Genomic DNA, 288,358 nt, shown 5'->3' on the forward strand with positions numbered 1-288,358 from the left:
TTGTCCTTGCTTAGCTTCTCTGGAGCAAACTTTGGACTAGCATCTTTGAAGAGTAGTGAAAGTCTGCTTTCAACAGCTGTCTCCAAAATATCCCTCTCAGCTACTCTGAGCTCGTTCTGTTTGTGAGCTTTTACAGGACTCCAGTGATCAAATCAAGACCTACCCTGAATGGGCAGGGTCCACATTGCCATGGAAATAAATTTAATCAAATGTTTCACTCATAGTTGATTGAGTCACATCTCTATGGAAACAATCAAAAGATTCTAACCTAATCAACACTAATAAGTCTGCCCCCACAAGACTGCATTAAAGAACACGGTGTTTTGGGGGACATAATGCATCCAAACCAGCACAAGTATGATGCAAATATATTTTGGTTTAGAATGTTCTGTCGAGAAAATGGGCTAGAGAGTGTATTTTTTCCTCAAGGCTAGGCTATTAGAATATTTTGGTTTCTATTATTACTAAACTTTTTCTTCCCTAAGCAATACTTTAGCCTATCCAAATTAAGCCTGTTTCTCTGTTTGTATTAGGAGAAAATAACCAGTGAAAGGGAAGCCCTCACTTCTCTTGTGCATACAAAGAACAGATAGACCAGTGAGGAGCAGACTCAGTTTCTGATGGATACAACAACTCAGATGGAATAGCTGAACACTCCACCCACTATAAGAACAAGAAGCCTTGGCAATGAGTTTAGACTGTTAACAGCTGGCACATCGTCTCTGTTGCTGATGTTCTGAGGACAGACTGAGACACTCTGACTTTCTCCACATAGGAGTCTTAGTGGAGCCTAAAAGGAGTCACTAATATCAAATTTGCTACCAAGTGCATCCAACCCAAAGAACACCCTGTTGGGAAATTGGAGGGTAGAGAAAATTGAAGCCAGCTCCTTTCTGGTCCATTAAATGCAACGCATAGGCCTATTTTCCTCTTTTTGGCAAACTTATTCTATAAAGGACCTAATAGTAAATATTTTAGGCTTTGTTGGCCTTGTGGTCTCTTTTACAGCTATTCACCTCTACTGTGCTAGCATGAAAGTAGTGATAGGTAACACAGAAGTGAATACGCATGGCTGTGTTCCAATAACACTTTAGTTAGAAAAACAGAGTGGTAGGACACATTTGAGCCAAAGGCCAGTCTGCCAACCCTAAAATTAAATCAATAAACTATTTTCCTGACTTGTAACATCTCTAGTAAATTCATGGGCCATTCAGACCAGCTCCATGTACAAAAGTACTTATAAAATCAAATGTGGTCATAATATGCAACCATAAGGATAAGTATGAGACAGCTATACAAATGAAAAACTACTAACTTGTTTCTCCCTAAAATTCATCTCATAAAGCTTCAATGTAAAGTTTGTCATGTCTTTTCTCTCACACATCATTTTCTACATAATCACCTATTTGATGGGAGCCTGCTATATATTAGCTTCAAGGAAAATGTTTTTTAAGACTCACATGTCACCAAGACATTTCATATCATGTTTTTAAGATGCAGATTTGATGAAAAAGAGCAAATGGTTATGGCATTACGGTATTTTCTTTATGACCAGAAGATGGCACCCAACTGTCACTTCTTGACTAACACACTTCAGTATATTCATTAGAAGGCCTTAATAGAAATTATTTTTAATGTGGATGGATTAGTATTTAAAGTTCAAAAGCTAGAAATACACAAAGCTTAAAAATGGACCTCTGTACTGGCATTTGGTGGGTAGAGGCCAAGGATGCTGCTGAACATCTTCAATATACAGGAGAGCATCCAAAAACAATAACAACAACAAAAAGACCTCTGGAACTCATGTATCTGCCCAATTTCCAGTACTGGCTGCTCCTAACACTGTGAGATGTGGTTTCTGCTCAAAGGGTTACTAAGTAGAACAATGCAATTATTGTTGAAGAAATAGGACAACCTTGGTGTGCCAGTTTGAATGTATTATGACCCCCAAATGCCATTATCTTTGATGTAATCTTGTGTGGGCAAACCTATCAGTGTTAATTAGATTGTAATTCTTTGAGGGTTTCCATGGAGATGCGCCCCACCCAACTGTGGGTGATGAGTCTGATTGGATAATTTCCATGGAGGAGCTGGCCCCCCATTCACGATGGGTCTGAATTAAATTACTGGAGCACTATATAAGATCAGACAGAAGGAGCAAGCTGCTACAGCCAAGAGGGACACTTTGAAGAAAGCACAGGAGCTGCAGATGATGGCCGTTTTGAAGATGGCCGTTGGAGGCAGACTCCTGCTCTGGAGAAGCTAAGAGAGGACAAACACCTCAAGTGCAACTAAGAGTGACATTTTTGAGGAACTGCAGCCTAGAGAGGAACGCCCTGGGAGAAAGCCATTTTGAAACCAGAACTTTGGAGCAGACGCCAGCCACGTGCCTTCCCAGCTAACAGAGGATTTCTGGATACCATTGGCCATCCTGCAGTGAAGGTACCTGATTGCTGATGTGTTACCTTGGACACTTTATGGCCTTAAGACTGTAACTGTGTAACCAAATAAACCCCCTTTTATAAAAGCCAATCCATCTCTGGTGTTTTGCATTCCAGCAGCATTAGCAAACTAGAACACTTGGTTTGGAGCTGAAGGTGGGTGTACTATGCCTAACATCTATAGAACCACCACAGAAATTTGGGCCTTTGGATATGTGCCAAACATGGCTAAACTGAGCAAAAAGGGATTGAAACGGTAGTCAGATGTGCACACTGACCTGCATGAGAAACACTATCTGCCCTTATGCAGCTGTACAAATACAGGTTGCGTTACCACATCATGTGCACTTGTGTACACAGGAAAATAAGCAGATTTAGTTTAGAAAAGAATGTCTAAGGATCACAACTAATGGCTTGGATATTTGTTTGACTTTCCTCCATAAACTCCAACACTTAAATTAATTGTGAATGCAAAGAGAAAAATATATCAAATTCCTGTCTAGATTTATCAATAAAGTGGCTTAGACTTAAATTTTTAATGCTTTCTAAAAATAAAAGCCCACAATTTTATGCCCAAAGTTATGGCTACATTTACCTTTTTTTTTTTAATGCAACATAAAAACTTTTAAACAAAAGTTAACAGGTAAAGGCAAACAGGAACTATAAATGTTAAAGAGAAAAACTGACTGAAACGAACTGTATCTTAACACCTTACAATAACCTACTTGTACTTGCATTTAACTAAGCTCTGTTGCTGTGAAGAATACAGCTCATGCACAGGTATGGATGAATGATTTGTACATTTTTCAAGTATTCACTGAATACTACCATATATACACATATACATTAAATTTGAAAAAGATTTAATTGAAGACTCCCAGATATACTTCATTTTTGTAGATCTTTTGGAAGAGGTCATCTATAGAGAAGAATATGTGGTTCTGGCTCATGAATCATGTAATGAACCCAGCCAAGACTCTGCTGGACACTGAGTCTCCTCCACTCTTCCTCGGACATTAGATGGGTTTCGGGTACTTGTTTAGAAAGTTCTCTGGGTTAACATGACATGCTGGTACTCGTAATGCTCTTCAAAGTACTTGTCTGAGTAGTAGATCTGCTTATGGGCCACCCTGGTGGCAGCAAGGCGACGCGGGATAAACCAATGGGATGTACAGCAAGCAGCACGTCCGGACACGGCCAAGAGCAACAACACAAATGAGCCCTGCATTTACTCTTAATAGTGTTTACAAGAAATATTATCCTCTCCCTTCCAAAACACACACCCTTTGGAGCAACCTGGGAAGCCTTCAACAGGATGGTTGGCATTTCACAGTTGGGCTTTAAAGAACAATTAAGAATTCTAAGTCTCAAAAGTAGGACAGAGGAAAGAGGATTTCAAGTTGAAGGACAAATGTTCAAAAAGACCTAAAAGCAGACTGTTAGAACCTTGTGTGGAATATGAAGCTAGACAGGGCCAAGGAAGAATTAGGAGTAAAATGAACAAACTCAACATTGTTTTCTTCTCTTTTGCCATAAATTACTTGTTCAGAGCAAGTAACTACCTTCTAATATTAATGCTATTCACTCAAAAGGGATTCCACACATAGTGAACTTCTAAAGTTGTGCACCTCTTTGCTTTACATATACTCTCATCTCTTAAGAGTGTCTTACTGCAGATATCAAAAAGATGTGCTACCAAAAATTGTTTTCTAGTCAATAATCTTAACAGATTAATTTTGAAAGCTCTGTAACAAAGGAGGCAGAAATGTTTTCTTTTCCCCTTAAAACAGCCTTGCATTTTGAATTTATACAGTTGTTTGCTGATTCTAATAACTATGCTAAAGAAACTCCATTTTCAAAAAAATCTTATTCCATCAAAGCTGAGCTTACTTTTATTTAATGCTTTAATTTCGGCAAAAAAAAATTACTGATGCTTGTGAAGGGAAACTGTTTTGCTACTAGTTTATAATTAGTGAACCATAGCTTTAATACCTTCTGTGATAGAAATCTTGTATAACACGTTCACTGGGAAATCTCAAGGACACCACAAACTTCACATTTCAAATTGACCTGTCATAAAGCCTGCATGGCTTTGGTTATTCTGTCAATAGCTCTACCATATAAGACAGAAGGCCAAAAACAAGTATTTTCCACTTTTTTCCTTTTCCTCCCATCCAGTCATTCTAATATTCTCTCTTGGAAGACTGAAATTCCATGCCTTCCTCTCCATAATGACTGCTTTGGCTCAATTATCCCTTTGCCCCTTAAACTTCCACAATTGCCTACTCAGTCTCCCTGTTTCCAGTCTTCATAATATACTCTTTTAAGCTGCCATCAGCATGTTACAAGATAAACATCCAAACTTACACCATACTCTTGAAATACTCCAGCATTCTATAACACAAAATCAAATGACCCCACCTTCATTCACCACTAGGCTCCTGCCTATCTGTCCAATCCCTCACATTAATATCTCCTTCCTGAGTTCTTCATGCCTTAATAGCTATTAACTCCTTGCTATTTTCACATGTGTTTCCCAACTCCCAACACCACTGCAAAGGCTATATGGTATCAATGTGCTGCTGCTTCTCTACCAGAGATCCCTAATTTTAAGAATCTTGATTCAGATGCCTCTATTTTTAGGAAAATTTCTCTAACAACCTCTTCCCATGAAAAGCTACTGTAGCACTTTGGACAGCATTTGCCACCGTACTCAAACGTACTTCACATTGCTCTCCAGAGTTAAGCTAAGAAGTTCCCAAAAGCAAGATACTATCTCTTACTTCTTTAGGCATTTGAAACTTACAACAATGTTTACAGGATACTATACTGCATTAATATCAGGGACAGGTTAACCTTTATCTATTATTATCAGTAATCAACTATGGCAACCAAAACCCAAATTAAGGTTGTCAAACAAGAGTCAATAGTCATACCAAACGCTAACTGAACTCAAGGAAACTTATGCAGGGTAATCTGTTTGTCCAGTGACATGCCAGTTGGAATTAATATTTATCCACGCCATGTTATAATATGTCAATCACTACTGTTTGAAATATAGGAGCACCAGCTAAAAAAGCACTTCAAAGATTTTCAAATGACAGTGTCAAGAGACACTCACAATTGAATGTGTTCTGGACACATTGTAATGTAAGTGTACTTTTCAAATAAATGTACAAAGACCACCACTAACTTTCTTGAAATTGCTTATTACCAGTTACATCCACAACAACCTTGTCTACGAGCTCCTGAAGGACAAGGATGTCGTCATCTCTGTATTCCTAGCACAATCCAAGTACTCAATAAATGCTGTCTGACAAGACAATCAATTCATCCACCACATTTCTTGGGTGAGTTGTATGTGGAAATAAAATGCACATGAATTGCCAAGTGACCGAGGCAGAAAAAAATGTAAAGTTAATTAAGGTTCCTAGATATGATTTTTACTGTTAGTCTCCAATTCATTTCAGTGAGAAATTATTTTAAGTATGGTCAATACTCAGTTTTACCTATGAACTATATTTAATAGATCAAAACTTAAAATGATTTAAGAAAGACTACCAATTTAAAAGGCACACCCCCTGCATGGGTATGAAAGGTAAAAAAAAGTGTCTTTCCCAGGTGAGCCTTGGTCATTGCTGTTAAATAAAGTCTTTCTCCTGAAGCAGGGATGCTTTCGGTTGTCTGATTTCACTTGTTTCATCTCTGGGTCATGCAGTGTTTAGCACAAATGTGAAAGAAGACATTCAGCCTTGCTTCTGTGGCGCCAGTTTTCATCATTTGAGAATTGTCCACCCAGCCTGTGAATTATATCAAGTTCCTTTCTTTTCTTCCCTGATAATATTCCCTTTTTAGCTACTTTGGGCCCAAATAACACTATGAGGTAGTTTAACAGGGGAAAATCAAATGAGTTAGTATTGTCAGGGACTCCAGCAAATCCCAGAGCTAGGAAATGAAGTTAAAAAATAAAATTTTAGAAAGTGGCACATTTTAATTATCTTTTCTCATTAGGATTAATATAGCATAGAAAATTGAAATCTACTTGTAGTATACCTGTACTGTACACATTTTTTTTTTAAATCACAGATTCTGTAGTATGAGTAAGTAGTCCCTGATTTCTCTATCTTCAACATTTCTATGGATAATTTTTAGCGCTAACAGCCCCACCTAGGAGGTCATTAACTTACCATGAAAAGAAATAATTTTTTTTAAGGTTCAAAATCCAAATAACAGGATAGGCACATTTATTTCAACTAGCCATACTAGGAACCAAAAATGCAAAGCAAAAGATTGATGCATTTAATACATATTTCAAGTCTAGAAAGATCACTACAAAATTTAGGTATGAGATATCCAGTCACTAAAGATAGTTAATTAGAAAACGGCTTCCAAGTGAAGTAACAAAATGGAACAATGAACTTTTGACTGTTAAGCCTTAAAGGGTAAAGCAGAATAAATTGCAGATACTTCAGCTACTATATTCTACTGTTTCAGTAACAGAGACTCAACGAATGGATATTTTCCCTATAGTTAAGGACACTGTTTCAATGCTAACAACTTGCAATTTCATATTGGTGGTAAAAGCCAGAGAGTGGTTTATCCTAACAACTTAAAAATTGCAGAATTATTAGATTATAAAATACAAAACTCACTAAGCTTAAAGAACAATTAAACCTGTAAGAATTTAAGATCTGTTTCTGTTTCCAGTAAGAAATATTGAATGGGAAAATGGATATCTTAATTTTGAATTTCTGGCCCTAATTTGCCAGGCATTCAAAACAAGTTACCTACATATGCCTCCTCAAGCAATTACAAAACTGGTGGCATCACACAAAGCAAATCCAACTATTTCTGCAGTGAGCCCAGTGAAACAGAAATAAGAAGGTAGAGAACAAATGGGGGAAACAGAAGAAAGGACAGACTCGAGAGCTGTGTTACAGAACACTGCAACCTAAGTCAAAGCTGCAGGTCTGTGAAGCACCAGACTGGCACAGACTCTTCCACTTAATCCATTTCATAAACTGTTTGCTTGGATTTGGGGTGTTTCTATTTTTTTAAATATAGCAGCCTATACATCCTAAGAAATATGCTTAAAATCACATTTAAAAATACATTAAAAATAATGAAATTCAATTATTCAATTGAGATCCTTGGATTTATATTTAAGGAGTAACAAAATGATGTTTGACAAAGTATACATTTATATTTAACTCAAAAAATAAACATGACATGGTAGTATAATTTGTTATAGATTTCAGCCCAATCCATCTTAAGTGTTTTTGATTCTATAACTAAGAGTTTATTACAAATACTGCTACCCTAACTAGAAAGCCACTTGATAACTCTGTGTGAATTTTGCTAGACAGAAGACTCGTACCTAAAAAAAGAAGCCATACCACTAACACTTACTAAGAAAAACAAACATTTACTTCAAATTGCAGTATAGGCTTTTCAATCACAAAAAGAAAGAAAAGAACAGTAATCTGACAGTGGTCACAGCCTGTGCAAAAAACATGAGATACAAAAATGGTATGCACAAGGTATCTGAGTTGCTTACACATTGCAGGAAAAAGTAAATACAGTAGCTGAAATATGGCACTCCTGGGACTTGATTTCTCAACCAAAAGAATGCCTTTGAAATAATTAAATTTATTTGTGTATTAGTAAGAAAATCCCACCACCATAAATAGTACAATATTTAAAATTAAAAACAAAACAAAACAAAACAAGAACATCTATCTAAGACAGATAGTGTATTTGTACTGCTAGAACTCTTTAAGTGCAGAAGGTGGTTCAGGCTCTGCTTTTTTTTTTTTTAAATTAAGTAACTACCCATATGCTTTACAAAGTTCCACTCTATTGCAAGAGCCAACTTAAATCATGGAATATGTTATCAAAGTTGCATAATTTCATTCAGAACTGTCAGCAGGTTAAAGTCTCATATCAAGTCTTTAACATTAACGCTCACATTTAGTCAATGTAAAGTAACAAAGTTCTCGAATCTTCATTAATCTTCTTGAACTTGCCCTTCTAAATGATTCTCACGCTGCAATTCCTAGTTTGCAAATAAAAGAATGCAATATGCATCATACTTCAAGAAAAGACGATGGTGCCGAAGTAACATGCTTCTGAATCTTTTCCCTGCTCCTTTCGACCTTCTTTATAATTTCTGCCACTATGCACACTGAAGAGGTGAGACCCAAAAGAAACAGCAAATCTGCAAAAGAAAATGAGTTAGGGTTTTACCAGTCTTTGAAACTCACAGTTGCAAAGCTTAATAGCTAACATTTTTCTAGCATTTTACTGCAGCTTTTATATATGTTTCACAACCATCCATGAGGTAGACAACACATCTTTAAAAAGGTGAAAAATAAGGGTCAAAAGTATTAAATGATTTATCCAACATAATGTAGCTAGGAAAAGGGGTAGCCAAAACTAGAAGCTTTTTGACCACTTTCCCTGAAGCGTGGGTTAACCTCATGTGGCTAGTTTGTAATACAGGGAGAGTTTTCTACTTAATAAATCGTACAGCCTATAAAAAGCACTATTCAAGCAGGAGTAAGACACATGACTGAAAATGCGTATTTGAAGATTACTTAGATATTTGCATCTATTCTTTCAATTTCAAAGTCCAAAAGATCTCATCTTTTAAAGACCATGTCTTTAAAATTGCTGTCCACACTATCTCAATTTGTATTTACTGCTTTAAAAAATCTCAGTTGTCTCCTTAATGGCAATTTTTTTTTTTTAAAAAAAGGAAAAATGTGAATATGGAATTAAAATATAGAAATTAATGAGTTCCACTTTAAGGTAAATTTTAACTTAAAAATACAGCAAGGCTGTACCATTCATTTTCACAAATATACCAAATTAACCTTAAAAAAAAATATTAAGGGTAGTATTAACATAAAATACTTTGTTGTTCCTCAGCTACATAAGATTAATTTTTAAATATATCATATACTGATTTAATGCATATTATGTGAAAGAATGTATGACTTCCACTGAATATTAATGAAACTTTCCCCTTAACAGGATCCAACTGATATTTCATGAATTTAGAATGTGCAAATTAGCAAGTAAGAATAATGAAACAGCTTAGCTATTAAAAATTTTAATTTTAAAGAGGAGCAATTTCTGTAAACAGCTTAAATCTGTATTGTTTTCTCTTCATACAAGATTAAAAAGTATATAAAACAGTTTAAAATACAATTGATTTTGATGTGTCATAGTTCAGAATTACCAATGGTTCTTTAACAACTGATAACCCACAAAAACAGCAAAACGAAAAACAGAAGAAGAAAGAAAAACAAAGAAAACACAAAAGTCCTTGAGTAAGGAGAATGTTCCTTGAAGTTCCCCAAATGAAGATATAAAGCACACTCCTTTTTCAAACCAAGTCAGCTTTTTTATATTTTGCTGTTTTAAAAGAGGAAATTTTATTAGAACAAATGCATTAGAAAATACGTATGGCAATTCATTTAAAATATATAACTATAAAGACAACATTTTCTTTACCCAGTATGCTTAGGCTCTCCGTCTGAAAAACTTTCTGAAGTGGAGGAAAGTAAATAACTAATAACTGTCCCATGATGGATCCAAGAACAGCATAGCAAAACATTTTATTACTGCAGAGTCCAATCTCAAACACAGATTTGGTCTGTTGGCAAAACACAGGAGTTCAATTATTATTCCTTGGTCACGGAAACAACTTTATTGTTACATTCATCTCCACCACTGTTAAGAATCTAGAAATAGTTCTATATTTAAATATTTACCTAAAAAATTACATAAAGACTTGCGTAATCATTGAATTCTATAATGTCAGTGCCATGAAAATAAAATTTCAACTATTATTTTGGAATAATTCAGATGGAATATGGGTAAATGTGAAAGAAGTTTCAATTTATCAAGAAAAGACCTGGTTAAAAAAAATGGTAGCATATAAATGAGACCAGAGGTAAAGGGGAAAATTACTTTAGTATCTCAAAGCATTAGGCCAAATCACTTCTATCCATTCATTAATGGACAGAATGGACCTATTTATATATGTAGTGAAAAAGTAAAACTGTCTTCTGTGAAATAAAAAACATACATTACAGGTTCTTCAAAAATTAGTTCAAATTAGTCACAATTCACTGTAACAGATATGGTTAAGAATTCAGTGTTTTAAAATGTAAATGAATAGGATTAGGCCTCAAATGGAACTAGTTTTCAAAGATGATCTGAAAAATCAGATTCTAACCTATTATTTTCCATCAAAATACTTCATTCAAGAAGCAATCACGTTCAGATACAACATGGGAAGAAAGGCAAATTTAAAGTATCCTAAGCTTTGATACACTGACAGAAGTAATGGAAAAAATTAATACGCAAAAAATTATTCTAGCACTTTCAAAATGACACTAATGCCATCATAACAGAATCCATGGGGCTCGTGCCATGTAATCAGATAATGCTAGCTTAAAGCTATTGTATAATGTATAGCTACCTCTAATAAAAGAATGGAGAAAAATCAGACAACTGTGATTTATTTGATCTTCTGGTCAAAGGAAAAAGGAAAGGTTTATTTCCCCATCTGTCCCATCCTCATTGTGACCAATGGCAATTGTTTGTAGGAAGGCTTTGTCTGGGGCTATAATTGTCACTACAGAATTGAGCATGGCTAAAAACCCATAATCCTTGCCTATTTACTATTAGAGAGTGCTCTACACAATTAAGTCAATTAGCTAAGATCGCTTAAGCATACCTGGGATCTGGAACTCAGTGCATTGAACATGTCAAAAAACACAAAGCATGTAAAAGTCATTGTTGTGTCTCGAGGTGTTATCACATTGTCCCGTAGCTGGGAAAAAAAAAAAAAAAACTGAAATGACTTTTCAGTGGCTGTATATTTTTGTTTTGTTTTGTCTTTTAATTTGGTGGTTTTATGTTTCACAAGTGCTCTGATGAGAATCAAGGCATACACGAGGCATAAAAATGGTGGCAGAGATGAAGTCCACTGAGGGGATAAAATCTTGAATGAGCCCACTGTGGAAGGCTTCATGTGCTTGAATCACACTCTGGTATCTACTGGTTTGTAACAACAGGAGTGCCAGCATTATCACTTGCATTAGCAAGATAAGAGGAGGAAGCATGGGGGTGGGGAAGGTGTGGCCTCAGCTTGAGTAACCTGGGGTCCATTATGCTCTGCCCTCCTCCCTGACCTCCACACCTCAGAGGAGACTCAGAGCCTGCCAATGCTAATTTCACCCTGTCAGTGGATGAATTTAATGGACACATACTGCATAGTTTTAAAAGGTTAACATTTTTTCTCCATTAGGATAAAATGTCTTTATGTTATGAAACATAAAAGCTACCCAAATGCCATTTAAAGACGTCACCTAGGGAACAGGTACAGTCTGTATAGTGAAAAATAAAAAAATCTTCTCATTAACTATATACTGCATGTTAAAACAACTTTCTTTTTTAATGACAATAAAGTAGCTATATGAAGACTCTCAAATTTCCTAATTTCTCCCCAAATTTTTATATCTTAATTTCTATTACATTTGATATTTCTGCAGATTTAAATTATTCTAATAAATCAATCAGGAATTCTATCAATCCATAAATACAGAAACTGAACTATTTTTAAATGTCTTTATTATCATATATCTTCAAGGGTACTCCTAACTTTTCAGCCTTCGTTGTAAGACCCCAAACAAATAACTTAAAGAATCTTAACACAGAGAACGCATGTTAATAAAGCAGCTTATCCAGTGAATATACCTCCCGCCAGAAGACAAACAACGTCCCACAAACAATGATTATTGATGAAACAAGTATTTTAAGTATCAAGTTTTTGGTCAAAATGCTGTCCTTCCAGTTGCGTGGAGGTTTACGAATGACATCTTTATCCACTGGTTCTACTCCAAGGCTTAAAAACAAACAGAAAAGTGAATTACTTTAAAGTTTTCAAGTTTGGATTTTTTATCTTTACAACTTCATTAACTCAATTATCCAGTAAATGCTTTCTAATGGCAACAAAATGTTGAATTGAAGAAAACTTGGTTATGAGTACTTGAAAATAATCACTGGTTTTGTCACTCACTCTCTCCTCTTACACTCTATTTATCTGGCACAGTTTTCTAGGGAATTATTAGTCAAATTTTAAAAAAGTTATCCAATTTCATTTACATCTAAGTTTACTGCTGTCACATATGACCTGAACTACATGACCTACCAACTGGGCTTTGAAATGTATTCCATGCAAGAAGGTTTTGAGTAGCATCACTTATTGCAATGGCCAAGGTTGTATAACTTAACTACCATTTGAAACTGGGAAGCAACATATGTGGCCCTATCATTATAAAAGGGAACAGTTAGACCCTTAGGTACTTCAATACTTTCTCAAAGTCTCTAAAATTGACAACAGGACCTAGGTATTAATATTGAACACAGAGATTTCTCTACTTCATTGTATTCTTAGTAATAAAAAAGCTTACTTCCTGAGGGCAGGGACTGTGCCTGTTCCATGATCTGTTCCTAGTGTAAGGCTGGGCATCTAACACAGTGTAAAGGTTCAGGTCCATGCTGCATGAACGAGTACCCAAAGAAAACAAATGACATGCACACATCACACAATTTAAAACAAACATGTTGCTGCAAAGTTTTCTGATGCTACTCATGAAAGAAGCTTTAAAACTTAATTATCAGGGCATCACGCCTTCCTTGTCTTTATGAATTCATGCATGAAAAAAACTCTTACCTCTGAGCTGGAGGTCCATCCATAATAATATTGATCCATAAAATCTGCATGGCATTGAGAGGATTAGGAAAGTTCATTAATGTAGCCAATGAGATTAAAGTTAATGCTGCTATACTCCTATTGAAAACAAAAGTCATTAAAAAATTTGTCAGCATTGTAAATTTCTGATTATATGATATCACCTTTTCAGTGTTTAAACATCTTGTTACCACGTGCAAAATTTTATGAAGAAATTTGAAGTAACCTATGCTTCAAATATATGAACATTTTGAAGGCAAAAGTTAACCCTTATAATCCACAGTATTTTAACAAAGGTTTTGCAAGGTATCTGGACAAGACAGCAAATAGAGGAAAATTTTAAACCAGTTCAGAACTCAACAGTTAACAATTCAAAGGATATTTTTGTAACTGCTTTTTAACTACAGAAAAGCCTTTCTAGTTGTGCAATAAAGATAAGAATTTGACACCCTTTCCCTAGTTATTTCAGGAGTTATGAAACAAATCACAAAGGTTTATATATTTTGAAAACAGAATAGACATTTAATTATTACATTTAGAAACTATTTATTGTGCCATTTTAAATTTCAGAATACAATTATTTCCCAGTTGAGAAATACACATGTGAACAACCCTCAAAAATAGAGTCCAGAAGCTTCTAGGCATTCTGCTTGAATTCCGCTTTTCATACAATTTACCTAGCAACTCAATGGTGACAAACTTCTTACAAACTTACGTGCTTAGCTGGAATCTAACAAAGTTTTTAATGTTGTTATAAATCCCTTTACCCTCTTCAATTGCAGACCTGAAATTTAAAAAATAAAGATGAAGCAAGAAATATTATCACACAAAAATAAAGATACATCTAAACGAAAACACTACAATTTGAATATTTTGAAAATATTTCCAACTGATGTAATACATGTATCACTAAAAGAATCTATTTTATTCACAAAATTAAGGTTAGAAAAAGAAAATCAAACCATTTATTTTACCAAGGAATAAAAGCCAAGCCTGCTAAGCTCTACCTAAACTAATTTCATTACATAAAGTAAAAAAAATCTTATTCTTAAAAAGATTTCAAAATTAAACTCATACACTGTCTCTCTATAGAAGGACTCAATCTATAATATTAAAATGATGGTCACTTTTATCCCTTTGACTTCATTTTTCTCAGAGGTAGCAGATGCATGATAAGGGTTTAAATTAATGTATATCAGGAATTAATTGACAAATGAGATATGTAACAATAGAATTAAAGTTGCTTGTTGCTCCAACATACAACTAGAAATGCTGTAGAGAAATTATACAAAGAATATGGTTTATTAAGATTCATGTAAATTCTCTCATTAATTTGGCTGACCTCTAGGAAATATGTTTACTAAACAACTTCCTCTTTCTTCTAATATTTTTATACATTTCTAAGAATGAAAAGAAGAAAAAAAGTCTTATATCCTTGCAAGAGCTTGGCAAATGCTCAGGAGTCCTGAGCTCCCACATGCTCAAGTTTAGGCCACAATGGGATAATATATCCAATCTAGGGCATGAAATTTACATGTATCACTTAAACCGAGTAAGACTCAGTCATACAACAGTTGATCATGAAAAAAGTGGGATTCGAGTGACTCACCTGAACACTGAAAAACTGGCACTGCCAGGTATTTACACTGCAGGCTTAATTCAAATAGAAACTGTGGCTGAAAAAAACATTACTTCTAAGCTATTTAAATTTAATAAATTATATTATGAAACCAGGGTGTCATGAATAATTACTGACATAAGGAAAAAGGAATGGATGCAAACTTGACCAATTTTTAATAATTGCAAGGCCCTGCACATGCATAATAATTCTGACAGCATGAATTTAGAATAAAAGCCCATGAGGATTCACTGCTGTATCATGTAAGTACCCAGAAAAATTTGACACTTGGCTGGCATTCAATAAATTTTTCTTAAATGAATAGTCTTACCGTTTGGACACTCTTTCCATTCCACACAAAAGAACTACACACTAAGACCATAAGATCAATATACTAAAATGGCTTAGTTTACTCGTTATTTAAATACTGTTAATTCTTTGCTAGCGGAACTGTCTGGAGATGTGGAGTCAAAAAGAAAGAGGAAGGTTCTTCCATATGCATTCACAAAAACAAAACTTACATTATGGTTTGGAAATCATCATCCACCAGGATCATATCTGCTGCCTCTTTGCAAACATCTGTTCCAGTCTGGCCCATTGCAATTCCAATGTCTGCAGCTTTCAGAGCAACTGCATCATTTACTCCATCTCCTGTCATGGCTACAACGGACCCATTCTTCTGGAGAGACTGGAGTGGGGTAGGGGTCACAGAGGTGGGTGGGAGGGTTCTGATAAAAATGGTGCTTCCACACAGAAAAGGGGATAAACAATTTTCTCAATATTTTCTCCACATAGCTAAAATTAGTTTTTCAAATTTTCAATAAACTTAACAGATGGAGGGCTTAAGATAAACTTTAGAAAAGGTTGCTATCAGCATTCTCATTGGTGAGAATTATAGGTCTAAAGTCTGACCCACAATCAACTATACCACTTGTTCTCAACCATGGGTAATTATGCTCCTCTGGCAATGTCTGGAGACAGTTTTGTTTATCACAAATGAGGTTGGGGTACTACCGGCATCTCGTGGTAAGCCAGACTAGGGATACTGCTAAACATACTACAATGCATAAAACAGACCCCATAACAAAGAATTATCCAGACCAAAATGTCAACAGTTCCAAGGTTGAGAAATCCTAAAGTATATATTGGCAGGCAATTGTGATTAATAACTTCAGTCCAATAACAGGAATACTATGTCAATTGCTTTGTAGCCTTCTAAATATTGTCTGTACTCTCCTAACTTTTTTTCTTGTTGTATTCATTCAGTTTCTACTACTATTCACAGTGGGATGATGTGGCTATAGAACCCGATCAGAACAGACTTCTATACTCAACTGTCAATAGCAGATATTTCACTAAAGTTTTCCTCTGTATCTTCTTATGCCAACTAAATTCCTTATTGGTGTTTCCACTTCAGGCTTTAAAAAAAAACATTACCTGATTTGCTTCAAAATGTTTCTGACTTTAATGCAATATAAATATACCTGGTAATGCAAAATAATGAAAGATAAGAAGTACCATTTATATATAAGAGAGAAAACAATATGATTCATAGACACCCACCTTAATAATTTTCATCTTGTGTCTTGGACTGGCTCTGTAAAATACTGCAACCTGTTTAAAAATAGGACACGCTAAAAATCTTCAATGTTAAGAAATATCAGAATAACCCAGGCACTTATAACCAACCATGATTTCTTACTTATTTGACCTGTATTTAATTCGCCAGAGAGATTAAGCTTAAGCCATACACAATATATTTCTCAAAACATCCACAATCATTTCAAATTTTTACCAAAGGTACCACAATCTAAACAAATCATCCAATTTATCACATTATATTTAAACTCTGAAGAAATAGTCTTATTCTTGAAATCACCCAGAGACAAAGGATGCAAAAGTTCTCTTGCATCTGTTTCCACATGATACTCATGTAAGACTTAAATGGCCTTTTCCCTTTGTTCTATTTTCAGGGAAGAGAAGAGCAGCTTCTCAATGCCTGAAGAGCCATCTCTTGCCATGTCAAGTTTCTGCTCATTTTCCTTTACTCATGTTAATTCATTAGTCTCTTTATCTCCAAACTTGCTCTATGATCTTACCTGTCCAAAACATATATTTGAACCTTTTTCGGACCTCATCTCCTGGTCTCCTGAAACAGTTTCACTGTGCCACAAAGCTAGCCATCAACAAAATCCCTGTATGCCCGACTCTTTTGCCTTCTTGCTTTAACCTAGTTTCTCCAAAAACCATTGCTACCCCAACAATCCTCTCAAAATAGTACCACCAAGAAGAGCCTGCGGGTGGAATAGGTGTCCTCCATTCTCCCTTCCTTTTCCATAAAATCTCCATGTTGAGTGTCACGTTAAGACTATACTTTCCATTAACTGCAGGCGTTCGCTACTCCCTGGGTCATTCTCCCTTGGTTTCACAAAGATTTTAACTTCTGCCTTAGTGTCACGCTCCCCAATACTTAGAAGTCATGGTGATTTCAATGTCCACATAATAAACTATTCTCTTTCCTACTCTCTTAGAGGAGTAGTTCCTATTTATCTGCTCTCCTCACATCTCCAATCTATCTGTTTCTCCAGCCTCACTCTAACCTGACAATCTTGTTTCCTACTTCAGAGAAAACAGAATCATAAGATAATGTGCAAGTTTCCACCTCCATATACTTCTCTTTTAAACTACAGAAGAAATGAATATGCTTAGTCAAGGTCAAATATTCTACTTCTTATGTATTTAAGCGCATTGCCACAGAAATTCTCCCTTTTCACTTATCAAATATTTTTCCTCACCACTACATCTTTACCTCAGCATACAAACATGCTGTTATTACTACCTAGACATCTCTCCTAAAATCCAGATCCATGAAACCAACCCAACCCTACTCTGTATTTCCTCTTGAATCTTTCACCTCAAACTTAAATATAGCCCAAACTAAAGCCCTGTTATTTTCAAAATAAAATTGTTACTCCTTATCCTCTGATAATGGCAACTACATCCTTGCAGTTGCTCAGGTTCCAAATTTTGAGAGCCATCCTTAATTCGTTTTTTCTTTCACACGCCAACGAGCAGTCTGACAACAAATCCTCTTGGCTCCACCTTCAAATATATCCAGAATTCAACCACCTTACACCATTATATATTGCCAAAACCCTGTGCCAATGCCTCTGAACAGATCTTTTAATCTTTGCCCTTTCCTACTACAACAGCCAGATTGAAACTGAGGTAGGGTTAAAACTAGGGTGATGGCTGACTGATGAGCAACAGGCAAACTCATGAAGTGGCCAGGCCTCAAAGAGAAAGACATCTCTGAGAAGAACAGCAAAAAACAGCACCTGGGGGCCGACTGGCCCCACCTGAGTGGGTCATCTATGATCAAGCATCAACTAAGGAGGAAAAAGGGAAGGGTAGTAAAATAGTTAATAAAAATTACATATGGAACAAAAACCTATAAAAGCAGATTGTCCCACACTGCTGGGCCTCTCACCTCTCACCCCACTTTTCTTGCAAGAGTGCCCGTATGTTTCTTCTCTGCAGGTGTACTCAATAAACTTTCTACCTGTTTACTCAATCTGTGCTGTGCCCTTGCTTGCTTTCTTGCAGCATGGCCAAGAACCTAGAAACCCAAATCCAGCAACAAAACTGCTAAAAAATAAATCAGCTCACATCTCTCCTCTGCTCAAATCCCTCCAATGACTTCCCACGTCTCTCAGAGTGAATGCAAGTCTTTTATGATCTACCAAGTCCTACATGAAGTGTGCCCCACACCATCTTTCACTTGACTCACACCAGCTTCCCCACTGTTGTTCAATCATGACAGCCATACTTGCCTCAAAGCCATTGTCCCTTGGTCTCTCTGCCTAGAATGCTCTCTCCTCTGATTCCACATGGCCTGCTCCCTCAGTTCCCTCAGATCTTTTACCAGTGAGGCCTTCCCTAGTACAGTTACCTAAAAAATTGCAATCTCCCTCCCAATCTTTCATATCCCTCTTCCCTGCTTTTTTTTGGTAGGGAAGCGCTTACCTAACATAATATATTATCAAATATCTTAGAATATAAGCTCCATAAGAACAGAGATTTTTGCCCTGCATTCCCTAGTACTCCATAATATATATATAAAATGAACAAATAAATTATTGAATGAATCTTAGCATCATCATAAAAACTGTTCCCAGGTTGTTTCCTTATTTGAAAAAAGTTTTAAAATCAAAGTAGAATATTTCCTTAGGCCCAAGAAAGACTCAGTTGAACTATAATAAGACATTATTAATTATCTCTAGGTCTTCCAGGTGCCATGAATCACATAAATATTTAGAAAATATTCTTCTTTAAAAAAGGAAATTTCAAAAATGCCATTCAGAAACCCTTCATACATCCCTAAAAAGGAGTAAGCAACATATTAAAAGCGGAATGGTTATCTTCTAAGTGAAAATCCTAGGTTACTGAAGAAATTACTCATGTAGCATAGGGCATTGAAGTACAAGAGTGTTAAATAAACGCTGCTCATTTTACAGAACATTTAAATAAAAGGCTAAAACAAACACTAGGGTTGTACAGAGTAAACTTCAGTCTTTGTTCCACACAAGGACATTTCTGAGTCACTGCAAACCGCTCCTTTATAGCCACTGTGGGTTATCACTGACAATGGGCATTGAAGGAAAGATGGGTTATTGAATGAGGATTTACAACCCACCAAAATTAAACAATACATAAATTGGGATTATATTATGTGGATAGAGTCAATGGAATGATACAGAGATACTGCTGTCAAAAATCAAATAATGAAAGAGGATGAAAACCTTTACTACTGGGAAAATGTAGAACATACTGGAAGAAGTCATAGAGAGGAGAGAGAGCACTCCCAGATGGACTGTACAAATAATTATACAAAATTCAGTTTTCATACTACTTTTCAATTGGCTCTATCTGAAAGGACAAAGCAATGTTAAGAGATGTGGAACATGTGATAGAATTACAGGAAGGGAAAGCTGAAAAACATTTTAATGCGGCAAAAAACGAATATGATTTTAGTACATGTAGAAAAATCTCAATGAGCTGATGATTTGAAACAATTTTTTTTAATGCTAATGATAGAAAAGCTATGCAAACTGCTGTAGAACAAAAGCAAGACAAATTAGGGGGAGAAAGACAAAATGACCAATAAAAACAAAAAAAAAGGCCTTACCAAGCTCAAACTACTAAAATAATTTATTAATAACATTTGAAGAAAAGACTTATGTATTCAAAAGATATGAAACACTTGGAAGGAATCCCTAATATTTATGGAAAGCCTATTTACAGCAGAGTGACTTTAGGAAATTTAATGACCTTCTGATAAGGTTTGGCTTTTATTCTGCATTAGTCGCTTCCAAATAGCATCAGGGTATGTGCTGTAACCAACGCACAAAAGCTCAATTTTGGAAGAACAATGATGTACTTAGTCCAGGTTGATGATGAAATCTGAAATTTGTTTCCTTCTACTCTAATACCATTAGATTGATTTTCCAAGATTGGCATTTTTATCAGAGAGCAGAGTGTGAACTGAAGAAAACAAATACGATGGAATTTTAAATCAGTTTCACTACTTGTTAGTGTCTTGGAAAAGGTTTAGAAGAAAAGGCTGAATGAAGGTCTAATGGGACATGGTTAATTAACTGCAGATTTCACGTATCCTTAAAAATTTATATTTTGTCCCAATGCCCCCAATATGGGATTTATTTGTTTAGAAATAAATGTCAGTTAAGAACACAAACAAAAAAGCTCCTTTCAAATGTAGAAACACCTTCCCCCCTAAATCTAAAATAAAACAAACACCCACCTCACCCAAGATGCTCTGAAAACAGCATTTATGAGTAAAAAGTGCTTGAGAAAAACAAAATGTAGATGGGCATTATTTTAGCATTTCCACTACTAACTACATTCAACCTCTACTAGGGGATGGGGAAAGCAGAACTAGAACTCCAGGTACTTAATGATACTATATAAAAGTACAGTTTGTAGAAATATAAACTGAAATCTTTCCAGAGGACAATGAAGCAATATGTGTCAAAAGCCTTACAAACATGTCCAATCACTTCACAGGTAGCAATTTATTCTACAGAAATATACACAGAGATGGGCAGAAAGTCTTACTTACAATGATGCTCCATGAATCATTAATACAGACCATGAACTCGAGGGTAACACAAAACAGGTTCCAGTACCAATGCCACTAATCACCAGCTCAGAGAGTTCAGGCAAATCTCCCAAGTTCTTTGGGCCTCAATTTCCTCACCAACTAGGTTTTGTTAACCATATTTAAAAAAAGAATCTAACATACTGGGTTAACTTATTATCTCAGGATACTGTGTGGGTGTATAGTGGGTTGGAATACAGGCAGCTTACATTTTGGCTGTTTTCCATACTTTCAAATTTCTCCTGATGAACATATACTATTAATGAATTGATTTTCTATTAACAAACAAGGTATTATAAAAAAAAAAAAAGCCTTGCCCTCCAGGCAGGAGTCCAGGGGCACCCTTGGCACCATTATCTCCACACACACACAAACTGTGGTAAGAGACTGAACTCCACCATGCTCCTAGCACCCACCCTCCCCACCTCCCTCCCAACCACCAACACTTGAGGCTGGCAGCTTCAGGTAGGCCTAGTTCTCACCTGGCTAGTTGCTATGGACTGGGACAGACAGGGAGGCCCTCCCCCTGGGAAAAGAGAGGGACGCAGCACAATCCTGACGCGACTGTTGGCTGGCGAAGTTACCCTCTGGGTCTGCAGCCTTGTTCCCTTCCAGGCAGGAGCCAAGGACAACTACAGAGCCATTATCGCCATAAACACGGAAACTGAAGTGAGAGACTGAACTCCACCAGAGATAGCAGCTTCAGGATGGCCTGGTTCCTGTCTGGCTGGCTGCTGCAGGCTAGGAGATACAGGGAGGTTCTCCCCCAGGAAAAGAGGGAAACGTGGCATAGCTTGATTCAACTGTTGGCCAGCAAAGTTGCCCCTCTGGGTCCCACAACTTTGATCACTTCCAGGAAGTAGTGTGGGGTGTCTGCAGTACCACTGTTCCACACACAGAAACTGCATAAGTGACTAATTCAGCTGCAGCTCCCAGAGCCCATTCTATACCCTTGAGATCAACAGCTTTTGGCAGGCCCAGACCCTGCCCAGTTTGGCTGTTGTGGACTGGGAGAGTCAGGTAAGTCCTCCCACCAGAAACAGAGGGAGATGCAGCACAGTTCTGATCCAATAGCCTGTCAGTGAAATGGGACAGTGACATCCCACAGCCTTGATCCTTTCTGAACAGGTGTCCACAGTACCGCCATTATACCCACCCACCTCAGAAAGAGAGGGGACAGAGGGCTAAAAAAAACTAAATACAAAATTCACCTGTGTAAGGAAGGCTCTGGAGAAAAGGTTGCCAAAGAGTGCTATTGGTTAGGACAGTGCAGTTTGGGGAAGCTAATTTCCTGACAGTCTACCCAGGCCCTTTGGAACTGGTCTGCACCCCCTGCATGGGACTATGGCCCTCTTTTGGCTGCGAAATACTGACAAATCAAGGGCCAAAGAAGACCTTTAACATGAACCCGATCAACAGCAAAATCTTAGATGAGAGCGAAACCAACTTTCAAAGCAATCTTATCAAGATTATCAGATATCCAAACACAAGCAAAAATTTACAAGACATACTAAGAAACAAGAAGATATAGCCAAGCCAAATGATCAAATTAAAAAGTAGAGGAAAACACAGAATTTGGAACAACTATTCAAAGATATTTGTGCTGGTTTGAATGTATTATGTCCCCCAGAAAAGGCCATATTCTTTAATGTAATCTTGTGTGGGCAGATGTATCAGTGTTGATTAGACTGTAATTCTTTGAGTGTTTCTGTGGAGATGCGCCCCACAAACTGTGGGTGATGACTCTGATTGGATAATTTCTATGGAGGTGTTACCCCACCCATTCAGGGTGGGTCTAAATTAAACCACTGGAGCCATATAAATGAGATGACAAACAGAAGGAACTCAGTGGAGCTGAGAGTGACATTTTGAGGAGGAGCTACAGCCAAGAGGGACACTTTGAAGAATGCACAGAAGCTGAGAGAGTAGCTGCAGATGAGAGATAGTTTGAAGACGGCCACTGAAAGCAGACTTTTGCTCTAGAGAAGCTAAGAGAGGACAAACGCCCCAAGAGCAATTGAGGGTGACGTTTTTGAGGAACTGCAGCTTAGAGAGAAACATCCTGGGAGAAAGCCATTTTGAACCCAGAACTTTGGAGCAGACGCCAGCCACGTGCCTTCCCAGCTAACAGAGGTTTTCTGGACACCATTGGCCATCCTGCAGTGAAGGTACTCAATTGATAATGTGTTGCCTTGGACACTTTATGGCCTAAAGATTGTAACTGTGTAACCAAATAAACCCCCTTTTATAAAAGCCAATCCATCTCTGGTGTTTTGCATTTCGGCAGCATTAGCAAACTAAAACAATATTCAAACAAATATCCTAAATAATTTCAATGAGATGGCTAAAGAGATAAAGGATATTAAGAAAACTAGGATAGCACAAAGAAGAATTTGAATGAATACATAGAAAAATAACAGGGCTTACCGATATGAAAGACATGGCAGATGAAATTTAAAATATACTAGAGACACACAACAGGAAATTCAAAGAGGCAGAAGAAAGGATCAGCAAGCTAGAAGACAAAGCAAGCAAATTTGAACAGAAAAAGAACAAATGGAGAAAAAACTGGAAAAATTTAAATAGGGTCTCAGGGAAATGACTGACAACCCTAAGTACACAATATATACACAACATAGGTGTCCCAGAATGAGAAGAAAAGGGAAAAGGGCTGGGAAGAATATTTGAAGAAATAATAACTGAAAATTTCCCAACTCTTATAAAAGACAAATATAAAAATTAAAGAAGCCCAATTTATTCCAAATAGAATAAATCCAAACAGACCCACTCCAAGATACATATTAACCAGACTGTCAAATACCAAAGAGAAGGAAAGAATCCCGAAAGCAGCAAGAGAAAAATGATTCATCACATACAAGGGAAACCACATAAGGCTAAGTGCTGACTTCTCATCAGAAACCATGGAGATGAGAGGACAGTGGTATGATATATTTAAGATACTGAAAGAAAAAAATTGCCAGCCATGAATACTTTATCTAGAAAAGGTGTCCTTCAAAAATGAGGAAGAATTTAAAATATTCACAGATAATAGAAGCTGAGAAAGCTCATTAAAAAGAGATCTACCCTAAAAGAAATACTAAAGGGAGTTCTGCTGGCTGAAAAAAAAGACAGGGGAGAGGGACCAGAGTCCACACCATCCAAGAATATAGAAACGAAGATTATCAGTAATGGTAACTAAAAGGATAAAAAGAGAGGGGAAAAAAATAGATCTTACAAATAAAAGCCAAAGATAAAATTGTTGAAGTTAAGTACTGCCTTTAGAGTAATAACATTGGATGTTAATGGATTAAACTCCCCAATCAAAAGACACAAACTAGCAGAATGGATTCAAAAAAAATATGATCCATCTACATGCTGTTTACAAGAGACTCATTTTAGACCCAAAGATGCAAACAGGTTGAAAGTGAAGGGATGGAAAAAGATATTCCATGCAAGCAGTAACCAAAAAAAAAAGCTGGGATAGCTATACTAATATAAGACAAAATAGACTTCAAATGCAAAAATGTTATAGGAGATGAAGAAGAACACTATATATTAATAAAGGGAGCAATCCACAAAAAAGAAACAGCAATCATAAATACTTATGCACCTAAAATGCCTCAAAGTAAACTAGGCAAACAATGAAAAGAACTGAAGGGAGTAACAGATGTCTCTACAATAATAGAAGACTTCAACACAACCCTCTCTTTAATAGATAGAACATGTAAACAGAGGATCAATAAGGAAAGAGAACCTAAATAATATGATAAATGAACTAGATCTAACAGATATATATACCCACAGAAGTTTGCACCCCAAAGGAGCAGGATATACATTCTTCTCAAGTGCTCATGGAACATTCTCCAGGATAGATCAAATGCTGGGGCAAAAAACAAGCCTTAATAAATTTAAAAAGACTGAAATTATATAAAGCACTTTCTCTAATCATAATGAACGAAGCTAGGAATCAACAACAGCTGGAGAACTGGAAAATTCACAAATAAATGGAGGTTAAACAGCATGCTATTAAACGATCAGTGAGTCAAAGAAGAAATTGCAAGAGAAATCAGTAAACATGTTGAGATGAATGAAAACAAAAAACACAGCATAACAAAATCTACAGGATGCAGCAAAGACAGTGCTGAAAAGAAAATTTATTGCCCTAAATGCCTACCTTAAAAAGGAGGAAAAAGCTAAAATCAAAGACCTAACTGAACACCTGGAGAAACCAGAGAAAGAGCAACAAACTAATCCCAAAGCAAGCAGAAGAAAAGAAATAAGAAACTTTATAGCAGAAATAAATGAAATTGGTAACAATAAAAAAACACAAGAGAGAAGCAATAGAACCAAAAGTTCATTCCTTGAGAAAAGCAATAAAATTGAAAAACCCTTAGCTAGACTGAGAAAGCAAAAAAGAGAGAAGCTTCAAATATATAAAATCAGATATGAGAGGGGGGTCATTACCACAGACCCCAAAGAAATAAAAAGATCATAAGAGGATACTATGAACTACTGTACACCAACAAACTCGATTTATCCAAGGAGAAAAGCAAGGAAAAAATTCCTTTCACAATAGCAACTAAAAGAATCAAATATCTAGGAATACACTTAACGAAGGATGTAAAGGACCTGTACATGGAAAACTACAAAACAGTACTAAAATAAGTCAAAGAAAATCTAAACAAATGGGAAGGCATTCCTTGTTCATAGACTGGAAGGTTAAACATTCTTAAAATGTCAATTCTGTTCAAATTGATCTACAGATACAATGCAATACCAATCAAAATTCCAACAGTCTACTTTGCAGAAATGGAAAAGCTAATTATCAAATTTATTTGGAAGAGAAAGGGATCTCGAATAACCAAAAACACCTTGAAAAAGAAAAATGAAGTGGGAGGATTCACATATCCTGACTTGACAGTATATTATAAAGCCACAGTGGTCAAAACAGCATAGTACTGGCATATTGACCAATGTAATAAACTGAGAGTTCAGAAATACAGCTTCAGGTCTATGGTCAATTGATTTTTCATAAGACTTCAAAGCCCACTCCACTGGGACAGAACAGTCTCTTTCAATAAATGGTGTTGGGAGAACTGGTTACCATCCAAAAGAATGAAAGAGGACCCCATCTAATTCCCTATACAAAAATTAACTCAAAATGGGTCAAAGATCTCAACGTAAGAGTCAGGAACATAAAACTCCTAAAAGAAAATGTAGGGAAATATCTTCAAGATCTGGTGATAGGTGGTGGTTTCCTAGACCTTACACCCACACCACATGAAACAAAAGAAAAAACAGATAAATGAGACATCCTCAAAACTGAGTACTTCTGTGCTTCAAAGGACTTTGTTAAAAGGGTGAAAAGGCAGCTGACTTAGTGGGAGAACATATTTGGAAACCATATGTCCGATAAGGGCCTGATATCCAGAATACACAAAGAAATCCTACAACTCAACAATAAAAAGACAAACAACCCAATTAAAAATGGGCAAAAGACATAATAGACATTTTTCCAAAGAGGAAATACAAATGGTTAAAAAGCACATGAAAAGATGCTCAGCTTCACTAGCTATTAGGGAAATGCAAATCAAATCCACAATGAGGTATCATTTCACACCTATTAAAATGGTCACTATTAAATAAGGAGGAAATTAAAAGTGTTGGAGAGGATGTGGAGAAACAGGAACAGTTATTCTTTGCTGGTGGGAATGTAAAATGGTGTAGCCACTGTGGAAGACGGTTTGGCAGTTCCTCAGAAAGCGAAGTATAGGGCTGCCCTACAATCTGGCAATCTCGTTACTCAGTATATTTCCAGAAAAACTGAAAGCAGGGACACAAGCAGACATTTTCACACCTATATTCATAGCAGCACTATTAACAATTGCCAAAGGATGGAAGCAACCCAAGTGTCCATCACCTGATGATGGATAAATAAAATGTGGTAGGTATGTACATTGGAATATTATTCAGCAGTGTTCTAGTTTGCTGATGCTGCCGGGATGCAAAACACCAGAAGTGGATTGGCTTTTATAAAAGGGGGTTTATTTTGGTTACACAGTTACAGTCTTAAGGCCATAAAGTGTCCAAGGTAATGCATCAACAATTGGGTACCTTCAGTGGAGGATGGCTGATGGCGTCTGGAAAAACTCTGTCAGCTAGGAAGGCAAGCGGCTGGCGTATGCTCCAAAGTTCTGGTTTCAAAATGGCTTTCTCCCAGGACGTTCCTCTCTAGGCTGCAGTTCCTCAAAAACATCACTCTTAGTTGCACTTGGGATATTTGTCCTCTCTCAGCTTCTCTGGAGCAAGAGTCTGCTTTCAACGGCCGTCTTCAAACTCTCTCATCTACAGCTCCTGTGCTTTCTTCAAAGTGTCCCTCTTGGCTGTAGCTCCTCTTCAAAACATCACTGACAGCTGCACTGAGTTCCCTCTGCCCCCCAGCTCATTTATATGGCTCCAGTGACTCAACTTAGACCCACCCCGAATGGGCGGAGCAACACTTCCATGAAAATTATCCAGAGTCATCACCCACAGCTGGGTGGGGCACATCTCCACAGAAACACTCTAAGAATTACAATCTAATCAGCACTGACAACGTCTGCCCACACAAGATTAAATCAAAGATAATGCATTTGGGGGACATAATATATTCAGACTGGCACAAGCAGTAAGAAGGAATTATGTCCTGAAGCATGCAACAGATGAACCTTGAGGACATTATGTTGAGTGAAATAAGTCAAGCACAAAAGGACAAATATTTAAGACCTCACTCATATGAACACTATGTAAACTCACAGACATAGAATCTAGGATATAAGTTACCAGGAAGATAGACTGAGGCTGGAGAATGGGGAGTGGTTTCTAAAAATGTGCAGAATTTTTTACTAGGTTGAATTTAAATGCATGGAAATGGATGGAGGTGACAGAAGCAAATCATTTTGAGTATAATTAGCAGTGCTGAACTGTGAAAGTGGTTGACAGGGGAAGTCTAGAGTCTTATGTCACCAGAAGGAAAGCCAGAGTTTAAAACGTGTAACTGTATAACTCAGTACATCTTGTGGTAGATGATGACTGAGACTATGAACACAAATACTAAAAAGTTCTTCCATGAACTAGCACAAATGTACAATGCTTTTACAAGGAGTTAATAACAGAGTGGCATATGGGGAAAAATCTACCTACTGAAACTAAAGGGAATGGCATGTTTGGGGTTTCCTTGTTTATGTTTTCGTTTTTTTTTTTTTTTAATTCTTCCCTGGAGTAATGAAAATGCTCTAAAATTGATTGCGGTGATGAATGCACAACTATGTGATGATACTATGAGTCACTGACTGTATACTTTGATGTACTGTATGGTGTGTGACTACATTGCAATAAAATTGCATTAAAAAAAGAGACAAGCCTTAGGTTCAAGGTAGAAATGATTTAAGAAAATTCAGAGTTCTTTAGATTATATAACTTGTAGTTGTGTAAGTAAAAAATGTGAAGTAAAGAACTGTCAATAAATGGCTTGGAAGTGGCTAATAAAATAAATTCCAGATGATAACCATTTATTTTAAAGGACATACACATACATATGCACAAATAGATAAAGTATTAACAAGAGCAAGAAATGTGAACTCTCAACATCTTGAACATAAGAATGCTGCCCACCTCCTACAGAGCTTCCTAGGGGACTTGTGTACCCCCTGTGTACCTCAAACGAGGTTTTACAGGGTCTCCCCAGAGCATCCAAGATAATAAAACAAATATCTCACATCAGGGGAACCTGACACTAATGAACTTGTTTTGTGAGATAGAACATGTGTGATTTTACTACAAATAATTTGTTACAAATATAATTTCCTACAAATAATTTGCATTACATGTAAAAAGGCATTTTAATTGTGGTATACACATACAATGGAATACTACGTGGCTGTTAAGAAGGAACAATGTCGTGAAACATGACAACATGGATGAACCTTGAAGACATAATGCTGAGCGAAATAAGCCAGGCACAAAAAGATAAATATTTTATGCTACCACTAACGTGAACTTTGAAAAATGTAAAACAAATGGTTTATAATGTAGAATGTAGGGGAACTAGTGATAGAGAGCAATTAAGGAAGGGGGGAATGATAACCCAATAAAAACAGATAAGCTATCATGGGTAAATTTAACGTTCTGGGAATGTCCAGGATTGACTATGGTCTGTTAACTTCTGATGTGTATGGTAGGAACAAGTTCACAGAAATGTTGCTATATTAGGTTATTTTCTTGGGGTAGAGTAGGAACATGTTGGAAGTAAAGTAGTTATCTTAGGTTAGTTGTCTTTTTCTTAATCTCTTGTTATGGTTTGTTTGAAATGTTTTTTTTTTATTGTATGTTTAATTTTTTTTTTTTTTTTTGATATAGTTGATTTAAAAAAACAAGTTAATTTAAAAAAAAAATGAAAAAAATATGCAGAGCCCCCTTGAAGAGCTGGTGGAGAATGCAGGGGTATTGGCCTGTCCTACCTCGATGGTTGTTAATGTGCTCACCGATAGGGGACTGGTGGTTTGATGGGCTGAGCTCTCTACCACAGGACTTGCCCTTGGGAAGACTGTTGCTGCAAAGGAGAGGCTAGGCCTCCCTACAATTGTGCCTAAGAGCCTCCTCTCGAATGCCTCTTTGTTGCTCAGATGTAGCCCTCTCTCTCTAGCTAAGCCAACTTGGCAGGTGAAATCACTGCCCTCTCCCCTACGTGGGATGTGACACCCAGGGGAATGAATCTCCTTGGCAACATGGAATATGAGTCCCAGGGAGTTATGCAGAACTGGCATTGTGGGATGGAGAACATCTTCTTGACCAAAAGGGGGACGTGAAAGGAAATGAAATAAGCTTCAGTGGCAGAGAGATCCAAAAGGAGCCGAGAGGTCACTCTGAAGGGCATTCTTACGCACAATATAGACAACCCCTTTTAGGTTCTAATTAATTGGAATAGCTAGCAGTAAATACCTGAAACTATCAAACTACAACCCAGAACCCATGAATCTTGAAGACGATTGTATAAAAATGCAGCTTATGAGGGGTGACAATGTGATTGGGAAAGCCATAAGGACCACACTCCACTTTGTCTAGTTTATGGATGGATGAGTAGAAAAATGGGGGAAGAGAAAAAAAAAAGGGCACCCAGTGTTCTTTTTTACTTTAATTGTTCTTTTCCACTTTAAATTTTATTCTTATTATTTTTGTATGTGTGGTAATGAAAATGTCAAAAATTAATTTTGGTGATGAATGCACAACTATATAGTGGTATTGTAAACAACTGAATGCACGCTTTGTTTTATATGACTGCATGGTATGTGAATATATCTTAATAAAAATGAATTAAAAAAATAAAATGAAGGTGACTGAATAACTATGAGGATTGCACAGCGTGACTGTGACTGTGAAAACGTTGTGGCTCACACTCCATTTATCCAGCATATGGACAGATGAGCGGAAAAATGGGGACAAAAATTAGATGAAGAATATGGTGGGATAGAGGGGATGGAAAGAGTTAGGGGTTCTTTTTTTGCTTTTATTTTTATTTTGGAGTAAGGAAAAGGTTCAAAAACTGATTCTAGTGATGGATGCACAACTGTGTGATTGTACAATGTGGATGACTGTAGGGTATGTGAATATAACTTAAACTGTATTAGAAAAACAGTAAATGAGGAGGGGAATGGGATGTTTTGGATGTTTTTTTTTTAAATTTTATGTTTTGGAGTAACGAAGATGTTCAAAGTTTGTGGTGATGAAAGCACAACTATATGACGATACTGTGAACAACTGATTGTACACTTTGAATGATTGTATGTTATATGATTATATCTCAATAAAATTGTATTAAAAAAGAAAAACTGAAGGCATTTAATGAAAAAAAATGTCTTTTCAACAAATGGTGCTGGATACCACTATACATGTATCAGAACAGGAAAACCTGACAATCCTAAGTTCTGGTGAGGATGTAGAACAATTAGAATTTTTAGATACTGCCAGTGGGAATGCAAAATGATAAAGCCCCCTAAAAATAAACTTGGCAGTTTCTTAGAAAACTGAAGCATACACTTATCATGTGACCCAGCAATTACTCCTGGTAATTATCCAATGAAAATGTTCACTCAAAAAAACCAGCACAAAAATGTTGATAGCTGCTTTATTCATAATCACCAAAAACTGCCAATAACCTAAATGTCCTTCAAGTGGTGAATAGCCAAGGTATATCATACAGTGGAATATTACTCAGCAATATAAAAAGAACAAACTACTAATACACACAATCAACAAGGATAAATCTCAAATTCATTAAGCCACAAGAAAGAAGCAGATTCAGAGGCTCATACTGTATAATCCCATTTCTAAAGCATTCTAAAAAAGGCAAAATGAAAAAGAAATCCTATCAGTTGTTGCCAAGAGTTGACTACAAAGGAATACAACAGCATTACAAAGGGTGATGAAACTGTTCTGTATCTTGATTGTGTGGCAGTTACAAGACAGCATGGATTTGTTGAAACTCAGAAATGTACACTTACAAGGATAAACTTTATTGTTAAGTAAATGATATCTCAATTTTTAAAAAAGCATTACATAGTCATGATAAATTAAAACAAAAGGGCAAAAAGTAAAAAGCAGTCTCTCTTCACCCTACACTTGAAGTTCCACGGTACTTTCCTCATAGGAAACTCGGTTCTCGCTAAAATTAGTATTTTTGCACTGATATTCATAAGGATCACTTCACATTATTATAAATACTCTCAATGATAAGACTTAACGCAATGAATGAGACGATTTCACTTAAGATTTTCATTAACAGATTTGGTGGACTTTTCCCAGTTCTTCTCAAATAAACAGTTTTGTTAAAATTATTAGCAGAATAAGGCCCTTCATTATTAGAACAAGGTTATTGTAAACCTACCTTTGGTACTATTTGTGAAAGCTGCTGGACATCCATTGTATCAATTTCTTCTCCTGAAACTGACTGGGAAGTTTTGGAATATAATCCCAGACGGCTGGCTAAAGAAAAAGTAAGAGAAAATGTAATTAATCAATTGTTTTTGCTTGATGGGAAAGTCAACATAACACTCATTTAATATAATTTAAGATATATGCTCTCTTTCTTTGTACGAATAAAGTATTTATATCAAGGGATCATGAGACAAATTATTAGTAGGACAGACTTACCTGAATCAGTAAAAAGTCTGGGGTTTTTATCTGACTTTTTTTTTTTAATGTAATAGGCAGTTTGCCCTATTTAAGCAAAAATACATAAGAACAGAAGCTAAGCCAATCAAGTAATGCTTAGCAGCTCAACTGTAATGAAGATCAGAGTGCATGTTAAGTAGAGTATCTAAAGCCAAACAAAATGCGGGTGGATCTGGGGCAATCATATAGTTGTACGTAAATGAAAATAAACGTTGAGGAGTTATTCTAGGTATGCTCTTCCTAACATTATTGCGTATCTAGTAACCTATCCAAAGTTTAAAATTCTTGTCCCAGCCCCTTTCCAAATTCATAAAATCAGAATTAATAGAGTTTAGCAAACTGCTTAAATTTATCAGTATGAATTATAGTTTCTAGGTGCTGGGAAATTAATTTCAATTTCATACTCATGTTTTTCCTTATATTTCTTAAGGGAGTATTAAATGCCACTAAAACAAGATATTATATATATGATGAGATAACAGAAATATAAATACAGGTTATTTTCTTCCAAATTAGGTAGAAGTCTACTTTGAAAATTATACTCAAGTGGAGAGGAAAAACTAAATTTCAAGTTTCCTTTGATGTTCATGATCTGGTGCTTTTGTCTGTCAGCACGGTGGATCACAAGGTTGAAAATAATCAACTACCCTTTTGTGAATAAAACAGAAATGTGATTTCATAAATATTAAACTATTTTCAACAGTATGACATTTTAATTTTTGTCAATAATTTTATAGAGAACATGAGCAAACAAATGAGTAGATTTTATCATCTCAACATTTTATAAACACAATTCTTGAAAATGTTCACAAAAGCATGCAATGGAGTATTTTAAGAAAAACAAAACAAAAGGAATCAGCCTAATTATACCAATTGCAACTGCGGTCTCCTGTGAGTCTCCAGTAATCATTTTTATTGATACTCCTGATGCAATGAGTGTTGTAACAGCTTCTTTCACACCAGTCCTAGGAGGATCAATGATTCCCACCAGGCCAAGAAATGTCAGCTGTCCCAGTTCAGGACCAGAAGCCAAAGCAAGAACTTTGGAAATAATGATAAATGTGAGTCAAAAACATTAGAATGTAGTTGATAAAGTAAAAGTTGCAGATAGTAACATTTCTCAAATAAATCACTTAAAACTATAACATCATGTGTAGTATATAATCTTTAAAATTCAAAACTATAACATGTTATGACACTTTAATGGTTGTGAATATGGGTTGCTTTAAGCTATTAAAAATTAAGTCTCAAGGACAGTTAAGCAGAAAAGTCATGTGAGAAGCAACAAAGAATTTCTTCACATAGCAACCATATATACCTACTCTTTCAACACAAATTACTGACTCTTTACAAAATATAATTAATTATCTGGAGAAATTATGGGTTTGTCAAGCTTTAAAGTCAATTTCAAACAGACACCTTTGAAGACGGCTTGTTAATGAATCTTCACCTTTCCAATGTATAAGTCTCCAGAAAAATTCAATAGCTTAAAGAGAAGGCAATATTAAGTAATTATACACAGCCTGCATCAATTTCATACATGATCCTGGGGAGGCCACAATAAACTGGAAAGTGGTTATAAAACTAGTAGTACCAACAATAGTTTAGATTCTAATATTCTTTTCATAACGTCAACTGGCAGTTATTTGTAACTTTGGTTCTCTTAGAGAATATAAATACCAACACATCATTACTTATACTTAGCTTCCTGTCACACCTGGGTACTTAAAATATAGCAAAAGTACTATTCATTTCCAAATAGCATTTAACTTATTCTCACAATTCTGGAACCTCTGGTATCTACTCTTACGGACCAAAGAAAGGGATGTGCCTCCAACTGGGATATTATTAGACTAAACACACAAAACATCACAAATTACACATTAAGTACCACATATGGTACCAAAAGGGGACACTAAGTATCAATTTATGTGTTAGCAAATCCTAAAAAAGTGATATGAGCTCTAGAAACTCCAGTGGAGGGATGGCACTATCCCAGAGGCACACCAGTCTCGATAACTTAGTTTCCTTTAAAGACCCTATATTTATTTGTTTACTTCTTTAGCACTAAAAAGAACTACTGCTACTCTTTGGGACAAGAAGTAGACTTTTTTCTTGTGGAGGGCCCTTGACTAAAACACAAATACAAAATACACCCTAATTTCAAAATTAAGGATGAGCGCATGTTTCTAAAACACCAGCAAGGAACATTCACAAAATGAAATGAGGAAAACAACTGCATTTACAATAGCAACTAAAAAAAGAAATATCTAGGAATAAATTTAACCAAGATGTGAAGGACTTGTATTCAGAAAACTACAAATGATTACTGAAAGAAATTATAAGAAGCTCTAAATAAATGGAAAGATATTCTGTGCTCATTGACTGGAAGATTGAATATTGTCAAGATGTCAATATGACCCAAAGTGATTTACAGATTTAATGCAAACCCAATCAAAGTTCCAACAGCCTTCTTCGCAGAAACAGAAAATCTAATCATCGCATTCACATGGAAGAGGGCAAAGGACCACAAATAGCCAAAACCATCTTGACAAAGAAAAGGAAAAAGAAAGAAAAAAAAAAACACTTCCCAATTTCAAAACTTCAACTACAAAACTACAAAGTCATGTAATACTGGTACAAGGGCAGAAATATAAATCAATGGAATAGAATTGAGAGCACAGAAGTAAACCCACACATCCATGGCCAGTTGATTTTTGCCAAGACAGTCAAGTCCACTCAATGGGGAAAGAAGAGCCTCTTGTCACAAATGGTGCTGGGAAAAGTGGATAAACACATGCAAAAGAATGAAAGGGGACCTTACCTCACATAACATAAAAATTAAAAATCGATCAACAATATAAATATTAAGAACCAAAACTATAAAATTCTTGGAAGAAAACTACAAAACTCTTAGGAAAAAAAAGAGAAACATCTTCAGGACCCTGTGTTAGGCAATGGTTTCTTAGATTTTACAACAAAAGCATGAACAACAAAAGAAAAAAATAGATAAATCAGACTTCATCAAAATTTATAACTTTCATGCATCTAAGGACATTATCAAGGAAGTGAAAAGAAAACCAACAGAATGGGAGAAAATATTTGGAAATCTATGTCCGATAAAGGTTTAATATCCAAAATATACAAAGAACACCAACAACTTAACAAAAAGACAAATAACCGAATTTAAAAATTGGCAAAAGACTTGAGTAGACATTTCTCCAAAGAAGATTTTCAAATGGCCGATAAGCACAAGAAGAAATGCTCAACATAATTAATCATTAAGGAAATGCAACTCAAAACCACAATGATGGAGCACCTATTACTTAAAAAAAACAGAAAGTAAGTGTTGGTGAGGATGTGGAGAAATAGGAATCCTCGTACATTGTTGGCAGGAAAGTAAAAGGGTGTAGTTGCTGTGGAAAAACAGCCTGGTAGTTCCTCAAAAATTAAAAATAGAGCTACCATATGACCTGGCAATTCTATGTCTAGGCATACACCCAAAAGAATGGAAAGCAGGGACTTGAACAGATATCTGTATACCAATGTTCATAACAGCATTATTCACAACAGCCAAAAAGTGAAAGCAAACCAAATGTCCATCAGCAGATGAATGGATAAACAAAATGTGGTATATACATACAATGGAATATTAGCCTTAAAAAGGAATGATGTTGTGCTATATGCCACACTACATTGGGTAAACCTTGAAGACATCATTTTAAGTGAAATAAGACACACACAGAAAGATAGATATCGTCCCATTATATATTCCACTTATCCGAAATAGCTAGAATATGCAAACATATAAAGCCAGAAAGTAGAGTACAGATGATTTGGGGGGGATGGTTAAGTTAATGCATAATGGTACGCATGATACCATTGTGCATATGTACACAATGGGTTTCTGTTTTGGCTGATGGGAAAGTTCTAGTAATGGATGGTGGTGAAAGTAGCACAGCATTGTGGATGTGATTAATCCCACTGAACGGTATTGCTTGGGAGTGGTTGACATGGGAAAGTTTATGTTCTATACATGTTTCGACAATTGGGAAGAAAAAAAAAAAGCAACGAAAGAGACAATCACAATTAAAAGCAATCCATGATCCTAGATTGTATGTAAAAATTAAGGAGAAAAAATGTTACTGAGACATATGAAAAAACTGGAATATAGACTGAAAGCTTTATAGATAGAAAGACAGACAGATGGACTGATAGAATGAAACAGCAAATGTGGCAGGATAAAATTGGTGACTATGGGTAGGCGGCAGGGCATATGATGGGGTTCTCTATGGGTTTGGTGGTATTTTTGCAATGTCCTTTAAGCATGACATTATTTCAAAATAAAAAGTTCAAGCAAAAAAAAAAAAAGATTTTTTAGGCAATTTAAATTTTATAAGATGCAACATAAATATATATCAACTTAAATTATGACTATTTCTGTTGTTCACTCGTAAATTCAGGAAGAAAAGGGGGAGCAGCACATAAGGAGTGGAAAACTAAGACATGAAGCAAGAGAGACACCGGCAGAATGTTTCCAAAAGACCTGTGAAACAAAGATTTCTCTCCTCTACCAACTCTAGCCTATTTCACAATGTTATAACACCAAAGCACATAAATACAATCCTCCACAACCCTTCAGATGAAAAAAGGTAGTCAAAGTAAGAAAGTGTGCAAATCTTTGTTCCAAAAATTAAAGAAAACAGGGAGTACATATGGACCTTTAAGACTTCTTTAATAAAGGTCTCTAAATCCATGCTGTCATTGAAATCCTCTTGTTATGGGTTGCTAAGAGTAACAAAACTTTGCCCTCAAATAAAGCCATGAGGATATCCCCATTTGCACATCCCTGATACGTTTCCAAACCTAGCTTATTATAACAGCAAAAGTCCTATATAAATTATCCAAATTAAAACCAATGAAAAGCTCTTGCTGAATATAACTTGTTTCTTTTCTCCCAAGAATTGTAGTGCTTGACTTTCATTTGTTAAAATAATAAAAATAAGGAAGCCAAGTCTTTCACTTTCCTTGAGAGACATTTTATAAATACATATATACTCCACAAGTCAGGTAACTATCCAGAAGGTAAAGAACCAAGCATGGCCCCAACCCCAATCCTGCACACGATGTCCCTAAAACAACTGGCCTAATGAGCACACTCTCCTCATCACTGTTCAGTCAGAAGCATAAACTTAAGTAGTGTCTGGACATTTCTTAACCTCACTGGTGAACAACAAGGGAAAAAAATGGCAGATGAGGATAGAGTTAGTAATTAATTCAGTTTAAAAGGACAAATTAAGGACTTAAAACTTCAATTTTTAAGAACGTATTTTAGTTCTATTAAGTAAATACAGCTAAAGCGATGAAATAACATCACTTTATATCTATCCATCTCCCTTGTCGCAAAGTAAACATGTTAAAAATAAAATTTCTTATCATCTACTCAGGATCCACTGCAGGTCTGGAAGAACCTGAGTTTTCATATTTTGCTACATTTCCAATTTTTCATCTATTGGGCCAGTTAGTCAACTAAAACATAACAATTCAGAAAAGGCAAGAGTTCTACCACATCAGACAGCTTAGATGTGAAGCATGAATCCACTTGCAATTAAAAGGCGGCACTACCCTTCCACCCAAGAGACTACTTAAAATGCCATTACCTCTAAGTCCTGCTGAGCCCATCCGTGCCTTCTCTTGTTGGTACAGATCTCTCTGTTGTTGGGCAAGTGTCAAGGTTTGCCCTTTGCTGTGGTATGTAGTACAGTACTTAATCACCTGTTCATAAGCACCCTTCATAAAACAAATCTCTGGTCCATCCTAAGAAGAAAAACATACCAAATAAATTCAATTTAAATTTCAACTTATACATATCTATGAGTCCAAAAACAAGTGTCATGCATATCTCAAAATCCCTGGGAAAGTTACTTAAGCATAGGGCTTTGAGTGGCACTTGAATCTGAAGATCAAAGGCTCACAAATGGAAAACTTTCGCCCCCTCTAAAAAAACCGCTTCTGCTCCTCCTCCCAAGACACATATGTTGAAGGCTATGTTATAATAAGCCCTGAATTAGACACTTGGGGATGATCTGGGGAGAGTCTCATATTTCCTTTTCTCATAAGAAAAGGAAAAAGATCTAATGCCAGCCCACAAACTATGTAATCCCTCAGCTTGCAGTTATGTCTTAACCTTGCCCTCCACTCTTCACCCCCAGATCAGATCTCTGATATTCCATGGGAGTAAGGGAGTGCTAATGGCATGGTCTCTAGCAGTAGAAAGGTACTTGGGGAAGGTATAATGTTCCTTATTCAGAATTTCAACCTGCTCCCCCTTTTTTTAGCTTTGAAGGTGAGGACTAAGGCCTAAGGCTAAACAAAGGGAAGAGTTAATACCCTAGTCCTCACCTTCAAAGGTACATGGCACCCTGAGCCTTCCCATATTTTGTCTTCATGGGTTTACATCTTTTATTCTTTGGTTGTCACTTTGGAGATCAGCCTAAGTTCACTTTATCTGTGTCAGGCCGATCTCTCCTAGATCCTGAGTCAGGCCTGTGGGTTTGGGTTTTGTCTATTTGTCCGTTTTGTTGGTTTTGTTTTTTAAGAAGGACTTTTCAGGCCAGCAAATGGAAAGAAGAATCACGCTTCCAAAACTATATCCTGCCTGCTCTCCCCCAACTCCCGCAACTGAGAAGTTTCAATTTTCCAATGTGTAACTTTTGGTAAAGTTAGATTCAAAACTGCTGAAAAGTCAAATCATTAAATATCACAGGAGCCAACTCATCTTGAAGTACTATGCAATGTAGCTTAAAATACTGTGAAACAGACCTTCAAAATAAAATCATATACATGTTGCTGCTATGTAACTATATAGTTAAGGGACACAAGCAGAAAATTATTTAAATCTAATGTGATTTTTGGAAGCTCTACATTACAGGGCTTAAAGTAACTGACATTTTATTTTTATAGTTCGTTTCTATTCTAATTGTTTTCCTTCCCAGGAGTTTGTAAAAATTTCTTTAAAGCTTAGACAGAAATACTTCTTTTCCCCCTCATAAATAGAGTTGCCTGACAGACTTCTGTTTGCAAGAAAAATGCTGCCTTAGTTTCTTTAAAAACCAATACAATGTTTTCCTACTTTCTGGGTGGGGAGAATCCTCTCATTTCTGTCTACAGAGATGTAATTGGTTTCAAAATGGTTACTCACAGGTAAAAACACATTACCAATCATTAATTCCTATTAATTATTAATTACATCTCTTTTAAGGGCAAAGTAAGCTTAAGATTCAAGCTGGTAATGGCAACCATGTGAGGTATACTTACTTACTGCAGATAACCGAGAACAGATAACCGAGAACTAACAGTGTCAACATTTCTAAAGCATCCAGGAACAAGGTGGTAGAATACCAGTTTGTAAGACGGGTCAATTAATATGAATTATACTTTTATGGACTATTTTTCCACAAATAATGTGGTATGGTTTGTTCTGAAGATAATATATTTTTTCAGTGAAAGAACACAGACTGACAATACAGAAAATATCACTAGCTCTAGGAAATTAAGACCAAGCTCCAGCTCATTGGAGGAAGGAATGTTTGTTCACAAAGCAAAAGTAGAAATATATATGCATAGATTCTATAAAGAAGTAGTATCAAAAAGAACATGAAAATAAGGGATGAGTGTACTGTTAATTACACACACTTTAAAGCAATAGGTCTTTGTAATGTCCAATGTTTGTTTAAATCTAAAGGTGGTGGATATAGTCATCTAAGCTGAACAAGATATATCATAAGTATTCTTTAAAAAGAAGGATACCTGCTGCGTTCGGTGTACACACTTAACAGCCATCCACTTTTGCTCAGAGCTGAAAGGGTATTCAGCTTTTCTAATATAGTCCTGTTGAAGTCCATCAAGACCCATCTGTGTGACACACACAAAAAATTAAATCTCACCAACATGGGATTTTTTTTTCCTTTAACAAATAACAAAGTTCACAACACTTATAGCTAAGTGGGCTAGACATACTTGGATTATTTTCAAATAGTAGTGACAGAACAGCAATACTCCATATATGTATACACCTTATTTCTCTGAACAGCAGCATAGCTTTTCAACATAAAAGCCTGGGTATGTAAACACAATCTAAGGCCATAAAAACAAAGCATGCTACCTGGGACTGTACATAGACCAAACCTTTAACACAGATTATATTGCTATCTCTACTGCCTCGAATTCTGGAAGGAGGTAGAATACAAATAAATACAAGTACCTGACCAATTTGGAACATGTACTTTTATAATCAATAGAAGTTTTAGATTCAGTTCCTCCTTTCTTAGGGACATAAATCTGTCTCGCCTGTTGACACCATCTTAGTCTCTTATTCTCTACCACTTTATACCCTATTACCACTGCCACACAAAGCTGCTCTCCCCCTCCCAATGCCCTTTCACATCTTCCTCTAAATATACTAAAATATTTTTTAACTACTCAAAAACCTATCATTTAATGCTTTTTTGGTGTCTACTGAATCACGTTCAGACTTTTCTTCCCGGATTTCAAAGGTCCTTCAGAAACTCACCCTACGCTGTCTATTTAACAATATACTTGTTTACTCAAACACTTTTCATTTCATCCAGTTTAGCCAACTCATTAACAGTAATCCTTCTGCTTATTTATCCTCTATATGCTTTTATGCTAGCATTTTCTCCAGCTTACCTCCTATATAAATGCTTCTGATCCTTCCTAGCTCAGCTCCCAGCTCTGAATTTACATTGTTCTTAAATGTGGTTCAACGTTTAGGACTTAAGTGTCTATTGTCTTGGGTTGCCTTTATTTGTTTCAAGTATGTCAGTCTTAACTCCCCACCTAAAATGTGGGGGTTCCTGCCCAGAAGGAGATGGCTTCACACTTTATCTTTCAAAGAACCTAATATCTTTTGTTAAGCACAAAAAAACAGGAAATACTTGTTAACTGATTCTTCTTCTGAATGGTTTTTAGAAAGCTCTCTGATGCTATTTTAGTTAAAATGAGATCAAATGCCAAGAAATGTGGCTTTCTGTTGAGGAAATATATACATTTTAAAAGTATCAATCTTATTTTACCAAATGAAGCATAAATATATAGTAATAAACTACAATTCTATATTGGAGTCCTCATTGCAAGCAAACTCATTTAGAGGCATGATGCATCACACAAGTCTCATCATTTTCTCAGATTGCTCCTACTTTTAGTTGTTTTTGTTTGTTTGTTTTGGTGGGTGACAGATCAGAGCTTTAGGTTTCACATTAAATCAAATGTATGATCTAAGAGACAAAGAAATCAATTGGGATATATGAAAGGGACATCCAGAAGAGAACTTCTGTCCCCCAACACAAAGTCTAAACTTTACACTCATTTTGAGAAATTGAAAAAGGAGGAAAAAAGAAAACTGGGAAAAGAAAAGCTTTCTCATGACTATCTTAGTATCTTTATATCGAAATACTAAATAATGTTGCCTTTTATTCATTTGTAAGTCATTTACCACAGATAAACACATTTATCACAGCAATTATACACTTTCATAAAACTTCTCACACAAAGCCCTCAATATCATGAAAGACATGAACATTTCTTGATAACAGATAATGTACTGCTCATTAGTTTGGATCTTCCATCTAAGGAATAAGGTCACTCTGAAAAAGCTCAATGCTCTATATTTCCAGGCAAAATAAAACTGGTTCCCAGAAGGCAGTAAAAATAACAAAATATTTTGTCTTTTTCACTCTATAACTAAAAACCAGAAATACTGAAATGATGGCTTCACCCTCTCTCATGAGGATAATGTTTCATGTGTCAAAGGAGAGAGACCAGATACTTCACAGGTACATACCTTCATTGCAAGAGCAATTAAGGCTCCTTCAGTTGGCTTCCCCATTAGAGTGTCGTTTCTAATTACTGCATCATTGCACACACAGCCCGCCTAAAAGAAGAACACAAATTACGAACCCTTCATTGTGTCCTAAGTCATTATGAAGAGAATCATCTTCCTGAAGAATATTTACCTCAACGATTCTGCTAACAGCTGGGTTATAGAATCCGTGAACAACATCACCATCAACGATCACTTCTCCAAACTGATTATAGCCTACTCCAGTAACCTAGAATAAAAAGTGGGATCAATAATACAAACAGTAGACTGTGACAATATTTATGAGAACCAAAAACTATGATGGGTTTTGTTCATTTCATTTTATACATCATGACACTGTTAAAGTATATAAAAAAGCATTTGAATTTGTTTAAATGAAGATTTAATAGTTAAGTGAATATGGATTCCAATTTTCACCACAATAAACTTATAAAGTTTTATACAAGAACAAGAGAGCTTAAATTTACATAACTTTACATTTTATAGCATACTAAAGGTTTGCAAAAAACTCAAATCCAGTACCACATCTAATGCTGAACACAAACCTGTAACCTTGACAAAAGTGGAATTTCTTTTTGTAAATATGCAGGCTCAGTGGCATTAGCTCATTTATCCTAGCACCTTACTTGAACACAGCATTTACATGCTAAATTTATAAAGCAGGACTCGGTGAATTAAGAGATAGACAAGTCAGATACTTATTCTGTGTGGCTAAAACAAACCAAGTCAAAAGTTAAATTTCCCAATTAAAAAAAGACAGTTTAGAGAGAAATTAACAAATGGTACATGTTTGACATATAAAACAATGGACTTAAAAAAGAATTTAATATCCTACCTTCCGTATCTGGACCACATAAGTACATGTAACCCCAATGACCCTACTGAGTCACACAGAAAAGACACATTCACCAATACAGAATTGGGTATACTTAATCAAATCTCAGACTAAATGCCAACAGACTCATTTTAAGACTTACATATAATAGAACTAAATAAACACACATATAACTTTTTCAGTTTGTCTCATGCATATCATACTTTGTCAAATACATTTTAAAATATTGTAACCATCACAAGTAGTGTAAATAAACATTCCAGCCAGAAATTCAGCCAAGACTAGGTCAGACTGGAACTCATCCTCAGTAAGCTTCAGGATGAACCAATGTACATATATTAAAATGTATTTCAGCAACTGTCAATATATAATTTGGAAAATAAATTAACTCATTCATTTATTTATTGAACAAGTATTCTAGAGGGAGACCCTATGTGCTTCTAGGAAACATGGCTACTGCTCTCTTATAACTTATAAAATAATAGGAAAGAGAGGGAAAATTTCACCCAGAATAAGGGTTAAGAGGTATGCAGTGCTATAACATAAGGCCAGTTCTGGTAATCAAACAGAGTAGGTAGTAACTGAGATGCAAAGGATGAAGAGAAATTAGACTGCTCTAAGCAGTGAAAAGAGAAAGTCTGCGAAGTAGGAAGAATTTTGTCACACTGAAATAACTATAAAGCCACTGTATTTAACGTATTTTAAGAAGAGGGGACTATATAAAGCTGAAGAGAGAAATATGGGATAGACCACATAAGGCCTTTAGAAGCCACAGTTCAGGAACATGGTCACAACAGAAAGTCAATGAAGTATCTTCAGCTATGGAGCGACATGCTCAAAACTTGGCTCAGAAAAGATCCCTCACGATACACATGGGGGCATCAAGAACAGACATAGGAAGATCAATCACGAGGCTTTATCAATAGGTCAGGCAAGAGATGATATTAACTTGGGGTAAGGAGACTGGCCATAAAATCGAGAACTGGATGGCTAAGGAGAGATATTTAGCAGATAAAGGTCAGCAGTATTTGGTGATACATAAAGGGGTAAATAAAAGGCAGGTGACAATAAGGATTCAAACCTTCTGGACTATGGGATCACAACTGGAAGGATACCGGGACCAAGACTTGGAGAATCATACGTGAAAGAAGTATCTCTGTTGCTAATTAATTTACGTCCCAGTAGAAGGTAAGACGCTGGAATTGCTGGGAATGTTAAACACCAAGTTTCTTAGCAAAGAATTACTGCTGTTAAAAACAAAAAAAAAGAAAAAGAAAAACCCAGAGTACCTCAGCATGTAGACCATCTGAAGTAAATATATGAGTAACAGTCATTTCATTCTTCGTCAGTGTTCCAGTTTTATCGGAACAAATCACATTACAGCAACCTAAAGAATCAATCATTATTTGTCACCAAAATAATCAGAAACACAGGTTTACAATGAAAACAAATCAAAGACTCTAGAAACCTGTCTTTTCTAAATTTTGGAGCCCAAACTTATTGATAATTTAAGATTAATTTCTGTCATTATGCTCGCTTCATAATAAGGTAAAGTTTCTGAAATAAAAGTTTAAAATTAGATACTTGTCAGTACTGATTTTTTATTTATTTACTCTAGATTTCTACCAACCTACTCAACTTTAGTTTTATATATCAATTTTATGTGATAAATATTCCAGAAAGTTTGAAGAGGCCCTAAATTAAAGAACACATTTCTTCACAAAGGATTTTTCAAGGTATTTTGCCTTTGATATTAAAATACAGATTAGAAATTAAATTCAACATATTTGAATACAAGTTTAAAAAAAGGTTTAATACCATACTGCACCTAAGATTATGTTACAGCAATATAAATATAGCGATATAAAAACTGTATTATAATTATACACAATTTCAATTCAAGTATAATGATCTGGAATCTGTAATTATCAATTATTCTCCTAGAGATGTCAAAGAAAAGAGATTTATTAACTTAACTCCTAGGTTTCATTTGCTGTATGGACTTTTTGTTGTTTTTGCTAAGATTATTTAATCATCAGAACAGTCCTTGATGCAAAAAGATGCCTCTTAAGGTTTCCTGCTCTGAATGAATTGCAATTTTAATTGTTTTTCTGGTAGTTAAAACTATATTCAACATTGCCATAAGCCAAACACCAATATGCAATATGCAAACCTCTAAGACAAAAATTCTAAAACACAAAGATTATTCACTGAGAACATGAACTACCACATGTTCTTAACTCAGACTTACCCAGAGTTTCAACAATAGGCAGTTTTTTCACAATGGCCCTTTTCTTCACCATTCTCATAACACCAAGGGCCAGAGTCACTGTGACCACAATGGGAAGACCTTCAGGAATTGCTGCTACAGCCAAACTGTAACAGTAAGTACACAGTATTCAAATGTAAATTAAATAGTACCAACAGCATTAATTTGAACTGTATGCTACTTAGAAAGTTTAAAAAAAAAAAGTTAAATTAGTATCATCAACAGTACTTCAAAAATGTCCTCCTCAAGGACCTGACTCCCAGGGGTGTAAATCTCCCCGGCGATGCAGGATGTGACTCCAGGGGATGAGTATGAACCCGGCATCATGGAACTGAGAACATCTTCTTGACCAAAAGGGAAATGCAAGATGAAATGAAAGGAAGCTTCAGTGGCTGAGAGATTTCAAATGGAATTAAGAGGTCACTCTGGTGGACATTCTTACATACTATATAGATAACCCTCTTTAGGTTTTAATGTATTAGAATAGCTAGAAGTAAATACCTGAAACTACCAAACTCCAACCCAGTAGCCTTGACTCTTAAAGACGATTGTATAACAATGTAGCTTACAAGGGGTGACAGTGTGATTGTGAAAACCCTGTGGACCGCACTCCCTTCATCCAGTGTATGGATAGATGAGTAGAAAAATGGGGACAAAAACTAAATGAAAAGTAGGGTGGGTTGGGGGGGATGATTTGGGTGTTCTTTTTACTTTTATTTTTTATTCTTATAGTTATTCTTTCTGGTATAAGGAAAATGTTCAAAAATAGATTGGGGTGGGAGAACCTAAGATGGTGGCTAGGTGAGACAGAGCAAAAAAAAACCTCTGTGAAAAATACTAGATAAAAACCAGAAAGTGACCCAGAACACCACTTCCAGCATAGCACCAGCCAGACAAGGTCTGCTAAACCCACAAGGAACGTGCATTTGGTGAAACCAGGAGCCTGTATTCTGAAACGAGTGAGTGAGCCGGCTGAAAGTCCGGCGGCCATGCTGCGGTGTGGGGAAACAGTGGGTTGGTGTTTGGAGATGGACTAGTTCTTTGGGGAGAGCCGCACAGTGAAACACGGTGGGAGCGGGCTGGGCTAACACCTTGGTGTCTGGCGTGGAGGATACCCCTTCCCACACCCGCTGCTGATTGTCTTGAGACCAGGGGAGCAGAGGGGAGCCAAAAGAAGAAAAAAAACGCATTCCTTACAGCCTGGGGCCGGACCCACAGCCCAGAGCTGCACCAAGAAACCCAGTGTGACGGAGAGTCTTTCCCACAGCACTGCACACACGCCACAATATTGGCCGTGGACAGTGGCCTTTAATGCACCCATGGCTGATTGTCCCAGAGCTGGGAGGGCAGAGCTGTGCGAAAAGGGGGAAGCTAACGCGTCCCATTCAAACATCTTTGAAGTGGGCTGGGAGCACCCCTGCACAGCCCGGTGACCCAGGGCTTCCCTGGAGGGCTGGCGCGCACTCGTGACGTGGCGCAGCCCTCCCTCAGCAGAGGTCCGGGAAGAGCGCGGCTGGGAAGGGGGACCCACTCAGAAATCCCAGGGACCTTACGCAAATACCAAGGACTTGTGAGTCAGCAGCAGAGACAATCAGTGGAAAGACTGAAATGAAGGCTTAGGCTCCTGTAACAGCCTTAAATCTCCAGGAACACCTGGGAGTTTTGATTATTAAAGCTGCCCTGCCTCCCTAACCACCCAGACACATACCCCACATTCAGGGCGGACAACACCAACAACACACCCAAATTTGGTGCACCAATTGGACCCCACAAGAATCAGATCCCCACAAACCACAAAGACAAAGTTGGGGAGAACTGACTTGAGGGGAATAGGTGACTCACGGACACCATCGGCTGGTTAGTTAGAGAAAGTGTACGCCACCAAGCTGCAGTTCTGACAAATTAGGGATCAAGTAAAGCAAATGTCAAGAGGCCAAAAACAACAGAAAATCTTAAAGCATATGATAAAACCAGACAATATGGAGAACCCAAACTCAAACACCCAAATCAAAAGACGAGAAGACACACAGTATTTAGCACAATTAATCAGAGAACTAGACAGGCAACAAGAGCATGGCACAGGATATAAAGGACATGAAGAAGAGCATGGCACAAGATATAAAGGACATAAAGAAGACCCTGGAAGAGTATAAAGAAGAAATTGCAAGAGTAAATAAAAAAAACAGAAGATCTTATGGAAATAAAAGAAACTGCAGGCCAAATTAAAAAGACTCTGGATACTCATAATACAAGATTAGAGGAAGGTGAACAACAACTCAGCCTCCTCAAGGACCACAGAACAGAAAATGAAAGAACAAAAGAAAGAATGGGGAAAAAAATCGAAAAATCAAAATGGATCTCAGGGATACGATAAATAAAATAAAACGTCCAAATTTAATACTTGTTGGTGTTCCAGAAGGGGATGAGAAGGGAAAAGGTCTAAGAAGAGTATTCAAAGAAATTGTTGGGGAAAACTTCCCAAACCTTCTACACAATATAAATACACAAAGCATAAATGCCCAGCAAACTCCAAATAGAATAAATCCAAATAAACTCACTCCAAGACATATTCTGATCAGACTGTCAAATGCTGAAGAGAAGGAGCAAGTTCTGAAAGCAGCAAGAGAAAGCAATTCACCACATACAAAGGAAACAACATAAGACTAAGTAGCGACTACTCAGCGGCCACCATGGAGGTGAAAAGGCAGTGGCATGACATATTTAAAATTCTGAGAGAGAAAAATTTCCAACCAAGAATACTTTATTCCCCAAAACTCTCCTTCAAATTTCAGGGGGAGCTTAAATTGTTCACAGACAAACACATGCTGAAAGATTTTGCTAATAAAAGTCCTGCCCTACTTCAGATACTAAAGGAAGCCCTACAGACAGAGAAACAAAGAAAGGAGGGAGAGATATAGAGAAATTTAACAGACATATATAGAACATTACATCCCAAATCACCAGGACACACATTCTTCTCTAGTGATCATGGATCTTTCTCCAGAATGGACCATATGCTGGGACATAATAACAAGCCTCAATAAATTAAAAAAAAAAAAAAAAAGAATTTGTTCAAAGCACATCCTCTGACCACAATGGAATACAAATAGAAGTCAATAACCATCAGAGACTTGGAGAAATCACAAACACCTGAAGGGTAAAAATGAGGGGGAGATGAAAACATTCATGGATAATCAAAAGCTGAGGGACTTCACCACCAGTAGAGCAGTCCTATAAGAAATGCTAAAGAGAGTTGAGCAGGCTGAAAGGAAGGAACACTAAACAATTGACTGAAACTACATGAAGAAATAAAGATTACCAGTAAAGATCATATGGTAAATATAAATACCAATACTACTGCATTTTTTACTTGTAACTCCACTATTTACTTCCTACAGGATCTAAAATACATAAACTATAATGATAAATCAGTGGCTTTGGACTCAATGTAAAATATGTGATTTTTGACAAGAACTACATAAAAGTGGGGGAATGAGGGAATATAGGAACACAGTTTATGTGTCCTATTGAAGTTAAGTTGGTATCAAAGAAAAACAAGATTGTTATAGATTTAAGATGTTAAATTTAAGCCCCATGGTAAACACAAAGAAAGTATCAGAGAATATGACCATAGAGATGAAAAGTAGAGTAGGGGTTCCGAGAAGTGGGGGAAGGGGCAATGGGGAGTTAAGAAATGAGTGTAGGATTTCTGTTTGGGGTGAAGGGAAATGTCTAGAAATGGACGGTGGGAAGGTGACAGCATTGCAACATTCTAAATGTGATTAATCCACTAATGCAATGCTAGGGAGGGGGTGGAATGGGAAGATTTAGGCTGTATATATGTTTCCACAACTGAAAAAAAAAAAAAAGACAGTCTAAATAGATGACAATTAAATGCCAAGGATGATCCTGGATGGGATCTGAGGATGGAGGAGAGAAGGCTCAAAGGGACACAGATGGGACATAAAGAAAACAAAAAGGAAATATAGAATGTAAGCTTTGTATCAATGTTGAATTTCTTGAACTTCTTAGCTGTGCTTAATGGGATTGCATAAAAGAATGCTCTTATCCATGGGAAAGGTATATGTGAATTATACTGTTCATTCAAAGATGTGTGTAGCTTGCTCTCATGTGTTCAGAGGACAGAGCAACAGATGACGGATGATAGACAGGGACAGACGGAGGGAGGGAGAGAGGGAGGGAAAGAAAGAAATGGTGGTGCGACAGGATGTTAAAGGTGGTGGATCGGGGTATCAGGGGAAGGGGGTTGGGGTATGCTGGAGTTCTATGTATGGGGTTTGTACTGTTTTTGCAACTGTTCCTGTAAGTTTGAATTTATTTCAAAATAAAATTGCTTTAAAAAAAATAGATTGGGGTGATGAATGCATAACTATATGATGGTACTATGAAGAGTTCATTGTACACCATGGATGATTGTACGGTATGTGAATTTATCTCAATAAAACTGAATTTAATTTAAAAAAACTGTTCTCTTTAAAAGGCAGGGAGAGTAGATTACCATTTACTGGATACCTACTGGCTGCCACGTTAAGTGTAGTGGTTAAATAATTTGTATCCCTAGCTCTACTAATTTTTACCTGTGTGATCCCCAGGCTACTTACTACCCCACCTCTATGAGTTTAGTTTCCTCAATTGTAAACAATGGATAACAATAACTTCTACCTGATCAGAGCTAATGCAAGGTTTGTCAAATGACCATGTATGAAATGCATTTAGCACAATAATACACAGGAAGTGTTTAATATTGGCTGTATTTATCACCACCATTATATCTCACTACATTCTCTCTAAAGTCCCATATAGTAGATTCCAAACTCAACGATTTTTACAGAAGAAAATAAGGGTCACAGAGATTGAGTTTAATCACAAATCCCAGAGCAGGGCTGGGATTTAAATCAAAGTCTCTCCCTTTAAACCCCAGGCTTACCATACTACACAATGCTACCAAAATTGATGATCTTTTATCTTGGCTGCCACATCCTATCTTCATATAATGGAAACCCTCTTTCCTTTCACATAGTTCAGATGCAGGAGATTCCATCCCCAGCCCCCACCCCTGCCAGAGGTACGGGCAATGACTGCTTCAGAGGAAGGCACCTGACTTTCCAAACAGTCCCATCAGGGCCCTGACTGGCCTGTGTCTACTAGAGTAATGGCCCATTTCTACTAGAATGATCCAGGAAGAAGGACTCTTTTGAGATTATAAAGAGAAGAGGTTAAGCATGTGGGTCTCAGAAAAGCATCTTGCCTGCTACCTGGCAAGAGCATCTCTAAAGAATATGGCCAAAATATGACAAAAAAAAGAAAGAAACAAAAAACACCCTTATAAAATCACTGCAGCCCCTGTACACATCCACGAAGGAAAACAGCTATAAATTGGGAATTCCCAGATCTACAAGCCAATAGCTTTTAACTGTTACATTAGACTTGGGTTTTGTGAAAGTAAAAGTATTATCAACATACATATTAAAGTTTACTTAATTATGAAGTACAAAATCAGACATTTTATTATACCCATGTGAAATGTAAAAGTGGACCAATTTAACTGAATATCATAAGCTGTGAAGAGTGGAAAATATTCTCACATAAGACAAATCACAAATTCAATATATTAATAAGCAAAAATTCACAATTCTTAGGGAGCAATTCTCATAATAATGAACTTGAGAACACATTATTTTATGTCTGAACCCGACATCACACCTAAACCATGAGTAATAGGTCCAACTCAAAGAGGATCTACCATATTTTTCAAAAATCAAGCTAACATATATACATGATTTTAAAAAAAGACACAGGTTTTGATGAAAAGAAACAAATGTATAAACCCTTTCTATATCCCTCTCCACTAACTCTCTAGAAACAATCATTATTAAATGTTTGATTTTAGCTCTTCTAGTAATTACTTCCATAAGACTAAATAATATGCTTATACTCTTATTTCCTAACTTATCTCTTTTAGAGGATATCTAACCCTGTCTGCAATTCACCACCCTGACTATGAAAGGATGGATATATATAAATCACTAAATGCACACCACCATCTCCTCTCCTATTAGTTGGCATTATTAAAATTCTTTCACTTTTGGACTTTCTCAACCTGTTAAAAGGGTCTATGAACACCCACAGATGACACAATGCTCAACAATGAAGGACTGAAAACTTCCCCAAAGATCAGGATCAAGGCCTGCTTTCACCTTTGCAATTCAACATTATATTGGAAGTACACTGTGCTGGAAGTTTCACCAGAGCAAGTAAGCAAGAAAAACAGAGAAAAGGCTTGCAAATTAGAAAAGAAGAAGTAAAACTGTATCTGCAAATGGTATGATTTTATACACAGAAAAGGCCAAAGAATCCACACAAAAGAATACCTGAATTGGGGGGAGGAGCAAGATGGCAGCATAGAGAGGTGTGGAATTTAGTTAGTCCTCTAGAGCAACTAGTCAACAACCAGGAGCAACTAGTAAATAATCTGGAACAACTGTTGGGAGACATCCGTGAATGGACACACATCATACACCAGCCTGGAATGGGTGGACCGGCTGAGACTGTAGCACAGAATCGTAAGTAAAGCTCCGCAAACCCAGAGCTGAAGCCCCTCCCCACTTAGGGAAGGCCGAGCTGAAACACTGTCACGCTGGAAAAACAGAAACAGGTTACAGGGAAAGTAATTCAACCAAGCTCCAACTGTGGTTTCAATTAACACATTTGAACTATTGAATACAAGCTACAAGCATAGAGCAGGAAGGAAAGCAGATTCCTTCCAGCAGAGAGGACGAAGGACTGACGGGAAAAAAATACATAAAATAAATAAAAACAGAGACTTTTGGCTGATGTCAGAATACTACAAGATGGCTGTGTCCCAAGAAAACTGAGGGGCTGAGGACTGGCTCTGAAAAGGGGCTTTTGCTTTTTTTTCATTTTTTTAAGAGTCCAATGGATCCACATAGTAACTGAAAAATACAGAAAGTTTTGTTGTATTTTTTAAAAATCAGTAAATTTTCTTTTTGTTTTATGGATGTCCTTGATGAAAGAATAAAAGTTATGATACGTAAACCTTTAAAACTTTTGCTCTAGTCACATATATATGTCCTAAAATTTCCTCCTTTTAACCACATTCAAATAAATCAGAGGTATTAATTATGTTCACATTATTGTGCTACTGTCACCACCATCCATTACCAAAACTTTTCCATGAATCCAAACAGAATTTAAGCATCAACTCCCTAATTCCTTACCCCCACCCCATCCCTGGTAACCTATATTCTAGATTCTGACTTTATGATTCTGCTTATTCTAATTCTTCTGTATCGGTGAGATTATACAATATTTGTCCTTTTGTATCTGGCTTATTTCACCCAACATGATGTCTTCAAGGTTGATCTCTGTTGTCACATGTATCAGAACTTCATTCCTCTATTTACAAGGCTAAACAATATTCCACTGCGTGTATATACAACATTTTGTTTATCCAAATAGAACTGCACAAAAACAAAAAAAACAAATTACAAAAAACTAAAATTGGGAGGGAGATGGAAGAAGATGGCAGCATAGAGAAGAGTGGAAGCTAGTTAGTCCCCCTGGAACAACTAATAAACAACCAGGAACAACTAGTAAATAATCTGGAATAACTGCGGGGGAACAAACGTGACTGTCTACTCACCACAGACCAACCTGAACTGGGAGGAATGCCTGAGATCACAGCATAAAATCTGTAAGTAAAAACTGTGGATCCAAGCTGGAAGCCCCCTTCCCCCAAGGCCCAAACTGCAAAGCCTTGTAGTATTAGAGAGCAGCACTCTCTGAGCAAGTGAATATAGCTCAGCTGAGCTCCAACTGGGGTTTTAATTAACAAACGTGGACTGCTCAGTACAAGCTACGAATCCCCAACAAGCAGACAGAGGCTTTTGGTGACGACTGACCTCGGAGAGCCAGAGGGTGGCTGCAGACTGGCCCTGAAGGGGGCTTTCTGTTCCTTTTTCAGCTCAGTGGAGAAAGTCTCAGCCACTGTCAGTTCCCAGGGCTCTGACCCAGACAAAGGTGGAGACAGCACAGGCAGAGGGACTATTTAAATGCAAATGACCTCTCCACAGGGGGTGTATCTTCCCTAAGAGGAAGAAGGTGGTGCCAAGCTCTACTACCCGCCTTCCGTTCAGAACCAGATGCCAGAGTCTGGGGGACAATACCACAGGCCACACCTCCCTACACCAGTCTAGAGCTACAGGCTGACAGGCGCCACCAGCTGGGAGGAAAAGCACAGTGACTTGAGGCCTCACAGGGTGTACCAATCATCTAAGACACACCCTCAGGGAAACTGGATACTATTCACTCCATCCAAGACCTGAGCCCATTCTGGTCTGGGAAAACCTAGAATTGGTTTTCCAATTGGGGTAACCAAGGAAACCAGATGCCTAGACAACAGAAAACTACAACCTACACTAAGAAAAACAAAGTTATGGCCCAGTCAAAGGAACAAACTTACACTTCAACTGAGATACAGGAATTTATACAACTAATGCTAAATCAATTAAAAAATTTAGGGAAGATATGGCAAAAGAGATGAACCATATAATGAAAACACTGGGCGTACAGAAAGTAGAAATTGAAACTTGAAAAAACAACTGGCAGAATCTATGGAAATGAAAGGCACAACACAAGAGATGAAAGACACAATGGAAACATACAACAGCAGATCTCAAGAGACAGAAGAAAACACTCAGGTACTGGAGAACAAGGCACCTGAAAGCCTACACACAAAAGAACAGATAGAGAAAAGAATGGAAAAATATGAGCAACATCTCCGGGAACTTAAGGACAAAACAAAATGAAGGAATGTATGTGTCATTGGTGTTCCAGAAGGAGAAGAGAAGGGAAAAGGGGCAGAAGCAATAACAGAGAAAATAATCAACGAAAATTTCCCATCTCTTATGAAAGACATAAAATTACGGATCCAAGAAGAGCAGCATACCCCAAAGAGAATACATCTGAATAGGCCTATGCCAAGACACTTAATATTCAGATCATCAAATGTCAAAGATAGAGAATCCTGAAAGCAGAGAGAGAAAAGTGATCCATCACATACAAAGGAAACTTGATAAGACTATGTATGGATTTCTCAATAGAAACCATGACGGCAAGAAGGAACTAGGGTGATATATTTAAGATATTGAAAGAGAAAAACCACCAACCAAGAATCCTGTATCTGGCAAAACTGTCCTTCAAATATGAGGGAGAGCTAAAAAAATTCTCTGACAGACAATGACATAGTTTGTGAACAAGACACCTGCTCCACAGGAAACACTAAAGGAAGCACTGCAGACAGAAAGAAAAAGACAAGAGTGAGAGTTTTGGAAAACAATTTTGGGAGATAGTAGCACAGCAATGTAAGTACACTGAACAAAGATAACTGTGAGCATGGGTGAAAGAGGAAGCTTAGGACCATGTGGGACACCAGAACGAAAAATGAAAGATAAAGACTAGAACTCTGTGAAACCTAGGGTGCTTAATGACTGTAATAAACGTACAAATATGCTTTTACATGGGTAGAACAAATGAATGTCAACATTGCAAGGTGTTAAAAATAGGATGGGATTGGGGGGGATGGAATACAGTCAAGGCAAACTAGAGACTATAATTAACAGAAATATTATATTATGCTTCCTTTAATAAAACAAATGCAATATACCAAAGCTAAATGCATATGGCGGGCGGGTGGCTAGTGGAAGGGTATGGGACTCCTGGAATTGGTGATGTTGTCTAACTCTTTATTCTACTTTAGTTTAATGTTATCTTTCCTTTTGTTGCTTTCTAGCTGTGATGTTTTTTTCTCTGTCTTTTTTTTTTCTTTTGTCCCTCTACCTTCTTTGACTCTTCTTCCTTCTTTGCAGAAGAAATGGAGATGTCCTTATATAGATAGTGGTGATGGTGCTCAATACATAAATATGTGACTATACAGGGAACCAATGATTGTTTACTTAGGACAGAATTACCCATCTTAAAAAAAAAATCTTAAAAAAAGGGTTGATGAAGAAACCTTGAGGGCACTATATTGAGTGAAATAAGACAGAAACATAAGGACAAATATTGCAGGGTCTCACTGATATGAACTAATTATAATATGTAAACTCATAGACATGAAATATAAGTTACCACAATACAGAATGGGGAGCAGTTGCTTATTATGAGCAGAATGTTCAACTAGGGTGAACTTAAATATTTGGAAATGGACAGAGGTGGTGGTAGCACATTGTGAGAATAACTAACAGTGCTGAATGGTCTGTGAAGGTGGTGGAAAGGGTAAGTTCAGAGTCACGCATGTCACCAGAAGGAAAGCTGGAAGTTAAAAGAGCGGAATGTATAAAACAGTAAACCTTGTGGTGGACAATGTACACGATTAACTATATAAATATTAGAAATCTCTCTCGTGAACTAGAACAAACATATGACACTATAACTAGAAGTTAATAATAGAGGGGCATATAGGAAAAAAAAATACCTATTGCAAACTATATACTACAGTTAGTAGTATTTTAACATTCTTTCATCAACAGTAACAAATGTACCACATAAAAACTATGAATCAATAATGGAGGGGGGGTGGTTAGGGGTATGGGAAGATTTTAGTTTCCTTTTTTTGTCTTTATGTATTTTGTGGAGAAATGAAAATATACTAAAAATTGAAAAAAAGATTAATTGTGGGGATGGATGCACAACTGCATGATGGTACCATGGACAACTGATTGTATACTTTGGACCTTGGATAACTGTACGGTATATGAACAATCTCAATTTAAAAAAAAAAAACACAAAGGCAGTAAGAATTCAGTGTAAGCCATGAACGTGCAACCCATGCATTCGCACAATGATCACTTTTTAAAACCAGGGTTCACAACAACAACAAAAAAACTAAAATTGGGTTCAATAAATAAGATACTGAGTGCTGTTATTTAAATATTCTTATTTAATCCAAGTCTTTTTCATATAGATTTAAGCCAAGGGTATCAGAAAGTTACTTGTGACATAGTAGGGCAAGATGGCGGCATAAGGAGGTGTGGAATTTAGTTAGTTAGAGCAACTAGTAAATAGCCAGGAACAACTAGAAAATAGTCTGGAACACATGAGAACTGAAACTGAGAGAACAGGTTATCAGGGGAAGGCTTACAATGAAGGATCCTAGATTGTAACCTCTTACAGCAGTTACATCTATTCAGGAGTTATAGTGGTTATCTGTACATTCTGAGATGCTGAGCTATTTGTGTATAACCTGGTTGGTCCCTGCAACTTTGAGTATCTGTGTGACACCTGAGACTCAGAGCCAAAGTTCGGCAGCTATGAATGTCAGTATTACCCAATACAGCAAATGCTAAAAAAAGCTGAAAAAGAGATCATACTGTAATTAGAGAAATGAATGAAATGGATTTGATCAGAACTAAGGTAAACCAGACTAAAAGGAAAAAGATGATAATGACTGCTTTTAAAACCTCATGTGTTTCAAAACCTTGTGAGACCAGAAGAAGAGATGTTTATTTGGTGCAAAATCTATAGATTCTGTAGCACGCTATATAATTTAACTTGTATGGTCAGTTTATTCAAACACCATAATTACATGGAACCTTGAATAGGGGTGAGACCTGATTGGTTTGTACAGGTTAGTGTGAAACCTGATATATCCCAGAGTAATTTGGGCAGAGAATAAAAACATATTTGCAAAATTCCCTTGAGGGACTGAGGAAAAATGTGGAAGCAATAAACTTCCCCACCTGGGGAATTCCTGATATTCTTGCAAGCACGGCGGACTACCACTGTAGCAGGCCAAGTCCTCAATCTTGGGGCTTGCCCTTCTAAAACTTGTTACAGCAAAATAGAGGCTAAGCCTGCTTATAATAGTGCCTAAGAGTCACCCTCAGAGAACCTCTTTTGTTGCTCAGATGTGCCTTCTCTCTAAGCCCATTCAGCTGGTAAACTTACTGCCCTCCCCCCATGTGGGACATGACCCCCACAGGTGTAAATCTCCCTGGCAACATGAGACATGACTCCGGGGGATGAGCCTGGACCCAGCATCATGGGATTGAGAAAGCCTTCTTAGTCAAAAAGGGGGAAGAAAAATGAAACAAAACAAAGTTTCAGTGGCTGAGAGATCTCAAATGGAGTCAAGAAGTCATTCTAGAGGTTATTCTTATGCATTATATAGATATCCCTTTTTAGTTTTTTAATGTACTAGAATAGCTAGAAACTGTTGAAATGAAATCCAGTATCCTTGATTCTTGATGACGATCATAAAACTATATAGCTTATATGGTGTGACTGTGTGATTGTGAAAACTTGTGGCTCCCACTCCCTTTATCCAGTGTATGGACAAATGAGTAGAAAAAGGGGGGATAAAAAGTAAATGAATAATAGGGGGGAAAAAGGAGTTTGAAATGTGTGCTGGTTTGGATATATTATGCCCCCCAAGAAAAAGTCATGATCTTTTAATCCAATCTTGTGGGTTATTTGGATTACGTTGTTTCCATTGAGACGTGACACACCCAACTGTGGGTGATAACTGAGTAAATTACTTCCATGGAGGTGTGGCTCCGCCATTCAATGTGGGTCTTGAGCTCAGACAGAAGGAGCTCAGTACTGCAGCTGAGAGAGACATTTTGGAGATGGCCATTGAAAGCAGACTTTTGCTGACGCTTTGGAGATGCTAGCACAGAGTTTGCTCCAGAGAATCTAAGAGAGGACAAAACACCCCACAAGCAACCTTTTGGTGAACACCATTCTGGAAACACAACCTGGGAGCAAAGGAAGAAAACGCCAACCACATGCCTTCCCAGTCAACAGAGGTGTTCCAGATGCCATTGGCTATTCTTCAGTGAAGGTACCCTATTGCTGATGCCTTTGTTTGGACACTTTTACGGCTTCAGGACTGTAACTCTGTAACCAAATAAAACCCCCTTTATAAAAGCCAATCCATTTCTGGTGTTTTGCATAATGGCAGCATTAGCAAACCAGAACAAGATGTTTTGGGTGTTTTTACTTTTATTTTTAGTCTTACTCTTATTTTTTTGAGTAATGAAAATGTTCAAAAAATTGATTGTGGTGATGAATGTACAACTATGTGATGATACTGTGAACAACTGACTGCACACTTTGGATGACTGTATAATATGTAAATATATATCAATAAAATTGCATTAAAAAAAGTTACTTCCCTTTGAGGGGAAAAAATACTCCTTCACCATATCACAATTATTTGTTAAGTTCTTATACATTCTGCCTATTCTTTAGAATCCATTCCATTTTTCTTCTTGAAATCCACTGATTATTTTGTTTACCCAATTGAGCAATTGTTTCCTAGCCTACTAGAGATCTATTATCCAGGATTTCTTTTCCTTAGGCACCTAGGGTAATTTCATCATTTTTATGCCAGGCGATCCTATTGCTTTCTCTCACCTTTGTTTTGCTGGAGTTCATACAAGCATAGGTAGCAGACAAATTTTCTGTGTACCTGATTATCTGCATGTAATTAATTTGATTGATACTTTGGCTAGGCAGAGATTTACAGATTTACAATAATTTTCCCTCCTAATCAGATAACATTATTCCATTGTTGTCTAATGGTATCCAACTTTTCTACAGATGAAGGGTTTACCAAACACTTTTCCCCTTCTGCTTTTCATGAACTCTCTAGCTCTATTCTCCTAGTGACCTGATAAGGGTAGTATGTCAACTATGTTGACAGAAAACATTGAATATGACAAAGGGATCCCCTAATTGACAAACTGTGTCTGAAATGGGAGACGTATGCTTTTTAGGAAGCCACAGTTTTGTACTTCCTGAGTGTGATAATTCATCTAACTGGAAAAGTCGCTAGCAGATAATCTGGACACTCATTTTTAAGAGATGCTGCCTCCTGACAAACATGAGGCATTTTAACCTAGGGCAGTTCCTGCACTCACAATATTGATCTTATCTTCTTGTATGTAAACTGAACTGCTGCCTAAAGTTGCCCTGATGTGTTCAGGACACAGGTACCAAATGTGGTCTAAAAGTCTTATGAGTTGGAATGTTTAGAACCTAAAAAGACACCAAGGTGGGAATGGCAGCTGCTAATGAGAAGTCTGATGCCAGTCTAATTATTCCTTTGTGGACGACCAAACTGTTTTTAGTTTCACAATAATATACCTAGGTTGGAGCTTCTTTCAAAATTTTGGCATTTGGTGAACCCTTTCTAACTACAGATCACTCACTACGGCTCATGAAAATATTGATGTATTATTTCCTAGATAACTTCCTATTATCTCTTCTTTGCAACTCCTCTTAGTAGATGGTACTTCCTGAATTACTCTTCTGTTACTTTTATCTCATTGTCTACTTGACTTTTACTCTATTTTTTGGGAAACCTCTTCAACTTCGTTACAGCCCTTCAACTGAATTTTAATTTTGGCAATCATAATCTTAATTTCTGAAGTGTTTTTTGTTCTGTGGTGCTTTTCTAAAGAAATCCGTTCCTCTACTGGGATGCAGTTTCTTCACAAATCACTAAAAATAACAAGTGTTTTCTGTTTATTTTTAATTTCTCTTCTATTAATTGGATTTTTCTGTTTCCTCTGAGACTAGCTATTCAATTTCTATATTTTGGTCTTTCTTTTTCACAATGCTAGTTTTCAATTTGGCAATCTTTAATTGCTTATTTATATTTAAGAACGTACTACTGGGTTGATAATCCTAGACATCTGGTGTGGGTTTCCTCCATTGCCGTATATGCATTTCAATTATTTATGCTATTATGTGCTCCATACCATACTACTACCATAATGAAATATAAGCTATGCCTACCAGAGAAGTAAGAAAGGCAAAATAGATTTCTATTTATAAACAAACAATAAGAACTTACCTTACACTAATAGTAAACATTTCCAGGATATCTTTTCCTAGTAACCAGCCAACCAACATGATGATACCTGAAACAGAACCAAATAGTTATTTGTCCCTTTTATATAAAATGAACTAGGTGAAAAAGGGATGGAGTATCGAGTTGAAGGTATCCAAAAAGTCCCTTGATAAAAAAAGGGAAGGTATATGAGATCACTATAATGTATTACAAAAATCTATTAAGCAGAGGAGATTAAAATCAGCACTGTATGTACACACACACACACAATTTTACTTTTTGTTGCCATTGTCCCCAACCAACCCTTAAAACAATAATATCAGAGCCCCCGGTATAAAAAAAGTACCAGTATTTTTATACAATGAGAAAAAAGGCAGCACATAAAACATACAGGTCTTCTATTTACTACCAACTTTGTAAAAATCTACCTTGGAACTTTACTTTTCATAACTCAATATCCAGACAATTACACATTAAGGTTGTACAATATATGAAGGAGCACTTAAAATTTTGCTCAAAGAATGAGACACCTTACTTAAGACATCTAAAACTGCATTAACATTTAAAAATTACTGCTTTCAGTGGATTTATAAAGAAAAATTAATGAACATAAACCATACAAATAATTCCATGCCCCCTATTTTAACCTTTACTTTTAGAAAGAATGAGGAGTAAGGAATGTACTACTGGGTTTGTCTGGAACAAGAAAACACAGTATCAGAGGTTTAATAAAATAAAACAACTTCAAGATTATATTCTAGATCAATATGGATATTTAAAACAAGTTTTTCTTCATCTTTGTACAATTAAAAATAAAGGCCCAGACTGTGTCCTGGCCAAGATCCTATCTCAAACACTATCTTCAAAAAAGAAATTACATCCAATTATACCACAGACATGCAGACCACAATCTGTGGGACTCTTAACTGTTTTTGTAAATCAAGTTTTGTTGGAAAATAGCCACGCTCACTCAGTTACATATTGTCTATGGCTGCTTTTGTGCTGATAGCAAAATTGAGTATTTTAAATAAAGAGCACATGGACCACAAGCCTAAAATAGTTACAATCTGGTCCTTGACATAAAAAAGTTTACTAATCCTTGATCAGTATCTTGACCCACTAGGATCTTACTTAGATAATATTCTGACAAGAAAAAATTGTATCAAATGCATTACAGTAACAGAAAACCAGGTTGTCATACAGTTGAAAGATTTTTATCACTAAATTTGAGATAGTTTTATGGTACAGTGTTATTACAAATTAGATTTAATTGTTTAGAATGCCCTTCAAAGTACCAAATTTACTATAAAAATTCTAGAAAATAAATACAAAGGATCAAAAGAAGGGAGCTATGAGGCATACACACCAGTTAAACAAGAAAAGCTAATTACCATCCTACCTTCTACTTTACATTGTGGAAAAAACAGATGGTTCAATAGAATTAATGTTTAAGGAATTATTTCACTGAAACTATTGCTTTAAAATTGCATTTATTGATTTTAAAACAATAAGATAGCTACAATTAAAATAGAATTCAAAGAAAAGTAGAAAAGACGCTGAGAAATAGATGCAGGTATTTAATGTATGATAAAGATGTCATTTAAACTCAGTGAATAAAATGTATTATAGAATGTATGGCAATGGATAACTAATTCTGAGGAACAAAGTTATAACTCTACCCCAGGCCATGTACTAAAATAAACTCTAAATGCAATAGAAAAATCAAGTATCAAAAATAAAAAATAAAGTAGTAGAACAATATTTAAATAAAGGTTCTTATAAACATGGGGTTGAAAGATGCTTTATGAATAGAACAAACACAGAAACCATAACTGCAAAAATTCTCAATAGAAGGGACCAATCAGAATCTCAGGGCAAGGCAAGGTTTCAATTATACACATCTTCCATCCCAAGTTTATTATATACATAATTATTACATTATGTAATAATGTAATACACATTATTATATAATCTCTCAAGGGCAATTTAAAAATGGAAAAAAGTATTTCTAACTTAAGTAACAAAAGGATTGATATCCTAATTATATATATAAAAAAGAACTCCTACCAAACAGACTCAAGCCACAAGAGAAGAACAAAAGACAGATTGGCAGATCATAAAACGGAGTTAAAAGGACCAACATGTATGAAAAATCATTCAGTTCCTCTAATAATGAACTGCAAAATAATGAGAAGCCATTTACTCACTGGTGAAGTTAGTAACGGCACTCAAAAGTTGGCAAAGATACTAGAAGAGAAGCATTTTTACCCTATTCTTGAAGGATATATTTTGCAATATGAAGCAGAAGCCTTAAAAAACATGCCAAAAATTTAAAAGTAACACTTACTAAGAATTTATCCTAAGGAAATGAAAGGTGTTTACAAAAAGATATCTGCACTGGCGAATTATTTACATGAGTAAAAAAATTAAAACAACCTAAATGTCTAAGAAAGACTTGATTATGTATATTTACACAATGAATACAACTTTTACATTTGTTTTAAGTGAGCATTTACCTAATGACAAGATGTGTATGATAGGATATGTGAAATAAAAAAGAAAATTAGTCCATGAAACAGTACTATCACATTTCTGTTAAAAATTTTAAGAACACTAAAATACTGATAGAAATGCTCTGTTTATAGGAACTACAATGAGTTTTACTTTTTCTTTGTATAAATGCTCTGTTTATAGGAACTACAATGAGTTTTATTTTTTCTTTCTATAAAGAGTTTAGTTTTATAATGAAAAAAATAAAATAATACAGGACTAGAATAACACTCCTTCCCACACCTAAGTAAAAATATGAGATATACACACTCACTCCTCTCTTACCTATTATACCAAAGGAGTAAAAAGAAAGTTGTTTTCCTAAGAGGTCCATGCTCTTCTGCAGAGGGGTTTTTGGTGCCTTGAAAAATTGAAAAAGAGTGTACCAAAATTAGTCTGCAAGCATCATTTTAATATAAGTAAATACAAAAGTATACATTAAAAAAAAATCCAAATGCTTAAAAATGATACAGGTAAGAACATTTAAAATGCCAGGCAAAAATGTCAGCTATGGTTATTAAAATAAGTAAAATTTCCAAGATTTACCAGGTTCCAGGGACTCTGTAAAGTGCTTGACATATCAAGTCTCAATTAACCACACAATTCTCCCATAAGGTAAACAGTTCCACTTCACTGAGGAAACTGAGGCTGAGGGACTTTAAACAACGCCCAAGGTCAGAAGCAAGGAAGGCAAAAACTCAATTTCAAAAAGCCTGTTTATTTGAAAAGGCCTGCTCTATGTTTCTCCTACAAGAAAAATTCATTTTCCCTCCTACCAACTTCTCCAGAACATCACACCACCAGCTGCCCCATTACTTGGTTTTCCAATCATTCCCTTTACTGTGTCTACAACATACTAGTAACCCAAGTCTTTTAATTCAGTTGTCTCCCTAATTTGCTACACAATCACAGCCACCTCCACCAATCCAACCCTTCTTTATTCTTCTCTTCACTGCCAAGCTATCTGGAATGCTTTTTCACACTGAATCATATATAGGTTACTTGAGAAATCCTGATGACTTTTTTGGAACATGACATTTGCTGAATGCAACTTCTGTTCTCAATGTATAAGAAAGTATTTTAAATAAAGGAGAACTAGTCTTCAACAGCATCCTCAATCAAGAATATCTTTTAGACTATTTTATTTGGTAATCTTTTTTCTTTGCATGTCTAAGCAGAGACGAATGAGAAATACTCTGAATAACTACTTTTTTCAAAGTACATGAAGTAACCCACCAATGATATTCTCTTTTTGTTGACATACAACAGAGAATTTCAGATTTGAAATTAATATATTATTAACAAACTAAGTACTCACTTCTTCTGCTTGCATCATTTTAAAAACCTCCCCAAATTCAGAATTTTCTCCTGTTCCAATGACAATACCCTAGGCAAGAAAAGGGAAAATACATTTACATTCACATGAAATTATCTCTCTCAACTAAAACAAAACAAAACAAAACAAAAACAAAACCCTTCATTACCTTTCTTCAAAGTCTTGCCCAAAATGGAGATCTCTCACATAAACTCATCCAGGCTTCTCTTAGTAAATTTACTTTTTAATGTTATCATACATCATTAGTATGTACCCCTTTTGATGGAAACCTTGGAAGCAAAATGTCATTAAACTTCATATTGCCTCAATTCTGAGGCCTATTTTTAATCTATTTTAACAATTCTGAAATCTGAATCCATCTCATATTCAATATAGACATATAATTTAGTTTCTTCCCCCTCAAACACTGTTTAATTGTGCCTCTTATATTGGTGGATTAACACAATTAAGGAAATAAAATGTTTGACATCAATCAGTAGGTGCAAAATATATAGCCAGAATATCCACAGGACAATAAAGAAAATTACTCAATAATGAACATATCCATGAACCACTATTTCGATCTTAAAAAAGGAATAGGTACTGAAGATTATGTTTTTAAAGGATCCTTTACTTGGTAAATGACATAACTATAGACAGATCATACTTCAGGAATACAATTTCTCCCCAGTCTCACAAATAGCTGTCATGGGTTAGGTATATCAATTCTGTTGTTTCTTTGCCATGTATTTTGAAAAACCACATAAAATAAGCAAAAACAAGCGAGAAAATGGCTGATAATCAAGAAACTGTATTTATTCAAAACAAGATAAAAAATTACCTTTGCTTTGCCACATCTGACCAGTGTTCCCATGAAGGCAATGTTACTTCTTGATGCAAGATCTCCATTAGTTGCAGCTGGCTGAGGAGCTGTCACCTTTGAACAAGGAGTGGTCTCTCCTGTCAGGCTGGACTCATCAATGGAAAGATCCACAGCCTTGGAGAACATAAAGCATTCCAAAAGTTGAAGTTTGGAAATTCTCTCTGCTACACTTAACATCTCAAGAGTTCATAACCATCACTTCTTTCTCAAATATCTCCTTCTTTCTATTGATTACATTTTATATCATACACCATTACTCTAAGACAGAAAACCTTTTTAAAAATGAAGTTAAGTCAACAAAATCTGAGATGTGCAAAGCAGAATGCAGTACCAGGAAAACAGATTAGCCTCAATTTCAAATACAATTAGGGAAAAGGAGACACTACCTGTCTGAGATTCAGTCTGGAAATATGTGTGGGAGATTAAAAACAGATGAAATGTATGAAAATAAAGGGTAAATTAAAAAAAGTACTAAGAAAGAAATAATTTCATCATTTGGGCTCAATTTTCATGAAATTCTTCTTGCTAAACATCTTTGCATTTATTCAAAATGAAAGCTAACAAGACTCAAAAATGTATGTAAGGTTTTCATGGAGATCACAAATACCATAATATCTTCCAACCCTGCAACAGGATTCAACTCTGCGGGTTTCACTGCTGAGACAATTAAGAATTCACCTACCCAAGCCTACAAAGAATCATCATTTTATAAGTAAGAAACATCAGAGATGTGACCTGGGCTTTGTTTCTCAATGTAGGGCCCACAGAAACATAGTTCCCAAGGATATTAATAGTCATTGTGTGCAATGTAATAGATTGATTGATACATATATACATACATGGGGGGTAAGAGTACTATGATCAAATAAGTTTTGGAAATACTGAGATAAGAGTTGAACAGCTTTCTGAACTGCAGTAGTTCTCAACACCTTCAATATACTACTGTGAATTACCACAACAAGAAAACACTACATTCAAAGCACTATAACTTTAATACATTTTCTTCCTTTTGGGGGGGGGGGGTGTGGTGGGGAAATACTGAATCACATTATTTTTAAATGGTCATTTCCTCGTAAGCATAAATGCCTGAAATTATCTCACAGAAAACAGTTCTTAAAACATGGTTCATGGATTCTTCTTCCTCCCAATCTCTTAAAAAAAATAAGAACAACAACAAAAAAGGGTTTCATTGCTTAATTAATGTTATTCATTCATTTACTTATTCAACAAGTATTTAACAGTGCTTATGATGTGCCAGTCCCTGTTTTCTGTAACACACAGTGGAAATCAGCAGTGAACAAAAGTAAAGTTCTTGCCTTCAGAGATTTTATGCTAATGGGAAATAGATTTAAAAAAAATTATAAATAAGAGTATATAATATAATGCCAAGTAGTGAAAAAACAAGCATGATGAGGATGGAGAGTGATATTTTGACAGAAGAATGGGAACATTTCTCAAAAAGTGGTGAGTCTTCTGCAGAGCCCGACCTGATCCAAGGGCTCCAAGGCTGGGCCATGATCAGGGGAAAAGGATTCCAAGCAACGAGAGCATAAGGTACAAAGGCCATGAAGCAGGAACATACTTGGTATGGTCATGTGCTAGGCAAGTACATAACTGCAAATATAATCAAGAGTTTAAAACATTAGATCATGTAATATTCAGCACTACAGAATTTTTAATTTAATTTTTAATTAGTTTTCACTGTAAATGTTTGGAGATGGGATAGAGATGATGGTAGTACATTATTGTGAGTATAATTAACAGCACTGAATTATGTGTGTGATTTTGGTTAAAAGGGGAAGTTTAAGGTTGTGTATGTCACAAGAAGGAAAGCTAGAGGATAAAACATGGGACTTATAGAATAGTGAACCTTGCTGTAGACAATTACTGAGGTTAATATTACAAATAAAAGAATATTCTTTCATGAACTAGAACAAATGTATACCTAATGCAAACTATGGACTACAGTTAACAGTAATATTTTAATATTCTTTCACTGATTGTAAAAAAGGTACCACACCAATGCTAAGTGTCGAAAATAAGGGGGTATATTATCTTTAGAGGTTTTTATCTTTAGAGTAACAAAAATGTTCTAAAATTGATGGTAATGATGAATACAAAACTCTTTGAATACACTGCAAGCCATGGACTGCACACCTTGGATGGACTATATGGTGTGTGACTATCTAAATAAAACTGCTTTAACAAAAATACGTTCAGCCTTCAGAAAACCTGTATCACACAACTCCAAAGAGACCACACTGTTAGCATTTCCTGACACTTAAGGGATCACTGAAACGGGATGCATTTTAATATCAAAACCAGCTTATAAAAAGTATTCCATAAGTCACAGGTCAACAGTTCTTTAGTCTTTAAAAGACTTATCATTTCATATAATTGTTTATGCAAACACAAGCCTGGTAAATTTAGGTTCATTACCTCAAATGGCCTCTGTAGAAACTAAATATAAACAAACACAAACACCTGCCATGTTCAAAGACAAATCTGACCAAATCATATAATGTAGCTCTCATCTGTTTATTTTCTTTAAAAAGATGATCAAAGGGATCTAACAGAACAGGAAGATTAAGAACAACTGGAAAAAAATATGCATATTTTGATCTTTAAAACTTTACTGGTATTTCGAGTAAACAGACCTAATTCAGCTATTGTAGTAGTTTTTAATCTGTTTAGAAAGAAAAACTTACGGTGGGCACATCAAATAATAAAGCAAGGGAGAAACACAAACAAAGAGTAAACAGCTAAAAAACACAGCTCAGTTGAACAAGCCTACAAGAAAATAAGATATCAGGATGATGGCCTTCACAAGGTTTGAAGGGCTTTAAAGCCTCAAAGGACAGATTTGCTTTGAAACAGAGATACAAAATATTAGGCATTAAATACCTATCAATCATTTATTTATTTAAGTATTTGGGTCCCTACTATTTGCCTTACACACTGCCAACTAATATGGATACTACCAGTAATACATGGCCTCAGTGTAGAGATCACTACCATTACTCTACAGAGGAGGGGGTGATAAATGAAGTGTGTACCAATGCCAAATATGAACACACGAGCTGGGTAAACTGTCTGTTTTCCCTACTAGATTATTAGTACAAAGAGGGCAGAGACCACATTGTTTTAATCACTAATAGATACCCAAAGTCTTGTAGACTGTCTGGAACATAGTCAGCATTTAATAATATATAATGAGTCAGTTAATTTATAGCACAGATAACCATGTATTTTAAGATCATGCACCTTAAGAGTTATACTATGATACCAGCAAAGCACAAAATTGAATGGCAGAAAATGTGAACTACTGCTTATTTTAACCAGCTGATGTTTCCTTTCATGAAATCATCCTTCTCTATTAAATGCCTTAAAGAGTAAGCACTAAAAAGAGACCAAATATGTTTTCCTTTTTTTGAAACCAAGAAAGTATGCACATATACATCAAATTTGAGAAAAAAGCTATTTGCTATTTTAATATAATTAAAAGAACAAGAATTTGAATTAAATCTGAACTTTCTAACAAAAAAAAAAGCCAAAAAAAGAAAATCATATTCTTTTTTGTTGCTGTTATAAAGAAAATAAAAATGAAAAATGTGATCAGCCCTATAAGAAGGTAGAAAATTTACAAGGAAAATGGTTAAGACCTGGAATTAAGAAATTTAGTTTGCAATCAAAAAGTGAAATCATGAAGTTCTCTTTGTTCACTATTTCAAATTCCTCTCCAGGCAGTCCAAAGCATAAAATAAGTTGTGCTTCTTCTAGATCACCACTATGGAATGCGGAATACATCTTGAAGCTTGGTGCTAAGAATGTTACCTTGAATGCTAAGTGTGCACCCTGGGGATCATTATGTGGCAAGAGCAAATCTTTCTCCTTTCTTGGGTGATGAGGAAGCCCTGTGCAAAATTTTTACATAGGTCAACTTGATTGAGGAATTCTTTTATCTTTACTTTTTTTTTAATGCAATCTATTCCAGTACTTTTCCCCTCAGATGCCTGGTGTCCTCTATTTACTTCAGCATCTACTGCCGTAGCATTTCTGCCCACACTAAACTCCATACTTCAGAAGGTATGCTTTTGTTCCCTCACCTTCTCTTTAGGTCTATATACAAACATTATTATCTCGGGGAGACCTTCCTTAACCATACAATTTTAAATCACAACTTTCTTCTCCTCACGTGCTACCTGCCACATCTGATATGCCCTTTCCCTGCTTTATTTTCTCCATATCATTTATTACCATCTCCTTTATTTACAGTTTTTCCCCACCAAAATGCAAATCCTTGAGGAATAGAATGTATGCCCCACACTCCTGGCACATCAAACTTTTCATAAATAAACCTACCACCCTCAAAAACTCAAACTACAATTTCTCCAAATTATAGTCAAAAGGAAGCAGTTTAATTTAAGCAATTAAACTGCTGTGAATGAATGTTAACCTGAGAATGTTTCAAAACTGCTTAAGTTTCTTGATATATCCTAGCTGCTTCATTTGGAATTAGAATATTTTCTAAAAGTTACAAGTTATTGTCTCTTAGCTGTGATTACAAGAGTTTTTAGCAGGTAGCAGTCTTTTGAGGAAGGAGGGGGAAAGTCAATACTAAGAAGGATGATATTTAATAAATTAGGCAAATTTATTACAGTTTAACAAAGTCACAATTCATGTAAGAAAGATATTATGAGTCATTTATCCATTACATTCGTGAGAGAAAGACAATATGAAATAAAATCAAAGAATCAGCCCCATGTCTCCCAGCCAAGTTTAAACATTAAAACCTTCAAAAGAGTGATCACTGAATAGCGTAACTAAGTTTTATTTTCTCCTCATTTTTCCTCAGGCACACTGACAGAGGGGTGAATAAGTCAGGACACAGCTCGAAAAAATATATAATTAAGAATCAATGTTCATATATAATCCACAATCTGAATATTTAACACCTTCAGAATAAAAAGATGAAAAATTTACAGGATTATTATTCCTGTAAAAACACTAGGCAGAAAAAAAGCATATGAAAAAGTCACAAAAGTTTCCTAAAAGGCAAAAAGTGACTTTAAAAAATTAAGGTTAATATGAAACAACTGGCAGCTACAAGTAAGTTTTTAAAGAATAGCTTAGTATACAGTATGCTGCTAAACCAATCATCTCTACAGAATTAAAAGCAAGTCATGGTTGCTGCAAAGGAGAGGCTAGGCCTCCCTATATTTGTGCCTAAGAGTCTCCTCCTGAATGCCTCTTTGTTGCTCAGATGTGGCCCTCTCTCTCTGGCTAAGCCAACTTGAAAGGTGAAATCACTGCCCTCCCCCCTACGTGGGACCAGACACCCAGGGGAGTGAATCTCCCTGGCAACGTGGAATATGACTCCCGGGGAGGAATGTAGACCCGGCATCGTGGGATGGAGAACATCTTCTTGACCAAAAGGGGGATGTGAAAGGAAATGAAATAAGCTTCAGTGGCAGAGAGATTCCAAAACGAGCCGAGAGATCACTCTGGTGGGCACTCTTACGCACACTTTAGACAACCTTTTTTAGGTTCTAAAGAATTGGGGTAGCTGGTGGTGGATACCTGAAACTATTAAACTACAACCCAGAACCCATGAATCTCGAAGACAGTTGTATAAAAATGTAGCTTATGAGGGGTGACAATGGGATTGGGAATGCCATAAGGACCAAACTCCACTTTGTCTAGTTTATGGATGGATGTGTAGAAAAGTAGGGGAAGGAAACAAACAGACAAAGGTACCCAGTGTTCTTTTTTACTTCAATTGCTCTTTTTCACTCTAATTATTATTCTTGTTATCTTTGTGTGTGTGCTAATGAAGGTGTCAGGGATTGATTTAGGTGATGAATGTACAACTATGTAATGGCACTGTAAACAATCAAAAGTACAATTTGTTTTGTATGACTGTGTGGTATGTGAATATATCTCAATAAAATGATGATTAAAAAAAAAAACAAAACAAAAAAAAAAAAAAAAAAAAAAGCAAGTCATTAAAAAAAAAAAAGTCCAAAACATTAATCTGCAGATACTAGATCATGATCAAATTTCCTACTTCTCTCAAAAACTAGGATTCCTCTTACTGTTTATCCGAATGAAGGAAAATGTAATTAAAAATTCCTCATGAGCTCTAGCTTATAAATAAATACTCAAAGCCCACCCAACCAAATGCTACACATTACTGATAAGGATACATGAAATTGATTTTATCTCATCAAAAATGCATGAATTCTTAGATTTCTAAATCAGGCACACAGATTCAAGTTGCCAATAATGTAAAAGCCAGCATTCAGTTAACAGTGATCTCTAGGATATTTCACTATGACTACTAAAACAAACTACTAAAACACTATGACTACTTTTGAAACAGTCCTTTCCTGCCAACATGAAATGAGAATCTTACATAAAAAATGGCACTAACTCAGTCTCATTGCTTTTCTCACATGTTGTCTTTTTAAATTCTACTTAATTATTCACCATTTTAAACATGAATAGCATTCCTCAGCTTTCACTGTTTTTAAGGCACTGAACTATAAAAACCAAGCAACAAAACTCTAAGCAGCTTAAGTTTATATAATCTAAGAACAAACACTTCCTGTGCTCTATCTCTGAAGTAATCTTCTGACTTATATAATGCTAATACTATACAGAATGTACACCCTTTCCTGAGTCAAATACATGTAATTACATCAAACAGTTCTTAGTGAATAGAAATGTTTCTAAATTGCACAAACATATTATTCATCTTTTCAAACACTAGTCAAATTCTCTGAAGAGCTAATTTAAAATCTCCACTAACACAGATGTTTATAAATTGTTTTTTTCCAAGTCTGTACATAAAGTTTAATAACACAGTAATTTTTAAAAGCAAAGAAAAAACTAAATCACAAATAAGGGCATCAACAAAATGATCTATCAAAAGCACTACAAAAAAATAATTTTTAAAGTATATATCATGCAAAGCTACCATTAAAACTTGTATTTCAAGAGAATTATCATGGAAATGGCATAGTATGCTGCTCAAAGAATTGGTCCCTACACTGAAACAAACATAAACTGACAAAAACTGACTCAACTTTTCCAAAACTCTTACAGTAACCAGGGAAGTGCTTAATGAAGAAAAGGGTAACTGAAGAAAAGCGATGTGGGGTTTTTCAACTACTTGCCTATCATACCCTACTCCCTAGGGAATGTGGGGTTGGGAGAGCAGCTGGTGCAAGAAGGCTAACACAGACCTTGTTCTTAAGAACTGTGATTTTATGTTTTGACCTGGAACGGGCAGAGGCTGACCTTTGTTTCAATCCCTACTCTTGGGCAAGAATGGCTTTCTGGGCATAGGCAGTGTGCTGTTTTTTATATTTATGTCCCCGAGAAAAAAGCCATATTCTTTAATGCATTCTTGTGGGGGCAGACATATTAGTGTGGACTGGGTTGGAACCTATTGGTTCAGTGTCCATGGAGATGTGACCCACCCAACTGTGTGAGTGATAACTCTGACTGGATACTTTCCAAGGAGGCGTGGCCATGCCCATTCAGCATGGGCCTTGTTTAGTTTACTGGAGCACTATATAAGCTCAGACAGAAGGAGCTTATAGCTAGCTGGAGCTGAGACAGACATTTTGAAGACGGCCGCTGTAAGCTGATACAGACATTTTGGAGAATGCCATTTTGAAATGCAACCTTAGAGCAAGCAGACGCCAGCCACGTGCCTTCCCTGCTAACAGAGGTTTTCCGGATGCCAATGGCCTTTACCCTTTGTTGATGGACACTTTATGGCCTTAAAACTATAACTTTGTAACCAAATAACCCCCACCCCCTTTAGAAAAGCCAGTCCATTTCTGGTGTTTTGCATTCCAGCAACATTAGCAAACCAGAATAGGCAGTATCTGTTGAAATATTTAAAGACATAAGTTAACTGTGCCTATCTGGGATAAGAAACAGTAGACAGGGACAAGTAGCAGACAGACCCAAAACTTCACTGAAGAGTAGGCTGAGAAGGAAATGTATTGGATAAGTAACCACCAAGCTTCAAGATGTATTCCGCATTCCATAGTGGTGATCTAGAAGAAGCACAACTTATTTTATGCTTTGGACTGCCTGGATACCAGATACCAGAAAACATGAAGTACAATGCACATGTCCAGCGACAGATGCAGGTTCAGAAAAGACCTGAGGAGACCTTAACTGTGCACCTCTGATAAACCTGTGGGCTCAATGCAAGCAGGAGGTGAAAGGTAAGGCAGAGTTTTAAGTGGTCTGAGTTAGCATCAAAGGAATGCCCCAGCTCAGAGCCAAGCTGCAAAACCCTAAAGAGCAGTATATTTTTGCTTGTTTTTACATTTTGGCTCTAAGCAGTTAAGGAAGCTTCTGGTCATCAGCTGACCACTGAGTAAATGGAAGAGAGCCTTCGGTGTCCACACATCACAAGAAACATAGCCTTTGCAAAATGATTTTGCAAGTTACTACACAAACAGAAGACTGTAGTTTCAAAAAATCAACAACCGCAAACCCTGGACAAGAAGAACGTGATTTCCAGTTACCACATAATAGTCAAAGTGTCCAGTTTTCAAAAAAAAATATTAAAAGGCATACAAATAAACAGGGAAGTATGGCCCATTCAAAGAAAAAAATAAATTGACCGAAACCATTCCTGAGGAACCCAGATATTGGACTTACTACACAAAGAATTTAAATCAACTGTCTCAAATATACTGAAAGAATTAAAGGAAGCGATGGACAAAGAATAAAAGGAAACCAGAAAAAGGATGTATGAACAAGTATAAACTATCAATAAAGAAACAGAAATTATAAAGAGAAACCAAATAGAAATTCTGGAATTAAAAAGTACATGAAGAGAGAGGAGTGGAAGCTAAGTAGTCCCCCTGGAACAACCAAAAAAAACCAGAAACAACTAGTAAATAATCCAGAATAACTGCGGGGGGACAGATGTGACCGTCCACTCATCATACACCAACCTGAATTGGGAGGAATGGCCGAGATCACAGCATAAAATCTGGAAGTAAAACCTGTGGATCCAAATCAGAAGACCCCTCCCCCACAGCCCGAGCTACAAAGACTCGTGGTGCCAGAAAGAAGCTTTCTCCCAGCAAGCAAATATAGCTCAGCTGAGCTCCAGCTGGGGTTTTAATTAGCGAGTGGGAACTGCTCACTACGAGGTACAAATCCCCAACAAGTAGACAAAGGCTTTGGGAGACGACTGACCTTGGAGAGCCAGAGGGTCGCCTTGGACTAGCTCTGCTCCTTTTTCGACTCAGTGGAAAAAGCCTCGGCCATTTTCAGTTCCCAGTTCTGTGACCAAGACAGGGGTGTGGCACAGGCAGAGAGAGACCACTGAAGTGCTCCCCATAGGGTGTCTATCTTCTCTAAGAGGAAAGGGGTGGGGCCCAGCTCTACTACCTACCTTTCATTCAGAACTTACACCAGTCAAGAATTACAGGCTAATCTTTGCATTGGGCAAAGAGCACCCCTGCACGGCCTGGGGCTTCCCTTGAGGGACAATGCACACTAGTGACATAGCACAGCCTTCCCTCAGCAGAGGTCCTGGAAGATCACAGTTGAGAAGGGGGTCCCGCTTGGAAAACCCAGGGACACTACGTCAATACCGGTGGTTTGTCGGTCAGTGGCAGAGAAAATCTGGGGCAAAACTGAAATGAAGGCTTAGATTCTTGGAACAGCCTTGAATCTCCGGGAACACCTGGGAGGTTTGAATATTAAAGTGGCCCTGCCTCCCTGACCACCCAGACACATGCACCATGTTCAGGGCGGACAGCTCCAAGAACAAACCGAAACTGAGTTCACCAACTGAACCCCACAAAAATCATTTCCCCACACACCACAGAGACAGAGTTGGGAGAACTGACTTGAGGGGTATAGGTGACTTGCAGACGCCACCCGCTGGTTAGTTGGAGAAAGTGTAAGCCACTATTTTGTATTTCTGAAAAATCAGATTGGTATTTTTTTTTTTTTTTTTACAATTTGAAAGAACCCTATCAAGCAAAGCAAATGCCAAGAGGCCAAAAACAACAGAAAATCTTAATGCATATGATAAAACCAGACGATATGGAGAACCCGATCCTAAACACCCAAATCAAAATATCAGAAGAGACACAGTACTTGGCACAATTAATCAAACAATCACAATTGAGGAACAAAAACATGGCACAGGATATAAAAGACATGAAGGAGAACACGGAACAGTATAAAAGGGACATGAAGACTGCAGAAGAGAAAGAAGAAACTGCAAGATTAAATAAAAAAATAGAAGATCTTATGGAAATAAAAGAAATTGTTGGCCAAATTAAAAAGATTCTGGACACTCATAATACAAGATTAGAGGAAGGTGGACAACAATTCAGTGTCCTAGAGGTCCACAGAATACAAAATGAAAGAACAAAAGAAAGAATGGAGAAAAAAATCGAAAAAATCAAAAAGGATCTCAGGGATATGATAGATAAAATAAAACGTCCAAATTTAAGACTCATTGATGTGCCAGAAGGGGAAGAGAAGGGTAAAGATCTAGAAAGAGTATTCAAAGAAATTGTTGGGGAAAACTTCCCAAACCTTCTACACAATATAAATACACAAAGCATAAATGCCCAGAGAACTCCAAATAGAATAAATCCAAATAAACTCACTCCGAGACATATTCTGATCAGACTGTCAAATACTGAAGAGAAGGAGCAAGTTCTGAAAGCAGCAAGAGAAAAGCAATTCACCACATACAAAGGAAACAACATAAGACTAAGTAGTGACTACTCAGCGGCCACCATGGAGGCGAGAAGGCAGTGGCATGACATATTTAAAACTCTGAGAGAGAGAAATTTCCAACCAAGAATACTTTATCCAGCAAAACTCTCCTTCAGATTTGAGGGAGACCTTAAATTTTTCACAGACAAACAAATGCTGAGAGTTTGCCAATAAAAGACCTGCCCTACTTCAGATACTAAAGAGAGCCCTACCAACAGAGAAACAAAGAAAGGAGAAAGAGATATAGAGAATTTTAACAGACATATATGGAACCTTACATCCCAAATCACCAGGACACTCATTTTTCTCTAGTGATCACGGATCTTTCTCCAGAATGGACCATATGCTGGGACATAAAACAAGCCTCAATTAGGAAAAAAAAAAAAAAATTGAACATATTCAGAGCACAATCTCTGACCACAATGGAATACAAACAGAAGTCAATAATTTTTGAATTGTAACTCCACTATTTACTTCCTACATGATATAAAATACACAAACTCTAATGAGAAATCAGTGGTTTTGAACTCAACGTAAAATACGTAATTTTTGACAAGAACCATATAAAGGTGGGGGAATGGGGGAGTATAGGTACACAGTTTATGTGTTCTATTGAAATTAAGTTGGTATCAAAGAAAAACAAGATTACAGATTTAAGAGGTTAATTTTAAGCCCCACAGTAAACACAAAGAAATTATCAGAGAATATGACCATAGAGATGAAAAGTAGAGTATGGGTTAAACAGAAATGTGGGAAGGGGCAATGGGGAGTTAAGAAATGAGTGTAGGGTTGCTGTTTGAGGTGAAGGGAAATTTCTAGTAATGAATGGTGGGAAGGTGATAGCATTAAAACATTCTAAATCTGATTAATCCCACTAATGGAATGCTAGGGAGGGGGTGGAATGGGAAGATTTAGGCTGTATATATGTTTCCACAACTGAGGAAAAAAAAAAACAGTCTAAATAGATGACAATTGAATGCCAAGGATGAACCTGGATGGGATCTGAGGATGGAGGACAGGAGGCTCAAAGGGACACAGCTGAGACATAAGGAAAAGGAAATATAGAATGTAAGCTTTGTATCACTGTCAAATCTCTTGTACTTCTTAGCTGCGCTTAATGGGATTGCATAAAAGAATGTTCTTGTTAATGGGAATTGTATATGTGAATTATAGTGTTTGTTCAAAGATGTGTGCAGCTAGCTCTCATATGTTCAGGAGACAGAGCAATAGATGATGGATGATAGATAAAGAGAAGGAGGGAGGGAGGGAAAGAAATAGCACTATGACAACATGTTAAAGTTAGTGGATAGGGGTATCAGGGGGAGGGGTCAGGGAATGCTGGAGTTCTGTGTATGGGGTTTGTATTCTGTTTGCAACTGTTTATATAGCTTTGAATTTATTTCAAAATAAAATGTAAAAAAAACACAAAAAAAAGTACATGAATCGAAATGAAAAACTTACTGAAGCATTCAATAGATTTTAGCAAACAGAAGAAAGAAGCAGTGAACTTGAAGATAGGATAATCAAAATTATCCAGACTGAGAAGCAGAAAGGAAAATGAGTAAGGAAAAATGAAAAGAGCCCAGAGGAACTAGTGATACCACCCAGCAAACTGACATATGCATTACAGGAATACTAAAAGGAGAAGAGAGAAAGAGGAACAAAGAACATTTGAAGAAAAATAGGTAGAAACATCCCAAATTTAAAGAAAGACTTGAATCTACACATCCAAGAAGCTCAATAACTCCAAGCAGGATAAAATAAACAGATCCATATCAAGACATATTATAACCAGACTTTCAAAAGGGAAAAACAGAGAATTTTGACAGCAGCAAGAAAGGTGACTCATCAAAGTACCAGGAATCCTCAATAAAATTAACAGAAATCCTGGAGGCAGAAGGCAGTGGTACAGCATATTTAAAGTGCTGAAAAAAAAACTGTCAACCAAGAACTCTACATCCAGCAAAACTACCCTTCATATAAATGAAGAAGAAATTAACACATTCCCAGATAAACAAGGGCTGAGGGGGTTCAGCAAAAGAACTGCCCTACAAGAAATTCTGAAAGGTAACCTATGTGTTGAATTGAAAGGACACTAGACAATAACTAAAAGCCTTAAGAAGAAATAAAGTCTTCTGTTAAAGGAAATCACATAGGTAAATAGAAAAGCCAGAAAAATTATATTTTAGCTTTTAACTCTTTTTTTTTTCTATACGATTTTAAAAGTAAACTGATAAACCAATAGTTATATTTATGTTAATGGAAACACAATGTATAATGATATAATCTGTAACAATAACAACATATAGAGGTTGTGGTGGTTTGGAGTTATGTACCAGAGGAAAACATGTTCTTAAACTTAATCCATTCTTGTGGGTATGAATCCACTGTAAGTAGGGCCTTTTGATGACATTATCTCAGTTAAGGTGTGGCCCAATCTAGTCAGGATGGGTATTAATCTTCTTACTGGACTACATTATAAGCAGAATGAAATTCAGACAGAGAAAAAGCCATGGGAAGCAACGGAACCTGGGGAAGGGAAAGGCCAGAAGAGGCCACCACGTGCACTGCCATGTGACACAGGAGCCTAAGACCAAGGATTGCCAGCCGCCAGCCCCAGAACACGAGTCTTAGGAAAGAAAGCAATGCCTTAATGATGCCCTAATTTGGACTTTCTATTAACCTCAAAACTATGAGCCAATAAATTTCCATTATTTAAGCCATTATACAGTGTCTCCTTGAGCAGCCATGAGAACTAAGAGAGAGGTGGTGGGACAGAGCTGTATAGAAGAGTTTCTGTATGCTATGGAAGAAAAGTTTGTATCAATTCAAACTAGATTGCTATAAATTCAGAGTAACTCTTATCCCCATGTTAACCACGAGAAAATAGTTTAAAAACATACAGAAAAGGAAAAGAGAGAATCAAAAAGGCATATTAGAAAAAAATCAAACTCAAAAGAAGGTAGAATTACAGGAATAAACAAAAATAATACTAAACACAGAGAACACAAATAGCAAAACGTCAAAAGTAAGTACTTCCCTATCAGTAATCACTTTAAATGTAAAATGAGTTAAGCTCACCAATTAAAAGGCAGAAACTGGCAGGACAGATTAAAAACACATGATCCAACTATAAGGTGTCTACAAGAGACATGCTTCAGATTCAAAGACACACTCAAATTGAAAGTGAAAAAATGGAAAAAAGACATTCCATTCAAACAATAACCAAAAGAGAAGAGGGCTGGCTATACTAATAGTAGACAAAACATACTAAGTCAAAAATTGTTACAAGACATGCAAAATGTCATTATGTATCAACAAAAAGATCAATTCATCCAAAAGTTATAACAAATATTTACACGTACACACCAAACAACAGACTCCTAAAATATACTAAAAGACCTGAAGGGAAAAATAGTTCTTCAATAATAACTGGAAACTTCAGTACAACATTTCCAATAAAAAATAAAACATCTAGACAGAAGATAAGCAAGGAAATGGAGGACTTGAACAACACCATAAACCAATTAGCCCTAACAAACATACAAAGAATACTCCACCAAACAACAGGATACACATTCTACTCAAGTGCACAAATGAACATTCTATAAGATGACCATATGTTAGGCCATAACAAGTGGGAGGACCCAGGGCCCCAGCCTGTCCACCCATTTTGAGAGCAAGACTTGCATGCAGAAGGCTACATGACAGAGATAGATGTCAAAGGTCAACAGACCCCCTCAGGGAGGAAAAATGCATTGTCAAAGCCTTAAACCTCCCCTCCCCCGATCACTGTTAAAAACCAAATCTCCCAAGACACTGGTGAAACTCTGTTGTCACAACCTATGAACCTACGCCTTTATAAGCCACCCCCTTGGGCACTCCCCAGTCTCTTTTTTGCATGATTTGCTTTCCACGGCTGCCACAACCATGGGATCATCCCAATTAAACCCACATCCACTTCTGTGCCAGATGTGTTTTTTGGTGTTAGGGCTAAGATGGGTTGAAACAACAAGCAAACAAGTCTCAATAATTTCAAAAAGATTGAAATCATACAAAACATCTTTGCTGACCACAATGAAATGAAATTAAAAATCAATCACAAGAAAACTTGAAAAATTCACAAATATGTGAAATTAAACAACACACTTAAATAACCAAAGAAAAAAAATCACAAGGGAAATTAGAAAATACTTAGAGAAAAATGAAATCAAACATAACACGTTACATCCAAATTTATGTGCTATAGCAAAAGCAGTGTTGAGAGAGAAATTTGAAGCTCTAAATGTTACAGCAAAAAAAAAAACAAAAGATCTCAAATCAAGAATCTAACATTACACCTAAAAGAACTAGAAAAAGAAAACGAAACACAAAATGAGGAGAAAGAAGGAAAGGAGATTAGTAGCTGCCAGGTGCTACAGTGGAAATGGAGAAGTGACTGATAAAAGGTAAGGGTTTTCTTTTGGGTATGATGAAAATGTTTTGCTACTATGATAGAGGTGGCGGTTGCACAACATTGTGAATGTACTGTTACTGAACTGTTCACATAAAAATGGTTAATTTTATGTTATATGAATTTCACCTCAAAATACATATATATATAATTCATTTGCTACCTTTTGAGGCTTTTATTTAAATTAATGGATTCTTTTCCCTACTGAAAAATAAAGCAATGAAAATATTTTCTTAGCAGTTATCTCAATAAGTAGAAAATATAAATTTATTTTGTATATTATATTATTACATATCCATTGTTCTTCTATCTCATGTTTGTTTCATGTGGTTATTATCCAACTACCAAGCCACGAAGGAATTTCTTTACCCCTTCACTTACAGGAATCCAGAAATTCCACTTATTCTCCAGAATTCAGCTCTCCCCTCCAAAAAGGTTTCCTTGGGACCAATATTCTTCCCAAACAAAATAAGACAGAGATCAAAATGAGAAAGGTCTTTTAAAAGCCTTGTCACTCAAAATGTGGTGGGTGATGAAGAAAGTAGAACCCTCATACACTGCTGGTGGGAAGGTATAATGATGTAGATGCTTTGGAAAACAGCCTGGTAGTTCCTCCAGAAGTTAAACATAGAGTTACCATAAGACCTGGCAATTCTACTCCTAGATATACAGAATAAAACATGTGCACATAAAAATACACACATGAATGTTCACAATGGCATTAGTCATAATTGACAACAATATAAATGACTCAAATGTCCATTAACTCATGAATGGTAAAATAAAATGAAGCATATATCCATTGTTCTAGTTTGCTAATGCTGCTGGAATGCAAAACACCAGAAATGGATTGGCTTTTATAAAAAGGGGTTTATTTGGCTACACAGTTGGTCTTAAGGCCATAAAGTGTCCAAGGTAACATCAGCAATCGGGCTTCAAAATGGCTTTCTCCGAGAATGTTCCTCTCTAGGCTGCAGTTCCTCAAAAACATCACTCTTAGTTGCACTTGGGATATTTGTCCTCTCTCAGCTTCTCTGGACCAAGAGTCTGCTTTCAACGGCCATCTTCAAACTGTCTCTCATCTGCAGCTCCTGTGCTTTCTTCAAAGTGTCCCTCTTGGCTGTAGCTCCTCTTCAAAATGTCACTCTCAGCTGCACTGAGTTCCCTCTGTTTGTCAGCTCATTTATATGGCCCCACTGATTAAGGCCGACCCTGAATGGGTGGGGACATGCCTCCACGGAAATATCTCATCAGAGTTATCACCTACAGTTGGGTGGGGCACATTTCCATGCAAATCTAATCAGCACCAAAACGTCCGCCCCACAAGACTGCATCAAAGAATATGGCTTTTTCTGGGGGACATAATACATTCAAACCGGCACATCCATAAAGCAGAATATTTTCTTCAGCAATAAAAAGGAACGAAGTACTGATACGTGCTACAACATGGATAAACCTTAAAAACATTATGCTAATTGAAAGAAGCCAGATACAAAAGACTATATATTGTATGATTCTGTTTACATGGAATATCTGGAACAGTCAAAGGTAGAAGATAAAGTCAATTGGTGGCTGTCAGGTGCTGAAAAGTAGAAATGAGAAGTGAAAGCTAAAAGATAAGGGTTTTCTTCTGGGAGTTATGAAAATGTTCTACAATTATATTGTTCTGATGTTTACACAACTCTGTGAATATACTGAAAACTACTGAATGGTATACTTTAACGGTGCTGTATGATATACAAACCATATCTCAAATTTCTTTTTTTTAAATTTTTTTTTATTTTTAGATGTAGTGGGTGGAGCAGCACTTCTGGCATGGTCTAACAGCTGGTTAGGAATCCAGAATCTCAGACACCACCAAGACATGTTTTTCAGAACCAGATGGTTCCTATGTACCTTAAGGGATGGAATGCACTGCCCTAGTACAACTCCATCTCACAGCGTGAAAACTGAGGCTTTAAAAAAATAGTAGGTGGTTTGCCTAAACTCACATGGTTAATTCATTTCCTTTCATGAGCAGCCAACATTTTACTCTGAATCACACTTCTTTACAAGTTGGTGTCTTCCAGTAAAGAGCAAAAACTGTTTGATACTTCTTAGCACTAAAGCCTACAGTACTTGTATATGTGGTACTCAAATTACTTACTGAATGGCCAAAACAGCATCACACCACAGACTGATTATATTTTACCTGAATTAACTTCATTACCAACATAGGTAATTTTTATATTCTATCAAATGTTTGAAAAGATCATTTTTTGAAAAATACAGCAAACCAAACCAGAATGGTAAGCTGGTTTTTGTCAGAATAATTTAGTTTTTCACTGAGTAAATGGAACACATTTTGTAATCCAGGAAGTCAGAAGGCTCTGACACAGAAAGATGACTCTGCCAATGTAATTGCCCAACATGGAGGAAGCTTCTAGCCAGTGGTTCTTAACAAAAGACAGCACAAGAATGTGAGCCTCACAGCTAGGGACATATGGCTAAGTGAGGTTTCAGTGAAGACTATTTACAACCCCTTAGGGTAGGAAACGGCCAATGGAAATCTGTACTTGCTCAATCATGTCCATTATCTTTGGTTCTTACTTTCCCTTGGAACTGGGAAACAGGAAGGAACAAACCCTGAGGACTCCAAAAACTACTCACTGAGCCAAACTAACGAAGTGTGTACATTCAAGGGGTAAATAAGGATTCATTCTTTATGTTATATCAATTGACTTGTTCTGAGTTTGGACTTCTGGGCTTGGCCCCAGCAGACCTTGAAAACCAAAGGAGCTAACCTTTCTGCCCAGGTTAAAATGATCTGATAATCCAGTGTTATAAAAAATGGCTAAATCTTGGCACACAACCCCACAAATAGCTGTCAGGTGCTGGAAAGTTAAGTTTGATACATTTAAAAAGTCATCAGATCAGAACTTGGGTTTAAAATAAAAGGCAGCTGCAACCAGTGTCTAGCTCTTGAAGACAGTTCTCAAAGACAGTGATGTAGAGCAACTCAAGGCAAATAAATCAGAAAAGAAACTGTCAGTGGAATTATTCATTCAGATAGCCAAGTTAAAGAAAATCTTGCTACTATTTCAAACAATATATTGAGCTTAGTTACAAAGTTACAGCTGAGAGAAGTAAAACATTTTCAACAAAAAAACTTCTCTTTTCATCTGACCCTTAGATTATTTTCTCTTACACAGAATTATTTGTTTAAATATTGATGTATAGACTTTACCTGGAACTATATGGAAAATAAGTTCTATTTTTCAGAAAGGCAAAAAGACTGCTTCATCTCTAGTCACTGAACAATCCACTGGCTATCAGCAACTGGCCAGTGGTGCCTCTTCTTACGTATTGTTAAAAATTAGAATTAAAACCCTCAATTATATTTTTATTATTTTAAAAAATAATAATAAAGGAAAAAGTAAAGGAAGACATGCCTACAGCTCAAATCTTTGAAGTTTTACCATCCTACCTCTCCCAGTACCTCTCAGGCTCCTGGGCTGGACAGATTACTGTCATCAATACATCTTGCCACTCCCCCTGGCTTAGGGAAAACAGACTCCAGCAAGGAAAACAAAAATACAAAATCCCTAAAGTTATCAATATTAATCTTCTTTATAAAGTTTTTAGAAAATGGCAGTCTCAATCTAAGACAAACGATACTAGAAAAAAAAAGATGTACAGTAGTCCAATCACTGATCATGCCAACAAGATGCTGCTAAAGGCTCAATCAAGATTTACAGCCAAAATTTAAAACAACCTGTTAAATTTATAACAAGAACCATGGAGTTGCAGCATGACAGTGCTAAAGTGACAGCCTTGTTCCCAGTCCAGAAGAGAATCAAATATCAAAAGCCATGGGCTCACTTTTTCTAAAGTGATATCCATTTATTTTGTTTGTGAGAAATTAGTAACATCCCAAAGTTGACTGGGAATTTTCTGGATCCTTGGAACCCTAACAAAGAGTTTATTTCAAACAGGAGTATCAAATGACTAACTAGCCTTGTAAAATCATTCAAAGATCACAGCCAAATTAAGCAAACAAAAGTCCAATAAGTTACTTTAAACCCAAAAAGCTAGCAGCCTCTGTGTTCAGAAGAGAAATTGCCCTTATCAACCTTAGTATGCCTTAGGTCGATACAGTTAAATCTAAAAGCAGGCCCAAATCTTTTAGAAAAGTTGTCTCAATCTACTGTCAAAATAATTACAAAAGCCTGCTTGTAGTACACCAAATAGTAGGCAGAATTGTGGTAGGACAGTATTGGGGAAGGGGAGTCAAAAAACTATGTATGTTAAAGTGGATAAACTAGAAAAAAAATCAATTAAACTACGACACTACAGAATAAAACATGTTCATTAGTTTTTGAAAAGTTAATGAGTGGGGAGAAAACACTAACTACTAATAAAGTACTCCACAAGGCATACGCCTAATAATTTTTAAAGCATCAAGCTTTAAAAAGGTAAAATATTTCTACTTATTGACCTCTCAATAAGTCTTCAATATGTATTTGCTAGTGGATGAAATCCACACTGATCCATATTCTGACATGTTTTTTCCTATTTGTATATAAGTTTTGGGATAATTAATTCTCAGATCAATTAACCCCTAATTAAATGAAAACCCTAAAATACTTACACTAAGTCAAATGGTGTTTTCAAATTTCTAAGTCATACTGCTCAGATTGTTCAAACAATGGAAAACAGCATCTTCTGATTATCCATTAAGAAGGCCTGCTTCTGAATTGGTAGAAAGTACTCCAAAATAGAAGATGACATCAACTCCATGAATTCAAATAGTGCTCTTGGTGGGGGGTGGGGGTGTGGAGATGATTTATGTCAAGTGACAGAACTATTCCATCTCTGAGGGAGAATAATCCAAGATATTTTCATAAACTAAATTATTAGGAACAGGAGGAAGGGAGAAGAAATAGATAAAAAGAAGAAATAACTCAAAAAAGGCAATAAAGTAAAATTTATAATACTTCTAAACTTGCTGTATAATCAATTATTCCCAATAATCCAATCAAATCAATCTGACTAAATCTTTCTATGGATAAATTTTAAGTATTTGTCAGGCTTTCCATAACCTCTATATGAGGAAATGCACACTTTGAGAGACATTAAGTATTCAAAGACTGACAGCTCTGTTGGTGACAATGAACAGCTGTTAATTCTGACAGTGGATGTGGCTGGCATTCTAACAGACTACAAGGGCCTCTTAAGCTATGTGCCTAACTGCATTTTCCATACCTTCAATCTATTCTTCACACAGTGCCCAGATTAAGAGTAACATCATTTGCCAGGTATACATGATCTTCAAGAGCTAATTCCTAAGCAGTAAAATCAGAATTGGAATTTCATATTCAATGTCATCTTGAATCTGATTCCATCATACATTTTCTACCCTTAACATTCCTTAGAGTCTCAAATTCTATATTGGAATGCTCACAGGGACCTGAATACTGTTGCTTCATTTTGTCTTCCCATCTCTTTGTCTACCACTGCCTTCACAATTATCATCACCAAAACCATGTTTCTGAGGCACTCTCTGCACTCACCCAAATCAGAAGTAACTTCTCCTTCTCCATGTTTCCATACCACTTTCTTTGTACTTCTCATAGTCACTTACTGCATGCTATCTTATTTTATAGTGAGTGATTTGTGTACACAAATACTATGCTCCCTGAAGACAAGAATTCTATCTTATTTTTGTGTCTCCCACAGTGCCAAATAACACAGGCTTCATAAAGACCTGACAATGACTAAATGGACCCTTAAAGATTCTGAAAATGATAGATATTTTAAAATAAACAAAACATGTCCACATGTTATGGGTTGAATTGTGTCTCCCCAAAAGATATGTTTAAGTCCTAACACCCAGTACTGCAGAATGTGACATTATTTGGGAATAGGGTCAGTGCCAATGGAATTAGTTAAGTTGCCAATGGAATTAGTTAAATATTAGTTAAGTATGGAGCATGGCAGGCCCTTAATACAATATGACTTGTGTCCTTTTAAGAAGGGGAGAAAAGACATACACGAGGAAGGTCATGTGAAGACGGAGACAGAGAGTAGAGTGATGCATCTGCAAGCCAAGGAAGGCCAAAGATTGCCAGCAAACACCAGAGGCTAGAAGAGGCCAGAAAGGATACTGCCCTTTAGGTTTCAGAGGAAATATAGCACTGCCAACACCTTGATTTCAGACTTCTAGCCTCCACACTCGGAGACAATAAATTTCTGTTGTTTTAAGCAACCTAGTTTCTGGTACTTCTGTTATGGTGGCCTAGGAAACTAAGACAACAAATATCAGTTTTTAAACTAGAAAATCAAATGTTTCAAATCAACTATGTGTTAATTCTTAAAACTGCTAATGTTCATCCTTTGATCTACATTCAAGTATTTTCACTTCCCACAAACAGATTCCCAAACTTACCTCAAACAAGCGTAAGTCAGCAGGAACTCTGTCCCCAACAGAAAGACAAACTGTATCACCTGGGACCAAGTCTCGTGCAAGTGTATGCTCCAATTTTCCTTCACGCACACTGTAACACAAAACCAAAATAACCATGTCTGAAAGAGGAAAGCCATGCCATTCATTCAAAAAAAAATCCTTCCTGGGGGACTTGCCTGAGAGAAAACATTTTCCTTTATCACTACTTCCAAGGAGATAGGTAAAATTGAAGAGCCAAGAAAAAAGATCATTTCTATGCACTCTGTAATTAAGATGCTCAGAAAGACAGAAAATCACTGGAAAAACTGTCTACTTGTTCAAATGTAAAATGTAAAAACTGAAGCAACTTTCACTGACCTGGCACAGTGCTTAGCACATACTTGCACACACAAAACAATGTGCTCAATGAATCCATGTCTGAATACTCTCAAAGTTCTTTAAGAATCTCAAATAATCTTTAAGGTTTAATACTACAATTTGCTACACTGAACAGATCATAAATTTTCATGTCTAATTAATGGTTTCTGTATCTTCAGACAAATCTGAGGCTATAATGTAGTTTGTACTAGTGACATTTCACTTCTATTTTCAAGAGGCTAGAAATCCATATCAGAAACATACCAATGGCATTCTGGTGGCATAAGTTTATTCAATTCTTCAAGAGATTTTTCTGAACGATATTCCTATTCAAAAGAAAAAGCAAAGCTTAATACTAAGAAAAATATTTATAAAGAAATGTAATATGCACATCCTTATGAACAGATTCCACGAGGAACACAGTTAAACATTAATCTCAAACATTATTTTAAAATTTCCCATTATCTTTTCCTTTATCTCTGCTTATATTCCTATGCATAAAAACTTGTCTCTTATTAAATAATTTTAAATTATAGTGATCAAATTATTTTTCATCATTAAATATCCCTAATTTTACATTTTAATAGTCAATGTGCAAATCTAACTATATACAAAAATGAAGAAAAGTGATTAGTGTGTCTAAAGAGTATATAATTTTGAATCATTAAAAGATAAAATCATTGCACTTCATAATTAAGATATAATTTTATCCTTAAGTGTTTAAAGACCGAAGTAGTCAAAGACAACTAACTGCAAGCAACATTTGCTTTTGAGGATTTAAGCCCAGTTCATTGGAAGTGAAAGCAGGGACTCACAGATATTTGCACTCATGTTCATACTGCATTATTCATAACTGCCAAAAGTTGGAAGCAACCCAAGTGTCCATCAACCAATGAATGGATGAACAAAATGCGGTATATACATACAATGGCATATTATTCAGCTGTAAGAAGGAATGAAGTCCTGATACATGCAACAACATGGATGAAGCTTGAGGACATTATGTTGAGTGCAATAAACCAGACACAAAATGACAAATATTATCATGATCTCACTGATATGAGCTAATTACAATAAGCAAACACACAAAGTTGGAATCTAGAATACAGGTTATCAGGGGAGACAATACAGGGGGTAGAAAAAAGGGAGCTGATGCTTAATTGATGCAGAACTTCCATTTATGTTAACTGTAAATGCTTGGAAATGGTCACCCTTGTAAGTGTAATTAACTATGCTGCATTATGATGGTGAATGTGGCTGAAAGGGAAGTTTGGGGCCATGTATGTTACCAGGGGGAAAGTTAGAAGTTAAAACATGGGACTATATAACATAGTGAACCCTGCTGTGGATGATGGACTGCGATTAATAGTGCAAATATAAGAATGTTCTTTCATGAATTATAACAAATGTACAACACTATCATAAGGTGTTAATAGGGTGGTATATGGGAAAAGATACACCTAATGTCAACTACAGACTTTAGTTAACAGTAATATTTTATTACTTTCATCAATTATAGCAAAGGTACCACAGTAATGCAAAGTGTCAACAATAGGGGGTACATGGGAATGTCGTATTTTTTTACATGACTTTTCTGTAAATCTACAACCTCTCTAATTAAAAAAATAATGACAATAGTTTTTTTTAAAAAATATGCTAAGTGAAAGAAACCAGACACAAAGTACTACATATTGTATGATTTCATTTATATAAAATGTAAATATAAATAAATTTATAGAGACAAAATTAGATCAGCAGTTATATAGGGCTGGGGAAAGATACAGGGATTGAGAGGTGACTGCTAAGGGGTATGAGGTTTTTCTTTATGGAGCAATGAAAAATGTTCTAAAATTGTTTGCAGTGATGAATGCACAACTCTGTGATTACACTAAAAACCACTGATTGTATGCTTTGGATGGACTGTATGGTATGTGAATATATCTCAATAAAACTGCTTTAAAAATGATAAAGCATTCAGATAGGTTCAACCGACAGTAAATAGTATCTTTTTAGAAAGGATCTTTAAATTGCTACTTATAAAATATTTTGTTGGTTTCATAGATATGTTTAGGGAAAAGGATCACACCTATCGTTAAGAAACCAGACCTACCAATTTGAAACTGGGTTTTTCAGACTTTTGATCCTTCTTGAGTTTTCCATCAAATAAAACTGTAAGATATTTAGCAGATGTTCTCAGCCACTGCATTTTAAGTGTATAACAAACTATCACTGTGTAAAATTCCACCTTGACTACATTACAATCACAATTTTGTGGGGTTTCTTGAGGGTAGAGGCTCTCCTTTTATCAGAAAGAACAAGCTACTATAGTCTTCCATTTGCAGTGATATTATTTATAGGAAGCCTTCTGAAAGGCATCCCCTCCATCCAAAAAATTATTAAAGATGCAAGAGGGTTCCAATTACTGGTCCAGTGAGTCATATCACTCACTTGGTTCCTGAATAGCTACTTTGAATAATGCCTAGTCTGGAATGACCTGTGCTAGACTTAACTAGCTTCACTTGCCCTAAGGCAACTTTTGTCTATTACAAGCAAGAGAATTCGCTGGAAACAAGATCCCTGGTGGTCTTCTGATGCAGTTCACGAACTTGCCACAGTTGATCTTATTCCAACTGACTTTATTTGTTTGGTTACTATCAAACTACTAACCTATTAAATTAGAGATTACTATAGGAGGCCAGGATACTGATGGAAAATTCCAAAGAAATAAATTGTGAATGTGAGAATACTCACAATCACTTGACTATAGTCAAGAGTCAAAAGAGCATAAACTTCAAGATCAAACAACAGTATTTCACTTTTTCTCTAAAACTAGAATCATTCTTCTACTCTTATTAACCACGTTTTAAAACTTCTAGCTAATAAAATGAGACCTACCAACATTCTCAAACACTGTTCTAAAATTTCATAAGTTATCAATATTTAAATAAACTCAAAACTAAGCCTACAGGCTAATTTATGCCCACACTCATAATAAAAATCCTGACATTATTTCCACATTATTCACATTAATTTTTTAAAGAGGTTCCTTTTCATATGTATTATTTACTGTTTCAATGACTAAGCTGAATAGGAAGTATGATTCAAATCAGAACATTCCTACTGTGGAGAAATGATTAAAAAAAAAAAAAAGTCATCAATGGTGGTAAGAATAATTTTGGCTACCAAAAAAAAAAAAAAAAAAACTCAAAGTAAGATTAGAAAAAAAGAATTCAGTAAACAAGTAAACCATTCTGTAGGGAGATCAGAGATCTATGGATTACTGACCTTTTAACTCTACACTCTTTGTTTCTTCTAGATTTAGCTCTAATAGCTATTAAAACTTACGGGGTCATAAGAATAAAAACCCTGACTGAAATTTTCTAATTGGAAAAAAACAAACACCTACTGCTGGTTTTTTTTTTCCTATTATTCTGCTTTTCGTTTCCATCTGCTTCAGTTATCTTTAACACTGTCAAATTAAAAACAAGATTTTTCTTCATCCCATTGCTAAACCAAAACAATCAAATTAGTCCCTCAAACTTCCCTGCAGAGTTATCTGTAGCTAAAATAATTTCAAAATCATGAAGAATAAAATGTTCTGATGGACATTACCAACCCCCAATGACTATAGATATTACCTTGAACCACCTTAACATTTTTAAGCAATTAATTAAAACACCATTTTCATGCTGGGAAAACAGGTTAGCTACTCACCTGAACAAAGGCAACAGTAACGACGATAAGTATTGCCTAAACAAAACAAAGAAATAGACCTTCAAATCAGACATTAACTTTAGAAATAACTGTTAACCACATTTTATTTTTTTGACTCTGTCTGCATTTCCATGATGCCACATCCTAAGCCTTGAGAACAGCTGGCGACAAAAAAAACAGCATTTGCCCAGAGGCCTACAGGAGAAGAAACTGACAGATGACAGTGCCTTGGCTTCCCTAGGACAGCTTCTCAAACTTGGAATCAGAATCCCTTTATAAGCTTATAAACTGAGGACCACAAAGAGGTTTTCTTTATGTGGGTTAATCTACCAATACTTACAATATTAAATATTTTTAAAATTACTAAGTTTTAATTACAGCTTATTAATTTATCAAAAAAACCTATGACATGTTAATATGAATGTTTTTATGAAAATTATATTTTTAAAAAAGTTTGGGAGAAAATTGGCAATGTTTTAAGTTTTTCTAAATATGTTTAATTTTTGGCTTAAAAGAAAGCTGGATTCTGATATCTGCTTCTCTAATTTATTGTGATATGGTTGTTTAGATTGAACTATATGAAGAAAAGCAAGCCTCATACAAATAAACAGTTGGAAAACGGAAGAATATTTAAAAGCTTATTCAATAATTGTGGCTATTACTCTTAGCTACCACACCAAAATTCAACAAGTGTTAGTTTCTTAAAGAAATTTCCAATGTAGAATCTGAAACTTTTTAATTAACTTCTCAAAACCTGTTACATTAAAAGCCACTGATCTATTTTATATTTTGTATGGTTCTTTTACCACAGGTTTTATAACATAACAACTAGTGATTTGGAAAAAATTGGTACACTAGACTATTCAAACCTTTCAAATTGACATATTTCATAATAGCAAAAAGAATCATACCTGTTTTTATTGCTACCGATCTAATCAGGAAAATCTTAAGTACTAGAAACTATCCTGTTCATAGTGGTTGTGCTGGTTTAGATGTATTATGCCCCGAAAACACCACTTTCTTTGATGCAATCTTGTGGGAGCAGACATATTAGTGTTGATTAGACTGGAATCCTTTGATTGCTTTCCACGGAGCTGTGACTCAATCAACTGTGAGTTAAACATCTGATTGGATAATTTCCATGGAGGTGTTACCCCGCCCATTCAGGGTGGGTGTTCATTGGACCACTGGAGTCATATAAAGGAGTTCACAGACAAAGGACCTGAGAGCAGCTGTGAGAGACATTCTGGAGAGCAACTGAGAGAGACATTTTGAAAACGGCCATTGAAGGCAGACTTTTGCTCCAGAGAAGCTAAGAAAGGACAAATGTCCCAAGACCAACATTTTGAAGAACCTACAGGAACTGAGAAATGAGCTAGAACACAACCCGGGATCAGTAGATACCACCAGCCAAGTGCCTTCCCAGCTTACAGAGGTTTTCCTAGACACCACTGGGCTTCCTTCAATAAAGGTACCCGATTGTTGATGCCTTATCTTGGACACTTTATTGCCTTAAGACTGTAACTGTGTAATCAAATAAACCCCCTTTACAAAAGCCAATCCATTTCCGGTATTTTGCTTAATGGCAGCATTAGCAAACTGGAACAGTGGTAAACAAAAATTTCCTAAAATCTGATTGTCAGTTAAAAGCTTGAATTTTATCATTGGCAATAAATTCTGTCAGTTTTTTTCCTTGAAGTGACAGCCTCACTTCACATACTTAAAAAAAAAAAAAAAAAGTTTGCCAATTATTCAAGACTTAATAACCACAGTTTGTCCCTTGGAGGTCATTCTTTAACTAAGTCAGCTCCTAACTTAAACAACTGTCTTTACTTAAAACAACCATCTTATTTCAATATGCAGAAGAACTTTATGCATACTTATTTCATCACACAAAATACTACAGAGAAATGTAATCAAAAGTATAGATTAAATAAAATTAAATTTTACTGCTTTTTATCAAGAATATTCTTAAGAGAAACAGTGACAGAAAACAATGGCTACTAGTAGTTTGCTGTCACTGCTCTGACTGGCAAAAGGCCCTAACATAGTTTTACTATCCATTGCTTTTTTTGCCACTGATGCAAATGTCAACAGAGTGAAAAGTATTAGGAAAATACTTTTAATCTCACACACCCCCTGAAGGTTTGAGGGACTCCTGAGAGTCTGCAAGCAACACTTTAAGAACTGCTGTTCTACATGAATTTCTACTGTGTTCTTAAGCATAACACAACACTTGCTTTAATGAATGCTTGCACTTGTTACAAATTTTTACACCATAAAGAAACAAGGAGCAAGGAAAAAAAAAAAAGAAACATGAATGAAAGTTAGAATGAACTAGCTAGATAGAATAAAATTGTACACAGTAAATAGAGTATTATAAAAGATGATTTTTAATTTCATATGTCAGACTTTAGTTTACAATTAGTGAAAATATACTCTCATTTGGAAAGTAAAAAAAAAAAAAATGAAAAATTTTAACTGAATAATTATTATAAAATATTTTATACATATCGAATTAACAAATTATTAAATAATTTTCATATGGGCCAATCACAGACCCTTGAACATTGCTGGAGACTACAGCAACTAAAAGCAGAATTTGAACATTAACCAAAAAACTCAAGACACATTCAAGTATTTCTCAACTCATTTTCCAAATAAAAACCAATTTCAATTTTTATAATTAACCAATAGTTTAAAAAATTGCATAATTTTCCTTACCACAGTGATACTGACAGCATCGTCAAACTGATGCATTAAAACACTGATGACTGCAGAAGCCAGAAGCAGCATAATAAGAGGATTTTTAAACTGAAAGTAAAAACAAACAGCAATTTAATACTATTCTACAAGAATGTCAGGTCTCTTCTATCTCTGAAAAGTCTTAAAAAAAAAAAAAAATAGAAACCAAAGGGGCATGATTTAAAAATTGTGACAGCAACATTACTGTTCACACTAAATATTGTTTACACTTAACTACACTGAAACAATTCCACTTCATAACAACTCCTTTTCAGAAGAAAGAAAATTAAATATCAATACTTAAAACTAAGAATTTACCAATTCCTTATGACACATTTTAATCGATTAATAAATATGGCTGTTCTGAATTTCTAGTGAGGCTAAAAAATACTGGATAGAACACCTAAATTATGAGATTCAAACATTTCTCATATAAGTAAATGTAAATTACAATTCTGTGATTTATCTACACACCATAGAACAAACCTCCAGAGGTAGACAGGAACAGACAGTACGATCCTTTCCACAGGAGAAGCTGAAGATTTTCGTCAAGACTGGTTTTCTGATACCTTCCTAGCTAAGGCAATAGTATGCAAAGAAATAGGACAATAGCACCAATACAATCAGGCAGCACTCAAATGCCAAGCACCAAGTCACCTCAAATTGAACATTGTGCTCCCCAAATGTGAGAGCTCTGATGTCAGAATCTATTCCTCTGCCAAAGTGATGCCGACTGCTGTCAAAGTTGCAAGTAACTGGGCTACAAAGAATACGTACCAGTAGAGAGCCTCAACACCTAGATACCATAACTTAGAGGTTAGTGCCACTATCCCTCAGTGCCCTTGAGAACCAAGGCTTCATTCCCTGGCACAGTGGTTTTAACCCTGCTTCACATCAGAATCATGTGAGGAATTTCTAACAAATCCAATACAAAAGTCCACACCAGACCAATTAAATCAGAATCTCTGGACACAGAGCCCAGGCTTCTGCATTTTTTAAGCACTCTCCAAGTGATTCTAATGCAGAGAAGATCAAAAATCACTGTTCTAGCAAAATTAAACTACAGCCACAATATAGTTCAAGGATGACAAACCATAAAATTGACTGAGTCAGTGCCCTGGATTTGAATCCAGTTCCTGCCACTATGTGTGACCACAGTGTTTTCAGGCCCCAGCTTCCTCATTTGGTAAAATAGTATCTTATTCCAAGGTAAAATAATATTCTAACAAAAATTCATATAAAATTATATAGTAAAGGAGGAAATAAAAGTATCTCACCTGAGAAATATACTTCTTCCATAGTGGCTCATCTTCACTGATATCAAATTCATTCCAGCCATGGAAGGCTCGCCTATGACTAACTTCACATTTGTTTAGGCCATTCTGAAGATCAGCCTAAATGAATGCACATGAAAGTTATTATAAATGCAATCACGGAACAAAAGAAGAAAAATACAAGAGTATATACTTTATGATCACACTTACAGAAAATTTTACAACAGTCAAAACTAACCTATTGTAACAGAAAGCAGATCAGAGACTGCTTGAGCCCAGCAATGCTAGTTGAGAGGATTAACTGCAAAGGAACCCAAGGGAGCTTTTGGAGTGATGAAAATGCACTAATTGTGGTGGTGCTTACACAGATAGATACATTTGTCAAAATGCAAACTATACACTTAAAATGGGTGCACTGTATTGTATGTAACTTATACCTCAATAAAGTTATTTTAATGTGAACAACAGGATAGAATTTAACAAACAAAAAACTTATGTTTTTGTATAAGGAGAGGTAAAATACAAACCAGCAACAAGACTAACAGAAAAGCAATTATTGATAAACTTTATTAGTTTTTGTTGTCATTGCTGTTAGGCTGTTTTCTAAAATTAGTTTTTCAAAAAGAACATTCAATGGGCCATAAGTATCTTCTTTGTTCTCAGAGCCTACCAAAACCCTGAGGTTTGTATCACTTTTGCTCTTGCATTATATAATTATTTCAGGAAAAAGACTTGTGCTTCCTAAATTACTCAAAATAATGAAGTAAGATGAATTGGCTCTTAGGACATTTTATGTTTAATGAATACCACCTACATTCTTTAGTCAATGTCTCTCATGAATTATTATCATAACTATCATTAAAGCATGAAATATACTGCAACCCCAAAACAATTAGTTTCTCCAGCCAAAAGCTTTATACTAGAATTTGATCATGGAGCCATTCAAAACTTTAATACATTAAAAATAAGTGGATTTTAACAACAGAGAACACCATGGGTGAGGGTGGGGAATGGGAAGTGAATGCTTAATAGGTACTGGTTTTCTGTTTGGAATGATGGAAAAGTTTTGGTAATGAAAGGTGGAGATGGTAGCATAACATCATCAATGTAAATAATACCACAGAATTGCATACTTGAAAGTGATTAAAATGGGAAACTTTATTTTGTGTATCTGTTATCACAATAAAAATTTGAGTAAAAATATTCAAAAAAAAAACTTAGGAAAGTATTTTCTTCATGTTCATTAGATTGATTTTTTTAAAAAACTAGGAAGAGGTTAAATTACATAAGCAATTTAAGTGTATTTGCAGTTCTGAACTTGTATTTAGCTCTTACTTTACCTTATTAAACACTTACCAAAAAAAGGTAGAATCCTAACCCTACTTATGTTAATAATTAAATTGATTTTGTCCAAATCCAACTACTTTAAAAAACAGTACTAACAGTTCCTGGCAATGCCAATGACTTAGACTGCACATCCAGTCAGGTAGTCACTAGCCACTTCTGGCTATTTAAATTAAAGTAAGTTAAAATTAAATAAAATTAAATTCAGTTCCTTTGTCACACTAGCCACATTTCAAGTTCACAACAGCCATGAAATAGCTACATTTCAGTGGCTACTGTAATGGACAGCACAGAACATGATATTTTTATCATCACATAAAGTTCTACTGAACAGCACTGATCTATAGAATATAACTGACTTATTTTACTGTATTTTTCCTTCTCTACCAAGCACTTACTTGGAGAATGCTTGCAACTTCACTGACTGGTAATTCACTTGCTTTTTTTGATGTCAATACAGGAATCATTGTCTCATTTTCACCATTAGGTATTTTTTGAAAACGTGCAACCTAGGAAATAACACCAATGGAAAAATATTTTTAGCATATCAAACAGATCTAATGCAGGCTGAATAATAAGTGAAAACCCAAATATTCACAGCAACTTATTTTCCACAGTTAAAAGACAAGTATTTTCACACAAATAATGAGCAAAAGATAATTTTATACTAACCATGTGCTTACTTTCCAGAAAGTACATTTCAAAACCTAAACCTGTTCTAACATAAGTATCAGCTAAAACAAAATGATTTTCACATACAATAAAAAGATACTATTTCCCCACCAATGTAAACATAAAAAAGTACAACAGATGTCCTAATAGATCCTAATGACTACACACACTCATAACCCTCTAAACTCATTATGTTTAAAACAAGGGACAAGGAACAGCTAAGTTTTCTCCATTTTAACTTCTCCCCCTTATCAGCTCATTTCTCATCTATCCAAAAAGGACACCTGGCTACTCTACTACAGAAACACTGGGACACCAAGTCAAACTTAAAAGGCTATTCTCAAACTAGGGGAAAAACAAGAAGCAAAAGAAACCAAATAGAAGATGAACATGTTATTAAAAGGACTGTGAACAAGTCAGTCAGTCACAGGGTACTACCTGATACATCTTCAAAATCAAATGTCTACACAAAAGTGTTCAAAAGCAATTCTAGAAATAAATTCCCAATCCAGACTTGTCTTGGGTCCTAAGTTGAGGTTCTCTATATACAAAAAGCTTTGACAGCTAGTAGGAAAGAGACAAAAACTCCCCAACTGAAACTTTAGAGAAGAACACAACTCAGCAGTCACACATCTACTAAATAAAATATTCCTTTAGAATCATCTCACTGCCAAGATACAAGGTTTTTAAGTGCTCAGGTAGAATGTCTCCAACCTTGGATAATCATTATTTTTAGGATAAAATATCTTCCTGAAAAACTGTATAGGGCAACACTTCTTTCAGATAATGAATGGGATCAAAGAAGAATAATTTAAGATTCTATTACTATTTAAAGTGTCATTATAGAGACTTATATGCATAAAGACTCTGTACTTACACCCAAAAATTGTAAATAGCTAAAGAAAAACATTCTCTTCAAGCATGACTGGGTTCTTGCCAAATATACATCTTCTAAACTAATTATCAAAAAAGGCACTGATGAATGTTTAAGTACCTAAGAGCAGCAGTATTTTCTTACTTTAAATGAGAAGGTATTAGTGTCTAAATATTCTGAGGAAACTGGAGACAGATTACCTTCGTTGCAAGCAAAACAAACTCTTCAAATTATTTTAAAGCATAATAGTTTTACATGATTAAGAAATTAAATACCACAGAGAAAATACGGGAAATTTCATAGAAATAGTGCACATTTTGAATGCTGTTCTTTCAAATCCATAAAACAAACTAGGAGCAGCAAAAATTTCATTGAACCATCTCCAAGTTAAACATTGAAGAAAATACAATGATAACTTGAAGAAAATAATGATAACTAAACCAACTGACTTGGTTTTATTTTACTTATTTTGTGTATGTCTTGTTTCTGCACTGCTATGTAACTGTTTCCAGAAGTCTGCATATATATTTTTTTTAATTTTTTAAAGCGGTTTTATTGAGACACATTCACACACTATCCACCCCATCCAAAGTATACAATGTTCACAGTATCATCACATAGTTGTGCATTCATCATCACAATCAATTTTAGGACATTTTCATTACTCAAAAAAATACACAAACATACAATAGCCTTGTCCCCCCCATAATGCCTAGTATGTATGTAGTACATTTGTTACTATTAATGAAAGAATATTGAAATATTACTGTTAACTATTAGTCCATAATTTCCAGTAAGGGCATTTTTTTCCCACACACCACTCTATTATTAACTCCTTATAAAAGTGATGTACATTTGTTGTTCATCTGTGTTATTACATGCTTCAGGATTTCATTCCTTCTTACTGCTGAATAATATCCCACCATATGTATATACCACATTTTGTTCATCTATTTCCTCTGTAGAAAAATGTCTATTCATGTCTTTTGCCCATTTTTTAACTGGATTGTATGTCTTTTTATTGTTGAGTTGTAGAATTTCTTTATATATTCTGGATACCGAACCTTTATCAGATATGTGGTTTCCAAATATATTCTCTCTTTGAGAAGGCTGCCTTTTCATTCATCTGACAAAGTCCTTTGAAGCACAAAAGTTCAGTTCTGAAGAGGTACCATTTACCTAGTTTTTCTTTTGTTGCTTGTGCTTTGTTTGTTAAGGTCTAAAAAACCACTCCCTCCCCCCACCACAAGATCTTAAAGATGCTTCCCTACATTTTCTTCTTCTTTTATGGTACTGGCTCTTATAATTAGATCTTTGATACATTTTGAGTTAATTTTATGTACAGAGGGTGAAATATGGATAACAAATTTTCCTGGTACCATTTATTGAAGAAACTGTTCTGTCTCGGTTGAGTAGACTTGGCAGTCTAAGCAAATATCAACTGACCATAGATGTGTGGGTATATTTCTGAACTCTCAATTGCAGTCCATTGATCAATAGGTCTCTCTTTATGCTAGTACCACACTGTTTTCACCACTGTGGCTTTATAATATGATTTAAAGTCAGGAAGCATGAGCGCTCCCACGTCATTCTTCTTTTTCAAGGTGTTTTTGGCTATTCAAGGCCCTTTACCCTTCCAAATAAATTAGATAACTGGATTTTGCTCTTCTGCAAAGTAGGCTGTTGGAATTTTGATTGGTACTGCATTAAATCTCTACACCAATTTGGGTAGAACTCTTATCTTAATAATATTTAACCTTTAATTCATGAACACATAATATCCTTCAATTTACTTAGGTCTTCTTTCATTTCTTTTAGCAGTGTTTTGTAGTTTTCTGAAATTAGGTCCTTTCCATCCTTAGTTAAGTTTATTACTAGATATTTAATTCTTTTAAGTTGTTATTGTACATGGAATTTTTTCTTGACTTCCTCCTCAGATAGCTCATTACTAGTGTAAAGAAACACTACTATTGTCTTTTGCATGTTGATTTTGTATACTGCCAGTTTGCTGAACTCATTTATTAGCTCTAGTAGCTATATCGTAAATTTTTCATAACTTTCTAAATATAGGATCTTGTCATCTGCAAATACTGAAAGTTTTACTTTTTCCTTTCCAATTTGGATGTCTTTCATTTCTTTTTCTTACCTAATTGCTCTAGCTAGGACTACTAGCACAATGTTGAATAACAGTGGTGACAGTTGGTATCCTTGTCTTGTTCCCCATCTTAGAGGGAAAACTTTCAGTGTCTCACCTTTGAGTACACAATGTTAGCTGTGGGTTTTTCATATATGCCCTTTATCATGTTGAGGAAGTTTCCTTCTATTCCTATATTTCTAAATGTTTTTATCAAGAAAGGATGCTGGATTTTGTCAAATACCTTTTCTGGGTCGAACAAGATGATCATGTGGTTTTTCCTTTTGATTTCTTAATGTGGTGTGTTACATATTATATTAAGTTTCTTGCGTTGAACCACCCTTGCATACCTGGATTAAAATCCACTTGGTCATGGTGTATAATCCTAATGTGCTGTTGGACGCAAGCTGCACATAATTTGTTGAGGATTTTTCCATCTATATTCATTAGAGACATTGGTCTGTAATTTTCTCTTCTTGTATTATCTTTATCTGGCTTTGGTACTAGGGTGATGTTGGCTTCATAGATGAGTTAGGTAGTGTTCAGTTTGCTAATGCTGCCATTATGCAAAACACCAGAAACAGATTGGCTTTTATAAACAGGGTTTATTTGGCTACAAAGTTACAGTCTTAAGGCCATAAACCAAGGTAAGGCATCAACAGAGGGTACCTTCACTGAAGGATGGCTAATGGTGTCTGAAAACCTGTTAGCTTGGAAGGCACGTGGCTTGCATCTGCTGATTCCAGACTGTGTTCCAGGTTCTCTCTCAGCTCTTGTGCATTCTTCAAAATGTTGCTCTTGGGGCATTTTGTCCTCTCTTAGCTTCTCCGGGGCAAAAGTTTGCTTTCAATGGCCATCTTCAAAATGTCTCTCTAAGTTGCAGCTCTGAGGTTCTTCTGCTTGTGAGTTCCTTTATACAACTCCAGTGACCCAATTAACACCCACCCTGAAAGGGCAGGGTAACACCTCCATAGAAATTATCCAATCAAACATTTCACTCAGAGTTGACTGAGTCCCATCTCCATGGAAACACTCAATCAAAAGATTCCAATCTAATCAACCAATACGTCTGCCCCCACAAGATTGCATCAAAGAATATGGCTTTTTCTGGGGGGGACATAATATATACAAAATGGCACAGGCAGTGTTCCTCCTTCTTCAATTTTTTGGAAGAGTTTGAGTAGGTATGGTATTAAGACATGGCATGAGGGGTAGAATCACCTGTAAAGCCATTTGCTCCTGGGCCTTTCTTTGTTAGGAGGGTTTTGATGACTAATTCAATCTTTTTACTTGTGACTGGTTTGCTGAGGTCTTTTATTTCTTCTCATGTCACTGTAGGTTGTTCATGTGTTTCTAGAAAATTGTCCATTTCATCCAAGCTGTTTAATTTGTTAGCATACAGTTGTTCCTAGTACCCTCTTATGATCTTTATCATTTCTGGGGTCAGTAGTACTGTCCCCCTTCTCGTTTCTGATTTTATTTGTATCTTCTCTCTTTTTGTCTATGTCAGTCTGGCTAAGGGTTTGTCAATATCATTGATCTTTTCAAAGAACCAATGTTTGGTTTTATTGATTCTATTTTTTTGTTGTTCTCAATTTCACTTATTTCTGCTCTACTCTGTTATTTCTTTCCTTCTGCTAGTTTTGGGATTAGTTTGCTATTGTCTCTCTGGCTTCTCCAGGTGTTCAGTTAGGTCTCTGATTAGCTCTTCCTTCCTTTCGAATATAAGCATTTAGGTCATAAAATTTCCCTCTCTACACTGCCTTCACTGCATCCCATACGTTTTGATATGTTGTGTTCTCATTCTCATTCATCTCAAGATATTTACTGATTTCCCTTACAATTTCCTCTTTGACCTAATGATTGTTTAAGAGTGTGTTACTTTCCAAATATCTGTGGATTTTCCAGTTCTCTGCCTGTTGCTGAATTTCTGCTTCATTCGATTATGGTCAGAACAGATGCCATGTATAACATCAACCTTTTTACATTTATTAAGACCTGTTTTGTGCCCCAGCATGTGGTCTATCCTGGAGAATGTTCCATGAGCACTTAAGAAGAATGTATATATTGCTGTTTTGAGGTGCAATGTTCTCTACATGTCTGTTTGGTCTAGTTCACTTATCATATTACTGAGGATCTCTCTTTCCATCTATTAATGAGAGTGTTGTGTTGAAGTCTCCCAATATTATTGCAGAAATGTCTGTCATTCTCTTCAGTTTTGCCAGTGTTTGCCTCGTGTACTTTGGGGCACCTTGGTTAGGTGTATAGATACTTATGATTATACCTTACTGGTGAATGGCTCCTTTTATTAATATATAATGTCCTCCTTTGTCTCTTAAAGCATTTTTGCATTTAAAGACTATTTTGTCTGATATTAGTATAGCTACTCCAGCTTTTTTTGGTTATTGCTTGTAAGGAATATCTTTTTCTAGCCTTTCATTTTCAACCTAATTGCATCCTTGAGTTTAAGATGAGTCTTTTGTAGCAAACATACAGAGGGGTCATATTTTTCATATACATTCTGTCAATCTGTATGTTTTGATTGGGGAATTTAATCCATTAACATTCAATGTTTCTACTGTAAAGGCAGTACTTATTTCAAACACTTTATCCCTTGGCTTTTATTTGTCATAAGTTATTTCTCACTCTCTTTTTAAGCTTTTAGTTACCCTTACTGATATAACCTTCATTCCATACTCTCCTCCAAGCCTCCCTTACCCTGTCTTCTTTTCAGCCTGCAGACTCTCCTTTAATATCTTGTAGGGAAGGCCTCGTGTTAAGGCAGTCTCTCAGTTTCTGTGTATCTGTGACTATTTCAAACTCTCCCTTATTTTTGAAGGACAGCTGTGCCAGATAAAGAATTCTTAGCTAGCAATTTTCCCTTTCTGTATCTCAAATATGTTGTACCATTGCCCTCTTGCCTCCATGGTTTCTGATGAGAAATCGGAACTTAGTCTTATTTGGCTTCCCTTGTGTGTGGTAAATCACTTTTCTCTTGTTGATTTCAGAATTCTCTCTTTATCTTTGTCATCTGATAGTCTGATTAGTATGTGTCTTGGAGTGGGTCAATTAGGATTTATTCTGTTCGGAGTACATCGTGTTTCTTGGACATCCATATTTATGTCTTTCATTAGAGTTGGAAAAACTTCAGCCATTATTTCTTTGAATATTCTTTCTGCCCCCTTTTCCTTCTCTTCTCCTTCTGGGACACTCAAGAGACATTTCTGTACTTCATGCTGTCAATCATTTCCCTGAGACCCTGCTCAATGCTTCTATTCTTTTCTCTATTTGGTTTTTTTTTCTGTTTGAATTCATATGCCCTATCCTCTAGCTTGTTGATCCTTTCTTCTGTTCTTGAAATCGGTTGTGTGCCTCGTGTGTATTTTTCATCTAGTGTGTCTTTCATTCCCACAAGATCTATTATTTTTCTTTGTATGCTTTTAAATTCTTCTTTATGATCACCCAATTCTTCTTAATATCCTGTATCTCTTTAGCCATCTACTTGAATTAATCTAGGAGATTTGTTTGAACACCTTTGGTTCGTTATTCCGAATTCTGTGTCTCCTCCAACTTTTTAATTTGTTCCTTTGACTGGTCCTTATCTTCCTGAGTCTCAGTATGTCTTGTGAATTTTTGCTGGTATTTGGGCATCTGATTATCTTGATGTGTTTATTCCGAAGGGCAGTTTCCTTCTCTTGTCTCAGATTTTGTTGGTGACTGGGTTTTTGTCAAGGCTCTTCTTTGACAGTTGGTTCATCAGGACTTCCCAGCCAAAACAGGGCCAGGTACTTGTGGCAAGGGGAGCAGACCAGAAACAAAGGGCCCTGGGTGAGGGTCAGGAGAAACAAAAAAAAACCTTTTTCCCCCGATTTTACATCACCAGGTTGCTCTTTCTGGCCTCCCCAGAAGATGGCGCTGTGCGGCAACCTATTCTCCTCAGCCCTAGGAAGGCAGGCTGTTATGGTCCTTTACCAGTTTCACCTCTCATGTGGTGGAAACAATGGCACCCAGCAGCACCTGACCAAGACAGGTTGGAATAGCAGAACCCCCTGTTCTAATTTCACTGGCCAGTATCTGGCTCAGTACTGGGCTGTGTTCCCCTCTGTATTTGGATCAGAGGACTCCTGTGGTCAGACCAGTCCATAGCAGTCCACCAGGCAAGGATTAGACTGCCTGCTGCTGCTTCCCTGAAGGGTGGGGGATGGGCCAGAAGCCACGAGTGGAATTACTCACTCTCTCTGGCCATAGTTTCTCAGTCTCTTCATCTTGTGCTTCCTTGGATGTTGTATGGAACTCCCCTGGTCTCTGGAGCCCCAGAACAGTTGATCTGGACAGTTTCTGCCTGTCTACTCAACACTTTTAGGAGACGAATAGGTTCTGCAGTTCCCTCCCTATTCTTCCATTTTCCTGGAAGTCAGTTTCATTTTACTTTGTGAGATCATAAAGATAAAGAGGATTCAATAAGAAAATCCTGTCTGCTAGCAACATTCCTTATCCAATAATACTGGATGCAAATATGCTGACATTGTCTGCAATGACAGAGAACTAAAATATTCTAAGTTTTCTGGACATCAGTTTCTTCATATATAAAATTGAGTAATAGTGCCTAAATCATAAGATTAAATCTGTTAATACAGACTTTGACCCAATAGTTTAAAATGATAGTTCTTTCCTCTAAAAATTACTTAATATTTATATGTACATATATAACTACAAATAGCTCAAAACAGAACTAAACCAGAGATTTACAATAATTTTTCTATTAAAATATATTTTTCTATCATTAATATACTAGAACCTCATTATCTCTAGTAGCTATTAAGTAGAACTAGAGCTTACTCACAGAATGTTTTTAACTGTAATCCTTCAACAATGAGATACCACTTCACATTCACTAGAACAGTTATTATTTAAAAACAGAAAACAGCAAGTGTTGGCGAGGATGTGGAGAAACAGGAACCCTGAAATACACTGTCAGTGTGAATGCAAAATGGTGTACCTGCTGTGTTAAACAGTTTAGTAAACATGGAATTACCACATGACCTGGCAATTCCTCTTCAAGGTATATACCCAAAATAATTGAAAGCAGGGACTTGAACAGGTATTTGTATACTATTATTCACAGCAATATTATTCACAATAGCCAAAAGGTGGAAGAAATCGAAGTGTCCATCAACAGATGGCTGCATAAATAAAATGTGGCATATACACACAAGGGGATATTTTTCAGATATAAAAACAATCATGTTTCTGATACATGCTACATGGATGAACCTTGAAGACATTATATTGAGTGAAATAAGCCAGACACATAAAAGAACAAATATTTCATATAAGTGAGATTATACATTAACTAGAAAAAGCAATTTCATAGAGACAGTAAGTAGATTACAGGTTATCAGGGGTGAGGTGGAGATGGGGAATAGGGAGTTAATGCTTAATGGGTAGTTTCTGTTTGGGGTGATGGAAAGGGTTTTATAATGAATGATGGTGAGGATAGCAATACATTGTAAATGTAATTAATACCACTGAATTGTATTCTTGAATGTGGTTAAAATGGGAAATTTTATGTTGAATATGTTATTACAATAAAAAGTAAAAATTAAAATAAATGTTGTCTTTTGGTAGTTGGTACCTAGATAGGGTTTACATTGGAACACAATTTACATAAAATCCCACAGGAGTCTTTCACTTCCATGAGACTGAAAGAGCTAAAAATCTTGAGAGAACGAAATGAGACTTCATTTAATAAAAGGTAAGATACTGAAGGGGCATGATAACTCTAAATATATGAAGGACTGTCACATGAAAAGAGGCAACACCAAACCCAAAGGGAGGGATTTACAGCAGGTCAGCTTCTGGAGTTAGAATGAAGACTGCTAGATGTGTTCTAGCAAAGACTGGATGGCCATCTGATAAAGACTGATTCCACTGAGGGGATTTCTACAACAGTAGGAGACTACAGCACAGTAAATAAAAGTAGCAATTTCAACTGTATTTATGCTTACTAGCTTCTATGTCAACTTAAAATTATGGAAATTATTGAAATTTTAATCCTATTTTCTATCTATATATTAGCAAAGGTTATACAGACATACCAGCTCAAATAGGTCATCATTTATATGGCTCAAAAGAATATCTTAATGTATTCATTCATTTACCAGTTTGCAGAATCTGACCCTGAGCAATACTCTGGGATATAACAGTGAGCAAAAACAGCCCAGGGGCAAGGAAATGTTGGTGGTAAGAGCTGACAAGTATGAAAGAATCAAACAAATAAATGGAAAACTGCAACTAATCGCTGCTATTAAAGAGGTCCATGGGGGCTATGAGAACTTAAAATCAGGAGATTTGAACAGTCAGAGAAGGAAGGTTTTGCTGAGGAAGTGATGCTTACTGAAATGAAAGATAAGAAGTTATTTAGTGGAGAAGGGGGAGGAAGAATAAAGGGAAATGAACATGCAAACGTCCCAAGGAAGAGGGGGAACAGAGGGCAGAATGAAGTACTAAAAGAAGGCCTGCATTTATTCACTTATTCGTTTATTCCTTCGACACATATTCAATGCTTATTACATGCCAGGCACTATCCTTGTTACCAGGGGCATAGGAATGAACAAAACAGATAAGACTCTGGCCTCCTGCAGCCACATACTGGTAGGGAGCAAAAAGACTATCAATAATGTATTATATAATAAATACTCTAGAAAATAATAAATAAAAGAGGGTCTAATGGGGGAAAGTTGCTTCATTTTATATAGGTGGACCAGAGAGGACCGCTCCAGTAAAGTGACATTTGGGCACAAGGACCTAAAAGAAGCAAGAGAACTAACAAGGTGAAAATGTCCAGGAGGTAGACAGGTATGTGTACAAAGAAGAGAAGTCCAGATACAAGCATGAGAAGTCATTAGCATATACATGGTATTAAACTATGCTTATCATCACAAGAACAGTGCTCACCAGCACGAAGAAAAGAAAAGAGGTCTGCAGACTGACCCTAGGGCATTCTCCCAACATACAGATGAATAACTAAGAGCAGCCGGTAAGTAACAGGAGAACCAGGAGAAGCCAAGTGAAGCAAGTATTTCAAAGAGGATGGAAACACTGGGCCAAAAATTTTACCGAAAAGTAAAGTAAGATGAGTACTGAGAACTGATCACTAGACTTGGCAACATGGAGATTAATGAAGAGAGAACAGTTTCAGTGGAGCGACAGGGACTGAAAAACAAGAGTGGGTTCAAGAGAGAACAGCAGGAAATTACAGACAGGGAGTATAAATAATTCTTTTTAGTTCTGTTTATAAAGAGGAGCAGAGAAATGGGGTGATAGCCAGAATGGAAAGGAGGATCAAAAGATGGAAGAAATAATACCGTTTGTATGTTGATTACGAAAACCTAACAGAGAAAAAAACGTAATGCAGAAGAGGAAATGGGACAATTGCCAAATCTATGACCTTGACTAGATGAGAGGTAATGGAATGCAGTGCATTAGTAGAAAGACTGCCTTAGTATTTGTATCAGTAGTACAAATACTAACAATGGAATGAACTGTTCATCCACAGAAGAGGTGGGAAGGCAGAATAACATGGATAATATGCAGGCACACTGATTGTTATGATGGGTGAAGAGAACATATGGAAATGTTCTTTTGAGAAGTGTTTGGAGAGCACAAATCAAGAGGGGATGAGAGATTAAAACTAAGGCTACCGAAGTAAGTAGGGCTCTGGCAGGGCACTCTTGGGCCTTTTATGGAATTTTTGTCTTGATCCTAACAGGAAGTGGAAGACCCTGAGCTATGGTTTTTTGTTTTTTTTTTTTAAAAAGTGCATACTGGAAAATAAAAGGAGTGGGGGTTAAGAGTCATGAGAATACATCATTTTCAACACTAATATAGAAGTCTACTCTAGAGATAAATGTAGCTTGGATCATTACCCTTGGGAATGGCAGAAATACAGGTAAAATGACTGGACATGATGAACTAGACACATATATAAAGGACTGACATAGATTTATGGTTTGTCTTACATTCTAAACAGTGATACTATTCACCATGCAAGAATATGAGAATAAGAAAAGAATAAGAATAAGTGAAGAGTCTCTTCAACAACTGGTACTGGGACAACTGGATAGCTACATACAAAAGAATAAAGTTGGACCCCTTCTTCACATCAAATACAAAAATTAACCAAAATTTTAAGAGCCAACACTATAAAACTCTTAGAAGAAAACATACATAGGCATAAATCCTGACAATGGTTCCTCAGATATGACAACAAAAGCACAAGCAACAACAAAAAAAAATACACTGGGCATGATCAAAATTAAAAACTTCTGTGCTTCAGAGGAAACCACCAAGAAAATGAAAACACAACCCACAGAAAGAGGGAAAATATTTGTAAAACAATTCTTACAATTCAATAATTAAAGGACAAACAACTCAATTTAAAAATGAGAAAAAGATCTGAATACATATTTCTCCAAAGATGCCCAAATGCACAGCAAGCAAATGAAAAGATGCTCTGACATCACTAGCCCTCAAGGAAATGCAAATCAAAACCACAATGAGAAACATTTCACATCCACAAGGATAGCTACAAATCAAAAAGACAGACAGTAACAAGTGTTAGAGATTATGGAGAGGAATTGAAACTCTTATACACTGACGTTGGGATTGAAAAATGGCGCACCTGCTATGGAAAACAGATTGGCAATTTTTATGTATTGATATTATTATGCTATTATGCTAATTTTCCCTGTAAAATTAGGAAACCTTTTTTTAACTTAAAAACAATCTGAGTGATTTACTAATGCTTCAATTTTGAAAATTACAAAACAGAAGAGAAAGTACATTTAGTCAAAGGTAAACCATCTTAAGAGATGTTACACATTTTGCAAGTTAATATAAAAGCCCATCATCTATAGTCCCAGCTTACAAATACTAAGTATTACTTGCTTATCTTCTACTTTACCTGGGCTTAAAAGTATCCTGTGTTTAAACATATCCTAATCTCCTCATAGTTGCTTTACATTTGTTTCAAATTTATTAGATCTACACTTTGTACTATTTAACTCAAACACAACCAAAAACATATACAAAATAGACCACACACACAATAACAGCGTCCATTGTCTATACCCTGCAGAACTGAGTAATTTAGTTAGAGAGCCAAGTCATGCCAAAACACACACATGCATGCACACACACACACACACAAGATACCGTAAGGCAGTCAAATTATTGCAATGGCAAGTAAGTCTAGAAATTCAGAGGAGGGAAAAATTGTTAACAGCCTTCAGTATTCTGGAAAAACTTCCCTAAGCTAAGCCTTGAAGGATGGATGGCAGAGAATGGCTGGCTAGGATACGCCGAAGTGTTCCAAACAAGAGGCAAACACGAGCAAAAGGCATAGCAATGGAAAGTAACATTAATTTGTATGTGACTAAGCCAATCTGGCTAGAAGAAAATAACTGTTTTATTCTGGACCCCTTCTTCTTCTAAATGATCCATATTCATCTACGCCATAGACAAGCATATGATTTTTATCTGGATGCATAAAAGAACTGCAGGAACTTCAGATCTTCAGGCTGTACAAATAATTCAATAGAATACAGATTCTGTATGCATCAGGCCCCGTTACATATCAAAAGAATTTGCATTTTAACCAAGATTCCCAAATGATTCATTTATATTTTTGAGTCTGAGAAGCACCACAACATGATGTATATCAGTTCCAATCGTGACATAAAATCAAAATTAGACAGTGCTCTTCTTTTTCCATTTAAACCCAAGTGTCCAAGCACCTTCTCCAGAGTGTGAATCAGGTCTGAAGTGGAATCAAAAAGCTCCCCAGGTAAGTCTACTGTGCAGCCAAAGTTAATAACCACTGAACTAGAGGACTAGGATAAAAGGAATGGTTAAACTCAAACATTAGCTATTTTACTTTTCAAATGTAAAATACCTCCTAAAATGAGCTACCACCATAGGCTTATAAAATATTCATTGCAAAACTTTTTATAAATTCTGTCATTTCATTCAGCACATGGACAGAAATCGAATTTTAAAAGGCAGGTTAGTTTTCAAAACATACTTAAAAGGTACAGTAATTAAAATAGTGTGGTACTGGCGTAAGGATAGATATATAGACCAATGGAATATAACGGAGAGTCCCTAAATAAACAGTCATACTAATTTTCAATAAGGGTACCAAGACCATTCAATGGGAAAAGAACAGTATTTTCAACAAATGGTGCTAAAAAACAGGACATCCATATGCAAAAGAAAGAAGGAGGGCACCTATCTCACACCATACACAATAATTAACTCAAAATGGATCAAATACCTAAATATTTAAGAACCAGGAGTATAAAACTTCTAGAAGACATTGTAGGGAAGCATCTTCAGGACTTTGTATTAGGCAATGGCGTCTTAAACTTTATACCCAAAGCACAAGCAACAAAAGTAAAAATAGATAAATGGGACCTCAAAATTAAAAACTTTTGTGCATCAAAGGACTTTGTCATGAAAGTAAAATGACAACCTACTCAATGGGAGAAAATATTTGGAAAACATATATTCGAAAAGGGTTTAATACACAGAGATACAAAGAAATCCTACAGCTTAACAATAAAGGCAATCCAGTTTTAAATTGGGCAAAAGACTCCAAAGAGGACGTACAAATGGCTAAAAAACACATGAAAAGATGTTCAACATCACTAGCTATTAGGGAAATGCAAATCAAAACCATGAGACACCATTTCATACCTGCTGAAATGGCTACTATTTAAAAAACTGAAAATTACAACTGAAGAGGATGTGGAGAAACAGGAACATTCATTCACTGCTGCTGGGAATGTAAAAAACAGTGCAGCCTCTGTGGAAGACAGTTTGACAGTTCCTCAGAAAGCTAAGTATAGAATTACCATATGACCCGGCAATCCGTCTACTGGGTATATACTCAAAATAACTGAAAGTAGGGACTTGATAGCTGCATAGCAGCATTACTTACAACTGTCAAAAGATGGATGCAACCCAAATGTCCATTAACCAATGAATGGATAAACAAAATGCGGTATATACATACAATGGAATATCATTCAGCTGTAAGAAGGAATGAAATCCTGATACATGCGATAACATGGATGAACCTTGAGGACATTATGAGTGTGATAAACCAGACACAAAAGGACACATATTGTTTCATCTCAATGATATGAACTAATTATAATATGCAAACTCAAAGAGTTAGAATCTAGAATATAGGAATACAGAACCAGGGGCTGGGTTGAGGGTAGAGAATGGGGAGATAAAGCTTAATTTATACAAAATTTCCATTTAGGTTGATTATGAACTGTTGGAAATGGATGGTGGCGATGGCAGCACGATATTGAGTATAATTAACAATACTGACTTATATATGCGAATGTGGTTAAAAGGGAAAATTTTAGGTCATATAAATGTTACTAGAATAAAATTAGAAGATTAAATTTAAAGAAAAGAAAAAGAATCACCAGAGGGTTTGTTAAAACACAGGATACTGGTCCCCACCCTCAGAGTTTCTGAATCAGCAGGTCTGGGATGGGTCCCAAAATCTGCATTTCTAACAAGTTTTCAGGTGATGCTTATGCTCCTGCTTCAGAGAACCACTGCTCTAGTAAAGGTCAGAGCTTGACTAAGATCCCAATAAACAATCCCAATTCTATGTCCTGCCAGCTTGTATGATCTGGAACAAGTTACTTAGCTTCTTTTTCCTCAGTGAAAAACTGGGATAATATCTACAAGAAACAGTGTTTATAGAACTGTGTAACACAGTGCCAAGCACACAGCAGGTACTCAAATACTGTCTCCCTTCCCCTCCTCAGGTAACACTTAACGCTATAACATTTATAAGTGTTTGCCTCACTCCCACACTACACTGATCTTCACAAGGGTATGATCTAGTTTTTCTCATCTTGATACCTTCTGTGAAGTACCTAAATAATATTCAGCATCTACAGTACTATTAGGGAAAAAAAAATACTAGGATTTCCAGTCTTAATGGACAATTACATAGCAACAGAACAGCACTGTTATCCTGAGGCATATGTACACCTTTTAAATGATCTTTCACTAGAATTACAAAAGGATAACAGAAATTATCAGAAAAAGTATTGATCATCTATGAACTAGTCTATCTCCTACAAGGACCAAGCAAAAGTCCATGTATTTCACCTTTAAAACTCCTGAGATTAAGGTTTCCAATTGCCAGACAATGTATTTTATTAGCAAATATAGCAGGCAGGCAACCTTTCCCTGACAAGGTTCTTCATGGACCAGACAGCTGGCATGGGGCAGAACAGAAGTTGGCAAGTGTCTAAGAGCGGGAAGGTCTCATCCACTCAGGATCACTGCTTGGCCCAACAGATGAAGAAATGGAAAGAACGGTAAAGACACTTGTGAACACGTTCTCAAAAAAAATCACATTACCCCAGGAGCAGGTTTAATTCCATTTCATACATGAAGAGTCCAAGTTGAAGTAACAAGTCTAAGATCACATAAATAACGAAGTAATCAAAAACATCTACAAATGCCTCCTTTATCACACAAGTTGCTAGTTTTTCCACCAACTATATCTTTCAAAGCCACCAACATAAAAACCGGGTTTTATTAACTAAAGGATAAGACGGAATGTGGCGATTATCAAACTTTGATGGGTTTCAGAATTAGCTGGGGGATGGAGGTGGCGGACTTAATATAGGAGCTATGAGGTATTATTGCCAGAAAATCTAAAGATGAATCTGACCAAGCCCCTAGACCAGTGGTAATTAGGTCAATGGTTCTAAATCCCAGGGGCACATTAAAATCACCTAGGGAGCTTTAAAAAAATTCCTGCAGCCAGAAATCCAGACCAATTAAATCAGATTCCTCAGGGATGGTGTCCTAGGATGGGTGGGTCCCAGAATTTTTTTTACAATATCCCCAAAAGATAATGTATAGCCAGGGTTAAGAACCACTGCTGTAAGCCTATCCATCAACTTAAAAGGAAACAGAATATATTAAACTACTTCACAAGGATGAATTCAACAAAATCTTGACACTTCAAGGGTACAAGCAGATTATTTTGAAAATATTTTCAATTTGGGTTTGTCTGATTATCCTCATTAGATTCAGGTGATGCATTTTTGGCAGGAACACCAAAGCCATGGTATATCCTTCCCAATGCATCATATCAAGAGGGATATGCTGTTCTCTGACCCATTAATGGTGATACTAATTTTGACTGCTTGACTAAGGTGGAATCTGCCATATTTTGCCTACTATCAAGTTACTGTATTTCCCTTTGTAGATAATAAGTACTTTGTGGGGAAATACTTTGCGATTATGTAAAATATTCTGTATCACAGCATAATTTTTGTTCACTGTTTCCCTCTTGCCTAGAACAATCATTATTTAGGTGTTTATGAAATGGTGATTTTAGTGATTCCATCATTCCATCTACTCTTGTAATAGGTAGAATACTACTGTAAAGGAAGAGCTTCCCTTCTTTCTCATTTACATGTTTATATATATATTCACGTTCTATATCATGGATTCTTATTTTATTCTACAGGTTATAAATCCATTACTCTTCTCTTACTGCTCAAATTGTCCCAGTTCTGGCAAATGAGAAACCTATTCAAGCTGGGTCCTATATCCTTTTGACATGTTATAATCAGTTTTGAGCTTTCTGGTACCACAAGATATTCCAGGTTTATCTTGTATTTTCCCCCTCCCAACACTGGAATTAGCCATTTCTCCTAAAGCCTGGTTCCTTACAATGACAAACATTATTCAGAAACCAGAATCTGGGCACTAGTATAGATATAGGGTCTCATGACTTTTAGTTCTTCAGAGCAGACAGAGCTAAGAAATAATATATACACACATGCACAACATATGCACTCAAACTTATCTCTTTTTATACCTATCTGTATATATGTTTTAAAAAACGTGGACTTCAAGACACCACCACGTGACAGAAAAGCCAAGGATCCAAGGATGGCCTTGGCCTAGCAGCTAGCACAGAACACCACAGTGTTTGTGGAGAAAGCAAGCACTGCTGATGCCTTGATTTTTTTTTAATCCATTTTCATTGAGATATATTCACATACCATGCAGTCATACAAAGTGTACATTCAATTGTTCACAGGACCATTATATAGTGGTGCATTCATCACTGAAACTAATTTTTGAACATTTTCATTACCACACACAAAAAAATAATAATAAAAATTAAAGTGAAAAAAAAAAAAGTAAAAAAGAACACTGGGTGCCTTTTTTTTTTTTTTTTTTTTTGCCCCCATTTTTCTACTCATCCATCCATATTACTGGACAAAGAAGAGTGTGGTCCATATGGCTTTCCCAATCACAAAGTCACCCCTCATAAGCTACATTTCTATACAATCGTCTTCAAGATTCAAGCGTCCTGGATTGTAGTTTGATAGTTTCAGGTATTTACTGCTAGCTATTCCAATTCATTAAAACCTAAAAAGGGTTGTCTATATTGTGCATAAGAGTGCCCGCCAGAGAGACCTCTTGGCTCCTTTTGAAATCTCTCTGCCACTGAAGCTTACTTCATTTCCTATCACATCCCCCTTCTGGTCAAGAAGATGTTCACCATCCCACGATGCTGGGTCTAGATTCCTCCCCAGAAGTCAAATTCCATGTTGCCAGGGAGATTTACTCCTCAGGGTGTCAGATCCCATGTAGGGGAGAGTGCAGTGATTTCACCTGCCAAGTCGGCTTAGCTAGAGAGAGAATGATGCCTAGATTTTGAACTCCTAGGCTCAAGACCAATTTTTTTATACATACCAAATATCAAACCCTTATCAAACTTCCATGAACATGGCAGAATAAGAGAGGCAGAGCAAACTTCTGCCCCTGTGGAATAGCTACAGAAAAGACAGAAAGCGACCAGGACAGGTACAAGTGGCCACAGAAGAAACTCTACAATATATAGTGGGGACTGGGTTGAAAGAGCAGAGAAATTACATCTGAAAGGATGGGATGAGTTTATTAAACTCTGACAGCTAACCAGTAGGCCAAGTAGGGGACAGAGGAGCTCTCCACTCCCACAAACCCATCTCAGCAATTAGCTGGGGAAACAACCCTTCTCAGCCCCACGGCTGGGAGCTCCATAAGGGAACTCAGGAACCAGTGAACCCGTATTGATCACATGCAAAAAACTTGGTACATTTACTCTTGCATCACGGGAGCCCATGGTGTGCACAGATGAGAGGTAGAATAAGCGAGGGTGCCACACAAAAACACCAGGAGCCCATTCCCCACCCCAGAGGTTTGTGGGCACAAGGCAGGCAGGTATCTTGAGGGCCAACAAAAAGCAGGGCACTTATGAGCTGGTTGAGGGCTAGGAAGGATGAGACTTGCAGCCCCACAGCCCCACAGCACAAGAAAGATCCACCCAGAGGCAGCCTGAAAATCACCAGACCCACTGTGCTGAACTGCAGAGGGCCCACCTCCAACCCCCAGAGCTGGCAGTCTCCACCGCACACGGAGAATTGCTGCACTGATTAGATTTCCAGCACTATGGACCCCACCCAGTGCACAGCTGCAGTCAGTGAAAAGCAGGCCTGAGGGTAACAGGTGGCTCAAGAGTGCCATCTGCTGGGAAGACAGGGAAAGTGCACTCCAGCAAGCTGTCGTTCTACCAAATTTTATACAAATGTCCAAATAGTCCTGCAATTCTCTAAATAACCTTATCAAGATAAGCAAATGCTATGAAGTCAATAGAAATCCAAAAAGCATATGAAGATTCAAGAAGAGATGGACAACCCAAATACCCAAATTAAAAAGCCAGAGGAGACACAGAACTTGGAGTATTTAACCAAAGAAGTACATACAAATCTTCAAAACAACTTCAATTGGTTGGGTAAAGACATAAAAGACATCAAGAAGACTCTAGAAGAGGATAAAAAAGAATTTGACAAAGTAAACAGAAAAATATCAGATCTCACAAATAAACTGTAGATCAAAAAATTTAAAATATAGCAGAGACACAATAGGAGATGTGAAGAGGCACTAGAAAGAATAAGTGAACTAGAGAACAAGCAATTGAATGCAAACACACAAAAGAACAAATGGTGAAAAAACTCAAAAATTTGACATGCATCTCAGAGAAACAATGGACAACATCAAGTGCACAAATACAAAAATCACTGGTGCCCCAGAAGAAGAGAAAAGGACTAGGAAGAGTATTTGAGGATCTAGTTAGTGAAAACTTCCCAACCCTTACAGAAGACAGAAATATGCAAATCAAAGAAGTCCAACAAATATCAAATAGAATAAACTCAAATAATCCCACTCTGAGACATATCCTAATCAGACTGTCAAATGCTGAAGAGAAGGAGAAAGTCCTGAAAGCAGCAAGAGAGACTCAATTCACCACATACAAGAGAAACAATGTAGGAGTAAGTACTGACTACTCATGGGCACCATGGAGGCGAGAAGGCAATGGTATGACATCTTTAATATTCTGAAAGAGAAAAATTGCCACCAAAAATTCTTTATCCAGCAAAGCTCTCCTTCAAAACTGAGGGAGAGCTTAAAATTTTCACAGACAAACAAATGCTAAGAGAATTTGTTAACAAGAGACCTGCCCTGCAAGAAATAGTATAGGGAGTTCTACTGACTGAGGAAAAAAAACAAAGGAAAGAGATGCCTGGAGAAGGGCACAGAACTGAAGAGTATTAGTATTAGTAAGGGTAACTTAAAGGAAAAAAACAGAGAGAGGGGGAAAAATAGATTTGATAAGTAAAAACCAAAGGATAAGATGGTTGGTTCAAGAACTGCCTTTACAGTGATAACTATGAATGTGAAAGGATTAAACTCTCCAATTAAAAGATACAAACTGGCAGAATGGATTAAAAAGTATGATCCATCCATATACTCTTTACAAGAGACCCATCTTAGACACAGCGACACAAAAAGACTGAAAGTGAACGAATGAAAAAAATATTCCATGCAAGTGACAGCCAAAAGAAAGCAGGGGTAGTTATACTATTATCAGACAAAATAGACTTTAAATGCAAAGATATCATAAGAAACAAAGGACACTATATAGTAATAAAAGGGAAAATATACCAAGAAGAAATAATGATCACAAATGTTCATGCACCCAATCAAGAAGTTCCAAAGTACAGGAGACAAACATTGGCAAAATTGAAGAAAGCAATAGATGTTTCCAAAATAAGAGAGGGAGACTTCAATACACCACTCTCTTCTATAGAAGAAACAGCATAGTATGGGCACAAAGATAGACATATCAATCAATGGAACTGAATTGAGAATTTGGAAATAGACCCCCAGATCTACAGTTGACTTATCTTTGATAAGGCCCCCAAATCCACTAACCTGGGACATAACAGTCCCTTCAACAAATGAGGCTGGGAGAACTGGATATTCATTTCCAAAAGAATGAAAGAGGACCCCTACCTCACACCCTAAACAAAAATTAACTCAACATGGATCAAACATCTCAACATAAGAGACAATACCATAAAACTCCTAGAAGGTAATGAGGGGAAACATCTTCAAGACCTTGTAGTAGGAGGTCGCTTCTTAGACCGTACACCCAAAGCACAAGCAACAAAAACAGATAAATGCGAACTCCCAAAATTAAAAGCTTCTATACCTTAAGGAATTTGTCAAAAAAAGTGAAAAGGCAGCCAACTCAATGGGAAAAAAGTATTTGGAAACCATGTTTGCCAGTTTGGATATATTATGACCCCCAAAACACCGTGTTATTTGATGCAATCTCATGTGGGCAGATGTATTAGTGTTGATTAGGTTCGAACTGCTGGATTAAGTTGTTTCCATGAAGATGTGACCCACCCAGCTATGGGTGATAACTCCGATTAGATTATTTCCATGGAAGTGTGGTCCTGCCCATTCAGCATGGGTCTTTGTTAGTTTACCTGAGCCCTATAAGAGTTCAGAGAGAAGTGCTACTGCAGCTTAGAAAGACATTTTGAAGACAGCCGTTGAAAGCTGACACTTCCATTCTGGAGAACGCCACTTTGAAACGCAACCTGGGAGCAAGCAGACGCCAGCCATAGTGCCTTCCCAACTAACAGCGGTTTTCCGGATGCCAATGGCCTTTCTCCAGTGAAGGTACCCTATTGTTGATGCCTTACTTTGGACACTTTATGATCTTCAGACTATAACTTTGTAACCAAATAAACTCCTTTACAAAAGCCAATCCATTTCTGGTGTTTTGCAAAACAGCAGCATTAACAAACCAGAACACCACGTATCTGACATATATAAAGAAATCCTACAACTCAACAACAATAGTACAAACAGCCCAATTATAAAATGGGCAAAAGATATGAAAAGACATTTCACTGAAGAGGAAATACAAATAGCTAAAAAACATGTGAAAAAATATTCATCTTCACTAGCTATTAGGGAGATGCAAATTAAGACCACAATGAGATAACATCTCACACCAATTAGAACGGCTGCCACTAAACAAACAGGAAACTACAAACGCTGGAGATGATATGGAGAAATTGGAACTCTTATCCATTGCTGGTGGGACTGTACAATGGTACAGCCACTCTGGAGGACAGTCTGGCGGTTCCTTAGAAAACTGGATATCAAGTTATCCTTCAATCCAGCAATTTCACTTCTCAGTATATACTCAGAAGATCTGAAAGCAGTGACACGAACAGATATTTGCACATCGATGCTCACAGTGGCATTATTCACAATTGCCAAGCACTGAAAACAATCCAAATGTCCTTCAACAGATGAGTGCATAAACAAAATGTGGTATATACACATGACAGAATACTACACAGCAGTAAGAAGGGAAAAAGGCCATGAAACACATAATAAAATGGATGACCCTTGAAGACATAATGCTGAGTGAAATAAACCAGACACAAAAAGAGAGATATTGTATATTACCACAATGCGAACTCTGTGAAAAATGTAAAATAAACATTTTATATCGTAGAATGTAGGGCATCTAGAGATAGAGAGCAACTAGTGAAGGGGGAACAATAATCTAATAAGAAAAGATAACCTATTGAGAGTAATCTCAATGTTATGGGAATGCTCAGGAATGATTATGGTTTGCAAATTTTTGTGGGTATGGTAGGAACATGTTGGAACCAACATAGTTATTTTAGGTTATCTGTTTTTCTTATTCCTTTGTTTTGTCAGTTTGCTAATTTTATTGGGGTATGGTAAGGACATGTTGGAAGCAATGCAGTTTTTTTAGGTTATTTTTCTTATTCCTTTGTTTTGTTTTGTTTGAATTTTTGAAATTTTTTGATAAAGTAAAAAAAAGCTATTGCATTTTTTTTTGAATTAGCTTCAATGTAGTTATTTTAGGGTACCTGGTTTTTCTTATCCCTTTGATTACAATTTGTTAATTTTCTTGAGGAATGGTAAGAACATGTTGGAAGCAATGTACTTATTTTAGACTATATGTTTTTCTTATTCTTTTGTTTTGTTAGGGTTTGTTAATTTCCTTGGGATATGGTAGGGACATATTGGAAGCAATGCAGTTATTTTAGGTTATTTGTTTTACTTATTCCTTTGAATTTTGTTATTTTTAATTTTTTGATAAGTAAAAAAAGCTATTGCATATAAAAATTAGCTTCAATGTAGTTATTTTAGGCTACTTGGTGTTTCTTATGCTTTTGTTTGTTTATGGTTTGTTAATTTTCTTGGGGTATGGTAGGAACACGTTGGAGGCAAAGTAGTTATTTTAGGTTATTTGTTTTAATCCTTTGCTTTGTTTTATTTGAAATGTTGTGGAGGTTTTTTTGTTGTTGACTTGTTTAATTTTTTGATAAAGTTAAAAAAAAAGGAAAAAGAGCTAAAATCAAAGAACTAACAGAACAACTAAGAAACTACACAATGAACAGCAAACTAACCCTAAAGCAAGTAGAGGAAAAGAAAAAAAAAAGATTAAAGCAGAAGTAAATGATCTGGAGAACAAAAAAACCATATACATGAAACCAAAACTGGTTCTTTGAAAATGTCAACAAAATTGGCAAACCCTTAGCTAGACTGGCAAAGTCAAAAAGAGAGAAGACCCAAATAAAATCAGAAATGAGAGGGAGATCATGACTATGGATTCTGAAGAAATTTTTAAAAAATCATAAGAGGATACTATGAAAAACTGTACACCAACAAACTAGTCAACTGTTCCGGTTTGCTAATGCTGCCATTATGCAAAATACCAGAAATGGATTCGTTTTATAAAGGGGGGTTAATTGGTTACAAAGTTAGAGTCTTAAGGCCATAAAGTGTCCAAGGTAAGGCACAACAACAGGGTACCTTCACTGAAGGATGGCCACTGGCATCCAGAAAACCTCTGTTAGCTGGGAAAGCACATGGCTGCGTTCACTTGCTCCCAGATTGCATTTCAAAATGGCATTCTCCAAAATGTTGCTCTTGGGGCATTTTGTCCTTTCTTAGCTGCAGCTTCTCTTCAAAATATCACTCTAAGTTGCTTTCCAGAATGTCATTCTTAGCTACTCTGCATCTGGGCCCATGTGGCTCTTTTTAAAGTACTCCAGTGATCCAACAAAGACCCATCCTGAATGGGTGGGGCAACACCTCCATAGAAATAATCCAATGAAACGTCTTACCCACAGTTGACTGAGTCACATCTCTATGGAAACATGGAACCAACAGGCTCCAACCTAATCAACACTAATACGTCTGCCCACACAAGACTGTATCAGAGAACACGGAGTTTTGGGGGACATAATACATCCAAACCAGCACAACAACTTAGAGGAAATGGACAATTTCCTGGAAACACATAAACAACCTACACTGACCCAAGAAGAAATAGAAGACCTCAACAAACCAATCACAAGTAAAGAGATCCACTCAGTCATCAAAAATCATCCAAAAAGAAAACCCAAGGCCAGATGGCTTCACAGGGCAAATTTACCAAACATTTCAAAAAGAACTGACACCACTCCTGCTCAAACTCTTTCAAAAAATTGAAGAAAAAGGAACATCACTTAACTCATTTTATGAAGCTAGCATCACTCTAACATCAAAACTCAATAAAGATACTACAAGAAAGGAAAACTACAGGTCAATCTCCCTAATGAATACAGACGTAAAAATTGTCAATAAAATACTTGCAAATCAAATCCAAAGGCACATTAAAAGAATTATAGACCATGAACAAGTGGCATTTATTCCAGGCATGCAAGGGTGGTTCAACATAAGAAAATCAATCAACGTAATACAACATATTAACGAACTGAAAGGGAAAATATCAAATGATCATCTCGACAAATGCTGAAAAACATTCAACAAAATCCAGCATCCTTTTTTTATAATAGCACTTCAAAAGTGCTGAAGGAAATTTCCTCAATATGATAAAGGGCATATATGAAAAACCCACAGCAAGCCTAGAACTTAATGGTGAGAGACTGAAAGCCCTCCCCCAAGATTGGGAATGAGGCACTGTCACCACTATTAGTCAACATTGTGCTAGATGTTCTAGCTAGAGCAACAGGCAAGAAAGGGAAATAAAAGGCATCCAAATGGGAAAGAAAGAAGTAAAGCCATCATTATTTGCAGATAATATAATCCTATATTTGAAAAATTCTGAGAAATCGATGACAAAGCTACTTGAGCTAATAAACAAACACAGCCAAGTGGCAGCATACAAGATTAATGCGCAAAAGTCAGTAACATTCCTATATACTAGTAATGACCTAACTGAAGAGGCAATCAAGAAAAAAATTCCATTCACAATAAAACTAAAAGAATCAAGTAACTAGGAATAAACTCAATCAAGAATGTAAAAGACCTTTACACAGAAAATTTAAAAATTTTACTAAAAGAAATAAAAGAGGACCTAAATAAGTGGAAAGATATTGTGTGTTCATGGACAGGAAGGCTGAATGTAATTAAGATGTCAATTCTACCCAAACTTATCTAGAGATTCAACACACTTCCAATCCAAATTCCAACAACCCACTTTGCAAACTTGGAAAAGCTAGTTATCAAATTTATTTGGATGGGAGAGGGGCCTCTAATTTCAAAAAACATTCTAAAAAAGAACAAAGTAGGAGGACTTACACTTCCTGAACTTAAAAGTCTACTATAAAGCCACAGTAGTCAAAACTGCATGGTACTGGCAAAAACACAGAAATATCGATCAGTGGAATCAAATTGAGAGTTAGGAAATAGACCTCCAAGTCTACTGTCAGCTGACTTTTGACAAGGCCCCTAAATCCACTGAACTGGAACACAAGAGTCTCTTCAACAAATGGGGCTAGGAGAACTAGATATCCATATCCAAAAGAAAGAAAGAGGACCCTTACATCACACCTTATACAAAAATTAACTCAAAGTGGATCAAAGACCTAAACGTAAGAGCCAGTTCCATAAAACTCTTAGAAGATAATATAAGGAAACAATCTTCAAGACTTAGCAATAGGAGATAGCTTCTTAGACCTTACATCCAATGCACAAGCAACAAAGGAAAAAATGATAAATGGGAACGCCTCAAACTCAAAAGCCTCTGTGCCTCAAAGGACTTTGTCAAAAAGGTGAAAAGGCAGTCAACTCAAAGGGAGAAAATATTTGGAAAACACACCTCCAATAAGAGATTGATAACCAGTATATATAAAGAAATCCGACAACTCAACAACAATAGTACAAACAACCCGATTATAAAATGGGCAAAAGACATGAAAAGACATTTTTCTGGGAGGCGGGGCAAGATGGCAGACTGGTGAGCAGTATGTTTTAGTTACTCCTCCAGAAAAGTAGGTAGAAAGCCAGGAACTGCATGGACTCGACGCCACAGAGCAATATGACTTTGGGCATACTTCATACAACACTCATGAAAACGTGGAACTACTGAGATTGGCGAAATCTGTAAGTTTTTATGGCCAGGGGACCCACACCCCTCCCTGCCAGGCTTAATCCTGTGGGAGGAGGGGCTGTCAGCTCCGGGAAGGAGAAGGGAGAACTGCAGTGGCAGCCCTTACCAGAAACTCATTCTACTGATCCAAACTCCAACCACAGATAGACTGAGACCAGACACCAGAGAATCTGAGAGCAGCAAGCCCAGCAGAAAGGAGACAGGCATAGAAAAAAACAGCACGAAAAACTCCAAAATAAAAGCGGAGGATTTTTGGAGTTCTGGTGAACATAGAAAGGGGAAAGGCAGAGCTCAGGCCCAGGCTCATATGCAAATCCCGAAAAAAAGCTGATCTCTCTGCCCTGTGGACCTTTCCTTAATGGCCCTAATTGCTTTGTCTCTTAACATTTCAATAACCCATTACATCTCTGAGGAGGGCCCTTTTTTTTATTTTTTTTAATCCTTTTTTCTTTTTCTAAAACAATTACTCTAAGAAGCCCAATACAGAAAGCTTCAAAGACTTGCAATTTGGGCAGGTCAAGACAAGAGCAGAACTAAGAGAGCTCTGAGACAAAACGTAATAATCCAGTGGCTGAGAAATTTCACTAAACACCACAACTTCCCAAGAAAAGGGGGGTGTCCGCTCACAGCCATCATCCTGGTGGACAGGAAACACTCCTGCCCATTGCCAGCCCCATAGGCCAGAGCTGCCCCAGACAACCCAGTGTGATGGAAGTGCTTCAAATAACACGCACACTCCACAAAACTGGACATGGACATTACCCTTCCCTGAAACCTCAGCTGATTGTCCCAGAGTTGGGAAGGTGGAGCAGTGTGAATTAACAAAGCCCCATTCAGCCATCATTTCAGCAGACTGGGAGCCTCCCTACACAGCCCAGCAGCCCAGAACTGCCCTGGGGGGACGGCACTCACCTGTGACATAGCACAGTCATCCCTCAACAGAGGACCCGGGGTGCACAGCCTGGAAGTTGGGCCCACTTGCAAGTCTCAGGAGCCATACACCAATACCAATGACTTGTGGGTCAGTGGCAGAGACAAACTGTGGCAGGACTGAACTGAAGGATTAGACTATTGCAGCAGCTTTAAAACTCTAGGATCACCAAGGAGATTTGATTGTTAGAGCCACCCCCCCTTCCAGACTGCCCAGAAACACGCCCCATATACAGGGCGGGCAACACCAACTACACATACAAGCTTGGTACACTAATTGGACCCCACAAGACTCACTCCCCCACTCACCAAAAAGGCTAAGCAGGGGAGAACTGGCTTGTGGACGCCACCTGCTGGTTAGTTAGAGAAAGTGTACTCCACGAAGCTGTAGATCTGATAAATTAGAGATAAGGACTTCAATTGGTCTACACATCCTAAAAGAACCCTATCAAGTTCAGCAAATGCCAAGAGGCCAAAAACAACAGAAAATTATAAAGCATATGAAAAAACCAGACCATATGGATAACCCAAGCCAAAGCACCCAAATCAAAAGATCAGAAGAGACACAGCACCTAGAGCAGCTACTCAAAGAACTAAAGATGAACAATGAGACCATAGTACGGGAGACAAAGGATATCAAGAAGACCCTAGAAGAGCATAAAGAAGACACTGCAAGACTAAATAAAAAAATAGATGATCTTATGGAAATTAAAGAAACTGTTGACCAAATTAAAAAGATTCTGGACACTCATAGTACAAGACTAGAGGAAGCTGAACAATGAATCAGTGACCTGGAAGATGACAGAATGGAAAATGAAAGCATAAAAGAAAGAAAGGGGAAAAAAATTGAAAAAATTGAAACGGACCTCAGGGATATAACAGATAATATAAAACGTCCAAATATAAGACTCATTGGTGTTCCAGAAGGGGAATAAAAGGGTAAAGGTCTAGGAAGAGTATTCAAAGAAATTGTTGGGGAAAACTTCCCAAATCTTCTAAACAACATAAATACACAAATCATAAATGCTCAGCGAACTCCAAATAGAATAAATCCAAATAAACCCACTCCGAGACATATTCTGATCACACTGTCAAACACAGAAGAGAAGGAGCAAGTTCTGAAAGCAGCAAGAGAAAAGCAATTCACCACATACAAAGGAAACAGCATAAGACTAAGTAGTGACTACTCAGCAGCCACCATGGAGGCGAGAAGGCAGTGGCACGATATATTTAAAATTCTGAGTGAGAAAAACTTCCAACCAAGAATACTTTATCCAGCAAAGCTCTCCTTCAAATTTGAGGGAGAGCTTAAATTTTTCACAGACAAACAAATGCTGAGAGAATTTGATAACAAGAGACCTGCCCTACTGCAGATACTCAAGGGAGCCCTACAGACAGAAAAACAAAGAAAGGACAGAGAGACTTGGAGAAAGGTTCAGTACTAAAGAGATTCGGTATGGGTACAATAAAGGATATTAACAGAGAGAGGGGAAAAGTATGACAAACATAAACCAAAGGAAAAGATGGCTGATTCAAGAAATGCCTTCACGGTTATAACGTTGAATGTAAATGGATTAAACTCTCCAATTAAAAGATATAGATTCACAGAATGGATCAAAAAAAATGAACCATCAATATGTTGCATACAAGAGACTCATCTTAGACACAGGGACACAAAGAAACTGAAAGTGAAAGGATGGAAAAAATATTTCATGCAAGCTACAGCCAAAAGAAAGCAGGTGTAGCAATATTAATCTCAGATAAAATAGACTTCAAATGCAGGGATGTTTTGAGAGACAAAGAAGGCCACTACATACTAATAAAAGGGGCAATTCAACATGAAGAAATGACAATCGAAAATGTCTATGCACCCAATCAAGGTGCCACAAAATACATGAGAGAAACACTGGCAAAACTAAAGGAAGCAACTGATGTTTCCACAGTAATTGTGGGAGACTTCAACACATCACTCTCTCCTATAGATAGATCAAACAGACAAAGGACCAATAAGGAAATTGAAAACCTAAACAATCTGATAAATGAATTAGATTTAACAGACATCTACAGGACATTACATCCCAAATCACCAGGATACACATACTTTTCTAGTGCTCACGGAACTTTCTCCAGAATAGATCATATACTGGGACATAAAACAAGCCTCAATAAATTTAAAAAGATTGAAATTATTCAAAGCACATTCTCTGACCACAATGGAATACAATTAGAAGTCAATAACCATCAGAGACTTAGAAAATTCAAATACCTGGAGGTTAAACAACACACTCCTAAACAATCACTGGGTTAAAGAAGAAATAGCAAGAGAAATTACTAAATATATAGAGACGAATGAAAATGAGAACACAACATACCAAAACCTATGGGATGCAGCAAAAGCAGTGCTAACGGGGAAATTTATAGCACTAAACGCATATATTAAAAAGGAAGAAAGAGCCAAAATCAAAGAACTAAGGATCAACTGAAGAAGCTAGAAAATGAACAGCAAACCAACCCTAAACCAAGTAGAAGAAAACAAATAACAAGGATTAAAGCAGAAATAAATGACATAGAGAACAAAAAAACAACACAGGATAAATATCACCAAAAGTTGTTTCTTTGAGAAGATCAACAAGATTGACAAGCCCCTAGCTAGACTGACAAAATCAAAAAGAGAGAAGACCCATATAAACAAAATAACGAATGAAAAAGGTGACATAACTGCAGATCCTGAAGAAATTAAAAAAATTATAAGAGGATACTAGGAACAACTGTATGGCAACAAACTGGATAATGTAGAGGAAATGGACAATTTCCTGGAAACATATGAACAACCTAGACTGACCGGAGAAGAAACAGAAGACCTCAACCAACCCATCACAAGCAAAGAGATCCAATCAGTCATCAAAAATCTTCCCACAAATTAATACCCAGGGCCAGATGGCCTTACAGGGGAATTCTACCAAACTTTCCAGAAAGAACTGACACCAATCTTACTCAAACTCTTTCAAAACATTGAAGAAAATGGAACACTACCTAACTCATTTTATGAAGCTAACATCAATCTAATACCAAAACCAGGCAAACATGATACAAAAAAGGAAAACTACCAGCCAATCTCCCTAATGAATATAGATGCAAAAATCCTCAACAAAATACTTGCAAATCGAATCCAAAGACACATTAAAAAAATCATACACCATGACCAAGTGGGGTTCATTCCAGGCATGCAAGGATGGTTCAACATAAGAAAATCAATCAATGTATTACAACACATTAACAATTCGAAAGGGAAAAATCAAATGATCATCTCAATAGATGCTGAAAAAGCATTTGACAAAATCCAACATCCCTTTTTTTGATAAAAACACTTCAAAAGGTAGGAATTGAAGGAAACTTCCTCAATATGATAAAGAGCATATATAAAAAACCCACAGCCAGAATAGTACTCAATGGTGAGAGACTGAAAGCCTTCCCTCTAAGATCAGGAACAAGACAAGGATGCCCGCTGTCACCACTGTTATTCAACATTGTGCTGGAAGTGCTAGCCAGGGCAATCCGGCAAGACAAAGAAATAAAAGGCATCCAGATTGGAAAAGAAGAAGTAAAACTGTCATTGTTTGCAGATGATATGATCTGATATCTAGAAAACCCTGAGAAATCAACGATACAGCTACTAGAGCTAATAAACAAATTTAGCAAAGTAGCGGGATACAAGATTAATGCACATAAGTCAGTAATGTTTCTATATGCTAGAAATGAACAAACTGAAGAGACACTCAAGAAAAAGATACCATTTTCAATAGCAACTAAAAAAATCAAGTACCTAGGAATTAACTTAACCAAAGATGTAAAAGACCTATACAAAGAAAACTACATAACTCTACTAAAGGAAATAGAAGGGGACCTTAAAAGATGGAAAAATATTCCATGTCCATGGATAGGAAGGCTAAATGTCATTAAGATGTCAATTCTACCCAAACTCATCTACAGATTCAATGCAATCCCAATCAAAATTCCAACAACCTACTTTGCAGACTTGGAAAAGCTAGTTATCAAATTTATTTGGAAAGGGAAGATGCCTCGAATTGCTAAAGACACTCTAAAAAAGAAAAACGAAGTGGGAGGACTTACACTCCCTGACTTTGAAGCTTATTATAAAGCCACAGTGGCCAAAACAGCATGGTACTGCCACAAAGACAGACATACAGATCAATGGAATCGAACTGAGAATTCAGAGATAGACCCTCAGATCTATGGCCGACTGATCTTTGATAAGGCCCCCGAAGTCACTGAACTGAGTCATAATGGTCTTTGCAACAAATGGGGCTGGGAGAATTGGATATCCATATCCAAAAGAATGAAAGAGGACCCCTACCTCACCCCCTACACAAAAATTAACTCAAAATGGACCAAAGATCTCAATATAAAAGAAAGTACCATAAAACTTCTAGAAGATAATGTAGGAAAACATCTTCAAGACCTTGTATTAGGCGGCCACTTCCTAGACTTTACACCCAAAGCACAAGCAACAAAAGAGAAAATAGATAAATGGGAACTCCTCAAGCTTAGAAGTTTCTGCACCTCAAAGGAATTTCTCAAAAAGGTAAAGAGGCAGCCAACTCAATGGGAAAAAATTTTTGGAAACCATGTATCTGACAAAAGACTGATATCTTGCATATATAAAGAAATCCTACAACTCAATGACAATAGTACAGACAGCCCAATTATAAAATGGGCAAAAGATATGAAAAGACAGTTCTCTGAAGAGGAAATACAAATGGCCAAGAAACACATGAAAAAATGTTCAGCTTCACTAGCTATTAGAGAGATGCAAATTAAGACCACAATGAGATACCATCTAACACCGATTAGAATGGCTGCCATTAAACAAACAGGAAACTACAAATGCTGGAAGGGATGTGGAGAAATTGGAACTCTTATTCATTGTTGGTGGGACTGTATAATGGTTCAGCCACTCTGGAAGTCAGTCTGGCAGTTCCTTAGAAAACTAGATATAGAGTTACCATTCGATCCAGCGATTGCACTTCTCGGTATATACCCGGAAGATCGGAAAGCAGTGACACGAACAGATATCTGCATGCCAATGTTCATAGCAGCATTATTCACAATTGCCAAGAGATGGAAACAACCCAAATGTCCTTCAACATGTGGTATATACACACGATGGAATACTACATGGCAGTAAGAAGGAACGACCTCGTGAAACATATGACAACATGGATGAACCTTGAAGACATAATGCCGAGCGAAATAAGCCAGGCACAAAAAGAAATATTACATGCTACCACTAATGTGAACTTTGTAAAACGTAAAACAAATGGTTTATAATGTAGAATGTAGGGGAACTAGCAATAGAGAGCAATTAAGGAAGGGGGAACAATAATCCAAGAAGAACAGATAAGCTATTTAACGTTCTGGGGATGCCCAGGAATGACTATGGTCTGTTAATTTCTGATGGATATAGTAGGAACAAGTTCACAGAAATGTTGCTATATTAGGTAACTTTCTTGGGGTAAAGTAGGAACAGGTTGGAAGTTAAGCAGTTATCTTAGGTTAGTTGTATTTTTCTTACTCCCTTGTTATGGTCTCTTTGAAATGTTCTTTTATTGTATGTTTGGTTTTTTTTTAACTTTTTTTCATACAGTTGATTTAAAAAAGAAGGGAAAGCTAAAAAAAAAAAAAAGAAAAACAAGGAAAAAAATATGTAGTGCGCCCTTGGGGAGCCTGTGGAGAATGCAGGGGTGTTGGCCTACCCCACCTCGATGGTTGCTAACATAACCACAGACATAGGGGACTGGTGGTTTGATGGGCTGAGCCCTCTACCATAAGTTTTACCCTTGGGAAGACGGTTGCTGCAAAGGAGAGGCTAGGCCTCCCTATAATTGTGCCTAAGAGCCTCCTCCCGAATGCCTCTTTGTTGCTCAGATGTGGCCCTCTCTCTCTAGCTAAGCCAACTTGAAAGGTGAAATCACTGCCCTCCCCCCTACGTGGGATCAGACACCCAGGGGAGTGAATCTCCCTGCCAACGTGGAACATGACTCCCGGGGAGGAATGTAGACCTGGCATCATGGGACAGAGAACATCTTCTTGACCAAAAGGGGGATGTGAAAGGAAATGAAATAAGCTTCAGTGGCAGAGAGATTCCAAAAGGAGCCCAGAGGTCACTCTGGTGGGCACTCTTACGCACACTTTAGACAACCCTTCTTAGGTTCTAAAGAATTGGGGTAGCTGGTGGTGGATACCTGAAACTATCAAACTACAACCCAGAACCCATGAATCTCGAAGACAATTGTATAAAAATGTAGCTTACGAGGGGTGACAATGGGATTGGGAAAGCCATAAGGACCACACTCCACTTTGTCTAGTTTATGGATGGATGAGTAGAAAAATAGGGGAAGGAAACAAACAGACAAAGGTACCCAGTGTTCTTTTTTACTTCAATTGCTCTTTTTCACTTTAATTATTATTCTTGTTATTTTTGTGTGTGTGCTAATGAAGGTTTCAGGGATTGATTTAGGTGATGAATGTACAACTATGTAATGGTACTGTGAACAATCGAAAGTACGATTTGGTTTGTATGACTGCATGGTATGTGAATGTATCTCAATAAAATGAAGACAAAAAAAAAGAAAAGACATTTTTCTGAAGAGGAAATACAAATGGCTAAAAAACACATGAAAAAATGTTCATCTTCATTACCTATTAAGGAAATGCAAATCAAAATAACAATGAGATATCATCTCACACCTATAAGAATGGCTGCCATTAAACAAAGAGGAAACTACAAATGCTGGAGAGGATGTGGAGAAACTGGAACTTGTATTCCCTGCTGGTGGGAATGTATAATGGTATAGCCACTGTGGAATACAGTTTCACAGGTCCTCAGAAAACTAAATATCGAGTTACCCTACGACCCAACAATTCCACTACTCGGTATATACCCAGAAGATCTGAAAACAGTGACATGAACAGACATTTGCACACCGATGTTCATAGTATTGTTCACAATTGCCAAGAGATGGAAACAATCCAAATGACCTTCAACAGATGAATGGATAAACAAAATCTTGTATATACATAACAATGGAATACTATGCAGCAGTAAGAAGGAATGAGGTCCTGAAGCATGTGACAACATGGATGAAAAACCAACAGCAAGTGAAATAAGTCAGAAAAGGAGAGATATTGTATGTTATCACTAATATGAACTCCCTGAATAATGTAAAATCGGTGTCTTAAAATGTAGAATATAGGGGATCTAGGGATGGGGGAATGATTACCTAAGCATACAAACCTGATAACAAGGTTGAACTTAAAGGTATGGGAATGGACAGGGGTGATAACAGTTCGTCAGTGGGACTATAAGTATCAGTGCCATACTGAAGGCAAACATGATTGAAAGGGGTTGTTTAAAGGCATGTATCCCACAGATTAGCACTACAAATATAAGTAAGTGCTTACTTATTAAGTATGACACTGGTACAAAGAGTTAACAACAGAGGAGTAATGGGAAAAACTACCTATTGCATGCTGTGGACTATATTTAATAGGAATACCTTACTAGTACCACACTAATACTGGGGATAAACAATTAGGGAGTGATAAAAGCTTTGGGGTGTCTGGAGTATAAGATAACTGTTTAAAATTGAGAGTGATGATGATTGTACAACCAAGTGAAAATAATGTGAGACACCGATTGTTTATCTTGAACAGAAAATAGGCTATGTGAAATTAGGAACCCCCATAAGTCAAGCCCTTAATCTTGAGGTTTGCTCTTGTGAAACTTAAGGCTATAAAGGGGAGGCTGAGCCTACCTACTAATTATTATGCCTGAGAGTCACTTCCAGAGAACTTCTTTTGTTGCTCAGATGTGGCCTTTTTCTCTCTGAGTCCAACTCTACAAATAAATTCATTACCATTCCCCCTACATGGGATATGACTCCCAGGAGAGTGAGTCTCCCTGGCAACATGGAACACAACTCCTAGGAATGAGACTGGCCCAGGCATCAAGGGATTGAGAATGCCTTCTTGAGCAAAAGGGAGAAAAGAAAAGTAACAAAATAAGGTTTTAGGGGCTAAGAGATTTCAAATAGAGTCAAGAGGCTATCCTGGAGGTTAGTCTTATGTAAGCTTCAGCTAGATATTCCAAATGGCCACAGTATGGCAAGACCAAATCAACAGTAGTCCCCAAAATCCTAAAGAACACCCAGGTCCCTATCTGAGACTCTATAAACTTTCACTAGCTAAGTTTATTTTTCAGAAACTTAAATCCTCCTAAGTTTTTCTATATCAGGTAAGTCCCAAAATCGAGAGGCAATAGCCTCAAGAACAGCAGCCAGATGGATCCCCTTCCCCATAATGTCAATACCCCTTTTCAATATGAACAAATTAGGGTGGTCACTGCCCAGATATCCCTGAAGATTGAGACACTGATCAAACAAGAGGGAGGAGTAGCACCAGACAAAACAGAATTTAACAAAGGATTACGAATATTGAATCTTTATATAAATATTTATTTTTTAGCCTCCAGGGTATTATAACAGCTAGAACGAAATAATTGAAATGGTGGAACTGTAACCTATCACATTCTTTGAAGTTTCCTCTATAACAACTTGTCAGATCGTACTTTGAAAGTTATCACTTTCCTGTATATATGTTATATTTCACAATAAGGAAATAATTGAAATTGTGGAACTGTAACTGCCAGCTTGAAGCTGGTATGGACCCCAGAAGAGCCATGATCTTTTAATCCAATCTTATATGGTGGAACTTTTTCATTGAATGTTTTCATGGAGATGTGAACCTACCCATTCAGGATAGGTCTTGATTAGTTTACTGAAGTCCTTTAAGTGAGCTCACAGAGAGGAGCTCAGAGAAGGTGAGAGAGACATTTTGGAGAGAAGCTAAGATATACAATCCAGAGTTTGCCCCAGGGAGAAGCTAAGAGCTGACACAGACCCAGATGCCTGGAGATGCTAGGAGATGCAGACAGAAGGACGTTTGGAGATGCTAAACTATGAGATGAAGCCCAGAGTTTGCCCCGAAGAAGCTGAGAGAGGACTCCCAGATGCTTAGGGAGAAATGCCCCAGGGGAACCAAGCAGAGATCTGAAAGAAGCTAAGAGAGACAGAAGCCCAGAGACATTCTGGAGAAAGCCATTTAGAAATCAAAATCCAGGAGCAAAGGACCAGCAGACACCAGCCATGTGCCTTCCCAGCTAACGGAGGTGTTCTGGATGCCACTGGCAAACTTCAGTGAAGGTATCCTCTTGTTGATGCCTTACTGGACACTTTTATGGCCTCAGAAATATAAATTTGTAACCTAATAAATCCCCTTTATAAAAGCCAATCCATTTCTGGTATTTTGCATAAAAGCAGCTTTAGCAAACCAGAACAGTAACCCAAAACATTCTTTGAAATTTGCTCTATAACTAATGTTATATCATACTTTGAAAGTGATCACTTTTCTGTATATTTGTTGTATTTCACAATAAAAATGTTAAAAAAAAAAAAAAAAAAAAAACATGGACTCACACCGATTCTGCCAATTCCAATCTAACTCCAAAAAAAGGTTCATTTCAGCCTTTTCCCTTTCCTGACAGTAAGAAACCTTTCATTATTCCCATTATATTTACTTATTTGCTCTATCCTAGCACACAGTAGTTTTGGAATTGGTATCCATACCATTGTGAAAAAAATCTAACTAGTACACTACATTTGAGTACAGTTCTTTTTGTCTTTAGCCTCAGGTTTATAGTTCTTTTTGTCTTTGACTTTAGATTATATAGTCAAATACTGTATTTCCAAAGTTACTTAGGTTACTTCTCCCATGTCTCCCCATGAAGATAACCCTTTAGTGTGGTTGTTAATCATCTGAAATACAGTTAGGTTTATTTGCTTCAGGTTTGCAATATTCCATGTGGGATTTTTTTCTCTCCTCTCCCCCATTCTTATCCATCTTATTTATGAGTATATGAAACATTAACTTAGTTCTAAAAGTCAAAACTATTCTAAAAAGGTGTAAGCAGAGAAGAGTCATACTCCACCATCCTTTCAATCCCTTTCCACCCCATCCTCTTTAGATTCACCACAATCTCATTAGTTTCTAGTTTATCCTTCCTATTTCCTTTTTCACAAATGAGCAGATATGTATTCATTTTGTTTCCTGTTCCTTTATATAAGATAACATACTCGATAAATACTTTTTTAATTTAACAATATATCCTAGAAATCAGTATAGTTCTTCCTCATTCTTTTTATAGCTACATAGTACTCCACTATATGAATGTACTGTAGTTTATTCAACTATTCCTTGTATGAGACAGAAAACAATGTTCCATGAAAAATCCTGCACATATACTTTCATATTGTTGGAGGTAAATCTTCAGGGTAAATTCCTAGAAGTGAGGCTGATAGTCAAAAGGCAAATGCTTATGTAGGGTTTTAATGGATATTAACAAATTCTTCTCAAAGAGAGTTATTTATACCACTGCCTTCTCACCAGCAATATATGTGTTTCCCCACAGCCTTGCCAATAAAAATACTCTAATTTGTGCCAATCTGATAGGTGAAAAGAGGTGCCTCTATATTTTAATTTGAATTTCTCTCTAATTAGGAATGATTTTGAAATAATTTCAAAATAATTTCATATGTTTAAGGGGCCTACTTTGGGGAATTATCTCTTTGTGCCATTTAATCATTTTTATCAGTTTTTTATAATTTATTCTCTCAATCTTTAGAGTTCTTTATATACTAGGGATCTCACTGTGACGAGGAATCTTACATATTGTGACATTTTCCCCAGTCTATCGGTTGTCTTCACTTTGTTTTTTGCCATGCAAAAAATTTCTATGTAGTCAAATGTATCAATCTTTTACTGTTACTGGTTTTTGAGTCATTCTTTTCCACATTTTAAGAAGGAACTATAATACCTAGTTCCATGAACCATTTGGTACTCAATAAATCAGGGCTTACTGATTAAATATTACACAATGTAACTTTAAGCTTCAATATCAAGATTGAAAATATAGAACCTCAAGGAGAAGTAGCAGTATAGCTTAGCTATAACTACAAAATCCAATGATGCTACTTTCCAGTCTAATGAATTGGGTTCTGATATTTATAAACTGAGCAAATAAATCTAGTTCATTGCTCTGGCACACATTATCAGAAACATTCAAAATAAGGGTCAGAAGTATGCATGCAACAAAGAATATTGGTAGGTCTGATCTACTTCCTATAGCTGAAACTTCTAATGCAGAATTCACAAATCATCAGCATATTAACATCATCAAATATCTAAAAGACTAAAAACAAGGGTTTCTTCTTCAGGAAACTCTAGAAGTGAGCAGAAATGAAAAGGTAAACATTTTTCTCCAAAATAAAAGCCCAATCTGAAACAGCAGTTTCTATCAAAGTCCTGCTATTTCCTCCCATAGCTGTAGCCCTTCAAATTTAATATTTTAAATCCATCCCCTCAATCTCAACTTTACCCCACATATTACAACTTTCTCCCTCTCCTGAAGTAGACTTTATCACTTACCACTCTTACCTATCTCATACTTACAAGAATGCTAAACACTTTCTTAAAAAGGTAAAAATGGTTTAAAATATATATACATATATAATGTATATATAACATGAATAATCCCACTAACCTTCATTTCTGCTAACCTTCACTTCTGCATCTCTAGTCCATTGTACACTCAATAAGATTTACATGGTGGCAACCAGACTTTTTTTCCCCTGAGCCATTTGGTTGATGTTTAACCCTAGTAAAAGATGTTGACAGCCCTCTGCCACCCTTCTGGCAATACCACTACTACACTGAAAGAATCCTTCTTGGTTCTTCCTCACCTTCTTTGGAAAATATAGTTCATTTCTTAACCCATATGGCATGCACGGATTAGAAAACAGGATCACAGACCCTATCTAAGTTTAGCTATATTTTCCACATTTCCTCCAACTTGAACAAATTTAGATCTACACACTTCTTCAGGAACAAAATCCTTCCTGAAGTGCTTAATAAGGGAAATCTATACCTATTTCCAGCAAAAATGCAACAGGAAACCAATCATATTCTCTAGTCAAATTTCACCCATCTGAATCTGAGATTTAGATTTTTTTGAAATGTTCAAGTAAAAAGTATTTCATAATGTTTTCAGAATTTCACCTTTAAGCAAGATTGACAAATAGACTCTGGCATTCATTCCCAACTGTTGTCAGTTGAATACAATTGTAAACCATCTATAGCTCAAGTAAAAATAAGGTCTTACATAAAACAAACAAACCAATTCAAAGGAGCTCATGTTATTAAGCTGCTGTTTTAAAAAGAATGCCCTTTGAATAAGCAGTTATATTTATTCTTCATATAGAATCTGCTACTCAATGCTTTGTTTCTGTTAACCCATGACCTTAACTCCTTCAGGAAAGCAATCAGGAAAAAGAATTCCTGATCAGTATACACTGACTAACAAGAGCCATTTTTTAGAAAAACCAATCCCTGACATGAATAAGAAAGGGAGACTAGAAAACGCCACTTTTGTATATGGATAATAAAAAAATAAAGAGAACTGAGGGGTTAAGTTACACAGAATAAGACATCAAAGATTCAGACAATCCTCCACCTTCATTAGTCAGCCAATTGGAATTCTGCCTGCATTGATACCAGCTATTTTTCTTCCAAGGCAAAAGAAACTGGTATTGCAATAATACACAGTGGTTTTGAAAAGCAAAGGAAAAAAGAAAATACAAATTAAAACTTTAGCTCTATTAAACAATCAAATCTGTGTCCACCCCCCAAGGAAATCATAGCTCCTACCTCCCTTTAAACACTTGTACTCCATGACTGTCTCTAAAAGGAATGAGACCTATTAGCTATGCAGTACTTAAATATTTTGCTATTTGTCATAAATAAGAGTTTGCTTTACATGTTCTAATAATGCTGCCCTTCACATAAAAAAAAGACTAATCCCCTATTATTAGCAGGATACATAACTCATTTACCTAGTAGTGACAACTGGATTTACATTTACTCAGAAAGCCTTAGAGATGGCTGGCTAAATATGAAGTCCAAAACCATAGTACTTTAAGTGGCCTATATGAGAGAAGAAGTCTATCACCCTAGCCCCTCTGCCTGAATTCCTGCAGCCCATCTTCTCTGGAGACCGGAAGGACCAGATCGAGCCTGCCCACCCCATTCCCTACTAAGCTTTCAGGCCTCACTCCTTCTGAACCTTTTTTGTGACACCTCCTCGCAACTCTGAACTAACTAATCACATGGCAGGTTATCACAGCCCCTCCAAACATACTGTTGGCACATCTTTTACCCTCCACTACCCTGTAGTATCCATGGCTACAGGAACTGCCGGTCACACAAACAAATGTTGACCATGCCTGGCTTCAGAGGTGGTACTCAACAACTGTTGGTTAAATAAACAAAAGGATAAATGAATAACTGATCTAAACAAACAGATTCCTTCCTCAACTGTTTCAACTAACACTATGTCCCTGAACTACAACTGCTCATTGCCATAATTAAGACTGAATTAATCCCAATGAATTCAAACAATTTCTTTTCTTTCAAAATACCTCCAGCCTATTCTTGCCTGATCTATACTGGGGAAAAAACTCTCCTATGAGTCAAAGGAAGATTCAGCAGTCCAACTGCTTTCCTCCTAGTGCTAATGCACAGTTTGCTCTGCATTATAAATAACTGCAGAATATGTGGGTGATCTCATACTTTTTCATCAACTGGACATCTTTCTATTGAAAGTCATGTTCCCTGTCTGAAGTATACCCTGGGAAAGGGAGGTGGAAGGTAAAAGATAAGGGCAATGAAAAGACTGAGTCAACATTCCACATCCAACAGGAGAGCTATTATTAGTTTTAAAAAATGGAAAACACAAGTATTGGCCAGGATGTGGAGAAACAAGAACACTGATACATTACTGGTGGGAATTTAAAATGCTGCAGTGCTACGGAAACAGTCTGATGGTTCCTCAGAAAGTTAAACATAAAATTACCATATGACCTGGCAATTTAAATATCCAAAAGAACTGAAAATAGGGACTTCATCAGATACTTAAACACCAATTTCCACAGTAGCATTATTCACAATAGCCAAAAAGAAGAAATTCAAGTGTCCATCAACAAATGAATGGATTAAAAAAAAAAATGCGGTTTATACAATCAATAGAATATTATTTGGCCATAAAAAGAAATCCAGTTCTGAAACATACTACAACATGGATGAATCTTGAAAATATTATGCTAAGTGAAATAACCCAGACAGAAAAGGACAAATACATGATTTCACTTATATGAAACACCTAGAATATGAAAATTCATGGAGACAGAAAGTAGATTACAAGTTACTAGGGGCTGGCAGGAAGGAAGGAGGTTGGTAAACAGGGTATTACTACTTAATGAGTACAGACTTTTGGTTGGGATTGATGAAGAAGTTTTGGTAATGGATGGTGGTGATGGTGGGACAATTTTGAGAATGCAATTAATATCACTCAGTTGTACACATGAAAGTGGTTAAAATGGGAAATTATATATTGTCTATATGTTATTTTTTTTAATTTTAAATAAAAGAACCCTTTGAAGGGGCATTTTTTTCTATTTTACAGATGAGGAAATTAAAAGATTATAGAAGTTAAATAACTTTCCCAAGATAAAAACAAACCAGTAAGTCACATACAGCCAGGAACTGAACCCAAGATCTAACTCTAATACCCTCTTAACAATTACACTAAACTTAAATTAATCAGGTAATCCAAAAAACTCCAAACCAAATCCAGTTCAGAGGAACTAACTTTCATATGGTTAAACTAGATTTAAAATCTTCTAGGCACAAAGTTTCTTTTTAACAAAAAATAACCTTGGTGCAAAGAATTTCTCCCCTTCCTGTCCCACCTCAAATACAGAGCAAAAAATCTCAAACAGATACAGCAGATGATTTCTCAAATTTTTGAAAAGGAGAAGGTGATTACCATTTTAAACCAGTTTGTGTCTACTAAGAACTTCTGACAAGGTTAGAATACTGAGGCAGGAATCTTCTGATGCCGATAAGACATTTTACAAATTCTCTCAATTGGCACTGGACTCAAATGATAACACATGGGTGGATTTGGGCTAGGTGAGTCAACAGTATTAACAACTCAGGGCCACAAAGTGTGATGTGTCACTAGGCTCTATCCTGCTTAATATTTTATCAACAACTCAGATAAATACCTAAATAGCATGTTTATTAAAGATGACATCAACTTAAGGCTGGGGAAAGGTGGCCACCTCCCTCACAACCAAAACAAAATTCTAATGAGTTTATCACACTGAACTAGTGAGTAGAGGCAGTATACCACCACCTCCACATTTACAAAAGCACATATGTAAGTATATTCTTTTTACAGATACATATAAAAACCTACTACTAAAGTAGCAGATAAGCCTCTACAAAAACAATTCAGATACACACATGGGTAAGCTGACTTCAAGCACCATCTAAAGAGCTATAAAATTTTCAGTATAAACCTATTGCTAAAAAGATAGACATCATCTTAAACTGCATTATGAGAAGCACAACTTTTAGACCAAACCAGGTAATGAGCCCAGAGTATACTCTACACCAATCCAAACACAACTTGAGGCTTCTATTCTGTTTACAGCATCATTAGAACCTCCTCTGAAGCATGGCATACTAGGGTGACATTCCAGAAACACAGTCTTAAGAAGACTGGTGGAAGGAAAAGTTAAGAATATTTGGCCTGGAAAGAAAATTATGAAGGACAGCATTTGACCATTAACTGCATTTAAATAAAAGTTTCTAAACAAATAAAGGATATAACGAGTACCTTCAAATATTTTAGAACTGTTATATGAAACAGCACATTCTGCTTAGATTAAGGGCAGAAAAAGAATCAAGAGATAAAAGTAGAGAGTTTCTAATCACCAAAAACTTTCCAGAGAACAATGTCGGGGGTTTTTATAAGGGAAGAGAAGTCAGTCCCCTCTATTTAACTCTAACATTTTAAGTATGGTTTGACAAGGCACTGGGAAATCCAACTGCCTTCTTTACCGTCTGTGATACTAAGGTTTCTGAAAATAAATTAGCCTCAAGAGTACATGGAACCAAAGAACAGTAGCATAGCCAGACTACAATGTAGACCAGCAATTAAATATTCCTCATTTGATGAATTAAAAACTAACATAATCAGAGCTCTTAAAAGATAAATCATATTTTTCCCCTGCACTCACAATGCTTAAGAATGAAACAGAAGATTCTAAATGTTATTAAATATTTGTATCCAAGAGCCAATTCTAATCCACTTTCAGTACAGCAATAAAAATCATCAAAAAAAAAAATGCATTTACCTCTGGAGACCAACAGGGATTAAACACAAAATTATTAAATTGACAGAACAAATCTCTTATTCTGAAAGGAATTTTAATTATACTATGTCATTTTTAACGATTTTTTAAAAAGAAAAGCCAAGTAATAAGAAAGGGTTTAATTTAACAAGCCCATCTCCCCAGTTCTACTACCCAGAAACAAGCTCTGTTAAATGTTTCTATGTATACTGCCAGACATTTTCTATGCAGGTGTGTGTATAAGTTTTGGGCTTTTTTTGTTTCTTTAATAAGTGGAACCACACAATAACTTTTTTTTTTCCTTCACTCAGTGTATCTTGGACCTCTTCCTACTTCACCATACATACTGCTCTGTCTTATTCTCTTTAATGGCTCACAGGGCATTTCATTATATAGTAGTATCCACATTTAACTAGCCTTCTTGATAAGAAACATTTGGGTCAGTTCCTGTCATTTGCTATTATCAACACTGCTGCAGTGAACACCCTTATACAAACCTCTCTGTATGCCTGTGCAAGAACAAACTCTTGGGTAAACGTATTTGTATTGTTACAATTATTACTAAATAGCCTTCAAGGACATTTTTCCTGCAATCTAGCCTAGACTAGGCGTCATCATACTTTTTAATTTTTGCCAATCGGATGAGTGGAAAATGGTTAATTTGTTTAAATTTGCATTTCTTTTTTTACTGAGGTTGAGCATCTTTTCAAGTATCTCTTTGCCATCTGCATCTATTTTGGTGAACTCTTTGTTCATGCCCTTCTGCCCTCTTTCTCTACAACTTACTGGCTGTTCCTTATAGATTTAAAAAGCCTTCAGTAGGGCAATAGCCCTTTGTCATTTATATCAATTATTTTTATCATTGGTTTGTAGTTTGTCTACTGATTTTATGGGATTTTTTCTTTCTCTGTAAAAATTTTTACAATCAAATGTTTCAATCTTTTCCATTATGGTTTTGGGGTTTCATCTCATGCTTAGTTTTTAAAAAGCCACTCCAGCTTTACAACTTTTTTTCTAAGTTAGCTAGCTATTTCTATATCATTTATTGAATAATTCATCATTTCCCCCATGAAGTATTCTTAAAGGAGACAGACAGAGCAAGGAATAAATAATAGGACTAACTCAAGCTTTTAAAGCCACTTTGTATAGTTACCTAGAATAAGGTGACACACAAATGCTCAAAAAGATACTCTTACATTTGTACCTACAGGAACAATGTAGCCTCAAAAGGGAAGGAAAATTAAATAAAATCCCTATGAAAATTCCAACTGCTTTTCTTTTTTTAACCGAAATGGTATGTTTTCAGTTCTCTTGGGTGTATAATTACAAGTGAAACTGTAATTGATCCTAAATTTCATATAGAAACGCAAGGGAACCTGAATAGTCAAAACAATCTTGAAAAAGTAAAGAGAGGAAGGTCTCTCTTTAGTAGATTTAGTAGATTCAAAACTGTAGTAAGATTCAAAACTTACTACAAAGCCTACAGTAATCAAGACAGTATTACACTGGCATAAGAACAGACATATGTACAGACTAACAGAATAGAACTGAGAGCTCAGAATAAACCTTTACAGTTATGGGCAACTGATTTTCAACAAAGTTGCCAAGACAAATGAGGAAAGAATAATCTTGTCTTGGGATGACTGGATTTCCACATGCTAAAGAACGAAGTTGGACTCCTACCTCACACCATACACAAAAAAAAAAACACAAACTGAACCAGACCTGAATGTGAGAACTAAACTATAAAATTCTTAGAAGAAAACATAGGTGTAAATCTTCATTAAAATTAATGCCAAAAGACACCACCAAGAAAGTGAAAAGATAACCCACAGAATGGGAGAAATATTTGCAAATCATATAAAAAATAAAAGTCTAGTATCAAGAATACATAAAGAACCCTTACAACTCAACAATGAAAAAACAAAGCAAATAACCAAGTTACAAAATGGTAAAGGGTTTGAATAGACTTCTCCAAAGAAGATATGCCAGTGGCCAACAGCACATGAAAAGATGCTTTGACATTAGTCATTAACAAAATGCAAATTAAAACTACTCTGAGAACAGTAGCGCAATATTATGGATATAATCAACACCACTAAATCTTACACTTGAAAATGGTCAAATGGAAAACTGAGATGTATGTATGTTACTATAAGAAGTTTTTTTAAAAAAAAGTGGAGAATCTCTGGGGAGGAACCTAAGATGGTGGCTAGGTGAGACAGGGCAAAAAACACCTCTGTGAAAAATACTAGATAAAAACCAGAAAGTGACTCAGAACACCAGTTCCAGCGATGCACCAACCGGACAAGATCTGCTAAATCCACACGGACCGTGCATTTGGTGAAACCGGGAGTCTGCATTCTGAAACAAGTGAGTGAGCCGGCTGAAAGTCCGGCGGCCATGCTGCAGTGTGGGGAAACCATGGGTTGGCATTTGGAGACAGACTAGTTCTATTAAAAAAAAAAAAACCCCGGGAGCGGCTGCGGATATGATGAGGAGAACCATGCAGTGAAACACAGCAAGAGCGGGCTGTACCAACGCCTCAGTGTCTGGCGTGGAGGATAGCCCTTCCCACACTCACTGCTGATTGTCTCGGGGCCAGGGGGGCAGAGGAGAGCCAAAAGGAGAAAGAAACCGCGCCCCTTGCAGCCATCTCCCCGGCAGGGTGGGGACACTCCTGCCCGGGGCCGGACCCACAGCCCAGAGCCATGCCAAGAAACCCAGTGTGACGGGGAGTGTTTCCCGCAGCATCACACACACGCCACAATATCGGCCATGGACAGTGGCCTTTAGTGCACCCACAGCTAATTGTCCCAGAGCTGAGAAGGCAGAGCTGTGCGAAAAGGGGGAAATTAACATGCCCCATTCAACCATCTTTACATCAGGCTGGGAACACCCCTGCACGGCCCGGCGGCCCAGGGCTTCCCTGGAGGGTTGGCACGCACTTGTGACGTGGCACAACGTTTCCTCAGCAGAGGTCCTGGAAGAGCACAGCTGAGAAGGGGGACCTGTTTGGAAATGCTAGGGACCCTATGCCAATACCAAGGACTTGTGGGTCAGTGGCAGACACAATCTGTGGCAAGACTGAAATGAAGGCCCAGACTCTGGCAACAGCCTTAACTCTCCGGGAACACCTGGGAGGTTTGATTATTAAAGCTGCCCTGCCTCCTTAACCACCCAGACACACAACACACATTCAGGGCAGACAGCACCAACAACACACCAAAACTTAGTGCACCAACTGAACCCCACAAGTCAGATCCCCACACACCACAAAGACAAAGTTGGGGAGAACTGACTTGAGCAGACCAGGTGACTCACGTACGCCATCTGCTGGTTAGTTAGAGAAAGTGTATGCCACCAAGCTGTAGACCTGACAAATTAGAGACTGGTATTTTTTATAACCTGAAAGAACCCTATCAAGTAAAGCAAATAACAAGAGGCCAAAAACAACAGAAAATCTTAAAACAGATGATAAAACCAGACGATATGGAGAACCCAAACCCAACACCCAAATCAAAAGATCAGAAGACATACAGTATTTGGCACAATTAATCAAAGAACTAAAGACAAACAATGAGAGGATGGCACAGGATATAAAGGACATGAAGAAGAGCATGGCACAGGATATAAAGGACATAAAGAAGACCCTAGAAGAGCATAAAGAAGAAATTGCAACAGTAAATAAAAAAAACAAAAGATCTTATGGAAATAAAAGAAACTGTTGGCCAAATTAAAAAGACTCTGGATACTCATAATACAAGATTAGAGGAAGGTGAACAACAACTCAACATCCTCGAGGACCACAGAACAGAAAATGAAAGAACAAAAGAAAGGATGGGGGAAAAAAATTGAAAAAATCGAAATGGATCTCAGGGATATGATAGATAAAATAAAACGTCCAAATTTAAGACTCATTGGTGTCCCAGAAGGAGAAAAGAAGGGTAAAGGTCTAGAAAGAGTATTCAAAGAAATTGTTGGGGAAAACTTCCCAAACCTTCTACACAATATAAATACACAAAGCATAAATGCCCAGGGAACTCCAAATAGAATAAATCCAAATAAACCCACTCCGAGACATATTCTGATCAGACTGTCAAATACTGAAGAGAAGAAGCAAGTTCTGAAAGCAGCAAGAGAAAAGCAATTCACCACATACAAAGGAAACAACATAAGACTAAGTAGTGACTACTCAGCGGCCACCATGGAGGCGAGGAGGCAGTGGTATGACATACTGAAAATTCTGAGAGAGAAAAATTTCCAACCAAGAATACTTTATCCAGCAAAACTCTCCTTCAAATTTGAGGGAGAGCTTAAAGTTTTCACAGACAAACAAATGCTGAGAGATTTTGCTAATAAAAGACCTGCCCTACTTGAGATACTAAAGGGAACCCTACCGACAGAGATTCAAAGAAAGGACAGAGAGAGAGAGAGAGAAAAATTTAACAGACATATATAGAACATTACATCCCAGGTCACCAGGACACACATTCTTCTCTAGTGATCATGGATCTTTCTCCAGAATGGACCATATGCTGGGACATAATAACAAGCCTCAATAAATTTAAAAAATTGAATTTGTTCAAAGCACATTCTCTGACCACAATGGAATACAAATAGAAGTCAATAACCATCAGAGACTTGGAGAATTCACAAACCCATGGAGGGTAAAAATGAGGGGGAGATGGAAACATTCATGGATAATCAAAAGCTGAGGGACTTCATCACCAGTAGATCAGTCCTGTAAGAAATGCTAAAGGGAGTTGAGCAGGCTGAAAGGAAGGGACACTAAACAATTGACCGAAACTACATGAAGAAATAAAGATTTCCAGTAAAGATCACACAGTAAATATAAATACCAATATTACTGTATTTTTTATTTATAACTCCACTATTTACTTCCTACAGGATCTGAAATACATAAACTGTAATGATAAATCAGTGGTTTTGGACTCAAAGTAAAATATGTAATTTTTGACAAGAACTACATAAAGGTGGGGGAATGGTGGAGTATAGGAACATAGTTTATGTGTCCTATTGAAGTTAAGTTGGTATCAAAGAAAAACAAGATTGTTATAGATTTAAGAAGTTAAATTTAAGCTCCACAGTAAACACAAAGAAAGTATCAGAGAATATGACCATAGAGATGAAAAGCACAGTATGGATTACGAGAAGTGGGGGAAGGGGCAATAGGGAGTTAAGAAATGAGCTTAGGGTTTCTGTTTGGGGTGAAGGGAAATTTCTAGTAATGGATGGTGGGAAGGTGATAGCCTTGCAATATTCTAACTGTGATTAATCTCACTAATGGAATGCTAGGGAGGTGTTGGAATGGGAAGATTTAGGCTGTATATATGTTTCCACAATTGCAAAAAAAAAAAAAAACAGTCTAAATAGATGACAGTTAAATGCCAAGGATGATCCTGGATGGGACCTGAGGATGGAGGAGAGGAGGCTCAAAGGGATACAGACAGGACATAAGAAAAAAAAAAAAAGGAAGTATACAATGTAAGCTTCGTATCAATGTTGAATTTCTTGAACTTCCTAGCTGTGCTTAATGGGATGCATAAAAGAATGTTCATGTTCATGGGAAATGTATATGTGAATTATATTGTTTGTTCAAGGATGTGTGCAGCTTGCTCTCATATGTTCAGAAGACAAAGCAATAGATGATGGATGATAAATAGGGAGGGAAAGAAAGAATGGTGGTGTGACAGGATGTTAAAGTTGGTGGACTGGGGTATCAGGAGAGGGGGGTCAGGGTATGCTAGAGTTCTATGTTTGGGGTTTGTATTGTTTTTGCAAGTGTTCCTGTAAGTTTGAATCTATTTCAAAATAAAATTTAAAAAAAAAAAGTGGAAAATAACAAGCACTGGAGAAGTTGTAGAGAAATTAGAGCCCTCCTACATTGCTCGTGGGAATTTAAAATGATGCAGCCACTGTGGCAGTTCCTTTATAAGCTAAACTAAGAATTACCATATGATCCAACAGTTCCACTTATAATTATACACCCAAAAAAAGTGAAAATATGTTCACCCAAAAACTTGTATATGAATGTTTACAGCAGTGTTATTCATAATAGATAAAAAGTAGGAACAATCTAAATGTCCATCAACTGAAGAATGGCTAAACAAAATACATTACATCCACATAATGGAATATTATTCAGCCAAAAAAAAAAAAAACCCAAATGAAATACTGATACATACTAAACATAAATGAACCTAGAAAACATTATGCTAAGTAAAAGAAGCCAGGCACAAAAGGTCTCATATCATATGATTCCACTTATATAAAATGTCCCGAGTAAGTAAATCCTTGGAAACAGAGAGTGGATTAGTAGTTGTCAGATGAGGGAAGATGGGAATAGAGAGTGACTGCTAATGGACCTGGAGTTTCTTTTGGGGGTGATGAAAATGTAGACAGTAGTCATCAATGCACAACCTTTTGGATACACTGAAAACCACAAAACGTATACTTTAAAATGGTGAATTTCATGGTATGTGAATTACATCTCAAAAACAAAAAGTAAAGGACAAGGTCTGAAAATAATTTAACTCATGATTTGCCCCAGCAGTAAGAGAATTATCATTCAGCCTACAGGTGACTTTGGGTCAAAAACTATGCAACTAGAACAAAGAAAAAGAAAAATTTACTTGAGGGGGAAGGGGGCTGATTTTAAGAACTTACAGTTACTAAACCATAGCTGGAATAAATCCCCATCACAGGGTAATGGGTTAGCAATTCTGAAACTACTTTTTTGTGTATCAGGATTGAACAAATAAGTAAATATACTGTGGATTAAAACGTTTCTCACTCTTGAAGAAGTAACAAGGAAACGGAAAAGGCTAGAAAATAGAAAAGGCTAGAATGGGCCCTGAGGTGTGAGAAATGGAAATGGCAACATCAGTATGAACTCACAGTTTTTAATTTATATAGAGATGGATATTTTATCTATTTTAATTTCCTAGTTTTGATAATTGTGCTACGGTTAAATAAAAGGTTAACTTTAGGGGAAACTGGGTAGAAGGGTAAACGGAAACTCTACACTTCAAGTCTAAACTTACTTCAATTAAAAAGTTCAAGAGATTTTAGAAAAACCTCTGAAAGTAAAACAAATCTTTCTTCTGTAATTGGATTTACATACAACAGCTGAACAATTACACCTGGATTATACTGTCACTTTCCAAAGAATTTAGCATTTTTCTATCATAGAGTTAAAAGGTGGACATAATACTCCACTTACTGATATGTCAGTTTTGTATAAGTTATTCTAGGTCCTGAGAGAAATTTGGTACAATGATGGGCTATGTGGTAATCATACAAGTTACATATTTTTTAAATCTATTTTGTTATTTTTCAGTAAACATGTAACTGATTTTTTCAAAGCCTTCAGTTGACAACAATTATTTTCCTACTCATATTATAGTTGTTAGGGGGAAAAGTTAAATAAATAAATAAAAAGACAGTGTTGCTCCTTTGTTAGAGATGTCACTTTCCTTGGAATCTATGTCAATGACCTAGATTTAACCATAATAACAAATGGCTGATTCCTTCACACCTTCTCCTAGTACCTCCATATGACCAAGAACATTCATTTCATAATGCAGTTAATTGGTGGGCTTAATTTTACAGGCTATGCAAACTCCAAGATGACCATGGCACCCTCTGCACCCTGTGCTTACTGACCTAAATAGCTACAGGTACAATGGGGAGTTATGTGAGCCCCTAAAAGCAGTTTATTTTCAGATACAATTCAGTATCATTAAAAGCTGCCAAATTTTGAATCCCATAGGTCTAATTTGAATGAGAATTCCTTTGGCTGCTGCCACAAAATGTACTCTATCACTTATACATTATTTTCCCTTTTAAACAATTTTCCTCAAAAGCTATTTAACTTTCCTAACCAATGAATGGCATGTTTAAATAATCTTACTTTAATGTTTAAAACAAAAAGAATGTTACTTCTAAAATTCAGCTGCCATCAATAAAAGACACATTAGTAAAGGCCTAATAAATAGTTTACTAAACTCAAGTACCTGTACCCTTAATTCCATGTTATACATGGGGAAAATTTAAGTATAGAAAGACAAAAGCACATTCCTAAAGTAAGAACTCTCCAGCAACTCTCTAAAAATGAGAGTGTCACAAAACTATGTACATGCAAGTAGACCCTGAAAACGGTAAGGCTATGAATGGAATGCACCTTCAAGGAAATAGCATTAGAAAGGAAAATGCATATGTCCCATCCAGTATGAGTGAAGGAGCTAATGGTAATATTCACACCTTCCAAAATTGTAAAAAATACTTTACAAGCAAAAGAAAGCCACCTAATGGAGACTCTAATAAGTTAATCTGAGGAGTTCAGGGAGGTTGTCTGCTGGGATTTTACAGATAAAAAGAGAAAGGGCATGACAGATACAGAATGTTTAGCATTTGCCAAAAAAAATAACTTCAGTCTTCATTTCAAAGAACAGTGACATTGCTTATCTTTATTGCTACAAAACCAAGAAAGTTCTAAGAGGGGGTAGATAATACTTAAAATGTATTTATAGGCTAAAAAGTAAAAGTAAGGGTTTAATCTCATTGGTTAATCCAAATTTTTAATCCAGATATCAGTATTTTGGGGTACTGCTCATTAAAAATCATGAAATACTCAAAACCCAAACCAAAGTAGAGTCAAAATTATAACTAAATAAAAACCAAGGGAAAAGCATTACCTAATTATAAAAGTTACTATGGGTTTTCTGGGCATCCCCTTCACCTCTGAGAAAAATACGAAGAACTTTGAAATCAGAAGTTGTTTAGGCCAAATTAATCTCCCCAAATCTACTCATCAACCAAGGTAAGGGAAATAAGCATTTGCTGAGCAGCTCTTACATACACCTTTCCCTATTTAATCCTAACAAACCTGAGGTAGAGGCATCATCATCCCTTTGAAAATTAAGAAACCAAGCATTAGAGGAGTTAACTTTCTTGCCTTTCGTTAGAACAGTGTTTCTTAATCTTGGCACCACAGACATTTGTTGTGGGGGGCTGTCCTGTGAACTGCATGACGTTCAGCAGCATCCCCAGCCACTACTCATTAAATGCTAGTAGCATCCCCCCCCCCGCCCCCATTCCCCATTCCCACCCCATTGTGACAACCAAAAGGTGTGCAGACACTGCCAAATATCTTCTGGGGGGCAAAATTACCCTCAAGTGAGAACTACTGGATTAGAGTGAGGAAGCCAGCACTTTCATTCAATCGACAGCTTCATTCCTGAACACACTGAATAAAAGACAAGGCCTCTGCCCTCAGAAGCTCACTTAGAACTCCAATCTTCAGACCAAGTGAGGTGCAATTTAAAACCTCTCTCTATACACATCCCTATGGCACACACATCATGACAATCTACCTTCACTAGCCCCAAATCAGCTCACTCCTCCAAAAAGAGTCAGTGGCACCTCCACTAACCTACTCATCTAGGTTTGATAGCTTGTGTCCTTTCTGACTCAACCTTCCCTTCATTCCTTGTATCTAGTTACCCCCCAAGAACTGCTAGACCTATAAAATGTCTCTCTCATTATCCCTACTGTCCATTCCCATCACTCAAATACAAGTCCACACACACACACACACCTTTATCCTCTCACTGAAAAAAAAAATCATTAGAAAGTAGCCTCTCTCGGTCTCTCAAGTGAATTAAGGATATATATCAAGATACCATAAACTGATCCATCAACCTCTAGGATATAGAGTAGGTAGACTTCACAGACTGGTCAGCAAAGACCACATCCTCTTTTGTCTAGGGTGAGGAAGGAAGCAGGAATAACAAACACTAGTTTCACAAGCCAGATGTTAACTCAATAAATAGCAGCCCTAACAAGCATTAAGAAAAGACATCATAGAGATTAGTTTGCATGCCATTAAAAAGTGGCTTGCATGCTACTTCTGGCATTAGAGCCATGAGCTGCTTTCACCTGCTCCAAGGGAATGTAAAATTGACACTCAACAGAGCACACAAGGTAAGACAAAGTTTCAACCTATGAGCATTTCTGCTCCTGCCAATGTATAAACCCAGATGAAGTTAGGTAAAGCAAGTATTTCACTAGGGAAACTCTAAAACAGATGGCCAAACAAAATCTAGTAAAATAACTGCATACAAAGGCAAATATATATATACAAATAATATACATACAAATGTAATTACAGCATCAAAAAGCTAATTTATTTATATTACAAATGAAAGGTTCTGATTCAAGATGAGAGGAAATCCATGACATGTTTTAAAGCTGATCTCTCCCTTGGGCATAGAACTTCATTGTACTATTTGGTCCTTAGGAAATGCTGCATCCTTTTTTACTTCAAGACACCATAATCAAGATAACTTTAAGTTCACTTTCTGAAATCTAATCAAAACTTTTAATTTTTACTTCACATTTTTAATAAATGTTTGAAAAAGTATGGTGGCTTTGGATGGATTCTATGGTGTGAGAATATATCTCAATAAAATTTGCAGCTAAAAAAAAGCATAGTGGGTGACATTCTGAGTATTTCTGCTTCAGCTATTATTTCTGAGTTTTCCTGTAAAGGACTGAACAATGAAGAATGGCAAATACATTTAGGGTGCTGCTGAGATATTCCTCAGGTTAAGTAAAAAATATACTGAATAAAAATGAAAATTTCTGTAAGTATGCTTCAATGTCTCAGGGTTTTCTAAAAGAATATATCATGCTAAATTACTGCATTTCCTCTTGGAGCTACAAATTTAGGTCAGCACCTTTATGAAATGACCAAAAATCAAGCCAAAAGGCCTTACATTACTTAAACAATTATAAATAACAGGTTTATTAAATAACCTCAATCCATACATTCTCTTATACATGAGACTGAAGTTGAATTATAAGCCCAGTTACAGCTATCTTAGGGTAATACTTCTGACCTCTGCTATTAATATCCTTCTGTCTATAACCTACAATAGCCATTCAAACTTTTTCTAAATATATCTATATATACATACTGGTCATATAAATTGAGGAGGAAATGCATCAATTTATCCTGCTATATTCTTTATTCTTCTCAAGAAATCATATCCTCTATAAAATGATGGCATTAACCTCAGAACTCCCCCAACAAGTTTTTAATTTACTGCCTTTTACCAACACTTGTCCATATGAAAACTGTCACAAATGAAACCTGAAACTATTGTAAAAAGAATTTGTCCTTTAATAAAAGTAAATGTGGGGGGATCTTTTAAATTGATCCTGAAGAAATATTTTAAGAGATATTACCTGTAACAATGGTATAATTTAAAATTCACCCCAGCTAATTTTAAACCATGGTGTTCTTTTCATCTTTAAAACAAAAGTTAACCTTCTAAAAGCAAGGTCTGAAAAGAAAACGAGCCTAGGATCCCAAGGAATTTTTTCCTAGGTGACTATTTTGTCGACAATTCTGCCGACACTAAACTAATGATAAAAACATTAAGACCAATCAAGTATTTAGGATTCAAATGTCAGAGGGCTATTCCCTACAAATAATCTCTGCAGCACACCCTGCCTGGATTAAATCATTAGTTCATAAAATACTGTCACACAACTCCCAGGAATGAGCATGGCCCTGGCATCGAGGGATTGAAAATGCCTATTTGACCAAAAGGGGGAAAAGAAAGGTAACAAAATAAGGTTACAGTGGCTAAGAGATCTCAAACAGAGTAGAGTGGCTATCCTGGAGGTTTCTCTTATGCAAGCTCCAGCTCGATATCCCAAATGGCCACAGTATGCTATGCCCTTCCCAACAGTAGTCCAAAAATACCTTGGTCGCTATCTGAGATTCTATAAAGGAATCACTCACTGAGTTTTATCTCTCAGAAATTTAAATCCACCAGCGTTCCTATGCCAGACAAGTCCTAAAACTCAGAGGCAACAGCCTGTTTAAGAACAACAACCAGATGCAGCTCCCTTTCCCATAATGTAGACACCCCCTTTCAATATGAACAAGTCAGGGTGGTCACTGCCTAGACACACCTGAAAATCGAGAAAGTCATTAAATGAGGAAGGGGTAGCAACAGACCAGACAGGATTTAACAAAGGATTAAGAATACTGAAACTTTACATGAATATATATATATATATTTTAGATGCTAGGTATTAGAATAGCTAGAAGAAAATAACTGAAATGGTGGAACTGTAACTGGTAACATTTTTTTAAATTTGTTCTATAGCTATTTGTTGAATTGTGCTTTGAAAGTTATCACCTTTCTGTATATAGCCTATATTTCACGAGGAAAGAACTGAAACTGTGGAACTATAACCCATAACATTTTTTGAAATTACCTATATAACTGCTTGTTGAGCTGTGCTTTGAAAAGTTAACAGCTTTCTATATATATGGTTTACAATGGAAATAACTGAAATTATGGAACTGTAACCCATAACATTCTTTGAAATTTGCTCTCCAACTACTTGTTAAATCATACTTTGAAAGTTATCACTTACGTATATTTATTAAAGTTCATTTAAAAACTCATTAAAAAATGCTGTTACATACATTATCTCTTTTAGTTTCAACTCTTTTCCAGCAGTGCTGATTAAGAATACTATTTAATTTATAAGACTGCAAATAAAATTAACATTTTCCACACCTAAGGATATAAAATATTTTTATAACCTGGTTTACTATTTTCAGTTAAAGGAATACAATTAAGGTAGCTCCTCAAACCCTTTTCCTTATAGTTCCTCAAACTATCCCAATACAATCTTTCCTTGAGACATTCCTAGCTGATAAACAATTTTAACTTGGAATAAAAAACTATTTTAAAAAGTGAAGTTTAAATACAAATACATCATTTTCAAATGCTATCCAAAGAGGGGGAATTTATTCCCTAGACCTATTAGCCCTGTTTATAATCTCAAATTAAGCATGTCTTGAAATCATGAAGATTTTATTTTCAGTCACTAGTCAAATTATAAGGCTATATTGTTTCATATGCATTAAATTTCGTTTTTCACCTCTATAAGAAAGGACAAATTAAGACAAATTCATTCTAAAAAATAAATGCATTAATGAAAAGGAAAAACTACTTGCAAAATTCTCCAGCCGGAAATGTCTTTTTTAGTAAGTCATTCCTTTAAACTGAAATTAATTTTTAAAAATCAGAAGAGTCATTTACTTGTGTATTCCAGGTTCCTAAGCGGAGTCCATTTGGATTTGTGATAAACGTGCAAAAAGGAGTTCCAAAAGATCTGAATAAAACCCTAACCTATAAACTGGAAGTGTAGGACCAGCCCCTGAAATTCCAGGAAATTAAAACTTCAAATGTTCCTAGTCACTGGCAGGAAGTATCCATGAAGCATCCTGGAGGCTAAGGCTAAATACCCAGTCAAGCTTTGCTGGGAAAGTCTGAGTGTGCCCTGACAGACTGAGTGCCAAAGAAAATACTAGTGTCACAGAAGGGAACCATATAGTTGAAGCCATTCCCTCCTCCAACCACTATAAACATTGCGCACTCCTCTTAGACCCTGAAACACCTAAGAACCTTCATGCTCATGCTCCAGGGAGCCACAATCAATCCTATCCTTTTCACACCTAGAGATATAACTTATCTGTATACCTACTAATGCTTGTCTGTTTGGGGGGATCAGTAGCAATCATTCACTCACTCACCAGCCTAAATGTCTGCCCACCATTGTTCTGGGCACTTTGCATATTAGGTTTCATTTATTCCTTACACCATAATCCCATTTACAGATAGAAAAACTTAGAAAATAAGATAAGATGAAAAAGCTTAGAAGCACAGTAACCTCTCAGGTTTTCAGGAGGAAAAACTACCTGCCCCAATGCAAATACAAGCCTTTCTCTTTCAACAATGATACCCTGGCTCTAACTCTGTGGCTTGAAGCCCTAAGTCTATAGAAAATTCCTTCACTCCGGCCATCCCTTATTAATGACAACTTCACATCAGCATTTTGGCCACTACTGCTCTCCCTGCAACAGTCAACTGTCATAACAACATAATTAATACCACTTGGCACATTATTATGCATCACACACTGTGCTACACCATTAAACAATTAAAATTTATTGGGCACCTATTATAAGCCAGGCATTGTTCTAAACACTTACAACAACCCCATCAGTTTGAAGATGAAGAAACTGAAACACAAAAAAAGCTTTAATAATTTTTATTAGGCCAAATAATGGTAAGTGGGGATGCAGCATTCAAATCAGGGTGCCTGGCTCCACAGCCCATGTTCATAAACTCTCCCCTCCTCTGTCCCAACAGAATTTCCTCAAGGTTTCTCATTTAATCATCTCAACTATGTGAGCAAAATATCAATTCCAATGTATAGATGAGGAAATGGAGACTCCAAAAGTTAACTTGCCTAAAGTCACACAGAGTATAAATGGTTAAGGCAAAATTTGAATCTATTTTTATTTCATCCCCTGAGCTATTACTGCTACACCATATCAAAAGAAAATACTAAATATACACAGGAAAGCAAATCAATCTAAATATTTCAAGATGACCAAAAGTTTTTGAAATCTTCTAAGCTATACAAGTTGTCAAAAATGTTTAAATATGAAAAAAGGAAAAACATGTTATGGTAGTAAAAAACAGACAAAATGAACTCTTGATAGGCAATAATAATGAGGCAGAAAACCCCACAAGTCTTTAGGAAATGTGCAATGTTTTACTATGAGGCCAAATCATTCACATTTGGCCATAAAATACAGACTCAAGCATGTACTTCACTCCTATCTCACAACCACTCTCTCCCACCTGAAAAGATAATGTGTGTGTCAAAGAGCTTTATTAGTCAAGCTCTTCCTCCTAAAAGATCAAGAACTAAAAGCTACATCTAAGAACCGACCTACTTTAGTCTACCCTCAAATTATGACAGCAGAACTCACCAGCATGCATTAAGTTTGATGTTATTTAAGATGCAACTACCAAGAAACAGTATATGAATACATTTAATATTCTCTTGTGCAGAATGAATTTGCCTTTTTTCAATCTATAAAAGATGAGGGAAAAACCTCAGAAAAGTGATTTTCCATACCAGCAGACAAAACCATTACTGCTTTCAATTGCTGTTTCTAAAGACCGGATTAGACAGTTTTTCACTCCTCTGTAGTTAGACACTAAATGTTAGAAAATGTCTCCCAACAATTATCCCTCCAGTGTAAAATTAGGCAATATAATCGTGCTGTCATTATATTTCCTACATATCCTAAGGGTCTCAGGCAGCAAAAAGACTGCTGCATCTATAAGGAATCTCTATTTTTAAATTACTAGTCCTACTTAGGAGGACAAGCTTACATTTTCAACAACAGAAAAACAACTGAAAAGCAGCTAGCTAGCTCAACTGCAGCTCCTTTGTACCACATACAGATTTTGAAAACCAAAAAAAAAAAAAAAGATGAAAATTTGTAATTTATAAGTATCTTTCATAGCATCTTGCAGTCAGTGAAAAAGCTAAAAAAAAAAAAAAAAAAGATTATCAAACACAAGACAGTCAGTCCCAAGAATAAGCATGGTTATTTCAGGAGAAATATCCTTTATTCAGGGTTGTTCATGCTTTTTAAAAATAACCAGTGATGTGTATGAAAAACATTAAATATTTTATATGAGGTCAAGGAAATCAAGTAACGTGTGAATGATAATCCAATGCGTCCACAGTACGCAGTGGAAAAACAGGTTCCACTGTCAACCTCCTAAAAGATGTTCTGAAATAGGGTGGAAGTTTAAAAAGGAAATCAGAAATCACCTCATAATATTTCATTAAATTCAGCTTTGGTTTTTTTAGTGGAACCTCTCATTTCTTAAAATGTAAACTGAAGAGCAATGAGTTTTTTTTCAAAGCTGAAAATCAGGAAAAATCGGTTTCTTTCCTATAAATGAAGTCACATCTAATATCAAAGCTCGATATGCAAATATACAGAGATACAGTTCCAGCCCCACCCCACCCCCATTTCCATTTCCCCTCGGTGATTCCTTTCAAATAGCAGTTTAAACATTCATAGATGTTATTTGAGATGAAAACTTCCCTTCCATTCCCCAAGCTAAAGAAAACATGCATTTCTCAGGACAGGAGAATCAAGCTCGGTCACCTGAAGAATCTTAATCCCCGAAATGCCCCATGTTACCAAAATAAAGGCTAGATACCCAAAGGAGACAAATCCTTGCGCACTTCATATGCAAAAGAAAAAATAAAGTCAAGAAAATAAAAATGTGGAAAAATAAAGGCAACTTAAAAGGAAAACCACCACACCCTCAACTCCGCGTTTTCAACCCGTCTGTCAGGGGCCTTTACCTTCATTTTCCATCGAAACTGCACTTAGGTTGATGGCTAAAAGTCTTTAGTGTCAGTCACGGCCACAGTGGAAATAAGGACGAGAGAAGTACAATGAAGACAAGCCCCCGGAATCCCAGGCTGTCACCCCCGCTCCCGGCCACGCGTCCCACGGCTGCTCCCACCACCCCTAGCAGCAGCATCTGCAAGAGAAACCAGGAGAAGCGGCACTGACGAACGGGAGGACGAGAAGGGAGACACCCCCACCACCACCACCACCAAATCTTGCACTCGCTCCCTCGGCCTTCCCCGGCGCCCTGAGTTCACGCCGGAGACACCCTCCTCCCAGCCACGACATTCATGGACAGCCTCTTCCCTCAGGGCCTGGAAGTTTCTGGAAATGGGAGGCAAGAAGTAATCCCATGCCCCCTCCTCCCGGCTGCGGGGACTCACCCGCCGGGCTTGCGGGGACGCCCCGCGCAACTCTGGCGAACAGGCGCGGCTCGCGGAGTGGTAGCGCAAGGAGGGCACCTGCTCGCGGACTGAGGAAACAGCGAGCCGGGAGGGAAAAGAAAAGGAGGTGAGGGGGCCCGTCACGCTCAGCACAACCGGCTTAGCGCTACAGCGCTCCTCTGCTCCCACCTCTACCTCCTACGTTCCGTCCCTCCCCGCCTCCGGCCACCCCCGGCCACCCCCTACGCGTCCCTCACTCCGGGTCTCGCCGCCGACCAAGCTTTGTCGCTACTACTTCCGCTCCGAGAGGCGCATGCGCACGCGCACGCTCACGCGTGGGCGGGGACAGCGGAAGTGAAAGGTGGGCCTGGCTGCTGGTCCTGAGTGGGCGCTGGTTGGATGTGGAGCAGCAGGGTAGGAGGGTTCGCGGAGTCGGAGACCCATTCCAGCCCAGCACTGGCCTGCGGGCGGCTCCTCGCCGATCCCCGGGACGGGATCTGCCGGTTCCTAAACAGCCACTGAGCGCCGGGGTTCGAGATCCTCCTGCCCTCCTGGCCGGCCACACGTTCCCATAAGGCGGCCTCGAGCTTGGGTCAAGCGGGCAGGCACTGGCATGGCCGCTGTCCCCTAGGCTTTTGAGCGCCCTCAACAAAGGCAACAGGGAGCCCCTCCCATTGGGGCGACCGTCACAATTCGGTAGGCGACGCAGAGGCCACCGAGGGAGGAGGCAAGTGCGGAGATCGCCCGTGTTCCTACCGGGGACTAAGAGACCGCGAACAGCCTCCCGGCCCGCGCACCCTCACTTGCAAATCCTTCTTCTGGCTACTCCGCTGTTCCTGCAGAAGCAGCTCATCACGGGGCGACTTTCCAAAATTCTGTTCCCCAAAGGGGTCTGCTTCAGTGTCCGTGTGTAATGAGAAGGCAAGAATCGGCCTCAAAGGGCTCGGTGGGGGGGGGGGGGCTCTTGACCTTTTTCATTGATTTCAAGTGTATAGAAATGGAGAAAGACTGGAACAGCAACTAGAAACCAAATATTTAGAGATCGAAGCTGAACGGGCATTACCTTCGGTCGTTATGCCTTTTGTCACATGAAACTTTCACTTGCTTAGCACCTCACCTAGACCCCTAATAAGTGTTCTTTGATGAATGATTGATTTTAATAAACCTTTGTAAGCCAGACATTGGAGGGTCACTGACCCGGAGTCTCTTGCACCTACATCCACTAGAGGGCAGGGCTACACCTGCCGGCCTCGTGTGCCTCTTCAGAGAGCTCTAGGCAGTTCAAAAGAAAAGAACTCCTTTATATGCTAGAGGTATTTTTCTCAATCAACACTTAAATCCATTAAAAAGTTACCCCTGATCTCAAGTTCTGTAGCATATCTCTAACCACAAGTTCAACATCAAAATATACAAATGGCCACGTTGAGTGTTTTTCCTGTATTTGGTTCCTAATAAATGGAACTAGTCTAGGATCAAAAATCCTAGACAGCATTTTAGATATACCTTTCTTTTAAGAAATACCTAGATTTTATTCAGAGAGGTCACTTTTAAATTACAAAGATGAAACCATAAAAATCAAGATGAGTAGATTTCTAGTTGGAGTTACTGTCTTTGACCCACCTTTGGCTTGCATGCTTAGTAATTTTTGTCTGGACAATGGCATTATATGCTTATGATTTCTACAACAATTAATGTGCTAACTCTTCAGCAATGTATAGTCCATTTGTAACGATTATTAATTACTATACTTATTGGTCCATGACCTCACAGCATATTGGAAACGTAAGAACGTCTAAAAAAAAAATCATCTAAGGTAGGAAATGTACAGCAGATGAACAACATTTGATATTAACATAGGGTTTTACAAAAGAGAGGGTAATTTCGCTGTGCAGAATTAACTTGGATTGCTTTAATTAGCTCAAATATTGTATCTGAGAACTTTTTTTAGAATTATCTATTGTGCATTGCAATATCCCAGCATTAATACTGAATTCATAATTAACTTCCCCCCAAATTTATAGTTCCATGGCTTGTACCTAACGTAGTTTTCACTGAAATTTTACTTTTTTGGTTGCCTAAATTATGTCATAGCTCCTATTACTAGCCAAAAAAGAAACTGGATAGAACCAGCTTTTCCCAGAGGGATTGTTACATCCTTAAATCTTAATCCACTGTCAGTCATCTCACAAATTCCTAGGCTTGGAAGCACAAAGAACCTTAAAGCATAGAGCTGGTTTCACCACTTGCTGAGTCTCATCAGCTTTCTCTACAGAGTGATCCTCAGTTCTGTGCCTGAACACATCCCAGGCCAAGCTGGTTAACTTGTTGGTTAATGTCAGTAGAACCACTTTTGACTTCCTATGTATATGAGCAATAGCATTTATTATGTATATGAAAGATAGAATCTATTAACACTATTCAAGCCAGAGCAATGGGGTGTGCTTGAACCACAAGATTCAGAAACCCTTTCTTCTCCCAGCATTCCCAAAATAAATTTCTATTTATGTTGATTGTAAAGTTTTGGAAATGGAGGTTGGTAATGGTAGCACAATATTATGAATTAATTAATATCACCGAATTAATTATATATGTGAATGTGGTTAAAAGGGAAACTTTTAGGTTGTATGTATGTTACTAGAATAAAATTTAAAAGATAAAACATAGGACTGTATAACACAGACCTATTGTAAACGATGGACTATAATACAAGTATAAAAATGTTCTTTCATGAATTATGACAAATGTATCACACTAATACAAGGTGTTAATAATGTGGGGAAAAATACACCTAATGTACACTATGGACTATAGTTAATAGTACAATTTTTTTTTAATTTAATAAATTTTCTTTTGAGATGAATTCAATCTTACAGGAACAGTTGCAAAAACAGTACAAACCCCATACATAGAACTCCATCATACCCCGACACCCCTCCCCCGATACCACGATCCATCTTTAACATCCTGTCACACCACCGTTTCTTTCTTTCCCTCCCTCTCTCCCTCCCTCCCTCCCTCCCTACCTATCTATCATCTATCATCTATTGCTCTGTCCTCTGAACATATGAGAGCAAGCTGCACATATGTTTGAACAAACAGTATAATTCACATATACCTTTCCCATGGACAATATGCGATCTCATTAAGCGCAGCTAAGAAGTTCAAGAAATTCAACATTGATATAAAGCTTACATTCTGTATTTCCTTTTTTTTTTTTTTTTCCTTCTGTCCCATCCCTTTTGAGCCTCTCCTCCATCCTCAGATCCCATGCAGGATCATCCTTGGCATTTAATTGTCATCTATTTAGACTGTCTTTTTTTTTTTTTCAATTGTGGAAACATATATATATAGCCTAAATCTTCCCATTCTACCCCCTCCCCAGCATTCCATTAGTGGGATTAATCACATTTAGAATGTTGCAATGCTATCACCTTCCCACCATCCATTTCTAGAAGTTTCCCTTCACCCCAAACAGAAACCCTACACTCATTTCTTAACTCCCCATTGCCCTTTCCCCCACTTCTCAGAACCCCTACTCTACTTTTCATCTCTATGGTCATATTCTCTGATACTTCCTTTGTGTTTACCGTGGGGCTTAAATTTAACATCATAAATCTATAACAATCTTGTTTTTCTTTGATACCAACTTAACTTCAATAGGACACATAAACTATGTTCCTATACTCCATCATTCCCCCACCTTTATGTGGTTGTCAAAAATTACATATTTTACATTGAGTCCAAAACCACTGATTTATCATTACAGTTTATTTATTTTAGATCCTGTAGGAAGTAAATAGTGGAGTTATAAATCAAAAATACAGTAGTATTGGTATTTATATTTACCATGTGATCTTTACTGGAAATCTTTATTTCTTCATGTGGTTTCAGTCAATTGTTTAGTGTCCCTTCCTTTCAGCCTGCTCAATTCCCTTTAGCATTTCTTATACGGCTGATTACTGATGATGAAGTCCCTCAGCTTTTGATTATCTGGGAATGTTTTCATCTCCTCCTCATTTTTATCCTCCAGGTGTTTGTGAATTCTCCAAGTCTCTGATGTTTATTGACTTCTATTTGTATTCCACTGTGGTCAGAGAGTGTGCTTTGAACAAATTCATTTTTTTTTTTTTATTGAGGCTTGTTTTTATGTCCCAGCATACGGTCCATTCTGGAGAAAGATCTGCAATCACTAGAGAAGAATGTGTGTCCCAGTGACCTGGGATGTTATATTCTATATATGTCTGTTAAAATTCTCTATATCTCTCCTTTCTTTGTTTCTCTGTCAGTACGGCTCCCTTTAATATCTGAAGTAGGGCAGGTCTTTTATTAGCAAAATCTCTCAGCATTTGTTTGTCTGTGAAAACTTTAAGCTCTCCCTCAAATTTGAAGGAGAGTTTTGCTGGATAAAGTATTCTTGGTTGGAAATTTTTCTCTCTCAGAATTTTCAGTATGTCATACCACTGCCTCCTCGCCTCCATGGTGGCCGCTGAGTAGTCACTACTTAGTCTTATGTTGTTTCCTTTGTATGTGGTGAATTGCTTTTCTCTTGCTGCTTTCAGAACTTGCTCCTTCTCTTCAGTATTTGACAGTCTGATCAGAATATGTCTCGGAGTGGGTTTATTTGGATTTATTCTATTTGGAGTTCCCTGGGCATTTATGCTTTGTGTATTTATATTGTGTAGAAGGTTTGGGAAGTTTTCCCCAACAATTTCTTTGAATACTCTTTCTAGACCTTTACCCTCCTCTTCTCCTTCTGGGACACCAATGAGTCTTAAATTTGGACATTTTATTTTATCTATCATATCCCTGAGATCCATTTCAATTTTTTCAATTTTTTTCCCCATCCTTTCTTTTGTTCTTTCATTTTCTGTTCTGTGGTCCTCAAGGAGGCTGAGTTGTTGTTCACCTTCCTCTAATCTTGTATTATGAGTATCCAGAGTCTTTTTAATTTGGCCTACAGTTTCTTTAATTTCCATAAGATCTTCTATTTTTATATTTACTCTTGCAATATCTTTTTTATGGTCTTCTAGGATCTTCTTTATGTCTTTTATATCCTGTGCCATGCTCTTCTTCATGTCCTTTATATCCTGTGCCATGCTCTCATTGCCTGTCTGTAGTTCTTGGATTAATTGCGCCAAGTACTATGTGTCTTCTGATCTTTTGATTTGGGTGTTTAGGTTTGGGTTCTCCATATCGTCTGGTTTTATCATATGCTTTAAAATTTTCTGTTGTTTTTGGCCTCTTGGCATTTGCTTTACTTGATCTTTAATTTGTCAGGATTGCAGCTTGGTGGCATACACTCTCTCCAACCAACCAGCAGTTGGCGTCCATGAGTCACCGATTCCCCTCAAGTCAGCTCTCCCCAACCCTGCCTTTGTGGTGTGTGGGGATCTGACCCCCGTGGGGTCCACTCCGTGCACTTAATTTGGGTGTGCTGTCGGCACCGTCCACCCCAAATGAGGGGCGTGCATATAAGCGGTTAGGGAGGAAGGGCAGCTTTAATAATCAAATCTCCCAGGTGTTCCCAGAGATTTAAGGCTGTTCTCTGCCGCTGACCCAAAAGTCCTTGGTATTGGTGTAGGTTCCCTGGGATTTCCGAATGGTTCCCCCTTCCCTGCTGTGCTCTTCCAGGACCTCTGCTCAATAGTACAATTTTAATATTCTTACATCAATTATAACAGGTACCCTACTAATGCAAAGGTGTCAACAATAGGGGGTATATGGGAACACAGTATTCTTTACATGGTTTTTCTGTAAGCCTACAACTTCTATATACCTGAACTGAACAAGTCCAAGAATTAGAAACTAAGAGATGCATTCAGTCTCTAAGAGCTACATTAGAGGCAATTCATTGCTATGCCTCAAGTTGGCTCTATTTTCCTACAATGTTCCCTTACATCACTTTAAGCCTGAGGATAAGTTTCTTTTAAAGAAATGGAAAAAATCGACATCCAGTAGACCCTCTGGAACCAAAGTGGGAAGACCCCTATGAAGTTTTATTAATCACTCACTGTCGAATTTATGGGAGTGAAACCATGGATACATCCTGCTAGAGTAAAAATAGCACCCTCTAACCAGTCTTTCTCTCCTAGACTCCTCCACAGAACAAATAACAAAAAACAAACTCCAAAGACCTCAAAAAAGGAGAGGAAGCTGACAAACTTCCAGCAGGCAAACATCAATGTGAATGCCTAGAAGATTTAAAATACATCCTCAGGAGAACAGATAAGATAGGATAAATATTAGAGCATTTATTTTTTGTTTGAGTACTGTTAAGTACATACAAAACTTTATACATGTATATATTCCCTAAAGAGTGGAACATCTTCACTTGTAGAAAAATAGATAAATTACTATATAAAATTATTAGACTCCTCTCAACATATATTTCTAACTTATCCTTGTTTTGTATCCCTGCTATAGTTTAGTCCAAGAAACTAACACTATCAAACACTGGTGTCTTTTTACAATGGCGCATTCCTATGTGATTTTTATGACTCAATCAAATTGTTGGATTTGTGGGCAATTGCCTATATCCAGTGTTTCCAGGTTACTCTAGTGGATATTACTCTGTTCCAGTTTGCTAAAGCTGCCAAAATGCAAAATACCAGAAATGGATTGGCTTTTATAAAAGGGGTTTATTAGGTTGCAAATTTACAGTTCTAAGGCCAAAAAAGTGTACAAACTAAAGCATCAACAAGAGGATACCTTCACTGAAGAAAGGCCGATGGCATCTGGAACGCCTCAAAAGGCCGATGGCATCTGGAACGCCTCTTACCGTAACATGTTCTTGAAGTACTATGGTGTGGATTAAAAGGAAACTTGGTGAGCGGCCGCCACCTAAACAACTCACTAAGGAAGCTATGTGAAATTATTTAAAAGGGCGAGGGGATCAAACAGTACTTATTCTTCATGCAAAAGTTGTACAGAAGTCATATGGAAATGAAAAAAGGTGCGTGTTTATTTATTTATTTATTTTTTTTTTTTTTGCCTTTCTCTTTGTGTGTATCTTATGGGCAGTGGATGGAAGAAAAAAAAAAGAATAAATGTAAAGCAATGGTTGTTCTGAACAAGAATCTCAATGATGTGCATTTATTGGAATAGGAAATAGTGACTATACTGGTTTGTATATATTATGTCCCCCAGAAAAAGCCATGTTCTTTGATACAGTCTTGTGAGGGCAGACATATTAGCGTTGATTAAGTTGGAACATTTGAATTAGGTTGTTTCCATGGAGATGCATCCCACCCATCTGTGGGTGATAACTCTGATTGAATAATTTCCATGGAGGTGTAGCGCCACCCATTCAGCATGGGCCTTGATTAGTTTACTAGAGCACTATATAAGCTCAGACAGAAGAAGCAAGCTTGCTACAGCCAAGAGGGACACTTTGAAGAACACACAGGAGCTGAGAGAGGAGTTTCAGCTTACAGAGACATTTTGGATATGGCCTTGAAAGCAGACTTTTGCTCCGGAGAAGCTAAGAGAGGACAAACTCCCCAAGAGCAACTAAGAGTGACATTTTTGAGGAGCTGAAGCCTAGGGAGAAACGTCCTGGGAGAAAGCCTTTTTGAAACTAGAACTCCAGAGCAGATGCCAGCCACATGCCTTCCCAGCTAACAGAGGTTTTCTGGATGCCACTGGCCATCCTCCAGTGAAGGTACCTGATTGTTGATGCATTACCATGGACACTTTATGGCCCTGGACTCTGTGTAACCAAATAAACCCACTTTTATAAAAGCCAATCCATTTCTGGTGTTTTGCATTCCAGCAGCATTAGCAAACCAGAACAGTGACCAAGAAATGCAGCAGCTGAACTTAGAAGGAAAGAACTATTGCACAGCCAAAACATTGTACATATTTGATTCAGGCAAGAGAAAGCATTTCATGTCGTCTATAAAGCTTTTCTGTGGTAACAGTGATGACATTGGTGTGTTCCTCAGCAAGAGGATAAAAGTCATCTCCAAACCTTCCAAAAAGAAGCAGTCATTCACAAATGCTGACTTGTGCATTGCATCAGGAACAAAAGTGGCTCTGTTGAATTGACATAAATCCCAGACAGTTAGTACCAGATACTTGCACATAGAAGGAAGTAATTTCCACGCCAGTTCACAGCAGTGGGGAGCATTTTACATCCATCTTTTGGATGATGATGAATCAGAAGGAGAAGAATTCACAGTACATGATGGTTATATCCATTATGGACAAAAAGTCAAACTTGTGTGTTCAGCATGGCACTCCCGAGATTGATAATTAGGAAATTTAATAAGCAGACCTCATTACTAGATGCAGATGATCCTGTGACACAACTCCATAAATGTGCATTTTACCTTAAGGATATGGAAAGAATGTATTTGTACCTTTCTCAAGAAAGAATAATGCAGTTTCAGGCCACTCCATGCCCAAAAGAACCAAATAAAGAGATGATAAATGATGGCGCTTTCCGGACAATCATTAGGACAGATAAGGCAGAGTATACATCCTACGAGGGAATGGGTCCTGTCCTTCCCCTGTCACACCTATGCCTATCTTCAGTTGAGTGGCATTTGGATTGGAGCAATGCTTGAACTTACAGGACAGAATTTCATTTCAAATTTATGAGTGTGTTTTAGGGATGTAGAAGCTGAAACTATGTACAGATGTGAAGAGAGTATGCTATGTGTTGTCCCAGACATTTCTGCATTCCGAGAAGGTTGGAGATGGGTCCAGCAGCCAGTCCAAGTTCCAGTAACTTTGGTCTGTAATGAAGGAATCATTTATTCCACCAGCCTTAACTTTACATACACACCAGAACCAGGGCCACGGCCACACTGCTGTGCAGCCACAGCAGTTCTTTGAGCCAATTCAAGCCGTGTCCCCAAATGAATCAAACACAAACAGCGAGGGAAGTTACACAAATGTCAGCACAAATTCAACCAGTGTCACATCATCTACAGCATCATTGGTGTCCTAACCACCATCTTTTTGCAAGGGCTTAAACTGATTTGAGTGCTGCAAAAAGTTGACAAGAAAAAAAAAAAAAGGAAAGGAAAAAGATGAACAATCTTTTGTGGTTTCTTAGGAAAACTTTTCATTTTTCATACCAGGTGAATACTATTCAAAAAACCCACAAGTGCTGATTTGAAATGCAGAAGCCACAGTGAAAGAAAAAAAAAGAAAGAAAAAGAAAAACATCAAAATGTAAAAACTCTATTGTTTTTCTGTTTGGCTGGTTTTGTTTTAATGGGCAAGAAATGGAAATATAGCTAGAATAAATGTTAAGCATACTAGAATACACAACACACACACAAAATAAACCTACAAAAAACATTGTTAAAAATAAATAAACCTACATCTCGGAAACCACAAAGGGGTTAGCTAGGACAACTTGATCTGAAAAGAAATAAGTACTAATCATTGAGAGAAGTGTTAAATATAGAGCACTGCCCATAGCAGATGAAATTGCACACCCAGATTTTGAGTCCAGGTAACCGTTTGAAATTTAAAGATAACAATTTTGAGGTGGCTACTTTCATGCACTTAGACAATTTCAACTGAGCCCGTGCTTTAGATTTTGACTGCTTGCATATCAATGCCTGACAAAGCCAAAACTGCTCTAATTTGCACAACAGTTTTCAGCCATTACCTTAGGGATCTAAGAATCTACTCTTAATTCTTGGGCAAGACAGCTAGTAGGCTACGTATCAACAACAGGCTTAGAATACCTAAGTAAATTAAATTGCCACTGGCCAGTATCTTCTACCAACTTTAAAAGCTTTGCTGATGGGTTAGTTGCCATAAATAGTTGAAACCGTGGGACAGATTCCATATCATACTCTGCAGGCTCCCTGCTGTGTTTGCAGTAATAGCCTAGACCTCCTTCCTCAGCTTTCTCAAATTCACATCAGAAGAAAATGTTTCAAGCTCTCTTTACCCTGCTGCACACAAAAGCGTGAAAGCGCTTTGGGAAGACTTAATTTCCTTGAACCTCAAAAATGGCACATTTTGCACTTAAAAAGATATCTACCCCACCGTTTTATAGAGGTCAAATAGCTTTTGCAAAGCTTGCATCTTTGCCTGAATTTGTCCCATGTCCTTCCAGACACCCTACAGAAATCATCTTTCACCACTATGCTTCCCATGGTGAGAATAAATGAGGAAAAAAGGGCACAAAAATGCCATTAAGATAATAAACTAGAGAGAGAACACACACTGCAGAAATAGCCCAAGGCTTTATAAAGGATCCTGAAGCTTAACCCTGGACAATAATGCAAACAGGTCGTTACTCCTATTTAGCATACTAACCAATACCAAAAAGACAGTTTGCAAGATAGATGATGGAGAAAAAAAACTATAACTTGGCAAGAGGGTTGGCAAGATAGATGATTGAGAAAAGGAAATTACAATTTGGCAGGAAGGAGTTTTTGCAACATAAGCAAACTGTTAAAACTTTGAGTTAGAAAATTCATCACTATAAATAAAGATCTGGTGGAAAATTAGAGGCATTCACAGTGTGCCTTCAGGCAACTTTATTTTTACTTTCTTAGTATACTAAGCAATGCTTGTATAGCCTGTATCAGAAGATATTAATAATAACTTAATATTGCCAAATATCCTATATTTGGGGGGATTAGAAAAATGGGAATCTGGAAAACAAAGAAAAAAGCTTTCTACAGGCCAGAAACAAACAAGCTGAAGTGCAAATTTGGGGCTTGAACTGGTCCAACCAACCCCCAATTCAAACAGCCAAATGCAAAATCATTTTCTAAGAAGCTGCTACATCAAACACTAGGAATATTGGTATTACAAATGAGCATATCCCAGCCTAGAATAGCTAACAGGAAGGCTGACAAACTAGAAATAGCTTCAGGCCCTATGAGGAGAGTAAAGGGAACTCTCTGTTATATTCCAAATGAAAATGTCCATCTTGTGATGAACGTAATGAGTGATCCTCAAGCATCCATTCCCCTCCAGAATCATTAGTCTCGGTGTTTCTCAGAGTGTGGCACCAGGACCAGCAGCATTAGTATCATCTGGGAACCTAAGAGAAATACAAATTCCCAGTCCCTATCCAGACCAACTAAATCAGAAATTCTCGGAGTAGAACCCAGCAATCAGTGATTTAACAACCCTGGCTGAAAGTGCTGCTGCATCGTGTTAGCCATCTCTCCCCATGTCTCCAGGGAAAAGCCAACATCTAGGATGGCAAAGTTGTGATGGGAAGAATCCAAGTCCACTAATGTATAATTAAGCTAATAAATCCACTAATCCTGTGGCTGCCCTACCACTGTAGTTCCTTTAATATGAGATAATAAACAAGTTGCATTTTCTGTTACTTGCAGCTAGAAGCATCCTAACTGATAGAGTATTAAATGAGAAAAAATAATTTATTTTAGATAAATGGGTTAGTGTTTGTTACTTGCTTGATGCTTTGGCTACTCCTGTAAGAGTTAAAAGAATTCAGTACAATATGATATATTCAAATTATAAAATGTTAAATCTATTATTTAACATGCTAAAAGCTATAGTAATCAGTAGGAATTTACAGAATAAGATGTAAATAAAAAAGACTGAACAAGGGATTGTGTCTGCTTTTAAGTTAAGTGATTGCCATATTAGAATATAATGTAAAAACTTTAGCTATTGACTTCACAAGTTCTGCTGACAAATTTTTCCCATTACCAAATGTGGCAGCCCAGGGCCTGGGCCCCCTCCTAAACAGGAATGAACACCACCACCACCCACCACCCCCACCCCCAGCATGTAACAAAACTGCTTTAACCAGGACAGAGGTTGAGAAACTCAACAGTCCTCCCAGAGGGAGAAGAATGTAATCATGGATGTAAAACAGCACTGACTGTATCTCAATCTTCAACATTAGTCTTAGTAAAACATCAGGTCTTAAGCTTCTTTAATGATTATACTAGAGGCCCAATGTCCTCATACTCTATGGAATGTCTTTGTTCTAAAATCATTTACATATTGGCCCCTGCACTCCTATGCTTTTGCAGAGCACAACCCCTCTGGACCAGCTGCCACTGAAGACTCTCTTCTGTTCATAAGTCCCAAAAAGTCTATGTCTGCTTCTGTGCATGGCATGTTTTTCAGTCTCTTGGCAGCACCAGTTTGTGCTCTTCATGAACTCAGCCTGGGCCCAAACACCATACCTGGTATCTAGAGTATTTTTAAATTATATAACTGCATTTCATTCTTGAAAAATAGTGAAATTTTATAATTTTTCCCTTTTTATGTAGTTGTGTGCTCTGGTCCCAGAATTTTTCTTTTCTTTTAATTCTAATTAACTACTAACTACTTGTTCATAGGTTCTACTATGAAACCGCTAAAATGAAATTGTTTCTATCTCTCTTGGCATGGTCATTTCTTTCATAAACTTGGCAAAGATATTTATTATTTTGGGGTATGCACATAAACTTGTTTCCATTTTCTGATTTAGAGCAATTAAAAAACCATGGCTTTTTTTTTTTAAGCCTACATGTATTCTTCCCTAGTTTAAATGATCAAATTGTTCAGTTTACCCTGGAAAAGTGCTTGGACAGGTAAAGTTGCCAACATACAGATTTGATTAAAGAATTGAAATTAATTTTAGTGGAATGAGAATCAGTTTTCACTGAACAGCCACAGAAGTTACACATTTGTTCAGGTTTTTTTGTTGTTGTTGTTGACATAGCGCTTCCATGTACATAATTAAATTTAATTCTCACAACAACCCTATGAGGTAAGCAGACTAAGTCTCACTAATTGCTTTTTTTTTCCCCCACTAATTGCTTTTTATAACTGACAAAGCTGAGACACAGAGAGGTGAAAGTCCTTGCACAAGAATTTCTTACTATTCAATGCCAAAGCATGGAGTCAAATATCTATCTTGGCTTCAGATTCCTTAATGCTTCCACAATGCTCCGTTAGAGAATATGTAGGAAGGCACCCTGATTATTGAATTACATTTTGTTGTTTATCATTTTGTTTTGTTAAATTCGTGACTCTTTCAACTTGATGGTCCCTCCTCCTTTGATAGAGACTAATTCCTGAGCCTAGGGTATCTGTCATAGCTCATTTGATGACATTCAAGAATGTATTGATTAATAAGGAATTGATTTTAAAACATCCTTGGTCACTGTCTACATCTATTCACTTGTTCTTATTTAATCTTCAGATACCATCACTAGGGAAATCATGGTCCAAGCAGAAGCATTTCTAGAATCTCTTGGGTTTATCTTAGAGTTGAAAAGTACTGCTAAAATAGGAGTATAATCTTATGCATAAATTTCTTATGAGTAAATAATCACAGACAGGTATCTTAGATTATTCAATAAGTAATTGAGATATGTTCATTAACATGCTCTATTCGAAAAATTGACAAAATACCTATTAAACATATATCCTAGGATCTAAAAACCACTAAACAGAATTAGGAAAACTGATTTTATCTTTCCAAGTGGTTAAAATTTTCTTTGTTTGAGTCTTTATAATTATATTTGCATACTAAACCAAAGTAGGGGCAAGGGAAAAATTGAGAGATTTCATTTTTAATGTTAAGCTTTCATAATGATTTTAGATGGTATGGAGGACATGACAACTATTACACCTTTTTTATATTCCACAATTTAAATCCACAATTAAAGTTCTCAGTTGCTCTTTCAGTTTAATCAGTAAATGGTTATAAATAAGGAATTAAAGAGATAAAAACATATTTTGGGTTAAATTCTTACAGCAAAGATATTGCTTACTGATTTCTTACATTATTAAACATAATATAATGCCAGGCATGGGGAACAGTGGTTACAAGTGGTCAATTAGGAATCTGTAAAGCTGTAAAGTCATCATCACTATTCCCCTGGCTTCAACAATGACTTTTCATCTTCTAAATGGCATAGCGTTATTCCTGGGAAGGTTTGGCAACCACTGTCCGCTTTGATTTTGAAAATACGCACCATCACATTTAATGCAAAACTACATCAGTGCTTTCAAAGTGTGGTTCCTTTCACCTGGGAACTTTTTAGAAATGCAGATTTTGGGGCCCCAACCCTACCTAGTGAATTAGCAACTCAGGGGGTGGGGCCCAGCAATCTGAGTTGTAGCTAGTGACTCTAATGTTTGCTAAAGCTTGAGAACTGATTTACAAGAAGCATAAAACCTTCAACTAAAAATATTTTGATCATACCAATAGTCAGCAATTCTAAATTACAGAGTGAGAGCATGTATCAGTATTTTAAGCCTCCTCCAAGCTAATTTAAGCCTCTTAAATCGTATAGCGCCTTGAACTTCTCTGAGTCTAAAACTATTATTTTAAAAAACCAGGGGAAAGAGCATTATGATCATAAAGAGACCATATTTTGCTCTTAAACAACTCTCTGCATCAACATTAGCATAGCCACAGTTTGGTACAGATAAGAACAAAAGTTAGAGGGCAATGCAGTGGTGGTGCAGCTACAGTTGTATTCCCAGCTATGAAGTTAGACTTTGTTCTTTTATTCCAGGTCAGGACCTTTGAAACAAAGCTTCTTTGACCAGGTGTATCAGGCTATAGCAGCGCCAGATAGATGAAAGAAGGGGGTGGGGGGATTTCACACAGTAAATAGAACATGCTATTCTCTTGAAACAGAGTATTCTTCATAGAAATTGTTGCACCCTTAAAAAAAAAAAAAAAAAAAAAAAAAAAAAAGTCCTGTATAACATTTCAGAGGCTAAAAAATTTTTAAGTGCTTTATTCAGAAATTGGACAGGACAAAAGGGTAGTCTTTTAACATTATTGAAGTAAGACTTTATACTGTTTGTTCTATTCAATCTCTTTAAGCAATTTGATTGTAAACTCATTATATAAAGCTAAAATACTTCTATAATTTGCTTTATTTATTTTGAGATGTGCTTATAGGCCATGGTCTAGTTCAGTGGTAAATATTGTAATTGGGTTAATGGTACAGGACATAATTATAAGGATGGTTAACATTTAAGGGCAGTATTCATAGATAAAACAAAGAAAAACTCAGCAAGAGTTTCTACTAAAGAAGGATATGCATGAGAAAGTGGAACATTTGATACATTCCCAGTGAGCAATATTCAGCAAAGAAATCCAAAAATTCAGCATAGTGTTTTTTCCCAGAGTAGTAGACAAGTTACAGTAATTATGTTATAAATGCAAATAAGAGATGAGTTAGCAAAAGGCTTGACTACATCTTAATGAATTCTTAAAGACTTTGTTTAGTGCTGTTATAATGTTTCTACTGTCTAGCCTTTAACAGCAATAACATGCTCTGTATGTTCTCTTTCTGTGTACATTAACTGGCCTGCTTGGAAGGATAGTAAATGGTGTGTTTAATGTTAATTAGACCAATATAGGAGTATTGAGAACTATACATATTTGCAAATAATCCCTTTGCAAATAACTAGTCTTTTCCAAATATGAATGGAGGATGGAGTGAGTGAGCTTTGAGATTTAGCAGTATCAGAACATCTCCATCTCCACAGGACCATTTACTATAGAACAAAACACAATGAGAGAGCATCCTTTACTTGTTCAATGGTTTGGGAGCCAAAGCTGCTCAGAAAAGGATCTCATAAGACAGTATCTTTTGAAGCCATCCTATTGCAGACTGTTGCATATTATAGTATAATACCTTTTGTTGTTGTTGTTGTTGTTGTTGTTATACCATTCCTCCAGAGTTGGGTTTTCTTAGAAACCAATGAAGCTTCAGCTTTAGGGCCCTCACTTGCAGAGGCCCATTTCAAAGTCCTGGGAAAAACTCTAGGAATGTTCTTATGGTCTCAAGTTTTGGCAAAATTTGCAAAAGATATTTTAACTGCAATTGGTTTTAGAGCACACTTTTTGCTGACTTTCCCTCATTCACACTTCCCCTCCTATCAGGTAGCTTTGGAGTGGGAGTGGGCATATTTTGGATCTGGCTCAAAAAACGTACACATTCTATTTCGTTTGGATTTAGTGGGGTATGTGTATATGGCTTGCAGTCACTTCTATGTATGGTTAAGTATTGTTAGCTATACTGGTGGAGAAATTACATCCAGGAATATTCTTCCTACCACTGTACTAAGTCACAGAACCTGAAATATTCATATAAATGTGCCCCATATTGCCCAGCACCTGAAATATGTGGGTAGTAGAGGAGAAACAGAGCCAGAAACTAGTCCATAAAGCTTCCTAGACTCAAATAAATAAATTAACCATGCTAGAGGAAAGTATGCATTATCTTTCTATTATCTCTTTAGAACATATTAGAAAAAACCATTATCATGTGAAAAGGTGATTAAAGACTCTGCAGCCAAAAATGCGGGAATAAAACATTTTAGGGCCTGTCAGTTAATTCGTAAAATCATTGTTATTTTTCTGGATTTTGTGAAGGTTGCAGTATTTTTCACTCAGATTTCTTATTTGTTGTGATTTCTTTTTCCACTCTAAATAAACAATCACTTTCATATCTAATTTATTATTCACAATTTTGCATTCTTTTTCTTAAAGGAAATTCCCCAAATTGAAAAATCCTCAAACCTCTCAAAAACCAAAATCTCTGCCTATATTCTTTTTTTTCTAAAAAGACTTAACATGTCATAACTGCCACAATAATTATGATGGTTTTATTTTTTAATCTCTTCATTCTCAGTAAATGAAAGGAAATATAGTATCAAGGAAAGGCAGAAGGAAAAAACAAAAAATAGAAGGAGGGAAGGAAAGAGAGAGAAGGACATTACTCTTGGGAGGTGGCTTAGTAGGATGGAATGAATCAACCTTTGGAGTCACAGACAAACTTTGAGCTAAAATCTTACTGCCATCAATTATGAGCTGTATACCAAATTTTCTCACTTCTTTGAACCTCAGTTCTCTCATTCATAAAATGGGTACTTTGTAAGGTTATTATAAGGATTAAATGACAACATAAGTAAAATACCTTACAAAATACATGACACATATAAGGCATAAAATAAACATTAAATCTTCTTTAGTTTTGAATGCATAATCCAAACTGTATTTCCTGAAATAGCCCTACTAATATTCTGCCTTTAGGATAAGCAGGAAAGAAATAATTCCAGCAAATTATGAACAGTACAGTATATGTGGGAGTTTCACTTCTTTTCTTATTGAGGCATGAACCGTCCATACAATATGTGAAAATATGTCCTTTTGTATCTGAACCAAAGTTAGCAAATAAAATGTTACAGTCGAATTAAGAAGTGGAATGGAATATAAAATTGAGGCATCTTGGTAAAAAGCTACATCATAGTTCACACACAGATTTGCATTGAGTAAATGTGCTTATTTCAAAGACAAAGCAACAGTTTTAGTATTCATCCATTTACTAGCTCCTGTGTTTCAGAGGTACTGGAGCAGACTAGGTGAGGGAAGTTTAGCAGATGAGAGGATTACAGATAGCTCAGAAGTTAACCCAGGGTCCAGGCATCTCCCACACATGTCTGACACCTCACAGCTGTAACGATGCAGACAAGAAGATGAAACACTTTCAGAAGGGATCCTAATGAGTAGCCGGTTCGCAGCATTAATTGTGTGAAAAATGGTTGAAGGTAAAAGAGGCTTGATATTGAGGGGGGAAAAAAACCCACAGTGGTTATAATGCCACAAAATAACCTGAATTTTCTCAGCATCAGTGACTAAGTACATTGAGTTATCCATCCTTATTCTGGAAGGGGTTCTAAAACCTATAAAACTAGGGGTAGAAATAGTTCAGTGGTCCATCAGGCTCAGAAATGCTAGTCACTGGTGTGTAATTTTTTCATGTGAGGAGTTTGCTGGATATTGCCAGAGGATTACATGCTTCCTGAATCTCCAAAGACATGTGATTCTGTCTTCTTTGATACCAGACTCCAGAGCAGCATGCTCAGACTGTGGTATATTTACCATTAAACAAATAAAACAAATGAATTCTACTAGTCCTCTTGGGCCCTCTCTTTTTTTCCCTAACGTATCTGTCCATCTTCTCTATTTTTGTCCACTGAACTAGAATCTCAGGACTGGAAACAGCCTGGTAAGTCATTCAGTCTTCTCTTTTATGATGCAGAAACCATCTAATCCCCAGAGGAGGAGTCTCACACACACACACACACACACACACACACACAGATAACACACACACACACACACACACACACACACACAGATACACACACACACACACACGCCCTCTGCAAAAGGGGGTCCATTCCTTTAGCTCTCATTCTCCCTGCAATTGCACCCATTAGTCATGGTTACTTCCTCTAGAACCTCCCAAAAGCATCCCCATCTTTTCTCTATGAATCAGCCTTTGTGGTTCTTACAAGGAAAAAAAAAAATCACACACATACACAAAAACAATCCCACCTTAAGTCCCTTCCTCACAGAGCCTAATGTCCAGGATTTTTTTGCTACTTCTATCTCAGGATAACATTCCTTACCCCCCATTCACTCATTTCACAAATTTATATTCAGTGTCTACCACCTGACAGGCACATTGGTTGTCATGTGGGACATATTGGGACTCAAAGAGCCCCACTAATATACAGAAAATTGTTGCTGGGATAAATATAGCAAAGGAGAGTTACAAGGTGCCTTCAGAGCATATAATGGGAAAATGGACAAAGGGAGGAAATTCATAAAAGGCTGCCCTAAGTTGTTGACATTGAATTAACATCCTTAGGAAGAGTAGATATATTAACTAGGGTGGTGGTAAGGGGACAATAGGAACAGAGGCTGTGATCAGGAAGTGTGATGGAAAAAGGGTGAAGTGAAATAAAGAGTACTGTGGCTGGGATGGAGAGAGCAAAGCAGACAAAGTAAGTATCCATCTAAAGAGACAATGAAGGCTGGACCACACAAGACCTCCCTGTTGGTGATCTTCAACTTTACCCTAAAAGCAACTGGAAGCCAATGAAAGATTTTAAGCAAGGGGCTGGGGGACTGTGTGGTCAGGTTTTTGTCTTTAGAAGAACTCTCTGGGTGTAAAGAATTGATTGGACAGGGCAGAAGTGGATCCAGGGAGACCAGTGAGGCTATTACAGTACTTCAGGCAAGAAGTGATGGTGAACTCTTAGGCTAGCATAGCCATTGTGGCAAGAGAGATAAAAGTAGACTGATTGATTGGAGGGATATTTAGGGAAAAAATTGAAAGGACATTGTGATAGATTAGACAGTGACTGAGGGAGCAGAAAATCCCAAAGATAACTCCTAAGTCTCTGACTGAATGAGAGGCTGGATGTTGGTTGTGCCATTTGCTTAGATAGGGAAGGAGGGTTTGGGAGAAGGGACGTCCATGAGGGTAGGTGCTGATGACTAAAACACCATTAATCTTCATGCAACCCAGCTGGCATCCTACAGGCTATGGGGACAATGGGGATGGCTTTTTTTTTTTTTTTTTTTTTTTTGGTAAATACACAGGTCCTGTATAATTTTTCCTTCAGAAAGAGCAGACTGTTCTAATTACTGTGATAAAATAGTTCAAATTTTAATAGCCAGAAATATTAAGGTTAAGCTTTGTATTATCATAGCAACTTAAGTGTTAATGTTACCTATATATAATTACACAAATTCCTTCATGAAAGTGGTGTAGAATCTCTCCCCTTTGTCTTAAATTCTACAGGGGTAATCTTTTCTTCCTTCTCCTGAAAGATTGAAGCTTTTTCTCTACCCAAAGCACAAGGAAATAGGGTCTTCAGTTTTCCTCTGAGATGTCATTTGAAGAGACTATTAGTAGCATTAAATGACATTTTGTTTTTGTTTTTGTTTTTAATTAGGGAAGTTGTGGATTTACAGAAAAATCATGCAAAAAGTACAGGGTTCCCATATACCACATGTGGTCATTTGAAGCTGCATGTCCTCCAGAAAAAGCATGTTCTTAAATTTATTACACTCCTATGGGTATGAACTCATTGTAAGTAGGACCTTTTGATGAGGTGACTTTAGTTAAGGTGTGACCCACCTCAGTCAAGATGGATCTCAATCCTGTACTGGTATCCTTTATAAGCAGAGTAAAATTCAGACAGACAGAGAGAAAGCCACAGAGGAAACAGCCAAAAGCTGAAATCAACAGAACTGGAAAAGAAGGGAAGGGCCAGGCGATGCCACCATCTGTCTTGTCATGTGATGAGCTAAGGACCAAGGATCACCAGCAGCCAGCCCCAGAACACCACAGTGTTTGGGAAGAAAGCATCGCCTTGATGACACCCTGATATAGACTTCATTTTAGCTTCAAAACCTTGAGCAAATAAATCCCTATCATTTAACATGACCCATTTCACGGTATGTGCTTGAGCAGCCAAAGAAACTAAAACACCGCCCTATTATTAACACTTTGCATTGGTATGGTACATTTGTTACACTAGACAAAAGCACATTTTTATAATTGTACCTTCATTAGAGTCCATGGTTTATCTTAGGGTTCACTGTTTGAGTTTTGCAGTTCCATGGAATTTTTTTTTAAATTTTTATTCTAGCAACATATATAGAACCTAAAATTTCCTCTTTTAACCACATTCAAATATATAATTCAATGATGTTAATTATAATTACAGTGTTGTGCTACCATCAGCACCATCCATCACCAAATCTTTTATGTTATCCCAATGGAAACTGTGAACATGTTAAGTCTTAACTCCTTATTCCCTACATCCATCCTGTTCCCTGGTAACCTATACTTTAAATTCTGGCTCTATAAGTCTGCTTATTCTCATTAGTTCATATCAGTGAGATCATACAATATTTGTCCTTTTGTATTTGGTTTATTTCATTCAACATGATATCTCAAGATTCATCCATGTTGTCACATGTATAAGACCTTCATTCCTTTTTATATCTGAATAATATTCCATTGTGTGTATACACCACATTTTGTTTACCTCTTTATTGGTTGATGGACACTTGGGTTGCTTCCATTTTTTGGCAACTGTGAATAATATCACTAGGAACTTCAGTGTGCAAATATGTATTAGAGTCCCTGCTTTCAATTCTTTTGGGAATATAGAATAGGATAGTTGAGTCTTCCACAGTGGGTACACTATTTTATATATATATATATTCCCACCAGCAGTGAATGAGTGTTCCTATTTCTCCACATTCTCTCCAACACTTGTAATTTTCTAGTTTCTCTATTAATAGCAGATATTTTGGTGGGTGTGAAATGGTATCTCATTGTGGTCTTGATTTGCCTTTTCCTAATTGGTAATTAGGAAGATTCCTAATTGATTTCCTAGGAATTATTTTTTTTTAAGTTGGCAAGATTTATTTACTCTAGGTGTTTTTAGCCCGAGCAACTGTAAGCACATTTACTAAAACTGGAAAGGCCACTTAAGGAGTTGGGAGCAAGAATGAAATCAGTTCTTTTTAGGACCCAGTAAGCACTTTTCACCACAAATAAACACAAATTTATCACCTAATAAACATTTTGCCTTTCAAAGATGCTTGTCCTAATATCAGTGTTGGTAGGTAACTAAAATACATGTGTGTTCACCCTTACCCAGAAAGGAGCTTGAAATAGTAGCTGTGGGTACCTAAACCAGTAGCTTTTCTGTTTTCTAACAGAAGCTAAATTTTGATCAGGAAATTCTGAGCAACTCTCCCCAATTCCAAGTATTAAAACTTGACTAATGTGAAGTAGTTAATGGTGGTACCTTGGAAATCCATGAAGGATTACCACAATGATTGGGAGATATAAGAGGTTTTTAGTGAGCAAGGACCAACTAGAGATGCTATTTTCCAACATTACCAATTAGGAATCAATTAGGAAATCAAGGAAATCAATTAGAAATGATTTTGAGCTTTACTTCATATGCTTTTTGTCCATTGGTATATCTTCTTTGGAGAAATGGCTATTCAACTCTTTTGGGTTCAAGTCTTCTTGGGTTGTTTGTCTTTTTGTTGTTGAGTTGAAGGATTTCTTTCTAAATTCTGGATGTTAAACCCTTTTTGTATACATGGTGTGTGGTTTGAAGCTGTATGTACCCCAGAAAAACATGTTTTTAAATTTAATCTATTCCTGTGGGTTTGAACCCATTATAAGGAGGAACTTTTGATGAGATTACTTTAGGCAAGGTGTGGCCTAGCCCAATTAGGATGGGCCTTAATCCTATTACTGGAGTCCCTTATAAGCTGAATGAAACTCAGATAAAGAGAAGAAAGTCATGGAAGCAAGAAGCTGAAATTCAACAGAACCTGGTAGAGAATGGAGATGCCAGAAGATGCTGCTATTTGTCATGCCATGTGATAAGCTAAGGACCAAAAGTTTCCAGCAGCTAGCCCCAGAATGTCAGGGTCTTCTGGAAGAAAACATTGCATTGATGATGCCTGGATTTGGACTTTTTCCTCGCCTCAAACCATGAGCGAATAAATTCCTATTGTTTAACCTGCCCGATTTTATGGTACTTTCTTGAGCAGCCTAGGGAAACTAAAATATGTGGTTTCCAAAGTATTTTCTCCCATTATGTAGGTGGTTGTTTTTATTTCATGATGAAGTCCTTTGATGTACAAAAGTTTTTAATTTTGATGATGTCCCATTTATCTACTTTTTCTTCTGTTGCCTGTGCTTTGGGTGTAAAGTCTTAAGAAATCATTGCCTAACACAAGGTCCTCAAGATGCTTCCCTAGGTTTTCCTCTAGGAGTTTGAGAGCTCTGACTCTTAAATTTAGGTTTTTGATCCATTTTTGTATGCGGTATGAGGTTTCCACCTTCATTTTTTTGCATACAGACATCCAGTTTTCCCAGCACCATTTGCTGAAGAGACTATTCTTTCCCAATTAAGTGGTCTTTGCCTCCTTGTCAAAAATCAGTTGGTCATAAATGTGAGGGTTGATTTCTAGACTCTCAGTTTTATTCCACTGGTCTTTCAGTCTGTCTTTGTACCAGTACCATGCTGTTATGATTATTGTGACTTTGTAATAAGTTTTAAGATTGGGAAGCGTTCTTTTCCAGGATGGCTTTGGCTGTTCAGGGACACTTACCCTTCCTTCCATGTAAATTTGATGATTGGCTTTTCCATTCTACAAAGAAGCTTCTCTTAATTTTTATTGGGATTGCATTAAATCTGTAATTCAGTGTGGGTAGAATTGACATCTTCACAAACCCATTAATTTGAGTTTTCTTCCATTTCTTTCAGGAATGTTTTTTAGTTTTCTGTGTATAAGTCCTTTACATACTTGGTTAGATTCATTCCTAGATTTTTGATTCTTTTAGTTGCTATTGTAAATGGATGTTTTCCTCAATTTCTTCTTTTGATTGTTTATTAATAGAATAAACATTACTGATAGAAACACTACTGATTTGGGGATATTGATCTTGTACCCCCACCACTTTGCTGAAATTGTTTATTAGCTCTAGGAGAAGTGTATTTTTCAGAATTTTCTGTATATAGGATCATGTCATCTGCAAATAGGAGAAGTTTTACATCTTCCTATCCAATTTGGATGCCTTTTGTTTCTTTTCCTTGCCTAATTGCTCTGCCTAGAACTTCCAGTGAATTGTGAAATAACAGTGGTGATGTGGGTATTCCTGATCTTATATGGAAAGGCTTCAGTCTTTCACCATTAAGTATGATGTCAGCTGTAGTTTTTTCATATTTGCCCTTTATCATGTTGAGGAAATTTCCTTCTATTCCTAGTTTTCTAAGTGTTTTTATCAATAAGTGGAGCTGGGTTTTGTGAAATGTCTTTTCTACATCAGTGGAGATGATTGTGTGTTTTTTTTCCTTTATTTTATTAATGTGGCATGTTACATCAATTGATTTTCTTATGTTGAACTACGCTTGCATTCGCGGGATAAATCCCACTTGATCATGATGTATAATTCTTTTAATGTGTTGTTGGATTTGGTTTGCTCATATTTTCTTGAGGATTTTTGCATCTATATTCATAAGATTTATTGGTCTGTACTTTTCTTTTCTTATGGTATCTTCATTTGGCTTGGGCATGAGGGCGATGAACTCATAGAATAAGTTATGGAGTGTTCCCTCAATTTTTTGGAACAATTTGAACAGAATTGGTGTTATTTCTTCTTGGATTGCTTGGTAAAATTCCCCTGTGCAGCCATCTGGTCCTGTGCTTTTCTTTGGAACATGTTTTTTGTTTGTTTGTTTGTTTTTTGTTTTGTTTTTCGTTTTTGTTTCTTCTTTTTTGGAGGGGTCCTTAATTTTTTTAAAGTAGTTTTATTTATACACCATACAATCCATACAATGTGTACAATCAATGGCTCTCAATATAATCACAGAGTTGTGTTTTCATCACCCCAATCAATTTTAGAATGTTTTCAATGCCCCAAAAAGAAAAACCCTATATCCCTTATAACCCCCTATTATCGACACTTAGCATTGGTATGGTGCCTTTGTTACCCTTGATAGAAGAATATTATAATATTACTGTTAACTATAGACCATAGTAAGCATTAGGTGTATTTTTTCCCCACAAAACACCCTATCATTAACACTTTGCAATAGTGACATACATTTGTTTTAGTTCATGGAAGAACATTCTTATATTTGTACTATTAACCACCTTCATCATCCACAACAGTGTTCACAATGTTTTACAATCCCATGTTTCATGCTCTAGCTTTCCTTCTAGTGACATACCCAACCCTAAACTTCCCCTTTCAACCACAACTACAAACATGATTCAGCACTGTTAATTACACTCACAATAATATGCTTTCATAATCTCTATTCATTTCCAAATATTTACAATCAACCTTATTAAAAATTTTGCACAATTCTAGCATCAACTCCCCATTCTTTACCCTCATTCTGTCTTCTGCTAACCTATATTCTAGATATTAACTCCATGAGTTTGCACATCATATTTAGTTCATCTAGTAAGATGATACAATATTTGTCCTTTTGTATCTGGCTTACTTCACTTGACATAATGTCCTTAAAGTTCATCCATGTTGTTGCATTCATCAGGACTTCATTCCTTTTTACAGCTGAATAATATTCAATTGTGGGAATATACAACATTTTTTTTAATCCATTCATCAGTTGATGGACACTTGGGTTGCTCTCATCTTTTGGCAATTGTGAATAATGCCGCTATAAACATTGGTGTGCAAATGTCTGTTTGCATCCCTTCTGTCCTAGTTTGCTAATGCTGCCAGGATGCAAAACACTAGAGATGGATTGGCTTTCATAAAAGGGGGTTTATTTGGTTACACAGTTACAGTCTTAAGGCCATAAAGTGTCCAAGGTAACACATCAGCAATTGGGTACCTTCACTGGAGGATGGCCAATGGTGTCTGGAAAACCTCTGTTAGCTGGGAAGGCATGTGGCTGGCATCTGCTCCAAAGTTCTGGTTTCAAAATGGTTTTCTCGCAGGACATTCCTCTCTAGGCTGCAGTTCCTCAAAAATGTCACTTTTAGTTGCTCTTGGGGTGTTTGTCCTCCCTTAGCTTCTCTGGAGCAAGAGTCTGCTTTCAGTGGCCATCTTCAAACTGTCTCTCATCTGCAGCTACTCTCTCAGATTCTGTGCATTTGTCAAAGTGTCCCTCTTGGCTGTAGCAAGTCCACTCCTTCTGTCTGAGCTTATATAGTGCTCTAATGAATTAATCAAGGCCCATGCTGAATGGGCAGGGCCACACCTCCATGGAAATCATCCTATCAGATTTATCACCTACAGTTTGGCGGGTCGTATCTCCATGGAAACACTCAAAGAATTACAGTCTAATCAACATGTCTGCCCACACAAAATGGCATCAAAGATAATGGCGTTTTGGAGGACACAATACATTCAAACTGGCACACCTTCTTTCAGTTTTTCCGGGTAAATACCTTGTATCGAAATTGCTGGATCATAAAACAGTTCTATACTTAGCCTCATGAAGAACCACCATACTGTCTTCCACAGAAGCTGTACCATTTTACATTCTCACCAGTAGTGAATGTGTTCCTATTTCTCACATCCTCTCCAACACTTGTAGTTTTCTATTTATTTAATAGTGGCCATTCTATTATGAGTGAAATCATATGTCCTTGTGGTTTTGATTTGCATTTCTCGGATAGTTAGTGATTTTGAGCATCTTTTCATGTGCTTTTTAACCATTTGTATTTCCTCCTTGGAGAGATGTCTGTTCAAGTCTTTTGCCCATTTTTAAATTGGGTTGTTTGTCTTTTTGTTGCTGAGTTGTAGGATTTCTTTATATATTCTGGATATTAAACCCACATCAGATATGTGGTTTCCAACTATTTTCTCCCATTGAATAGGCTGCCTTTTCCCCTTTTTGACAAAGTTGTTTGAAACATAAAAGCCTTCCATTTTGAGAAAGTCCCATTTATCTATTTTTTCTTCTGTTGTTTGTGCTTTCGGTGAAAAGTCTAAGAAACCACTTCTCCTATCACTAGATCTTTAAGATGCTTCCCTACATTTTCTTCTAGGAATTTTATGGTTCCAACTCTTATATTTAGGTCTTTGATCCATTTTGAGTTAATTTTTGTATATGGTGTGAGATAGGGGTCCTCTTTCATTTTTTGGGGTATAGATATCGAGTTCTCCCAGCACTATGTGTTGAAGAGGCTTTTCTGTTTGTATTAGTCAGGGTTCTCTAGGGAAACAGAACTAACAGGAGATATCTGTAAATAGTGAGATTTTATAAAGTTGTCTCATGCAACTGTGAGGATGCACAAGTCCAAATTCCATAGGGCAGGCTGTGAGCTGGCATGCCAATGAAGGTCTTCGATGAATTCCCCAAGAGAGGCTGGCTGACTGAAGAAGAGATAAAAGTTCTCTATTCTACCCACTGAAGCTATCACCTCCCCCTTAAAAGTCTTCCACTAATTAGATTAAATGTCCCTCATTGCAGAAGACATTCCTCTTGGCTGACTGCAGATATAATAGCCATAGATGCAATCAACATACTGAAAAGTCCATGAAATGTCCCCACAATAACAGATAGACCAGGGCTTGCTTGACCAGATAGCTTGGCACCATCACCTGGCCAAGGTGACACATGAACTTAACCACGACACTGTCCCCGTTGCAAGCTGTTTGTCTTGTGGGTGAGTGATGGGTGCCAGGAGCCTCAGCCACATGAGTTATTCACAGTTTTTTCACCACAGTTTCTCAGTCTCTTAGTTCTGGTCTTCCGTGGATGCTATGCTATACTCCCCTCATCTCCAGAGCCCCAGAACAGTGTTTTAGACAATTTCTGCCTGTCCATTAGCTGTTTGGAGGCGAGAGGTGAGCCTTACAACTCCCTATTCCACCATCGTACTGGAAGTCCTTAATTTTTATATTATCATTGAGAGCAGATTAAGAACCAAAACGAATAAGTTTCTAAAGCTCAAATTTAATTCAAATAGTTATTTAACAACCTGTATTAGTTAGGGTTCTATAGGGAAACAGAATCAATGAGAGATATCTATAAATATAAGATTTATAAAAATGTCTCATGCAGCTGTGGGTATGCACGAGTCCAAATTCTGTAGGGCAGGTAGCAAACTGGCAATTCCAATGAAGATGTTCGATGAACTCGGGAAACAAACTGGCAACTTCAACAAACTGCTCAGGAAACGCTTTGCTGGGCAGCTGAAAAAGAAGTGAAAGTCCTCTGTCTTGCTTAAAAGTCTTCAACTGATTAATTGTATTAAATCCAGCCAACTGCATTCTTTCATTGTGGAAGACACACCCTTCGTTGACGTCATCAGTCACAGCTTCAGCCAATTGACTGATGATTTAATAAATCAGCCTGTTGGTTTACTAACCAGCCAGGAATGTCCTTGCAGCAACAGTTAGGCCAGTGTTTGCTTGACCAGACACCTGAGTACCATCATCTGGCCAAGTTGACACATGAATCTAACCATCACACAACCCAACTTTGATGTTAGCTGTCATCAAGACATAAAATAAAAATAAAAATCCATCGATTCTGTTTAAAAAACATTTTCTTAAGCTGGTGAAGAGAAAGTTTTTTAGAACAACCCCCAAAACAAAATTTGATTCTCATCCTTAATTAAAACATAGCTACTTTTCATGCTCCCTGGCTTCAAGGACAACTCTCCTCATTTTAATTTATTCACTGTTAAACAGGCAAGACTTGTCAGGTCAGCTCTTAGATGGTATTTCGTGTTTGGAAAGAAGATTTTCTATTCAAAAGGGTAAGGTACCATTGGTACAGATCATCCTGAAGTTTTGTCTATTAAATTAGCCATCCTGTATTGTATCCTTTGTCTGTTTTTCCCCAGGAAGGACACAATAGGAGAGGAGATTCAGGTTGGTGAGACTGCTCAAGAGCAGTATAACTTCAGTGACAACAACTAAGAGAAGGCTCTTTTCTGCCTCGGTCTTTCATCAAGGAGGTGTATTATTAACAAGTTGATCCCCAGGCATCGCCTACCCTCTGGACCCAGCCTGTAGAGTTCTTTTCTCTTTGTTTGGTAGTCATACTGCTTTTTCTATTTTTCTACAGGGATTCACAATACACATGGTAAAGAGCACTGAACCAAGAGTCAACTGAGCCCAATTTTAATCCCAGCTCTGACATAAATGTGCTTTTTTACCTTGGGTAAATGTCTTAATTTCTGACAATAGTTCCACATCCATAAAATAAATTACCCTACACAGTTTCCCTAGATCTTACCAACTTCTTACTGTGGGTAACAACCCTTTTTCACTATCTCTTACCCTCACCTGCATAACAGCATTTCCACCCTCTGAACTCCCCAACCCCCAGTTTCTCTAATAATTTAGGAAGTCTGCCTTCATTCATTCAATTAAAAAAAAATATCACCTATTATGTGCTAGATTTATGCTTGACTCTGGGGATAAGAGAGTAAATGAAAATCCTGTTCCTTGTATTGGATGACATGAAATTTTTATTTAAAGAAGGAAATTCTGACTGCTATGAGGAACATGGATTGTAGACTAGCAACAGTGAGGGTAGGGAGACAAATTAGAATGCCCTGACAATAGTGCAAGAGAGAGAGGACAGTATAGCAGTGTTAGTGGTGTAAAGACAGAGGCTTCAGCCACTATTTAGAAGTAGAATTGACCAGGCTTACTAAAGGATTTGGAAGGGGTAGGGGGAAAAGAGAAAAAGAGGACTAAGGTGACTCCGAGGTTTTTGGTTTGAGCCGCTGGGTTGATTTATGGGGAAACCCAGGGAGAGGCAAGTTTGAGTATGGGCTTGTGAGTTCACATTCAGTCTACAAAAAGTTCAGATGGATATACAAGGCTGAGTGCAGAGAGAGGTTTGAGCTGGAGGTAAACATTCGGAAGTTGTTAGCAATTTGTTAGCTTTTTAAAGCTGTGGGAATGGAGGGGTTCACCAAGGAAGAGAAAGCAGACCACCCACAAGAGCTCAGAAACTATCTTCTCATATCATTTGACACTGGCATCCATGAATAAGGGTCCCCAAGAGCAGGACTTCTGGTGCTTCGTAGGGCACTCTGTTCTCTCTCTGGAGCCAGGCTGCAGTGCACCAAGAAATGGAGCAAATTCTCCCTTCCCTACTCAGTGTTTCACTTGGTCTCCCAAGCCTGAGAGCAGGATGTTGGGTCTCCAGAACTCATGAGAACATTGCCTGCAAGCCTTGTTCATTCTCCACAAGCTCAGACATCAACATTTGATCCAGATCCTGTTCTCCTTGGACCAAAATAAAGTAAGTAAACTACACACTTTCATGTGTGTGTTCAGGAAACCTGCCCAAACTCAGCTGAGACTCCACTTAGGCTTAGGCTGGGCCCACTACCACCACCATAACAGCATTTGAATAATACTTTAATATGCTTCATAATCACATTTTCTCAATTTTTACCACCTTCATCTAATTAACGGCCTTAATCTTCTACCTATTTAGTGATTCAGTGTTTGTGAAATGCCTGGTATAAGAAAAGCCTAGGAAAGCAAAGGATGAGATATTTGTTCTCAATTTGATAAATAACAGGTTGACCCATTAGTGCATCATGATCAGAATAACAAGAAGTACAAAGACTACCAAAAACAAGAACAAACCAACCCTCGTGACAAACCTTCAAGTTGGTGTGACACCAAGTACAAGGGGGAAGAGCAATGAGGAGAGGCTTTTGGCAGGAATGGATCTGTGGACAAAGTGAGTATAACAGTGATCATGACTTGGACCAGGAAGGAGGGGCATGGGCAGAGGTAAAGACAGAGGTGTGCTCTGTAGGGCAGATCCCTCTCACTCCAGCTTGTGCAAGGCTCCAAGCTGGGCCAGAGGAACAAAGAACTGGATACCAACTATTGTTATGTGCACCCATGTGTGTATTGGTGTGTATGTAGACATGTAAGCAAATGCAGATACTACATAAAGTAACAATGAATTGCTTTGTGAGAAAATTGTCTGCCTCTAAATTCCTTTCCATCTTTGCCCAGAAGAATTTCTCAACTGGCTACTAGGATGCTCTAACACCTCTCTTAAAAGTTAATCTTCTGTTTGGAGAAGAGTGTAGAAATGAAGATATCAGGGGACAGAAAGAGGGTAGAACCGGGCATTTGACGCTGAAGGAGTATAGAATGTTCAAGAGGATTGATTGTATAGATCCAGAAATAGATAGCACAATACTGTGTGAGGACAGCACAATATTGTAAGTACACTGAACAAAGGACTGTGAGTACAGTTGAAAGAGGAAGATTAGGGGCATGTATGACACCAGAAGGAAAAATAGATGATAAATACTGGGACTGTATAACTTAGTGAAACCTAGAGTGATCAGTGATTGTGATTAAATGTACAAACACATGAATGTTTTTACATGAGGGAGAAGAAATGAATGTCAACTTTGCAAGGTGTTGAAAATGGGATGGTATTGGGAAAAAATACAATCAATGCAAACTAGAGACTATAGTTTACAGTAACAGTGTAATATGCTGCCATTAATTGTAACAAAGGCAATATACAAAAGCTAAATGTCTATAAGCAAGGGATATAAGGTAGGGGTATAGGATTCTTGGCATTGGTGTTGTTGACCAACCTTTTTATAGTATTTTGTTTTATTTTTCTTTCATTTTTTTGTTGTTATTTTCTTTTCTTTTTCTCCTTCTTTCTTCGTTTCTCTTTTTTCTCCTTTTCATCTTCTTTGCAGAAGAAATGGAAATGTCCTCATATAGACTGTGGTATTGAATGCATAACAATGTGATTATACTGGGAACAGTGTTTTAAAACTTCAACTTCAATGTGAGACCAAAGGAAGAGACATTTATTTGGTGCAAAATCTGTATTTTCTGTAACACACTATATAATTCAACTTGTATGGTCAGTTTATTCAAACACCGTAATTACATGGAACTTTGAATATGGAGTGAGATCTGGTGGGTTTATGCAAGTTAGTGTGAAGCCCCAATACATCCCAGAGTAACTTGGGCAGAGAATAAAAATGTGTTTGCAAAACCCTCTTAAGGGACTGGGGAAAAATGTGGAAATATTAAACTTCCCCACCTGGGGAATTACTGATATTCTCACAAGCATAAGGGACTACCAATTTAGAAGACCGAGCCCTTGATCTTGAGGCTTGCCCTTATGAAGCTTGTTACTACAAAGGAGAGGCTAAGCCTACTTATAATTGTACCCAAGAGTCTTTCCCAGAGAACCTTTTTTGTTGCTCAGATGTGGCCTCTCTCTGTAAGTCAACATGGCTGGTAAACTCACTGCCCTCCCCGCTATGTGGGACATGACTCCCAGGGTTGTAAATCTCCCTGGCAACATGGGACATGACTCCTGGGGATGAAACTTGACCCAACATCAAGGGATTGACAAAGGCTTCTTGACCAAAAGGGGAAAGAGAAATGAAACAAAATAAAATTTCATTGGCTGAGAGATTTCAAATGCAGTCATGAGGACATTCTGGAGGTTATTCTTACACATTATATAGATATCCCTTTTTAGATTTTAGTGTATTGGAATAGCCAGAAGGAACTATCTGAAAATGTTGAACTGCAACCCAGTAGCCTTGATTCTTGAAGATGACTGTATAACTATATAGCTTACACTGTATGACCATGTGATTATGAAAACCTTGTGACTCACACTCCCTTTATCCAATCTATGGACAGATGAGTAAAAAAATGGGGACAAAAAGTAAATGAATAATAGGGAGGGTTGGGGAGATGGGATGTTTTGGGTGTTCTTTTTTACTTTAATCTTTATTCTTATTCTTTTTTGTGTGGTAAGGAAAATGTTCAAAAATTAATTGTGGTGATACATATACAACTATAGAATGCTACTGTGAAAAAATTGAATGCACACTTTGGATGATTGTATGGTATGGAATATATCACAATAAAATTGAATAAAAAACATTAAAAAAAGCTAATCTTCCTTCTTAACAAATGGAGTAGGCTTTAGGCTCAGAGATTTCACGCATCACAGTGTCTAGCTAGAATTTAGTATTAATTTGCTTTTATTGTATTTATGCTTCTCTTTTATTTATGGCAGATGACCGTGGTTTTCATTTACAGTAAAGATATGAAATGTTTTCTTAAACAAACTTAAGTTGAAAAAAGTGATTTAAATATAGAAAAATATTAAGGACTTACTCATACAGATGGTAAATGCATAAGAGAATCATGACGGTGTGTAAGTATCTGAAGTTTTGGAAATACCTTTTAGGAGAAAGGTTAACAGTTTGATACACTGTCATCACTAGATATTTCAAGGATTAAACATGATAAAATAGATAAAGTTTAAAGCCAAGCAGACAGGATTTCAACTCTCGCTTCGGTTCTTACTAGCTAGGTGGCCCTGTGCCAGACCTCTTAAGGTCTTCACTTCTCTCTCCCCTCATCTTTTTAAAAAGGATCCATCTTACAAGAATGTTAAGGATTAGAGACAACAAATATGTAGGTTATAAAATTAAAGACATTAATAACCTCCTTTATATCTTTCCAACAAGCTTTCCAAGGTTAGCCATGTTTGACCCCTCTGCCCTAATTTTTCCAATTCAGTGAGGTATTATGTCTACAGAACTGTAATTGATTTTAGAAAGGAATCAAATATATTATTTTTCTCTATTTCCCCATTAATATAGAGAGGAAATAAAAACTAAGCACAATGCTCATGGCTGTTCCCAGGCCATCCCAAATGCTTGTGAGTCGGGAAGACAACTACCTACCCAGTCCAAACCAGAGGTTCCATGTTAAATTCTAATGTTAATGCTGAATACATTTTGTAACACTTCTTAAATAAACTTAAATGTAAACTTTCAATGGAATAGTATTCATCCACAAAAAGGAATGAAGTTCTGATACATGCTACAACATGGATGAACGTTGAAGATATCATGTTGAATGAAATAAGCCAGACACAAAAGGTGAGATATTGTATGATTCCATTTAGATAAAATAAATAGAATATGCAAACACATAAAGACAGAAAGTAGATTACAGGTTAGCAGGGGTGGGGAAAGAGGGAATGGGGCGATAATGCATAATGGGTACAGGGTTTCTGTTTGGGATGATACAAAAGTCTCATAATGAATGGTGGTGAGGGTAGCACAATATTGTGACTATGATTCATGCCACTGACTTATATGTTTGACAGTAGTTGGGACAGGAAATTTTATGTTGTATATATATTACCACAATTTTTTAAAAAAGTGACAGAGATTAAAGAAACAATGACAATTAAATGCAATATGAGATCCTGGACTCTATCTAATAATGGAGGACAAAATGCACAAAAGGACATTATTGGGACAACTGAAAAAATTAGAATATAGACTGTATGATTTATATCAAAGTTAAATTTCTTGAACTCGATGACTGTTTTTAATGGGGTTACATAATTAAATATCCTTCTTAGGAAATATACATGGATGTATTAAGTGTTAAAGGAGCATGATGTATGCAACCTATTCTCAAGTGTTTAGAAATTAGATGATTGATAGAAAATATGAAATAACAAATGTGGTAAAATGTTAAAAATTGTAAATTTGGATATTTGGGTAGGGAGTATACTGGAGTTCTCTGTATTGTTTTTGTTTTATTTTTGCAACTTTCCTGTAAACTTGAAATTATTTCAAATTAAAAAGTTAAAATTTGTATAGGCAAGATAGCCACATCTCAGAAATACTGAGAAAATGGGGAAAAAAATCACTAAATTCGCATTCCACAGTTCTGTCCACACCCTTTCAACCACCTCTTCCCTCCCCATTCCACACATCCTGTTCTCTCCCCAGAATGAATGAGGCCTGAGGAAGCCTGAGAAGGTTGCCCATTGCCCATTTGGCAAACGAAGATTGGGAGCCCCACCCACATGGTCCTCTGGTTTTCCCTTTCGAAAAGCAAGCGCATACCGAGATTTGGAAACCAATACAAGGTTTGAAAACCTTGTGATCCTGACACCTTATCTAAATAAGAGATAAACTCGACCTTCCTAGCTGCCCTAGGGAGCAGTCTGTTAGAATTTCCAGCTCCTGTAAAATCATTAAAGCACGACATAAAAGCAGTAATCTCTAAAACAGAAATAATGATTTTTACTTTCCAAATTATGCATCAACTTTTTGGGAAATCTGGCATTAGAGGATTTTCCGTCTGCTGACCATTACTTCCATTTCTTAGAAGTATTTTATTAAGTGGGTCATCTCATATCACAAAGGAGAACAAATACAGAACCATTGGGAATATCTCACAAGCAGTTTTACCGTTCTAGTTACAAGCTCAACATGCAATTTATGACTCCACCAGAGCTCTCCACGCGGCTATACATTTCTCCTTTACTACCCACCACAATTCTTCTGAAATGAACCACCAGATTTAAAGGGATCAGATATCATTATTTCTTCTAAAAAACTGGTATAATTCATAGAAGTTTTTTACAAATGCCTTTTCCATAGATTGTAAAGACTAGAATGATACAAATCTCAAGTAGTAAAATGAATGCATGATTTTAAATGAGAAGTGACCAGACATTTTAAGTTTTTTAAATGCTTATATTCCCACACACTACAGTCTGGTGCTAAAAATCCTAACCTTTGATTGGCTAAAACAACTGACACTGCAATGCTCCACCCCCTACTTTCCACCATTAAAAAAAAAAAATTACTTGTTAACTCTGAATAATCTTCACAGGCCATTACTGATCCATTACAGTCCACAAAAAAAGTTTTTGTCCTGTAAATCCTGTGTGATATTAACATAGCCATAAATACCTACAAGAAGACCGTGTACTTTTAGGGCTTAATCATTTTCTTTCTGGAGATATTAATAGTTTCAAAATTTGTATTTGAGGCATTGGAAAATCATCAAGGTATCCACATTTAACTCTGATACAGTAATTTCATCTAGCTATTCAGAAAAAAGAAAAGCACATGGTTTCATAACAGAATTTCAGCTTAATCTCAGGATCCAAATGTTCCCAACTTCAAAAAAATCCTCACCAGCCTGCCTGCTCTTCTGCCTGCCAAGTCTGAACAGCCAGAAGCAGGATCAGTCTCAAGCCCACAAACCCGGTAAACTAACAGAAACGAAATCGCCAAGCGACCCAAGAGCCACACCCAAAAGCAAACATGCGTTAACTTTAAGGATAATATAAATAAAATGATACCTGTTCCTCGGTTCTTTGTTTTCTCAGGGTCGATAAATATTTCCTAATTATATGGAGAGGACATTTTTTGAAATTAGAGAATCTAGACTGAGGCAAAAGATTATCCATAGTGAGGAAAGCAAGAGGATTCTTGTCTGCCCTTCCCTGTCAGCAACCATAGAAAATCCTGAAACTTAGCAATTCCTCCGATGGCTCAGGATTTGCTTGTAGCTCATCCACTTCCCTGCAAAAAAAGCTGATAGTCTCCTTCTCCTTGTTGCTTCCTCTTTTGGGTAGGGTTCCTGGTGAAACCAGATAGCCAAGTAGGAACACCTTCTAGAGGCGTCCAGAAATGTAATGCCCAGAGGGGCTGGTCGGCAGAATGCAAATTGCCTAGTGGCGGTGATGAGACAGTCCTATTTCTAGCAACAGTGTTCTGTTGCATCTATGTTAATATTAGCTAGCTGGTGACTTTCCACACCCACAGGCTCTCATGAGGTTTAATTTTAATTCTTCTGATAGCTTTTCTGGCTCTCAAGGAGGGCATGACATGCAGTATTTCCAGTTTCCTTTTAGATTGCTTATCATCAGGAGCACACACAGACAGCCCCAAGCAGCATCTTAGCTCTAAAGTGTCGATTCATTCAGGTTGAGAAGAATTGTTTTAGAGGACTTCTAAAGAAAATTAACAAATTACCTCACTCTTCCTTGTTATTAAGGAGTTCAGTGTCAGCACTGAAAAGGTTTGTTTTACACTCTGATGCGTTATGCAACATGCCCAGAAACCAGCTACTTTACATTAACTGAACAATAACTGTAAACAGATTCTGTTCTGAGTTAAAAGGCTTCTCTCCTTGAATCCTTATCTCAAACACACAGGCTGAATCCAGTAACATTCTCCCCCTAGGCTTTATTATTCTGAGTATAAGAGAGAGAAAATGTCATCCATTTACTTTCTCACTATTATAAAAAGGATCCATGCTTTTAAAAAACAAAAACATGATGAGAAGTCTGCAGTACTAGAGGGCATGAAATCATAAAATTTGAAAGCTCAGTATTTTCTTATCCTTTAGATGACACAGGATTTCTGAACAAAGTCCCCAAATAGGCTTTTTATTTTATTAACCTTTTTAACTTTGCAGAAGTTGGTTCATTTGGCCACTTCTGAGAGGGGCTGTCATAAAGAACAGCCTGGACATCAACCAAAAATCATGAGGCCCAGAGATTTGCTTTAAGAAGAAAAGAGACTGCTGGTCTTTTTCTCTTCTGAGAGAGCACTGCAAGGGTCTGGTGGAGGAGAGGGCAGGCAGAGCTGAGGAATTCTCTTTGCAGCTGGAGCTGTCCCCTGGCTGGGCCACCTGTCTTCTGGGAACACACTTGATGAGCCTAATGCAGGCCGTGCTACAGGCAGCCCATGCCATCTGTCAGGCTGGCATCTGGCCCGCTTGCAAGGTGCTCCTTCAACCTCACCAGGGCCAGGCTGGCAATTATAAGAAGTTATTTACATAATGCTGCTGGGGCCAGCTCCTTCTCCGAGGCCCTGCCCACTGTCACCTCTCCAGGTGCACTTCTACTTGCTTACAGAGGCTCTGCCTGTCCTCTGTATGCTGGAGACAACCTACTCTAATGAGGGCAAGAGAGCAACACTGTGCTCGGAGCCGCCAGATTGCTAAGAGCAAGATGCTGTGTCCTCCCTGCTAGCTCGCGGCTCAGGGAAACAAAATGCTTGGAATTCCAGATACCCTGGGTCAACTAAAAGCCCTGGAAACTGGGGTGGTCCCAGGGACAGTGGGGGTAGGCAAAGATGCCATTCACACAAACCCTCCAGGAATCCACAAGCTGCCATTTTGCTTCTCTTTTTTTAATATCTAAACCTTCAGAGATGCCTCTTATCATAGGCAGAAGCCGGCAGCCTGCCAAACACCCACAGCATGGCTGGTGATCAAAGCCATTTCCCAACGGACAAGCACAAAGCAGATATTTTGGACAGTTGTTTCATGATCACCTACCTTCTCCTGGGTTGAGAAGAATAATGAAAAGAGATGGGGAAGAAGGGAAAAAAAAAAAAAACTAACTAAAACTATGTCCTCGTTAGATTGAGCACTAAAAAAAAAAAAAAAAAAGGAATGCAACTCAAATTCCCTTAGGAATTCAATTGATAACAAATACAAACTGTATTTAAAATTTATTGGAGGCTTTTATGCCAGGCATTATGCTAAATTCTTTACATTTAGCACCATGTAATCCTACAGCACCTTATGGGGAAACTGAAGCACCAAGAAGTTAAAAAAAACCTGACAAGGTCACACAGCTTCAAAGCAGAGAAGAATGGATTCCAGCCAGATTGTGGAACAGAGCAAAAACAAATATAATTATGATTACTGAATCATTATCTAAATGCTTCTGACTTTCTGATATATTGTCATGTAGCCAAAAGCAAATATTTGTAACTGTTGTAACTCACTGAACTGTAACCCTGATGCCTTGTTTTTTTAATGCTGATGCTGTATTTTGAAACTGTATAATCTTTACCCTGTAACTAGACAGTAACAGGACAACTTGTGACTGGCCCCGCCTGTATCACCTTATCTCGTTTTGCAACTTTGAAGTCGGGTACCCTTGCATGTAGCCCCCTGAACTCTGGAGCTCCTGCAGATAGCTCCCCTTAATGATTATTAATGAAGTGACATGAATCAGCCCAGAATTGACCACCTTGCTTATTATCCTAAGACTGTCTGCCTTTATTTGAATGCTATAAAACACCAAAAGTTTCTCCAGTTCTGGGAGACAGATATGAGGCCCCAAGTCCTTCTGATCTCCTTCCTTTTCACTTAGCAATAAACTCTCTTCTCAAAATCTTGGTGTCTACTGATGGACTCTGCACATTGGGCTAAGACTCACTTTTAAGCCATATCAATAGGCCTGACTCTGGAGTCAATTAATTCCTGAGGACCAGTTACTTCCTGAGGAACTCAGTATATATTAACCTGAAGAAGGAAAGGCATGGAATTGCCTTGTTATATAGAAATATGAACATATACTGCTAGGAATTTACAGACTAAGAGTATTAGACTAGAGACCGGGTGCATCTTCATGAAAAATCACATAATGCCCAATCCCGAATTCTCTATAAATAAGGTTAATAGTCATTACCTACCTCTTAAAGATTCCTTTATGAAATGATTCTAGTGAGCTTGAAAAGAGGCTCTATTTTAGATTTAGGTTTCCTGGTTCCCAAATTTTGAGAACTACTGCAACCTCACTTTCTGTTTGACATAGGTTGCAATGGTCTGTTACTCTCAATATTTAATACAAATCAGAATGTGGGCTTTTACATCCTTTGTTTTTTGGGTAGGAGTCATACCCGCTTGTATTCACAATATGGATATCCTGACATCTCAACCTGGAGGAGTGCCATTTTTGACTGCCACTTGTGACTCAGTTGCCTTTGGAAAGGCAGCTGACCAGAGTCCTGGCAGCTACAATGTAGGCCTGAAAAGCCCCAAAGAGCCCAGTATTCCTGCCTTAACCAATAAAAGTTCTATTCTGACCCCTGCAAAGTAGCACGATAGTAGAAACAATTACCTGCAATACACATGACTCACTCCCACTTCTTGTCCTCTATTAAATAGAAAAATAATCAATAGAAACTGTGAACTAAGTTGAGTCATAAATCAAGGCTGCAAGAGCCCTGTGAAAGGATATGTCACGCACACCCTTTGGTTTCCAACAATTCCCTGTTTTTTCACAAATGGCATAAAATATGGGAAATTCCAACTTCTTCTCTCAAAGAGAATCCTAAACTGGCCTTGTCAGTTTAGGAAATACAGTGGCAAGGTGGTGAGGAGAGGGATATTTTACAGTTCACTCCTTTTTGAAGGTTGAAGAAAGGAGAAAAACCTGGGTTTGTGAAACCTTCTAGCACTATGCACTGCACTCAGTAGGTTCTTCATTAATGCATACCAATACATACTCCTTTAATAAAAGAAGGAAAAAAATGACAAAAGAATGGAACCCAAGTGTTAAATTCAGCATGACAAACAGGGAAGGAAAATTGAGAAAACGTGGCTCAAAAATACTTTTGTTTTGATTGGGCTTCCAAATTGCGTCGGGACAAAAAATGAAAACCCCTTCTCTTTCCAATCGGTGCTGAGAATTTCCACTAGGGAAACAAATCCATACTCTGGGAATTAATCCAGCCCAGATATAGAGCAAAGGGAAGGCAGTTAGGATGATGGAGAAGCTGCTAGCCCAGAAAACAGAAACCATTTTTTATTATGAACTCCACTGAGAAATCACTCTCATCCCACTAAGCCTGTAGATATTGGCCCAGTCTCCTGTTCCCCCCAGGACAGTGTTAAATGAAATCAGGAGAGAGAGGAGAGGAAGTCATTTAACACTGTACCTTAGGACAAGTTCACACAGAACCAACGTTGCACCTTTTTGCATGATTAAAGGACATCTGCTACTTCATAGGAAGACATTTCTTCGTGCTCCCATCTACATAGGGAGTAATTATTTCACATCCACATATAGTGCATGTGAAATAATTATTTTCTCTAAGTCCAAGTTTAAAATCCTTGTATGTTAGAGGTGACAGTGTGATAGTGAAAACCTTATGGATCACCCTCCCTTTATCCAGTGTATGAATGGATGAGTAGAAAAATGGGGACAAAAAACTAAATGAAAAATAGGGTAGGGGGTGCATTTTGGGTGTTCTTTACTTTTACTTTTTATTTTTATTTTCACTTTTTCTGGTGCAAGGAAAATGTTAAAAAAATAGATTGGGGTAATGAATGCAGAACTATATGATGGTATGGTGAAAAATTGATTGCATACTTTGGATGATTATATGGTTTGTGAATATATCTCAATAAAATTGAATTAAAAGAAAATACTTGTATGTTCCGCCATTACAGCCACAATTCAACAACCAGTGTTTTTAACTGCTCTAGGAGTTACGTAACTTTTATGCCTTCTGCTTTCCAATTTGGGGTATTAATATCTCAACTTTAACAATACCCCACACTCATGGGATACTAGTTCTTCACTTAGGGAAAAAGACATTCTTCTGCCTAGTTTAGGCCAAATTTAAGCATGCATCAGAAATACCCTGAGGGTTTGTTAAAACACAGATTGCTGGATTCCATCAGAATTTTGGATACAGTAGGTCTAAGGTAGGGACTAAGATTTGCATTTGTAACTTCCCTAAAAATGCTGATGTTGCTGATCTGGCGACTCCTTTTGAGAGCCACTGGTTTAGGGGCTGTTTGGTATGGGCATGGCTGTAGAGGGATTTCTCAGTTTAATGGATAGTTATGCCATTTGCTGGAGCACTTTGAGAGCTTCTATCAGATCGACATTTGAAAATGAATTTCTCCGGTAATAGTGGTTTCCCCAGGAGGATGCCCTTCTCTTTTTCTAGCAGCCACTCTTCCATAAGTGAGCTCCTGTGGTTATCAGGATTCACATGGGCCTCCTGCCAAGTTCTGCCTTCTTCTCAGTGATAGCTCTGACTGGATATCAGATTAGTCTCAAACTTTCTCTCACTCTGTTCCTCCTTATCAAGTTTCTGTAGCTTGGGGGATCAGGGCCTGAAACCACAGCCCAATCTGTTCAACACCCCCTCCCTCTCTCTTCTGCCACTAGCTTCTAATCCCTTTCAAGTTGGGGATGGAGCACTCTCAAACCTGGAGCAGCGAAGCCCCTTACCACCAAGAATCTCCAAAATCACGGCTCTCCACAAACCCATCCCCAAACTTAATCTGATCACCTCTGTCTGTGACTGTGGTTTGAGATGGATCCTCCACTAACCCCATTTCCTTTCAAGCAGTCTTGAGTGTTTTCCACTCAAGATTTAACTGCAAACTATTCCTTTAATTGAAACATAAAAAGTCTCCAGCAAGCTTACCATTTCTGGTGACTTTGGGGGCAGTTCTTTGGAGCTGTGTTGCCTTCTTCTCAGGACTTGATTTTCCTCCACCTTCCCTTCAGCAGCCATGCTTTGCCATTTCTCAGTCTCCTACCACCAACCCAGAAAAAGAGGAAAGAGGTCTTTCCTTTTAAGGAGGGGAGAGCAAATGGCTCAACTTCAGGGGAACTTTCAAATTGGTAGGCTTGCTATCTATAATTCTTATATGGAAAGTAAATAATATGGTTTTAGAAATAAGGACAGTAAATTTCTCTTTAAGTGTTCATAAAGCTTTGCCTAAGTAGGAGGATGGAATGAGGGGTTTGGGTGGGGCAGATTTGAAACTTAAGAATGTAAATGAAAGTAGATATCTGATTGGCGAGGCCTACCTTGGCAGGTGATGACTGTTGGGATTAGAGAAGTTGTCTCCACCCCTATTTCTCTGACTCCATTGCCTGGGTGGAAGTTGATGGCCGGCGAGCACAGTGCTTCAGATGATCCTCAATTACCTGTCTTGGGTTTTGGTGGAAAGACCCAGGCTTGAGGTGTTTGCCTGGATAATTCACCCAATTCCCATTCTTACCTCCTGTAAAACCAGAAATGGGATGGGGGGAGAAGTCTAAAGGAGGTGGCTGCTAATGTTATCTAAAAATCAGGTAATATGCCTGCAATTTGGAGTAGAAAAATCGCTTGTCACATAGAAACTTATATAGTAATGTTCCTTTACACCATGATCCAAGAATTTTTTAAATGCAAAAAGCAATTACTCTATACATGCAAATAATCTATCTTCCCTCAGTTGGATCACCAACGGCGCATTAATATTGATGTGATAATATTGATGTAGTACAGACTAAACACGAGCTCAGTAAACTGGGTGGTAATTATCAATCTTTATTGTTAAAATCTTAGATAGTGAAGCCAGAGACATATGTGATATTTATTTATTTATTTATTTATTTATTTATTTATTTATTTATTTATTGTTGCATGCCTGAGAAGGAGAGAGCTAACTCCCTGAAAAGACTAGTTAGGTGTTCCTTAGAGCCTTGTGACTCAGTATAGCCTATGGACCAACAGCATCAAAATCCCCTTGTCCTGGGAGCTTGTTAGAAATGTAGACTCTCAGGCCCCAACCCAGATCAGAATCTGAATCAGAACGTGCATTTTGACAAAAGTTTGAGGCCCATTGCCTAAGAATAAATACAAGGCTCTATTATGCTCCTGTTGCACCAGCATATAGATGTAATTTATCCTACCACTTTTCCTCCATGTTTCAGTCATGAGCTATTCTGATTGCACCCTTTTTCCATGTATTCTTGAACCGCTCTTCAACTTCAACTCCCAAGAACCCCTTTCAATCCTCCCCTCTCCTTCTGTCTCCAGTTATACACCTCTCAGTACAAATCACAGCTTCTTGCTGTGAGTTACCTCACCTGGCAGGCTGCCCTTCTGGGCAGAATCTCTTTTGCAATGACCCCAGTCCAACATTCCTACCCCAGGCTCCACATGTGGGTCCTGGAATTCCAATACATTTGTCCTGCAACCAAAGGAAGTGAAGTTATTTACTAGATGCAGTCCTCTACTTTTTGCCATGAATTACGCCTCCTTTTTTCAGGTGTGAGTCTTATCAAGCTCTCCAACTGCTTCCATAAAAGGTTGAAGGGAGGGATACCTTTCATCCTATACCTTTACCCCTGGTGATGGGTACAAGATGTCCTTCCTGACTGCACAGAGCACTAAAAGTGACTCTCAAAAAAAATACTTCTCATAACATCATTTCCCTGTTTCTCCATTCTCTTGATTTGCTTTTCAATGTGAGTGAAGGGTTCAAGAGAGTTTTAAAACTTTTGAACATTGTCATAGGGTTCTAGTTCAGTGTTTCTCAATCTTTTATATGCAAATGAATCACCTGGAAGGTCTGGAGTGGAACCCAAGATTCTGCACACTGAACACCAGGGTGCAGTTGATGTTCCATGCACTCTGCTTTGATTAGCAAGAGTCTTGTGCCTTTTTCAGAAGGCAAATCAACAGTATCACAGATCCTCAGCTGAAACTTCAATTTTTTTTTTTTTCTGTTACTGGTTTATTTAACTCAGAGTGATTAAAATCTAAATATCATATAATTGTTTTGTTCCCCTCTTTGGGGAAGTTCCAAGACCAGTAATTATAGTATACAGCAAAACACTGTTTAGGATTACATTTAGATTTAAACTTTCCACCACACCAAGTGGCATTTTAACAGCAAAGAAAAATCAAAGTTCCATGTGGGGTCAAAATCACTACCATATCCCCAAGTCCTGGTGAGTTGAAGGTTATTGAGATCATCATCCTGGAAGATCTCCATGGTGATGGGTACAGGATCTCCTTCCTGGCTGCATAGGTGTTCTGGCAGATCAGAATGCTCAGCAGTCATGGTAGTTTGCTCGGCAGAGGAAACGGAGTTGTTGCTGGGATATATGGGTTTGATATCAGGTGCCAGTCGCGCTCATTTGCAAAGCTCTGTGCCTGGTTGGATGTTCTTATATCCTCTAGAGTTCTTACTGGAAGGTATAGGTGATGGCAAGGCAAAGTGTACATTATTACAATTTATTAAATGTCTTTTTAACCCTTGAATAGTAATCTGGGTGCTATATTCTGTTTTTATTGGAAGGAAGCACTCAGAATTTGAATCAGTATCGTAAAGCAAATATTTTCTATCCAGGAAATTTTCTGCACATATTTAACACATATATTTCAGACTATGTTGGTTAGTCTTAGTTACAATAATGAAACTTCAATTTTAATGTCCTGTTACATGAGTTTCCCCCATAACATTCATCACAGTTTGCAATTATTCTGTTGATTTGTTTACTTTTTTCTGTCTCCTTCACTGGAATATTAGCTCCATGAAGATAGGAACCATGTCTGGCTTGGTTACCATTTTATCCCTAAGCCTCCAGCACAGATAGTAATGTAACGGAGCACCAACAAATATAATTATAGTTACTGAATCATTATCTAAATGCTTTCTAACTTTTTGATATATTGTAATGTAGCCAGAAGCAAATATCTGTAATTGTTGTAATTCACTGAACTGTAACTCAGATAACTTGTTTCTTTAATGCTGAAAGCAGACGCTGAAAGAAGCAGCCTGAACTTAAAATGACCCCAGAACATAAAATACTCTGCAAATGAAATCAAAGTGAGCAGGGACAGCAGGAAAAAGGAATACCAGAACTGAAAGAAAACGAGAGATCTGATCATTACAAGTTTTGGCAACATCACACATCCACTCCTCAAGACAATGGAACCCGTCAGCCAATGCTAACAGCCAACTTGCAATCTCTAATTTAAATGTAGCCACAGCCAGTGGTAATAGCCAACTTGCAATCCTGAATTTAAATGTTTACTAGCCAATCCCAATGTGCCAATAGCCCTAACATCCCTATCCCCACTTCCCTTTGTTTAATTCAATAAATATCCCTCACTTTTCCAGCTCAGGGAGACAGATTTGAGGGAAATATTATCTACCTGTCTTTGCAGGGCTAGCATTTGCTACATAATCTTTTCTCTCCTCAAAATCCTGGTGTGTCCTGACTGGGTCTCTGTGCACTGGGCGAGGACTCACTTTTGAACCTCAACGGTTTGGCTACACCAATGTGGGTCGGGGTCTTTAAGGCTCCCATCCAGGGACTCCACAACTCCATGGGACAGTGCGTACCAGCCGCTGGCCCTACAGTGGCCACCTAGGTTTCTTGATCTAGAGGTTTGGCAGGTGAGACTCAGCTTTGTCCTCACTGGTGCTGCTGCTCCCAATGTTGCTTCACTTTGGGGAGAGAAACAGTTTTGGGAACAGCTGTCTTCTGGGTGAGTGACTTTGTTAAAGTATCTGCTCTTACCTGAAACTTGTTTGCTGTTCTAGTTTCCAGTTACCGGGTTAAGACTGTAGGGTAGAGTCCTACCTTAGCCCAGCCTGGCCTCTGCCGGGTTATACGGGATGCAGTTCCCAGGCATGCGAGAGTCTGTCACTGAAGTGCTCACACTGGTGGATGTGGCTCCGAGTCCCACTCTGGTGTCCTTTCTTTTACCAGGTTGAAGATAGAAGATCTTTTGTTAGGGCACCAAAAAGGGAAGTCATAACCATGAGGAATGTTGATAGCACTACCAAATGGCTGCTGCCCCTAAAATGTATTCTTGATAATTGGTGAACATTTGGATATGAACCTATGAAAAAGAAAAAAATGATATTTCTCTGCACACTGCCTGGACCCAATATGATTTAAAATCAAGAGAGAAATGGCCTGAGGACAGTTCTAAAGAAAAAAAATACTATATCACAATTAGACTTGCATTATAAAAGAGAAGAAAAATGAGATGCAATCCCATATGTGTAATCTTGTATGTCTTTGTATCAGAATAAGAATTTCCAAAAAAAAATTGCAAAATTATGGTTCAAACTAGTGAATTTTATGTTTCTGTGTTTCTGTGTTTGGGGTCTAACTTTCTGTTTGTGTCTGCCTATTTGTTTGATGTACATTTTCCTACCTCCAGATGGTAACACCAAATTAACAAATAAAAATTCTTAAGAGCACTCAGTTCAAATTGCTTAAAGATAAAAAAGTATACATGTACATATACATATACATTCCTGGAGGCCCTGAAATTGGAGAAGCTGAGCTTCTGGTGCTCTTTGAAATACTTCTGTCTTCTCCTTTTGTATCCTAGCTTAATCTAACTTGCCTTCTATAATGATAAAATTTCCAAATCCTACTGAAGGCTCAGTGGGTCTTACAAATAATTAAATCTTATCATTCAGACTTATGAACCTGGATACTCAGACCTTTGCAAATTACAGTGGTACCTTTGTACTCAACTTCTTTGAAACTCGTCAAATTTGGTACTCGATGCATTTTGATGCAAAAATTTTGTCCCAGTACTCATCACTTTTTTGGTTCTCAACTTGCAAGCTAGAACTCAGTGTTGGTAGTCTCATGACTTGCTTCCCTTTCCAGTCGAAACAAAGGGTTACACGTTAGTCACGCGGTAGCTCTTGCCTCGTGCACATCCCCTTGCGGTCTTATCTTAGTTTCTGTGGTCATTTTATGTATTTTTGCGTTTTTTCCTCACCGTGGGTTCTAAGAAAATGAGCAGTGATAGCGCTGAGCAGAAAAGAAAACCTCTGAAGAGAGTTCTTCAGGTGAGGAGGAGATAAGGGAAGATGTTCCCAGTTCCTTGATAAAAGAAATGTGTGCAAAATGGGCAGGAGTTCAAAACTTTGTGGAGAAGTACCATCCAGACAAAGCTCTGACAGGCAGAAATGTGAACTTATTGAATGACCAAACAATTTCATACTTTTGAGGAATTCTGAAAAAGAAGACAGAAGCAGTCCTCATTGGATAAGCTTTTAGTGACAGTGACAAAGAGTATGTCAGAGCCTGAGGTGCAAGTTGAAAAATGGCAGAAAAGAGAAAGAACTCCTGAAGTGCAAGTGCCCGATATTCTATTGGAGGTGGACTCTCCTTCCAAGCATCACTCCATGTAACCTCTGCTCCTCACCGCTCTCCTCCCACCAACCCCTTAGGCCACGGACTCTTCTCAGTACAGGTAAAGGGAAGTTTTTCTTTTATTTAATCTAAGTATTTATTAATTTTTATGCTTATTTCTCATGCAAAGTAACGATATACAACCATATCTTTTTACATATTACCTTAAAAATGTGCTTTTTCTTTGATTTGGGAACACATTAAATTTATTTACATTATTCCTTATGGGAAAAATTTGATTGCTACTCATCATTTTTGGTACTTGTCACGCCTCCCGGAACCAATTAACAATGAGTACAGAGGTACCACTGTACTTTACATGACTGCTAATGAAGGTCATACAGAAATCTAGATAGACAAAATTATTTGGAAAGGAAAAAAAGAAATTCTCTTGTGTTAAAAAACAGCAACAAAAAAATTCCTAATAAAACCTCTAGGCACCAGGGTTCAGGGTACTAGTACTTACAATTACTATAAACAACCTGAACATTGGAAGAAAAACTCCCTAAACCTTCCCAAAAATAGCAGCCCCTCAACACTCTTTGCTCTGTAAGAAAGCAAAGTGCTTTTCAATACCCTGCATTCTGAGAATCTTATAATAGGAATGGAATATAATCTAGAATAAATATTTTGAATGCTTATTACTTAAGTTCTCACAGACAAAAGTAATTCATTTAGGAAAAAAACTTCTCTCCAAGCTCTATATGAATTAAATTTGTATGTATTCCTAATTATAAAGGATTTAGAAAAAAATCCATGGAACTGCAAAACACAAACAGTGAACCCTAGGTCAATCCATGGACTATGTACCACATCAATGTAAGGTGTTCACAATAGGGTAATATATGGGAATCCTGTATGTTATGCATGATTGTTCTATAAATCCACAACTTCTTCGATTAAAAAAAAATGGCTTTTGTTTATTGAGAGGATGCTCAGGTGAAGAAGAGCCGTCTTCCCTGTGTGTGGCTGGCTTCTGTTTCATTCTTTAGGCCTCAGCTTAAATAACATCCCCTTAGAGGGGCTTTCCATACTATCCTATCTAGAATAGGTTCCCCCAATAGTTTTTCTCATTAGCTGAGGTCTTTTTGAGTGTAACTCTTTCACTGAACACAAGGAACTCGTGGGAGGAACTCACAGATGAACTCAGGGACTGCCACTGTCCTTTTAAACCTGACCTATGTGGGGACGGGGGGAGGGTTGATATGGGGTACCCTTGACTGTTTTAGTTGCTCAAAGAATCTAGAAAGTCCTGAATAATTTTAAGTCATAAACACAGACTCAGTTGGATATCGCTTAGTATCAGAAATAAAAGTTTTCACCCAGATTTAGCCTGAAGTCTCTCTTCGCTCCAGCTGAAGCATGCTATGAGGTGGCCACTTACAGTGGAAGAGAGAAGTGGTCCTTTTTCTCTTCCTGTCTAGCATTTCTCCTCCTCCCCTAGCTTGCTAACAGAGTTCTGTATCTGCCAGGGGGTGAGAATAGAGGTAAAGAAGATAGAAAGCTCTTACTTGACTGCTGCTATTGTGAGATGGCCTCAGGCTCTTTTGACTTGGCAGTTGTTTAGAGCATACTTTTTCCCTTGTGGGCTCTTCATTCTTTAAAACCTTTAGTGCCTGGTTCAATGTTGTCCTCTTCACCCCAGACTCACACCACCCTGTAATGCAAGTCAAATATATTACTGTTTTGGTTCCTGGGTTCCCTGACTTGTTCAGAAACACTAACTTTGTGTAGAGGTTATAAAAATATTTCTATATATTTTATGATATGGTTTATTTTTTACATTTAGATATTTAATACCATTTATAATTTTTATTGTGTATAGTTTAAGTAGAGAACTACTCTGTTTTCTTGCAAATGGTTAGCTGATTTTCCTAACTCCATATATTCTTTTTTTTTTAATTTTTATTTTGAAATAAATTCAAACTTACAGGAACAGTTGCAAAAATAATACAAACCCCATACACAGAACTCCAGCATACCCCAACCCCCCTCCACTGATACCCCGATCTACCAACTTTAATATTTTGTCACTTTACCATTTCTTTCTTTCCCTCCCTCCCTATCTATCATCCATAATCTATTGCTCTGTCTTCTGAACATATGAGAGCAAGTTGCACACATCCTTGAACAAACAATATAATTCACATATACATTTCCTATGAACGAGAATATTCATTTATGTAATCACATTAAGTGTAGTTAAGAAGTTCAAGAAATTTAACATTGATATAAAGCTTACATTCTATATTTCATTTTTTTCTTATGTCTCAATTGTGTCCTTTTGAGCCTTTTCTCCTCTATTCTTAGATCTCATCCAGGATCATCTATGGCATTTAATTGTCATTACCTATTTAGACTGTCTTTTTTTCAATTGTGGAGACATATATACAGCATAAATCTTCCCATTCCAACCCCCCCCAAGCATTCCATTTAGTGGGATTAATCACATTCTCAATGTTGCAATGCCATCACCTTCCCACCATCTATTACTAGAAATTTCCCTTCACCCCGAACAGAAACCCTACACTCATTTCTTATTAACTCCCCATTGCCCCTTCCCTCACTCTTGTAACTCATACTCGACTTTTCATCTCTATGATCATATTCTCTGATACTTTGTGTTTACCATGGGGCTTAAATTTAACATCTTAAGTCTATAATAATCTTGTTTTCTTTGACACCAACTTAACTTCAATAGGTCACATAAAGTATGTTCCTATACTCCTCCATTCCCCTATCTTTATGTAGTTCTTGTCAAAAATCACATATTTTACATTGAGTCTAAAACCACTGATTTATCATTACACTTTATGTATTTTAGAACCTGTAGGAAGTAAATAGTGGATTTACAAATCAAAAATACAGTAGTATTGGTATTTATACTTATCATGTGATCTGTATTGGAAATCTTTATTTCTTCATGTAGTTTCAGTCAATTGTTTAGTGTCCTTTCCTTTCAGCCTGCTCAACTCCCTTTAGCATTTCTTATAAGACTGATCTACTGGTGGTGAAGTCCCTCAGCTTTTGACTATCCAGGAATATTTTCATCTCCCCCTCATTTTTATCCTCCAGGTGTTTGTGAATTCTCCAAATCTCTGATGGTTATTGACTTCTATTTGTATTCCATTGTGGTCAGAGAATGTGCTTTGAATAAATTCAATTTTTTAAATTTATTGAGGCTTGTTTTATGTCCCAGCATAAGGTCTATTCTGGAGAAAGTTCTGTGATCACTAGAGAAGAATGTGTGTCCTGGTGATTTGGGATGTAATGTTCTATACATATCCGTTAAATTTCTCTATATCGCTCTCTCCTTTCTTTGGTTCTCAGTTGGTAGGGCTCCCTTTAGTATCTGAAGTAGGGCAGGTCTTTTATTGGCAAAATCTCTCAGCATTTGTTTGTGAAAAATTTAAACTCTCCCTCAAATTTGAAGGAGAGTTTTGCTGGATAAAGTATTCTTGGTTGGAAATTTTTCTCTCTCAGAATTTTCAATATTTCATGCCACTGCCTTCTCGCCTCTATGGTGGCCGCTGAGTAGTCCCTACTTAGTCTTATGTTGTGTCCTTTGCATGTGGTGAATTGCTTTTCTCTTGCTGCTTTCAGAACTTCCTCCTTCTCTTCAGTATTTGACAGTCTGATCAGAATATGTCCTGGAATGGGTTTATTTGGATTTATTCTATTTGGAGTTTGCTGGGCATTTATTTTTTTGTGTATTTATATTGTGTAGAAGGTTTGGGAAGTTTTCCCCAACAATTTCTTTGAATACTCTTTCTAGACCTATACCCTTCTCTTCCCCTTCTGGGACACCAATGGGTCTTATATTTGGACATTTTATCTATCATATCCCTGAGATCCATTTCAATTTTTTTGATTTTTTTTCCCATTCTTTCTTTTGTTCTTTCATTTGCCATCCTGTGGTTCTCGAAGTCACTGAGTCATTGTTCAGTTTCTTCTAGTCTTGTACTATGAGTATCCAGAATCTTTTTAATTTGGTCAACAGTTTCTTTTATTTCCCTAAGATCTTCTATTTTTAAATTTACTCTTGCAATTTCTTCTTTATGTTCTTCTAGGGTCTTCTTCATGTCCTTTATATACTGTGCCATGCTTTTCTTCATGTCCTTTATATCCTGTGCCAAGCTCTTGTTGTTTATCTTTAGTTCTTGGATTAATTGCTCCAAGTACTGTTTCTCCTCTGATCTTTTGATTTGGGTGTTTGGGTTTGGGTTATCCATATCGTCTGGTTTTTCAATATGCTTTAAAATTTTCTGTTGTTTTTGGGCTCTTGGCATTTGCTTTACTTGATAGGGTTCTTTTAGGATATGAAGGATTATTCAGACACCAATCTCTAATTTTTCAGATCTACAGCTTAGTGGAATACACTTTCTCTAACTAACCAGCAGATGGCATACACGAGTCACCTATTCCCCTCAAGTCAGTTCTCCCCAACTTTGTCTTTGTGGTGTGTGAGGGTCTGGTTCTTGTGGGATCCAATTGGTGCACCAAGTTTGGGTGTTTCATTGGTGCTGTCTGCCCTGAATGAGGGGCGTGTGTCTGAGCAGTTAGGGAGGCAGGGCAGCTTTAATAATCAAACCTCCCAGGTGTTCCTTGAGATTTAAGGCTGTTGCAAGAGTTTAAACCTTCATTTTATCTCGCCACAGATTGTCTCTGCCGCTGACCCACAAGTCCTTGGTGTTGGCGTAGGGTCCCTGGGATTTTTGAGTGGGTTCTGCTTCCCAGCTGTGCCCTTCTAGGGCCTCTGCTGAGGGAAGATTGTGCTATGTCACAAATGCACGCTGTCCCTCAAGGGAAGTTATGGGCCACCGGGCCATGTAGGTGCGTTCCCAGCCTACTGTAAAGATGGCTGAATCGGGTGTGTTAATTACCCCCTTTTCACACAGCTCCGCCTTCCCAGCTCCAGGACAATTAGCTGTGGGTGCGCAAAAGGCCATTGTCCACACCCAATATTGTGGTGTGTGCGTGGTGTTGCCGGAAACACTTCCTGTCACACTGGGCCCCTTGGTGCAGCTCTGGGCTGTGGCTCCGGCATCGGGCAGGAGCATTCCCAGCCTGCTGGGAGGATGGCTGCAAGGGGCATGGTTTTTTTCTCCTTTTGGCTCACCTCTGCCCTCCTCGCTCTCAGACAACTAGCAGTGGGTGAGTGAAAGTCTATCTTCCACGCCAAATATTGAGGTGTTCGCATAGCCCTTTCCTGCCGTATTTCACTGTGTGGTTCTTTCTGCCATATCTGCAGCTGCTTTTGGGTTTTTTTGAAAAAGAACTAGTCCACCTCCAAACACCAACCCACGGTTTCCCCACATTGCAGTGTGGGTGCTGGATAGTCAGCAGGCTCACTTACTTGTTTCAGAATGCAGACTCCCGGTTTCACCAAGTGCACTGTCCCTGTGGATTTAGCAGATCTTGTCCAGCTGCTGCATCGGTGGAACTGGTGTTCTGGATCACTTTCTGGCCTCTATCTAGTACTTTTCACAGAGGTGTTTTTTTGCCCTGTCTCTCCTAGCTGCCATCTTAGGTTCCCCCATATATTCTTTCTCCTATGAATATGATTGCACATTGGTCATATATTCAGTTCTAGTATATGTGTGGATCTATTTTAGATGTTCTATTGTCCCACAGATCTATTTCTCCATTCTTGTTTTATCGTCATAGTTAACAAAGTTGTAAAGTAGAGATTTAGAGTACTTAGAAGATAATCTACTATATAGAAATGAACTTTTCTTAATATTCAGGTCTTGACATCCTTTGTAAAACATTTCCCAGTCTCTTCTCTTTCCTGCTAGACTCAAACATCTTGCATTGCATTTTTTAGTTATAATTATATTTATTGTTACTCTTAGTTCCAGATGTTTTACTTTTGTCCTTTTATTTAAAAAATACCTAAATGGTTTAAAAAAAATTAAAGCAAAAATATTACAAGAAATTCTGGTGAAATCTTTTTTTCAGATTAATCAATTGTTTATATTTTGTCACATTTGTTTATATGTGTGTTGTTCATATAATTCAACCATTTTATAGTGATTAGAAATATTGCTCTTTACCAAAAATATTTCACTGTGTGTTTCCTAAGAAACAAAGGCATTCTTTAACATACTCACAGAATAACTATCAAAATCCAGGAAAAGCTAATATAATACTATTATATTCCACATTCAAATTTTTCAGTTGTCCCAATTTATTTCCTTTATTTTTCCCCCGGAGTCCAGGTACATTCATTGCATTGGTTATAAAGTCTTTTTGGCATTATACCATGGTATATAGTAAATAACAGTTCTTTTATAAAATGTTCCTCAATTTATTTTGTCTAATTAAAAATATCATATTAAAATCTTGCATTTATAGTAGGAATATGACATAAGTGATGTTGCCTTTTTCTCAATGCATCATATCAATAGACTAAAGATGTTGCTTTATCTCAATATTGGTGATGTTGAATTTGACTTTGTGTTTAGGAATTTGATTCTGAATTGATTTTGAGTCTTTCATTTGTTGGAAGATACTTAAAGGCTATTTAAATAGCCTATTCCTTATCAAAATTTCTCATATCATTAATTTATGGTTTTTAATACCATTGTTCCTTCTATAATTTTAGTTGATATTTTAGTCAATAAAATATCATTCCTTTCTACAAGGAATTGCTTTACTGCTTTCTGTATGGACTCATAGATTTTTATATTATACAGTGGATTATAATCTATTAATCCAATTATTCACTTTCATATTCCAATTGCCACAGCTTTTCCCCAGGGAAAAATCTAGTTCTTGTGCTCTTTTTTGTTGTTAATAGTTTTATTCACACACCATACAATCCATCCAAAGTACAATCAACGGCTGTCGGTATAATCACAGAGTTATGCATTCATCACCACAATCAATTTGAAGACGTTTTCATTGTTCTGAGAAAAAAAAAAAACCCATAACCCTTATACCTGCCTATTACTGACACTTAGCTTTAGTATAGTACCTTTGTTACAATTAATGAAAGAATATTACAATGTTACTGTTAACCATAGTCCTTAGTTTTCATTAATTGTATTTTGCCTATATAGCACTCTGTTATTAACACCTGGTAATAGTGACGAACATTTGTTCTAGTTCATGTAAGAATTTTCTTATGTTTGTACAATTAATCAGACATTGTCCACAACAGGTTTTGCCGTTGTACAGTACTGTGTTTTATCCTCTAGCTTTCCTTCTAGTGACATACACGACCCTAGACTTCCCTTTTCAACCGTACTCACACTTAGCACTCTTAATTACACTTCCATTGCATTTTATTTGAACCTCTATTATAATACCATTCACTTTATAAAGAAGAATATCAACATCTATCTGCAAGCTAGAATATAAGCTCCTAGGGCTGAAATAATTACATTATTATTAGATTATTAATTATTTATATTTAATATCATTAGCAGCCATATGCTAATGACTGACTGTGTGTCAAACACTATGAACTTTCACCCTGGGAAGTAGGAATGAGGCTCAGACAGAGAAGTTCAGTACTTGACTGAGGGCACATAGCATGTAAGTGGCCCACTTAAGATTCCAACCCAGTTCTCTCTGACTTCATGTATGTGTGTGCTTATAAAATGAACTGAACTGAAAAGCACACCAACCAACATTTATGATGTCACCCTTCCTATTTAAAGTCTCTGTGGCTTTAGTTGGGTTACTGTGGCTGAAGTAACTGATGTGTGGTCAGAGTCATCATCATATGCATGACACAGGGAGCCTGTGCTTCCAAATCACAAGTCATCTCTTCCCTTCTGTGCCTCCCTGGTCTTTAATCTACCTCTTGGGCTTAAGCTTCATTACCATTGTTTGCTGGATGTCACTGTTTCCCGGCTTGTTGTGCCAATGACATAAAAAAATGTTTTCATTTAAAGATTAAAATCAAATAACTTTTGTAAAAGAGAATAGCACATAGGCAGCCAACAAGTGTTAATGCCCACATACCAATGTTCATAGTGACATTATTCATAACTGCCAAAAGATGGAAGCAATCCATCTGCCCATCAACCAATGAACGGATAAACAAAAAGTGGTTTATACATACAATTGGATACTATTCAGCTGTGAAAAGGAACGAAGTTATGGTACATGTGAAAACATGGATGAATCTTGAAGACATCATGTTGAGTGAAATAAGCCAGACACAAAAGGATAAATATTGTATGATCTCACTTACATGAAATAATTAGAATGAGCAAACTCATTGAGACAGAAACTAGAATATGGGTTACCAGGGTCTGGGGAAGTATTAGAGATGGGGAGTTATTTCATCGTTGGTGCAGAGTATCTGTTTGATGTGAAGGAAAAGTTTTGTTTTGGTAATGTATAAAGGTGATAGTAACACAACATTGTGAATGTAATTAACACCACTGAATTCTATATCTGAACATGGTTAAAAGAGGACATTTTAAGTGGTATATATATTGCTAGAAAAAAATAAGAAACAAAAAGCAACCAAAGGACTATGTAACACAAATAGCAAACCCTAATGTAAATTATGGACTGTAGCTGTTAGTAGAAGCATAATAATATACTCTGATCAGTTGAACAAAGATACCACACTAAGGAAAAATGTTAAACTGTATTTTCGGAATCATCTTTCTGTAAACCTACAACTTCTCTAATTAAAAAAAGCGAATTCTCCACTGTCACTGGAGAATTTATGCACAGGTTTACCTATGAGTGGTATACCGTATAACAACATATATGATTTGGTGGGTTGTCGACTTAGGATGGAAACGTAGGTCTTAGCACATTGTTGGTTGGGCTCAGTAAATATGACTAGAACAATAACTGTTTATATCTCAATTGCTCTTTCTTACATGTTTCAAAATTCTAAAATTTTGAATAATAATATTACCTACTCAGAATTTATTTATAAAATGCTTGAATTTCCTGGATGAATGAGCCCTGCGTTATTTAATGTAAAAAATTTCATCAGAATGAATAAAGCCCCCATTACTTTCTTGTGTCAGCATTAAAATGTAATTCTCATCCTAATTCATGGTTGCTTTATCTAAAATTTCTTTTTTTAAAAAATTTATTTCCTTGAACAATCCCAAATAAACTCTTTCTTTCTTAATATTAGTTTTCAGACACTTACATATAACTCTATCTCCCCAAAGGCCTTTGTTTATAGTTACAAAATTTTTATTGCTACAGAATTCCTTTTTAGCTTTTGCTCCAAGTTCCCGTCTAGATATGACATCTTAAGATTCTGAGATGCTCCACAATGAGAGCAATGTTTTAAACTCTCGGTTTGTCAAGCTCAAAAAGAATATAAGTTTGAAGAGGCAGATAAAGGAACAGAAGTTCTATAATTGCCTCTGTTCTGCAGAATTGGAAAAGTAGTTCAAAATGACAGCATGGGTTGAGTCCCTGTCTTTCATGTTGCTGTAAGATGATAAACAAGTCTGTTTTCCAAGAGCATGTTAAGGTTTTCTCCTTCACAAGGATTTTCCCCCAAGTGTTTTTGTTGCCTTTCTGCCAGACATATCTTTTCATGTAAAAACTTTTTTCCCCCTTAACAGCACATGCCCAACTCTCAACTTCCATCTGCATTGTTCCTTATACTTCTTTCCTTATTGCTAGCTTACTTCCTTTGTTTTCCAAAGAGCCAGCCTTGTAACAGGTGCCTCCACTTGGCAGCCAACACTGCCAGAGCTGCCAAGTTTCCTCTGGTCTGTGGCTGGGTTTCTTGCTATTGGTAGAGGCAGATGTAATGCAGAAACTTCCATTTGAAATTTAATATGTATCAGATTGGCCAGAACATATGAATGAGGAATTTCATTTTGCTAATTTTGAACATGTAAAAGCTAAAGAACATATTTTCAAAGAATTTTGCAGAATACCAGCTTTTCAGTACTGTCCTGGCTTGGGTGCTCTCTCTCTTTCATGATCCTCAAATGCAGAGTTCACCCTGTCCCCAGAATGAAGAGGATTCACTTATGACAGAAGTCATGCCCTGCCTTCCTCTCTGAACACACACCAGCTCCACACCACAGCCAAATGAGACTTAACGTAGTTTTAGAACAGCAATTCCCGGTCAGAGTCACAGGAAGAGGGCAATTTGTAAGGCCTTGTCCCTAAAGCAGAGTGTGCCGATTATCAATTCATTGTCTCTCAACTCCAAACTCACCCTTCCATACTCTGCTTAGGGATGCGGAGCTTCTACAAACCACTTTTCTGCTTTGCCAGCTGTTCCTCAATAGGCTTCGCTAATGGAGGACCCTGGAAGGAGACAACAAGTTGCTCCTTCCTGCTCCAGTTTTGCTTCCTGTTCCTGAGAGTCACTCCAGCAACACTTCCTCACTGGGGCAGCAGCACTTTGGCAGCAGGAGTTCATTTTTGTAGTAGCAGTTGAATCCATCTTGCTGTTGTTCACCACTCCCAGAATCAGCCTCCTCGTCCCTCTCAGAGGTGCCAGCACAGCCACCAGTGCCCCCTCCTCAAAGGTCTGGGGCCAAGATTCTTTTCCCACTTCATACCCGACTGCTGGCACTTGCGTGCGTAAGAGAGAAACTCAAGTCATTTTATTGGGATATTCAAAGTGAGGATGTCACAAGAGGGCTGGATGACTTGGGGACATTCAGATTACATGTTAATGACTCCCAAACCTGTATCTGAAGTCCAAGTTTGAATGCAGAGCCCATATGCACCTCAAATTCAGCATTCCAAAACGAACTCATTATCTTCTCCCTTAGCTCAATGAATTCTGACACCATCTACCAATTCCCAGCAAAAATTATTTTTCACTTTCACATTTAGTCTCCAAGTATTATCAATTTCACTTCCTAAATGTCTTTTCCATTCCATCTTTACTTCACAACCCTAGGTCAAGCTCACTGAACTCAATGGATCACTGTAAGACCCTCATAACTTGTCTCTTTGCTTCCTGATTCTTTCCTTCTAATCTAATATTTCTATAGTGTGTATGGTTTTAAGCAGATGTAAAAAGACAATAACATAATTTTCAGAACACAATACCAAATTGGTCCAGTGACTCTGAAATACTATCCCACCACTCCAAATCATTAAAGATTTTTCTCTTACACGGTTTTGAGCAATATGATTATGTGTCTTGGTGTTGTTTTCTTCATGTTTCTTGTGCTTGCTGTTCATTGAGCTTCTTAGATCATGGGTTGAAAGTTTTCATCAAATTTGGAAATTTTTTGGCCATTATTATGTTCAAATATTTTTTTCTGCCCCATCCCTCCTTCTGAGGACTCCAATAACAGGAGGCATATTAGGCCACTAGAAGTTGTTCCATGGTTCACTGATTCTTTTCTCCTCCCCCCTCCCCCATTATTCTTTTTTCTCCCTGTGTTTCATTTTGGATTGCCATGTCTAATCTGCTACTAATCCTACCCAGTGTATTTTTCATCTCAGTCATTGTGTTTTTCATCTCTAAAAGTTATACTTGGGTCTCATATTATATTTTCCATGTATCTACTTAACTTTTTGAGCATATGGAATATAGTCATTTTAATGTCCTCATCTCATTCTGATGTCTTCGTCCATTCTTCCCCTTATTATGGTTCATGTTCTACTTCTTTATGTCTGGAAATCTTTGTAAGGATCCAGACATTGTCAATTTTACTTTGTTGGATGTTGGATATTTTTGTATTCCTATAAATATTCTTGAGCTTCATTCTGGAATGTTTAATTACTTGGATACAGTTTGATCTTTTGGGGTCTTGCTTTCATAGTTTACTAAGTGGTACATAGCTGTGTTCAACTAGGGCTAGCTAATTATTTTCCGCTACTGAAGCAAGACCTTCTTGAGTTTTCTATCCAAAGCCCCATGAATTATGAGATTTTCCAGTCTGTCTTGTGTGAACAAGCACTATCTCTGGCCTGTATGTACACTGCATACTGTTCTCTAATACTTTTGGATGTTCCCCACCCCCCCAGCCTCAGGTGGTTTGTTGATCATGTGCATGTAGATCAGTACTCAGCTGAATGCTCAAGCTGAATAGTTCTCTGGGGTTTTCTGGGGTTCTCTCTTTGTGCAGCTCTCTTTCAGTTCTCTGTCCTGCAAACTCCAGCCATTTTGGTCTTCCTTAAAACTCTCAGTTTTATCCCCTCAACTCGGGAAGTCTGTTGAGCTCTGAGTGGGTTCTCCTCTCTACATCAGGCTGAGAACTCTCTCGAGGTAGAAGCCTGGAGTATTTATAGGGCTCACCTTGTTTGTTTCCTGATGCTCAGGGATCACTGCCTTTCATTGCTTGATAGCCAGAGTCTTCAAAACCATTGTTTTATATGTCTTGACTGTTTTTGTTGTTGTTGTTATGGCTTCAGGTAGGAGGGCAAATTTAGATCTTTCTTCATCTTGGGTGGAAGCAGAAGGCATACATTTTTAAAGTGGTTACAACCTTATAATTTTTTTATTAGTCATAAGCCATGAATAATTCACTTTTTTCATTGTTCTATATTGCTTATAAAACAATGCAGCAACTAGCATGTTTTTTATGTTATATGGAAGTTCTCTGGGTGATGAGGTACAAACACAGATAGCCAGCCAGCTGAGAATACATGAAATGATAGCTTTGTTAGGTCAAAGGACCTGGAGGGGAGAGGGGAGAATGAGGGTGGTGGCGGTGCCTGGGGCTTATCTAACCCGGGCTCCTGTGAGAGTCCGTGGAGGAGAGGGTGAGAGGAGCACCTGTGGGTCCCCGGCTCTGCCTTTATTATGCCCCGGGGGAGGGGTAGGACTATCCCACAGATAACCAGGGATTGGTAGTTTTAAACTACATGACACAAAAAGCAGAAGAGGCAAAGGTCATGTGGAGAAGTTGAGGGCCGCTCTTATCATCCAAAGCACATGGAGGTACATGCCTTACTACTGGCAGTTAGGTCCAGGGCAGGACTAGCTGGGGGTGGTTACTCAAAAAAGGAACTTATGCCTTGGCAAAATGCCAGGCACCAAAAATAATTTGTTTTATGCCATTAAGATAGCTGTGGACTGAGTGGTTGAGCTACTTAGGGACATATTTAAGCAGTTCAGTAATAATCAGCCTAAATAAGGGCACCATAATCATCATTAGAATTAGTCCTATAACTAGTAACTGGAAGGCCTGGCAGAGCCGTCTCCCCAGATAGTGGAGCTTAGCTAGGAGAAAAAGTCCTGTGAAGATAGTGGGGGTTTGGGAGGAATTATACATTTTAATTAAGGTGTTGGAGATATTATTAATAATATATATCCATCATTGCATCTTTTGAAAACTATATTGGACTTGCTTTGAGTTGCTGCTGCGTGTGTGACAGGTCATGCTGGGCAAAGAACAGACCCCCTCTCCTTAGTTAGCAGGTGAGTTGACAATTGTGGAGGGGGAGTGGCTTACATTTCTGCAGGCTTTAAGGTACTGCATGGGCCCATTAGGCAGGTGGTTGGCAATCTCTATGGGTTTAATTCCAAGTCTGAGTCCCAGGGCTACAAGCAGGGCTGTAAGCATTATAGTTTAAACTCTGAATTCTGAACACTCAGGCCATAAATTAGCCTATGTGTGACCAGCCAAGAATCAGGTGTTTCTGAGTTCAGATTGTCTGAATTTGCTTCTGGTACTATAAATCTGAACATCAGTCTTTTATGAATATTCACAGGAGTGCAAGATGTGGCTGATCCTACACTTGTTCAAGTTTTATAGGTTGCATGCTGTATGATCGTTTTGATTTGTTTCACGCAAATATACAAAATAATTTGTTGGAAAAATTCTTCCATTAAAGGCTCCCAAACATAAAGTATAGGTTACAGGGAGATAGAGGGTAGAGAATGGAGAGCTGATGCTTAATTTGCACAGAATTTTTAAGAAGATTGATTGTAAATGTTTGGAAATGGATAGAAGTGATGGTGGCACATTATTGTATGGATAACTAACAGTGTTGAATTATGGGTGTGATTAAGGTTGAATGGGGAAGTTTAGGGTCATGTATGTCACTGGAAGGAAAGATGGAGGATGAAACATGGGACTGTTATAACAAAGTGAACACTGTTGTGGGCAATGGCTATGGTTAATCATACAAACATAGAAATGTTTCTTTCATGAACCAGAAGAAATGTGCATCACTATTATAAGGTGTTAGTCACAGGGTGATATGTGGGAAAAAGTACAAATAATGAAAACTGTAGACTCTAGTTAACAGTAACATTGTAATATTCTTGTATCAATTGTAATAAAAGTACTATATCAATGCTAAGTGCCAATAATAGGGGAGTATAAGGGCTATGGGATTTTTCTTTTTTTTAGCAATGAGAATGTACTCAAATTGATTATAGTGATGAATGCATAACTCTGTGATTATATTGAGAGCCACTGATTGCACATATAACTGTATTTGTGTGAACAAAATGGAAACATATTCATGTATAACAGTTGAGTCTTCCCAATTTTAGCATTAAAATAGGAGGTATTTATCATAGCATGGCTTAAGACCCCACACATACGCGAGGCCTAATTCTAGTGTAGGGAAGGCACTATCTTATACTGGATCCCCTAGAAAACAGAGCCCGAGGCAAAAGCATATGTGCTGAAACTTTGTTGGGGTATGCAATCCAAAGGAAGTGGGAATGAGGGCCACATCTTCATAAAAAAGGAAAAGAAAAGACAAGAAAAGAACAGGAAGCAAACAGGAAGGAGCAAACCCCTTCCTCCTCCAGCCTTGCAGTCATCTCTAACACTCTCCACTGGTGGGGCCTAACAGGGAGCAGATGGAAAAACCAAAAAGTGGTTTGAAGAGTCCCAGCCCCAGCATTGCAAAGCAGAGAATAGGGAGTGGGGGATGAAATGGTTAATTTCATGTGTTAACTTTGCTAGTTATGGCATCCAATTGTTTGGTCAAGCAAGCACTTGCCTCATTGTCAATATGAGGGTATTTCATAGATGGATTAGCATCTGTAGTCAGGGAATCTCTTCATCCAATCAGCTGGAGGTCATAAAGCCAGAACTGAGGATTTCAGAAGTCAGAAAGAATTCCTGCTTCCACTTCAGCCATCTAGCTTCTCCTGGGGAAATCATCCTCACCTTCATTGGATTTTCCAACTTGCAGCCTGCCTTACAGAATTCGGACTTGCCAACTCCTATAATGAATAAGAATATCTATCTATCTATCTATCTATCTATCTATCTATCTATCTATCTATCATCTATCTATCTATTATCTATCTTTTCTTTCTTTCTTTCATCTATCTTTCTGTCAACTATCATCTATCATCTATCTATCTATCTATCTATCTATCTATCTATCTATCTACCTCCTGTCCTATTTCTCTGGAAAACCCTGATGAACAGAGGGTTTGGGACTAAGAAACAGTAACTGGTAAACCAGGTAAATGGTCTCAGACAGATCAGTTAACTTCTCAATTCCTAATCTGAAAAAAATAACTGAGATAATTATATTGTCTCACAGAGGAGTTGTGAGGATCAAGTGTGTGTGTGTGTATATATATATATATATATATGAATAGAGAGAGAGAGAGAGAGAGAGAGAGAGAGAGAGAGAGAGAGAGAGGAACATCTGGCTTGGTGCCTGACAGATAATTGAAGCTCAATGAATATTTTTTGATTTTGGTTTAGATTTCCAGATGTTAAACATCTTCCATGGATGTTTCTCATTCTTTTGACTACCCAACATCTGTAACTTCTTCTACTGAGGCAGAGCCTGTCTCCTATATTCTTATTTTTTCCAGCATCTGTGCTGCTACGATGAGAACCCATGACCTAGGTTCAAACAATATTCACACTTTCTCTAGATCTTAAAGAAGCAGTGAGTGCAGGGAAAAAGCAGGTACCCCTGTGAGTTCATCGTGGGGACAGGGAGTGGCGGCAGCAGCAGTGAGAGCAGCTACATCCATTCTCTAGAGGCAGCGTTCCTAGTGGCCATGGTAACGATGGCTGAGCATGTGGCCATCTGGTACCCAGCAGTGAAGCAGTAGTAGGGTTTTCACTAGACCTAATCTGTTGTGACATTTGAGACTCAGCTTTAGCTGTTTAGCCTGCCAGCCCGGTTCTTTCTAGAAATCCTGTATGGCATCTAATATCCTTTAACATTTTTAACGTTTTTAAAATTGAAGTATAACGTATATTCAGAAAAGTAAACATGAGTGATGATTTTTTACAAACTGAACATGTTCTTTAACCAACGAGTTACAGATCATGAAATAGAATGTCACAAATATCCTGGTTCCCCCTCCATTCACTATCTTCTGCCACCCAAGGATAACCACAATACTGACTCCTAAAAGCATAGGTTAGTTGTACCTTTTTTTTTTTTTAACTTTATACAAATGGAATTATACAATACATATTCTTTTGAGTATGTCTAATATTATGTTTGTGAGTTTTCATCCACATTGTTTTATGTAATGTGGATCATTCATTCTTATTGGTATAGTAAAGCATTCTATTCTATAAATATACTATAATATATTTATCCATTTGTATTGGGACTCCCCAAGACCACCCTCAGTTTTGATGATTCACTAGAAGGATTCACAGAACTTAGTAAAGCTATTACACACATAGATATGGTTTATTACAGTGAAAGGACACAGGTTAAAATCAACAAGGAGAAAATGTACATACAGCAGAGTCCAGGAGAAACCCTGCACAATCTTCCAGTTGTCTTCTCCTAGTGGAGTGGCACAGACAACACGTAACTCTCCTAGCAACTATGTGTGAAAACATTGTGCAGTGCTGCCAACCAGGAAAGCTCACGTGAGCCTTGGTGTCAGGGTTTTTATTGGGGGTCACTCACATAGGCATGCAGCACCTGCATGACTGACCCTATCAGTCTCTAGTCCTCCAGAGGCCAAATTGATAAAGCATGGCCCAAAGCCTGAGGCATACAAAAAACAGACATTCACCCTATTCACGTTGTTATCATAAAATATCTGTCATGGCTCAAGGCTTCAGGTGTACAAAGACACTGTTATCAGGCAGGATATTCCAAGGGCTCAGAGGTTGTGTCCCAGGAGCTAGGCCAAGGGCCAGTCCCCAAGGACCTTGGGGATGTACAGAGTTTGAACAGACTAGGCCTGCTGAGTTAACCCTTTTCTGCACATCATTATATTGTAGTTTAAGTTTTTGATCGATACAAATAGTGGTACTATGAACATTCTTATTTGTGTTTTTGGTGAGTATTTATGAGCATTTCTGTTGGATTGTTACTTAGGTGTGGGAATGGTAGCTATGCATGTGTCCAACTTTAGCTGATAGTGCCGAACATTTTTCCAAAGTGACTGTACCAATTCAGACTCCTATCACTGTACAGAAGTTTCCAATAGTCTCTCTCTTTTTTTTTTTACAGCTCTATTGAGACTTGTGATATGATTAACATACAATAAACCACACATAAAGTGGATAATTTGATAAATTTTGGCAAATGTCTATATTTATCAAACCACCACCACAAGCAAGATAGTGAACTTAGCACTCACCCACAAACGTGTCCTTGTGTTCCCAAAACCCTCTTACTGAATTCAGTTTTCTACTTTAATCAGCCACAATCAGTTTCTCTTGGTTACAACTAAGACTTTGTAGATGATGTAATCCCATCTTGCACTTGTCTTGCATTTTTGCTCAGCTTGGTCATCTGCATTTCTTTTTACTTCCATAGATTCTTGCTGAACATCTACAAAATAAGCAGGCCCATCTTTGCCCACGAACCTCAGTTTGGCCTGACTCCAAGCCCCACATTGCAGGTTTCTCCTCAGGACTCCTGGTGACTCCACACATCCTTTTATCCCCAGTTCTCTGCACACACATCTCCCTGGACCACTCTGCAGGCCCTAGACCCAGGCTTTCCTGGTTGATCCATAACAAAACCCCTCTAGGCCCAACCCCTGACAGATGTTTCCTAGATGCGAAGAGAAATGGCCTCTCCCTCAGCAATACATCAAGCTGCATAGACCAGATAGATGCATCAGCTTTTCCTAATCATTTTCAGATCATGTGGTATATGACAGGAGCAAAGGTAGTGGCTACCCTTTTGGAAACACTGTTTTAAGTAAAAATAGAGGCTGGTGAGAAAGGAATTTGGGAAGAGCAAACTAACTACAGTTTATTTGACTTTGGCCACTTAGGAGACCCTGAAAAGGACCTGGTTAACTTGGGAAGATCTATATTCCTTGTTCTCTTCTTTTCTGTTTCTTTTTCAACAGCCATCCATGGGAACACAGGGGCTTCTTCACTCAGTGGCTATTAAGATCTGTTCCATGGTCTGAGCGGGTGATGTGGGAATGTTTTTCTCCGGGGTCCTTTTCGTGGAAACTTTTCCAAAACCAGAAGATTGATAAGAGATAGAGGCAGGTACAGGAATGTTTTCCTCCGGGGTCCTTTTCGTGGAAACTTTTCCAAAACCAGAAGATTGATAAGAGATAGAGGCAGGTACAGCGTGTCTTAAAAATTCCCTGAAATATTCTCAGGACCTTTAATCGGGTCATCTGACAGGCTACCTTCAAAGAACCTGACAGAAGCCTGAGTGTTTATAAGGTCTGGATTGCGCTTTATTTGTTAAATGTTGTGAAGTCCCAGAATTCCTATATGCCTTGATGATCAAACTCTTGATTAAGGAGGAAAAAGCAGGGAGAAAGAAAATGACATAAACAGAAACTACATTGGAAATATTAAATGTATTTGGAGCAGAAGATTTATTCACCCTCCAGTTCAACCTGGAAATAATGAATATAATAAATGTATCACCCTAGGAATTTCTTTTCCTCTTCAAATCCTTCCTTTGGCTATTTTCATCCTCAATACCCACCCCCTTCTTTGGTATTTAAGTTTGGATTTGAATATTTTACAGCGAAGTTTCATAAATGACCCACTTAGTTGAAAGATGGGGGTCATATTCTGTATACTGCTTGGAAGTGAGCACAACAGCATCCCCTCAGGGCCTTGTTCTGGTACTGTTAATTGGTGTCTTGTTTTTTCAGAAATCAAAGATCCCTTCTACATCTCTGGCTTATTTATCCTCACTTCCATGGACTAGTGTCACTCCTCTGACCAGAGAGGTTGCTTTTTTTTTTAAACTGTTCTTAAAATTGAGATACAATTTACATAACATAAAATTCACCACTTTAAAATTTTTAAAGTGTACAACCCAGGGGTTTGTGCAACTAACACCACTATCTAATTCTAGCACATTCATCACCCTGAAGAGAAACTTCATACCCATTAGATGTCACCTCCTGATTCTTCTACTCTCTAAACCCCTGTTAACCATTAATCCACTTCCTGTCCCTCTAGATTTGACTATTCTATACATTTTCACATAAATAGAATCATATAAAATATGGACCTTGTGACTGGCTTCTTTCACTTAGCATAATGTTTTCAAGGTTCATCTATGTTGTAGCACGTATCAGTATTCCATTTTTTTTTAAGGCTGAAGAATATTTCATTGTATATATATATATCACATTTTGTTTGTCTATTCATCTGTTGATGAACATTTGGGTTCTTTCTACTTTAGGACTATTATTAATAATGCTGCTGTGAACATTCCTGTACAAGTATTTTTGTGGACATATGTTTTCATTTATCTTGGATATATGCCTCGGAGTAGAATGCTAGGTCACATGATAATTCTATGTTTAACTTCCTGAGGAACTGTCAAACTGTTTTCCAGAGTCTTTTTTTTAAACGGGGAATAAAATGAAAAGATTGATTTCAGATACACTACTGTTGAATGGCAGCTGAATTGCCAGAGAAAAATGCCCTCCATGGAGCTGAAGATGCAAGACTAGAGACCAGGTAAGAGACCAATATTACATATTTCAATTTGGGAATATTCAAATGCAATGATGGTTAAGGCTGTGGGAAGATGAGGTCATTGAGGGTGATAACAGGTGGAAGGAAGGGAATACAAGGGGGCTACCAACAGCCAAACACTGTCTGGGACTGTGCTTTGTGCAGTCTCATAGAATCTTCATGATACAATGAAATGGGTGCTATTATTAACCTTATTTTATGGATAGGCAACAGAGGCTCACCAAAATCAAGCACATGGACCAGGTTTGCATAGCTTGTCCAAAGCAGAGCCAGAATTTAAATATTCTGGTGGTGAAGACCACAGATACAGCCCAAAGAAACAGAAATTTAGAGATTAGAGGTGGAATAACAGAGAGAGAGAGAGAGAGAGAAAGAGAGAGAGAGAGCAAGAATCAGTAAGTTCAATAGGATGAGATACATGACATAGAGTGTCCCAGAATAAAAGGGAGGTTTTTTATTAATTTTTTTTATAAGAAGGTTATCAAGAGTGCCAACTGTTACAGAGAGGTCAAGTAAACCCAAGATATACATATATAATACTATCTAATTATCATATTCTTGATCCATTACATTCCTCAGGATGTTTCCTATTCAGATTTTAATGAGCACTTCCTGGGCTGAATGCTGCTGTTCGACATACATTTCTCTCTATAGCACACCAGACATCACTGAAGACAATAATTGCACTTTTGAAGGAGTAAGGAAATCCATCATTTACAGAGAAAACAGTTTCACAAAAACTAGAATTTTAAAGCAAAATGAGATTTTCTCACATTAAACCATGAAGTAAAATTCTAGTGCATAAAACTAAATAACTCTTGCTCCCAGGAGGAAAAAAAAGTATTGTTGCAGTGTTGAAATAAAACCATATATTATGGGTAATGAGGCGGTACCATCAACTTTCCTCAGTATTTTATATCACCAGCATTTCCCCCCCTCTTCAGACAGTGATGAGTAGACCTGAGATGTAAGTGCCATTATTTCAGAGCACTGAAGCACAACCATATAATGACAATACCCAGAAATCTTGGGCAGTTTCAGTCAGTCAAGTCTTTTTTATTAGTAATCTCAGTATTGCCGGGGCCAGTCTTTCCTCCACTTCAGATTGTCGGTCTATTTGGTACTTAGGGATGTTTTCAAGGATAAAATGGTTGGAACTGGATCCATGTAAAGTCGATCGTGAGGCTTTTGTATGAAAAGTTGCCATGAAAGGATCAGAAACCGATGCTTTTCGGAGGAAAATGAGGTAAAAATAAAGTGAAATTGATTCCATGTTAAGTCTCTTTACTCACAAGCCAATGGATAAATTTATTCTAGTTAGTTGTTTGATTGTTTTGTTTCTTGCTTAGATAAAACCAGAGTTTAGTTTTTATATAAAGGAGTGGGGAATGTGTGTACTTCTCAAGTGCAGAGAGGAGGAAAGTTTGTTTGGTTTTCCTCTGACATGACCTAGTGTCTGCCGGGATGCCCTTCAGAGAATGTTTTGGTTGCTGCTGCTACTGCATTTGCAGGTGTGGATGCTTGCTAAGATGTATCCTTTCCAAGATAACCTGTGGAAATATAGACGACAAAGGCATAAGGGAGTACTGGAGGAGAACTGTCATTTCTGCTTGGGGTCCATGGTCATCATGTTCCCCTAGTTAATTCCTGGGAAGAACATAAATCCTTTCAGTAGATCTAATATTTAGTAATTGAATATAACTGTGACAGACAGATTCTAAGGTGGCCTTTCATAAGTCTTGACTCCTGGTGTCCACACCTTTGTATAATCCTCTCCCCTTGTTTGCAAAAAGGACCTGAGACTTGCTTATACTCACTAAAATACGGCCAAGGTGATGGGATATCACTCCCATTATTGCATTACATTATATAAGACTCCAGCTTGCTAGCAGACTTGCTCTAGAGACTCTCCTTGATAGCCTGATGAATGGACAGCCACACTGGAAAGTCCATGTGGCAAGGAACTGCAGTCTGCCTCTAGCAGCTAAGTGCAGTCTCCCGTCAAAAGCCAGCAAGAAGCTGGGGACCTCAGTCCAACAACCACAAAGTAATGAATTCTGCCAATGCCTGAGCAAGCTTGGAAGTGGATTCTTCCCCAGTTGAGCTTCCAGATGAGGACATAACCCAGCTGATACCTTGACTGCAGCCTTGTGAGACCCTGAGTAGAGGACCTAGCTAAGCTGTGTCTGGCCTCCATACCCACAAAAACTGTGAGATAATGAATGTGTACTGTCTTAATCCATCAATTTGTGGTGATTTGTTATGCAGCAACAGAAAACTAATACATTCACATATTTTGTCTACCTATCTATAAGTTAATTCCAAGGTCAATGAAGAATCCCATTGTACTTCAATTACAACACTTGAGCAAAGATTGACTGCTTTGAGTAAGCACCATGGAGTTTTAGCATGTATAAGTAGATTCTGTCAAAAGGATTTTTCCTTGTAATTTGTAAATTGCATGGAAAAGATTAATGCAATGGGAAATTGTCCTATTATGAATGTGAAAGGGGTATTTGTATCAAATTGAGTGAAAGTGAAGTGCTGAAGGAAAAGAGTCCAAGTTCGTTGGAGCCCTCCCAGTTGTGGTCATTTCCTAATGTAACTTGCACCTGTGCTGATTATTCAAATTCACTCCTTCTATTTTGTTGATTCCAGAGGGATTTATACTCACTTTTCGTCTCTTTTACAGTCATCTTTTTTCTTCAGGGTTCTCTGTCTTGTTGCTTTTTCGTTTTTGTCTGTGCTCTAATTGATCTTTCTTCCAAGGTTTCATTGGAGTTTTGACATTGCCATTTGACGTCTTGAGCATTTTGACCTCTCTTCAAACTTTTAAACATTTGATTAAGTAGATAATCCTTCAAAAATTATGTGAATATACAATTCAGTGAGCAATTATTGAAGAAGCTTTCATCTTAATTTAATACTGCTATAAACACTGTTTTAGGTTCAAAATGGAAGATACATTTTGACTCTAATATGAATTACTCATAAAAATTTCAAAAAACAGTTTTTAAAAGGTTAAGTAAAGAAATGCTCAGAAACTCATTCATTTCAGGTCTGTCACCTTCTAGTGTCTACATTTATTAATGAACTGATGTGGTTTTCATTGCATTTACAGGCTTGGGCATGCATTGTCCAGAATCATTATGTAAAATAATTCCCACTAAACCTTGGGAGAAACACTACCTGGCATTTCAGATAGAGAAGTGATGAGCCTAGGGAGGGAATCAACTGAGCTTGTAAGACTGCTGAAAATGGGTAGTCTTTTAAATACTCACTGCCTGTCTCCATAGATGAACTGATATGACCTGGGGCACACATTTTTCCATAGAAACTTCTTGGCATTTCCTTAAGAAGAAGGCACTAACAAGGCTTCAGCTATGCCATTCAGCATTCAGGAAAGGCAATCATGGTATTGTTAGTGGAGAAGAATCGCCCTTCAGTCAACACAATTTAGCTACTGGAACCACTGTGGGAACTCCCTGTAGCCTTTGCATCTAGCCCAGAATCTCCTTTGCAGTTGATGACAATAGCACTATTCATCTCTCAGTTACAAATAAATATGTTTTAGCCAGAATTCCCTTTATTAACCAGATTGCCTCTGTTACCCAAATTCTTATACCCAAGTGCTTTTTGCAGGATTATGTGGAATCAACAGCTTTTAGTATTGCACACCTATCCTTGACTCCAGCCCTTTTTTCCTTCCTAAATCACTTCTGAGTTAGAACTGATGTCAATTTATTGTTTTGTTGCCTTTCATGTCTACAAGTAGCCCATTCCTTGCCCTTCCCCACTTCTACACTTAACCCTCCTTCAGCCCCAAGGATTTGCTCTCCAAATGAATACCTTTGCCCCTCCATGCTAGCATGGCTGCCTGGCCTGCTCCCTTCATCAGAGAGAACTGTGACCACAGGGCATGTGTTAACTATTGTTCCATCTTCCTGCCTGTACAGAGTCAGGTGACAGCCATAACTAGCAAATCCTTCCCTTTTCTAACAAAGAGGAAAACAAGATTAGAGTTCAGCACTTGGGCTATTATTTCATAAAAAGTTCAGTGCTTCAGCACAATTGTCTGATCTTTATCATCACAACTGAATTTTTCAGGATGCAGTGGGAGAGAAAAAAATTTGTTCAAGTTATCTTCCTCCTTGTACAAGAACATTCAACAAACCCCCCTCCTCCCAATTCCCAGAAGAGAACAGTAGCCACTACAGCTACTGAATGTCATCAGAAATATCAAGATCAGTCCCTTCAGTTTTAAGACTTGATGGCTTTGTGCTTTTATAGTCACAGAGAAGTGACCTGTCCTTTCTTCTTCTGATAGCTTTTTGCACAGCCCTGCAGAATAATTTTTGTTTGATTACCCAGTGACTTTCAGCCCTTCTCATCTGCTTCTCATATCTCGTATTTCCAGAATATAGCAGGCTCTCCTCTTACCCTGCTGCCTCAAAGCATTTTTCCTTATCATCTTGCAGAAGTTCAAGTCCCATCCTCTTTATATACTTCTGATTCTGCTAAATAATAATTGCCTGTTTTCTTTCCTTCTCTTTTTCCTTATTTCCCTTCCTTCCTATATCCCTCCCTCCCTTCCTACCTGCTTACCTTTCTCCCTTCATTTCTTTCTAGCATCAGATTTTCATCATAAACAACATATTTTGTACAATATACACAGTAATCTGACCTTGATTATTTAATAGAGAAAGAAAATATTTTCTTAGTCTCATATTTACCTGGTTAAGCATCTTCAATTATTCTTGTGAGTTGCAGAGCTTTGTGTTATCAGTCATGTCATCATTCTTGATATGTCTGAAAAATAATATGCCAACATTCAGACATAGAGGAAGGTGTTAGCAGGGCTCCCCCCAGAAGCAAACCCGGAGACAAAGATGAATGCATGTGGTTTTCTTTGCAATGTTGGGAGGTAGGGGCAGAGGAGTGTGTGTGGGGGGGAGGGGTGGGGAGTGGGGGGGGTAAGACAGAGAAAGGGAGGCAGCCTATAAAGGGTGTGCTATTAAGGCAGCTACCATAGAAGGCAACTGAAGGTTTTCTTTTAGCTATTTATTTTGAAATAATTCCATACTCACAGGAGAGTTGCAAAAATAATACAACCCCCAGAGAACTCCAACATACCCCACCCCCAGATACTTAGATCCACCAATTTAATATTTTGCCACTTTGCCATATCTTTCTGCCTGCCTGCCTGTCTATCATCTATCTATCTATCTATCTATCTATCTATCTATCTATCTATCATCTATCTATCTTCTGAACATTTGAGAGCTGGTTGTGGACATCATACTCCTTCAATCCATAATCCTTCCATGTACATTTCCTACAAACAAGGATATTCACTTATGTAATCACCTTAATATCAATTTAACGTTGATATAAAGCTTATACTCTATATGTCAATTTTTCCTTATTTCCACCATGTGCATTCCCTTGTGATGGAAGAGCCAAAGAACCCTAAAGATTGCCGGCCAACCAGAAGATACTCACCCTGGGAAGAAGCAAGGCTTTTAGCCTTTGAAACCATGAGCCAATAAATTACTGCTGTTAAGCTCACTGTGTAATATTTGTCATAGCAGACTGGAAAGTAGGACGCCAGGGTATGAGCAAGTGATTTGGGCTCAGTCATTCAGAGACTCATGCCTGGGACACCTAATCTTCAGGGAGTGGGGCAAAGACATGGGGAATTGTTGTAGGTGGTGTGGTTGGGCGTCCAGGAGCAGAGGAGACAGTGGCAGCAGCCTAACAGCAATGGTGCAAGTGGTGACCTGGCTGTGCTCCACCACTTGCCCCAGCCTGGCTCCCCTGATTTGTACCCATTTTCCACTAGTCCTTCCAACAAATTTGTTTCCTATTTTGCTAGGCAAATGCTGGATTCCTTTGTCTGCAACCAAGAACAACTGATCCTTGGAGAATGACAAATGTCTGAATGCAGGCATTTCTGCTCTGGGTAGAGCACTTTTCCAGGATCTAGAGAGGAGGCTGAGAGAAATAAAAGTAATAGATGACAGATGTTCAGCCTTCAACAAGTTCACAATCTAATTGAACAGATAAGAAGTAAATTCATATGAAACACTCCAAAATATACACACATTATCTCATTTACATCTGGTATCTCCTTTACTCAATTATTTTTTATCTTCTTGGGGTCATTTATCCTCAATAACCCTGTACAGCAGGCACTATTGCTTAGGTTTTGCAGAAGAAGAAACTGAGGCATGGAGGAGTTAGGTGATATTCCCAGGGTTTTACAGTCAGAATGTGACAGAATTGAGACTCAAATGTCCATTCTGCCATGTGCCTTCTCCATCAGAGTTCTGTTAAGGAATACCTCTTGCCCTACCTAGGCAAATGGCCAGAGCAGGAGTTGGCAAACTCTGGCCCATTGGGCAAATCCAGCCAGCCAACTTGGAGAAGACACACTCATTCACTTATTGTCTAGGGCCACTTATAAGATACCACAGCAGAGTTGAATAGTTGTGACAGAGACCAAATGGCCAGGAAAGCCTAAAATATTTACTACCTATTCTTTCCTAGAGAAAATTTGTCAGCTGCTGGGCTACAGCATATTCTGAAAAATTTAGCTTTACTGAATGAAGCTCCTTAGAGTCTACTAACTGGTGGCATTTGATCAGAACTATCCTAGAGACATTAATGACTACATGAAAAATCTAAGCCTAAGTACAAAGCAATAACATTAACAACAATAATAAAACAACCATCATTAATGAGGTCTCCCTATGTTCAGGCTCTGTGATGAATGCTGAACTGACATACTTTTACTATCCTGACTTCAGGTTCAGAGGAGTTAAACTTGTGCAGGAGCATAGAGCTGGTAAGTGGCAGAGCTGCACTTATCCCAGGCTAGTCTGTCTCAAGAGACTGAGACCTTAACCACCATACTCTACTGCCTTTCACATCTACATGAAGAGTGAAAACCAGGAAAAAGATCAGTTTTTAATGCTCTGTGACTGCAGACAGACAATCAAAGACCCCCTTAAAAAATTGGTACAATGAGACAGTGAGTGTCAGGCTACACAGAGCATGAAAGTTTGGTTGTGATGGCCACTTCTACATCCCAAGTTGTCAGGGTTTCACTTGTAATTACCAGTGTCACTTACTATTTTCTCAAAGAAATATGTTGACAAACCACTCAAGATATCATCGCTGTAGACACTCGACAAAGAAGTAATGGAAGACAAAGCTTCTGGTCCTACCTCGACTAACATTTAGCTTCCAGAGTTCCTAAGTATTTTGGGTGGCCCACCTCTTAAGCTTTTACAACTTCGATGATAAGGTGGAGAGTATATCTGTTCTTCCCACACTAGTCCAGCAGAGGAATGGGTCCTGGGTCCTTGTATTGATGCCAAACCCTTATGTACATCATTCCCTTGGCTTTAACCCTCACCTTCTCCCTGTAGCTAGGTTGCTCATTCCCCACCAGAAAGCTCAACCTTACATACCCTAGGTATCAGACAGGTAAGGATGTAAATCAGTCTAAAAACATCCACTGCACTCCAAATATGGCATTGGTTACCCTCAGATTTTGGAATTCCAGTTCTGAACCATGACTATAATGTCAGTCTGAGAGTCTAACTTGTGGTCACTAGGCCTGTGAACTCTCAAGTGCAGGGGAAATCTAATAATTATAGAAGGGGAGTTAGGTTAAGCCAGGACATAGAGAAAGAAGACAGGAGGATTTCAAATAGCACCAGAAGCTCGGCTTCTCCAATTTATTGGACTCCATGAGTACTCAACCACACACAGTATATATACTCTTAAGAATTTTTATTTGTTAATTGGGCATTACCAACTGGAGGCAGGAAAATATACATCAAAGAAATAGACACAAATAGAAAGTTAGGCATAAAAAGCAGAAACACAGAAATATAAAATTCACTAGTTTGAACCATAATTTTGCACCTGTTTTGCAAATTGTTATTCTGATACAAAGACATAAGATTATACATATGGGATTGCATCTCATTTTTCTTCTCTTTTATAATACAAGTTTAATTGTGATATAGTATTTTTTCTATAGAACTATCCTCTGGCCATTTCTCTCTTGATTTTAAATCATATTGGGTCCAGGCAGTTCTGCACAGAAATATCATTTTTTCCTTTTTCATAGATTCATATCCAAATGTTCACGATTATCATGAATACATTTTAGGGGGCTGCAGCCATTTGGTAGTGCTATCAACATTCCTCACGGTTATAATTTCCCTTCTTGGTGCCCTAACGAAAGATCTTCTAAACTTCAAGCTGATAAAAGAAAGGAAACCAGAGTGGGACTCGGAGCCACATCCACCAGTGTGAGCACTTCAGTGACAGACTCTCGCATGCCTGGGACCTGCACCCAGTATAACCCAGCGGAGGCCAGGCTGGGCGAAGGTAGGACTCTAACCTACAGTCTTAACCTGGTAACCGGAAACCAGAACAGCAGACAAGTTTTAGGTACGAGCAGGTATTTTAACAAAGTCACTCACCCAGAAGACAGCTGTACCCAGGACTGTTTCTCTCCTCGAAATTGAAATGCATTGGGATCAACAGTGCCGGTGAAGGTGGAGTGGAGTGTCATCCGCCAAGCCTCTAGACAAAGTGGCTTGGTGGCCACTTAGGGTCAGTGGCTGATACTCACTATCTAACGGGGTCACAGAGTCCTTGGGTGGGGTCTCAGAGACCTGGCCCCATGTCGTGCACCAAATTGTCATGGCTCAAAAGTGAGTCTTCACTCAATGCACACAGAGTCAATCAGTAGACAGCAGGAGTTTGAGAAGAGAAAAAGTCTATTGCTAAGTACAAAGCAAGGAGATCAGAAGGGCTATGGGTCATAAATCTGTCTCCCTGAACTGGAGAAACTTTTGTGTTTTATAGCATTCAAACAAATTATGGTAGGCTTAGCATAATAAATAAGGTGGTCAGTTTTGGGCTGTGTGACTTCATTAATACTCATTAAGGGGGCTACATGCAAGGGCATCTGACTTTAAGGATGCAAAAACACGATAAGGGGATACAAACAGGGCCGGTCATGAGTTGTCTTGTTACACTCTGGTTACAGGGTAAAGATTATACAGTTTCAAAACAGCATCAGTATTAAAGAAACAAGGCATCAGGGTTACAGTTCAGTGACTTACAACAGTTATATTTATTTGCTTCTGACTGCATTACAAAATATCAGAAAGTTAGAAAGCGTTTAGGTAATGATTCAGTAGCTATAATTATGTTTGTCAGCTCTCTGTTACATCACCATAGACACAGCTGCCTGCCTACCAGTTTCTTCAGGCTCACACATTTGCAATTCTGCCTCAGTGTCCCTCCGACCCACTCATTAGGATCCAACCCCTTCCTCTTGATCATCCATGCTGGTTCTTGGCTGCTAGATGTGTTGGTCAGTGTGCTTTACCCTTAGCCCCACCTCTATTTTGGCCCCAGCAGCAGGGGCCTCTAATTCCTGGCCAGCCGTATGGTGTGTCTAGCAGGGCCATGCACTCAGAAAATGAAAATATTAATAATACCATAAAACTACTACCATTTTACACCATTTTAACAAGAGCTAATACTTCATTTGAGGATTAAACCTACCTATAAATAGGTTTATTATCCCCATTTTACAAATGAGGAAACTGAGACTTGGAAGAAAAAAACTTGTTCTAGGTCCCTGTATTAACTTTCTATAGCTGTGTAACTAATTATGACACATTTAGCAGCTTAACAGAACACTTGGTTATTTTCTCACAGTTTCCGTGGGTGGCAAGTCTGTGCATGGATTAGCTTTGTCCTGTGCTAGGGTCTCACAAGGCTGCAATCAAGGTGTCAACAGGATTGCATTCTTACCTAGAGGCTCAGGTAGGGAAGAATCCACTTTCACCTCATTCAGGTTGTTGGCAAAACCTGAATGGTTTCCTCGCAGCTATATGACTGAGGGCCCCAGGGTCTTTCTATAGCTTGGAGGTGGCCCTCAGGTTCTCAGGGCTGCCTGCAGTTCCCTGCCTTAGGATCCTCCTTAGGCTTTTCAAGGCAAACAGGAGAATGTCTTACTCCAGTCTGCTAAGATGGAATCTTAAACAGGGTAACATAATCCTGGGAGTGACATCCCATCACCTTTGCCATATTCTAATGTTTAAAGAAAGTCACAGGTTCCACTTATACTCAAGGAGAGGGGATTATACAAGGGCATGACCCATTGGGGCTCACGTCAGGGCATGTCCACAACCGTAACATGGCTGCTAACAGGCGGAGCAGGGCTCAGAGCCATGCCACACTGTCTCCTTGCAGCCCCAGGGGCCCCTTCCCCATCTGCCCCTGTGGCCACATGGAATCATCCAGTCACGTGACTCTCATGAGTTTCAAGTTATAAGATCTTTGATTCTGCCCTCAAGTTCATGCATACAGTTCTTTATGATCAAGTCTTTTTGGTTTTTCAATACAAACTCCACTTGAAGAGGCTTTGCTACTGGACTGCCTTGTCTTGGAATGTCATTTACACAATACCCGGTCTTGCTGGCATACTATCATATGCCACTTGGAAGTTCCAGGTGGCATATGACAATAAAACAACCATCAGAGCCCTTGGAGCAGATATGCTTTATAAACTCAAAACTATTTTACCTGGGGCTGAATTCTATTTCTCCTGAGGACAGCTTCTATATACACGAAAAACAACAACAAAAAGACCTAATAAATATCCATAGAAGAAGAGAAAAGCCTAATGCTATTTTTCAATTTAAATCAGGTCATAAAAATTCAGTCCAGATAGAATTTAAATTTCTTTTCTAATGAAATGCAATGGTGATAGATCAGAGCCATAGCCCCCATAAAGATTGTCAATGTATTAGACAACTTTCCATCACACTGTCACATCATCCTCTCATTTCTGAAGAGATAGACTCTGACACCAATCCCACGTGACAACCTTATCATAGAAGTTGCCATATATCAGTGGATGTGCCTGATTTCTCAGCCCTTCTTTGTTTTAATTTTCCAAATAGTGATACAGTGGAGATCTGATTTCATGGCAGACTCCACAGAGAGCTTTGTCTAGTGTACATTAACTTGTGATGAAAAACAACTCTGCAGAAACATAAAGTGTGTTCCACTCCTGAGTCCGAGATAGATTCCAAGTTCATTCCAACTCACAAAAAAAAAAAAAAAAAGCTCAAGAAGGCAATAGCAACCCAAGCTGATCTTGACAGAGAATCAGAATTGCATTAGCAGGTATACTAAAGCTTTTTTTTTAATCACAAGTAAGTTAGGCAGTCCAAATACAATTTTTAAATATGCTAGCACATTGTACAGTGTTTCTATCAATCATAGCATGATAATGTCACAGTAAAGAAAGGGCATGGGGAAAGCAAGGAATTGGGCTGGACTGAATTTATTAAAGTGCTGTAGAAAAAGATATCAGCAGAACCTGCAAAACTCACATTGGTAAAACACATGGTGTGTATAGGACAATAGAATACAAGGTATTACTTTTTGCTACCCAAACTTTTAAAAACACATACAACTTACAAAAATTTATTACCTTTTGAATTGCTTTAAATTAGAGAAAATATTTATGCACGTTAAATCAAGGAAGTAAATGACAAAATAATGTTTGGAATTTTAGAAAACTAGAAACTTTGAAGTTCTACAAAAGAAAAGAGATTAGTCGGTGAGAAGTTGTTGTTACATTGACATCTCTTGTCATCCCTTTATGACACAGATACATAGAGGGAAAATGCATTGGCCATTTTGGAAGATGGGGTGGTTCCTGATTCCTACAGGGTCCTTTGTTTTTTGAGCTCATTGGAGTTAGAACAGTCAATTGCCCTGCCGGAAGAGGGAGACAGATTGAGGCAGTGTGAGAATGAGATTAAGTTTAGCTTTCACACAGGATAGGTGTGCCTGGCAGGGTGAGGCAGTTCAGGAATTGGCAGAAGGTTAAAAAGACAAACTGTAGTCCACAGTTGGTCCCCCTGTTTATCCGCCCACTATCTACTATCCTTGCAAGGTGGAGACTCTGGGGTAGAAGTTCCCAAAATAGCCTCATAACTTGCTACCAAACTAGCCCAGACTGGCTCTAAAGAGGCCTGGGCATAACCATTATAGTCAGGGGTGGAGATTTGTTCCAACCTTTTCAAATGTTGCAAATTCACATGGGAAACATTTCAAATGTTTTCAATTTGCGAGGTCTGCATGTTTCAAATTTGCACAGGCTAGTTAGGTTTGTCAAATAGAATGTAACCACTGAAGTATCCAGCCACTGGAGAAACAGGGGAGGGACTTGCAGTTAAGCGTAGGGGAAAAATACTGCTGGGTCTATTGTTCTGTGTCCCAACCCACTACATTTTGGTTGGGTGCCCATTCTTGCAAGATCGTGAATAAATTCCTTTCTTCTCCACAACTGGGAGAGCGTTTATTCCTTTTTAGGAATAGTGCTTGTTTCTCACAGCAGGAAGGAATTAGATGTGGAGATATTCAGACCCAGTAAGGCTGGGTACTGGGTGAGGGACAGGGAAAGGTGAATCAGTCCCCCAATCTTCAAGAGTGGGGAAAAGACAGAGAAGCAAGAAAAGAAAGTAAATGTATCAGTCAGTGTTCTCCAGAGGAAACAGAAAAAACTATCTATCTAACACCTATCTGTCTATCTATCTATCTATCTATCTATCTATCTATCTATCATCTATCTATCTATCAGCTATCATTTACCTATCTATTTATAAAAAATTTATTATAAGAAATTGGCTCACATGATTCTGGGGGCTGGCAAGTCCAAATTCCAAAGGCAGGCTGGAGGCTGGGAATTCTGATAAGAGTGATATTGAAATCTTGAGTTGGAATTTCTTAGGCTAGAAACTCAGGAAGAAGTAGAGGCTGTATCCGTGAGGCAGAATTCCTTGTTCTTCCTGGAACCCTCAGTTATTTGCATTTAAGGTCTCCAACTGATTGAATGAGGCCCACCTACATTTAGGAGGTAATCTCCTTTACTTAAAGTCAACTGATTGTATGCTAATCCCACCTACAAAATAGCTCAAGAGCAATATGTAGGCAAGTATTTGGCCAAATAACTGGACACCATAACCTAGCCAAGCTGACACATAAAATTAACCATCACAGTGGGATTGGTAATTTCTGGAAATAAGAGGTTCCAGAGTTTGTTCAGCATCTCAACGTGAGTTGGCACCCTAGGAATCTCTTGGTATTCTTCTCCAGTTGCAAGATGGCAGCTGCTGTGCCAAGCATCTTATCTTCCCCCAAGTGTGTTTGAGAGAGGATGAAGGGCAGGTTTTTCCTTCCTCTATCTCAGTGGTACTCAACTGGGGGTGATTTACCCCCCCCCCCCCCAGAGGACATTTGGCAAAGCTTGGACACATTTTTACTTTTTACAACTGAGGTGGGTTGGTGCCACTGACATTCAGGGATGCTGCTAAATATCTTACAATGCACAGGACATCCCCCCACAACAAAGAATTATTTGGGTCAAAATGTCAATAGTGCCAGCGATTGAGAAACTAGGGTTTAAATTTTTTTTTATCAGGAAGAAAAATCTTTTCTCTCATTTAGTTCATTTCTTTATCAGAGAGAAAAGTTTTTTCCTAAAGTAGCTACACATCTCATTGGCTTGAAGTGGGCCACCTACTATTTCAGATCTGGTCCCCAGAAGCAGGCCTTGAAATGAGGATTATGTGCAAGTGATTTGTTGAGGAAGTGCTCTTACGGGAGTCCAGTGGTGAGCGTGAGGGTAGGGAGAGGAAAACAGGATAGCAAAGGGGAAGAAGTCAAGGTGGCATTTCAGGCAATGTCCTGGGGAAGGTAATACAAATTACAAGTCAGAGAAACCCCTACCTGAGGCGAGGGAACTGGACATCTATATCCTCATCACCACCCATCAATCAAAGTAAGGGCCACCCCAGGCTTGCTTTGCAAGCACTGGCCAAGGAGCTGTGATAGCTGGAATGCAGTTTTCTGAAGAGTCGAAGATGCTGGTATTGGAGGCAAAAGTACATTGGCAAGGGGTGGAGGGTCGAGGTTGGAATTAGGGCTGCACAGAAATGTAAAAGAGACAGGAAGGGATTTTGGCAGAGAACTAAAAGTGCCTACTACAGATTCCTACCCTTAGACCAGTGTGCCAGTTTGGATGTATTATGTCCCACGAAATGTCATGTTCTTTGATGCAATCTTGTGGGGCCAGACGTATTAATGCTGATTAGGTTGGAATCCTTTGATTGAGTGTTTCCATGGAGATGTGACTCAATCAACTGTGAGTGAAACATTTGATTGGATAATTTCCATGGAGATATGGACCCAGCCCATTCAAGGTGGGTCTTAATTAAATCACTGGAGTCCTATATGAGAAGCTCAGACAGAAGGAGCTGGCTGCTGCAGCTGAGAGACATATTTTGGAGACAGCTGTTGAAAGTAGACTTTCGCTAGTCCAGAGTTTGCCAGGGGGAAACTAAGAGAACACCCCAGAAGACTAGAGAGAAACGTCCTGGGAGAAAGCCATTTTGAAACCAGAACTCCAGAGCAAATGCCAGCCATGTGCCTTCCCAGCTAACAGAGGTTTTCTGGATGCCATTGGCCATCCTCCAGTGAAGATACCCTATCGTTGATGCTTTACCTTGGACAATTTATGGCCTTAAGATCGTAACTTTGTAACCAAAGAAACCCCTTTATAAAAGCCAATCCATTTATGGTGTTGTGCAAAATGGCAGCATTAACAAACTGGAAAAAACAGTCAATGGCTAAAGGGAGTAGTATTACCATGACTGGCTTAGAGTGATGGTGGTTAATCTCCTGTGGTTATGAGCCCAACCTTCCTTGAACATGTTGCCACCCTCCCAATACCTGGATGAAATTGAGGTTCATTGATCAAATTGAAGTGGGGAACTAACTACTCAGTAGGTAACCCACTCTATCTGCCATATTCTATTTTCTCTTCAGAATTTCCTTTGATCCAGGAAAGGTCTTCATATTACACAACTCCAGGGGGTACCATTCACATGGAATACAACATTATGCTCCAGGGGCAATATGGTGGCCCTGGAATTGAGATTGGCTTTTTCGGGGTGAGTCTCACATAACCCGAGGAGCCGAACACAGAGTGGGACTGAAGATCAAGTACCCTTTTCAAATGAAGGGTTTATAGGTAGGATTTAAAGAGGCTGAAGGAGGAGGACAGGCGGGAGGGAGAGAGGGAAAACAATGTATAAATTCTGGTGAAATGCTCTGATTTATCCTTGATAGACCAATTTTTTGGAGGAAGCAAAAGAGAAACCAATCATGAACAATTTTCTTCCAATTCAAAAATTTGGATTTATAGAACATGTGGATTTGGGCCAGCCTGGGGCCAGGAAGAGCTGCCATGGTTTCAGTTAAGACTTGTCATTGGGCTAATACATACAAGCTATGCAATGGCTCATTTAAAACATTTTAAAAAGGGAAAAGGATTTCACTGCCATTATATAGGCTTTTTAGTAGAACCAAAAATTTCAATTCATGAACACTCACAGGATAATTCTACCCTGTGATACCTGCCACCATTTCCCTTCCCATAACATTTATTTTCTTCTTCCAGTGCAATGCCATATGGTTCAGCTTTTTTTCATTTCACTTTAGACTTCAACTTTTTTGTCCAGCTCAGCATTGATGCTAGCTCACTTTTCAGGGAAACAAATTGTTTCAATGTGAGTGCAAAGTTGTTAAACCAAGCCACAGGAATATTTTTTTTTAATCAGGAAGAGATTCCAGCACACAGCTGTCGTCTGCAAACTTTAAAAAATCCTCACATATTTAAATATCAGAACTGAGAGGTACAGGTGATGTTTCTGATGATAGATGAGCTTTCAGAAGGGCCATATGACGTGATCAGTAAGAGCACAGACTGGACTCAGACTGCCTGGGTTCAATTCTGAACTTCGCCACCTACATTCTGTGTGTCTTTGGAAGCTACTTAATTATATATGCCTGTATTTCCTTACTTTTTTTTTTTTTTCCTCTTCTCTATAGGGGAGAGCGCGAACGCAGTCCCCCACTACCACAAATTATGCAGTCGAGTTTCCCACATTTGGGGAAATTGCAGGGGTCAGCACATCCGGAGTGCAACGGATAAGCCTTGCCCTGGGAAAACCACCTTCGTGATCATGGTGTCTCCCCTGCCAACCTCTATTTCCTAATCTGTAAAATGGGAAGATTACCTATCTCAAGGGTTGTTGGGAGGATTAAATATATCCAGATTTCAGCTACTTACTATCTGCATTACTGCCTACCAATGGTATCTGAGCAACCATCATCACTTTCCTAACTAGTTTCTCTGTCTCTACTCATGCTGTTTCCCAAAACAGCAACCATACCTGTCCTTTTATAATGTAAATCAAATGTAAGGTCACTCTTCTGCTCTCCACACTACAAAGGCTCCCCATCACACTTACCTTGAAGGCAAAGTCTTCACAATGGCTTACGTGGCTCTCTCTGACCTGGTCTACCACGAGCCTTCCCCTTCCTCACTTTGATCCAGCCACACCGGCCTCTTTGCTGACCCTTGAACATATGAGGTGTTCTGCTCTGGGGATTTTGTTCTAGCTGGTCACTTTGTCTAGAGTGTTCTTCCTTCAGATATGCGCATGGCTTACTCCTTCATCTCCTTCTCTTTTTTTGACAGCTGTATGGAGATATAATTTGCATGTCATAAAATTCACCTTTTTAAGTAATACACACTGATGATTTTTTGGATATATTTAAAGAATTGTGCAACCTTTGCCACAATCTATTTTAGAACATTTTTATCACACCCAAATGAAACCCCATACACTTTAGCTATCACCCCTCCCCCCCCATAATCCCTCATCTGAATCATACAATATGTGACCCTTTGTGACTGGCTTCTTTCATGAGCATAATGTGTTCAAGAACCATCCGTGTTGCAGCTTGTATCAGAACTCCATTCCTTTTTATTGCAAAATAATATTATATTGTATGTATATACTACTTTTTGTTTATCCATTCATTAGTTGATGGACATTGGGGTTGTTTCCACTGTTAGGCTATTATGCATAATGCTGCTATAAACATTCATGTACAAGTCTTTGTGAGGACATATGTTTACATTTTTCTTGGGTATATACTGACAAGTAGAAGCACTATATCACATGGTAATTCTATGTTTATTTTGAGAAACTGCCAAAATGTTTTCGAAAGCGGCTCCACCATGGTGCATTCTGACCAGCACTAAATGAGGGTTCCAGTTTCTCCACATCCTCTTCAACACTTGTTGTCTGTCCTTTTGATTATAATCTTTCTAGTGTGTGTGAAGTGGTATCTCATTGTGATTTTGATTTGCATTCCAAAATGATTAATAATGTTGAACATCTTTTCATGTGCTTATTGGCCCTGTGAATATCTTCTTTGGAGAAATATATATTCACATCTTTTGCCCATTTTTTTTTTTCTTCTGAGAAGTCCTTTTTACATTTAGGATTATGATCCATTTTACTAGCATTAATTTCTGTGTATAGTGTTATGTAGGGGTCCAGATTCATCCTTTTGCATATGGATATCCACTAGTCCCTGCACCATTTTTTGAAAAGATGATTTTCCACTTCATTCAATTTTCTTAGCACCTGTGTCACAATCAATTGGCCATAAGTGTAATAGTTTATTTCTGGACTCTCAGTTTATTCTATTGATCTACAAATCTATCATTATGCTAAACTGTCTTGATTACTGTAGCTTTGTAGTAAGTTTTAAAATTGGGAAGTGTGAGTGTTGCAACTTTGTTCTTTTTCAAGATTGTTTTGGCTATTCTGGGACCCTTACATTTACATATAAATTTTGAGATCAGCTGGTCAATTTCTATAAAAAAGGCACCTAGACATTTGATAGGAATTGCATCAAATCTGTTTATTAATTTGGGAGGATTGCCATCTTAGCATTAAGTCTTCCAATTCATGAACACTGGATGTCTTTCCATTTACTTAAGTCTTCTTTAATTTCTTTCAATGATATTTTGTAGCTTTCAGTGTACAAATATTGGATTGGTTAAATGAACTATGCAACTGGTGAAGAGAATGAAATAGCCAATTATGAACTGATATGGAAATATCTGAAAATAACAATAATGATAAAAATTAATAAGTACACAGTACTTACTCTTCATCGGCCACTGTTCTAAGGTCTTTATGAGTATCACTGTCCAGGTGAAAATGTGCAGGGAGCAGATCAAGAAGCCTTCCAGGTGTATGAAATGAAATATTTGAAGGCCCAGAGGCAAGAGAGGGCTTGGAATATTTTAAAAATTAAAAATAATCATAGTACAATGGAATCATAGAGTGTGAGTGGGAAAAAAAAAACAACAACAGAGAAGAGGCTAGAGAGTTAAGATGGAGCTATATGGAGCAGGTAGCATGACTGGAGGTGAGGACCACTTAGGAGGTTGTTATTGTGGCCCCAGTAGGAAGCAACCATGCCTTGGTAGGACAGTGATGACAGATACAGAGAACAAATATACAAAACTTCAAGAGAAGGTTAAACCAATGTGGTAACTTGAATGTGGAAGAAGAAAGAGGCAGGTTTGATTTTGTGTGTATGTTGGGGTGGTGGTGGTATCAGGTGTTGGGTTTGTACATGTTAAGTTGGGGAGCCCGGTAGATATCCAAGTGGAAATGCCAAGTAGGCAGTTGGATATGTGAGTTTGGAATCCATTCCAAGTTGGGAGATTGAGTTGGAACTGAATACAGGTTATTTAAAACATGAGACTAGATGAACTCACTTAGGAAGTGAGTGTTGTTAGAGAAGGGAAGATGTCTGAGGACTGACTTGATCCAGGGAATGGATTTAGGCATATATGAATATACAGAACTCTGTGAGACACCTACCTTTAAGGGGAAGAGTGAAGAGAAGGAACTCAACAAAGGTGATCAAATAGGAGTGTGAAGAAAATAGAAAGAAAACCAGGAAAGGAGGGTGTCCTAAAAATCCAGAGAAGAGAATGTTTAAAAAGAGACCGACTGCTGCAGAAACGTCAAATTAAACTGAAAGCTGGTCCCTTGGGCTTGCTACTTAGGAGATCACTAGTGACCTCAACAAGGGTAGTTTTGGGTAGTAGAGGCCAGACTGTGATGGATTCAATAGTGAAAGGGGGAAGGAAGTTAGAGAATGAAGAAGGAAAGTAGGGTGCATAGGGAAGGTGTGGAAAGAAGTCATTTAGATAGACTTACATACTATTCAATAACAAATTCCCCATCTAAAATAGTATGTATGAAGATCACAGTTTTATAGCTTTGAGCAAGTCACTTAACCTCTACTTCATCCAGGAGTTGTATTAAGTACTTTAATATATTTTTAAATGTCTGTTATAGTGTCCAATGCATAGTAAGCACCCCAAAACGGAAATTCCCAAAACAAAATTGGAGCTCTCTTTCTTATTTTTAGCATCATGAGCTATCAAGAAACAACACATTCTTAAAAGATAGAGAAGTGAGTCTGAACTTGAAATAGATTTTTTAAAATCTTATTAGTACCAAAAACACATAGACAAATTAAATAAGGTTTCAAAAAGAGCCACAGGGGTGAGAATTCGTGTCCTTATTACCTGTTGTTATTTGTCATTCTAATTAGCGTCAATATTGTTTAACAGGTACCTGATCTCCTGGGGAGGCAGGATGACTGCATTTCTTACTAGGAGTGAAATACGTGCTCACTCTTGGGAGGTGTTATTTCTTTCAGCAACAAAGAACCAGCTGGTGCTATGAAAACAATTAATTGGATTTTTCCACCTCCCTCAGAAAAAGTTCTAAAAGAGCTCATTTTCTTTTCATATGGGAAGATTTTCTTCACAAAAATCTTGTTTAAGTATTCATCTATGTAAGTCATTGTGCCAGTTTGAATATATTGTGTCCCCCAAATGCCATTATCTTTGATGTAATCTTGTGTGGGCAGATGTTATCAGTGTTGATTAGATTGTAATTCTTTGAGTGTTTCTTTGAAATGCGCCCCACTCAGCTACGGGTGATTACTCTGACTGGATAATTCCCATGGAGGTGTTGCCCCACCCATTTGGGGTGGGACTAAGTTGATCAGTGGAGCCATATAAATGAGCTGACATAACAGAAGGAACTCAGTGCAGCTGTGAGTGACATTTTGAAGAGGAGCTACAGCCAAGAGGGACACTGAAGAAAGCACAGGAGCTGCAGATGAGAGACAGTTTGAAGACAGCCGTTGAAAGCAGACTCTTGCTCTGGAGAAGCTAAGAGAGGACAAATGCCCCAAGGGCAACTGAGAGTGACATTTTTGAGGAACTACAGCCTAGAGAGGAATGTCCTGGGAGAAAGCCATTTTGGAACCAGAACTCTGGAGCAGATGCCAGCCACGTGCCTTCCCAGCTAACAGAGGTTCTCCGGACACCATTGGCCATCCTCCAGTGAAGGTACCCAATTGTTGATGTGTTACCTTGGACAGTTTATGGCCTTAAGACTGTAACTTTGTAACCAAATAAACCCCCTTTATAAAAGCCGATCCATTTCTGGTGTTTTGCATTCTGGCAGCATTAGCAAACTAGAACAGTCATTAAGAAGAGTTTGGAACTCCATCTACTGGATACCCATGTGCCATTTTGACCAGAATGAATGCAAATGATTATTGCATGATTTTTCTTGTTGGGAGGCAGGAGAAATGATTTTAAGAAAGTCAGTACAGATTTTTTTTCCTAATGGAATATAAATAAAAGATAAAAAGATAATAAGGTAATTAATTGTTCTGTGGACTATAGATCTTACTGAGAAAACCCACAGTTAATAAGATTTTTATCTACATCTGTGCTGTCCAATACAATAGCCATTAGCTGCATGTGGCTATTGAGAACTTGAAATATATTGAGTAAAACTGATGAACTGCATTTTCAATTTTATTTAATTTTTATAAGTTTGAATTTAAAAACTGATACTCAATTAAGTTATTGGAAAACCATTAAGTATGTTTTAAACAATTTGGGTATGTGAATCTACCTTGTTTTAACACTTGAATTCCCCCATTTATTAAATCAAAAATTTTTATTGTACTAACATACATATAAAACATAAAATTTGTCATTTTAACCATTTTTAAGTGTACCATTCAGTGGCATGCATTCCATTTACAATGTTGTGCTTCCATCACCACCACCCATTACCAGAACTTTTCCATCACCCCAAACAGAAACTCTGTACACCTTAAGAAATAACTCCCCATTTTCCCTTACTCCCCGCCCTTGGTAACCTGTAATCTACTTTCTGTCCCTATGAATTTTCTTATTCCAGATATTCCATATTAAGTAGAATATCTTTATCCTATTAAGTGGAATATCTTTATCCTTTTGACAAAAGGATTATATAATATTTTCAAGGTTCATCCATGTTGTAGCATGTATTAGAAATGGATTCCTTTTTATAGCTGAATAATATTCCATTTTAAGTATATACCACATTTTTTTTCCATTGGGAAATAATTTTAATCAAAGAATTTTATATTTTATTCCCATGAATCCTGCTTTGTATTAGGAAATGACATTGTGATCCATTTCACTACAAGTAAAATATTACAAAATATTTACAAGAAAATATTTAAAATAACTCAAACACAAAAGCCAAGAAGAGGTAAAATAAACCAGTTCCTCAGAAATCTCTACTCAGGTGCCCACAGCACATGAGAGGAGAATAAAAACAAATAAGTAACTGGGATCCCCCTGATCACATGTTTCAACAGAATTGGAGAAGAGAAAGAAATGGAATGGAAATAGTGATATGAAAGGGAATGGATGTTAGCAGCACTGCTTCAATAATCAATCTATTCTGAATGAAATACCCCCTCTTATATGCAGTAAATTCTGACCAAGGCTAAATTTTAGGATATTCTTTGCATTGAAATTAGAAAATACCCTGGTAATGGAAATAGCTCTTTCCCCTAACCTTAATAAAAACCTCTTTCTCCATGAACCACTGATGTGAACAGAGACCTGTTATGGCATCAAAAACTCACAGTAGCCCTTCCATTTCTTTCATGAAAGCTTCATACACATCATCCTTAGTTTGTACTGAGACAGGAACAGAAGGACAAGATTTGGGGGCTGCTTTGGCAAGAGGCACAGCAGAATCATCCTCTGACTTTCTTTGGGGAGCAGCAGTAGCCCCTTTATTCTACTCACATACCCAATGCCTTGGATTAGTGATCTGTGGCTTGGCACTGATGGTTGCTGTGGCTTTCTTCTCAGTAGTGGCTGCACTTGTATCATCTGCCTTGGGTCGCTGAATCAAACTGGGTGGGGCACTTAAAACCCCTGGGTTTGGCAAGGGAGCTTATACCACATTTTTAAATTCATTCATCTGTTGATGGACACTTGAGTTACTTCCACCTTTTACTCTTGTGAATAATGCTGCTATGAGCATTCAAGTGTCTGTTTGAGTCTCTCTTTTCAATTTTTGGGGGGGATATAACTAGGAGTGGAATTTTCAGGTCGTAGGTAATTCTGTGTTTAACTTTTTGAGAAACCACCAAACTGGTTTTCTGAATTTGATTTTTAAACTGTAAATACAGACCAACTATATCAATAAAAATTTAGCATATGAATTGAAATGTGCTTTACGGTAAACTACCTAACAGATTTTGAAGACTTGTTATGAAAAAAACAATGTATAATTTTTATTAATAATTTTTCATATTCATTACATGTCGAAATGATAATATTTTGAATATTTTGGGTTAAATAAAACATATTTTTAAAATTAACTTCACCTATTTGTACATCTTTTAATGTAACTAGAAATTAAAAAATCAGATATGTGGCTTGCATTATATTTCTATTGAACAGTGCTGACCTATACCCCCCACAAGCTTCAGTATAATCTATTAGAAGTACTAAAGGGTGTATGAAAACATATTGACTGCCATTTTGTTTCAATATTGTGGACTTTAAATTAAAGTTATTATACTAGTCTTGAAGCCTGTTTTAGTAGTGACTATCTGAATCAGGCATACTTTTAAAAAAATATAGTGAATTTGTCCCAAGGAAATAAATCAAAGTACAAAGAAAGTTCTATGCAAGATGAAATTCCTGGCAGCTTCACTTATAATCAGGGAAAATTGAAAAGAATTTGTATGTACAACAATAGAAAAATGGGTGGGTAAATTATGGAACATTATCATAATTGAATTTCATGAAATTATGTAAAATGATATTTATGAAGATCATATAGCAAATGTAAAATGTTTATCACCCAAATTTGATGGATAGAGCAAAGTGTAAAATTGTACTTGCATTAACATTAGGACAGACTTTCAATTTTATATACATAAGGATAGGGACCGGAAATGAACATGAGGAAAGAAAAGTGGTTGATTTGTTAGGCTAGTGGAAATGTATGTGTGTATTCTTAACAAAAGGGGGCATAGTTTGGTATAATGTTTGTATAATAAATAACGTATAGTGTTTCAGAAAAATAGGACAGGGTAATCTTGAAATTTTCAACAATTCTTTTAATAATTGTAAACGTTTCCAGTAAATCACAATATTTGGATCAAATTAATTGGGTCCCTCCGTGTAATACAGGCCATAGCTTCTTTTTCTTCTGAAAGTGTACCAAGGTCAAATGTTCTTCTCAGGGTCACATAACCCAGACAGAATTCTATTTGTTATATATTCTTTTGGTGGTTTTAGAGAAAAAGAGATTGGAAAGGCATTTGGGAGCGTCATGCTTTGATTGTTAGGAGGAAGAACTGGCTAAGACAGTCAGAAATATTTGCACATGTGTGAATAGAAGCATACCTCCCAAAGAGAGAAAAAAGAATGTCACCAAGAGAATAATTTTGTGCTAATGTAAAGTGACAGAACTATGACATTTCCCTCTCTGTTCTGACCAGGTTTTTCATTTTTCTTGTTCCAGTTCATCCTGACAGTGATGTGCAGCCTAATTACTTTTTTTTTTTATCTTCATTTTATTGAGATATATTCACATACCACGCAGTCATACAAAACAAATCGTACATTCGATTGTTCACAGTACCATTACATAGTTGTACATTCCTCACCAAAATCAATCCCTGATACCTTCATTAGCACACACACAAAAATAACAAGAATAATAATTAGAGTGAAAAAGAGCAATTTAAGTAAAAAAGAACACTGGGTACCTTTGTCTGTTTGTCTCCTTCCCCTATTTTTCTACTCATCCATCCATAAACTAGACAAAGTGGAGTGTGGTCCCTATGGCTTTCCCAATCCCATTGTCACCCCTCATAAGCTACATTTTTATACAACTGTCTTCGAGATTCATGGGTTCTGGGTTGCAGTCTGATAGTTTCAGGTATCCACCACTAGCTACCCCAATTCTTTAGAACCTAAAAAGGGTTGTCTAAAGTGTGCGTAAGAGTGCCCACCAGAGTGACCTCTCGGCTCCTTTTGGAATCTCTCTGCCACTGAAGCTTCTTTCATTTCCTTTCACATCCCCCTTTTGGTCAAGAAGATGTTCTCCGTCCCACGATGCCGGGTCTACATTCCTCCCCGGGAGTCATATTCCACGTTGCCAGGGAGATTCACTCCCCTGGGTGTCTGATCCCACGTAGTGGGGAGGGCAGTGATTTCACATTTCAAGTTGGCTTAGCTAGAGAGACAGGGCCACATCTGAGCAACAAAGAGGCATTCGGGAGGAGGCTCTTAGGCACAACCATAGGGAGGCCTAGCCTCTCCTTTGCAGCAACCGTCTTCCCAAGGGTAAAACCTGTGGTAGAGGGCTCAGCCCATCAAACCACCAGTCCCCTATGTCTGTTGTCATGTTAGCAACCATGGAGGTGGGGTAGGCGAATACCCCTGCATTCTCCACAGGCTCCTCAAGGGGGCACTATATCTTTTTTTTTCCCTTGTTTTACTTTTTTTTTTTTTTAACTTTCCCTTCTTTTTTAAATCAACTGTATGAAAAAAAAGTTAAAAAGAAAACAAACATACAATAAAAGAACATTTCAAAGAGACCATAACAAGGGAGCAAGAAAAAGACAACTAACCTAAGATAACTGCTTAACTTCCAACATGTTCCTACTTTACCCCAAGAAAGTTACCTAATATAGCAATATTTCTGTGAACTTGCTCCTACTATATCCATCAGAAATTAACAGACCATAGTCATTCCTGGGCATCCCCAGAACGTTAAATAGCTTATCTGTTCTTCTTGGATTATTGTTCCCCCTTCCTTAATTGCTCTCTATTGCTAGTTCCCCTACATTCTACATTATAAACCATTTGTTTTACATTTTTCAAAGTTCACATTAGTGGTAGCATATAATATTTCTCTTTTTGTGCCTGGCTTATTTCGCTCAGCATTATGTCTTCAAGGTTCATCCATGTTGTCATATGTTTCACAAGATCGTTCCTTCTTACTGCCGCGTAGTATTCCATCGTGTGTATATACCACATTTTATTTATCCAGTCATCTGTTGAAGGACATTTGGGTTGTTTCCATCTCTTGGCAATTGTGAATAATGCTGCTATGAACATTGGCGTGCAGATATCTGTTCGTGTCACTGCTTTCTGATCTTCTGGGTATATACCGAGAAGTGCAATCGCTGGATCGAATGGTAAATCTATATCTAGTTTTCTAAGGAACTGCCAGACTGACTTCCAGAGTGGCTGAACCATTATACAGTCCCACCAACAATGAATAAGAGTTCCAATTTCTCCACATTCCCTCCAGCATTTGTAGTTTCCTGTTTGATTAATGGCAGCCATTCTAACCGGTGTTAGATGGTATCTCATTGTGGTCTTAATTTGCATCTCTCTAATAGCTAGTGAAGCTGAACATTTTTTCATGTGTTTCTTGGCCATTTGTATTTCCTCTTCAGAGAACTGTCTTTTCATATCTTTTGCCCATTTTATAATTGGGCCGACTGTACTATTGTCATTGAGTTGTAGGATTTCTTTATATATGCAAGATATCAGTCTTTTGTCAGATACATGGTTTCCAAAAATTTTTTCCCATTGAGTTGGCTGCCTCTTTACCTTTTTGAGAAATTCCTTTGAGGTGCAAAAACTTCTAAGCTTGAGGAGTTCCCATTTATCTATTTTTTCTTTTGTTGCTTGTGCTTTGGGTGTAAAGTCTAGGAAGTGGCCGCCTAATACAAGGTCTTGAAGATGTTTTCCTACATTATCTTCTAGGAGTTTTATGGTACTTTCTTTTCTATTGAGATCTTTGGTCCATTTTGAGTTAATTTTTGTGTAGGGGGTGAGGTAGGGGTCCTCTTTCATTCTTTTGGATATGGATATCCAACTCTCCCAGCCCCATTTGTTGAAAAGACCATTATGACTCAGTTCAGTGACTTTGGGGGCCTTATCAAAGATCAGTCGGCCATAGATCTGAGGGTCTATCTCTGAATTCTCAATTCGATTCCATTGATCTATATGTCTATCTTTGTGCCAGTACCATGCTGTTTTGGCAACTGTGGCTTTATAACAAGCTTCAAAGTCAGGGAGTGTAAGTCCTCCCACTTCCTTTTTCTTTTTTAGAGTGTCTTTAGCAATTCGAGGCATCTTCCCTTTCCAAATAAATTTGATAACTAGCTTTTCCAAGTCTGCAAAGTAGGTTGTTGGAATTTTGATTGGGATTGCATTGAATCTGTAGATGAGTTTGGGTAGAATTGACATCTTAATGACATTTAGCCTTCCTATCCATGAACATGGAATATTTTTCCATCTTTTAAGGTCCCCTTCTATTTCTTTTAGTAGAGTTATGTAGTTTTCTTTGTATAGGTCTTTTACATCTTTGGTTAAGTTGATTCCTAGGTACTTGATTTTTTTAGTTGCTATTGAAAATGGTATCTTTTTCTTGAGTGTCTCTTCGGTTTGTTCATTTCTAGCATATAGAAACATTACTGACTTATGTGCATTAACCTTGTATCCCGCTACTTTGCTAAATTTGTTTATTAGCTCTAGTAGCTGTATCGTCGATTTCTCAGGGTTTTCTAGATATAAGATCATATCATCTGCAAACAATGACAGTTTTACTTCTTCTTTTCCAATTTGGATGCCTTTTATTTCTTTGTCTTGCCGGATTGCCCTGGCTAGCACTTCCAGCACAATGTTGAATAACAGTGGTGACAGCGGGCATCCTTGTCTTGTTCCTGATCTTAGAGGGAAGGCTTTCAGTCTCTCACCATTGAGTACTATGCTGGCTGTGGGTTTTTCATATATGCTCTTTATCATGTTGAGGAAGTTTCCTTCAATTCCTACCTTTTGAAGTGTTTTTATCAAAAAGGGATGCTGGATTTTGTCAAATGCTTTTTCAGCATCTATTGAGATGATCAATTGATTTTTCCCTTTCGAGTTTTTAATGTGTTGTAATACATTGATTGTTTTTCTTATGTTGAACCATCCTTGCATGCCTGGAATGAACCCCACTTGGTCATGGTGTATGATTTTTTGAATGTGTCTTTGGATTCGATTTGCAAGTATTTTGTTGAGGATTTTTGCATCTATATTCATTAGGGAGATTGGCCGGTAGTTTTCCTTTTTTGTAGCATCTTTGCCTGGTTTTGGTATTAGATTGATGTTAGCTTCATAAAATGAGTTAGGTAGTGTTCCATTTTCTTCAATGTTTTGAAAGAGTTTGAGTAAGATTGGTGTCAGTTCTTTCTGGAAAGTTTGGTAGAATTCCCCTGTGAAGCCATCTGGCCCTGGGCATTTATTTGTGGGAAGATTTTTGATGACTGATTGGATCTCTTTGCTTGTGATGGGTTGGTTGAGGTCTTCTATTTCTTCTCTGGTCAGTCTAGGTTGTTCATATGTTTCCAGGAAATTGTCCATTTCCTCTACATTATCCAGTTTGTTGCCATACAGTTGTTCATAGTATCCTCTTATAATTTTTTTAATTTCTTCAGGATCTGCAGTTATGTCACCTTTTTCATTCATTATTTTGTTTATATGGGTCTTCTCTCTTTTTGATTTTGTCAGTCTAGCTAGGGGCTTGTCAATCTTGTTGATCTTCTCAAAGAACCAACTTTTGGTGATATTTATCCTCTCTATTGTTTTTTTGTTCTCTATGTCATTTATTTCTGCTTTAATCCTTGTTATTTCTTTTCTTCTACTTGGTTTAGGATTGGTTTGCTGTTCATTTTCTAGCTTCTTCATTTGATCCATTTGTTCTTTGATTTTGGCTCTTTCTTCCTTTTTAATATATGCGTTTAGTGCTATAAATTTCCCCCTTAGCACTGCTTTTGCTGCATCCCATAGGTTTTGGTATGTTGTGTTCTCATTTTCATTCGTCTCTATATATTTAGCAATTTCTCTTGCTATTTCTTCTTTAACCCACTGATTGTTTAGGAGTGTGTTGTTTAACCTCCAGGTATTTGTGAATTTTCTAAGTCTCTGATGGTTATTGACTTCTAATTGTATTCCATTGTGGTCAGAGAATGTGCTTTGAATAATTTCAATCTTTTTAAATTTATTGAGGCTTGTTTTATGTCCCAGCATATGATCTATTCTGGAGAAAGTTCCATGAGCACTAGAAAAGTATGTGTATCCTGGTGATTTGGGATGTAATGTCCTGTATATGTCTGTTAAATCTAATTCATTTATCAGATTGTTTAGGTTTTCAATTTCCTTATTGGTCTTCTGTCTGGTTGATCTATCTATAGGAGAGAGTGATGTGTTGAAGTCTCCCACAATTATTGTGGAAACATCAATTGCTTCCTTTAGTTTTGCCAGTGTTTCTCTCATGTATTTTGTGGCACCTTGATTGGGTGCATAGACATTTACGATTGTTATTTCTTCTTGCTGAATTGCCCCTTTTATTAGTATGTAGTGGCCTTCTTTGTCTCTCAAAACATCCCTGCATTTGAAGTCTATTTTATCTGAGATTAATATTGCTACACCTGCTTTCTTTTGGCTGTAGCTTGCATGAAATATTTTTTTCCATCCTTTCACTTTCAGTTTCTTTGTGTCCCTGTGTCTAAGATGAGTCTCTTGTATGCAACATATTGATGGTTCATTTTTTTTGATCCATTCTGCGAATCTATATCTTTTAATTGGGGAGTTTAATCCACTTACATTGAACGTTATAACCGTGAAGGCATTTCTTGAATCAGCCATCTTATCCTTTGGTTTATGTTTGTCGTATTTTTCCCCTCTGTCTATTAATATCCTTTTTTGTACCCATACCGAATCTCTTTAGTACTGAACCTTTCTCCAAGTCTCTCTGTCCTTTCTTTGTTTCTCTGTCTGTAGGGCTCCCTTTAGTATCTCCAGTAGGGCAGGTCTCTTGTTAGCATATTCTCTCAGCATTTGTCTGTCTGTGAAAAATTTAAGCTCTCCCTCAAATTTGAAGGAGAGCTTTGCTGGATAAAGTATTCTTGGCTGGAAATTCCTCTCACTCAGAATTTTAAATATATCGTGCCACTGCCTTCTTGCCTCCATGGTGGCTGCTGAGTAGTCACTACTTAGTCTTATGCTGTTTCCTTTGTATGTGGTGAATTGCCTTTCTCTTGCTGCTTTCAGAACTTGCTCCTTCTCTTCTGTGTTTGACAGTGTGATCAGTATATGTCTCGGAGTGGGTTTATTTGGATTTATTCTATTTGGGGTTCGCTGAGCATTTATGATTTGTGTATTTATGTTGTTTAGAAGTTTTGGGAAGTTTTCCCCAACAATTTCTTTGAATAGTCTTCCTAGACCTTTACCCTTTTCTTCCCCTTCTGGGACACCAATGAGTCTTATATTCGGACGTTTCATATTATCTATCATATCCCTGAGGTCCATTTCGATTTTTTCAATTTTTTTCCCCATTCTTTCTTTTATGCTTTCATTTTCCATTCTGTCATCTTCGAGTTCACTGATTCGTTATTCAACTTCCTCTAGTCTTGTACTATGAGTGTCCAGAATCTTTTTAATTTGGTCAACAGTTTCTTTAATTTCCATAAGATCATCCATTTTTTTATTTAGTCTTGCAATGTCTTCTTTATGCTCTTCTAGGGTCTTCTTGATTTCCTTTGTCTCCCGTACTATGGTCTCATTGTTCATCTTTAGTTCTTTGAGTAGCTGCTCTAGGTGCTGTGTCTCTTTTGGTCTTTTGATTTGGGTGCTTGGGCTTGGGTTATCCATATCGTCTGGTTTTTTCATATGCTTTATAATTTTCTGTTGTTTTTGGCCTCGTGGCATTTGCTGAACTTGATAGGGTTCTTTTAGGATTTGTAGACCAATTGAAGTCCTTATCTCTAATTTATCAGATCTACAGCTTCGTGGAGTACACTTTCTCTAACTAACCAGCAGGTGGCATCCACGAGCCACCTGTTCTCCACAAGCCAGTTCTCCCCTGCTTAGCCTTTTTGGTGAGTGGGGGAGTGAGTCTTGTGGGGTCCAATTGGTGTACCAAGCTTGCGTGTGTAGTTGGTGTTGCCTGCCCTGTATATGGGGCGTGTTTCTGGGCAGTCAGGGAGGGGGGGGGTGGCTCTAACAATCAAATCTCCCTGGTGATCCTAGAGTTTTAAAGCTGCTGCAATAGTCTAATCCTTCAGTTCAGTCCTGCCACAGTTTGTCTCTGCCACTGACCCACAAGTCCTTGGTATTGGCGTATGGCTCCTGAGACTTGCAAGTGGGCCCCTCTTCCAGGCCGTGCACCCCGGGTCCTCTGTTGAGGGATGACTGTGCTATGTCACAGGTGAGTGCCGTCCCCCCAGGGCAGTTCTGGGCTGCTGGGCTGTGTAGGGAGACTCCCAGTCTGCTGAAATGATGGCTGAATGGGGCTTTGTTAATTCACACTGCTCCACCTTCCCAACTCTGGGACAATCAGCTGAGGTTGCAGGGAAGGCTAATGTCCACACCCAGTTTTGTGGTGTGTGCCTGTTATCTGAAGCACTTCCGTCACACTGGGTTGTCTGGGGCAGTTCTGGGCTATGGGGCTGGCGATGGGCAGGAGTGTTTCCTGTCCACCAGGATGATGGCTGTGAGCGGACACCCCCCTTTTCTTGGGAAGTTGTGGTGTTTAGTGAATTTTCTCAGCCACTGGATTATTGCGTTTTGTTTCAGAGCTCTCCTAGTTCTGCTCTTGACTTGACCTGCCCAAATTGCAAGTCTTTGAAGCTTTGTGTATTGGGCTTCTTAGAGTAATTGTTTTAGAAAAAGAAAAAAGGATTAAAAAAAAAAAAAAAAAAAGGGCCCTCCTCAGAGATCTAATGGGTTATTGAAATGCTAAGAGACAAAGCAACCAGGGCCATTAAGGAAAGGTCCACAGGGCAGAGAGATCAGCTTTTCTTCGGGATTTGCATATGCGCCTCAGGGCCTGAGCTCGGGCCTGAGCTCTGCCCTTCCCCTTTCTATGTTCACCAGAACTCCAAAAATCCTACGCTTTTATTTTGGAGTTTTTCGTGTTGTTTTTTTTTCTATGCCTGTCTCCTCTCTGCTGGGCTGGCTGCTCTCAGATTCTCTGGTGTCTGGTCTCCGTCTATCTATGGTTGGAGTTTGGATCAGGAGAATGAGTTTCCGATAAGGGCTGCGACTGCAGTTCTCCCTTCTCCTTCCCGGAGCTGACAGCCCCTCTTCCCACGGGACTGAGCCTGGCAGGGAGGGGCGCGGGTCCCCTGGCCGCAAAAACTTACAGATTTCGCTGATCTCAGCAGTTCCACGTTTTCATGAGTGTTGTATGAAGTATGCCCAAAGTCAGATTGGTCTGTGGTGTCCAGTCCACGCAGTTCCTGGCTTTCTACCTACTTTCCTGGAGGAGTAACTAAAACATACAGCTCACCAGTCTGCCATCTTGCCCCGCCTCCCCTAATTACTTTTTTTGGCATTGCTTTAATTGAGGCCCTTTATCCCTCCTTTAAACTCAACATTACATAATTGTTTGCATTTTTTTCTTTTTTAACCCCTTCCAATAAATGCTTGAGTCAGTGCATTTCTACTAACTTTGAAAGTAAAAGGTGTCCATTTTTAAAAGGTGAAGTCTAACTAATCTTACCTAAACTCCATTAATCAACAAGACTTGAAGTAGGGTTATAAAAATCCTATTAGCATTCTCAAATCATTAATAATTTCTAAGTTATAATGTATTTGACCCATACCACTTCATAAACCTGGCTTTAAAGGAGAATTAAGTGATTTACGGGGGACACAATTTGAACACTAAAGAAGGATAGTGTGTTTTAATGGATTAACCTTGGAACAATTTTTAAGCAACAAACTTACAGGTGATGATGCTTATTCTTTCCTTATATTTATATCATGTGCAGGAATAATTTATATTTACCAATTATGCTCAGCATTGCTCAAGCTGAAATATTAGTGTTTTAGAGGCAGTTTAGCTTAATGGAAAGAAAGTGGTCTTTAGAATCAGAGAACCTTGGGTTTAATACAGACTCTGCTATGCCATTCTTTAGGACAAGTTACTTAATGTCTTTGAACTTTAGTTTCCTCATCTTTAAAATGTAGGTAATATCACATTATCTCATTGCATTGCATTTTTGTCAGTATTATATGAACTAAAGTATGAAAAGCACATAGACTCTGCCTGGCACATAGTAGGTGCTCATTTAATGTTAGCTACAGGATTGGGCTCCACTGGCATGGTTACCCTAACCAGATATTCAGAGACATTAAAGAGTATCCAGAGAGGAGAAGTAGAAATGCTAAAGTAGAAAAATAGGCAATTCTCAACCAAATTTTGAGAAATAAAAGGAATCCAAATTATTTTAAATGGATGTGTCACAATGGAGGCATGATCTAATAGTCTTCAAAACCATGAGGGGCTGTGATGAGAAAAAAAACTGACACCTTCCCACATCCACTCTGAATAGAAGAAAAATAAATTAGCTTAAATTGCAACAAGAGATTTAGGCTCAACAAAGTGGCTACCATTTTAACTATAAAACCTTGTAACAAATTCTAAGAGAGATTTCATAATTTCCTAAGTGAACATGTGTGGTTGCCTACACGACGTCCATCTCTTCCCCCTTCTTACTAGTACCCAGATTTTTCTTTGTCTATCTATCCTTCCTTCTTGCGACCCAAGAGGTTTGTGGGGGTGGGGGAGGGAGTGTGGGGTGGGGAGAAGCTCGCCCTTCCCTAGCTCTAGGGTGGATCTGAATTGCTGGATGCTAATGAACACACCCATCACCTGAGTGGTCATGTGATAAGATATCCAGTCAGAGTGAATTTCAGGACTCTTGCTCAAATTGCTGGAAAACAAGTTCTCTTTCTTCAGAATGGTTGGTGTGATGTTCAGATGTGAAGCCTGGAACTGCTGCAGCTGTTTTGGGATTACAAGGAAGTCAACCTAAGGGAGCAAGAGTGAAGTGCCCAAAAGAATTATTACCATGACTGTCAAACCAACTGCAGTCCACTTGACTTTTGGGCATTCTGAGTACCTGAGCCCAAATCCCCTCTATTGTTCAAGCTGATTTTCTCTTATTGCATCAGAGGGAGTCCTAATGGACACACTGAGGCCATCCATTCTGAAGTTTGTCCCATTTTGAATACATTAGGGCTACAAACATTCTTAGTAGTAGTGGTTGTGAGTTTACTTCAGATCTACTATAATACCTAATATCATGCCCTTTGTGTAGCAGGCCCTTCAGAAATGTTTATTTACTGAAAATCATAGTAGGCCAGCCCACTTTCAAATCATATGGTATCCTACAATTCTCAGCAGGGGCACAGATAGGTTTTTAGTTTGTCTCCAAACCCTTTTTCCACACTAGGCTGTCACTGTCATTATCTTTCAGACTTGGAAAATGGTTTCAGCAAATGAGTTTGCTCCTTTCATTTAGCTCTCTGGCACTGCAGCATTAGCCAGAATCTAGACTGCCTGACAGAAAAATAAAAGGTTTTAGGGGAATTCTACTAAAACCATCACAGCAATCATAGCTCATTTTTAGGAGGTGCTAAATATCTATGGAAATAAAACTTGCAACTCCCAGAATTCTTGGAAAATTAATGCTTAATTCAACTTTATGCATGGCTTGTTATTACAATATTATATATAATAGAAAAACTGGACCATTAACTAATTCTACTTCAAATAGCTCATGATGTTACCATTTGACATATGACTATGATGAGAAAAATTATATTATAAATGTGATTAGAATAGTTCATCACATGCCATGGGCTTCAAAAATCAGTGTCGGATGAAAGTCAAATCCTGATCCTGTGTGTGATCCTGCAATATCTTGCTATTTTCAATGTTAAAGTGTCCCCGTCATTGTTATCTGTTTCTTCCAACTGGACTTCTCAGCTAAAGCCAAGGGAAGGCTTTCTTTTTCTTCTCCCAAATCAAAGCTTATGACCAAAAGCTTTTGCAACTTATTTATGTGCATACTAATAATAATTATTTGGTGAACTCTTTTAATCACTCTGAATCCACTTTGGCATAACAAATACTATCTCTATCATTTCCCATTAAAAAAGATAAACACAATTTCAATCACAAGTCCACACTTTCCTATATTATACTAAACAAACATTAGTACACGTCTAATTCCAGGTTGTAGGACTCTGGACAGATTACAGAAAACGTCCTGGTTTGTAGGACTTGTAGTATTAATAGAATTGAATTTCTTTGTATTTGCGCAGAGCAAATAATGAACAAGCGCTGACAAAGTGCAGGCTTATTGCCAGGTTCCTGACCTTTTAAAGACTTGCAACGATGGGGATGTGCTTTAACATAGTGAGGATCCAAGGCCACAGTAAAAAATAAAACAATCAAATTCTGACAGTGACTTTTAATCAGTGTCCACAGTCCCTTTCCTAAGCCATCTAACAGCCTTCAGTAAGATACTCTATTAATTCTGTTCTTAAGCTTTTTTCCTAGCTCCCCATTTGTAATGACCAGTCTGGTTTCCTGGTCACATGGCCCCTCCCTCCAAGCAGTTGCAGTCTCCACCCCACCTAACAGCTGAGCTTTCCATATGTTCACCCTACTGAACCACTCTTCTAACCACTTTGCAATATTAACTCCATCCTCCAAACACCCTGATGAAGTAGATACTATTATGGTCCTTGTTTCACAGATGGGGAAGATACTATTATGATGCACAAGAAAGTGAAGCAACTTTTCCAAGGTCTGGTTACCAAGTGGCAGAACCAGATATGAATCCAGGCAGACTAGCTTTAGGAGTCTATATGTTTTAACTGCTATGCTCCACCATCTCACAGCTGATGTCAGTCGTGAATCAAATTGACTAGAGAGTAGGAAAAATTATAGGGTTAGCCCAGAAGTCTGTCATTTCTGCAGGTCTGACCTTGATCTGCTTTGTCTTGGACTTCAGTTTCCATGACTGGGTCTATCTCTCAATATCATCTCTTCCTCTTCCATGCTATAGTCTCTGTCTAATCCTTTGCTAATCCTTTGGGACTAAAAACTGGAGCTCCCTGATCCCAGCTTGGTAAGCACTCCCCACCTCCTAACTGACTTGCTGACTCTGCTGCTTGCTTCTGGCTATTGCCCATCACCAGAACTCTCCGTGCCTGATTTGGCTTATTGCACAAGTTCACTGAAACTTTGCTCAGTTTGTCGACCATCAGGGCTGGCAGGGCAGCTCTCTGGCCTTCCTTCATCTCCTGTAGAGGGACTGTCTTGACATCCTGCCTGCCTAATGAGTCTGTATTATTTGTGGTCTTTATCATACTCGAAACTGGCCCATGCAGTCTTAGTTCAAACCTCTCTTCTTGCTCTTTCCATTTCTCTTCTTGGGGGCGGAGCGGAGGGGGATGGTGTTTTCATTCTCCTCCAACCTTTCCTCTCTCAACCTTTCCAACTTTTCTTATAAAACTACATCATTTTCTGTCTTTTCTCCATATGACTTATTTTCCCAGCTCTTCATAATATCACCTTTGATTTCTTCTCCAAACATCCTGTTTTCCCTCTATCATGTTCTTATATTCCCTTCCAAGTCTCTCTTTTGTCTTCTCAATTCTCACATGCTCTTCTCCTTCTACTAAATATCTGTTTGGAATAAATTCTCTAAGACAGTGGGTCTTTCACCAATTCTATCTCTCCTAGAAAAAATCCATGTTTTTCTAAAACATCTAAAGAGCCATATTTATCCAACTTGCAACTTTCAGAGCCTTGATTTCCTCATCTGTGAGAGATGTTGTAGAGATTGCTTTGCAAACTATGTTATACTAAATAAATGTTAGTACAAGGAACACTTTGGAGCCTTTAAAATATGGAAAAGTAAGTGATTTCTATGCACCAGAAAGCTTAATAGCTGTAAGCCTTAGGTTTCCAGGTCTCTGGAGAATCTTTTGCATCTTTATCAAATTTTTCAGCACCCTTTTCAAATTCCCTTGTGTGCTTGTTTGAATGTATTATGTCTCCCAGAAAAAGCCATATTCTTTGATGCAATCTTGTGGGGCAGACATATTAGTGGGGATTAAGTTGGAAAGTTTGGATTAGGTTGTTTGCATGGAAATGTGCCCCACCAACTGTGGGTGATGACTCTGATTGGATAATTTCCATGGAGGTGTTACCCCACCCATTCAGGGTGGGTCTAAATTAAATCACTGGAGCCATATACATGAGCTGAGAAACAGAAGGAACTCAGTGCAGCTGTGAATGACATTTTGAAGTGCAACTGAGGGTGACATTTTGAAGAGGAGCTACAGCCAAGAGGGACATTTTGAAGAACGCACAGTACTGATGAGAGACAGTTTGAAGGTGGCCATTGAAAGCAGACTCTTGCTCCAGAGAAGCTAAGAGAGGACAAATGCCCCGAGAGCAACTGAAAGTGATATTTTGAAGAGGAGCTGTGGCCTAGAGTGGAATGTCCTGGGAGAAAGCTATTTTGAAACCAGAACTTGGAGCAGACACCAGCCACGTGCCATCTTCCAGTGAAGGTACCCTTTGTTGATGACTTACCTTGGACACTTTATGGCCTTAAGACAGTAACTGTGTAACTAAATAAACCCCCTTTTGTAAAAGCAGATCCATTTCTCGTGTTTTGCATTCTGGCAGCATTTAGCAAACTAGAACACCTTGCGTTCTTTACTGGACCAGGAATAAAGCTTTCTTTTAGAATAAGCCAGAGATTGCAAACTGATGGCCTACTGGCTACATTTTGGCTCTCTGTTATGCTTTGTTTGGCTTATGCAACTTTTAAAGAAAGTTGCATATGAATGCATTTAGAAGGAATTGTAGGTTGGGTTTTCCCAGAAACAGACCCTGAACCAAGGATTTGGGTGCAAGTAATTTATTAAGGAAGTGTTCCTAGCAGAAACTGACAATGGAATCAGGAAGCAGGATAAGGAAGGGGAAGAAGGGTGTGATTCCACGTGAAGTCTGGGACTGGGCCTGATCCCACAGGTAGCACTGGAACATAAATGGAACCTCAGAGTTGATCCTTCCTAGAGTTAAGGAAGATGGGCTTTTATACTTTCACCCCAGCCAGTCATTAGCTATAGACTGCCAGGGAGGGGACAGAGTATAATATCCAGGCACTGCCCCATCCATATTAGTGTGTAACTCCAGGGCTTCAAACAAGCCTCTGAAGGTCACAGGGTTGAACCATTAGCAGAAAAGCATGCAGGTGCTGGGAGATAGGCAAAGAGGGCTGGTAAAAGTGATTGAGCATTCTAGATGGGGTCCAGGGTCCCCCAACAAGGTCCACAGCAGATGGAGTTGATGTTCTCCAGTTTGTCCCAGTCCCACCATTCCAGATACTTATCCTCGGCTAGCTACAGCTCCAGAGTTTATATAAGGGAGGAGGCTTGGGTGTGGCACTGTGGCTGGAAGTGGGGGTTCCTGGGCCAGGAGCCTTGTCTCGAGGCTGTGCTTGCTTAGCACTTCACCCAAGATCAAGAAAACATCAATTGCCCATATCTGAGAATGGGAAATGTAATAAGAATTATGGTCCTGAAGACCTCCATCCCCAACCCTCCCCTTATCTTCACAACCACATTTAGCCACTTCATTTATTTGGCCTGGCCTCTGAAGGCATTGCACTTTGTATAATTTGTGTGACAGAAGAATAATGGGATAATGGAATGTCAGATCTGAAAAGATTTAGACCACTTGGACCTCTCCTTTAAAGTTATAGATTGTGAAACTAGGCTTGGAAAAGTTGTGAAGTCCCACAGCTGGTTGTGGGAAGACAATGGTAACACCTACATCTGCTGACTCCTGTGGGGCTCAGCTTCAGCAGCTCTTCTACACATGGGTTGCTAAGCTGGGAGAGCAGGTTGGATGTGCTTATCAAATGGTAGAATGGAATGTAAATGTTTCAGTGTGGTTGTAGTCTCAAGGAATATCTCATCCTACTGAAACTGGTAAGCTTTGAAAGGCAGCAGCTACAGGTTATTAAACAGAAAAGGGAGGTCATTAAACCTAATTCTCTCTATGATGCCTCTCTAATGTCTCCTAAATGTGTTTTATACCCTTAACGCTTCCCACAAATTCACTGGTACAGGTCTCGCTTGATTTTAGTCCATTGGAGTTGATGAGCAAGGTGGCTGATACTTCACAATTTTGCAATGCAAATGATTCCATTATTGTAACCTTCTGAACTAGCCCAAGCAGTAGTTTGTTAAGGATACATCCCTACAAGCCTGGAAATGTCTCTAGAATTGTGGGCAATTAAACTAGAGAATGCTCAACCTGACATTTAGCACAGTGCCTGCCTTAGAGACAGCAGTCAGTAAAGTTTTTAAAAGCAACAAAAATTATATAATAGGCTGATGGCTTCTGATTTAGGCTGAAGGTTGATTTAGATATTTTTCAACATCTACTTGAGAAGTGAGAAATTTCACCTGCCTCCTTGTTGAAATGATTCTTAAGAGAAGCCCCAGGGAGGTCAGGTTAATTGCTAGACATTCTTAAAGCCTAAATCCAGGACCAAGGAGACTGGTGATAAACTAGAAGACAAATCTGTGGGTTGAAATTTGGAGGCCCAAGTTAACAGATGGGCTGAAACTGGAGATGGGGTGGAGGCAACCTGAAGCTGGCAAGATATCACAGGAGATCAGAGAAAGAGAGGCAGAGTAGAAATTGGAGCTGGAGATTCTGGCTTCTCAATTGCAGCTGGTTTGCAGCCTGTTGGGTCTGTCCTTGTCTGGGGAGCAGCTCAAGAGTAGCCTCTGGCTCGAATGAGGAAGGATCACATGTTTTGAAAATTCAGATGTTACGTTCTGTCTGCAAACCCCAAGGTTGTTCTCGGGAGCTAGCAATTAGCCTGGCATAAAAAAATTCTCTCGTTTATCTGTCTTCACGGTTGACATCTGATAGAGTCATTTGATTCATATCAAGCTTTTTGACAAATGAAAGTGGGTCTAACTTACTTGGTTATTAAACAATATGATGGAAGCCAGATAAATGGTCTTCCTCCCTTCCTCTATGTGATGGTTAGGTTCATGTGTCAACTTGGCCAGGTGATGGTGCCCAGGTGTCTGGTCAAGCAAGCACTGGCCTAACCATTACTGCAAGGACATTTGTGGCTGGTTAATAAACCAGAAGGCTGGTTTATTAAATCACCAGTCAATCGTTTGCATCTGTGGCTGATTACATCAATGAAGGGCGTGTCTTTGGCAATGAGAGAATTCAATCAGCTGGATTTAATCCAATCAGTTGAAGACTTTTAAGGGAGAAGAGAGAGAACTTTCATTTCTTCTTCAGCCAGCCAGTCTCTCCTGGGGAGTTCATCAAAGATCTTCATCAGAGTTGCCAGCTTGCTACCTGCCCTATGGAATTTAGACTTGTGCATCCCCACAGTTGTGTGAGACACTTTTATAAAATCTCATATTTACAGATATCTCCTGTTGGTTCTGTTTCTCTAGAGAACCCTAACTAATACACTTTTTCAGAAGGCAATATCCTATTAGTTACAGGGATGAGAAGATTCCACATTACCAGAGTTGTCTGCCAGCACCCTGGGTCTGTCCTTCTGTTCCTAGCGCTCCACTAGTCACCCTCCTCCTTCTGTGCTCACTGTGGTTGTTTCTGAGGTTTGGTAAACATGACTGGCTGAGCCAGCTTGGGTAGTTCAGGCCTCTCGTTCTTGCCCCACTGACCACTCAGTCACTTGCTCTAAACCAGGTTAGCCCCAAGATCGAAGAACACCCCAGGCATGGAGTTAGACATGAGTTTAATGGGACTTGCTGACTGGAGATGATTGTTCCACGGCAGCAGCCTCTGGGAAAAATGGAAGCTAGCCCCCTGCAAAGATGGAAGCTAGCCCCCTGCAAAAGCGGGGAGTGTCAGGGGGTGGTTTATAAGGGTTAGGAGGAGGACATTCAATAGGGTGTGAGAACAGTTTCGGCAGGGTATTGTGGCATGGGGGTGTGTGTGGAGATTTGTTATCAACAGTGATCTGGGGAAGGAAGTTTCAATGCTTTGTTTTCCTCCCTTCTCCTTTAAGAAGGCAATATAATTTAGTTACAGAGATGAGAAGATTACCCTGGGGAGGTCTGATGACTTTTGACATGTGTCCCAGTGAAGTATATGTCTGTCCCAGTGAAGTCTACGTTTATGTGAAATAGCTCATTTTCACTATGGAGGGGAGGGTGCCCAGGCCCTGGGGCCCCACAGTCACCCTGAGACCATCACACCAGATCAAGCTGATAGAGGCAAATTTCATTTATGGACGGGTAGAGCAATTTCAGCACAGGTTTATAAGGAAGGAAGGTGAAGAGTCAAGTTCTCCCTCCTCTGGATGGTAGGGTGATGGGAAGAAGCAGCTTCCTTTTCGCAGTTCCCTGCCAAGCTGCAGACAGACCACTTCCTTTTGTTAATGGACCTATTATGCCAAGAACAGACATGTCTCCCAAACACAGACATTCCCTTTCCGGGCTGGAAACAAAACCCATTCTGAGGAAGGAAATATTTCTTCAATTAGCAGAGTCTTGACCAGTTCTTGGTGTCAATGGGCCTCCATTGATTGTGTGGAAGCACATTTGATTTCTGTTCTGCTCTGTGCCTGTGCCTGCCGGAATAATAAAGAAGCTGTACTGGCCTTTAATGATCAATTTCTTTTTATGCCATATAGGGCTCTGGACAAAATTAAATTCTTTCAATTCAGCAGCTTCCCACTTGTGGCAGGTATGTGTGTGAGGGGTGCTATCTTTTTTTTTTTTTTTAATGTAGATTTTATTGTTTAGAGCAGTTGTAGGTTTACAGAAAAATTATACAGAAAGTACAGAGTACTCCCGTATATCCCTATATGCATATTCACATACAGTTTTTCCTATTATTAACATTTAGTATTAGTGTGGTATATTTGTTACAATTGATGAATCATATTATAATTATATTATTAACTGAAGTCCAAAGATTACATGAGGGTTCCCCCTATGTTTTACAGTTCTATGGGTTTTTTTTTCTTTTTTTTAAATTTTTATCGTGGTAACATATATACAACATAAAATTTCCTATTTTAACTACTTTCAAGTATGTAATTCAGTGGTGTTAATTACATTCACAATGTTATGCTACCATCACCACATAATAGCTTTTTTTTTTTATCTTCATTTTATTGAGATATTTATTCACATACCACGCAGTCATACAAAACAAATCGTACTTTCGATTGTTTACAGTACCATTACATAGTGGTACATTCATCACCCAAATCAATCCCTGACACCTTCATTAGCACACACACAAAAATAACAAGAATAATAATTAGAGTGAAAAAGAGCAATTGAAGTAAAAAAGAACACTGGATACCTTTGTCTGTTTGTTTCCTTCCCCTGTTTTTCTACTCATCCATCCATAAACTAGACAAAGTGGAGTGTGGTCCTTATGGCTTTCCCAATCCCATTGTCACCCCTCATAAGCTACATTTTTATACAAATGTCTTTGAGATTCATGGGTTCTGGGTTGTAGTTTGATAGTTTCAGGTATCCACCACCAGCTACCCCAATTCTTTGGAACCTAAAAAGGGTTGTCTAAAGTGTGCATAAGAGTGCCCACCAGAGTGACCTCTCGGCTCCTTTTGGAATCTCTCTGCCACTAAAGCTTATTTCATTTCCTTTCACATCCCCCTTTTGGTCAAGAAGATGTTCTCCGTCCCACGATGCCGGGTCTACATTCCTCCCCGGGAGTCATATTCCACGTTGCCAGGGAGATTCACTCACCTGGGTGTCTGATCCCACGTAGGGGGGAGGGCAGTGATTTCACCTTTCAAGTTGGCTTAGCTAGAGAGAGAGGGCCACATCTGAGCAACAAAGAGGCATTCGGGAGGAGGCTCTTAGGCACAATTATAGGGAGGCCTAGCCTCTCCTTTGCAGCAACCGTCTTCCCAAGGGTAAAACCTGTGGTAGAGGGCTCAATCCATCAAACCACCAGTCCCCTATGTCTGTGGTGATGTTAGCAACCATGGAGGTGGGGTAGCGAATACCCCTGCATTCTCCACAGGCTCCTCAAGGGGGCACTACATCTTTTTTTTTTTAACTTGTTTTTTTTCTTTTTTTTTTTTTTTAACTTTCCCTTCTTTTTTAAATCAAGTGTATGAAAAAAAAGTTAAAAACAAACATACAATAAAAGAACATTTCAAAGAGACCATAACAAGGGAGTAAGAAAAAGACAACTAACCTAAGATAACTGCTTAACTTCCAACATGTTCCTACTTTACCCCAAGAAAGTTACCTAATATAGCAACATTTCTGTGAACTTGTTCCTACTATATCCATCAGAAATTAACAGACCATAGTCATTCCTGGGCATCCCCAGAATGTTAAATAGCTTATCTGTTCATCTTGGATTATTGTTCCCCCTTCCTTAATTGCTCTCTATTGCTAGTTGCCCTACATTCTACATTATAAACCATTTGTTTTACATTTTTCAAAGTTCACATAGTGGTAGCATATAATATTTCTCTTTTTGTGCCTGGCTTATTTCGCTCAGCATTATGTCTTCAAGGTTCATCCATGTTGTCATATGTTTCACGAGATCGTTCCTTCTTACTGCCGTGTAGTATTCCATCGTGTGTATATACCACATTTTATTTATCCACTCATCTGTTGAAGGACATTTGGGTTGTTTCCATCTCTTGGCAATTGTGAATAATGCTGCTATGAACATTGGCGTGCAGATATCTGTTCATGTCACTGCTTTCCGATCTTCCAGGTATATACCGAGAAGTGCAATCGCTGGATCGAATGATAACTCTGTATCTAGTTTTCTAAGGAACTGCCAGACTGACTTCCAGAGTGGCTGAACCATTATACAGTCCGACCAACAATGAATAAGAGTTCCAATTTCTCCACATCCCTTCCAGCATTTGTAGTTTCCTGTTTGATTAATGGCAGCCATTCTAACCGGTGTTAGATGGTATCTCATTGTGGTCTTAATTTGCATCTCTCTAATAGCTAGTGAAGCTGAACATCTTTTCATGTGTTTCTTGGCCATTTGTATTTCCTCTTCAGAGAACTGTCTTTTCATATCTTTTGCCCATTTTATAATTGGGCCGACTGTACTATTGTCATTGAGTTGTAGGATTTCTTTATATATGCAAGATATCAGTCTTTTGTCAGATACATGGTTTCCAAAAATTTTTTCCCATTGAGTTGGCTGCCTCTTTACCTTTTTGAGAAATTCCTTTGAGGTGCAGAAACTTCTAAGCTTGAGGAGTTCCCATTTATCTATTTTCTCTTTTGTTGCTTGTGCTTTGGGTGTAAAGTCTAGGAAGTGGCTGCCTAATACAAGGTCTTGAAGATGTTTTCCTACATTATCTTCTAGGAGTTTTATGGTACTTTCTTTTCTATTGAGATCTTTGGTCCATTTTGAGTTAATTTTTGTGTAGGGGGTGAGGTAGGGGTCCTCTTTCATTCTTTTGGATATGGATATCCAACTCTCCCAGCCCCATTTGTTGAAAAGACCATTATGACTCAGTTCAGTGACTTTGGGGGCCTTATCAAACATCAGTCAGCCATAGATCTAAGGGTCTATCTCTGAATTCTCAATTCGATTCCATTGATCTATATGTCTATCTTTGTGCCAGTACCATGCTGTTTTGGCAACTGTGGCTTTATAATGAGCTTCAAAGTCAGGGAGTGTAAGTCCTCCCACTTCGTTTTTCTTTTTTAGAGTGTCTTTAGCAATTCGAGGCATCTTCCCTTTCCAAATAAATTTGATAACTAGCTTTTCCAAGTCTGCAAAGTAGGTTGTTGGAATTTTGATTGGGATTGCATTGAATCTGTAGATGAGTTTAGGTAGAATTGACATCTTAATGACATTTAGTCTTCCTATCCATGAACATGGAATATTTTTCCATCTTTTAAGGTCCCCTTCTATTTCTTTTAGTAGAGTTATGTAGTTTTCTTTGTATAGGTCTTTTACATCTTTAGTTAAGTTTATTCCTAGGTACTTGATTTTTTTAGTTGCTATTGAAAATGGTATCTTTTTCTTGAGTGTCTCTTCAGTTTGTTCATTTCTAGCATATAGAAACATTACTGACTTATGTGCATTAACCTTGTATCCCGCTACTTTGCTAAATTTGTTTATTAGCTCTAGTAGCTGTATCGTCAATTTCTCAGGGTTTTCTAGATATAAGATCATATCATCTGCAAACAATGACAGTTTTACTTCTTCCTTTCCAATTTGGGTGCCTTTTATTTCTTTGTCTTGCCGGATTGCCCTGGCTAGCACTTCCAGCACAATGTTGAATAACAGTGGTGACAGCGGGCATCCTTGTCTTGTTCCTGATCTTAGAGGGAAGGCTTTCAGTCTCTCACCATTGAGTACTATGCTGGCTGTGGGTTTTTCATATGTGCTCTTTATCATGTTGAGGAAGTTTCCTTCAATTCCTACCTTTTGAAGTGTTTTTATCAAAAATGGATGTTGGATTTTGTCAAATGCTTTTTCAGCATCTATTGAGATGATCAATTGATTTTTCCCTTTTGACTTGTTAATGTGTTGTAATACATTGATTGATTTTCTTATGTTGAACCATCCTTGCATGCCTGGAATAAACCCCACTTGGTCATGGTGTATGATTTTTTTAATGTGTCTTTGGATTCGATTTGCAAGTATTTTGTTGAGGATTTTTGCATCTATATTCATTAGGGAGATTGGCCGGTAGTTTTCCTTTCTTGTAGCATCTTTGCCTGGTTTTGGTATTAGATTGATGTTAGCTTCATAAAATGAGTTAGGTAGTGTTCCATTTTCTTCAATGTTTTGAAAGAGTTTGAGTAAGATTGGTGTCAGTTCTTTCTGGAAAGTTTGGTAGAATTCCCCTGTGAAGCCATCTGGCCCTGGGCATTTATTTGTGGGAAGATTTTTGATGACTGATTGGATCTCTTTGCTTGTGATGGGTTGGTTGAGGTCTTCTATTTCTTCTCTGGTCAGTCTAGGTTGTTCATATGTTTCCAGGAAATTGTCCATTTCTTCTACATTATCCAGTTTGTTGCCATACAGTTGTTCATAGTATCCTCTTATAATTTTTTTAATTTCTTCAGGATCTGCAGTTATGTCACCTTTTTCATTCATTATTTTGTTTATATGGGTCTTCTCTCTTTTTGATTTTGTCAGTCTAGCTAGGGGCTTGTCAATCTTGTTGATCTTCTCAAAGAACCAACTTTTGGTGATATTTATCCTCTCTATTGTTTTTTTGTTCTCTATGTCATTTATTTCTGCTTTAATCCTTGTTATTTCTTTTCTTGTACTTGGTTTAGGATTGGTTTGCTGTTCATTTTCTAGCTTCTTCAGTTGATCCATTAGTTCTTTGATTTTGGCTCTTTCTTCCTTTTTAATATATGCGTTTAGTGCTATAAATTTCCCCCTTAGCACTGCTTTTGCTGCATCCCATAGGTTTTGGTATGTTGTGTTCTCATTTTCATTCGTCTCTATATATTTAGCAATTTCTCTTGCTATTTCTTCTTTAACCCACTGATTGTTTAGGAGTGTGTTGTTTAACCTCCAGGTATTTGTGAATTTTCTAAGTCTCTGATGGTTATTGAATTCTAATTGTATTCCATTGTGGTCAGAGAATGTGCTTTGAATAATTTCAATCTTTTTAAATTTATTGAGGCTTGTTTTATGTCCCAGCATATGATCTATTCTGGAGAAAGTTCCATGAGCACTAGAAAAGTATGTGTATCCTGGTGATTTGGAATGTAATGTCCTGTATATGTCTGTTAAATCTAATTCATTTATCAGATTGTTTAGGTTTTCAATTTCCTTATTGGTCTTCTGTCTGGTTGATCTTTCTATAGGAGAGAGTGATGTGTTGAAGTCTCCCACTATTATTGTGGAAACATCAATTGCTTCCTTTAGTTTTGCCAGTGTTTCTCTCATGTATTTTGTGGCACCTTGGTTGGGTGCATAGACATTTACAATTGTTATTTCTTCTTGCTGAATTGCCCCTTTTATTAGTATGTAGTGGCCTTCTTTGTCTCTCAAAACATCCCTGCATTTAAAGTCTATGTTATCTGAGATTAATATTGCTACACCTGCTTTCTTTTGGCTGTAGCTTGCATGAAATATTTTTTTCCATCCTTTCACTTTCAGTTTCTTTGTGTCCCTGTGTCTAAGATGAGTCTCTTGTATGCAACATATTGATGGTTCATTTTTTTTGATCCATTCTGTGAATCTATATCTTTTAATTGGGGAGTTTAATCCATTTACATTCAATGCTATAACCGTGAAGGCATTTCTTGAATCGGCCATCTTATCCTTTGGTTTATGTTTGTCATATTTTTCCCCTCTGTCTATTAATATCCTTTATTGTACCCATACCGAATCTCTTTAGTACTGAACCTTTCTCCAAGTCTCTCTGTCCTTTCTTTGTTTCTCTGTCTGTAGGGCTCCCTTTAGTATCTCCAGTAGGGCAGGTCTCTTGTTAGCAAATTCTCTCAGCATTTGTTTGTCTGTGAAAAATTTAAGCTGTCCCTCAAATTTGAAGGAGAGCTTTGCTGGATAAAGTATTCTTGGTTGGAAATTTTTCTCACTCAGAATTTTAAATATATCGTGCCACTGCCTTCTTGCCTCCATGGTGGCTGCTGAGTAGTCACTACTTAGTCTTATGCTGTTTCCTTTGTATGTGGTGAATTGCTTTTCTCTTGCTGCTTTCAGAACTTGCTCCTTCTCTTCTGTGTTTGACAGTGTGATCAGTATATGTCTCGGAGTGGGTTTATTTGGATTTATTCTCTTTGGAGTTCACTGAGCATTTATGATTTGTGTATTTATGTTGTTTAGAAGTTTTGGGAAGTTTTCCCCAACAATTTCTTTGAATACTCTTCCTAGACCTTTACCCTTTTCTTCCCCTTCTGGGACACCAATAAGTCTTATATTTGGACGTTTCATATTATCTATCATATCCCTGAGGTCCATTTTGATTTTTTCAAATTTTTTCCCCATTCTTTCTTTTATGCTTTCATTTTCCGTTCTGTCATCTTCGAGGTCACTGATTCGTTGTTCAACTTCCTCTAGTCTTGTACTATGAGTGTCCAGAATCTTTTTAATTTGGTCAACAGTTTCTTTAATTTCCATAAGATCATCCATTTTTTTTATTTAGTCTTGCAATGTCTTCTTTATGCTCTTCTAGGGTCTTCTTGATTTCCTTTGTCTCCCGTACTATGGTCTCATTGTTCATCTTTAGTTCTTTGAGTAGCTGCTCTAGGTGCTGTGTCTCTTCTGATCTTTTGATTTGGGTGCTTGGGCTTGGGTTATCCATATCGTCTGGTTTTTGCATATGCTTTATAATTTTCTGTTGTTTTTGGCCTCGTGGCATTTGCTGAACTTGAGAGGGTTCTTTTAGGATTTGTAGACCAATTGAAGTCCTTATCTCTAATTTATCAGATCTACAGCTTCGTGGAGTACACTTTCTCTAACTAACCAGCAGGTGGTGTCCACGAGCCACCTGTTCTCCACAAGCCAGTTCTCCCCTGCTTAGCCTTTGTGGTGAGCGGGGGAGTGAGTCTTATGGGGTCCAATTGGTGTACCAAGCTTGCGTGTGTAGTTGGTGTTGCCTGCCCTGTATATGGGGCGTGTTTCTGGGCAGTCAGGGAGGGGGGGGTGGCTCTAACAATCAAATCTCCCTGGTGATCCTAGAGTTTTAAAGCTGCTGCAATAGTCTAATCCTTCAGTTCAGTCCTGCCATAGTTTGTGTCTGCCACTGACCCACAAGTCCTTGGTATTGGCGTATGGCTCCTGAGACTTGCAAGTGGGCCCCTCTTCCAGGCCGTGCACCCCGGGTCCTCTGTTGAGGGATGACTGTGCTATGTCACAGGTGAGTGCCGTCCCCCCAGGGCAGTTCTGGGCTGCTGGGCTGTGTAGGGAGACTCCCAGTCTGCTGAAATGATGGCTGAATGGGGCTTTGTTAATTCACACTGCTCCACCTTCCCAACTCTGGGACAATCAGCTGAGGTTGCAGGGAAGGCTAATGTCCACGCCCAGTTTTGTGGTGTGTGCCTGTTATTTGAAGTACTTCCGTCACACTGGGTTGTCTGGGGCAGTTCTGGGCTATGGGGCTGGCGATGGGCAGGAGTGTTTCCTGTCCACCAGGATGATGGCTGTGAGCGGACACCCCCCTTTTCTTGGGAAGTTGTGGTGTTTAGTGAATTTTCTCAGCCACTGGATTATTGCGTTTTATCTCAGAGCTCTCCTAGTTCTGCTCTTGACTTGACCTGCCCAAATTGCAAGTCTTTGAAGCTTTCTGTATTGGGCTTCTTAGAGTAATTGTTTTAGAAAAAGAAAAAAGGATTAAAAAAAAAAAAAAAAAAAAAAAAGGGCCCTCCTCAGAGATCTAATGGGTTATTGAAATGCTAAGAGACAAAGCAACCAGGGCCATTAAGGAAAGGTCCACAGGGCAGAGAGATCAGCTTTTCTTCGGGATTTGCATATGCGCCTCAGGGCCTGAGCTCGGGCCTGAGCTCTGTCCTTCCCCTTTCTATGTTCACCAGAACTCCAAAAATCCTCCACTTTTATTTTGGAGTTTTTCATGTTGTTTTTTTTCTATGCCTGTCTCCTCTCTGCTGGGCTGGCTGCTCTCAGATTCTCTGGTGTCTGGTCTCCGTCTATCTATGGTTGGAGTTTGGATCAGCAGAATGAGTTTCCGATAAGGGCTGCCACTGCAGTTCTCCCTTCTGCTTCCCGGAGCTGACAGCCCCTCCTCCCACGGGACTGAGCCTGGCAGGGAGGGGTGCGGGTCCCCTGGCCGCAAAAACTTACAGATTTCGCTGATCTCAGCAGTTCCACGTTTTCATGAGTGTTGTATGAAGTATGCCCAAAGTCAGATTGCTCTGTGGTGTCCTGTCCACGCAGTTCCTGGCTTTCTACCTACTTTCCTGGAGGAGTAACTAAAACATACAGCTCACCAGTCTGCCATCTTGCCCCGCCTCACATAATAGCTTTTAAAAAAAAAAAAATCTACTTAATTTTGAAATAATTTCAAACACAGTACAAGTGCAAAAATAATTTAGAAACCCATACAGAGAACTCCAACATACCCCTTACCCAAATACCCATATCCACCAACTTTTGTTTTGCCACATTTGCTGTATCATCCTAATCCATCTATATATTCATCTATCTATTTTCTAAACATTTGACAGTAGATTACATACATCATGTTCCTTGAACACTCAATGCTTCTAGGTACATTCCTAAGAACAAGAATATTCACTTAGGTAACCACATGAAGTACAGTTAATAAATTCAAGATATTTAACATTGATATGAAGCTTACCATCCATACTCTGATTTTTTCAGATGTCCCTATAATGTCCTTTTAGGCCTTTTCTCTTCCATTATTATGTCCAGTCCTGGGTCATGTATTACCATGTATTAGTTATTATTGTCTCTTTAATCTCCCTCCCTCTATTTTTTTAAGTTGTGGAAACATATGTACAGCATGAACCACTCCCTGGCATAACGTTCAGGGGGATTAACAGTCTCACCATCCCCTACCAGAACTTTTCCATCACAGGGTGGGGTGGGGGGCTGGGGGCTATCTTAACTCTTTTTTCCCCTAAATGCAAAAATACCCTAAATGCAAAAACTGTCTCATCAGTGTTACTTACTGTGATAATGAGAAAGAGATACTGAGAGACTTACTTAGGTCTTTTTCAGTAAACACACTTCTCATTTAGCCACTGCCAGTCCCTTTCTGGGAAGCATTGGTTCTGGATTAAATTGCAGATGTCCTAAGCCATTTTTATTCTCTGACCTTACTGTCTGCCTCCATCAGTGACAGAAAGGCTTCATTCCTCAGACTTGGATGGCCCTACTCCTCTCCAGTAAAACCTGTTCTAGGTTATCAGCAATAGAGTGGAATTAGTAAGAGCTTAAAGAGTTACCCTGCCCAAGCCTGAGGTCAAAACAGAGGTTATCAACTAAAATTCCCACTGGAGCAGATAGGTGACTTAATGAAGGAGGTGGATGGATGGGCAGAGTGGAGAGTTCATAGTTGTCTGGAGATGCTACAGGCAAATATGGCAATGAAGGAATGTTGGTTCGGTATTTCCAGGTCTTTCAGTTTTTCAAGAAAAACTGGAAAGCTTGATTTTACATGAAATCACCAAATTTTTAGTGAGATACATATAACATAATACCATAGGTAAATTAAAGTACAAGCACATAATCCCATTCCTAGCTATATAGTGCAGAGACATGAGGGCACATATCCTTAAAATACCATGTATGAGAATGTTCATATCAGCTTTATTAAGAGTAAAATAAAAATGGGTAACAAGCCACATGTTCCTTGTTGAATGCTGATTCCCAGACTAACAACAAAATGATCTGTTGATAAGACAATATCTGTGTCAAGAACCACACTGACACAGTCTTGGTAGCATGGCAGAGTGGATAAGTCAGGTTAATAATTGAGATGGTGAAGTCTGCTTTAAGGTAGATCTTTTAATATATGGGAGTGGGTCTTGGTTAGGATTGGGTAAGGATAATGATATAATAATTTAGGATTGGTGGACACAGCAAAGAGAGGCAAAAAGGTTCAAAGGGACTTAGGGTGTAAATGATTGATACTTTCTTTTGAAGAGTTTCTTACAGGAAGTTCCTGGAATAAATAAAATTATTTGCAACTGTTATCTTCCTGTGCAAGATTTTCCTGTAATAGCAAAATGATAATAATGATGCCAGTAGAATAGTAAAGACAGTTTAATATAGACAGTAAGCTGCAAAGATGTGGATAATTTGGGCTCTCATCTTCAGCATGAGAATGGATAGATTGTGGTATATTCATAAAATGAAATACTATTCAGCTACAACACGTGAACGTGCTTCTTTTATACAATGTAGAATGGATGACTCTTACAGGCAGAATTAAAAGTGAAAGAAGCTAGACACAGAAGAGAACCTTCTGTACGCTATGTTCAAGAACATATGAAAAGGTCAAGAACAGGCAAAACTAATCTACAGAGAAAGACGCCAGCATAGTGGTTAGCTCTGGAAGGTAATGCCTGAGAAGGGGCACAAGGGAGCTTTACAGGGAGATTACGTGGCTATATACACATATAAAGAATCATCAAATACTTAAGATTAGTACTTTATGCCCTTTAATATATGTGCCTTACCTCAATTAAAAAATATAGATGTGCACAAAATAATACTATTTTGTTTAAGAACACATTCAAGTAAAAAGATATGCATTATGCACATTAAAGCAGTTGTCCATGGTGGGAGTAGGAAGGGAATGGGAGTGAGGTATGGGAATAAAAGGAAATTATGAAAACAAACAAGAGAGGCCTTGCAAAAATCAAAGTTGACAATGCATAATGAACTACAATAGTTCTTTCCACTGGTGATCCAAAATTATACATATTTAAAGGATACTTTTTTAAAAGGTAGAATCATATATAAAATGAATGTGTTAAGTATTTTATTCAACTCATTAACTGAGTTAAATTAATTTAATTAATTTTAATATACACGTATACACACATACACACACATACATATTTTCACTAGGCAGCCAATAAAATACATACACAGGCCTGTTTTAGCCCACGAACCTTGATTTTTCAAGAGCTAGTTTAGAATGAAAAAATGTTCCCAGGCAAAAGGACTTTAAAGGTCATCTATTTTTTTTTTTTAATGCCTCAAGCTAAAGGAATGTCACTTTCCTGTAGATTCTGGGCCACCAGTCAGCAGGAGGGATCATTTTAAAGGGAAGCCTGGTTTTCCAAATATCTAGGAATCACACACACACCTGCCTTGGCTGCCTATCTTTCTGCTGGGGTGGCTGACCCTGATTCTGAAATCTGGTTTCACTGTGTAATTTTTAAACACCTGATATGAGAGGTGCTCTTGTGGACTTCTAATAGAATATCAAGATATTCTTTTCATGCTGATTTGAGTTGTTAGGTTTCTGAATCAGGTGACAGGGAAAAGATGAAGCTCAATTCTCGATCATGAGCCAGTAGGAAAGGCAGGGAACTCTCAATTTCACAAAAAGAACAAAGCTTTATTTATAGCACACCACTATGCATGATAGAATTTCATGAGTCAGTCGATAAGGATAATTGAACAGTGTAGGTCAAGGACTAGACGCAACCATTCAACCTGCTAAAAATCCATTAGACAAAGGGCTGGAAATGTTATATAAAAGCTGCAATATTTAATTGTTGGCACATTTTAAAAAGTGCTTCACTGCTGCTAAGCAATGAGAAAACATTAAAAGCCCAAATCCTCAGCAATATTACTTTATCAAAAAAAATCAACTTCAACAAACAGTAATAATCTTTGTTGTTTGTTTGACTCACCATGTGAATTCTCTACTTCTATGCTTTATTCTCACTGTTCCCTTTTTTCCTTCTTCCTGGACTGGCTTCTCTTCTCTTCAATGTCTTTGTTCCAGGAAGTCCTCTTGGGACTGCAGCATGCTAAATTTCCCCTTCCCTCTCCCCATCCTTAATCCTGCATCCTTTTAGCACTTTTAATACATAGTTTTTCCTAGTACTTAAAAAAAAATCAGTTTTATTTAAACATAATTTACTATAATAACATATACCCATCTTTTTAAAAAAGCACCCATTTTAAATGTTTGATGTGTTTTGACAAATGTATACACCCTTACAACCATGACCACAATCAAGATATAGAATATTTCCATCAACCCCAAAAGTTCCCTCATGACTTTTAGAGTTAACTCCTCCACCATACCATCACTTCTGGCCCCATGCAACTAATAATCTGCTTTCCATCGCTAGTGACTAGTTTTGTCTGTCCTAGAGTTTCGTATAAATGGAATCATACAGTATGTACTCTTTGGTGTCCAGTTATTTGGCTCAACATAATGTTAATGCAAGGTATTCATGTTGTTGTATGTATCAGTATTTTGTTTCTTTTGATTTCTGTGTTGTATTCTATTGTACCAATACACCACAATTAGTTGATCATTCACCTGTTGTTGGAAGTTTGGGCTGTTTCCAGTGTTTTGCTTCTATTAATAAAGCTAATATGAACATTTGTGAACAGTCTGTGTGTGTATCTATATTTCCATTTCTCTTTTGCGCATATATATATAATAAAGTCAGTATATACAATAATGATTATATGGTAAATGTATACTTAACTTTATAAGAAAACTGCAAAATTGTTTTCCAAAGTAGTTGTACCATTTTACATTCCCATCAGCTGCATATTAGAGTTCCAGTTATTCCACATCTTCATCAACACTTGATATTATCTGACTTTTTGAGTTTCATTATACTAGTAGATGCGTACTGATATCTTATTGTAGATCTAATTAGCATTTACCTTAATGGTAATGATGTTGAACATCTTCTCATATGCTTATATCTTCCTTTGTCAAACAAAATAAAGCACTCTTTATTTTGCAGTTTGGGACCTTTTTTCTATTTTTCAAACACTCCTAGCTCCTTCCTCCTCACCACCTTTGACTTGTTGTGTTATGCTTAGAAGTTCTCCTGCCAGATTATTTCAGACTGGCTCCTCGTTTCTCATCTTAAATGTCACCTCCCCAGAAAGGCCATTAATTATTCCTCATCACCTACCCTTGGTTTTCTTCATAACACTTCATCACTGCCTGAAATTCTCTTATTTATATATTTGTTTACTTTCTCAGCATCCACCCTACCTCCATTACAATGTAAACTCCACAAGAGCAGGGTCTTTGTCAATAAGGTTAAACAGTACAAACCAAGGACTAGACACAATCATTCAATCTCCTTAAACCTGCTAGTCAAAAAGCTGAGAAGCAATAAAAATGAAAAAAAAAAATCAATTGGCCATAGATATGAACATCCATGTCTGAATTCTCAAATCAATTCCATTGGCCAGTACCATACTGTTGTTTTTTTTTAAGTTAATAAAGTTGACTTTAATTAAAAAAAAAAAAAAAGAAAGAAAGAAATGGGGAGGGGTGGATGGATAAAGAAAAACCTGTTAATAGGTTGATTCTTTTGTTCATTATTACAGTATCTTTCAAGAAATACACATTGTCATTATTAACACCATAATCATCTACTGCTATTTTGATTTGAACAAATTATTTATGGGATTTAAAGTTTGACAGTTAGTAGCCCCAAATTGCTTCTTCTTTCCTCTGTTATCAAGAACTTTCTAATTCCACAGGAATTTTAAATATGGTTGTTTCTTTTCCTTTATCTAACAAAAAAATCACATTTGGCTTATTTTAATCCTCAATTTCTCTTTAATTCTTTAAAAAGTCAATTTACTTGTTACTAACAAGTAAGAAAAAGTATTCATTGGGATGATGGAAAAATTTTGGTAATGGATGGTGGCAATGGTGGCACAACAGTGTGAATGTAATTATTACCACTGAATTATATATCTAAAATGAAATTTTAGGTTGTTTATGCTACAAGAATAAAAATTAATTTTTTAAAAAATTAAAAAAAAAAGCTGAGAAGCACTGCTTAAAAGCTGCAATATGTGATTGTTGGTGCACATTAAAAGTGCTTTACTGCTGCTGTGGAACAGTGGAACACAGTAAGTGCTAAAGAGGTGTTTGCTGAACGAATGGCATTTTGGATTTCTCAAAGTGCTTTCTTTGATAAGTCTCACTTCAGTCATTCATTTATTCAACACATTTACCAAAAACCTTGGAAATACACCAAACATTATGAGGATATAAAGAAGAATAATTACTCCTATTTTCAAGTTGCTTACAGTTGCATGGGACATACTTATATTAAAAATTATTTGTTGTTAATATGAAATTCAAATTTAACTGGGCACCTTGTATTTTATCTGACAACTATAGGTAGAGAAAGACATGTGAACTGACAATTTATAATAAGAAACAACATTTACAGTAACAGAAGTCAAGACAGTTTGAAAAGAGAGAGTGACTAACTCTGCCAAGGAAAGTCAGGGAAAGCTTTTAAAGCAGACATTTGCACTGGGATTCAATGTATGAGTAGGAGTTTGTCAGTTGAAATTGGAGAAAAAAGTAGCAAAGAGAATATAGAAAAGGATAGAGTTGTGGAAAGGGAGTGGGTTTGGAAAACTAGTATGGCATTTAGTGTAGCTGCCCAAGAAGTTTGTGGGGATAAGGTAGCAGGAGTAGGAAGAATCTAGAAGATAGGTGGGGTCAGGTTATGAAGGATCCTACAAGCTAAGGAGAAGGGCTATTATCCTAGAGACCAGCATTTGCTGGCCTCCCCCATGACCCACTTTAAAAAATTTTTGGAATCCTTTTCACAGAAGTATATAATCTTGCAAATCCCTTTTGAATTTATTTTTCATCCTTTTATCATTTCTATGGTATATGATAATTGAGGGAACTGAAGCAAAAATATGTAATTATTGTATTATAAAGTTTATTTTAAATACATTCCTTAATATCAGTAGTATATAAAGACAAATATTGACTATTCCCTAATTAACAATGTATGCATGCTGTTCAATTTATGTCAAATATGTAATAGGTATTATTTTTCAAGTAATAAATTAAGAAATGACGTATTGTGTTTGGCTTTGAGGCCGACTATATACTACAATGTAAAAGTGAAATTTAATTATGTTCTATGGTACTAGAAAGAGGTCAAAATTGTTTTCATGATCTGGTGTTAAGAATTTTTGCACTTTAAGATAACAACAGGTTTATGCTTTTCCTTTTTTATGTTTTGCTTCGTAATGACACCATGGGAGAGAAGGTTTCAGACTTCTCTTGGTAAATAATACATGGCAAGTATGCATGGTGCTTATGTCTCGCAAATGAAAGGCCAAATGGGAAAAAATTGTCACTATATTACCTCTTTTTAATATTGTTTTTATAATAACTTCATGTGTTCTCAAAGCTTTTGGTAAGAATCATGTCATTTACAGATCTGTTGAAGTTCCACTTCAGGCAAATTAGTAGTTTCATCATTTTTTCTCCTCATAAGCTCTTCATATTTTAATACTTATGCTCTGGAGAATTTTGTCTTTAACAAATGGTCTACTATAGATATAAAATAAGTAATATATAGTAAGAATTTATTTTGTTTTTTATTTGTATTGTTTAATGTCAATTTAATTTTTAAAATTTGTGTTTAAAATTAAATTTGTAAAGTGGTTAAGACCACTTCAGGGCTAGCAGAGCTTGGCTAAGTAGCATACCTACAGAGAGCCTTGAGTCATGGGTGAATGTACATAATGGATCTCCATTCACAATCATTCCCAGAGCCTGCCAAATTGTTCCCCTTTTTTTTTCTTTTTCTTTTTAATTTTTATTGGGATTGTTCATATACCATACAATTATCCAAAGATCCAAAGCATACAATCACTTGCCCCTGGGTACCCTCATACAGCTGTGCATCCATCACCACACTTAATTTTTGTTCAATTTTTAGAAACTTTTCATTACTCCAGACAAGAAATAAAGTGAAAGATGAAAAAAGAAAAAAATAAAAAAAGAAAAGGAAACTCGAATCCTCCCCTATCCCTAACCAACCCCCCTCAATTGTTGACTCGTAGTGTTGGTATAGTACATTTGTTACAGTTAATGAAAAAATGTTGAAATACTACTAACTGTAGTATATAGTTTGCAATAGGTATCTATTTCTTCCCTATATGCCCCTCTATTAACTTCTAATTGTATTGTCATACATTTGTTCTGGTTCATGAAGTGATTTCTAGTATTTGTACAGTTGATCATGGACATTGCCCACCACAGGATTCAGTTTTATACATTCCCATCTTTTGATCTCCAACTTTCCTTCTGGTGACATATATGACTCTGAGCTTCCCCTTTCCACCTAATTCACACACCATTCGGCACTGTTAGTTATTCTCATATCTTGCTACCAACACGTCTGTTCATTTCCAAACATTTAAGTTCATCCTAGTTGAACATTCTGCTCATACTAAGCAACCGCTCCCCATTCTTAAGCCTCGTCCTATATCTTGGTACCTTATGTTTCATGTCTATGAGTTTACATATTATAATGAGTTCCTATTAGTGAGACCCTGCAATAATTGTCCTTATGTGTCTGGCTTATTTCACTCAGTATATTGCCCTCGAGGTTTTGTCATCAACCCATTTTTTTTTTTTATATGGTTTTGTTCACTCACCATACATTCTATCCTAAGTAAATAATGAATGGTTCTCTGTATTTATGTGTTCACCACCTTCAGCACTATCTATATAAGGGCATCTACATTTCCTCCACAAGGCAGGAGGGAGAGTCAAAGAAGGCAGAGAGGCAAAAGAAAGAGGAAAAAAAAATGACAGCTAGGAAGCAGCAAAAGGAAAATTAACCTTAAATAAAAGTAGAGTAAAGAATCAGACAATACCACCAATGTCAAGTGTCTAACATGCCTCCCCTATCCCCCCCTCTTATCTGCATTTACCTTGGTATATCACCTTTGTTACATTAGAGGAAGCATAATACAATGATTCTATTAGTTACAGTCTCTAGTTTATGTTGATTGCATCCCTCCCCCAATGCCTCCCCATTTTTAACACCTTGCAAGGTTGACATTTGCTTGTTCTCCCTTGTAAAAGAACATATTTGTACATTTTATCACAATTGTTGAACACTTGAGATTTCACCAAGTTACACAGTCCCAGTCTTTACCTTTCCTCCTTTCTTGTGGTGTCTCACATGCTCCCCACCTTCCTCTCTCAACCGTATTCATAGTTATCTTTGTTCAGTGTACTTACATTGTTGTGCTACCATCTCCCAAAATTGTGTTCCAAACCATGCACTCCTGTCTTCTATCACTCTGTAGTGCTCCCTTTACTATTTCCTGTAGGGCGGGTGTCTTGTACACAAAGCCTCTCATTGTTTGTCAGAAAATATTTTGATCTCTCCCTCATATTTGAAGGACAGCTTTGCTGGATATAGGATTCTTGGTTGGCAGTTTTTCTCTTTCAGTATCTTAAATATATCATACCTCTACCTTCTTGTCTCCATGGTTTCTGCTGAGAGATCTGCACATAGTCTTATTAAGCTTCCTTTGTATGTAATGGATTGCTTTTTTCTTGCTGCTTTCAGGATTCTCTCTTTGTCTTTGACATTTGATAATCTGATTATTAAGTGTCTTGGCATAGGCCTATTCAGATCTCTTCTGTTTGGAGTACATGGCGCTTCTTGGATCTGTAATTTTATATCTTTCATAAGAGATGGGAAATTTTCATTAATTATTTCCTCTGTTATTGCTTCTGCCCCTTTTCTCTTCTCTTCTCCTTCTGGGACACCAATGATACATACATTATTGTACTTTGTTTCATCCCTAAGTTCCCGGAGACGTTGCTCATATTTTTTCATTCTTTTCTCCATCTGCTCCTTTGCATGTAGGCTTTCAGGTGTTTTGTTCTCCAGTTCCTGAGTGTTTTCTTCTGCCTCTTGAGATCTGCTGTTGTATGTTTCCATTGTGTCTTTCGTCTCTTGTGTTGTGCCTTTCATCTCCATAGATTCTACTAGTTTTTTTTTTTTTTGAACTTTTGATTTCTGCCTTATGTATGCCCAGTGTTTTCTTTATAGTCTCTATCTCTTTTGCAATATCTTCTCTAAACTTTTTGAATTGATTTAGCATTAGTTGTTTAAATTCCTGTATCTCAGTTGAAGTGTATGTTTGTTCCTTTGACTGGGCCATAACTTTGTTTTTCTTAGTGTAGGTTGCAATTTTCTGTTGTCTAGGTATGGTTTCCTTGGTTATCCAAATCAGGTTTTCCCAGACCAGAACAGGCTCAGGTCCCAGAGGGAAGAAATATTCAGTATCTGGTTTCCCTGAGGGTGTGTCTTAGAAAATTGCTCCACCCTGTGATGACTCAGGTCACTGTGCTTTTCTGCCCAGCAGGTGATGCCTGTTAGCCTATAATTCTTGACTGGTGTGAGGAGGTATGGCTGTGTTCCCCCAAGCTCTGGCGTCTGGTTCTGAATGGAAAGGGCCCCACCCCTTTCCTCTTAGAGAGAAGATAGACCCCCTCGGGGAGGGGGGAGGTCATTAGCATTTCAATGGTTTCTCTCTCTGCTTGTGCTGTCTCCACCCTTCTCTGAGTCACAGCCCTGAAAACTGAAAATGACTGGGGCTTTCTCCACTGTGCCGAAAAAGAAACAGATAGTCCCCTTCAGACCTAGTCCAAGGCGACCCTCTGGCTCTCCCAAGGTCAGTCGTCACCCAAAGCCTCTGTCTGTTTTTTGGGGATTCGTACCAGTAGTGAGCAGTTCACTCTCACTACTTAAAACCCCAGTTGGAGCTCAGCTGAGCTATATTCGCTTGCTGGGAGAGAGCTTCTCTCTGGCACCACAAGGCTTTGCAGCTTGGGCTATGGGGGAGGGGGTCTGGCGACTTGGATCCGCAGGTTTTACTTACAGATTTTATGCTGTGATCTTGGGCATTCCTCCCAATTCAGGTTGGTGTATGATGAGTGGATGGTCTCGTTTGTCCCCCCGTAGTTATTCTGGATTATTTGCTAGTTGTTTCTGGTTTTTCTTAGTTGTTCCAGGGGGACTACTTAGCTTCTACTCCTCTCTAAGCCGCTATCTTGCCCAAGCTTCAAATTGTTCCCTTTTAAAAGAAAAAAAAATGTTTTAAAATATTTTCTAAAATGTAATGCAGAAACGTGATTACCTTATTTAATGTCATACTCCCCAGAAACACCTTGAAGACTCACTGGGAAATACTGCTATGGTTATGGGCAGCCAATAGGAACTTTAAAACAGGAAGAACTGTGATTAAATTTGGTGTCTATAACACAAAAATATCTTTAAGCCTTTTTTGTGTTAAATAGCTATTAAAAATGCAGAAAACAGTGTGGTACAAATATAGAGCTTAATGGTTAAGGCAAATACCCTCGAAACCACTGACCATGTTAGACAACAGAGACTCTCTAGACACCCTGAAAGCCCTACACATATTCTGTCCCAATCTCAACCCCTCCCTCCCCCAAAAGTAAGCACCTCCTTGACATTTAAGATACTTCCTTATTTTTTCTGTGCACTTTTTATCACCCAACCATGTATCACTAAACTCTGTAATTTAGTTTTGCCTGCTTTTTGTTTTTTAAATGTCTTGTGAATCTCTTAATCTACAGCTTTCCCCTCCATTTCTCATATTTTCCCTCTTGTAATTATTTGTTGTAGAAACATCATGATTTTTCCTGTACTTTCCTACAGCCTGGATTTACTTATTTAATATGTTAAGCAAAATTTTAAGGTGTTCCTGTCCTCTGTATTCTTGTAAATTTGTGTTTGGATCAGATTCAAGTTTGATTGTTTTAGCAAGACTATTTCTAGGTAGTAGTATGTAGTGCATCAAAAGACCCATAATGTCTGGTTATCTCTTTTTTGTGTGTGCCCTGAGCAGTTGTGGATGCTCAAGGCGCAAATGCTTTCATTCAGTAGGTGTTGCAGAAAGGCAATATTTCCATTCTCACATTCTTTCTCCCTTTATGTGTTGGAAATCATTTATAAAGAGAAATTTTGCTCATCTACTATTTGATTATGTAGTGATATAGTTTATATAGGAAAGGCACGTAAATAATTCTTTCCTTTTATTCACCAATTTACAAAATAAATAATTGATTCCCCAGTATCCTCAAGGAGACCAGTTTTTGTGTTTGTGTGTACGTGTGCATGCTTATGAATGTATATTTTATGTGTCTAGAGTCTTACAGATATTATTACCCATATTGATGCTAAAATTGTCTCATTGTTGGGACAATTCTTCAAGTTGGCTCCCAAATCCTTAAAAGTTATACTTTAAAAGTCTGCTAACAACAGAAATCTAGGTATAAGAAAATACCACAAAGGAAATAAGAATTCTGCACCAAAAGGATTTGGTCTGGCTCATTTCAGGAATTTTGTTTTATAGTCTGTGCATACTGTATTCTACTGGAAACTGAATTACATTTTAATATTATTAGTCCCATGTCTGTGTGGGTGATGGAATTTACCGAAGACAAGTGGTACCAGAATGTGGATCTCAGAAACTCTGCCTGATTTTAAGAGAAATAAAAGGTAGTCAGAGAGTTCCAAATTACTGTTCTTGCTGAGAAATAACCATGGCTGGCCTTGCAGAGCAACCGCCCTCTGCTCCAGGTGATGTATAGCTGAACTTTGACAATAATTCAGTCTCTGTAGCATAGGAGCTGTCTGGGTCCATTTATATCCTCCAGCTGCTCTCTTTTATTGCCGCTTCCCTTACTACATTCTATTTTTACTCCTTTGAAGCTGCTCAGTATAGGAAAGTGGTTTTTTAACTGAAATATTTTAAATATACAGAAAAACACAAAGAATAATTTTATAAACATCCATAAACTACCTAGAATTAATGAATTTTATTTTCTTATGTTTGCTTCAGACCCTTTTTAAAAAGAAATAAACATTAAACATATAGTTCCCCCTTTTCTCTACTCCAGTCTTATTTACCTTCTTCTACTGCAAGAGGCAACTGCTATTCCAATGTTGATGTATATCCTTCCTATGTATGCTGCTATGCTTATTATTTATAATCATATATTTTATATGTATACATAGCTATATACCTACATACTTTTATGTCTGAAAATATTTAGAATTGTTGTGTATTTTCAGTTTATATAAATGTTATCATACTGTATCATATCTCATCTACCAGCTTGCTTTTCTCACTCAACATTTTGTTTTTGGAATTATCTATATTGATATATCAAGTTTCTTTCCACTGCTGCATAGTATCCTATCATTTGAATATACAATAACGTATTTATCCTTTCCCTTATTAAGACATTTATGTTTCTATTTTTTTTCCTATTACAGCACAATGCTTTAGTGAACATCCTTGGATATGCATGGGAAAGAGTTTATCTAGGGATATGTGTGTATATATATATATATATATATATGCTGAACTTCTGGTCCACTGGGTATTATAAATCTTCAGCTTCATGAGATAAGGCCAAATTGCTCTGTGATGTGGTTATGTCAATTCAAACTCCCACCAGCAGGGGCTAAGACTTCCTATTTCCCCGTACTAGTGTTATTACATTTTTGCCAATCTGATGGGTCTAAAATGGTACCTCCTTGTTTTAAAATTTTATTTGCCTAATTGCTAATGAAGTTGAATATCTTTTCATGTATTTATTGGCCATTCAGGTTTCTTCTTCAGTGATTTGTAGGGCAGTGCACTTTAAATTGTAGGGTGGTGATGTATGTCTGGAATGGGAGGAGTTGGAGTTGGGAGGAGGCTTACACATTGGCACAGATTGCTGGTATCCCTCTTTATCTCTCCTAAATTTACATCTCTACCTTAAATCTGTGTGTCTCTTTCCTCTTTATGTTGTACATTTCCAGTGTCAGGAAATAAGTAATGAGGAAAGGAGACCTCCCCAGTGCCTTTCAAATTTTAACAGATAGTTGTTGTTGGGCCAAGCCAGGGAAACTCCATGGTTAAGGAGTATTGGGGAGGACAGTCCCAGAGACATAGTCAAGCCAGGGGGCACTTGAACCAGATAGTACATGGATTCATTGCCAGACCAGAGAGGCAAGGTGGTCATTGAGAGGATCCAAAGTCATGAACAGGAATGTGAGGGCATGGTCAAGTTCAAGGGAAGGCCAGGGAAAACAATCAGTGGCGTTGGTGATCCAGCCAGGAGAGACAAGAGGAGGTTTCTATCCGGATCTAGCTGAATTTTCAGGCTTGTTCAATCAATAAGCCTATTTGGGCTGTGCCCAATGCCAACCTTGGGGTAGTATGGAGATATTTCAAGGAGCCCTGCAAAGTTGAACAGATGCCACATAATTTGCTAGCACCACGTTCCTTCTTTTTTTTTTTCAGATGTGAAAAGCCAGCATAAAGTACTTTTATTGCAATTATGAAACTTGAAACTCATATGTGGTGTGGGAAATGGGAGGGTAGGGTGAGGAGCAGTGACAGTTTCTCTCACCCAAATCACTACACAGGTGAACAAAGGGGTGAGAAGGGGAAGGAAAAGACAGGAAATTGTGAAATCAGCAGTTGGAGCCGATTTTAAAAGAACAGAAGAGGCTGAAGCTGCAGTGACCAGCATTATTTTCTTAAGAGAACCCTCCAGGACTTATCAGATGGTTAAGCTTCCATTGGGTTTAATTTTTGATAGTATGCCCTAAAGTTTAAAAGTCTGCTTAAAAAGAGACCCATTTCCATTGAAACATATTCAAGCAACAAATACATTATGTAGTTGTATTATGTGAAACGTGTCCTACAGAAATTTTGTGTACCAGGTTAGATATAAAATTACGTTATCTTGTTTAAGAGTTTAATGAAGGATTCCAGGAGAAGGTGATCAAACTGTAATGATTCAGTGCCAAGGGTAACCCTTCCCAAAAGAGAGAATTGCTTGCTGTCCCAGCTACCGGATTATTGGGCCAGATTTAAATGCTAAAAGTATGGCCAGGACTGGCATTTATCACCAAATGCATGCCAGAACAGTGGCCCATTTGGCAAATAACCCACATGTCTTGCCTTCCTATTGTGCTATTAATTTGCTTCCCATGGATCAATGACTGTAAAGCGTGATGAGAATTCTGGCCATATCAAGAATGATTTATCATTCTCTACAGGAATGGCCAGCTTGCTGGCAAGGCAGTAGCACTTCTGTAACTTTGCCAAAGTTCACAACTGAGGAGAGATAATTAAACTTAGGCCTGGAGCTCAGAAATCTTTGAAAGTTTCTCATAAGGTCATTTTTTGCTTCAGGATTTGAGGCTGGATTCAAAGGTCATCCTCTGAAAAGTCAGAAACCATCCAAACCAGTCATGTTTAAAATAATACCCCTAATAACCACCCCCTTTGACAGCTTTCTTATCATTAATTCAAAGAACATTTTCTGCCTCCACATCCTCTTAATAAATTACGTTTGTCCCTAGACAAAGATATCGTCTGTCACCCTGCCAAATCTTTACCTTAATAGAAGAACACAGATGGGTATTAATTGCTGCCATAAGAGAGTTTCGCCTTCCTGGATATGAGGAGATTAGTGTCTTTGTGGTTTAGGTCTTTCCTGGAATCCATAGTTAGACATAATTCAGAGCAACTGGGCAGGAAGCACCTTGCTAACATATGAAGGATAGTCTTAAAGTTATACACTCCCAATTTTTTTTCCCTTAGTGAGGAAGCTGAGGAGGGAAGAGTGAAGCCAGTCCAGTCTGTTCAAGTCCCCGTGGCCTGAAAGATGAAGGCAAGTAGCATGGGGATGAGGTTGGGGATGTGGGGATGTGAAGGGAGGGGATTGTGTGGTACTCGGTATGGTTGAATGGGAATCCAGATAAGGAGGAGGATGTAAGTGAATGCCATGAGCGGCATGTGAGAGGATATGATGGGCAAATCTTGAGATACATTGTTGCCAGTTACCTGCTTTCCCTTGCTCTCTGTGGAGCAATGGATAGGTAAGTCAGATCCATTTCAAGAGACAGGTGTAGGATGGGTTTCCTTTAACTCCCTGGGTTCATTTGGCTTTACTTGTTCTGGTGTATTCTGTTTCCAAGGAGAAAGGCAGAATTCCATGATTGTTCTTCTAGCCATCTCCTTCCTGGTGAATCAAGCACTGGAGTAAGCTTTGCTGTCTTCAGAACCCCAGTATATCTTCTCGATCTTGGTTCACTGGGTCTTGGCACTGGTTATGGGACAGAAGTTAAGATCTTTGTGGTCAGCAGAGAATGGTGAAACTTTTGTGGAGGCACATGGAAGTGGGGTGTTAGAATGGAAGCTAAGAGGCCAATGACTTTTGTTATCTGGAAGTGGTCCT

The 288,358-nt window shown here is 37.6% G+C and overlaps 1 protein-coding gene, 1 non-coding gene and 2 pseudogenes across 7 annotated transcripts; 1 reads left to right on the plus strand and 3 right to left on the minus strand.

The window, feature by feature from the left end:
• Positions 1-3,329: 3,329 nt before the first annotated feature.
• On the minus strand, positions 3,330-4,037 carry LOC119541241 (annotated as a pseudogene).
• A 3,582-nt stretch (positions 4,038-7,619) lies between these two features.
• ATP2C1 (ATPase secretory pathway Ca2+ transporting 1) lies at positions 7,620-192,425 on the minus strand. Of its 6 annotated transcripts, XM_037844930.1 has the most exons (29): positions 156,875-156,934; positions 156,618-156,706; positions 156,186-156,367; positions 96,375-96,485; positions 94,636-94,752; positions 93,338-93,427; positions 90,614-90,649; positions 87,164-87,225; positions 86,525-86,633; positions 64,824-64,979; positions 63,986-64,054; positions 62,953-63,028; positions 60,121-60,187; positions 45,201-45,325; positions 44,239-44,336; positions 42,248-42,343; positions 42,076-42,165; positions 40,023-40,127; positions 37,874-38,030; positions 33,084-33,254; positions 31,927-32,024; positions 16,391-16,441; positions 15,349-15,515; positions 13,925-13,993; positions 13,192-13,308; positions 12,213-12,360; positions 11,191-11,286; positions 9,960-10,101; positions 7,620-8,658 (listed from the first exon to the last, which is right to left on the minus strand). In XM_037844930.1, the coding sequence occupies exons 3-29, from the start codon at positions 156,189-156,191 to the stop codon at positions 8,528-8,530; spliced, it is 2,760 nt and encodes a 919-aa protein (XP_037700858.1). In that variant the 5' UTR covers positions 156,192-156,367; positions 156,618-156,706; positions 156,875-156,934; the 3' UTR covers positions 7,620-8,527. The 6 variants fall into 6 exon arrangements, 5 of the variants coding, with proteins under 5 accessions (XP_037700858.1, XP_037700857.1, XP_037700856.1 ...); XM_037844929.1 differs by lacking the exon at positions 156,875-156,934 and having other exon boundaries at positions 156,618-156,829; XM_037844928.1 differs by lacking the exons at positions 156,186-156,367; positions 156,618-156,706; positions 156,875-156,934 and adding an exon at positions 192,084-192,422.
• On the plus strand, positions 156,565-165,570 carry LOC119541229 (annotated as a pseudogene).
• A 46,874-nt stretch (positions 192,426-239,299) lies between the features above and the next one.
• LOC119510888 lies at positions 239,300-239,460 on the minus strand. The gene has a single exon (XR_005212059.1). It is a non-coding gene; the product is annotated as a U1 spliceosomal RNA (small nuclear RNA).
• Positions 239,461-288,358: the final 48,898 nt, after the last annotated feature.

This window comes from Choloepus didactylus, chromosome 1 (genome assembly GCF_015220235.1).
Source record: "Choloepus didactylus isolate mChoDid1 chromosome 1, mChoDid1.pri, whole genome shotgun sequence".
Classification (NCBI taxonomy): domain Eukaryota; kingdom Metazoa; phylum Chordata; class Mammalia; order Pilosa; family Megalonychidae; genus Choloepus; species Choloepus didactylus.

Coding starts and splice junctions, on each gene's coding strand:
- ATP2C1 (XM_037844928.1), bottom strand. CDS start 192,191: ATGGATAATCTTTTGCCTCAGTCTAGATTCTCTAATTTCAAAAAATGT. Junction 93,428..94,635: donor GGAAGAAGTATATTTCTCAG/GTGAGATACTTT, acceptor TTTTACTTTCAG/TTTAAAAATCCTCTTATTAT. Junction 60,188..62,952: donor TTACTCCTTTGGTATAATAG/GTAAGAGAGGAG, acceptor GTTCTGTTTCAG/GTATCATCATGTTGGTTGGC.